Raw genomic sequence first — 286236 nt, 5'->3', positions numbered from 1 at the left:
ATGGCAAAATTTTGGCGCGGTGCTTTATATTCCCCAGCATTGGCATGCCGCTCAAAGCGTCCTAGCTTTGGCCAACATCACCTCTAGCCCACGTACATACTTGAGTTGCACACCCCTGATGTAAAGCTGGTAACCCTACCCACACTAGGTCTGATATCTGTCCTATCACGGCCTTATATACTCAGCCCTTCTTCCAACATATGGCTCACATTAGTCTGTAAATATAAAATCCTGTGGAAAATTGAGTGTCGGGGTACTTATTGAAATTTTCAGAAGTTAGGGGGTGCTTGCTACTTAAAAGGTTGAGAAACACTGTGCTAAAACATATAATCATGAAACCCAGACATCAAGCAGTTCACTTTAAAAGGCAAAAATATCAAGAAATTAGAATAGTTCATCTTCCTGGGCAACACCATATTGACCAAGGGACATCTCAAGAACGATGGGACATCAAGAATAGGAAGGGCATCTACAGCATTTACTACACTCAACAACATATGGAAATCAAAGATACACAGCATCAGAACAAAACTGAGTATTTTTCATTCAAATGTAATCTTGGTGCTATTATATAGCTATGAGAAAAGAAAATCTACCAAAAAGTTAGAGAAAAAACTACACAGCTTCAAAAATAAGTGCCTATGAAAGACCCTGGGCATTGGCTGGAAAGACTTAGTCACCAATGGCAAGATCTGAGAAATCACCAACCAGCAGCTCATTTCCACCAGAATCAGAAGGAAGTGCTGGACATGTTTGGAGCATGTACTCTGGACACCAATTTAGAGACTCCCTCATCAAGCTGTCTAGTGGAAACCAACTGTTGTGAGGAAATGAGAGTGCCAGGAGGAACCTTAAGAAAATCCCTTAATAGGGTGGGCAGAATAGTCAATCTCAATACCATAGAACAGATGGAAGCAGCAACAAATGACACAGAGGAATGGAAGAGACTGGTTTCCATCCAGTCCTGTGTGCCAGTATTGGCATGGGAAGGATGTAATACATAAATAAATGGAGGGAGCAGGAACAATGAGGAGGGTGTATGTACGTGTCCAGATTTTAATCACAGGTTCCAAAATGGTGTTGAATACAGTTTGTCTTTGGTCTTGTCTGCACTGGGGATTTGCCCAATTCCAGCCTAAATTACAGCTTTTCTTGTATCTACTTGGGGTATGCACTATCACAGGTTCACTGTTAGCTGCAGTCAAGGCAAATCCCAAAGTGGACAAGTCCCTTCTCTACTTTTGCAGCTAAATGATGTACTGCAGCAGGTGAGCTATACCCATGGTCAGCAAGGGGTCATTTTTCTATTGCAGACCAAACCAATGACTCCAGATTTTCAGTTTACAAGTAAAAAAATTTTTTTTTCAAACTAGCAAACTGAGCCTGACCACTGAGAGTCAATCTGTGTTCTTTCTTTACTGCTAGAACTAAAGTTTATGAAGATGATATGTAACACGGAATATAGAATCTAGGTCACTCTCCGGTATCAAGGACGGTTCTGCAGTAGTGATCAGAGTAAAAATATATTTTAGTCTGGAAAATAAGTATTTATTGTTTCTACAGTGCCATATATATATGTGTGGCACTTTACCGACACTAGAAGACATGGTTGCTGCCATGAAGATCTTACAACCTGTGAATAAGATTATCCAGAAAACAGTATGTTGAAAAAGGACGCTATTTTTAGAGCCATTTTATAGTTCCCCCTCCCTCTTTTTTTGGGTATATTTTGCTTTGGTTTGCATTTTAATTTGGTAAATAATTACAACATGCTATTTACACCATTTCAAATTTTGATATTTGATGTGGCTTCCTCTTTCTCTGCCTAAGAATTTCACAAGTAAATCACTGGTTAATTATAGCAGATACCCATATACCTTGAAAAAGCAGTGTAATCTAGTGGGCTGAGCACAAAATGGAGTAGCCAGAGCCTCTGGAATTCTAACCTCTGGCTCTGATACAGATTCTCTTTTTTGCTTTGTGCAAATTACTTAATCTCTCACCTCACTTTGTTCCTCTGGGAAATTGGGGGTGACAGTATCTCTGACGAGTGTTGTGAGGCATAATTACTTAATATATATCTATGTTTTATAAGTGTTAAGCATTAGATCTTGGCAAAGAAGGTCAGCCTCTCAGTTCAGGAAGGCAGACTGACGCTTTCCTTGATGGAAACATAGACCTCCGCTCAAAAAAGACATCTCTTGACATGTATGGTCTCACTATGTATTGACTGGTTTGGGGTATCCCCTTTTTTGAGAAGAGTGGCCAAGTAGGCTGTGGTGAGACAACTCTCAACAAGTCCTCAAATTTCTTTGACTCTAGGCAATCTTGTTTCATGGCCAGGTATGATTTGGAAACTTAACTGCTTGCATTAACTGATGATTTGCTGCTGGTGATGGATGGAAGTTAGGTGCCCTTGCTGCTTCTTTTAGGTTTGTCAGTTCTCATTGATCTTGTTAACCACATGACTTTGATAACATGTTTGCAATCCCTACAAGAGGTTTGTGGAGCTGCCTTGAAGTGCTGGTTCAGACCTTTTGGTCTAAAATATCCTAAAGGGGTGTGATGAATGGTGGGTCAGGTGTCCCCAGAGCTTTCCCACACACTGTACTGCAGTATTTCCATCTTATCACTCCTTCTGTTCAACACAGCTAGGAGGCTGTTAGGAAAGTCAGTGAGGAAGCATGACCAAGGTGTCCTCAGTATACAGATGACACCAGCTTTATGTTTCCATCTTGTCCAATCCGGCTGGTGCTGTAGAGCAGAGGTTCTCAACCTTTCCAGACTACTGAACCCCTTTCAGGAGGCTAATTTGTCTCGTGTACCCCAAGTTTCACCCCACTTAAAAACTACTTGCTTACAAAATCTGACACAAAAATGCAAAAGAGTCACAGCACACTATTACTGAAAAGGGGCTTACTTTCTCATTTTTACCATATAATTCTAAAATAAATCAACTGGGATATAAATATTGTACTTACATTCAGTGTATAGTACATAGAACAGTATAAACAAGTCATTAGTTTTTATTGAAGGAGACATTGAAATACTCTAGGTTTCAGATACCTAGGCTCTGAGGAACCGCAGCTTCAAATCTTGAAAGGATTGACCTAGCTCTTCATGGTATTAAGGTAGATAAACAGTTTAATTGCGCTTACTCTTGGGGATGGAAGGCAAGGGAGGGGGAATTTCTGGAAAAGTTGTGAAAAGCCAGTGGCCTGATCCAGCAAATAGATCTACTCTTGTAACTCTATTGGTCTCTTGCATAATCTCACTGACAGTCTGTGCAAGGGTAAAGATTTGCATGTGCAAATCTCTTTACAATATTGAACATCAAGGTCCTATTTGCACTATGTATGTATTAAAAGTTTCCACAACACTGAAGGGAGAGTTGGGGTTTACTCCCTCTCGCAGTGGAGGTAATTTGAAAAATGGATAGGCAGTATAAATGTGAAATATTTGTTGTTATTATTTATTTATTATGTATTTTATTAATAGCATCTATTGTAGGGAAGAAAAGGTCCATTTGTTGTGTCTAGAAACAAAGGGAGCTTTCACTAAGGATCTCCAAGACCTGAAGCTGGCTTCATGCTGTTCATGTCATGAGAGGATGACTCAGAAGTCAGAAATCTGAGGCATTCTTACTTTCAGCATTTAGTCAACAGGCAGAGCATTGGGAGGTAAGCAAAGGGAATCAATGGCAAATCAAAAAGAATAGGTCAGCCATTCATTCAGGAAAGGGCTGATCTCTGGGATATTAACAGAGAAGAGGGCATGGAATGAATCTTAAAGAAAGCATTGAATTGGCTGCTGCTGGTGTAGTGAGCTGATAGTTGTAGACTTTTTCTAAAAACCTGACTTTCTAACGTGAAAGATTATATACCGAGTTGTTATGCATTCTGAGTGATTTGATGCTTAAAAGATCATTATCGAGGCCTTTCAATCATACATTAACAATGACAGCAATAATTATTGTACATTATTTATGTGTATTTGTGTATATGGTTATTGTATGTATTATATGTTGAAACAGTAATGATCTGCTTTCCACACAAATCCTACCATAGACTTAGACAAAGTCATATTGTTTTGCAGTGATCTCAGCGTAAGTTAGGTTTTGATCCTGCAAACACTTATCCGTATAAAATAGTCCTTCACTTTAGTGGGACTTCTTATGTTAGTACAACAGGGTCCTGGTCCACAAATGGGGCTCCTAGATGCTATAATAATACAAATAATAAATAATGACTAGTCATATGATTAGGGTTTGCAGAATTAGTCTTTTATATTTTAAGATCCTTGGGATAGAGAATGTCTTTTGTTCACCTGTGAAGTCTCATGCCCTCCTACAGTACCATATAAATAATACACAAAACTAACAAAAGCTGAGTTTATGATGTGAGCTAATAATAGCTTATGATAAAGGCTGCCCATTATGTATATATAATGCATATAAAATCACACAGTCCTTTAATGTGGTTGGATCTATTCTGAAGACTGTTGGCTTACATTACATAAAAATCCTTTTGTTATGATCATCCACCATGTCATAATCTCTTTATTTTATAATTAAATTCTTATTCTGTTTCTACACGCATATAGAGAACTCATTCTATAAGCACCTCTAACTGGTTTATTACAATGAGTGATTTTTGGTTTTAGTAGATGGCAGACTAACTCCTAGAAATAATACATCCTCCTCGTTCATCAGTTTTTAATCATATTGGTCTGAGCTCCAACTCTGTAAATTAAATATTACAGGATAGATTGAGTTTCCATGTCCAGTCTACATATACTAGAACTTTAAATCTAAACCCCTTGAATTTGTATGTGTATGTGCGGGTAATGTACTTGAGTTCTGCAGTAGATACATTTTTCATTTTGGTTGAAGTCTCATGAGAACAGCTTGCCTTGAACAGATTTCAGCCCCTTCATATCTGCAACCAACCCCATATCCCAGCCCTACTTTGGCCATGAACTAATAACCACTATTTTAGGCTAAACCTAATTTTGCATTGATTACAGGTACCTTATCCTTTCTCTAATTTGTAAAAATATATTCTGGGCAGAAATTTGACACAAAACTAAAAGTGGGTTAAGATGTCTTTTGAGTTGGAGATGGGGGGAAGAGACAGATACAGGTAAAAAAGCTTCTGTTTCTCACATTGTAAATTCATAGTATGTGTCAAGACTTTAGCCTATTTTCAGATACAAAGAATAGAGAATGATGTTGGTATTTGGCATTGTCATCGGATCATCATTTTTCACTGACACAAAAATATCTTGTATTTATAATAATGCCTTTATTCCCAAAGGATCCCAAAATGCTTCACAAGCAGAAACCATTTTACTCCTCCCTGAAATGCAGCCACCTCTGGGCAGCAGCACAACAACTGTTTAGCTATATGCAGCAGCACCACACAATAGTGAAGAAACATACACTTGAAAGTAAATGAAGAATTTATGTAGGAAGGTTAAAAGGTTACTCAAAATAGAATTTAGTCAAGACATGACAGCTAACACTTCAGAACTTGACAAATGCTCATAAACCTCAGGGTTACATCTAAACCAAAAAATGCTCCAGTAAGCAGTGTCAGTGCCCCTTAGCATCTTCCTGGGGTAGTGGCTCAATAATGGATCCTACTGAATTTCCAGCACCAGTTTTTGCTGACTCCTGGGTTGTCCTTAGAGATTTCCTAACTAAGCACTAACCAAGCCCAAACCTGTGTTCCTTATGCAATCTGATAAGCTCACAGCTAAAGGTAATATGGATACAGGCCACAAGGATTTTCATTATACTGTCTCTACTAGCATGCATACAATATATATTTGCCTACAAAGGTGGGCTGCCACGTAAACATCCATGAACTAAACATTTCCTAGGTACAGAAGCCTTTGATAACATTTTCTCTTGGAACAACAATAACACCTCCTCCCACTGACCTTATATCTATATTGCATAACACAATGGCTCTAAAATAGCTGTTACAGCATTGGGGACATGAGTGACCAATGCAATAATGACATAGTCAATATATGAACAGCCCTGCCTACACTACCATTGTAGTTTTTATTGTGAAGCACAGGTTGCATCCACAGAACACAATTTTGAAATCATGTTACAATTATTAATTGGTTACAGAGCTAAAAGGTGCCCGTTATTATAGTATCAGTGTTTTATTTATTCATATCATTAAAATATTACATTTTCCCCCAAATAGGGGACATATACTTTACAATACCCCTCACAATTCCTGTCCCTCCATTCCTCCTTAGCCCCTCCTTCAAAACAAAGAAATAACCCAGCAAGGCAGTGCCAGCTAAAAGAGACCTGTGGCCAACATTCTATTAGTGCCTACAGAAATCGTGGCTGAAGCATTAATCTTAGTTTTGACTTGTTTACGATGAATTCATTGCTTTTTTTGTTATGATTAGGATTCTTATCTGCTGTCTTGTTTTCTTAATTAATTAAATCCAACTTTTCTCTGCTTTACCGTAGTATTTTTAAACCAAAAGTATACAGTGCCCTACACTACCGTATACAGTTCTATAACTTTTATGAAAAAACACAACAAGTATTGGTGATGGGACAGCTTTTGACTACTGAAAACTGACCAGTTGTGAAATATTTGGATTGATAATCAGTGATCAAGTCAGTACTTCTGGAGTTTCACCTGTTTTTGATGTCAAGCCCAAGACTGATTATTCATCTAACATTTCTATTAGTTCCTAAAGACTGGGTCTCCAGAAGTTAAAAAGTCTAAGAGTTTTATTAAAGAACATCAGAACATTAAGCATTCTTTTACAACTTTTAAAATGTTAAATGTGCTGCATTTTTATTCCTCCCCTTCTGAAAACATTTATTTTTATCTCTTGTCCTTGATTCTTCAAAGTGTTCTCTCTGATTTACACCCCAGGGAATGGAGCAGAGGGGGGGGAGGAGGAGGGGAGAATACAATCTTGGCTGATGCAGCCTTGTCTACAGAAAAACCTTGCATGTTAACACAAAGAAGGAGAACTGGTGTTTGGGGTGGGGGTGGGGAGTGGAATCAGAGTACATCAGGAGGTAAACGTGACTGAAAGCACTCTCAGAGCAGCTCCACAAGCTCCAAAACCCTGATACAAAAGCAGCAGACAGGAAACAATTGTCTTAACAGAAGCCATCATTTACAAATGCCCTTTCATTTCTCTGCCTCTTTTGGTTACTAGGGAAGGAGAGGTCGAATCAGACCTTCAGGTCCTCACCTTTGAGAATATTGCCCTGGAGGAGAAAGCATTCTTAAAGCAACCAGGAATAGGACAAGACTTTTTGCTAAAAAGTGAGGAAGACAAACTGTGCAATGTTGGGAGAGAGGGAAGAGACTAAACAGACAGCCTCACAAGATGTGGCATCCTGCCCACCAAATCAGAAATGGTCATGTAATGCAAAAAAGGGCACATTTAGGCCAAATTCAACCCTGGACTAACTCCATTAAAATAAATTGCATTATACAAGTGATGAAGTTAGCCCACTGTATAAAACTCACCTATCCCATTACCCATGTTAAACCCGTGCTTATACATAGATACTTACGGCCCAGTCCTGTACCCACGTTATCCCATTGATTTCTTTGGGCGCATGATTGGTGCATTAACTTTGGCACACTTGTGTACCTTGTTAAAACACTAATGTTTTTTTAAATGAACTGGGAACAGAACATTACAATAAATAACCATAGAATTTTGTAAATAAGAATTGTATATATAAAACACAGTTCTGGCCTATTAAGGTCAGAATGTGGAGAATTCTTTGTAGACTATGGGACAAACAAAGAATTTGAAGTGGTTGGTGTGTAAACACTCTCAAGGTACTCTCTGTTTGAGCAGTACAAAACTTTCAGTACAAAAAATAAAACTCACCTAGTTTGGGATTCTGTTACAAATTTGAAACAATACATATTCATTGGAAAAATCACTTCGGCTATCTTGATTTTTCACAAATTTGGTCTCAGTGTTGAGTAAATGGACCTGAAGTAAGAGCATGAGATGCAAATCCCCTCAAACTTTGAGGAAATTCAGATCTTGATCTGAAATTTGCAGCTTGAGCTTCTCTCTAATTTTGAGTGATTGTGGGCCAGGTTATAGTTTCATGCTGAAATCATATTGAACTTACAGCTTTGCACAGTTTCATGCAAAACTGGGTGAAACATGGCAACTTTGAACTTTGTTTTAGAGTTTCTGGGTTTATTCAAATCCACTTTACTCAAAAGCGAAGAAAAGGTTTTGCATGGACCTGTGATGTAAAAAGGTGCCGAATTTCACAAAGATCTACTCTCTATGGCACAATGTATCTTTAGTGTGCAGACACATTCCATCACTAAATTTTTTGATATTCAGCTGTATATAGAGGTCCTCTTCTATCCAGGCATGGGGACCCATGCACGGCTCTCCACATAAATCATTGTATTACCCACACATGGGGCAAAGGGCACAGGGGGAATTGTAACTCTGCAGCTTCTGTGCAATGCAGAGGAGGTCATAGGAGTCAGGTAAGGGTCGGACAACTGGATCTGAACTGACACAGATTCAGTGACATAAAAGCCCCACATTGTGGGTGCAGCAGCAGCCTTGAAGCCTGCCCTCAGATTGGGAGAGGTGAAAGCAATCACCCCTGCCCCCACCGAAAGTCTGACTATTTTGGCTTTGTGTTTGTATAAAGGTGGGGTTGAGTTTCATCCACAGAGCATATTTTGAAATGACTGAGAAAAGGAGGCCAGTAAGCCCACCCTCTCATGCTTTCTTTCCCATTTCTGAAAAGTCCCCATTCAAAGATGACCAGCATGCTAGCTATAGAACACAGTTCTCAACCACTCCTTCAGCAGATTTCTTTGTAGAGATTCCAGATTGCACAGGAGAGAATTCTATTGTATCTTGCTTCCTCACACCCATACCCATCAACTAACATCACCTTACAGCCTATTTTGCCTGTAATCACTCCTCCTCCTCCACGTGTGTGTCTTTCGCTTTGGCTCTGGGGACTATGCCCCTTTAGGCCAGGATATGTCTACACGGCAATAAAAAACCTGCATCACCAAGTCTCAGTGCCCAGGTCAATTGATTCGGGCTCACGGAGCTTGGGCTGCGAGTCCAAAAATTGCAGTGTAGACATTTGGGAAGCCCGGGCTTTGAGGGTATGTTTACACTGGAATAAAAGACCCACAGCATAGCTGCAACTGAGACCCTCCCTCCTCACGGGGTCCCAGAGCTTGGGACCCAGCCTGACCCTGAATGTCACTCTACTCAGTAATTTTACAGCCCTGCAGGCCGAGCCCCTTGAGCCCAAGCCAGCTGACCTGGGCCAGCTGGGGATGTTTAATTGCCCTTGAGACATACCCTGAAACCTACCCTCTTGTGGGTTTTCAGAGCCTAGGTTCAGGCTTGAGCCTGAATGTCTACACTGCAATTTTTAGCCTTGCAGCCCAAGCCCTGCAAGCCTGAGTCAGCTGATCGGGGCCAGCCGTGGCCATGTGTGGGTCTATTGCAGTGTAGATGTACACTTGGAGTCTTAAGGAAGCAGTTCACTTGGAATTAAATATTTCAGCCTTTCACTCTAAAAGAGGAGAAATTGCCCCGTTTGTGAGGACAATCAGAGCTGAACTGGAAACTTATATCAAGACATATGGCCACACTTCTCCAAAACTGCAATGGATGTATTAAGCCTGCCTGGATGTGTTGAGATTTCTACATAACAGCATAAGAATAGCCATACTGGATCAGACCAATGGTCCATCTAGCCCAGTATTCTGTCTTCCACCAGTGACCAATAGCAGATGCTTCAAAGGGAATGAACAGAACACAGCAATCATCAAGTGATCCATCCCCTGTCGTCCAGTCCCAGCATCTGGCAGTTAGAGACCTAGGGACATGTAGAACATGGGGTTGCATCCCTGACCATCTTGGCTAATTTCCACTATTGTTACATTCCTCCTTGAAGTATTTCTGAGCTTAGGTCCATTTCACCAAGTTATAAACATTTATGCCTGGTTGTAAAAAGAAATGGATGAGGTATCTTATAAATACAAAAGGACTACAGCACCAAAACCTTGTAAATAAGATGTGTGGCTATGAAATCTAAACTCTACATAGAAAAAGTTGCTATCCTTTCAGAAGAGAAGGGACATCACCCCTTCAAGTAGATGGGAGGAAAGGTTTTAGACAATAAAAATGAAACACACATGGCTAATTAATTTGCAGCAGCTGAGAATGTTTCACACTTTCTTCAGTTTGGAATAAATCACGCTATCAACATTAATGGAAAGATTATCCCCCTTTTGTCATTATTACATGACATACATACCTCAGACTGGTTCAGTTAAAGTTGCTTAAAAAGTGTATTTAAAAAGACCCCTTTAAACAATTTAACAAGTGCTGTCTTAATTTTTTTTATCCTTCCAGCTTCAAAGTCAGAAAGTTGAAATATTGCACATTACAGATGTACAGAACCTCTCATGATTAGGAATTGATCCAATTAAAAAGTAAGTACTTATTCCTAATTTCTTTTATAACTCTTTCTATTTATGTCATCAAAGATGATGGGGGAAGATATTATCAGAAGACCATGAATACTGTTTTCAGTGTCAACACCTCCATCTCCCTGGGACCAAGGCCTGCTGTGGAGGACTTCATAAAACCACTAGGGGCCTGATCTCAAACATGCCTCTCCACATCAAGGGGCTCTTGAAGGGCCCTTGGGCAGAAGCTCCTCCCATGCTGCTTTTAGCAAGTAGGCCAGCTGCTGAAAGTGCTTGTCAAAACTTGGAGCTCAACTGGCCAGGCTCCAGTGTAGGCCTTCCCCTCACTGGCACCAGCAAAATGATCATGTAGGAGGAGAGGGGTTGACCATAAGGTCTGACATATAATACTTTATATACCAGAACTCTGACACTGAACATTTCATTTGTTTTCTCTCAACAAATAATACTTTTTCCATCAGTTTTTGTATTGTAAATAGAGTTGTGTTGTAAAAAAACTGTTATGAGGAACAGAGGAATAAATATGTTATTCTTTCTTGGATTAATTTCCAAATTAGCGTATGCATGGCAGGTTGTAAACATCTATAAATGTGCAAAGTTTCAGCTGTCTGATTTTCTGCATTATGAAACTAGAAGGATAAAAAAACGATTTTCTTTATTTAAAGCCACCTTTGCCACCCGCCAGCTCCTGTGCCAGCCGCAGAACAGCGAGACCAGAGAATCATGGTCATATTAAGCATGTACAATATTTGTATTATTACTATTATTTGAACTACTGTGTTCAGTGTATAAAGGCTGATCCACAAGAAGGACAATGGTTTGTATTTGCTCCTTCAAACTAACTCCTATGTGACAGGCTTCCTGCAGTAATCTGCAGTTTGAACCCATGCATTTTAAATTAAGTGATAGCTCTAAGAGGAGAAGGGAATCTCCATTCCACTGGCACATGCTGTAGAGCGCATGGTGTATATCACTCTCCAGGGAGGCACACACATCACCATGAAGACAGTGCCATGAACGCACACTGATATAAGCATCCAGCACTGCTCACTACAGCCCACAAGCACTGCCATTAACTGCAGGGTCACCACTGGACAGTTAGGTAATTGGTCTGTACTCGTTTTTGTAATAAAAAAATGAGTTCACAGTGTTTTGGATGGCAGCAAAGATTACTGATGTAGAGCCCTGGGAATAACCCCTCCAGATATTTTAATAGAGTTATGGGACAACTAAAGAGAAGACTGCCCCTAGAGAATCCATTCCAGGATGTGCACTGAGCCAAGGGCATGTTGGGACAGAGCTTTGGGGATTTAGTCAGAGCCTGCGAAGATCACGATCAATAAAACTCATAGTTTAAGGACTTCACTGGCAAGTCCAAATGCCTTGATTTAAAGAGCTCCCATTAGTACGGGACACCAGTCCTCATATGGCAGATGGATCACTTAGCTGAACTCCTGCGTCAGCAATTCTGTTAGTATTCATTTACAAAAGACAACCCTGATATTGTAGTTACTGTATACATTCAGGCAACCTGATGCATATTTTTTCTTTGTCAGGACACAAAATGTACAGTATAGTTTGCACGGTATTGAGTTACCCCAAGTTTTATATAAAGACACCAACTAAGGAGTGGAGTTGAAAGCACAATGAAGCAGTGAGTGAAAGGCAATTTCAGGATATGTCAGCTCCATGACTCAGTGGCACAGGAATGGTAGCAGTGCTGGCTGTGGCAATGACTCCACGGAATGTCATTCTTATTTAAGGTTCTTCTTCATCGTGTCACACATTCTTGTGTTTTGCAGTCAGACTCGTATCTGAAGGAAAGCACAGAGCTTAATTCAGGTGGTAGTCACTATATCCTGGTGGTTGGCCATTCAGTCTTTTATGGGATAGATTTATAGCAATTGAAAAACAGGCCAGCCATAGGTAAGAGAGTTTGTTAACTCCAGATGGCGAGTTATGAAAGCAGAGAGGAGTAGGCTAGGAATGACAATGAAATTTAACTCGCTTTCGAAAATGTTAACTGTATTGTTCACCCTCAGCACTAAGGGGGTCTGTGGCCACTGTGTGATTGACCCTGTGACCCCAACAAGAGTTTATACCAGCCAGTCAAAAGCAGTATGCTTTAAGGCACTAATCGTTTTTCTTTATTTATTAAAGACCAGATACGCTCTTGTTTTCTCTTGCCTGCCTCTGGGTTGCAGTTTGGCTGTAGCGCCATCTGTAGCAAATCATGTATAGTTTAATTAACAGCACAAATCCCGGAACAGCTGTCAAAGAGGTAACATATGCCTCAGAGAGACAAGGCAGGACCGACACGGCTATAACTATACTGCATAGAACATACTCCTTGGCAGGTCTAATTCATTTTAGGAAGCAAGTGTACAACCCATAAATGTGTCCATCTAATATATATAAACATCTCCCATACATCCATTAAAGGGAAGGAGAGTAATTTCTAAATTATTTAAAAGCATGGAAACAAAAAATACATTTTCTAAAAAAGGCTTTTTGGAATTTTTCTGATCTTTTTATTTTTCACATAAATTCAGGACCTGAATCTTCAAAATGAGAGTCTTTCCATAAACTTCAGATGAGGCCCTTAATACTCATGAAAGAGGCTAGCTTAAATAAAGTCATCTACTTAGTCTCAAGGAAGCAGCCTCCCTTGGCCCATTCGGTATTTGGCCTTTTTGCTGAAACTACCATCAAAAACGGCACTTGTGATTTTTTCCCTTGATCTCAGGTGTTTTCCCCCCTTAATTTAAATGTTGTTTTGAAGAATAAATACTGAGTAGTTTATCATATTGAATAGATATGATAAAGATGGATTCAATATATTATTATTTTGGGGTGCACCAACACTGTCTCATGATGGTATCAAAGAGCTTGCAATAAATATATGTTAAACCCTTGAAATTAACAACAACAAAAAAGAAGTAAAACGGTATGAAATATATATTTTGTGACATTAATGTGAGTTTTAAGCTTGATGAATAGCATTGTTTTTAAAAAGAAGGTTTATTTAATAATGCTATTTCATATGGAAGATCTATAGAGAGCTTACAGTTGGAGCAAAGTATCTAGTACCCTATAAAGGCTACAGGAGCATGAAAGCATCTGGATGCCTAGTGGATGGTTATGTGGCCACTATGGTTTCCAGTCTTCTTACCAGCCCATGCGGCTTGATAGCTGGGTGTGACAACTGGGTCATAATGAGATACTTAGGGCGGTAAGTCCGGCTGTTTCTTATTGTGGAGTAGCATGAGGCCTCAGAAGAAAGAGTGATGATCTAAGAACAAGAATGAAAGTGGGTACCAGGAGCTCCTGAATTCAAATCCTGGCTTTGACACTCGCACTGGATTTGGGCAAACCTCTCCACCTCAGTTTTCCCATCTGTAAAAACAAAATGAAAATAACACTCATTTCCCTCTAACTGGAGTGCTAATGTTTGTAAAGCACTTTGGATGGGAAAAGTTCTATAACTTCTAAATATTTTTACCATAAGAGAACTAAAACAGCAGTATCCCCCAAAAATCACATTCTTTTATATCCATGCTCACCATTGCCCAGCATTTTAGAAGTGCATGGTTTTTATTTTTATTTATTTTTTGATGGGGGAAGGGAATGGCAGGCGTCTATCATCTGCTTTTTGCAATTGGCAGATTTTACAAGCAGAATCACATCAGGGCACTTTCAGCAGCAATCTGCCCCCCCAGATTGGTTGGTACCTCCTCTTCTGTCCTTTTAGGACAAAAAGCTGCAGTAAAGCCATTCAACTCGATGAACAGGTTTTGCACCACAGGGGAGGTGCAGCGTTTTTAGTGCATGAAGTCACCGCCATTCAAAGCAAACGAATGAAAACACCGTCTTTAGCTATTTTATAAAATCCTCCGTGTGTGTGTGTGTGTGTGTGTGTATTTGTGCTGGTGATACTGTGATGTCTTTGATACCTTTTTCAATTAGACTAATTGTCGCCGCATAATTTTTGGACAATGCTGCAATAATGATGCTTGATTGCTGTGCAGGATTAGCATGTTCAGGAATAGAGAGGAAAAGAGAAGGTATCTAGCATGTAGATGATGGGGTTTGCTAAAAGTGGCATGCATCTGAATGAGATGTGCATATTTAACCCTGGAATCATTTTTCTAGTTAATCATCGAATGTACATGACACTTCTTGTTAGGGCTGTCAAATGATTTAAAAAAATACTCACAATGAATCGTGAGATTAAAAAAATAGTCATGATTAATTACAGTTTTATTCTCACTGTTAAACAATAATAGAATACCAATTTAAATTTATTATAAATATTTTGGATGCTTTTCTACATTTTCAAATATATTAATTTCAATTACAGCACAGAATACAAAGTGTAAAATGCTCACTATCTTTCTTACAGTGCAAATATTTGTAATAAAAATAATCATATAAACAAAAGAAATAGTATTTTTCAATTCACCTCATACAAGTACTGTAGTGCAATCTCTTTATTGTGAAAATGCAAATTAGAAATGTAGAGTTTTTTTTTTACATAACTGCACTCAAAAACAAAACAATGTAAAACTTTAGTGCAAGTCGAAGCATGAAGGGGTATATGAATGTTTATACCTTGCAACACGGGCTACAACAGTGCCATGTGAATGCCTGTTCTCACTTTCAGGTGATATTGTAAATAAGAAGCAGGCAGCATTATCTCCTGTAAATGTAAACCAACTTTTTAGTCATAGCAATTGACTGACCAAGAAGTGGGACTGAGTAGACTTGTATGAGGTGAATACTATTTCTTTCATTTATCTTTTTTCACAGTGCAATTAATCGTGATTATTTTTTAAATCTGATAATTTGTTTTGCGTTAATCCATGCATTAACTGCGATTAATTGACAGCCCTACTTCTTATTACTGACATTATAATACCTCCATTTGCACTGCTAGAAGGTTTAAGCTATTCCCATTGAAGTTAATGGGAGCTCTGCACGACCTCAGTGGGACCAGGGTCAGGTCCTAAGAGTGTGTCAAGGAGTTTCTGTTGTCCTTTTTAGGGGATTGTGTAATCCTGCTGTAAAAGTCTTATGCTGAGATGGGGATATGACTTTAACTTTCTATTGCTATACTTTGGTTTTTTTTTAAAGTGTAGCTTTAACTTTAACTGAATTTTCTGGCTTTCAAACATTTTTGTTTTTTAAAACAAGAACATTAGATTAAAAAGGACTTTCTTCTGCTCTCAGAGGTATGCCATCAACCTGAAAATCACATTTGCATCATGGCAAGTGATTCAGGAGACCTGGGGTGAAATCCTTGCTCAGTGAGAGTTTTGCCATTGGCGTCGGTGGAGTCAGGATTTCCCCCCTGGATTCTAATCCCAGTTTTGCCACTGACTCACGTCTGACCTGGGGCAAGTCACAGAACCTTCTGAATGTCAATTTTCCATTCTGTAAAATGGGGATAGTTATACCTATTTGCTTCACAAAGGGCTATGGTTCAGAAGTAATATTTGAGATCACTGGATGAAAGGTGACATAGAGCTAGATTTTCAAAAGGATTTAGGTGCCTAAAGATGCAGATTGGCATGTAGTGGGATTTTGAAAAGTGCCTAACTCCCATTGAAATCACTGGGATTTCACTGCATATTTAAGCACCTAAATACGTTTGAAAATCTAACCCATCATGTATAAGTGCAAAATGTTATTATTTTGGCCACCCACTATTCCAAAAATGGGAATTGAATTTGGGAGTTTTAGGCTCTCAGTCCTGACTTCTAGTTCTGTGTTCCCATCAAATAAACTAGGGAGACAAAAAGGTTTTCTGTTGCACCACCAAGGTACAGTCTAATGATTGTTAAGAACACCTATATTTCCTTCAAAATTGCCTCCCCTTTCCCTGCTATCTAAATAAACAAAAAAGACTAAGATTACAAACTAGACAATTTATTAATGAAGCTGGACATTTAACATGTGGGAATTTTATTTGCTATTTGTTATTTTATTGTGATGGGTCTAATATTCATATTGACAAAGCCCTAGCTGGGATGATTTAGGTCTTGTCTATACTAGGAAAATAAGTCGACATAAAACATGTTGACTTTCAGCCACTGCTATAATTACACCAATGGCTGATGTACACACTCGTTTCTTTGGTTGATGGACTGCGTCCTCACTAGAAGCACTTCCACCGACCTAAGGGACCCATCTCTCAGCTCCCTGTGGGCTGTCCCCCCCTCCACATTCCCTGGTCCCGCCCAGTCCCAGCTCCCTTCCAACTCTTATTGTCTATGATGATTTACAGTAATCCCAAGGTATTGTTAAGGAATTGACTAGACTGTTTAATAGCCGGACAGGTTTTATTTCAGCATTTTATATAACCAAGATAGGAAAACACACACACACACACACACACACAAGATGTAAGAGTTGGATTGTTCTTCCTTTGAAACTGATGACAACACTGCAATACTCCTTGTGGGAATCATCATCTACAAGCCTTTGCAAAAGTCAAGGAAGAGGGCACCAAAGTCTGCATCATGGCTTGGCTTTCTGAAGCCAACACTTCTAGATAGGTGGTTTATGGAAGGAGGTGGTTAAGCCCTTTGAAGCATTCACCATTGCTAGGATAATGGTCTAAAATGGACCACTGCTCTCTCTTCCAGCATGGCAGTTCCTACATTCTCATGGTTGGACGCAAAAATTAAAAAGTATTCAGAAAAAATCCACCAGAATCTGACTGCACTCCCGAGGCCAAATTATGGATACTGCTCTGAGCAGGGTTAGATGACATGGTGGTAAAAATACCTGAGTCCTGTCTACGTTAATGCTCCCACCATTGCTTCTCCCAGTGGAGCTGCACTGGTGGGAGAGTGCTTGGCATATACTGATGAAGATGCAGCCTTACTGTGCTAGGCAGCGCTGGTGCGAGTCATACAGCCCTTCGCTTGAAGTCAGTGAACAGTTTCCAAGTGCCATTTGAGCCCCTTGCTTAGTTTGCATACCTCACATTACATCATCCAACAAAGCACCTTTCAGTCAAACCCCCATACAATGGAAAGAGGTTGGCTCTGCTCAATGGGGGGTTAATAGTTGCCAAGGGAACACCACATTCCAGCATCAGCTGCTAATGCGCAAAGCATGCTGTTAGAAGCTGGCCAGGAACAGATCATGGGAAAATTCTTGCATACTTTATGAGACAGAAACAAACCTACTTTCTACAAAGCACCACACAATGCATAATCCGCCCTCTGAAGCTGAAATGCTCCAATCCTTTAAGTGGGGAGAGGGCGCTTGAGGTTTTGGGGTGTTGTTGCCAATGACACAAGCAAATAAAGTAATTTTTCTGATCCAAGATTTAATTTTCAACATCTTAGGAAATGAACTGGCTTAAGTGTCAAACATCTCACAGGTAATGGTATGCAGTTCTTTAGGACAGTATGTTCAGGCAACCGTAGCCAGGCGAGCAGGTTAGAAGGTTAGCACCTGGGATGAGGGGGGCACCAACTGACTGAATATCATGAAACAATGGCTTCTCTCCTTTTTTCTGTATGGGCAGCTCACCACCCTAAAGAATAACACCACCACAACATTACACTCCTGCCCACAAAGCCCCTATTCATTGTCAGGCAGTCTGCTTACTGCCACAATATGGTATTTTTGGACACAAACACAAGCCCTTTGTGTGGGAGTGGGGGGAAGGGGAAAAGATGAAGAAGATAAAATGGCAATGCAGACAGCTTTCAATTGCATCGTATAATAGCACGTCTGTGTGTGTGTGTGTGTGCGCGCGCACACGCGTGCATGCTTCTCAATCTGTTGTCCTTCCCAAACACAGAGCAACCTCTTCTGGGTGGTTTCTGCTTCAAGTGCAAGCAAAAATGGCACATCTCTGATTATAAAAAAAGATTAAGGAAATACATTATCAAAAAAAAATATTCAAGATCTCCGTAGCACATGTTGATCAATGAAAAAGATTAGGAACACGGGGCCCCCCATTTAGTGGATGTGTTGGCAGCATCAGTTTTAACATTGTTCATGCTTGTGGGGCTCAAGCTGCAGAGCTAAAAATTTCAGTGTAGACGTTGGGGCTCAGGCTGGAGCTGGACTCTAGGATCCTCCTGCCTTGTGGGATCCCAGGTATGGGGACTGAGGATGCTGAGAACTGACTGCAAGTGAGAAATTGCCTGAGACCAGGTTTGCAATCTCTGAAGTTTTAGTCACTAAAAAGTGTGTTTTATTTTTGTTTTATTTGTAACCATTTTCTGTGTTTATTATCCTTACTTACTATCACTTAAATCTCTGTTCTTTATTAATAAGCCTATTTTTGGTTTTAGCATAAAAGCATTTCAGTGCTGTGTATTCAAGTATGGGTCATCAGCTAAACTGGTGGTTTACCTCTTTGGAGGTAGTGGACTTGGTAATTTCCATGAGTGTCCAGTGACAGGGGCTGGATACTGCAGAGAAATGCTCTTCCAAGGTGTTTTTTGGAGACTGGGGTTCAATGAATGTTACCTGCAAAGCAAGGTTTAGGCTGGCAGAGTCTCAAGGAGTTTGCTGGTGAGATGGACAGACAGATGTGACAGGGAGCTGACACACAGTTCAAGCTCCAGTAAAGCTCTCTCTTGCTGAGGCACAATGGTAACACAGTGGCTTACGATTCTTGGTGCCCTGAGAAAGCATCATAGGCTGCCAGCACAAAGGCGTTGCAATTTCAGGGCAATTTCCAATCAGGTTCCTGTTCTAACATAGCCCCTTCCTCCCCATTGGGCACTAGATTGACCAATGGCAGACAGCTGACAGATGGCAACACTTTTCAATTGTTTCAAACCAGGGTGAGGACTCCATAGCACATTACCAGTCCCCTAAATCAGTGGCTCTCAACCTTTCCAGACTACTATACCCCTTTCAAGAGTCTGATTTGTCTTGAGTACCCCTCAAGTTTCACTTCACTTAAAAACTACTTGCTTACAAAATCAGACATAAAAATACACAGGGGTCACAGCTCACTATTCCTGAAAAAAGGCTTACTTTCTCATTTTTACCATATCATTCTAAAATAAACCAATTGGAATATCAATATTGTACTTACATTTCAGTGTACAGTGCAGTATAAACAAGTCATTGTCTATATGAAATTTTAATTTGTACTGACTTCACCAGTGCTTTTTATGTAGCCACTTGTAAAACTAGGCAAATATCTAGATGAGTTGATGTATCCCCTGGAAGACCTCTGTGTATCCCCAGGGGTACGTGGACCCCTGGTTGAGAACCACTGCCCTAAAGCACTAGAGGACAAACATCCCTGGTGTAACTTTTGCTTTGAACAGAATTAACAGATACACTGGGGATGAATTTGACCACAGGTTCCTGCTCATTGCTAGTCTAGAACGTGGTTTTTGTTTTTAAAACAGTTTTAAAATGATAAATGCCTTGTCCACACTGGCCAGGCAAACTCTGTAAAAGGATGCCATCAATTGCAGAATCATACTTCTGTCTGCACTTTATTATCACGTAGCACCTAAGATTAATTAAAGAGATTTGAGATATTTTTCTATATTCACAATTTTCTTTGTTTTCTTTGTGCATGTGACAGCACTTGGTGTGTAGTCAGTTACATTGCTTTCTCCCCCCATATAATCTGAGTCCCTGTCCTTTGTGTATGTCTTTCATGTAGCAAGAAGGGAGAGAATAACATTTAAAAATATAGAGCATGTGACTATGAAATCACCAGCATTAACTAGAGGATTTGGGGGTAAACAATGATGTAATAATACCTGATGTTATTTTTAACTCAATCTTTATAAAGCTGATTGGGTTTCAAACTGACGGGTTGATGGCCGTTTCATGACCCTTTAAACTTTGTTAGCTTGAGTAATTTTAAAACCATGTTTAAAATTTGCTTTACCAAAAGTGTTTAATCCACATCGACAGAGCCTTACTTAGTGAAAATAAATCTCTTCTTGAGGCACTGAATGACTTTTGAGATTGATAATAAGATGTGGCACCTTTCATCTCTAGTTCATTGGTTTGAAACCACCCCAGGTTGGTGGTGATTGAACACTGTTAGTGTTGCCTCTTCTTCTGACATCAGTGTGCTGCTCTCATATCAATGTTGGCTCTCTGTTGAATAGTAACAGATATCCAGGGTCTTGCAGGTTGGTTTCCCAATAGAGAAGAAATCAGTGATCCTGAGTCTGGGATTACTCTAAGTTTAACTAGGTTTATTTCTACATGTACACCAGTCCAGAAATGAGATGGTCAAACAACATGCAGGGGAAGCCCTTCTTCTAGGAATCTCAGCCCAGTACTAATAATGTCCATTTCCCAGGGTGCAACTCTGCCCAAGAATTAATTGCCTTGGGCTTTAATTAGACTCAGAAAGAAAACTCTCCTACTGTTTGCACAGCTTCCTTTATCCCAAAGCTGCCTCTACACATGTGCTTGTGTAATCCAAAGCAAACACCACAATATGTCTTCCCAAGAGTCAAAACTTGCTTGCACTAAGGAAAAAAACTTGGAGGACTCAGTGTAACAGCACTCCTTTGGGATACCTGCCATAACATTATCATTTAATGGCTGTTTGATGGCCTACCATTCCACACCAAAAATAACTGACATCCTTGTTAGCAGTCTCAGCAGAAAGGCTAAGGATTAAATGGGCCTGACTGAATTATCCTTCCTACAGGTATTTCTTCTAGGTTAGGGCTGGCAGGGTAAAACTTGCATTGTTTGCTGTCTATGCTGTACCTGTTTCGTGGACAGAGTGAGGGCTTATCCCTCTAAGGCTGTCTATCTATAGCTAGTATCTTCCTGCAGCGCTAAATTAGCTACTAGATTTTGAGGTTAACTCAGGCTCAGAAACAGAGCCAGATTCTCAGGTATGGTCTGAGAAGCTCTTGGCTAGCAGAGATCAGTACCTGGATGAAGAGCAGCTGGCTAAAGCTGATCCTGGGCAAGACAAAGGTGAAGTATAGGAATAGGGACATGCTTTGAAGAACTTGAACACATTTTCCCCATAATAACCCTCTCTGTTAAGGGCAATTAGCCAGTGATTGTTAAATCAGTTTGCAGCCTTGAGGACTTTCTGGACACCATATTGCTTTTGGATACTCAGATGGCCACTGCTGAGAAAAGCACCATCCCCGTTTGCAGCTGGCCCGCAGATTGAACACCATCCTATCACGAACAGAGCTGACCACAGTGATCCATGCACTTGTAACTTCTAGGCTCAGTTAGTGCAACTTGCATTTACATAAGAACGGCCATACCAGGTCAGACCAATGATCCATCAAGCCCAGCATCCTGTCTTCCGACAGTGGCCAATGCCAGGTGCTTCAGAGGGAATGAATAGAACAGGGAATCATCAAGTGATCCATCCCGTCGCCCATTCCCAGCCTCTGCCCAACAGCAATCCCTGCCTATCCTGGCTAATAGCCATTGATGGACCTATCCTCTATGCACTTATCTAATTCTTTTTTGAACCCCCTTATAGTTTTGGCCTTCACAACATTCTCTGGCAAGGAATTCCACAGGCTGACTATGGGTTGTGTGAAGAAATATTTCCTTTTTTCATTTTAAACCTGCTGCCTATTAATTTCATTTGGTGACCCCTAGTTTTTGTTTTGTGAGAAGGAGTAAATAACACTTCCTTAGTTACTTTCTCTACACTAGTCATCATTTTATAGACCTCTATCACATCCCCCTTTAGTCGTCTCTTTTCCAAGCTGAGTGGTCCCAGTCTTATTAATCTCTCCTCATATGGAAGCTTTTCCACACTCCTAATCATTTTAGTTGTTCTTTTCTGTACCTTTTCCAATTCTAATATATCTTTTTTGAGATGGGGTGACCAGATCTGCACGCAGTGTTCAAGATGTGGGTGTATCAGGGATTTATAATGAGGCAATATGAAATTTTTTGTCTTATCTAATCCTTTCCTAATGCTTCCCAACATTCTGTTAGCTTTTTTGACTGCCAGTGCACACTGAGTGGATGTTTTCAGAGAACTATCCACAATGATGCCAAGATCTCTTCCTTGTGTGGTAACAGCTAATTTAGATCACCTTATATATGTGTAGTTGGGGTTGTGTTTTGTAATATTATGCATTACTTTGAATTTATCAACATTGAAATTTCATCTGCCATTTTGTTGCCTCATCACCCAGTTTTGTGAGATCCCTTTGTAACTCTTCACCGTCTGCTTTGGACTTAACTATCTTGAGTAGTTTTGTATTATCTGAAAATTTTGCCACCTCCCTGTTTACCCCTTTTTCCAGATCATTTATGAATATGTTGAGCAGTGCTGGTCCCAGAGATACCACTATTTACCACTCTCCATTCTGAAAACTGACCATTTATTCCTATCCTTTGTTTCCTACCTTTTAGCCAGTTACTGATCCATGAGAGGACCTTCCCTTTTATCCCCATGACTGCTTACTTTGCTTAAGAGCCTTTGGTGAGGGACCTTGTCAAAGGTTTTCTGAAAATCTAAGTACACTATATCCACTGGATCACCCTTGTCCACAAGCTTGTTGACCCCTTCAGAGAATTCTAGTAGATTGGTGAGGCATGATTGTCCTTTATAAAAACAATGTTGAGTCTTCCCCAACAAATTGTATTAATCTATGTGTCTGATAATTCTGTTCTTTACTATACTTACAACCAATTTGATTGGTCCTGAAGTTAGACTTACCAGCCTGTAATTGCTGGGATCACCTCTGGAGCTTTTTTAAAAAATCGGTGTCACATTATCTCTCCTCCAGACATCTGGTGCAGAAGCTGATTTAAATGATAGGTTACATACCACAGTTAGTAGTTCTGCAATTTCACATTTGAGTTCCTTCACAATTCTTGGGTGAATACCTTTTGGTCCTGGTGACTTATTACTGTTTAATTTATCAATTTGTTCCAAAATCTCCTCTGATCACACCTCAGTCTGGGACAGTTTCTCAGATTCATCACCTAAAAAGAATGGCTCAGGTGTGGGGAACTCCCTCACATTCTCAGCCGTGAAGACCAGTGCAAAGAATTCATTTAGTTTCTCCGCAATAACCTTATCTTCCTTGAGTGCTCCTTTAGAAATGAAGCCACACACCCTGAAAAAGTTCCCATGAGCACCAAATGCCTGTCTGCTTAGCAACATTGGTCACTGTGAACACATCACCCCTGTGTTGCACCCTCTGCTCTGGCTCCCCATTGAATGAAGAGTCCAGTTCAAGCTATCACAAAGCAATTATGCAGTTTCCTTTACTGAAAAGGCATCTTTAATGTTCTCTGAAGTGGGCTCAGAGCCTGTGGAGGTCTGTATAACAGAGAGAATCCCAGGATTTCTAGGAGAAATAACATTCAATCAATTAGAATAAATTTACCATTACTGTGAGCATTCCACAGCCAGCCACCCACATCCCTTTGTCATGGTCTCTGGAGCTCTGCAATGGTTAAGCCCCAAATTAATGTAGCAGGGTTTCTGAAATTTTGGGTCGCTGACAAAGCTAAATCCAAAGCAGATTTTGTTTGGCTTTCCCATGCCTCAGTAGTCCCCAAAGATGCTTTTATTGTTTTAAGTATTAGGCATGTGCATGGGAATGGGTTTTGTTAGTTCAAGCCAGCCACTCCCTGCAAATTTTATTGGTGCAGCCTGTCCCTCTCCAGTCTCCCCACCCTCAGGCTGTTCATACCTTTCAGAAGATCTCACTGATGGACTCAACACGTCTCCTCATCTCTCTGCACGTCCCTAATAAGAGATGCACTTTGGTTCCAATTCTGTGAGGTGCTGACCACCCTCTACTTTGACTGAAGTAAATGGGAATTGAGGACATGTAGCATCTCACAAAAGGAGCTCTGCGCTTTTCAGGAACAGATGCTTTATGGATGAAATTCAACCCTGTGCAGAAGATCAGCATAAAGTCTATGCACCATTGAAATCCCAGATAAACCCTCAAAATACAGCTTGCCTGGGATGTAATCAGTGCTCAGGGCTTGTGCTGGCCCTCTGTGTGAATTTTATCACCTGCCTTTTATTCAGATATAGACTGGCATGATGGTCCTGTGTAACTGTGTGATGAACACCAGAACATGGGTCATGGTGTGTAGTACTTTTCCTGATAAAAAACAAGAGCGCTATGGTGAATCTTACACTATCATTTGAATTTTTTTCTGCCTCTGTGGAATAGTGAGCAGTAGCTGAGCTACTATGAACTTGGAAGTTGAAGGCAGGCAAATTCAGACTAGAAATAAAGTGCACATTTTAACACTTAGGCCAATCATCCACTGGAACAATTTGGCAAAGGAGAGTATTGGATTCACCATCACTTGAAATCCTCAATTTGAGACTAGATCTCTCTTTAAAATATATGCTCTACTTCAACCACAAGTTATTGTATTGGAAGCAAGAAACACTGGGTAAAATCCTATGGCCTGTGGTAAGCAGGTGTTCAACTAGATGATCACACTGGTCCATTATGGACTGAAAAATCTTTGAGCCTGTGGGCTTTTATTTTGGTGTGCAAAGTATGTATAGCTCCATGAATTTTTTGTACATTGCCAGTGACTGTGGCAGCAACCAAAAACGTTTCAGCAAAGCTGGCACTCATCAAAAGCTGCAGCTGATCTACTATGGCACAGGAATGCTTAAGTCATCTTGTTATTTTGTCTACTGAGTGTGAACTCGCAAGAAAAATTGACATTAGTGAGATCATTTATGATAAGTCCTACCTATGCCATGTCAGAAATAAAATATACATTTTTCTTTCATTAATTAATTTGTATGTGTGGGATCGGATGAGGGGGCCCATTTTATGAGTTTGTCCTGGGCCCAATGAAATGTTGCTTGAGGCCTGGACAAGAGGAACAATTGCAAAGTAGGCCTAAGATATTTTCATAGCAAATTTCCTACTTGAATGGAATTAATGGCTCATCCTGCAAAGGGCTAAATGCTACAGTCAGATGCTAGGCATGATCAACTACCATTGAAGCCAGTGGGAGTTGAGGGTACTCAACTGCTCAGAGGATACACAACATCTCCCAGGATTAAGTCCGAAATAAGAAATCTGGGAGTCATTAAAAGCAAACTAAAAACAACAACAAATGCTTGGAATGATGTCTTGTGAGAGAGTCTGGGAAATCTGAATTTAGGTATTCTAATTCATGAGAGAAATCATGGAGTGGGGAGGGGGCCACCATATGGGGGCAGGGAGTGGATAAGAAGTGCTATTGCTGTAGTAAAAGACCATCTTTCTACATCCTGGAGGGGGTTTCCAGTTTGGCAATATGTGCAAAGAGATTCATAAGGCATTTGCACTGGAACTGGGTGGGTTATTTTGGCTAATAGTAAATCACTGAAAATGCATTTTCCAGGGCATTGAAACTATTTGTGAATTCGGATGGAATTTGGCAAATAGCTTTGGCCAACCCTTCCCCCCAAACCTAAAACACACTGGGTTTTTTTTCCAGAAATGTCAAAACGTTTTGAATCAACATTTGAAATGTTTTATTTGCCCCCAACAAATTTTCACTGTTTGTTTTGGCAAAAAAAAAAAAAATCAATTTAGGTCCTAAACTAACAGATTTTTAATTTTTTTGGATTGATTTTTTTGGTTTGGTCACCGAACCAAAATATCAAGTATTCACTCATCTCTAATTGGTATCATGACACTAAGAATAAGGAGTGAAGCAGGGAGTTATGGCATTTAACCAGACTCAGTAAAGTCGTTGCAGAAAGTGGCTGCTCCTCATTTTTAACAAGATGGAAGGTCCCCACTGCCAAAACCAGAATATGAAAAAGTGAAGTAAATAAATACCATTAACCATTAATCTTGATGGATGTATTTGAGGATCATTGTAATAAACCTTTCACTCACCACTCCCATGTCATCTTGTAATAAATATTCTGTCCAACCGTTCATACTAATATAAATGCAATCAAAGCCTTTCCTACATCACAGAATTATTTCCCCATTTTTATAAATAGTGTAAATCTTTGTCTACACAGGTCATAAAAATAATGGAGTGAGAGTGAGATGTTGTTACCTTGGCTGTAAATCAACCTGAGGATTCGAATGTAATTACCAAGCTCTCAAACTCTTCTGCCTGGGGTTATAATATTATTGAAGTGATGAGATTAATACCCAGCCTGGCACAATCTATACACACTTGTTTGTTATTCTAGTGGGTAAACCACCAATTTATCACAGAACAGAGTTGCAAATCACACCCAGGCAAACATTCACCTACTCTGTAGTAGAAACAGAACATATGTGGCATCAAAAGCCTTGGTAAGATTTTAGGGCCAGATTTTCAGATGCGCTTAGTTCCCATTTAGGCACCTATGGTAGGATGTTCAGAAGTGCTTATGGGGGTTAGGTGCCCAACTCCTATTGAAAGTCATGTTGCAAGATGAGCTCCTAGAAAATCTGGCCATTGGTCTGTATGATGCACTTTCCAAGATTTCTTAATTCTCATCAGGGGTGGGAAGGGCACCTTGCAGGTTTATATTTTATGACTGCTCAGTTTCATTTCTGTTCACTGGTCTGTCAATGCTGCTAGATGCAGGCCTGTCTTTGGCACAAGTACTTGCCTGAAATGGATAGGTGCAGGGACGAGATGTGTTGGCACATGCCACCTGCTAGTTTGGAATGAGCTAGTCTTTCCTCAATTAGAATCACAGTGCTGAAAAAAGCCCTCTCCTATCAGACACGGATCTGGCCATAAGGAGTCACACATCTGAGACAGTCAAGGTTCATTTTCTGAAACTCACATTCAGGAGCAAAGATGCGTGCCCTGAAAAAGCTCTACTAGCATAGAATACGGCAGTCTGTTTGCTATGCAACTGTGAGTGCATCAGTCTGGTGCTCCACTTTCTGCACAGGCCTATATGGAATATAGAATAAAGTTCAAGGTCTTGGCCTGATGTTCAAAACTCTTCATGGGATTGGCCCTAGTTACTTGAGAGATTGTGTTTCCATCCCAAAATAACTAAACTCTACTGGAATAAGGAAACTGTTAAGCAACTGAGGGAGGCTTGTGACTGCAGGAGACAGTTTGCACTGGATCTGAACCTGGAGCACTGTTACACCAAGGCTAAGAATGACCATGAGCCTCACAGCTTTCATTATTTCTTTAGTTATGTGCCATAATAGGAGCAGATGGAAGTGGGAGATTTTTTTTAAAGCGGTGGTTAGCTGGGCTTCAAATAACAATAAGGAATTCAAAAGGATTGCACAGCTGTAAATTGATTTAATGACATGTGGGGGAACATTCTACACCTCAGAAGGGTCTCAGGGTAGATTATAGTCAACTCTGTGTCTTCCTGGGATTTGAGCCCTATTCTAGAGAAGATCCTCACAGTTTGTCAGCAGGTGGTGTATAGCCCATTGCAATGACCTGCTGCCATGCAGAAGCCAGACCGAGTGAGCAGAACTAACAAGAGATACAATGTGCGCATTTCAGTTCCCCTTAGCTTATAACACGACTTGGTGACTGACCTGAGGGAGGCAAAGCTGCTTGTCACATGCTGTCTGAGAAGCAATGAGACTGTCAACCAGGACCTATAAACATGCTAACTCTTCCTCCCTTCTGTGGGAAGAGGGATAGAATTAAAGACCTAGCTAAGATTCATGGTTTACTCTGGGGTCTGTGGCCAGTATACTTACAATGGAAAATAGAAATGGATCTTTGGACTGTGTCTGATGGGTGACCCATATCATTAGGCTGAACAGGATAGTTACAACAGGATTTCTATCTCCAATGGGGAGGGTTAACAAGGTAGGCCTGGACTTTCCAGACCATAGGAACAAGGTAGAACAATGGCATTTCTAGACTCCATGTGAAAGATGAAATGCAAGAGGATGATGATGTTATTGACCTGCGACTGGAGGAGGGTTGAGTCTTCAGTCCTTACGTGGGGGGACTGGAGGATGATTCTGCTGTTAGTATATGGAGTTTGGGCAGAAATACTGATAGTCTATAGTCTAGAATGAAAATATAGGTAAGATAAGGTGGATAGAATAATTATCTTTGGCCTGTACATGCGGGAGTGAGCAGAGATGAGGGCAATAAAATTTGGTGCTTAACCTTAAATACAAACTTCCTTCATTTCTAATATTTAAAGTTATTAAAAATTATTACATTTTATGAAGTTGTTTAAAAAGGAATTATACCCTCAGCCTTAACTCTTTCTTAACAATGACTTTTGTCTTGGAATTTTCTTATATTACACTAAAATGTTTATTTTTGTGCTCATATAACTCAAACCCAGATGAATGGATTTTTCTTGAAACTTTAATAAGACTTATATATCATCAGTGGTTCCCAAGAGAATGACAATCTTTGCTGGCTATGCTGGATCGAATGTAACTTGTGAGACATTTGAAATGAGATTCTCACATTATTTATATATATATATATAGGCAGCCTTAAGAAAGCTCAGAATCAATTGAGAGAAATAGCTGTGGTTTGGTCCTCTGAAATTTGCTGAATGTCTATAACACATCCCCCGCTTCCCCACAAGCATATTCCTCACATTCACCTTACAAGAAAGTCAACCTTATCTGGCTTTGTACCAATAGATAAATACCCAGCTAAGAATTCCACTTAACCAAGAAGCCTTCAGGTCTTTTCTTTCTACTTCCATCTTTGAAGGACAAACAAAAGTCTGAGATGAAAGCTTTCAGTGCATCTTCCCCACTGTGAACACACTGATACCTGTCTGGTGACATCATGGCTGCCTGCAGCAGGAAACAACACTGTTCCCATTGATGTCTTTCCAACAGAGAACAATGGAATCTGAAGTGGACTAGGAATGAAACTGTCAGTGACAACTCTCATTTACTTCAATGAGGTCAGGATTTCACCCCAGGTCTAGAATTCCTAATAAAGAATGTGACCATATACTGGCATTTTTAGAGTTAAAAAGGAAGCAGAAAAAATAAATGTAATAAAAATACCTAAGTGACTTTCATACTTTTTTATATGTTTAGAGTTGGCCAAATAATGGGGGAAATGACTAATATTTTGGGAATTTTTGAGACTTTGACTCTTTGTCCATACTTGATTCATTTTAATATTTACAAAGCTTAAAAACTGCCATGCACAATTTGCTCAAGTACATGCATTTGTGGTCTTAGAGTATTTAATAACAAATACATGGATCCTACACTGAATTCATGTATTTTTGAAAATATTGGTGATCCATTTCAAAGCTCAAATGCCAACATGGGATGCTTGGTGAATAGGCCAGGTTTTCCTGAGATATGCAGAGAATGTTTTTCAAATGCCAAATAGTTTAGCAAATAATGAAAATTAATTTGTGGCAAATTTTATATTTGCTTAATGCTATTTGACCAGCTCTGTTATACATCAAGGCAGCATGGAAAAAGTACAAACCCGTTTTTTGTCCTTTTTAGATCACCCATAAGAATTGCAGCTACTATCTTGTTGCGGCCTCAGCAGTCAAGCCTCTGGCCTAACCTACTATTTGCTCCCTGGGAGGGACAACTGGGCTTTGACTCCAGATATTTAGCCCTGTAGTCCATTCATTAGATGAGTCTGGGACTTTGCTCCTATTCAAAGTGAAGTCTCTACCCAGATTACCTTAATTGATTTTCCTTTATCCTCAAAAAACTACTAGGGTCTGCATCCTGTGAATTTCCTCTGCAAGACAATTTCTGGGAGATTCTCATATTTTATTACAATATCTTTACAGATGCTTAACACATATGCTTATTCAAAAACAAATCTCTGTGTGAGTTCTATTGTGACTTTTAGGCCTTATTCACGATCTATCATAAACTGAATTAAACTGTGGGTAAACTAGTTTCTAACATGGGTTGGATGGCCAATGAAGACAGGACCAAAACATGCTTAAAAATCAAGTTCTAGCCTAGATAGGCATGGAGGATAGAATGCTTGCCTGCACTGGTAGCCAAAGGACTGACGTGCTGGAGGGGGCTGTAAGGATACCGTGGGAGCTGTTCGTTTAAACTGCATCAATCATTACACTAAATAGAGTATGGGATGACTTCCTTACCTCTGATGGAGTCCCTCCCTCTCTGATCATGGCTTCATAACCACCGCTAGAGAATTTATCTCTGGGGCTTAGAAGAATGCCTCTCAAGAGGCATACTATTTGCATTTGGGCTGCAAAAGATTACACTCCGTATCAGGTATCCAAATATAAAAATTCCCAGAGTCAGATACTCTCAGACCCCTCTCAAATTCCTCCAGCACACACCTAACCTTGATTGGATAGGGTCCATACCCAGGCTGATTGAGCCAATCCATATTAGAAACCTTTACAAATGTTTTATTTAGAAATAGTAGAAAAGCCACAAAGAGTGTGTCTACACTGCAATGAAAAACCCGCGGCTTGCACGTGCCAGCTGACTTGGGCTCACGGGGCTCAGGCGGCAGGGCTGTTTCATTGCACAGTGTAGATTTCTGGGCTTGGGCTGGAGCCTAAGCCCTGGGATCCTCCCAACTGGCAGGGTTCTAGATCCTGGGCTCCAGCCAGAGCCAGGAAGTCTACATGGCAATGAAACGGCCCCATGGCTTGAGCCCCAGGAGCCTGAGTCGGCTGGCATTGGCCAGCCGTGTCCAGTAGCTGTGTAGACAGACCCAAACAGATAGAAGTCAGACACTGTGCTGGAACTGGGTTTAAACACAGGTCCTTAACTTGATTGGATGTCCATTGCTGATTGGGCCTTACTGATTCTCAGAGGGGCTAACTAGTCTGATAACGGGCTCTAGTTTCCTTAGAATCCACATTAAAGGCTCAGTTCTCCTCACAACTATTTTACGCCAATAGATCTTCACTGGCTTCAGGGGAGTGACTGCAGATTTATACCTGCATGCATCAGACGAGATTCAGACCTGAAGTCTTTTGTAGTTATGCTTTCGATGTTTCCTATGGCACATGTGTTAAAATTAATAGTTTATAAGTTCTATGTGCTCTCTTTAAACAGTTTTCCATTCATGTTCTCCATGTCCCTATGCGTATTATGCAGAGTAGAGAACTGACACTTGATATTCCCGGCAGTACTTACAGAAGTTAAAAAGAAAGGAAAGATTCTTGATAGTTTGTAAAATGTATGTGAATGTGGCATTGGATTTGTAGTTATCACACACTCAAACCCATATATATCTACACACGAGTGCAATAAACACAAATACACAAGCACATTGTGCCATGGACATACATGCTGCCTGTCTCCCATAAGGACACACCCATCTGCACAAGGGCACACATTCTCATTCATACCTGTGCACTCACCTACACTAACACCAGGCCACATACACATACCGTATATGTTTTTGCCAACAGATAATATTTCCCTTTCTCCTTCCCGGTCCCTAGGCACCTCAGGCCAGATCAACACTTGGAAAGCTTTCAGTATAGGTGTACTGGTATGCTATACTAGCAAAGCGCTCCTAGTGTGATTGCAATTTACACTGGTAAAGCTGTGCTTTTCAGGGCATAGCTTATTCCCTACACCCTCCAGTGTGAAACAAGCAATACTGGTAAAAGGACAGTTTCCCCAGTTTAACTGTTTCTACACTAAGGACTTCTGCTGGCACAGATATGTTGGTCAGAGATCACACCAACATAGCATTGTTGGCAGAAGCCTGTAGTGTAGACCTGACCTCAGTCTCTTTCTCTCCCGTTCAGAATGTGCCTTGGTGATTACTGGTGCTTTTCACATAAGATAAGAAGGTCCAGAATGGGTTTGGAACAATGGCTAATTGTTTTCAAATCACAAAGTTATTGTTCAGCTGGTTTAGCTTATCCATACCTTTATCACATCACCTCTCAAGTTTATCAGTACCTCCTGTGATCTCCCCTGAAAGGGAAACAGAGACGGGGTGGGATGAAAAGACTTAACCCATTCACTGGAGGATCCAGTTATTGAGCCTAGAGTCCTGGCCACACTCTGGCTTACAACAGTGTTTGAAACATTTTCAAGGACAGATGCAGATGAACATTTTTTGCAGTCTCAAGATTGTTGCAGACTATGTTACCATCATATTCAGATACTGTTCTACAGGCTTGATAAAGAGGCAGTGTATGGTTTCTGTGAGAATGACTGTTTTTAAAAAAATTCCTCTCCACCATGAACAATGACCCTTTGCTAAAACCATCACATCCCTAAAGCTCTTTAAATGAGTTGCTGTGCTACAACAGAGGATTGAAAGCCCCATTATAATACATTTGCTCTGCTGTCTGTATTGTTACATGTAACTTATTTCAGCCACATGAACTGGAGGGAAGGACTCAGAAATCAAGAAGAATGAGTAATAAACCCCCAAACAAACATGCACACTGGAAAGAGAAAGCTGTGAGAACACTGTGATTTAGAGTACATGAAATTATGTCTTTAAATATTGTATGGTGCTTTACCACAGTGACAGATGCCTTAGAAAAACCTAAGATAGACATGGTAGATAGATAGTGGGTAGCTGAAATTCTAATTTGAAAATTGTTACCAACCATGGATCCAAGGTTCAGCATATACTACAGTTCTAAGTGGACATGGCCTAGGCTGCAACAGAATTCCCAAAATGGTTTTGTAACCATATTGGTCCATCAATACGATAAACAATGAAAAAGTAGAAGAGCATACATACCCCTAGCCAGGCCAATGTGCTGGAGCTAGAGTTGCCAGGTATCTAAAGCCACTGGCATGAAAATATTTATTTTTGAAAAACTAAAAAGAGGAAAGTATTTAATAGGTAATGTTCCAAAATTCATTGAGAAAAGAATGCCGATATAAAATATAGTGTATATTGCCAATAACATTCAGATAATAGATAAGTGTGATTATAATAGGGAGTTACCATATCAATTCCAAATGAAAAATTAAAGGAAACAGTTATAAAAGCAAGACTGAACCCAAAGGACCACGTTAAATTATTTTCTGCTTCAGTCACATGCCATCACCAGTGCTTTACTCAGGGGTCTGATCCAGACCCCTTTGATGACAATGGATATTTTGCTGGATCAGCTTCCACAACTATATTGTTTGACTGTTTCAAAAGACTTTTCTTGCAGAAATCTAAAAAAGAAAACCACATGAGCTCAACAGCTGTAATTTTATTCTGGGAATGACAAAGTTTTGGTAAGGGAACCACATGGACATCATTCATCCAGCATTGGAAAGTGTGGAAGCTTTGGTTGGTTTCCGGGTCAAAGTGATACACTTTTTCACTAATAATAAAGCAAGATGGGTACATTTATTCTTAGGATTGTCTGGGATTATTGCCACTACATGGGGTTCAGTGGGGTCACAGTGTTGGTAACTTTTCTATCATGGCTTCTCCAGTGCCTACAGAGCTGCAGGCATTGCCAGTTCACATTAAGAATAGTCCCTTCCTGAGGTTTGTAATGAGACCAGTCTGGAAAATCCTCACAGTCAATTCTGGCTGGTTTGCAGTTTATGGAACCAGGGCGGTATATAGTCCATTAGGCCTAGTATTTAGAAAAGGTAGGCACACAATGTCATGCTCAAAGGAAGCCTGGATTTCTATGCCTAATTCACATACACGATTACCACAAGTGTACATGCAGATTAGGTAACCACTTGTGCAAACTGACAGTTTTGATCACTTGTGTACACAACTGTCCAATTAGCATGTGCAACTGTGCATACGTATTAGCCAAATTACATGCCTGACTTGTTGAAAAATCACGCCCTTTATAATCCAATCCATTATTGCTCAACAGAGACCTCGGTGGTTGATTAAGAAGCAGTACTGATAACGATCCAAAACGAATTCCATCCACTCCTCCTTGGCTAGAGCGATGCAGGGTGCAAGGTGAAAATGAAGATTTAAAATGGAGTCAAATGTGTACAAATATTGGGCTAGGGAGAGAGATCCTGAGGGATCTTTGAGGGTCAGAGAGAAACGCAGAAGGTAAAATAACATAAAATCCTGTTCCTGTGCATTGCTGATAATGGCTATCATGCTGTGTGCGCTACACCTCTTCCATCTTCCTACTGGTCCCCACTGAAATGACTCTGTTTGGTGAATTCTATTAACATAGCATGAAAGCAGCTAGCCCATAATTAAGAGGAAGCTGGCTTGCTCTAGGAGTACAAGTTCACACTGGGGTCTGTGCTAGCCTTTTCCCCATTTATGTGCCCAAAAAGAGAGTTACAACCTCAAAGTCTAGAGGAGTAAGGTCTGAGGGTAGCACGCTCCAAATGCATTTGTTTTGGTAGGGCCCCTCCCTAGGCAGGATGAACTATTTCAATAACAAACAATGGAATCATTACAGTCACTGGCCAAGTGCAGTAGGGGAATATTATTTGTTAAGTAAATATAGTGAGTATCTTTCCTGGATTAACCCCATCCACACCAAGCTCTGAATAATGACAGGCTTGTTGCCAGGCAGACTGGGTTTTTTTCCCTTTTCTTTGGCAAACCAAAGGCTTATTCATATGTCATAAATAACTGGCTTTAGTGCAAAAGATAAATTCCCACAGGAATAATAAACTATTGTTCTGAGTGTGGGTTTTCTTAACCTCGGGACCTCTGCAGTTGTAAATGGTGGTTGTGTGCTGTCATTCATTGCCAATGATCACCCACTGCTAAACCACTGAGGAAGAACCCTCTAATTTATATAGCAGGGGACAAAGCTGAACACGTTCTAGAGTTGGACCCAGACAGCAGTACCATCTCCAAACTCTGTCAAACTTGGTGGAAGTTTGGATCCAGAAGTTTGGATCTTATTTGTGTGTGTTGCATAAAGGCAGCTCCCTGCCCAATAGCCATCTTCCGGCTGCTCAATGTGTCTGCCTTCCATTTTTAAGAGCTCTGCAACAGGGAGACTCTGTGGTAAGTGGAGTGGGAGTGGAGGAGAAGGAGACATGCACTGGCATGAAGGCCATAAAAGACTTAAATATTAATTGGGAGGGAGCAGTGGAAGGCATGCAGGAGCTGGCCGCTGCTATCCCAGGGCTCCTAAATTCTGCAAGGGTGGAGTTCTTCTCTTTTGTGGTTTAGGATCCCCAGATGGCAGCTACATCTTCCTGCAATTCTACCTCTTCGCTTCCTCCATGCAACTCTTCATAGCCTGCTTCTCTAGTATAGAAGTCTGCAGCTTAGTGAATGATTTTGCAAAAAACTAACATTGTCATCTCTTTCTGTGCAGAGCTCTGCTGCATACATTGGAGGTGGGAGTGAGGGAGCTTTGCCACAGATACTAGTTTGAAAGTGATGCAAAGTTAAAGGGCCTTGATTGTAGAGAAAAACCTGGGGAGATCTAGGACTGTAAGGAAATCTAGGGCAGCTAATGGGTAGAGCTGGCCAGAATTTTTCCTTCAAAACTTATTTCTCCAGGAAAAATGGGCTTTTTTTCCCCCACTTGAAAATATTTTTCAGTATTTTCTAATTTTTCAATGAAAAAATGAGATTTTTTTTTTACAGTTGTCATTTCTCTCCCTTTTTCTCTACCTTCCCACTTTTTCTTTGTTTTCCATTTTCTCTCTTTTTCCATTTTGCCACTCAAAATGGCAGGGAGGAGGGCAAAGAGGGGGATAAAAATAAAGAACCCTCCAAATGGTAAATGTTTTATTTTTAATTGAAAAAAAATAGAACATTTCAAAATCTGTCACAGACATTTTTAAAAAAAAATTAGTATTTTTTGGACGAATATCTCATTTTTGACCACCTCTATTGAGGATGGCAGCATGGCTCAGCTAAGCTGAAATTTATTAGAATATATACTTGCAGCTGTGTCTAGATGTTTTTTTAAAGTACTAAGGACTATTTGACTGGGATTTATTCTCACCATAGTTTTATTAGTGTAAGTAATAAAAATCTCAAGTTACTATAAGAAGAGCACAAAGGAAAAGGCTTTTGTTTAAAAAAATTAACTATGATTTTGTGATAGCTCTAAAAATTTAGGCAATAAAAACAGTTGAAAAAATAAACATATGAGAAACAGTGTTGTCCTCTGTTTGATAGAAAGAGGCCAGTGCTTAGTCAGGTGACTTGGAGGTAAGCCACATACTAGAGAATTGTTGCAGCTCCTGCAGTAGGTGGGCAGTGGGGGGAAAAAGGAGAGTGAAATCTTTTTCCAAACCTTTAATGTGTGGCATGTTTGTGGATTTTCCCCTCTTGGAGCTGGGACTGCTAATCCCCTTCTGAATGGTGTTTTAACACCATTATCCTTAGGGGTCCATACTTCTTTCCCTCTCAATTAACACCTGGGTATAGCAGATAGTTTGTACCCTGGCCTAAATCCTGTCAGGATTAATAAGGAAAATAACTGCTTTGGTATAACACCCAGTGGCACCAGAATGGCTGGTGAAGTTGATAAACTCTGGTAAAAGAATAATTTAGGATGACTAATTAGTATAACTAGATACCAGCTAACATCTGAGATGTGAGTAGGAGCTTGTGGGAGGAAAATAGGGATTCCTTTAACTCCATTGAGGCACACTGGACTAGGAAACCTTTTTTAGAGGGATAGAATGGAAAAATAAAGAATATTTTGCTCATTATACCGCCTTGTCAGATATAAATTAATCAGGATCTTTTTTCCTCAGCATGTGGATGGGAGATCTGGTGGTAATTCACTCGGTGATGCCCTTCCATCTGAGATGATAGACAGGCAGACTCTCAAGAATTATTATGTTACTGGAGATGTGATCTTTTGGAAGCAACAAAGGGCCAGATTGTCATTTGGTACAAACAGGGATAATTCCACTGAAGTCAATGGAACTAAACTGATTTACACCAACTGAAGATCTGGCCTAAGGTCTTGATCATTACAAATACAGCGACTTCTTTTTGTTTTGCTAGAGTAGGAAGCTGGAGTAATTACACTCTGTTGATCTATAATCATCCCGGAGATTTTGGATGTTCCTGGATATGATGTTCCACTTCATTTTCTGTTTCAAACTGTTTTGTTGTGTACCGTTAAACAGTTGCAAGGTTGGGGTTGGGTGGAGGGCTGCAGTTCACTTTTGAATCCTTCAGGGTGAAGGTGCTATACAAATGGAAGAGATTTCTAACAAAACAGGCACTTTTCCATCCTGAATAGAGATAGTTGTCACATGCAAATTAAATGGACTAACTGGATTATAAATTGTTTGTTTTTTCTAGGTCACTACCAGTAGTGATTATTAAATGGAAAAGATAATGGGTGAAAAATCTGCTAATGCTAAGAAGGAACTACACCATCATGGAAATAAGGCAAGTCATATAATAAACCTGTTTGATTTGGGATAAACAGTGCTGGGATATTGTGTAAATGAGGGGAGTAAATGCTCCTCAAGATAGGGAATGGGCATGCACAGAGACTTACTGAAGGAGTGGTCTGATTGTGGACTACAATTCAGGATCAGGATAAGGACTTGTATGCATTACAGTTTCCTGTTCTGGTTTTATAGCCTCTCTCAACACAGTGAGAACAAGCAAACATAAAGGCAAACAGAGTAGAGTGCATTCATTTCATCTACAAACAATATGGAGTAAAGTCAGTCAATAAAACTAAAGCATCCTGTTAATCAGGCGGAACCCAGCTGTAAGCATGGTAGGGAATGCCCATGCTTCCGATGAGAGACACATTTAGTAGATAAATCAGACTCTCACACCTTTGGGAGTTTGGGATTAGAGCTCTGGTCCTGCAGCTCAGAAATATGGGCTGCTTCCATATGAATCGAAGGGGCCCTCACCTATTGCTTGTTGAGGTGCACCTTAGCTATATTTAAATGCAAAGTCTCAAACTGCTGAGCAAACATGGATTCCTGTTCCATTATTTTAATCAGCTAATTTTGGCCCCACAGAAGACAGCTTTACAGTGAAACAAACCATAAGTGCATATGACATGAGTGCTGGAATTAGGGGTGCTGTCACTCCCTTTGGCTTGAAGTGGTTTCCATAATATACAGGGTTTACAGTTTGGTTCAATGGCTGTCAGCACCTCCACTATAAAAATTGTTCCAGCACCCCTGCATATGTACAGATATCCTGGTCATCACTGTAGATCAAACAAGCACCTTCAACCCACAAAACAGGCCTCTGCCTCTTCAGCTAAAGGAAAGCAGTGTGTGGTGTAGGAAAGTAGCAGACAGTTATAGACACTGAAATGAGACATTAGAGAGAGTGGTGATCAGACACCCTTCCTCCCCCGTAGGCCAGTGTAGAGAGAACATGGAAACAGCTATGGGTTTTAGGATGGCTCGCCAAAGTGCCAACCTCTTCATAGGCCACCTTGAGGAAGAATTTATGGGAAAATGCACCATGAAGGCAATGGTATACCTGACATACATCAATGATATTTTCATTTTCTGGACAGATGGCCTAAATTCGCTCATAAATTTCCAAAACATCTTCAAGAACCACCTACCTTCCATCAAACTCTCTCTAGAACACTTCCAAACCAGCATCAACTTCCTAGACACCACAATCAGCTTGACTATCTACAAGAAACACACGGATCTCCACACTTACTGCCAGAGATCCAGCAACCACCTCAGATAGCCCACAAAATATGTTATCTACAGCCAAGCACTCAGATATCACAGAATTTGCTCTGAAGAGAAAGGCTGGGATGCACATCTAAACACACTTAAAACTGCCTTCACTAAACAAAGGCATTCCACCAGAGAAGTAGACTGCATCATGGAAAGTGCCACCCGGATAACCAGGAAGAACCTGCTTCAATACAGGAAAAAAAAACCCACTGACCACATACCTCTAGTTGTCAACTACCACCCCACACTGGAACCCATATGACGTATCATAAAACAATTACAACCCATATTTGATGGAGACCACATCCTGAAAGAAATTTTTCTCGAATCCTGTCTTCTGGCCTTCAGACAACCTCCTAACCTCACCAAGCTCATCATCAGAAGCAAGCTCCCCACAAACCAGGACATATCAACTCAAACCAGGACAAATCAACCAGAGCCTGCCAGAACAACAGATGCAAAAACTGTAGACATCTCTCCTCTGTTATGATGATCAATACCCTCCACAAAACACCTTTCAGGATTCATGGGTCCTGCACATGCCTTTCACAACATGTGGTGTACCTCATCCAATGCATCAAGTGCCCCAACAACAACTATCTGGGAAACCAGACAATTACTACACTTTTGAACGAAATCCCATAGAAAAATTATAAAAGACAAAAGTACCATGTCACTTATGAGTGAACATTTTTCACAAAGTGATCACTCAGTATTTGACCTCTCATTCTTCATCCTCAAAGGAAACCTGCAGAACAGCCTGGGAGCTTAAATTCATAACTGTGCTGGACACTAAAAATCATGGTTTCCACAGAGACACTGGTTTTATAGCTCAGTAGAACACTTTGTAATACACCCCACTGCCTGCTAATGCTTAATATATATTTAGTAGTCTGCCACAACATGTGTGAACCCCTTATGCTTAACAATCTATCTCAACTTGTATTTAGCTTAGACACTGTTTATCTCCCTCAGACCTGAAGAAGAGCTCTGTGAAGCTCTAAAGCTTGTATATTCCACCAACAGAATTTGATCCAGTACGAGACATTACCTCACCTACCAATCTCTATCATATACTGGGACCAACATGCTACAACACTACAAACAACATAGGAAATTACATACACACATACCAACCCCTGCATTAAAAGAACATTATTGGATTCAAAGTCAAGCTCTCAAAAGTTAGGAAATGCCAGAATGAAGATTGCCTGTGCAAACTTAATTTGTCCTCCTTGTTTGTGTGCATTATGCAGCAGTTTTTAATTACATAATCACATTGTTTTAGAATCATAGGCGATTAGGGTTGGAAGGGACCTCAAGAAGTCAGCTAGTCCAACCCCCTGCTCAAAGCAGGACCAACCCCAATTAAATAATTCCAGCCAGGGCTTTGTCAAGCTGCAGCTTAAAAACCTCTAGGGATGGACATTCTACCACCTCCCTAGGTAACCCATTCCAGTGCTTCACCACCCTCCTAGTGAAAACGTTTTTCCTAATATCCAACCTAGACCTCCCCCACTGCAACTTGAGACTATTGCTCCTAGTTCTGTCATCTACTAGCACTGAGAACAGCCTAGTTCCATCCTCCCTGGAACCCCCTTTCAGGTAGTTAAAGGCTGCTATCAAATCCCTCCTTGTTCTTCTCTTCAGCAGGCTAAACAAGCATAGTTCCCTCAGCCTCTCCTCATAAGTCATGTGCTCCAACCCCCTAATCATTTTTGTTGTCTGCTGGATTCTTTCCAATTTGTCCACATCCTTTCTGTAGTGGGGGGCCCAAAACTGGACACAGTACTCCAAATGAGGCCTCACCGGTGCCGAATCGAGGGGAATAATCACATCCCTTGGACTGCTGGCAATATTCCTACTTATGCAGCCCAATATGCCGCTAGCCTTCTTGACAATAAGGGCACACTGTTGACTCATATCCAGCCTCATTGTCCACTGTAACCCTCAGGTCCTTTTCTGCAGAACTGCTGCCTAGCCCGTCGGTCCCCAGTCTGTAGCAATGCATACGATTTCTTCGTCCTAAGTGCAGGACTCTGCACTTGTCCTTGTTGAACCTCATCAGATTTCTTTTGGCCCAATCCTCCAATTTGTCTAGGTCATTCTGTAGCCTATCCCTGGCCTCCAGTGTATCTACCACTCCCCCCAGCTTAGTGTCATCTGCAAACTTGCTGAGGGTGCAATCCACTCCATCTTACAGATCATTAATTAAGATGTTGAACAAAACTGGCTCCAGCACCAACCCCTGGGGCACTCCGCTTGTTACCGGCTGCCAACTAGACATCAAGCCATTGATCACTGCCCATTGAGCCTGATGCTCTAGCCAGCTTTCTATCCACCTTATAGTCCATTCATTCAACCCATACTTCTTTAACTTGCTGATAAGAATACTGTCCATAGGACTCCTTCCTCATTCAGTGCACAGGATGGACCATGCGCTGAGGGAATAATCAGGGTTGTATGGTGAAGGAGACTTGTCTGTAGAACCCCTGCCTCATTTGTTGCAGTAGTGGGAAGGTGTGTAGTGAATGAGGCAGCAGACTGCAGGAAAAGAAAGGATTTTCTCAGGGTTAAGGCCATGGAATATTGCCCTGGAGAATGGGATTTTATGCCTGGGTCTGCCACAGAATTCCGTTCTGATTCTGGGCAAGTCACTCAAACCACGCTTTTCACAAATTGTCACTAATTGTGTGCTCATTTTCTGTGTGCCAGACCTGAGGCCCTGGGGTCTGATATGGAGAAGTGCTGAGCACTCACAGCTGAACTGAAGTCAGAGAGAGCTGCGCTTTGAACATAGGAAGTGCCATCTAATGGTAAGTGTTCTGAAAAAATCAGGTCTTAGACATCTCAAATTGGGCACTCAAAATTAGTGGTTGGTTCCCTATCTTAAAACGGGGATAATAATACCCCACACTTCACAGGGGAGTTGTGAAAATAAGTGAATTCACTTTTATGAAGCACTCACATACTATAGTGATGAGTGCCACAGAAAAGCCCATGAGGAAATTAATAATTCTGTCTTCAGAGCAGGGTTTGGCCAATGTGCAGTAAATAAGGCCTGGGGCCCACACATTGAACAATGAGGAGAAAAGAAAATATTGAATAACTGCTCATTAAGTGAGCACCTCTGTGCTGTACACCAGTGGTCCCCAAACTTCTTACCCCCCCCCTTTAAACCTGTCCACGCCCCTGCCCCTCCCCAGTCTGGGGTTGGGAGTGGAGCTACGGTCAGGGGGCTGTGGTTAGTGCTAGGGGCTGAGCCTGGGAATGGGTCTGGGTACCTTGACCAGGGGCTGAGATGGGGGGACCAGGCCCTGTGGCCACGCATCGAGGCTGGGGGCTGAGCGCTGAGGTGGGGACCCGTGGCTGGGGGCAGGGTGTCGAGACCAGGACTGAGAACCAAGGGCTGAGGCGGGGACCAGGTGCTGAGGTTGAGGCCCATGGCTGGGGGCTGTGTGTTGAGACTGTGGCTGGAGGCTGAGTGCCGAGGCTGCGTGCCACAACCAGGATCTAAGGCTGCAGCCGAGCCAGGGGCAGAGACTGTGGCTGGGCCTGGAGTAGTGCTCAGGGAAGAGTGTGGCTGGGTAATGCTCCCTCCACATCTCCCCCTCATGGGGACTGGCCCGGGCCCAGCCATACCCCCTGAATGTTCCTCCTCCTACAGTTTGAGGACCTCTGCTGAACACTGACTAAAGCAGTGGCTCTGTGGAAAAAATAGTACATGATTATGTAATTAAAGACTGTATCATAATGCATATACAACTAGAGGCCAAATTAGATTGCGCAACAATCTTAATCCTGACATTTCCTGCCTTCTGAGTGCTTGACTTAGCAATTTAATCATATTTTTCTAGCACAGGTTTCTGCATGTAATAGGAGTATAGATTAGTTCTAGGGTAGGACAGTGAGGGCCTGATTTGTGGGAGCAATCAGGGATTTGGATACCTAGCAGCTATAATTTGACCAAGAAATTCAGCAGACCTAAGAAAAACTGCTCCTGCAATTATCTGTGGACACAAAATGGGAGTCTGGTTTTAAAAACACAGTGCTAAGCTCTATGCATGTACCCAACGTATAACAATGCCAAGAAGAAATGTGCTGAGACACTTAAGGCAGATTTGATTTGCTGACTGGCTGATTCTCAGGTGGCACCACAACAGTAAGCCAATGAGATAGTGAGTGCTGTATTGCTAAGGCTATCGAGGAGGGGATGTTTTTATTGCACAGTAGGCCAAATTCGCCTTTGAGTTATACTGTGTATATATATATATATATATATATATATATATATATATATATATATACTGACTTCATTAGTATGACCAGATTTCCATTGGTGTAACTAAGGGCAGATTTTTCCCCCCATGAGTACAATGGAGTGTGTTTTCTTTCTGTCAAGGGGCAGAGTTTTGGAATGAAACCCTCTCCTATGGTTTTGTCTGAAGTAAAACTAAGTTTGTGCTGGTAGATTATTAAGGTGAAATAAATTGTTTGGAAATCCTGTAGAATAAAAAGTGCTGAAACAAAAAGGAGAAAGAGTCTGAGCTCAGGAATACTTCTCAAACAAATAAGTTGTCACTGAGAGTTTGCTTTTAATTAAACTAGTTAAGGCTCTGCCAGATGGAAAAGGAAAGCGCTATTTTTTGTTTAAGTGAAAAGTTTGAGTTAAATTTATTGGGTCAGCTTGTGTTTATTACTTTATGGCCAGTTATGGAATGTGCATTGATTTAGTCCACTACCATGAGTCCAGTATACCCTGTAAGGGGAGGCAATGTGGTCTATTGGACAGAGAACTGGACTGGGCATCTGCACATCTGGGTTCTTTTCCCAGCTCTGCCTCTGGGCAAATCTCTGTGCCTCTTTCTCTGTGTGTGTATTTCTGTTTCTCCTTCTACTCCTATTTAGATTGGGACAGGGACTCTCCCCCTCTGTGCAGTGCCTAATACCATGGCATCTCAATCTTAATTGGGGCCTCAAGGTGCTACTGAAATATAAATAATTTCCAGAGGACCAAGTGCCCTATTTTTGCTGCCACTGAAGTCAATGGCAAAACATACTGGAAGGGGCCCCAGTGACAGGAATCGGAGACCTTCAAAGCATCCGGAGACCTAGCAGGGAGAGTAAGACTGGTAGCTTTTACCAATCTTAGCAAAAGCACCATACACAGTTCCACATCATTTACTGTCATGATGCAGGGCTGAGATCTAATCCATGCTGGTTTTTTTTTTTTTTTTTTTTTTGGGGGGGGGGAGGGGTTGGCACAAAGCTAAAGGATCTCTGTTCATAGGGGCAACTCAAGTAATGTAACTTTTATGAAGTTTGATATGATGCTTTCATGTAATTTAGAAGTGCAGGTGCTGCTGCTCTGTCTGTTCTCCAAACTCAGAATGGGATAGTAAGCAAAAGAAACAAAACACGGAATGTTACTAGATATGGCCACTTATTTTAAAAGGGATTATTTGTTAAAATATAACGAAATATAACTTTCACTCAAGTTGGTTAGGTAGTTGGGGGAAGTCTCCTGGCAAATCAGAGCAGCTGTGAAATGTGGAGTGAGATTATGAAGCCATTCTCCTGCCTTGAACATAGGAGCAAATCCAGCCCTCCAGTTCAGTCCTTATTCTTCCCCTCTCCAGCTGTGATGAGCTCCTTGGAAGTGAAACCACTTCCTTTTCCTATTTGGGGGAATGCATGATGTGTGCACCCCTAGCATGCTGGAGAACCCTGTTTGACACAAGTTCCCAGCATGGCAGCACACAGTATGCCGGGCATGGATGACTATTCCATATCTCACCCCTCAGTGAGGCTGAGTAAGGACCATTGGGCTCAAGTGACCTCCACAGTGTGGCAATGAATGGGGGTGGTGGTGAGATGGTTATTTCCCCAGCACATTTAGTAAGCTTCTGTAGCAACTTGCATGGAATTTGGAAGGAGGTGCATACATTGCAGGAGGGAAGAGTCTGAAGGAGGCACCAAGAAGTTAAACTGTGTGCACAGTGCTAGCAGCAGTTGCAGCATCTCTGTAAATAATTATTTTAATAAACAGCTAGTTTGATTTTTACAAGCATGGAGTCCTTTCATGCTGTAATCCAACACATCATACATGAATCAGCACCTTCCCCAGCTAATCAAACTGGCACCGGGTTTACCTCATGCTACTGGCATCTGTGAGTTGACACTGGGAGAAGAGTGCTTCTGACTGAATCAAAGAATTATTTTAGACAGTTGCCTTTATTATTTATGCTTAATGCCAACCCCCTCTCTGCTGGAAATGAATCAGAAAGTAGCCTACAACTTTTACCATTTTATAGTGGGGCATATCTCATTAAAGTTGGAAGTCAGGAGGAATAAAACTGGCCTTACACTAAAATTTCTTAGAAGTAATTTTCATAGGCTATGCTGTAATTTTATCATGTTTGGAGTGATCTTCATATTTTGTTTGGGGCAGATGTTTTGGCTGTGTTCTTCTGTTGTGTTCTGCGGTGGAAAGGTCATCCATTGGTTTAGCTGCAGATCAACAGTGCCATCTGGTGGCCATTCAGATTTGTCTCTACTTTTGTTTTCCTCAAAGGTTTCCATATTTTTTTCTCAAGCCACTCTCTAACTACAATTGCTAAAATGACATTTAAAAACATGTAATGCAGTCTTGTAAATACTTTAGTTCAGAATTGCCTGAAAGTTACACTAAGTAACAGTAAAAATACATGAATTCCCTTTTCTTGAAAACGTACCATTAAGTGTGGCAGATCCTTGAAAAATCTTTTAATTTCGCTAATGGAGTGTTCAGAGAGTGATAAATACTGTGTGCTAGAATAATGTGTGTGGTGAATTCTTCCAAGCCACACTTTTTCTTTTATTGGATTCCACTCTGTTGAGGAAATTTCATAGTAAAAATGGGATTAGACATACAATTTTCCATGTTTAATGGGCCCAATGAGGCCTCACAATGATGGTAAAAGATTCCTTATTCATGCTTTATGTACTCTTGATTCCAAAGTGCTTTATGAACTATATGTATATTAAAGTTGGAAGTAGGGTTGCCAATTTTGGCTGGACGTATGATTGGAGGTTACTGGAGGTTCCATCACATGACATAAGACTCCAGGACAATCCTGGAGGGCTGGCAACCCTAGTTGGAATAGCGCTTGAAAAGAAAAGCTTTTAAATAATTAGCCCAATAATGTCATTATTCAACAAATAACATTCAACCAGCTTGCAACAGAGTTAAGGGGCACCATGTAGTCTGTAGTACATGGAGTTAAAAACTCCACCCTAATTTTCTTTTACTCATGTGTCCAGGGGAAGTCTATAGAAAGGTGCTAAATAATACCGGTGGGAAAGCCGGGTTCCAGACCTACATACCGAGTGAACCACAACCCAGGAAATATTTATATCATGTTTGTTTTGCTTATGGTATTGTGTTTTTGATTTATGATGATAAAGATTTGCCCCTACTGAGCGCTTCTGTTGGATTTGTGCTTAGTCATTCCAACAGCTATGGAACTTGTTGAATATTGCCAACAAAAAAAGTTTTTCAAATAAATGAGAGATCAAATAAGGTATCTACAAGACGTTGCTTACTTTTAACAGCCCAGATATTGCCCCACCATGGAGAGCTGTACTATAAACTGCTGACACATTTTCTCCTCTTTTGTGTCATAGATATATCGAAAATACTGGCATCTTGAGTATTAATTCTGGCACATGGGAGTTCCACATCAGTGTGTCAATCCAAGAAGAACAGTCGCTGCAAGGTGATATTTTTGGAGAGAATGCTGTAATTGCTACCCATACACTCTTGCACTGTCATAAGGTCATCCACAGAAATAGTGAATGTTTTTTATTTTGAGTTATTTACTCCACAAAGTCACAGAAATCAAAGCAAAGCTTGGATAAATCCTCTTTTTTCTGCTTTCTGGTCAAAATTATATGAATCCATGGCATCTGATATGGCTTCAACCCAAACCATAACTGTTTAGTCTTGCTCTAATCTTGATGCAGGTTCACAGAATTTGATGCATGAATTTCAGTGAGCCCTTGGGAGAACTTGACCCTGTCATGAAACATGAAACTTTCTTACCAGACTCAAATTAAAAACAATCCCAATGCTACATAAAAATTACTTCTTTTGGCAGTGGCCATTCCCCACTTGCCACAGATGTTAATCTGAAATAGTTTTCTGTCTTATTTGTTGGGCTTTTTGGTAAACGGCACCACAGTCTCTGAACATCAGTTTGAAAGTAGCAGATTTATATATACTTCCTCAGTGAGAGAGAAAGTGAAATACACTTTTTGGGCTAACTTTTCAAAGGAGCTGTGTCTCTGATTCAGAGTTTTGAGTTAATAAAAATAGGCATATATTTTCAAAAATAAGACCTGATTGTCACGTTTAAAAGTTTTTGTGATATAACTATTATGATTAGGGGTGGGATTGTATGTGGGATTGTATATGCGTGAGACCATGCTGTGCTGAGGACTCCATTTTTAAAGCAAAATGGCTTCATGTGGTCTGACCTTGCATGTACAAATCCGCCATGCTGTCTGAGGGTGTGGGAAGCAATACATCTGAAAATGGGGTCATGCAGGGAAAATGTTTGGGAACTGCTGGGAGGAGAAAGCTGAAGGATTCTTTAGCATAGCAAATACCATTTTTCGAGATCGTCAGGTTGTAGAGGACTTTTCCAACAGTGATGGATGGGCAAACATTAAGTCTGAGAAGGGCTGGCTGAAATATTCATAATTGTTTATTATAAAAACGTAGCCTTTTTTCCTGTTCCTTAACTTATCACCATTTTCCTGATTTTTTAAATTTCACTTTCCATAATTTTTTGCCAAATAATATTGGCACAAATTATAGCCTAGGGATTATCCACATAGCCATTATTTGTTGTATGTGACTGGCCTCCCAAGTCAGATAACCTTGTTTGGCACTGTGTCTGTTCCCTGACTGGATGATCTACATTTTATTAAAATAGAAGCAGGCCTGAACCAAAGATGGGGGCTCTGAATGTCTCAGGGAAAGGAAGCACAAGAGATAGAGACAGAATAGTTAGCTTATTTACAATCAATTTCTGTCCCTTTTTGCACAGGAAATAACTATATTTGACTTTGTACATGGACCCAGATTTAAAAATAGGTGCATTCTTTTCTGACTGAGGGAGAGAGAAAGACATGAGCCACATTTGTTTCCTAACTAGCAGCATCTGCATTTAACTTCCTTATGTAAAACTGAAACCAAGTGATGGGTTTAGGACCTCCCTGACTGGTGGTGCAGCTTGCTGCCCATGACAGTTCTTCCAAGGCTGTGTAGGCCTTCAAAGAGGTACCAGCAGCTGCCAATACCCAGAATGGTGTGCAAAGAAATGTAAACACACATACTCATTTGCCTGACTAAAAACCTTCTCCCCAAACTAGAGCTGAGCAAGCAGTAGAAAAATGTTCTATGATAATTTATATTTGACCATTTTCAATACCTTCTGCTTTTTACTTTGCTATGAAAGAGTCAAGTTTTACTAATACAAATCTTTCCGAAAAGTGATTTTATCTCCCCTGCTTGAATATTCAAAGAGAAATTTTACAGTTTGAAAAGGGAATTTTGTATATTTGACTGTAATATTCAAAAGCTAACATTTAAGTTGTATTGGCTAATTGTAACCTATAAAGGAACAGAAACAATATCATGCGACTTCTATAATTAATCAACACTCCACATACTTAAAGGGTGAATATTCACAATGAACTGTCTGAGAGCTTTTCATACAGGAGAAACACTTTGCAAAGGTTTGGAGATAATTGTTAGGAATGAATATACCTGAGAATTTCACAACATGCTACACACATGGAGTAATAATAGCCATGTGATAAATTGCAGATGTGTGTAATAAATCCCATTTATCATGAACCTCTCACCATTTGCTCTCTCATCAGTAATCTCTCCCCCCATTTTGGAGCAGCTTCCAACAGCTAAATGTAATACCAAAACTGCCATCAAAGCATTTTCTTTTTCCCACCAAATAGAATTTCTTTCTAAAATTACCCTGGCCTGAGGCTCACGATGATTCACAATCCTGGACTAGTGACAAGTTTAAGATCTCATGAGCCAACAGGATTTTATACCATTAAAAGGGGGTGATTCCCAGCTTTCCATGGGGCAATACACACTCGACTCTAGCTCTGAAAGCTCATGATACGTTGGACACTCACCATGGGATATTGGACATGAACAATGGGAAAGCTATTTTAGATGGTTTTTAGAGCTTTCTAAAATGCATTCGTTGTAATTTTTTTTATCTATCTCTCTATCTATATTCATGTATTATATATTTTGTAATTTTAATTTTCCACATCTGGCCCAGGCCTGTACAAATGGACTCCTTGGGCCTGCTTGTGCTCCATTGAAGTCAATGGGAAATTTGCCATCAAATTCAGCGGATGCTGGGTTGGGCCAGTGGTGATAAAGGCTCTTGGTTTACAGGAAGAGAGATACGAATAATATTAATACTTGTTAAAAATCTAAAAGATTTCCATTTAATATATTTTCTATAGCATGCACAGGACACCCTATCCATATAATTCCCTACAAAAAGCTGTAGCTGGGATTTTCAAAGGAACCTAAAGGAGTTAGACATCCAAATCCCATTGAAATTCAGTCAGAATTGGCTGCCTAACTCTTTTAGGTCCCTTTTAAAATCCCAACATATATTAAAAGTGCATTAAGGTTGCAAAATAAAGCAATCAGAAGTCAGGAAATGTCAACATTAAGATTGTCTGTGCAATTTAACTTTGCCCCTTTGTGCACATTGCACAATAATTTGTTGGAACAGAAGTGTGGGGGCACAGGGCACACACTGCAACAGCAACTGTCAGCCAAACCTAATTTCTCAATAGAAATTAAATCATCAGCCTAAATACTTTAATTTTAAATATATTAAAGAAAGAAAAATAATCTTTCCTTCATGTTATCTATTTTAAAACGGGACTCTTGTCCTCACTGGTCAGTGAGCACATTGCTACTGCACACTGTCCTGCCTATACACATTAGGTGAGAGTCATCCTTGGTGCAAAGGGCCTACAAAAAGCCTGCTACACCATTCAAGCTCCAATATAGGGGCTGTGTGGGAGATTGGCCAGCTGACTGGGTATATAAGGAGTGGCGTCAACATATCCCATGTGCCACGAAACTGATCTCCACACAAGCCTAGGCCAGAGCAACACAGAAGGTTGCTTTGAGATGGGCTAGAGTTGGTAAAGGAGCAGGCTATAGGAACGAGCTGCAGATCTACGTTTACAAACATCCAGTGACCCCAAGTCTCCACTAGCATGGCGGTACCGTAGCCTCCCTTTCAGTACATAGGATGAAGTAACAAATCATGGAGAGAAAGGAGGCCTGCACTCTGGCATTAGATAGGGAGAGGCCTTCACTGCCCCAGCCTCCCCGTACTTCACCTACATAGAGCCTAAACACTCAGGCTTTATTGGGTGTCGTGAAATTCACTCCGAATGAAGGGGGAGCAGCTGATGCAGGAAGATGTAAGCTACACTTCCCTGCGGCAGCCTGGGTTCATCTGGCCTCTGAGCATTAATGTGGATGTTATATGATGTGCATGTGTCTAAAGCAAATGAGTTGGAGAAGCTGAGAGATTTGAATGAGTAATGGTAATTCTGAGCCAGGACTCTAAGCAATACAGTTCACCTTCCTGAGTTTTATATGTTCTGAGTGGTGAACTGTGCGGATTAGTCACAGCTTGGAACTTCTCTGTTTAGTCAGTTAATTAACATTATAAAATGGGCTTTACAAGACCTTCAATATGATTGGCTAAATCAGCCATAAGGCAGTGCAGTTAACTACCTCAAGTGAATAGTCTGGTGTGTTCTAAAAGATGACTTCATCACATAATACAAGATATAGACCAATAAATCACATTGGATTAAATCAACAACAGCACTCCATAACTATGGGCTTTCTACTGCAATGCAAATATTTCCCCTTCCTTTTGATTTCTTAGCTACACAGAATCTCCTCTTCTATGAACTCTGGATCATTCCCTTGTATTTTCCCAACTCGTAATGTGAATCTCTTCTTCCAAGGGCTCGATGTATATTAAAAAAATACATGATGTGGTGCAAAGACGTTATCAGCATTACCTTGGGTTGACTGATAAAACCTTTATCCTTTACCATGAAGTGTCCTGTGCACGCTACACAAACTATATTAAATGAGAATATTTTACAGTTTAAAAAAGTATTTGTGTTATTTGTATCTCACTTCCTGTAAATCAAGAGCCTTCATCACCATTGGCCCAATCCAGCATCTGCTGAATATGCTGTACTATTTTTGTGATGGACATTATTTTTTGGGAGAGCTGTTATAAGTAGACAGCCTCACTTTGCCACAAGAATTGACTTTAGTTAGAGATAGCTGCTTCCTTAGAACCAGGCATAGGTGTTTTGTTTGATTTTAAAAAAGAGGATTTTCATGCATGCTGTTTGACCACCCCTGTTCGAGGACTGGTGTTTATGTACAAACAAAACAATTCACACTAAGAAAATACCCAGAATTTGCATCACTGATTTCCCCTCCAACAGGAAATCAATCTGCAAGGCTCTGACATCTGCAACTGCCTGACAGAGGGGGCAAAAACGCATTCAACTTCTAACCAAACAAGCCCCTACCTTTATAACTGCATTCTCACTGTTGTAACTACAGCTATTACTGCTAGTTATACCCTTATTTTTCCACTGTGTTGCAATGGCCCTTTGAAAAATTCAGTGAATGAATGAATGAAAGAAAAAAAAAAAAAAAGAGAAGAGGAAGCGATGCGGTGGTGATGAGAAACAGAGACAGTGACAGAAGGGAGAGTTTTTAAATAAGAACAGTTTCTAACAGCTTTCTGACACACTGTACAGAAATTGCACTTTCCTTCTAGGAGGTATTTTCAGGAATCACACTACTGCAGGGCAGTGTAATGTCTGGGAACAATACCCCCTCTCTTTCCCAGATGAGCACTTGGGAAGAGCTGAAGGAATTTGCCTCTGAAAAACTCAACTCAAGACCCAGCACAGGGTGGACAAGCTATTTGGGAACCTTTATAGTTAATTCTAGAGAAACTTCTAGCTGTTGAGATAGTCAATGAAGTTGCTAGTTCTTTACCTTAATATTAAGCCTTTCAGGCAAAAAAATCTGCTCTCTGATCTGCCTCCCATGGATGTCAGTGGAAGCTGCACATGCCCGTTTGAGGGCAGGACTGGCTTTTAGTATATTAAAGGCTCACTGTGACTATGTCATTATAAGCATCCCACATATCAAACTAAGTGAGGATAATAATCAACTCTAGCACATAGGTATTCGCACTGTACTCAGGATGCACTAATAGACTGAATAGCAAATATTTCAGCTGGTCTATTTGCAGAGGCTCCCAAGTCATCTTTTAGCACTCACAGGAACTAAACTACCCAGACAAGCAGGCTTTCAGCCAAGAATCTAATATAAGAAGTCATGCCTGTCCAGGCTTCTTATTTCCAGATGGCTGCCCTGATCAATATACTGGAGTTAACAACCTCTAATAAGACTAGCGGGGGCAATCACGATTTCAATAGTTACGAATGAAATAGTCAGGTTCATATATTTTCTCCACAGCAGCACTTTGACGCAAAGCTGAAGTATTCTAGGTGACTAAATATGTAAATCACAAAAATTGGGTCGGGTGCTGGGTGACAGAGTCACCGAGTAATGGAGGGAGAAGGTAACAAGTCAAGGATCATAGCAGGAGGCTCAGAATTCCAACAGGATTAAGTTTCCTTATACTGCTATAATCTACTAGCACACAGGGTCCAACAGGTTAGAGGGATCACAGGACACAGCACAGCTGTTATTTCACACAGTGAGCACGAATGATCCACCTGTCTCCTCCTGCTGGAATCTGCCACTTCATTGTTTTCTCAGATTCCATTCTGTTCCTTGTATGTCTGACGTCACACAGGAGGAGCTAAGCCGAATTGCTGAGAAAATAGTCGAGCAACAGAGTCAAGATGCCCACAGAAGAGAACCTTCATTCTTTTCTCAGTGATCCCTACGGGACAAGATACATTCTGGGGTACCATCTTCCTCCTAGCATCTCATGGTGAAGTTACCTGCATTGTCACTAAGGTAACCACGACCTATCTAACCAGGAAGGCCCTCACTATAAATAGAGCTTTATAGTATGTGCACAGAGGGTTGTGGGGAGCTTGGTGGTTCAGGGGGTTGGTAATAGGATAGGCTGCCAATTCCAGTCCAGCCCAGCTATGTCAATGTATTGATAGTCTAATACCTGAGTGTCCTAACCCTGTATGATGGCTGTTCGGTAGCCAGTGTGAAATGATATGGCAGTTCCAGCCCATTTCCTAGGTTTCTAATGTGGACAGCTGTCCACATTAGAAAACCACCATCACAGAGAAAATGAGGACTGAATGGGCATGGGGAGTGAACTGCATTCAGCCCTAGAGATGGTCCCTCCGGGTCAGCATAGAGGCACAACAGCAGGGCAGAATGGGGAAGCTTGCATTCCCATTACCCTGGTCTTTGGATATATAGTAGAACTTCACCTTCCACAAATGTTAGCTTGGCACCTTTCACAAGCCCTAAAGAAGAAAGAAGAAGAAGAGAGAGCTATGCAGTGTGAAGGGAAAACAAGATGGGGTCTCTGTTTTTGCTGAGAACTGATTTTAGAATTCACTGTAAAAAGTATGAGATAGAAAATGTTTTGTTAGCAGTTATTTAATCTTATAATGTTTTGTAGTAATGAAATAGTTAAGAGGTCTAGACACTAGTAGAGATGGAATGCAGAGAAAGACCTTGTAACTTAGATAAGGAAAGTTGCAAGTATTCAGTTAGAAAATTCCTAGATAATACTTTTTAGTATGTATGACCATGGAAACTGTGACGTGTAAAAACTTGTTTATACCATTCTATAAATACGGTCTGTTTTTTGGAAGCAGGTGTCATTCCTTATATTTGAAGGGATCACCTTCTTTACGTAAAGAATAAACATTGACTTTGCTAAATCTGTTGTTTGGCTGTTTCAGGACATTCCGCTGAGCAAGAGAACTTGTTATAATAAGGACCCCTGAGTTTGGGTTCTTCCACAAGATGGACCCTTGGTGTCTATGGCAAAGCTGAAGTGCAGAACATGCTGCTGTAATAAGGCCAAAGTCTGGACAGAGCTGGGCTTTCAGACCAAGAAGAGAGGAAGGAAGAATGTATTGAGACTTGATACTGATTACTCTGTTTGCTGTTGAAATAGCATCTGCGAGGTAACTCCAAGAGCTCTCTCCAACATCCTAGATTTCACTATTGCAGTTGCTCAGAGCAGAGAAATAGAATTTGACAAACAAAAGAAAAGCTGTTGAAAGTATAAAGGAGCATTTCATGTTAGCAGAAGATCAAACCTTTTCATTTCACTAAGTCTTCTGGAAAACATCCAGCAGCCTTTTATTCCAGCAATTATAGCACTGCACTTTTATGCATTTGTATCCTAACGGTTTTTAGGTTGTTTTGTTTTTTTAAACTAATGATATTGCCAGATATATATTTAATTGACCCTGCAGGGTATTAAACTGACTGAACATTTCAGAAAAGCAGCCAAGTCTGACACCGTGGCTCATAAAATAAGTGTGTTTGCCATTGCCTGGACATATAACTCTTGTGAATTGGAGCTTGACCAAAGCACAAGCAGGAATCTGATAGTCAGTGAAATACCCTGTAGTTAATGGGCATGTAATCTAAGGAGCTGTTACAAGATTAGGTATCAGTTACTATTACACTCTACTGCACTGAGATATGCTTTTGGTTCAAAGACAGGCTTTATACTAGGATCCTCTTGTAACAGGACTGGTCTGAGGCGTATAAATGAAGACATTCTCCTTGTATCAAGAGGCCATTATTTTCTCTTACTGACAGGGGCTCAACTGTGACCTTTTTTGGGCCCCTGCTCTCATCTCCTCCCAGTGTTTCCCTCAAGGAACTAATGAACTGTTTGAAGTTGGGAAATCATCAGAATGGAGAAATTTGCATTTGGTTCCAGTTAGGCCAACTAGAATTTTAACATCACTTGTCAATGCCTCTAGCAGAACTGAAGCTTGAAGAATGTTTTAAGCAAAGACCAAGGTTCCTCTTAAATCCCTAGCCTAAGGCAAACTGGCCACTCTATCTCATCATAGCCTCTGTTTTGATACAAATGTCCATCTGTGAGCTGCACAAACAGCCCTTGTAAAGGCTCTGCTGAACTTCATAACGATTTTAGAATGTTTCATACTTCATATTAGTCAATAAGTTATCAGCTGCTAAAATTTTGACAGGGCTCCTCTTTTGTTGTCTTTTCAGAACCACCAGAATGATATGCATTTCTCAAAGCTGCTGAGTAGTTTTTAGCATTGTTGTAGCCATGTTGGTTCCAGGATGTGAGAGAGACAATGTAGTGAGGTAATAATCTTTTATTGGATAAACTTCTGTTGGTGGAAGGTACAAGCTTTCACACTTCAAAGAGTTCTTCTTCAGGTCTGGGGAAGGAAACCAGAGTGTCTGAGCTAAATGCAAGTTGAGACACTCTTAAACATAAGGGCTTAAAGCATTGTGGAAGTCCACTTAAAATGAAGTAGGCAATTCAGGTCTAGATTGTTAAACATAAGGGATTAACACGTGCTATAGGAGACTACTAAAATGAAGATGGCAGTTAAGGGTTTAGCAGGCAGTGGGGTGTATTACAAATTGTTGTTACGAGCCATAAAACTAGTGTCTCAGTTGAGTCCATGGTTTTTAGTGTCTAGCAGAGTTATGGATTTAAGTTTCCAGGCTTGCCTTTTGAAGGTGTTGTGCAGGTTTCCTATATAGATGTGGATTGAGATGTCAAATATGAAGTGATCGTTTTGTGAAAATTTTTTGCCCACAGATAGGTTTTTTTTGTCTTTATCACTTTTCTGTGTGAGTTTATGTGAGACCATAGTGATTGTCTGGTTTTACTCACATCATTGTTGTTGGGGCATTTGATGCACTAGGTGATGTACACCACATATCGTGATCGGCTTGTGTAGGACCTTGAAAGATGTGTTATGGGAGGCATAGATCATTGCAGCCGTGGAGATATGTCTACAGGTCTTGCATCTGTTGTTCTGGCAGGTTCTGGTGCCACTTTGAGTTGGGTTGTCATGGTCTGTGGGGAACTTGCTTCTGATGATGAGCTTGGTGAGGTTGTGTGGTTGTTTGAAGGCCAGAAGTAGTTTTTAGTCAGACACTGGTAAGGTGAATTGGCTATAGACAGCTATAGAGTGGCTTTTCTTTCTATAAAACTGGCTAGCAGAGATCTTTGCATTATATACCATATGGTTACTTTGTTTGGAAAAGTAATAATTAGAAGTATTGCGGTCCAAGGTCCTGAGCAACTCCTATGAGGTGATGAACACCTGTCACACCCCTGAAGCCAAGTTATTGTCAGTTCTGGGACCATGGCTATGCAGAAGAGCTAAGAATATGCTTTACTGTCCAGTGCCCAGTGCAACCCCCCAACTTTTTCAAAAAGTTTGTCCACACTAACAGGAACTGTGTAATAAAGAATAATAGGAATGATACAAAAACCTAGATCTTATATAGTACTTGTACTATAAGTACTTATAAGATCCACAGATCTTAAAACATTTACAAAGAAGGAACACATCATTAGCCCCATTTTGCAGATGGGGAACTGAGGCACAGAGAGGGGCCATGACACAACAGGCCAATGGTAGAACCAGGCTTAGACCCCACGTCCAGTAGACTAAGTGCTAGGCAACATTGAAATCAGAGCTACACTGATGTGCAAGTCCAGCTCCTCAGCAGATGTAAGTTTTAAACTTGGCCGCGGTATGAAAGACCCCTCCCGCTTTTAAAGTCACTTTTAGGCCTGGTCTATACGAACAGTTAGGGTGCAGCAAGCTGGGGTTTAAATCTACCCTGTACTAGCCTGCCATGCATTAGGTGTCCGCATTGACCCTGCTGCTGCACGCTAAAAGTTCCCTAGTCTGCTTCAATCTATTCTTGTTTCAAAGCAGGGTAGATCAAAATGTAGTACAGAACATTTACTGCATGGCAGCAGGGTTCACATGGACATGCAGGCTGGTGTGGGGTAGATTTACATCCCAGTTGCTGCGAACTAAGTATCCAAATAGACCAGGCCTAAGACATGACAGTGAGTGAATTTGTGTCAGTTTTCACAAGGGAGACCCCATCTCTAGCCTCAAATGTAACACACTGGACTTGAATTAATGCTGAACCATTAACACCTTGCTTAATGAACCTGTTATCTTTATAAAAGGTCCCAAATATTCAACTGCCAACCCAAAACGTTAGAGTTTATGAAATAAGAGCTCTTGCAGTAACAAATTATCAACAGCACCACTATTGTTACTAAAAATGTTAATGAATTTCTTCTTAATGACCCTTGCACTTGAAAGGGATTGAAACTTTGTGAGTTATTATCGACGTTAAAGTGAAATAATGCTGAAAGCAATGATGAATACACAAGTGAGATGAATACCCTCATTATACCTGTAGCCATCCCACCTTGTATTGTAATGTTACATCTCACCTGTTAAGTACAGTTGGGCTTGGATATGACACCGCTAAGGAAAAAAACACGGCTGTTGGTGGAAGTGGTGTTGGCAATTCAGAAGATGATATTCTTTGCTTGGAGTTAATCTCCAGCATGCTGTGCCAGGGCAGGTGGTAACAATATCTTATGTCTTTATCATAAGAGCAAAGTAACTTTGCTCTTATGATAAAGTGCCAGGGAAGCTTTTGACTATCAAAATCTGTTATGACTTCCCATCTGTTGATAAATTGGAGACCATTCGGAGAAGAGCCGTGTGAATGAATTAAACATTGGAAAACATACCTTACAGTGATAGACTCAAGGAGCTCAATCTGTTTAATTTAACAAAGAGAAGGTTAAGAGGTGACTTAATCACAGTGTATAAGTACCTTCCTGGGGAATAGACATTTGATAATAGAGGGCTCATCAGTCTAGCAGACAAAGGCATTACAAGATCAAATGGCTGGAAGTTTAAGCTAGACACATTCAGACTAGAAATAAGGTGTGCATTTTTATAAAGAGGGCAATTAACCATTGGATCAACACACCAATCATTATGGTGGACTCTTCTTCTCTGGTAATCTCTTAATCAAGATTGCATGTTTTTCTAAAAGATATGCCCTGGTTCAAACAGGATAGGAAGTCCTGTGTGATGCAGGAGATCAGACTATATGATCACAGTGATCCCTTCCAGCCTTAAAAATCTATTAATCTTTTTTGGGAAGCAGGGTGTTGCTTTCCCACCCCTATCACTGTCAAGAAGCACGGCGGCCCCTCAGGAAATCCTGCAATAGTTCATAAGACTGGTATTTCTGTAAGAAGCTGGAACTTCTGTTCAGACACCCTGTGCTGCTCCTTCTGGCTCTTCTGCAGCTGGCCCAATCTCTTGCTGGTTGCATGGTAAACTGACTCCCAGCAGGGGGTAGGACTTCATCCTAAACAAAGAGGAGAGTCCCTGCATGGCCTCTGAAAAGACTCCACTCTAACCAGCTCCCTTTAGGAGAATAAATCCCATTTTCAAAAGTTACCTGAGGCTAAATTGTTGAAGGTATTTAGGCACCTAAAGATGCTGTTAGGCAACTAACATGCTTAGGCCATTCTGAAAATCCCACTTGGACCTAATGGCATGGTTAGGTGCCTAAATACCTTTGAATATCTGGCTCTTTGGCAGTTAGGAACCTAAGTCACTTTTAAAAATGGACTTAGGAGCCTGTGACAGGGTGTGCTTGCCCCACATAGGACAAGAAGGGGTTGACCCCATATTGGAGGCTGAGCCACTCACCACTGCTGGGCTCGCTTCAACTGGAGCCTCAGTATAAAAGGGAGCAGCCCAGCTCAGTCTGGCCTGACTGCTAAGGAAGGAGATTGTGCATTGCAGGGTCCCTCCTGGGAGCTGCTGGAGCTCCAGACCATAGACGCCAGGTGTGCCAAGACAAAGATGGATACTGGGCTGCCTATGGAAGCATAAGAGGCCATGCAGCCCTGCAGGGGAGGGCAGCTGTACTGACTCAACTATGGGGCTATCACCCCACAACAGGGGGATGTACTTGCCCTGCAACAGAGCCTTTAAAATTTCACCCAGGATGTTTAGTTTTATAGTGTGCCAAGTCAAAGCAAACAAGAACAAAAGAATAAACACCCACTTATGGATCTAATGCTGTTTGACCCAGGAAACGTTCATATGGGTGGAACCAACGTGATCCAGTGTGCACAGAATGAGATTTAACTTGTTAGTTTTCAGTAAACATCAATTTCACTGGACACGCGCAAATTGATAAAAAAACATCCACTGATAAGAGTCAGCAAGTGCAACTCCTCCCCTGCATTTAGCACCTACAGGGATTCAGTGTTGCTGGCCCCACAGCTGTGAAGAAGCCCTTTGAGGTCCCGCTGGCATGGCCCCACTCACTCACTCACTGGCCAAGGGCCATCCCTGAGCAGCAGGGGGGACCTCCTTAGTGGCCAGCGGCTCATCCTCCTCCTTTTGTGCCTGGACAGGGGTCTGTGCTCCACCAGGCCAAGGAGGTCAGCACTGCCTTAACCCTAATCTACATCTGAAGGAAATTAAGGGAGGGGGTTGGGTAAGTGTTGGGACAGTGCTGACCCCCCTGTGTGGCCAGGGGGCCCAAGACATCCAGGCACAAAGTGCGGTAGAGGCTGCAGTCCTAGCCTGGTGGAGCAGAGACTCTGGGCCAGGGCCATGAGGAGGAGGATAGGTGCATTTTGAAGGGAGTCTGATCTGTTAGGTGTGCTCCTCAGTCTACGTTCCCCTGGTTTGTGGATCACGCTGGGGCTTAGGCCTTAGACACCTAGGATGAGGCTGCAGTGTGCATGCCCAGAGATTTAGAGAACTTTTACTCTGAATGGTTTGGGTTACAGGGTTCGCTGGCAGCCAAGCAAGGGTGAAACATAAACCGCAGATTTAGGTACCTCTAAGCACCTAAGTCCCTTTGTGGATCTGGGTCATTACTATCACCTGTGACAAATATCCCTATTGTTTCAGCCCCAAGCACTTTGCACTGCCTGCCTACAAGGAGCATGGAAAGTCACCTCTTACCTCCTGGAAGACATTGAATTAGGAGCTATTTAATGCAAGTTGGAATTGGTGCATTTCAGGCATATTGTAAATCTGAGTTTCCTGCAGCAGGGGATATTGAGATGCCCTTCACTGAAAATGCATGCACCAACATGTACAGAAACAATCTTGGTAGCTACCTTCTGCTTCCTATCTGGGTTCCTGTATTGCTTTTAAGTCTATTACAATCATGTGAGAGGCCAAATTGCTGCTTTTCAGTGCTCCACCCTCAGTTCATTGCTGTGGAATTTTTCTCATGAGGCTGCTCCCATTACAGTAAGACATTTGCCTGATTGAAGATCGGCTTGTTGTAATCACCATAAGCCACCTTAAACATTTAACATAAATTATGCTGATTAAAACAACATTGTGAAGTGGGAGCAGTGGCTACATCCGTCATGTTGGAAATGCCCCTGATAATTCAAGATAAATGAAACATTGAAAAATTCATCTTAAATCAGAGAGGGAAGCCAACTTGATATTCACTGTGCATTAATGGCTTGGTGAAATCACAGGCTGATTACTACTAGGAAGTTTAGGAATCAGTTTAAAAGCAAAAAAGCTCCTCTTGAAAAAAAAATGAGTAAATTGTAGTGGAATAAACATCTCTATTTAAAAAAAAATCCTCTTCCACTTATTTGTGGAGAAGGATATACAAAAGGACAACTTGTATTCAGTATAACCATTATTGTGACTAGACTCAAATGAAAATTAGGTTATTAAGAGCAAGATTCTGCTTAGTTGGCCTTTCCATGTATGCACAGTTGGGGAGAAGAGAGAGTAAACCACCATCAGTGGCATCATTTCAGAAAAATTCTGCGGGGGACAGGAAAAGTTGTGTCAGCTTTTAGAGCATGATATATGATTATATTCTATCCTGCAAAGTCTGGAGGTGGCAAAAAATGGAGCATATATAGACCTATGAAAAGTTTGGGAGTGCAACTGTCCCCCTTGCTCCATAGCACATGATGCCCCTGATAGGGGCTTCCACACACGTACATGCTAGCCCAGGGATGGCCAAAATTGCATTCCTTATGCTCAGGGGATCATAGGATCATGCTCTGTTTATTGCCTTGGGGGCCTATAGGCCATATGTTCAAAGGCCAAAGTTGGAGGTAGGCAGCTAGTTGGATTTTCAAAAGCACCTAAGTACCAGTTGAAGTTCGGCACTTAACCTACTTAAGTTTGATGGGGAGTTAGGAATGTAACCTACTTCGGCCTTTTTAAAATCCTGCTAGGTCCCAGATCTTCCAAGGTGTCTAATGTAATACCTTGAGGATCTGGATCTAGATACCTATCTGCATACTTAGGCACCTAAATACCTTTCAGAATCTGGCCCCTGGCTCCTTAAATGGCTGAGGGTAGATTGAAACATGGATCTGCTTCCCTCCCCTGCACCACCCCCTCAGACTGGCCAGCAGAGTTGGAAGGCTGTGCCAGGGAAAGTGTGCTGACTCTTGTGGAGAGGGTAGTAGTTGGTGTCCTCCCCCACACACCTCTTGGAGGCAGAATGGGGCAATCCATTCTGAAGTTACAGTGGACAATGAAGCTGGATACGAGTCAACAGTGTGCCCTTGTCAAGAAGGCTAACAGCATATTGGGCTGCATTAGTAGGAGCATTGCCAACAGATCAAGGGAAGTGATTATTCCCCTCTATTCGGCACTGGCGAGGCCACCTCTGGAGTATTGTGTCCAGTTTTGGGCCCTCCACTATAGGAAAGATGTGGACGAATTGGAGAGAGTCCAGTGGAGGGCAACAAAAATGATGAGGGGGCTGGATCACATGACTTATGAGGAGAGGCTGAGTGAACTGGGCTTATTTTTTCCTGAAGAAGAGAAGAGTCGGGGTGGGGGGGGGGGGATTTGATAGTGGCCTTCAACTACCTGAATGGGGGTTCTGCAGAGGATGGAACTAGGCTGTTCTTAGTGGTGGCAGATGACAGAACAAGGAGCAATGATCTCAAGTTGCAGTGGGGGGGGAGGGGTGTCTAGGTTGGATATTAGGAAAAAACTTTTTCACTAGGAGCATGGGGAAGCACTGGAATGGGTTACCTAAAGAGGTGGTGGAATCACCACCCTTAGAGGTTTTTAAGGCCCAGCTTGACAAAGCCCTGCCTGGGACGATTTAGTTGGGGTTTGCCCTACTTTGAGAGCAGGGATTGGACTAGATGACCTCCTGAGGTCCCTTCGAACTCTAATCATCTATGATTCTATGAATGCAGCTCCACACCACCTACACCTGGCACAATCTAGCACTAGATACTGACTGATATTTGTATCAGTCCAGATCCTGAAGTCCTCTCGAAAGGGCCAGATCTGTCACCCCACACTCACGTTGCTGTAATAGTAATCACATTGTGCAGTAAATTCCTCCACAGCAACGCCTTTGAAATTCATAGCACTACTTGGGAGTGAGCAACTACTTCTGTAAGTAAGGGGACGGGCACACTTGGGCCCAGGTATATTCAGTCCTTATTCAGGCCAAACTTTCCTTGAAAAAATCAATAGACGACGGGCTGAGGGAGGAGTGATTAAGCATTTCAGGTTTTGATTCATTATGATTAGTCCCATTCATGATCATTCTGGATCAAATAATACTGCACACTAAAGTTGGTAGAGAAACACTATGGTTTAGTGTATATATTAATATTAATATTAATTAATATATTAATTATAGATGGAAGGCACTAAGATACTATGATGAGTGGCAGTATAAGCCCCTAAAATCTATATAGTCATGTATATTTTACTCTTTTCTGTCAAGCTTTTTTTTCCAATTGCATGGATATCTGATAGCCATGAATGGTTTGCTAAGTTATCTGGGCATTTCTAATGAATTGTGTTTATTGCTGGGACTGTGATGCACCCTTTTCCTGTTGGTCAATCACAGCTGGTAATTAACAGGCTAAAATTTCAGGGTGAAGGATCCATACACACTTTACAGTGCGGATCCCAGGAAAAAACTCTGAAGTACTTGCTGGAGCAGGATTTCATTAAGCCACCAGGTAGCCACAGCAGAGGGCGCATGGACATTTCCAAAAGTAATGAATGAACACACGCGCAGCTAAGGTGAGTTAGAATTTCCACAGTAGAAAAGCAATTTAAATATGTATATTTAACATAGAGATGTGAAGCTATAGGTAGGTAGATGAGTCACCTATGATTCATATTGTATGGGATTGATAAGAAATTATTTGAAATTTAGGACTTTTTAAATTTATTCAATGAATTTTAAGAATTCTAAAATATGAATCAAAAATAAGTTATTGGATCAGCACCCACCTCTTGCCATACAAATAATTCAGAACCTCCCAGCTGAAGTGCACATCACTGACGGGCATGGCAGATGATGAACAATCTGTTCCCTATGAATATTTTTCAATGGCTACTTGACACTTAATACCTTTTCTTTGTGCTATAGTTAAATTTGTTTTTGTAATTCCGCACTCTGATGCCATTTCTCTCTCACAATCTGGAAAACCCAAAATGAGAAGCCAAGAAAAAAATTAAAATGACTATTAGTTTTAGGAGAGACAAGGTGGGAAAGGTACTATATTTTACTAGACCAGCTTATGTTGGTGAAAAAGACAAGCTTTCAAGCTACACAGAAGTCTTCTTCGGGTCTGGACATCAATTCACCATCTACTACTTTTAATGCTCTTTCGGGCAGGGCTTATGTTAGAACAGCACCTACCACTATGGGGTCCTAATCTGTGACTGGGGCTCCTAGGTCCACCACAATGCAAATAACTAATAACTAATAATAATAATTAATAAAAGTATCGATGACCCTGTTTGTAGTTTTCAGATTTACTTGAACTAAAACAGTCACCTCATCATATACACCAGTAGGTGGCAGGGTAGTGCTGCCAATGCTGTTGCTGTGGGTGTGATTGGTAGATGTCTATCCTAAGACTTTCCAGGACCAGTTTTTAAAGTTCTCCCAGGAACTAATATCATGTTCAGAAGCTGTGATCCTATGATAGGCATTCCTGAGAATGGGCCAATAGGTGTTCTCCCAATTTATTTAAGGAACTATCCCTCCTGACTAGAGATTGACCTGACTCAAATACTTCAATTGCAAATACCCTCAAGCTTTGAGAAAGTTCATATTCAGGCCAGAATTTTCAATCTCAGGCCACATCTCTTCTCCTGACTGTTCAGTTACTAGCTCTTTAAGAAGCTAGGATGTCTTGTGCTGTCCCTATACATGATGCCAATCCACAGATCCTCTGCCCCTTGGTTTTATCCACACTGCTGTGCCAGAGAAGGTTGTTAGGATCCCCTTGTTAAAATTCTTGCCACTAAATTTCAGAGAAGAGTGGGGAAAATTTATGTAATATTGGACACAAAATCATTTCTAGCAGAAAAAACAAATCCCCTGTAGCTCAAAATATTTTGAAGTACAAACATTCTGCCTTTGGAATGCACCAGATTGCACCAAACAGGAAGCATTTTTTTAAAAAATTGCCAGAAGAGAATAGTACAGAGTCTCTACAAGATCTACACTGCCTGTCTTCCCCCCACACTTAAAATGAGACAAACTGAATAGTGTTAGATGATCAGACTTAGTTTTCAGAAACAAAGCATAAATGTTTCCAGCTGAGTGCAGTTTAATATATGTTTGCCACATTGTATTGTTTCCCTCTTTAGTTATGGTTACCAGAGAGGATTCTTTGTTTAAATGAAAAACAATTAGGTGGATTTCCTATTCCCTAAAACCCTTTTCTCCTTTAGTCACTCTTATTACATGAGGCTCATCGCAGGTTACCAGAATTCCCTCCCTCCAGAAATCCCTTGTTAAAATATTGGCAGAACATCATTGCTGAGCAATGTCTAGTATATGTAGTTATTTTCTATCCTCTATTAAAGTTCTTTATTATATAAATTCAGTCACAGAACTCTTACATTGTCCCATGATCACCTGAAGTAAATCCTTTCCAAGTGAATACAGAAAGTTCTGGTTCTACTCTGTATTTATTTATTTATATTTTAAAAAAATATGGCTTGATTGACTTCATAGTTCATGAAAGGTAAAATGTGATTCACTGTTTGGCACAGGGCACAGCGTGGCAGGCACTCTGAGCCCCTCTTCACAGCTATGCCATTTCAGATTTCTTGAGTGGAGACTGCCCATCATTTTGAACCTTGCTGGATCATTGGCTCTGTTGGCAACAGCACTAGAATTCATAGATTACAAGGCCAGAAGGGACTATTTTGATCATCTAGTCTGACTTCCTGTCTAACACAGTCCCTAGAGCTTCCCTGAAATAATTCCTAGGCATATCTTTTAGAAAAACACCCAGTATTGAGACTTATATCATTATGCGGCTTATTAAGAGGAGTGTTGTATGTAAGACACGGGTGCTAACTGTCCCACTCTACTCAGCCCTGGTGAGGCCACAGCTGGAGTACTGTGTCCAGTTCTGGGCACCACACTTTAGGAAAGAAGGAGAACAACAAAAATGATAAAAGTTTTTTAAAAACCTGGCCTCTGAGGAAAGGTTAAAAAACGGGCATGTTCGGTCTTGAGAAAAGATTGAGGTATTTGCACATATGTATGTGTGTAACCCAGTAACAATCTTCAAATATATTAAGGGCTGTGATAAAGAAAATGGTGATCAATTGTTCTCCATGTCCAGTGAAGGTAGGACAAGTAGTAATGGGCTTAATCTGCAGCATGGGAGATTTAGGTTAGATGTTAGGAAAAACTTTCTAACTCTAAGGATAGGTAAGCTCTGGAATAGGCTTCCAAAGGAAGTTATGGAATCCTCTCATTGGACCTTTTTAAGAACAGATTGAACACACACCTGTCAGAGATGGCTAAGGTTTACTTGGTCCTGACTCAGCGCAGGAAGCTGGATTTGTTGATCTTTCAGGATACCTTCCAGTCCTACATTTCTATGATTTTGTGATTGATTTAAAAATTGCTGGTGATGGATAGTCCTTGAAGGACCCTAATAAATTGTTCCTATGGTTAGTTACTCTCACTGTTAAAAAATGTACACTTTATTTCCAGTCCTAATCTGTTTAGCTTCAATTTCCTGTCATTGGATTGTGTTATGTCTTTCTCTGCTAGATTGAAGAGCCTATTATCAAGTATTTGTTCCCCATGTAGGTATTTATAGACTGTAATCAATTCATCCCTTACCCTTCTCTTTGTTAAACTAAATATATTGAGCTCCTTGAGTGTATCACTGTATGGCAGATTTTCTAATCCTTTAATCATTCTCATGACTTTTCTCTGAACCCTCTCCAATTTATCAACATCCTTCTTGAACTGTGGACTCCAGAACTGCACACAGTATTTCAGCAGCAGTTGCACTATACCAAATACACATGTAAAATAACCTCTCTACTTCTATGTGAGATTCCCCTATTTATGCATCCCAGGATAGCATTAGCCTTTTTGGCCTCAGTGATTATCCACCATGATTCCAATGACACTCACCAAATTCACTTCTACGTATGATCCAAGTAAAGCTATGGTAACCCCAAGTATCCAGAAGTGTATAGGGAAAATCCGGTAGCCCACTACTCCCCATTACTACATCTCTTTGTTTACTGCAAATTTCCTGTTCAGTTAGTGTAGACTTTGTAAGCTGAAATGCTTCCTCTGGGTGTTGCGGATTTTTGTACTCACCTGAAATAAAATAGCAAGTGTTGCACACCCACACTGTATCTGCTGAAACCCACATCTCTCAGGAGTGTTCGGTGGATAGCTGTGCAGTGTCCCACACAAGGGAAGAGGGGTTAATTCACTTACTTTTTAAACTGGCTCCTGTAGGACAGGCTTTTTACAAGTGCAGATGCAGTGGGATGTCTTGCTTTCTCCCTCATGTTCCACAAACTCTAGAGGTCCAGATTAACCTCTTACTCTTCTTTTGCTTTTTTGCTTTTTAAATGACTCTAGCACTCATGAAAGACTGACAGGGCAGGGACAGTACAAACTTCTTTCCGTCATTCAGCTGATGTGCCTCCAAACGTAATTTCTGAAGCAGGAGGATAATGTAGATTAGGATTTACCCACAGGCTGGGTTATTGCTGGGTGATGTACAAAACAGCAGATGACAAGTAAGAAGAAAGAATGGTCCTGTGGTTAGGGTGTTAGCCTGGGACTCAAGAGACCTGTATGATCTTGGAAAAAGTGCTTAGTGCCTCAATTCCCCATCTATGAAAATGGGGATAATAACAGCATTTCCCTATTTCGCAGGGGTGTTGTGGGGATAATCACATTAGAGATTGTTAAATATTCAGCTCTTATGGTAAAGAGAGCCATATATAAGTACTTTAGATTGAAGACCTGCTGTCAGATGTCGCAGGACATAACAAATGGTCACAGGTTACCAACTCTCACCAATGAAAATCCACAAAGCTTTGTTTTTTTTCAGTGTATGCTGATAATTGTTTTTAATCTCTTCGCTGGTATGCTCACCTGTAGCAGGAGTCACCATAGATTTTGAGACTTCAATGGAAGGTGGACATCTTCAACTACTTCACCTTATGCATGGGAGAGCATCTGACTCATTTTACATTTTGCCCCATGCATTCAAAGTGTGATTCAGCATTCAAGAAGGTAAGTTCTGCTGTCTGGTATTTTTATGGGATCGGAGATGTTGTGCGGATTAAGGAAGAGGAAAATGTAATCTGTGCTGTGCAAATTTTACAGCCCTGATCAAGAAATGAATTACACAATGAGGTGCATTTTCAACTGCAGAATAAATGGAAGGTTCCTGATGGATTAATTTTTTCACCAGGTTGGACACTTGATAGATTGGGTCATGCAGACTATTTGGAAATCTTGATTCAATTATATTTGTTAGGCACTTCTGGGCATTTGCGTACGAGTGCTTTAGAAATGAAAATGCACTGTGATTATATAGCAAATTATTAGTTACAATATCTGTAATAATAAATAAGAAAAGAATAAGACACAAAAGGTTGGATTTCTAAAAATCACTGGGAGTTGGGGCTGAGTGGATGAGGGCACGTTCTGAAGCAAATGAAAATTGAGGGTTCTTAGCACCAAGGACCTGATCCTTGACGTCTGTGAGTATAGGGCATTGACCGTCTTGCAGCAAAACGGTCCAAATTAAATGTTTTACTAACAAGAAGGGGAAGGGATTTAGGACCATGTGCTTGGAGGGGACCCTACATGGGCAGATCTCCCCTCTCCATGTAAGAGGAGGAAGTACTGACTGAGTGGCACCGCTCCCCCTTCACATGATGGACGTCCCTCCCTGGGACTCCGTAGGGTTTAGTGGATAAGGAGGTGGCGACAGGGACTGGCTGTGCTCCTTGGCATTATTTCTTGCATAGCCCTCTTGGTTTCCATGCAGAAATCCAGATGGGAGCCAGTGCAGCTTCACTGCCACCATCTTTCTTTTAATCCTTTCTGTGGCTGCCTGCTAATAGGGCAACTGTCGGGGAACCCCGTCAGTGACAGGATGGAGCCACGTGGACGGATAACTATCCATGTTGACAGATGCTTTTTAGCAGATCAGGGAGCTTCTTCCCTGCCCCTGGATCTGTGGAGTTGGGGAACTTCCCACTAGAACTCCTCCTTTTTGCAAGGACATTTTCCAGGAAATTCAATGCAGGGAGGCTGGTGGAGTTTTCCTGCTCGTCCACAGTTTTATCTGGCTGTAAAGCAGCTACTTGGATGACCGTATGCCGCCAGGACAATAACAGCGACTCTATGAATAGGAAGGATTTATTATCTATGGCACTTTTTGGTATTACAGCACACATTCTGACACTTGCAAGGTTTATGATAAGACACTAGCAGCACATTGGTTACTAAGCACTGCACATGTTTATAGCTGTCACCTTGTATATTACCCTCCTGCCAGAGACTGAGCACACCAAACTGCCCCTAACTTCTGCATTAAGGTAGCGACAATCATATTCAACAGAGCGGCGAGCACGGCTGAACTGCTTTGCCGCATGACAGACAGCCGGGCCCTTGGCAAAAGGAAAAGCCTGTAATAACATTAAAAGAAATTTAATAGAGTTGCCAGCATGTCAACTTTCTTTAAATAGCTCAATTTACCAAGCAGCCATCATCTGGCAGTAACAAAGGTAGCCCCTCGGTAAGGAATACACAGATTGGGACATGGGTAGAAACAGTACTTCCTGTCCTTAAATAAAAGAGATCCCTGAAAAGACGCTCAAGTGCTTCTGTTGCAAAAGTCAGCTGAAGATAAATTGCCAGTAGTTGTTGAAAGACTTGTTTTTTCCCTTAATTGCTGGGGCCCAATGGTTTCACAATCAGCATGAAAAAGACAGAGGTCATGTACCAGCCAGCACCAGAGGACCAGCATCACGAGCATCACAATGATCCCATCGTGACAACTGTCAATACACCCCTCAACTCAGTCATGAAATTCTGCTGCCTGGAGAGCATACTTTCCAGTAATGCCATGTTGGATGATAAGATCATTCAGCACCTGACAAAGGTAAGCGTGGCATTTGGCAAGCTCATCTGCAGGCTCTGGAGGGACTGTGGAATCTGCCTCAGAGCCAAGATAAAAATCTACCACACTGTTATACTCTTATTACTCCTCTTTGCCTGTGAATCATGGATGCTCTACTGATGCTACATCAAACAGCTGGAGAACTTCCACCTTTGCTGCCCACAATCCATCTGCAACACCAAGTGGCAGGACAGGATCCTCAACACTGAAGTCCTCGAGAGGGGCCAAATCTCTGGTATTGAGAGCATGCTGATCAGGGCGCAACTTCACTGAATTGGACACATGGTCTGCATGGAGCTATATACCAAAAGTGGTGCTCTATAGCCAGCTGAGCACGGGAAGCCTCTCTAAAGGTTGACACATCTTCAGATACAAAGGCACCTTGAAGTCCAAGCTCAAAGATAGTCATTAAAACCTGGGAACTCATTGCACAGGACAGATCCAGATGGAGAGGTCTGTGCCATGAGGCTGCGTCTGCTTTTGAGGAGTGGCATGTGAGGCTTTTGCAGGAGAAGAGAGCACATAGTTAGGCCAAGGCCTCAAACCCTCCCCTCAACAATGACCACACTTGCAAGACATGTAACCGCATTTGCAAATCCAGGGTTGGACTCACTTCCCAGGTGAGAAGGCATAAACACAAATAAACCAATAACTTAAGTCAATTCTAGTTGAACACCCATCCATCTAAGTGACGGGAGAATCCATCATCATCAATGTCAGCCTCAACTGCCCACTTCTCTGACAAGCACTTTTGCAATTTCTCCCAGGCCACCCATTATAACAGGGGAAAAAAAGTCCCAGTTCAAGTTCATCAAGCCACCAAATTTATCCTCCTTCAAGTCCCTCCTGAATAATGCATGCAATAAACTACAACTTAATAACAACTAGGCAGAGGACAAGTTATGGTTATTGCTCTTGATTGGCTAAGAAGTGTGCACGTTTTATTATTTGTTACTCTGTCTCCAATGCCTCAACCTCTTTCATCTCATCCACTTGTTATGCCTAGTCTTTTAGACTATAAAATATATATAGGGCTTGGAGTGTCATCCGCTATATATTTATACAATACCTAGCACAGAGGTTGTGATCTGGTTGATGCCTCTAGGAGCCATCACAATATAAAAACTACATAAGTATTTTAATGAGTTTACATATTTGAAAACTGATGCTCAAGAAGGCTACTGGACTTGTCTAGGAGGACATTGTGGTCTAGGGCATTAGACTGAGTCAGGATACCTGGGCTCCTAATGCTAGTTTTGGCCAGAGTTGGTTGAATAATATTTGTCACCCAATGTACTGATATTACTATGGTTTTCAAATACATTATTCTACAACCCTAAAAATTATTGTTCACCCAGCTCTAGTATTAACACTGGCTCACTATGTAGTCCAAGCACTTAAAAGCAAGAAATCTTCTACTGCCCATGTAATAAACATGTTATTCTTATAAAGAAATGCATATTCCAATACAACACATTTAACTCTGACCCCACATACATACTATTTCTTCACCTCAAAATATAACCACCACAAAAATCCTGTTTGGGGAAAAAAAATCTAGACCCGGTTCTTCATTGCCTTGCATCTTGTGCGGCCATTTTTGCCTGTGCAATGTGAGTACAGGGTGCATGTAAAACTCTTTCTGATTTAGTAGAGTTTTACCTCCTCTGTGCATGGAGGTTATGGCTCCACAAGGCACAAGACAGCAGAGAATGGTGTTCTCTGTATGTACCTATTTATAATTCATTGCTCAGACTCATATGTAAATCCACGTACATAAATAAGTTTACCATTAAGTAATGATATTCTGTGCTATACCTGTTGAACTCTATCTGTTTTCAAGAAATAGCAATTAAGTGATCTACCAAAAAATTCTACTGTTCATTTATAAATATATTAACTTATATTTTCTATTTAACAGCATCCCTTGAAATAATTTGATACAACTCCTCCCCCCGGCCCCCGAGATTAAAAAAAAAGGTACATTAATAAAACTCAACAATTTGTGGATCAGGGTTAAGATTGTTGTGCTGTAATGACATATGGATTTCTTTATACTGGGTAAGAATGTGTTATTTATGATATGGGCAATGTAAGATTTGTTAACTATTCATTTCCTTGCTTTCAAAGGCTTGGGTTTGTAAAAGGTTTTGGATAAGAAAGGTAATGAGCTTAGAGCTTTTTTTATTTGGGAATTTGAAGATGCAATTCATATTTTACTGAAATGTCTGTATCTGGATTCCTTTTACTGGAAGAGTCTTGTCAGTTTCTGAAACCCTTGCTTTCCCTCAAACTATAGCTGTATCTTTTGATTTCAGCTCCCTTCCAGCTGACTTCAGGTTCTTTGCTCTCTGTTGTCCTCACCAGCTCCCTCCTGGAAGTTAGAACTGGGATCTCTTCTAGATCGCCCAAGAATTGCCATCAGAGGCTTATCTTGTCATCACAAGATAGTGACTCATCTCATCTCAGTGCTACAGGATTCCATTCTCTTGATTTTACATGACATGGATCTAGTGTGATATTGAACCAAGCTAATTTCAATCCTTGGTATTAGATTGTGGATCAGCTGTAATCAGCAATAGTCCTGTATGACTGGAAAAAGGAAAAAGATAATTGGAATGAAGAGGCTCGGTATTTCTATGCAAGTTCTGAAGCCTCAATGAATTTTTGCAGTATTCCCTTCTGCATCTTTAACTCCAGCCTGCAGGAGCCTAGCCTGGAGTGATGCTTATAAGCATGCGTCTTGGTCTTTCCTAAACACTAATTTTATAGCTATAGAAAGGTACAGGGTTTTTAGCATCTTTTAAAATGTAATGAGAAAACCACAAATTCTTTCCTGTGTTAACAATATGTTGCTGTTCCATTCTTGTTATGATAAAGAGTACCAAGTGTTAGTGAAAAGCTGTTTTTGTCTCAAGCTGCTTTCAGTTAACAAGGTGGAACCATGCAATGGAATATTTAAGAGCTTCCTGATAAATCTCTCCCCTTGTGCCTCTTGCAGGTAGAAGCCATGCAGACATTAATGGAGAGATTATCCATGGCCAGACCTCATAATGGTCTCAGTCCATTAATATAACATTTTGTAAAACAAGTTTAATGGCTGTGAAAAGTGCTGTATTGTAACATAAGAACATAGCAATTGTTAGATGGAGTTGGACCCAAAGTCCATCTACTGAGTAGCCTGTCTCTTACAGTGGCCATCACCAGATATGTTAGAGAAAGGTTTTCATAGATTCCAAGGCCAGAAAGGACCACTGTGGTAATCTAGTCTGACTTCCTGTATAACACAGGCCATAGAATTTCCCCAAAATAATTTCCAAAGCGTATCTTTTACAAAAACATCCAATATTATTCTAAAAATTGCCTGTGGTGGAGAATATACTGTGACCCTTGGTAACTTGTTCCAATGGTTAATTACCCTCACTATAAAAAATTATGCCTTATTTCCAGTCTGAATTTGTCTAGCTTCGACATTGGCTCTTGTTATACTTTTCTCTGCTAGACTGAAGAGCCCATTAGCAAATATTTGTCCCCCATGTAGGCACTTATAGACAGTAAACAAGTCACTACTTAGCTTTCTTTGGGCTGGTCTACACTGATGGCAGTGGTCAACGTAGCTTGCATATCTCCCGTCGATGTACTTATGTTCACATAGCACAGTATCTTCATGGCGCTGCGTCGATGGGAGATGCCCTCCCATTGACACAGCCTTACTCCTTTCGGGGAGGTGGACTAATTGAGTCAACCAGACAGCGCTCTCTGATAGACTGAGCAGTCTACACTATAAGGCAGATTTTCTAAACCTTTAATCATTCTTGTGACTCTTCCCTGAACCCTCTCCAATATATTAACATTGTTCTTGAATTATTGACCTCAGAACAGAACACAGTATTCCAGTAGTGGTTGCACCAGTGCCAAATAAAATAATCTCTATATTCCTATGCAAGATTCCCCTGTTTATGAATCCAAGAATCCCATTAGTTCTTTTGGCAACAGGGTCACACCGGAAGCTTATATTCAGCTGATTATCTGCTATGACCCCCAAATCGTTTTTAGAGGCACTGCTTCCTAGGATTGAGTCCCCCATTCTGTAAGTATGGTCTACTTTGTTCCGAGATGTAGCCATATTAAAACAAATATTGTGTGCTTGTGCCCAGTTTACCAAGTGATTCAGATTGCTCTGTATCAGCGACGTGTCCTCTTCATAATTTACCACTCCCCCAAATTTTGTGTCATGTGCAAACTTTATCAGTGATGGTTTTATGTTTTCATCCTGGTCATTGATAAAATGTCAAATGCCTTACACAAGTCTAAGTGTATTACATTAACACTATTACCTTTATCAACCAAACTTGTAATCTCACAAACACAAAAACCCACACCAAGAAATCTTACATTAGGCAGATATGGGATAATCTCTCTCCCCACCCCACCCATGAAAGTCTCATCCTAATTTCTAATAACTAGAGATTTGTTTAAACCTTGAGGTTTTGGATCCCTTCCAAAATGTGTGGTTGGGTTGGAAGCCTTATGGAGATTTTTTTTTTTTGCACAGAACACCTATCACATCACTTTTCATCACACTGCATTTCTGATCCAACTTTAGAGGTGCTTGGTACTGACGCCACCAACAAGCAGTTTAGTTAGTTTCATTGGTGAGGGCAGTTTTATTTGCAATATGCATACCTGTCCATTGGAAACTGGATGACAAGGCAATCATCTATCACACAGGATATTAAACCATGTAAGATTAGGTGATTTTTGGTTTCTACTGACCTGTGCTAGATGAGAACAGGATATGTAGGAATAAAAGACTATCCTATTACTGACATCAACACATTCCATAATAATTTTAACTGTTTTGTTCACTGAAAGTGTAATGGATGTCCTTGCCGTAAGTGTTTTTCTAGGCTGCTTTGCACCAAGACCTCCATTCTATTCCCCTCAAGGCTGCTGCTTTCTGTGCAACTTGTGCTGGCCACTCAAGCAACTTTGGAAATATGTTAATATTCTGCTGGGAATAAAAGGCAAGTTTAGCAGCTATGGAAATGAGCCCATTTCCCCTCAAAGGGGCCAGTCACCCTGTGATAGTTCTTAACTTTAAAACATGAGTAGCCCCACAGAAGCCAAATTTACAAAATGTTTGCAGGGCCTAAGAATTCTGAGGCTGTGTACAAGAATATTCCATTCTACCATAATGAACGTGAAAGAAACAACTTATCAAGTGAGCTCTAACTTATTTTTTAAGATTGGGACTTTCACTGTCTGTCAGGATTTTAGTTGCCCTGCTGTCATTGAAGTCCAGTGAGTTTGATGTCTAATCCCCTAAAGCGTCTTTGAAAATCTCATAAAACATTTTACTGACAGATACAAACACACAGAAAAGAGTGGGTAGGAAGGGGACAAATCACATTGAACACTGAGCAACAGACAAATGTATTTTCATTGTTATTCTTTATGCTTAACTTATTGTTGCAGTTTGATATAAATTCTTGTTCACTCTACACAATCCTGCAGCCTTTGATCCTCCCCCACCAAGCTCCCACTGACTATTGTAGGAGTTTTGGATGCATAAGGACTATGATCAAGCCCATTGTAGCAATTGTTTGATTCTTTTTATGAAAAGGATCATTGTTCTCATTAGTGATATATGGGCCTCAATTCAGAAAAACATCCTCATTCATGAAAGCACTACAGCACAGGCATGAGATTATCAAAAGCATCTAAGTGATTTGGGAACATATATCCTTGTGCTTCTAAATCACTTAGGTGCTTTTGAAAATCCCACACATGCTTAAAATTAAGCACATGCTGAAGTCCCTTTGAAGTCAATAAAATTAAGCATGTGCTTAAGTGCTTTCCTGAATTAGGGCTACACTATCTTACTTAATATCACTACCATGTGGCTATTACTGAGTTGCTAATATCAATTTTACTTTGCAAGTATTATGCAATGTTCGAATTACTTTGTTATTCTGCATTAGAACAACAGTTCATATATTTAATAATTTGCATTTTGAAATTGTACCTGCCTTTTCCAGGAAAAGGTTCAGGTAGGATAACTGGTAGGGACTGAGAAAACTGGGATAAATTCTCAAACCCATGGTTGGCGATGATAATTTCTGCAAATGAAAGAGTGTATTAAATGTATTACAAAAAGCAAAACAAACAAATGTGGAACATTAAACTAAACACCACATGTTTTATATCCTGAAAGGTACTCTTCATCCTTAAGTGATACCCTAGGGCTCTGTTTGCACTTGAGATTACACATTTAATTTTCTGATTCTACACCCTGGTAACACATTTGGCTGAAAGTTGGCAGCATCACGTGCTTGCTCTGGCCCATTTAGTTCTATTGAGACTGAAAGGAATGGGTATGTGACTAATCCAGAATGCTTCAGCTAGTCTCTTCACCACTGGAGTCATAAAGCTGGAAAACTCACTCTCCAGAGTTGTGGGAGCTGGATCCATTTGTTGCTTGTTGTTTTTCGTGTTGATTTTAAGAAGTTAACCTAGCCTAGAGCACATCCTTCTTAAACAAAGAAAAGTGCGGTTTAGATACCAGTGTTCTCAACATACTTTTCTTGCAGGTTAACAACAGGTGGTTGAAAGGAAGGTTTATCACCTTGAGCAGTTATTTATTAATGAGAACCTGAAGACAATCAGTTGCAAAAACATAAATCTCTTAAATAGAGCTAGGTGGGAAACAATTTTCCCATCCTGCCACAATGTAGGTTTTTTTGGGCTTTTTAAAAACTGTTTCACATTTGGATAAAAACGAGATCTTTTAAAGTTTTTCACAAAAACCCAGTGGTTAGGGCACTCATTTGGGGTGTGGGAGAACTAGGTTCCAGTCACTGTTCTGCCTGATTCAGACCAAGGGCTTGAATCTGGGTGTCTCACATCTCAAGTGAGTGCTCTAACCATCAGGTGGTGAGGGTGGGTGTTGTCTCTCTCTTTGGTTTTGACCAGAAATTTTCTCCTGGACACGAAAAGCCTTCCCACTGAAAATTGTTTAGAAACTGACAGGTTTCCATGAAAAGTTTTGATGTAGATAAAAAGCCATTGCATCAGAATATTCCTAGCCAGCTCTGGTCATAAACATTTTAGATACTTTCAGTTGAGGCCCTTTGAATACACTAACAGTGGTTAGCTCTGGTGTCAATCTTCTTTTCTGGAGATTAAATTAAAGGCTCTGAGGACTAGTTTTGGTCACATTAAAAAAACAAAGAGATTCAAATATTTTTGTGAATATTCATTATTCATTATGATTCTAATCATCAAGTTATTCATTTTTATGAGTATTCCACCAAGTGCTGGATAGTTGTGAAAATGTTTGTGAATCCTAAACATTTCATGGATTTTAGAAGGAACAATTATTCTTCTGATTATTTGTGTTCAGTCCAGCTTGCATCTGCAAATCTTGACTTTTTGCTTCAGTGCCCTCTTGCCTTTGTTCCATCATCCGCTCAAACCACCTTCAAATTCAATTATAATTTCCACTTGCATCTCCAAGCCTCATATCTTCTCTTTCATCAGTTCTATCAAGAGGTACTTCACACAAACAAAGCTCTCAAAAGGCCATTAAAGAAAACAGCCACACACCCTTCCCATCTTTGGAGGGACTGTTCCCAGCAATGAGGTGTAAAGGGATGAAGGCACAACGGCCAACAGCCTGACACTGCTGTCATTCACACACACGACCTTCTGATCTGGTGTGAGATGTTACCATTGCACTACAAGGCCCGCTGCCCAAAGGGAGAGTTTTCGGCCAGAGAAGGTTGGGATGAAAGGTCAGAATGACTTTCCTTCTTGTCGCACAAGCGAGGGTTCACAACGCCCACCCACCCCGATCTCACCATCAAGCCAGGAGCTTGAAGGAGGCCCTTTCGGCCCTGCTGAAGGGCAAACACACTGCTGAGATGGGAATCATGCCCATGGGCTGGAGAAGTAACCCTTTGGGCTCTTTCCTCACAGCAAATCAGGCTCTTGAACATATGTGGGTTGACCTGGTGGCTGGAGTTTTCTCAGCCTGCGCTTGCATATCTTGTGGCCCCAGCTTAAGAGTGGGGAAGGGGCTTAATATTCCACCTGAAACAGCATGCTGCTCAGTAAGCTGCTCCTGGCCCCTCGCCACTACTCCTCAAAAAGGAAGGAAGGGGCAAAGAGCATCAGCACCCCTGCCAAGAGTCTCCCTCAAGCACCTCAGCAAGTAAAGCACGCTTTGGCGCTCAGAGTCTTAGGTGGGGGAAATATTCTTTGGGGTCTAATGGCCTCCAAGCAGCACTCCTCACCCAGCCATATGGCTGAAGGAGAAATAACTTTTTCTGGGGGATCATTACACCCTCCCTGGAGGAATTGGAAAAGAACAGCTGGTATGTTAGTGGAGTGTGGAGAGGGCAGTCAAGCCACAGCTGAAGCACTGGTAGAGTGGGGGAAGGCACAGCCCAAGGGGACCATTTCAGCTCTTGAACTCTCATGATGATTACTGGACCTGACATTTTTCTGTTATAGAATCATAGAATCATAGAATATTAGAGTTGGAAGGGACCTCAGGAGGTCATCTAGTCCAACCTCCAGCTCAAAGCAGGACTAACCTCAGCTATATCATCCCAGCCAGGGCTTTGTCAAGCCTCAGCTTAAAAACCTCTAAGGATGGAGATTCCACCACCTTCCTAGGTAACCCATTCCAGTGCTTCACCACCCTCCTAGTGAAAAACTTTTTCCTAATGTCCAACCTAGACCTCCCGCCCTGCAACTTGAGACCGTTGCTCCTTGTTCTGTCATCTGCCACCACCGAGAACAGCCTAGCCCCATCCTACCTGGAAGCCCCTTTCAGGTAGTTAAAGGCTGCTATCAAATCCCCCCTCATTCTTCTCTTTTGCGGACTAAACAAGCCCAGTTCCCTCAGCCTCTCCACATAAGTCCTGTGCTCTAGCCCCCTAATCATTTTTGTTGCCCTCCGCTGGACTCTCTCCAACTTGTCTACATCCTTTTTGTAGTGAGGGGCCCAAAACTGGACACAATATTCTAAATGCGGCCTCACCAATTTCGAATAGAGGGGAATAATCACTTCCCGCGACCTGCTGGCAATGCTCCTATTAATGCAGTCCAATATGCTATTAGCCTTCTTGACAACCAGGGCACACTGATGACTCATATCCAGCTGCTTATCCACTGTTACCCCCAGGTCCTTTTCTGCAGAGCTGCTGCCCAGCTCGTCGGTCCCCAGTCTATAGCTGTGCATGGGATTCTTCCTTCCTAAGTGGAGGACTCTGCACTTTTCTTTGTTGAACCTCATTAGATTTCTTTTGGCCCAATCCTCCAGTTTGTTTAGGTCACTCTGTATCCTATCCCTACCTTGCAGGGTATCTACCACTCCCCCAGCTTAGTGTCGTCCGGAAACTTGCTGAGGGTGCAATCTACCCCATCTTCCAGATCATTAATAAAGATGTTGAACAAAACCGGCCCCAGGAACGACCCCTGGGGCACTCCGCTTGTGACCGGTTGCCAGCTAGACATGGAGCCATTGATCACTACTCGTTGAGCCCTATGCTTTAGCCAGTTCTCTATCCATTTTATAGTCCATTCATCTAACCCATACTTCTTTAACTTGCTGATAAGAATACTGTGAGATACAGTATCAAAAGCTTTGCTAAAGTCAAGGTATATCACATCCACCGCCTTCCCTACATCCACAGAGCCAGTCACCTCATCATAGAAAGCAATCAGGTTGGTCAGGCATGACTTTCCCTTGGTGAATCCGTGTTGACTGTTCCTGATCACCTTCCTCTCTTCCAAGTGCCTTAAAATGGATTCCTTAAGGACCTGCTCCATGATTTTTCCAGGGATTGAGGTGAGGCTGACTGGTCTGTAGTTCCCTGGATCCTCTTTCCTCCCTTTTTTGAAGATGGGAACTATATTTGCTTTTTTCCAGTCCTCAGGGACCTCCCCTTGTTGCCATGAGCTTTCAAAGATAATAGCCAATGGCTCTGAAATCACCTCAGCCAACTCCCTCAGCACCCTCGGGTGCATTGCATCCGGCCCCATGGACTTGTGTATGTCTAAGCCTTCTAAATAGTCTTGGACCCGTTCCTTCAGCACTGCGGGATGTTCGCCTCCTTCCCATTCTGTGCCACCCAGTACAGCAGTTATGTTTTTGAATATTTGTGATGACCTACTGGGATAAAGTGGGTTGGCGAGTGGGGGAAAATAGCAAGGGAGGAAGTAGGAGGAAGGAGAGTAGAGAGGGTTACATAGTGAAAGAAGATGTGGGGACTGGGTAAGAGAGCACTTTGCCCTGGAAAGGAATTTATTGGGGGGTTGTTTTGTGTGTACTGCAGTGCATATTTTGTAACAAGACATGGACATGACAGCTATATATATGCAAAGCTCTTCCATCCAGTCTCCTATTTCCCTCACCTGTAGCTCTTACCTACATCACATCTGTTATTAGATTATAAATTCTTTGGGTCAGTGATTATGTATTCCTACATGTCTGTAGAATGTCTAGCATATTTTTGGCACTGTTGTAATATAAACAATAAAAATAACAATAGGCAGTGTTAAGTGTGCACAGAAAATGTGTATATATATATTTTAAACACTCTACAAATAAAAAGTCTTTTAGCAAGTTGGCATCCTCCTATTCCATTAGGGTAAATTGTATTTCTTGCTTTATTTGGGGCTCAATAAAAAGCCAAAAAATTAAAAAATGCCATCGCAGGTACTTTAAGGTAAGGTAATTTACCTTACAGTGGACAGGGTAATTATTCTTTCAACAACCCTATGAAAGCAAAAGAGAAATATCCCACAGCAGATGTTCATCTCAGCTGGCAAACGGTATTTTCCCTCCTTCCAACTGAAATTGCATGGAAACAAGTTGCAGCAAACTAAGGATCTTTTGTGTTAACTTTAACTCTGGGAGATTAAATCTCCAACAGCACTCATGTATTGGGTTCTCATATTCCTAGGTTATGACTTGACTTTTGTGGTTTTGAAATATTCCCTCCCCCACCCCTGATTTTTTTCCCTGAGTGAATTTTTATTGCTGATAAGATTGTCACACTCATCACCCTAGGGACTGAAGTCATCTATTATCCACAGAACAGGTTTAGAATGGACAGTAGTAGCTCATTCATCCTCACCCTGTTCTACAAATATGCCTAACCCTGACCTGGAAGGAGCACCTCTGGAGTATGAGAAGGTATTATTCAATCTCTAAATCTGCCACACACTGGCTTCTCTACTAAAACAGCTAACAAGCAGTACTGGTTTGTGCCAGTTGGGACCTTGGATTCTGTGTGGATATTTGTCCACTAGGAACAGTCAAATCACCAATGCATTTGATAAAGACCACCAAAGAGCCTTCAGATTATAATGACCTTCAGTCACAACCCATCAGGGCTAGAGGTGAAAGGCTTCAGCGTATGTCTACCCTGCAATGTAAGCCCAGGGTTGAGAGAACTCGAGTTAGCAGACCCTGGGTTTGTTACTCTTGGGCTTGAGTGTCTACACTCATTTGTAACCCCAGTTTAGGAATTGTTGAAGCCTGGGTCTATTCTGCATTATGCAGGTCTGAGTCCACCCACCCAGAGCCCAGACCTCCTAGTGTCCTCCCAGAATGTGGCCACCCTTGCCCTTTGTTCATGGTGCAGTATGGGAAACTTGACTGTCCATCTAACTTGATTGTCCAGAGGACAAAGAAAGTTGGCCTGTAGGATTGTGGGATACTTTTGGTGGACTCCAAGGTCATGAGTCTAGTGGGGCTGTGTCTACACTCCAAAGCAATAGGACCCTGGGTCCTGGGTTGACTCAGGCTCGGACCCTCCACCTCATGGGTTCCTGGGACCCTGGGTCCAAGCCCTGTGTGTAAACAGAAGGGGAGTTAGGCTGGAGCCTGAGTTTGAACCCTGGGCTTACATTGCAGTGCAGATATACCCTGAAAGTATGTAAGCCCGTGGTTAAGCCTGGGCTCAAAGTTAACCCTTTTTGCGTCTACACTGCAATTGCACTAACCCAGGGCTTGGACCCAGGATTCTGCAGGGCTGGAGGGTCTGAGCTCGAGTCAAGCCAGGACCCAGGGTCCAAGCCCTATTGCTTTGCAGTGTAGCCACAGCCCTGCTTGACTCAAGTCCCAGGAGTCATCTGGAAGTATCCCACAGTTCCATGGGAGAACTTCCTTAGTCCACTCTATCCCAACAATCCACTGTACTGAAAATGGAATCCCCCTGCCCTGCCAAATGGCATCTGCTCAGGTCAGTGTTAACCCATTATTTTCTGATCATTGATCTGCAAGCACGTTATCAGAGAGCCTCCTCAGTTTGCAATGAAGAGAGAACCAATCAAGCCTTTTGCAAAGTGAGTTGCTTCCTGGTAATGTGCAGGGTGGGCAGTAAAGTTTTCCCACAGTACACCAGGGTTCTAGGGCTAGAGTGGTCACATTTCAGGGGGGAGCCTCAAGGGACTTTAGGATATGATTACTTTGACTCAGATCTGTGCACTGCAGTGTGAACACCAGAGTCCTAGAATCGAGCATGTGTCAGAAAATTCTTAACCTAGGGTTAAAATACAGTGTAGATGCTCAAGCCCAGAGTTCCCTAACATAGGTTAAACTGACGAGTCTAACTAACTCTGGGCTTACACTGTAGTGTAAACATACCTTCCATGACCAATTAGCAGTCTTGTGAACTATCCAGCACCTTCCCTCCAGTTTTTGGAGTTTTGTGTGATCATGACCTTGTGACCCAATCAGATGAAAATTCAACCAATGAATCCTTTAAAAAAATCAGGAAAAGAATGTTTCAGACTCCTTGACTTTCAGATGAGCATTAGAACACTACGCTCTGCATTTAATGCAAATATGCAGTGACTGGCTCAAACTTTATGAGACATTATTTTTGAGTTTTAACATTTTGGAAAACGAATGCAACTCAAAGGTAGAGTTTAAAACAATTATTTACTATTTTTCAGAAATCGCAAAGGCAAACAGAGAAAACTTGGGAGAGAGATCTCTGACTCGACTTTGAGTAGTAAATAGAACCTAAAGTAACTTCCTTCACAACAAGCTCACCTTTTCTACTGGCAAGTAGCATCCCTCCTTACCTCTTTTGATGGCAGAGGCCTCAAATTGCAAAGACTGTTGCTAGGACAATAGCTAATCCTCTTTTATTTTTTTGTTTAAATATTTTCTAAGGCAAAACTCCGGGCCAAACTAATCAAAAGCCAATTTATTCTCTTAGCGCTTGATTGTGCACCATTGAAATCAATGGGAATTCTGTAACTGGCTTTAATGGGTATCACTCCTACTCCCTGGTTTTATTTGTGAGTTTCCTGTATAAAAACAATCTCAGGAACTGTCTAGGTTCTTGTACTGGTGCCCATCCTCATAGTAGCTGAATAACTCCCTGATGTGAGGACATGAATGATATCTCTCTCCTCCTTTCCTGCTGACAAAAAGCAGATTTAGTTTCCTGTTTCTCTGCTTGTTTTAAAATTAGTATTGAATGGGGGCGTGGGGTGATTCAGGGGAGTAGAGGTACTACTACAGAAAAGTTTGGGCACAGAGGTGGATGTTGCATTCAGTTCTGAATGCTGTGGGTCCTTTTCAATTCTGAAGAGGCCATTTTTCTTCAGAACTGTATTGGTGATGGCGTATCTGCTTCATTACAATGTGAGGACAGGCTATCAAGCTTGATGCGGACTCATGGTCTTTTTGACCCCCTGTTATCTTTAGTCCATCTGTTAGAATGACATGGTCCACCTACAGATCTGAATAAAGAAAAGGATGGCGTCAGTGAAGCAGGCTGAAAATTACTGCAAGTACCATCTTGACAGCAGGAAGTCTTTTTCCCAGTCCTGGTATCATGCATCTTCTTAAGCTCTTTCAGCACACACACAAATGGCAAAGCTCGTCAGTGAGTCATGTAGTGGTGTAGAGTAGTCACTGGGTGTGTTATTAGAAAATGGGTGTAAGTGGCAAAGTTGTGGTAACTTGCATGGATTTGGCATTCATTGAGATGCCACATTCATGCCAATGGAGTGGGCTAAGTATCGGAAAAAAAAGATGTGGTTGGAAAAAAACCAAACATGGATCAAGGGGAAAGTTCCACTAAGCCTAAACTGCAATCACGTAAACAATTAAACGATGAATAATAGAAAGCCACAAAATAAAGCAGCCACACAGCATTATGATCCACCTGTGACACTGGAGACAGCCCCAACTTCCCCAGCAGCATGCACGGTGGTTCTGGACTATATGTATAATCCTCTATGGGATGTCTTTGAGAGTGTGCTCCTCTGTGGGGTTCCTTTGTCCAAGCAGCTGCAAAAGATACTTCTTTCTACATTAATTCTTGGCTCAGCACCAGCCTGTCTGAAATGTGATGCATCTGAGAACATCTTTCCCATTGGACTCTGCAAGCCAGGCAGTGCCACAAATCATGCCAATAAATCACATTACTGAGCTGCATCCTGGATCAACAATCCAGACCACGTCAATCTCATTTTGTACACTCTGCATCACAAATTCCAACTCATATTTAATCTTTGATCCCAACTTATTTACACGTGGGCTTAATTTACACCTTACTCCCAAAGGACCAAATTCTTCATGTAGTCACAGCCACACAAATAAATTGGGCCAAATTTATCTGTGGCATGCAGTGGAGTTATAACAATGATAACTCTGGATACAACTGCTTGTCTGTACCCAATTTAAAGGGTCAGCTACAGAAAGGCATTCAGGAAAAAAATATTTCTATCAAAACACAACCTTATTCTAGGGAGAGTTAATAGGGACCAGTGAGTTACAGAGGAAGTTTCTCATGGGCAAAGGGCTGCTTCTGCATTTCTTCAATATACCACTAACATATACCAAGCAAACACATTCTCCATGTTTTAATTTCCTAAGCTGTACTTGGTAAAAAGCAGACATGCTTACAGTTGTAATAGGATCATCCAACAACCACTGGGGGTCTTAAGTTGCCCTTAAGTTGTGAACCCTCATAACTAATGATAGACACTCTATCTGAATCAAAGGGACCAACATTACTTCCACCATCTTCGCTGGCTGCTTCTCCTAACCCCGCATCATCACCTCAGTAGCTTCAGCCACTTGTCCTCATCCATGCCCCTGTATTAATTAGACATTGGCTAAGGCGCTGAACTGCATCATCCGAGTTAGATGAGACAGATGTGCAGTTGGGTGCCACCAGCATACTGAAAACACTGCACTCGGTGCCTGCTTACCAACCCTTCTAATGACCACATATTCCAACCGAACAGGAAGGGTGACAGAGCGGCACCCTTTGTCATCCCACACTTCTCTTCTGCTGTTATCATATCCATCCCCTCTCCTCATATCTCACTCCTTATCTGCCTTTGAACTATACTATATCTGACCCTTCTCTCCCTCTTCATCTAGCCGTCATCTGCAGCCTGCCTCAGCTACTCCTCAACCTCTTTTCCCCCAGCTTTGACTCTAGGCTCTCCCACTTCATCTCTTCACAATCCACTGCCCTCGTCCTCATTCCATGCTGGCAGCTCATCCAATCCTTTTGTCACCCATCTCCTCAACCTCACCTCCTCAGTTGCCATGGAACAGTCCAGGGAGAGTGTTCCATTCAGATAGGGTGGCACAGAGGCAAGCAGATAGATGGCGTTAGGGAGCAGAGAAACATGTAGGTGAGGTTATCATCATTGGTGGAGCCGAGGGCCCAGGGAGAAATGTTGGAAGAGACAGAAGTCCTAATAGGAGTAAAAGTACTGAATACTTATTTTAGTTAGTGAAGTCAGCAGATAGGACTCTGAATACACACAGAACAGATCCTATTGAATAAGAAGGTGTTATATTTATATAGTCACCTTTCAGTGTAGAACCACCCTTTAAACCATGAGAGTTCTGTTTGCTAATATTAGGAGGAGAAGGTCAGCACTGCAAAATAAGGGCTTGACCCGGCAGCACTTACTCACGTGAGAGAGCGTGACTCATGAACAATACAACAGACTTTGGTGTGACTGTGTTTGAAGAAGGGTTGTAGAATTGGGCTCCTAGCAATTACAATAAAGATTGCACCAGACTGAAGCGAATGATTTATGATTCCCCATTTTAGTATAAAGCGTTTGGAAAGAAGCCAAGATGCTAATTGGCTTGATAAAAAAACCAAACAAACCCCAGACCCAACACAGATGGCTTCTTTGTCTCAATTATTTTTCATTTTGTTGCCTGCTTCCCTGTGTCACCACTTAATTAGTGCCTAGACCTTTGCAGGAGAGCTTGTTATTTATTTATTTATTTTAAAAAAGATTAGTTACACATGCAATAGTAATACCGAAGCCCTGCTCCTTCGGTGAGCTCCAGGCACATTGGGCTTATATGGTGAGGATGGATGGTTCAGTGGTCAGGGCACTAGCCTGAGATTTAGGAGACCTGGGCTCAGGCCCCTGCTGCAGCTTCCCTGTCCCTGTGTGACCTTGGGTGAGTTATTTAGTGTCTTTGTTCCTCAGTTCCTCATGTGAACAATTGAAATACTAGTACTACTCTAAGGCAAAGAGGTGTTCTGAAGATAAATACATTAAAGATTGTGAGGCGCTCAGATACTACAATGATGGGGGCCCTATGAATACCTAGATAAATAGCCCCTTGCATGCATAACTAGTTATACCCACAGAGCTCACTGCAGGATTGGGGCCCCAAACTGCACCTCATTCAGTCTCAGACTAGGACGATGAACAAGTGTCACTCAGACAGCTTCACCCTCCAATCAGATTTGCGGTTTGTTTCATTTAGAGTCAATGGGCCAGATTCTGCTCTGGTACACCTGTGTAATCCTCTCCCACTGAAATCCATGGGAATGTCTTGTGTAGCAGAGAGCAGAATTTAGTCCAATCAATCTAATTTATGTTAGTTAAAATGAGTAGCTCTAGGAGCTCATGCAGGTGGTGGGCCTGCTGCTCCCTTGAGGATTATGGAGTTTAAAGGGTCAGAGCTTCCTCTGAGCGCCTAGTACTCAGTTGATGACATTAGCAGATTAATGTTTGTTTGCATTTTCCCAACAAAATGGATGTGAGATAAGAAACAGAACCCTTAGCACAGCTTCTGAACCAATTAGTCAGTATTACAACAAGTCACTCAACAGATTAGGATGCCTATAGTAGTGTCCATGTGTCTGGAGGTTTACTCAGCTCTTAAAACTATCCAGTTTCCAGTTTAACATGCCTGGGATTAATCAGCAGCAAACTATTCTATTTGCAGCACCATTTAATAAAATAATAATATGTGAAATTGTTTGTCTGTGTAATGAACTATGGGCGAGGTCCTCAGTTGTTGTAAACAGACTTAGCTGCTTGATAAAAGCTGAGGATCTGTCCCTACCTCTCTAGTTCTGACTAAATTTGGTGAGTGGCGTTTCATTTGAAGTACATTTTCTGTCATTATGCACACCTAAATAGATATTCTCATTTTCAGAGCTACCGAGCAACTGCAAATCCCATAGATTTTCATTTAGGTGCCTAATATGGAGCTAAAGCCAAGATTTTCAAAATTGATTGGTGATTTTAGGTGCCTCCGTTTTTGGGCTTGGGGTTGAATTTCACCCAGAATGCTATTGAGGGGTTCAAGAGGAGAAAAGAAAGAGAGCACTTTCAAAGATGGGTAGCTAAAATTTTGGCACATCTCAAAAGAAATCAAAAGTATGTTCACATGCACTGCACCTAATTATCGATTAAATAATAGTAATCCCTCCCCGGTCAGTTATATTTACATCAAACAATTACATTCTATTCTTTTTACTAAATGTCCTATAGTTACAAATAGTCATTTATGGCCACTTAGCAGCCAGACTGAATATTTACAGCATAATTAACCAAAAACAGTCTTGAATAATGTTTTGTTTACAGCTAAAGTAATAAACTGAGTGCACCTGGGGATTGAAAAGTCTAATTAAAAGGAACAAATGGAGAAACAACTCAATGTTGGCTATCTGGGTGCATGCTGTTGTTATACAGAGCTCCTGTAGGCAGAGATTTATATTAGTGGTAATTCAATCACAGTTCTATTTGGACTCAGTGGGTGCAATTCTCATTTACACTAAGGCCCCTTTACACCAAGAGGCTTTAAAGTGGCACATCTGCTGCCATAGGCAAATAAAGGGGTCTTAGTGTAAATGAGAATCAGGCCAAATAAGAATAGGACTGAACAAAAAATACTATAAGTAAGAGCTTTCGTTATTTTAAATGCTCAATATTTTAAAAGTGGCTTATTTTCACTGCTACCTGATCAATCCAAATGAATCTCATCCAGATGCTTCATGCCTACATATCAACTGCTAAAGTCCAAACCTTGGTCAAAGTTCCCCTGAGATCTGTGTTTTGCTACAGCATTCTGTCAGTGACGTGCAGTATTGCCAACCTCAGACATTCAACAATCCAGAATTAGGCCTCCCCAAAATCAGGAGATTGGCTTACAAAAATCAAGAGATTTAAAAATAATACATTTGGGGTTCTTTTTATTTGCCTTCTGGTTTCTGAGCCCATAGACAGCATGTTTTCAAGCTTTTCACTGCAGCCTGGAGGGTTGGACCCATTTTTTAAAAATGAAACCTGAGACCTTCTTGTAGTCACATGACTCCAAAAGCTGAAGCTTTCTACACCAAATATCGTGAGGTTCATGAGAAAATGGCAAGAGTTGGCTACGGTAGATCTATGAGACAAGCAGGTTGGCGTTATCAGTTTGCCTTGTAGCTGAAGATCCCGATTCTGCTCCCCTTGAAATCTATGAGAGTTTTGCCACTGACTGCAACAGGAGCAGGATCAGACCTAAAGTGACATTAAAGTCAGGTCTACACTGGGAAAATATACCTGGTTACAGAATATGTTAACTAACATGATAAACACAATCTAGCCACTAGCAGCCCAGGGTAGATGAAAAAATGTGCCTTTTTTAAAATAGTTACCTCCACATGATTGTAAACTGCTCTTAACAATCAGGTAGACCCAGTTTAACTCCTTTGCAATCATTTTAGCTGGCCATGTTGCAACGTGGTTCTTAGTTGTGAAAGTGTGTCTACAGAACATTAAGGGGGTTTTCTAACTATGTCAAGCTAACTTTGAGTGTGTCTTTACTGAAAGAAAGCTGTGTTTTTAACTCAGGTTAGCCAACTTTTTTATAACTAACTTGGGTTAAAATAGCAGCGAAGACATGGCCAATCAGCTTTTAACACGGGTTAGCAGCTCAGGGTAAAGCCTATGGGGAGCCTGGAGTTGAACGCAAGCAGCTAACCTGAGTTAAAAGTCAAGCTCACATGTCTTCAACGCTATTGTAACCCAAGTTAGCTAACCTGAATTCAGCACAAACATCCCTTTTTGGAAGCACTTTTCTTGATTGTCTAGACATAGCCAGTGTGAACAAGGTCCCTCAGGATTATCCATGATCAGCTAACACATTTTTAAACGTTACTTGCCCGTCTACATTAGATTTTGTTTTGTTTAACTAACCATGTTGGTTAAAACGTATTAGTCAACATATGTGTAACATGATACATTTGTCTATGTAAACATGGCCTAAGAGACAGGTTGCACCAACCCTACTTCAGAGCAGTTTATTTTCACACCAGACTCAAATTATAGTGGGGCCCATTCATTTCTGGTGTAATTTTGTTTAAATTGACGAAGTCACATCAAGGGTAGATATGACTATAGAATTGTTGTCTTCCTAGACATAAGGGCTGTGGACAAATCTGAGTTACAGCCAACATGAGTTAATGAAACACAGATCATGCCAATATAACTTGCTAGTCTTTTTCAATGCAGTAACAAACTGGGTGGGTAACTAGACTGTGATGGACACAGTTTGTCTGGATTTCAGCAAGGCCTCTCAGACAGTACCATTCTGGAAATTCAGAGAGGCTGGAGATGTATTTTCTGAGTTATAATACAATAAAAGCAGACAAAAACCAGTTGACAGCTAGGAAACAACTAGCTCTTATCAATGGTGTGACTGTTCTGTACAGGATGAGGGAGCAGGGTTGGTTTGGCATGGATATGAAAAGGGATCAGTCCTGCAAGAGTATCATTCAACATATTCATTAGAGACCTAGTGTAAATTCAACAGTATTTGCTGATGATATAAAGATGGGAGATATAGCAAGTAAAGAAGAAAGTAGAACAAAAATAGACATCTAACCAGGCAACTGGGAGATCTTGTTGGACTAGTGTGAGATGAGATATAGTGTGCAGAAGCATAAGAATAATACACATGGAGAGAATGTTACCTAGAAAATAATCATGTCAAAAGAGATTTATGGGTAATTATAATAAACTGACTATAAATTCTTAATGTAATTCTGTTGCAAAAGGCCAGTTCACTCCTGGGATATGTATATACTGCAGATAAATTTCTTAAAGGACAAGAAAGGTTATATTATCCCTTTTTTACTTTAACAGTAAGAATCATGAGTATGGTTTTAGTCTCTGTACTTCAGAAAGGAGGTGGAAAAGACAGGGAAAGTTAAAAGTTAATCAAAATAAACTAGGAGATCTATCATGTAATTTGCCCTCTGAGGAAGTCACAAAATCTGGATCCTGATCTAGATTTCAGGGGCATTTGGATCTGGTTATTTTATTGTTGTTATGGTTGTTTTATTCAAGGATCTTTTGCAAAATTCTTGTCTGTATCTGGGATCAGATTCCAAACACCTCAACACTGCAGAAGTGGGGCTTTGGTTCAGGGCCACTTATGAATAAGAGCAGCTTGTTAGAAGGTATTTCCATCACAGGTGTCTATCTGTGGGAGCTTTGTTTGTTCTCAGTGTTGAAGTGATAAAAAGGTTGGTTAACAGAGCAGGATTTTATGGGAAATGTCACTCACAGAGATTAGCAAATTGTATTTGTTAGGGCTGTGCTAAAATCTTTTTTTATTTTTATTTTTTGCTTTCTCTAAGTAGCTATGCTTTAGGGATCAGTGCTATGAAAAATCACCAGACTCAATGCTTTTAAACTCATTTATGTTTGGAGCAATCCATAAGAACTGATGGTGCGAAAAGCCCATAGCACCAGGTTTAAATGTGTTTTGGCATAACTTCACAGCCAGCAGCCTATTCTAATAGCTTCATTATACAAATTAAGTGTGGGATTTATCACAGACAACATGAATTGATATATTATCTATGACAGGGAGAGAGGTGGGAAGAGAGATCAGTTTTTAAAACTTGATTTTAAAAAAATTTATCTTATCAAGAAAGTCACATTGCTTTATATCTCCATACCACAGAGAGAGAAAGGGAAAAGAGTAGAGGACAGAGTAGATGTAACTGCTTTATGATTTTCGGTGCAACACTTGAATCTTCATTTTTTGCAGTCGTACTCATTTTGTCTGGTTTTGGAAGTTCGGGTTGGGATTTTCAAAAGCAGCTTGATACCTCATGTGTTTCAAGGATCCTTCCAAATCAATATATGCAAATGGCTAAGCCATTTTTGTATCCGCTCCCTAGCCTTACTGTGTATAGTGTTACTGCATGGTAACAAGTTTTGAGTACAATGAGGCACTGGATGGTTCAGATTATAAGTAATAGGTTGCAAAGCTTTTCACCTCAAAATCATTGGTGAGATTCCATCAAGCAATCTTGGGTGACAGAGAAGGTTTGGGACTCTTTAGACCTGAATTTTCATGAAGTACTTAAGTTTCTACATTAAATTTTCTAAAAGCAGAGGCACCCTAGGCCAGGAACTGAACCCAAGACATCTAAAATCTAAAAGTGTAAATGTTTTCTGGTTAAGCTAACGGATCAACTCTATAGGCTCAAACAAAGAAATGGATTCATACATTTCTGCACAACGAACTATACAGTCTAGCCATTAGACAGGGACAAAGAATCACATTGTGAGAGGGTTGGTTACACTTAAAATTTCTGTTCCATAGGCTGTAGAATTCTTCCGCCTGACAGGAGTCTGTTTTAACCCTGCAGAACAAACTTCCTCATTGCCCTCTGTCTTGTGTGCAATCAGTTGCAATTTCTCCCCTCCAAATATACATATCTCAGAAGTGAATTGGTCTCTTGCAACAGAATAACACTAAACATTTATGGTCAGTTTGTTATAATTACCCATAAATCTCTTTTGACATGATTTTCCAGATAACATTCTCCCTATGTTAGAAGCAGAGTTCTGTTTGTCACTCATTGTCTATGCCCTGATGCTAATAGTAAAGATAAAAGGTGTAGTGGAACCATCTCCTTCTAGAGCTACTAGCATCTTCTTTGTAGTACTCCAAATAGGAAGAATTAAGCAGAGATTCAGACTCAGTCATAGCTATGTATTGCATTCCCTCCTACCAGCTGGGACCAGTGCTTATTGCTATTCTTCCTATGTTTTTGCTTTAATCATAAGACCTTTAGGAAAGCACCTATGCTCTCTCCAGGTTTTTATACTGTGTCCAGTCACATGGTATGTGAATACACCATGGTGATAGGATATCCATTGTGTCATTCATCAAGACACTATAATAAAAGGCTCTTAATTGACTTGGGCTGTAGTTTCCAAAGGGGTACAGAGGAGTTAGATGGCCCAATTCTCACTGGCTTTCAATGGGAGTAGGGCATCAAACTTCCTTAAGCTCCTTTCAAAATTCAAGCCTTAGAGAACAGCAAGTTTCAAGAAATCCTTATGAAAGAGAAGATAATGTGGCATCTAAATTAAGAAGCAGTACATTTTATTATCCTCAGGGCTTGCACATGGAATAATGGTGCCATTGCCCACAAGACATTTCTGAATGTTATTTCCCTTTGGTGCACAAGGACTGTTACGCACTGAACTCCCTACTAACAGCAGGAGTTGTATGCCCAAAAACCTCCACGTGCTACAATGAAAGCTTGGCCCTTACAATGGAATTCTGATGAAATTATTACACAGTGCATGTTCATTAACACCCAAAAAGGAGCTTATGATTCATGTTAGTGCGGTGATTATCAAGACAGTTAATAATTAAGCCAATGAGAGACGATGTGCATGGGGTGTGGTGTTTTGTTTAATGCTGCCAAGTGGTTGCAGTGACGTACTAAGCCAGGACCAGACATGCTTTAATCAACTCCCTCTGTATTACCTGGCAAACAAACTCTCATGCTGGGGTAGGAAAAGCCATACAAGGCCTGAGGCGCTACACTGTAGAGTCTACAGGGCAAGGAGCTCTCTGCTTCCATCTCTTGGTGAACAGGGGAAGAACGGCCACAGAGCTGATTCCTCTGCAGAGGTGATTTAGCCAGAACTCCAGATAGATAGAAGTTCCAGACTGGAAGGAGCTGTCTTTCCCCATTGATTAATGAAAAGGGCTACAGAGAGAACTTCATTTGCACAAGCTTTTTACCCAGAATTCCTCCAGTGACATTTTGGGAGTTACCATTACTGTACACAAACTCAGAATTGGTTGTTTAGTGGAACTGAACTGAGAGTGCCGGGAAAGGGTTCTTATCTTACGCCAAGGTCTCTGCTCAGGGGCTGTATATGCTACTGGTTCCCTTCCACTGAGAATCCTGCACTGTTGGGAGGATTCAACAACAAGGTGGCTCCTTGGCAGGGTGCAATACAGAGAGGGCTCTTTCAGGAGTACTAGAACAATGAGTATAGTGGAGGTGCTGAAAGCCATTGAACCAAACTGTAAATCCTGTATATGATGGAAACCACTTCAAATCCTGCACCCCTAGTTCTAGCCTCTATGTGCTTTTTGGTGAAGATGCAGAGGGCAGCAGCAGAGCTGAGTGAACTTCAGTGAGGGCACCCCGCTTCCTCAGCCACTAAATAAAGCTGAAATTGTTATAGCTGGGTTAGATGGTGGAACCTCAGGGCAGGATCTGGCAGCACTTCCATCAGGGACTAGAGACAGGCCTACCCTATCCACTGACTCCAAACAGTAAGTGGGGTTTGACAGATGGGGAAGAGGGAAGTGATGTGGTAAAAAGACATTTGTCTGTTGGATGTTCACTCCAGCAGGTGGGGAACTATTAGAGGATTACTGCCAAAGTTACCCCATGGAAATGTTTTATTGATCATTCACATAGGTATACTGGTGCTGTGTTTTCCCAAGTTGATGCTGTGTTCCCTTTTCTCCTAATAAAGTTTTCCTTGTTTCAGACACAGACTCAGTACTTGTGAGTGGGGGAAGTTTTGCTAATTAAGGGTGCCCAGGGAAGGTATTTAGGGATACCAGAAATTCTAGGTGGGAGCTTGAGCCAGTGACATTTGTCAGTTTTAAGAGGGACCCCTGGCCATTTGAATCTGGCCCTTTCTGTGGTTGACAACATCTGGCAGAAAGGTTACAAGTGGAAGCTCTTATGGATGATGTTTTGTGGTGGTAAAGCATCAGATGCTTTACCCTTATGACACTCTAGAAGTCAATCTACTTATTTCAGTAGGAGCAGAGGGATAGGAACCTATTAGCTTGGTACCACTATAGCACTACTACTATTTGAGATTCATTCTCACATAGACTGACAACATGTTACTGGTGCTCACTAGCAGGCTAACTCTGCTAATCTAATTTGCCTACAAATAGGGGCCCTTTAAGAAATTAAAACCTAGCCTCTAATGTTTCTTTAGTAGGGTTGGCTCCATAAGGAGAGGACTATGATGGTAGGATTTTTTTTTTTTTTTAAATTTAAAAATATAGTTCAGACCTCACTAACCTCCATTTGGGTAAACCAAAAATCTGCATTGACAAGTGGGTTTGCACGTCATTGAAGCACCAATTCTTCTACTGTATTAATATGCTTGACATCATGCTCACCACCACTTCACTTTCCAACCTCTCCCGTAGTAATATCCTGAAACAGGACTAGGGCACTTAAAATTGCCTAGTGTTGAGAATATTCTTCCCCCACCCTTATCACCCATAGGCCTTAAACCACACCAGTGTGCACTAGGCCTCCCCTATCCTCTTCAGTGCAGATTAACAAGGTACTACTGTATATTTGTTTGATGCAGTATTGCTGTTTATTAATGGAATTTTTATGTATACCTGCTGAACTGCAAAATTTGGTCATCTACAATGCCACTGGTGCACATAGTATTCTACAGACATTTCCAAAGACAAAGGTGAAGATTTTCAAATGTGACTAGTGATTTTGGGTGCTTCATCTAGAGACAACGTGAAGAGGCCTGTTTTTCAGAAAGTGCTAAGGATCCACCCGATGAAAATCAAGCCCCTCTAAGAAGTCTCAAGTTAAGCACCCAAAAGTTAATGCATCCAAAATCACTAGCTGCTCTTCAATATCTTAGCCAAGTTTCCTGTCCCTAAGATTTTACAATGTGACCCATATAAATTTCAGACAAGGTGGGAGAACAGGGATGTAATATTAAGGAACTGTCATTTATAATTATTTATTACTTGGCAAAGTGATTTAAGGCACAAGCTCGACATGGAAGCAGAGTGAGGAGCACCGTGGGGTAATTGAGATTTATGGATTCCTGAATTTAACTGCAGGGATCTAGGCCAGGATGGGAATGAATAACAAACTTGTTAAAATGAAGATCACTTATAAAAGGAACTAACCCCAACTGGGAGAAGGTAGAAGCCAAGAACCATGGGGGGCTCTTGCTCACAGCTCTGATTTTTCTAATCAGAATAAATTACTTTGTTGAAAAAGCCAGATGTTGCCCCATTTAATTTGTTTCTTTCACAACATTGGGGGATAGTTGTGAAAAGAACACAGACTAACAAAGATAACTCCAGAGAGTCTAGACCGGCTTTGCATTAAAGTTGTAACTGCAAGCTCACAAATACAATTAACACATTACTAATGAAGGAAAATTGTAGCTCAGGCTGACATCATACTAGTATATGTATTTTTGAAAAATTGTTTTAGAAAAATCACAGTTAGGGAAGAAAAAATAAAAGGATGGAAAATGTTAAGAATGTAATAATTGAAAATTGACCATCACACAACAATGGAGAGACTACTGCAGGTGGACTGCAGAGTCATGACAGACAGAATACATTTCAGTATAACGAAAGTGGGTCAATAAAGTCCAAAGAATGAGGTTGTGTGGCTTTCTGCAGGCCTGAGTCAACATGGTGGGTAAAGGTTGCCAATGTGCAAAATTATGTGTGCAGAAAATCTTTTCTTTAGCATCCTACATGTCAACCACGACTGTGTTAGAGTCAGTGCATATGTGCATACAGCAACGTAATCACTTAAATTTATTCAGCTTTATCAAAATAAAAAGTTTTTATCAGGCAATTCCTCAAGGTTGAAAATTCACTCCTATGCAGAGGGCTTGAACAAATCCTATGCTTCATTTAAATCGCATCTAAACCCTGAAAATAGGGTTGAAGTCGGACTTAGATGGTTTGTAGTCCTGAACTTTTCCCTCAGAGAATTATCTGGTATCCTTTCAACATTTTATTATTAGAATAAACGTAATAGATTGGTAGTTGTATGAACACACGCATGTGTGTGCACATACAAACCAATACTGAGTTTTGGGCTGGTAAAACATTATTTGAAATATTCATATGTAGCTCGAAATTTCACAATTTCACCCGTTTTAAATTTCTTGCAGCCATCTTTGGCAAATTCCTTTGAGAGAAGAAATAGAACCCCATAGACATATTTATAATTAGAATGTAAGCTTTTTGAAGAAACTCAACACTAAGGATTCTCAAGCTTTATCATAGAGAAATGACCTTGTGTACCATGACACATTCCTCTCAGTCATGAACACATAACATTCCTATGACAACCACAGCCATGGCTTCCATAGACAAGCAATATTAGAAAAAAAACATTTAAGCTATTTTGAGCTCTTTTAAACTAAAGTTAGCACTTGGAAATAAGGAGGAGAACCAACACCATGTGACCATCCAGGTCTTTTGAAACCACCAATAAGTGCTTCATGGACCACTAGTGTCTGCTTTTTAATAAATGTTCAAGGGGAGCAGTACCCCAGCATTAACATTGCTAAACTTCACTCACAAACAAAAGACTCAGGACATATATACACTACATAAACATCTTGTGATGTGAGGAACTTCACATGTCTCAAAATCTGGATGTTTGGCTAAACTTACGGAGGACCCCACCAAGGCATGCCGTACTCTTCCTCAAATAGTGCCCCAATTACCCTACCTGATGTTGTCTTCTTGTGGTGGGAAGGTCTAGTGTCCTGCTACCCAATCTCAGGCATTTTTGGTGGACGGATTATTCTCTCCTCCAATGTCTCCTGCACACAAGTTCCATTCTTGAGGCTGATAATTCATTGTTCCAGTGTAACATAGCTGTTGAATGAGGTCATGATCATGTAGTAACGAGACTCTGCTGGCAGCCTGGGCTAAGTCTTAAAAACCTTGATTTGGTGGCCCATCTGGACAAGCAGATAGAGTCCTGTGTTCTGGAACAGTTGTAGCTTTGTAGCTCTTTTTAAGGATGGCAGTTTCATTCCTAGGTACAGAAAACAACAATAATGAAGCCTGGAGGTCATGAGGATTTTGACAGATATGGCAATTTCCTGTATGTCTTTGGGAGACCTTATTGAATTAAATGTAAAGTATGTTTGGAGTCCATTGTATTAAATGAATGATTTATGTGTTATTGTGGACCAGGATTGTATGTAACGTCTGTGAGAAGGCGGGGGGAATATGACAGATATGAGACCTGGGAGTTCAAAAGGCTCTTCTGACAATATGCCAGTCAAGTATGGACTTTTGGGACAACATGCCTTAAGTGGGTTTCCTGGGGAATCCCTAGGGAGAAGTTCATGCAAATTCCCCAAATGTAGTCATGCAAAATCCCAGCCCTCTGAGCTACACTCCGAGAAAAGGGTTTTTGTCTGCTGATTACCTGCTCCTGGCGGCTGGAGAGCAAAGGCCCAAACTATATAAACAAAGGGCTGAATTACTCAGCTTGATGTTCTGGTTCTGAATGTGAGGCAGTTATGAATTAACCACAGGAAAAAACCACCAGTTGTGGGTGTTGAAGCACTGACACCTACCAGAGCCCAAGGTTGGATTTGTGGGTGATGTCTGCTAAGCTTTTTAGCATGTGTGTAGGTTCTTTTATGGTTTTTAAATGTTTTCTCTCCCTTCTTGCTTTCCCCTGTCCCACTGTCCATCGTAGCTGCAATGTCCACCTCTCGGTTGGAGAGCTCAGCCAGTCCCCTTCTGCTGGCTCCAGCCAGACATGGGCTAGACTGGTCCCCTGCATGGTCTCCTGCTGTCTGCAGGCCCCCGACTGCTGCTGGCTTCTGCCACTTCCAGGCTTGCTGCCACCTCCCCTGCTCCCACCATCTGCCGGCACCACTTGCTGTTGGCTCCTGCCCTCTGCCGGCACTGACTGCTACTAGCCACCTCCGGGCCTCCCCGAATCCCCTCCACTGCTCTCGCTGTCTGCCAGTGCCAACCATTGCTGGTTCCCTCCACCTCCAGCCCTCGCAAAGTCCCCTCGGCTGGCTCCTGTCAGTCTTGCAAGGTGTCCCACTTTCTCAGCACTAATACAGCCTCAGCAGAAGACCCTAAAACCTTTCCCTGCTGCTCTTACAATGCCCCAGCATCTGTCTGCCATCGTTGTTGGGCTCTGTTTAGATGAGAGTGAATTTTTCATCAGAACAGGCTAAACACAGTTCTGCTGCCATTTGTTCATACAATTGAAGAACAACATTTCATTAACCCTGCAGTTAACACAAAAGTGATTTGTAACCCAATACCAGCCCTGCTAACCATTTCCCATCATGCTCAGCACTTAGGTGTGCTTATGCAGATACAGTGAAATCATGCTAAGTACTTAATTGTACTCATGCAAATACAAAGCCCATGCAAATAAAGTGCCCCCCCTTTCAATTGACTGAGCAGGGGGAGTGCCACTCAGACCTTGCTTACACAAACAAACAAAAAAAGCCAATCAAACAAAAAACCTCATACAAATTCTTGAGCCTTTAGGCAGACATTTTTAAACCCTGAGTGCCTAAAGTTCAACTCCTAACTCCATCTTTAGGCACTTAAACAGATGCTAGCTCTTTCAATCATGTATGCCTTAATCAGAAGGCCTCCGCCTTTATCTAAACAAGCCCAGAGTCAGAAAAATCCTTCAGGAGAAGTGGTGGAAACAAGTCTGGACAACTGATTGAAATGGAAAAGCTGACATATGAAAATGAAAAACAGAGTTTCGTAACACTACCTGCTTAAGGCTTTTATTTTTGGTAAATGGCAGAGGTTTCATTTGAAGCGAGCTGTAAGTTGCAATGCGCCCTAACTACTAATTATATTTCTTTTCAACGTAGTAATATACTTTGTACTCTGACATACGTGGTATCTCCTGTTATACTATTCCTTTGTGCCATGTACATGCTTTGCACATTGTGCCGAGCTGGAACTGCACCCAGTTTTGACTCTTAAAATTATAAAACACATAATGGGCCAAAATCAATGGTGCTGCACAAGGTGAGAGAATAGAATTTAGCTCAGCATGTTATATATGTTCTATATAACGGCCCAGATTCACAGGTCAGCTAGACAGAGTGATTGAATTCTCTTTTATATTATGCTGTGCTTTCCTTTGAAGAAGTGGTCGTGATGGGACAAAAAAATCACATCCTTAATTATAACCTTTATGAGATTTCCTCACTGTCCCAGGAGCCTAATCTAAACAGAATCTTGAGTAGCTACCAAAGCAGTGTCAAGGCCCATCAAAGTGCATTGCTAAGTGCTTTGGCTAAGTCACTGCCATTTCTCTGGGTTTGTTTCCCCATCTGCAAAGTTGAGCGCGCAATACTGTGTCTGACATGGGAATTTTGGGGATTGGTGAATGTTTGAATACCATTTGGAACATATGAAGTGCTATAAATGCTAAAGTTTTAATTGTCATGCTCCTTATTGAATTTGCTTTATGAAGAGCAGTGAAACAGCATTTGTGCCTGGTTCATCTTCACCTTTGCCTGTGAAAATTACTTGGCAACAGCAGGAAAATTCTGTGAGCGCTAGTTAAACTGTTAGATTTCTATCTTAATCTGGGTATTTGAAAGATCACATAAGAAACTAAACCTCATTTTATGTATATGCAGCATTGATTTATTAATGGTAATCTGATTTTTTTTTTTTTTAGACTCAAAATAAAAAATGTGTTTTAAACTGATCTGGATTAAGCACTCATGTAATTGCTCCTCGTAAGTATACACTCTGGTACTGGACATCATGAAAAAAACAATTGACAAGTAGAATTAGATGTTTAAAAGAATTATTTTCTATTTTTGTTTATCAATCCAATAATACGGTGACTTGCTATTAAATGAAAAAAGCTTTGTTTGAGTTTTCCCATCACCATCAATTATCATGTAGACAAAATTGTTGGTGAAAACACTACAAATTCCCATCTGAGGAACGTTTCTTCGGCAGCATTACTGCAGTCTGTTTACCTTGGGACAGCTAAGAACATCACAAGAGGACTTAATCTTGAGTTCCTGAAACTCCTTTACACCTGAAACTCACTTACGTCAATGGAAATTTTTGGTATTCAATGAACACAAAATTAGACCCAAAAAGTGAATGTTATGTGCTTCAGATAGGAAAAAAAAACACAAGGCATCAGATGGCTCAGTTTGTGAGGATAGGAACAAGGTGTGTAACTGATATATAAAAATACCTTTTTAATAGATGAAGCTGGAGGTGCACTCTTTGAGTAAGAACTGCCAAACCTGGGGCTGGGAAGGATTTTGGGGGATTTGGAAAGACCTCAAGGAAATAGCAAGCTGAGTACTTCCCATTAGAGGTTTGCTCAGGCCTAATTTTGAAGCCCAACCCAAACCTGACTAGACTACAGCCAACCCTGACCTGATCCCGAGAGTGTGATGTTGTTTCACACCAAACTGAACCTGAAAACCTCCCCAAATATAATAATCCCAAACGTACGTGCTCCAGATCAGGGCTTGTCTTCATGACCAATTAGTTCATGGGACGCTGGGGTGTGAATCTAACCCACACTAGCCTGCTGCAGCCTGACTATCCATGTGCATCCTGCTACCGTGCACGTTAATAGTTTCTAGGGGTCTGGCTACACAGCAACTAGACACCCACGCCTAGCCCATTCCAACCAACTCAGGCTCGTGGGGCTGTTTCATTGCTGTGTAGACTTCCAGGCTCAGGCTGGTACCCAGGCTTTAGGACCCTCCCACCTCACAGGGTCCTAGAGCCCAGCTCCAGCCCGAGCCTAGAAGCCTACACAGTAGTGAAACAGCCCCATAGCTTGAGCCCCGCGAGCTCAAATCGGAGGGCACGGGCTAGCCGCGGGGGTCTAGTTGCTATGTAGATATACCCAAGGAGGAGTAGAGCAAAGCATATTAACAAACTGTTACTGAGCATGTCAGCGGGATGTACATGTACACGACCAGTTAATCCAGGGCAGGCTAGTGCAGGTTAGATTCACACTCCAGCTTCCAGCAACCTAAATGTTTGTGTGGACAAGCCCTCAGTGATAAGAAACTCACCAACCTGAATCAAGCCCGAACGCATGCTATGCGAATTACACCGCAACCCCACCCAAATCCATCACGTGCAGTTGGGTCCTGTTAGGTTTGGGTCAGGTTGCAAGCCTCTACTTCCCATGTCTGTCCAGCAGCTGTCCTCAGACAATGGCTCACAAAACTGCTGCTGTTCCCTGTCTGCAGTCTTCCACTGCCACCAGTCCAGCCATCAGAGGCCAGTAGGTACTGCGCCAGTTCCACCGACGTGCCACAGGACCTAGCTCCTTCAGGATGCTGGAGGAAGGACTCTGAAGCAGCTCTGCAGCAGCAGTTGTAGTGAGGGTCACAGTGGCCAAAATATTTAAACTTTAGTTACCAAAGTAGCTGCACCAGTGCAAACCCTAGACACATTGCGCGGGTGTAAAAAGCGATTTACGCAAGTGTAATTTATGGTGTGGTAAGCTCCATGGTGCTACATGAGTGCAACCTCCCAATGTAGACAAGGCCATAAGCAGTTAAGTGACAGATTCTGCTTTTCAGGGGTGCTGAGCTCCTACAACAGCCACTATAGGGGATGGGAGTGATGGATACTCATCATCTCAAAAAAGCAAGCACTTATTTAGGTGCCACTAGTGCCCAGGCACCCATGTATGGCCTTTTGGCCACTGTGAAAAGGGGCTGAGTTCCTTACTTCTGCATTTAGCAGGCTTACCAATCTTGATGCAATGCACGAGCACCGTTATGTGACAATCCAGCCAAAAATATGACGACATATCTGTGGACTTCCATCCAATCCCCAGCCACTCTGCATGTCCGGCTGATCTAATCCCTGCATGCACTGTTGCCCCCTGGTTGCTCAGTTTACTTTAATGGAACCAAATGCTGCTCTACATGTCTCAAAAGCACCTTTAATTGAGCGGAGTTGTAATTACCAGATGTAAGATTCACTCTGGCAGCAAGCATGTGTAAAGGTATGCAAGATGAACCCATGAATTTGTCAACTACAAGAAGAATCATGTTGCCTATACAGTTGATTACATATAATTTGGATTTAAAGGATACACAGATGCACAAGGGAAGAGCTAAAAACTTAACTCAGAACGCAATTACTTATAATTATTCCGTCATTTTCACAGCAGGCATCAATTGTCAAGAGCTTTTTTTTTAAAAATGCACACTCAGAGCTGAAAATTATTTTAATTAGATTAAATTGCTGTAACACATCTGCATCCATGCAGAACCAATTAGTACGTTATTTCATCATGGTTATCAAGAGACGGAAAAGGGGGACAAGCAGGGGAGAAGAGGGCTCAGATGTGGTTTGCCTGGGGGATTTTTTGGGGTCACATTTGTAAAGGATTGACATTGATTTTTGACAAGTAGTTTTATTGTTTCCCTAAACATTTAGGGTCGTCTTTTCAAAAACAATTTATGTTGGCCTACCTCTGCTCCCACTGAAGTCAATGGGTGTTTTGCCCTGGACTTCAACTCGAACAGGGTTAAGTCAATGCTTAGTGCTTTTGAAATCCCACCCTCATTTATTATTTGCAGTAAAAAGTTAGGTCATGCATTTATGCCTCCAATGATTGATTTTTTTAGACTGGAAAACAACATTAGGTCATATGGTGCCATCAGTTTTTAAGCAGAACACACCCCTCTGCATGTGCAACAGCTTTTGGTGACTTGAAATTAAGCAGCAATCATTCTATTCAGTGCACTGCTAGCATATTCATGGGGCCAAATAATCCCTCCCTTAAAGTAAAAACCCCCAGGGCAGAGAGGTTAGGGGAAAGAAATCTCAGCAAGGATTCTTATGTAATTCCTCCTCATTTGTTCACTTTGGGACTGCGAGGTTTTCACCTCTGCAGAATGAGCTGTGAGGCTCACGCCCCACATCCTGAAGATCTGAGTAGACAGGGCCTAATGGGGGTTGAGGGAATGAGCTTTCTTCTCTCACACTTATATGTGTTATCTGATATGAGGGTAAGGGAATGAGAGTTCCCACTCTTTCACTCTCATTGTGGGTTTTTTTTTTTGCATTTGTGGAGAGGGAAGGTGGCTCCACACAGGGGGATGTGGGACAGATGAACCAAGGGAATGAAGCTAGGGCGTGCACCAGTAGTTTTTGGGATAACACAGTAGGGAAGGTTCTAGCCTGCAGGGGGATGGCAAAAGGTGCTTTAATTGAGGCTTCTTCAGCAAATCCCCCTGCCTTTCATTGAGAAATACATACATGGCCACGGAGGAAATGATTATTGATCATCCTCCTTTATGAATGTTTGCTCATGTCCTGTTGTAAATACAGAAGCCTTTTTCAATGATACTATCATAGATTGTTACCTGGATCTGACATTTAATACTAAGACCTGGATGGATGCTAGTGTGGGCCCAATTTTGGCACACCCAGTGGTAGCTGGATGTTCAATGATCCACAAATCTTGCATAAAACAAAGAGCTAGAACAAGGTGGCTAAATGTGGAGATTAATCAGTCTCCACACTTGGCTCTTTCTTGGACCAAAGAAACATTTAAAAAATTGTTACAATAGTCATTGGTGGCCCTGCAGAGATTGCCACCTTCTAGCTCTCTCTCTTTTTATATTCAACATCCTTGTTTGTTTTCATTTGTTTAAATTTTAAAAGGATATTTTAACTGTAATATGTCTGATGCTGTACAGTTTCCCAAGCTCCTGCGTGAGTGCTTTTAATTCTTAGTAAGTGCTGGTACAAGCCACTTTAAGAAAAAAAAAAGAATCTGCAAAATATTTGCACACACAGAAAACATGACTGAAGTTCCAGAGGTTGAGGAATGCCATCAATAAGATAAAAACAATTTTTATCCAGTGAACAAAAATATCCGGCGTAAAGGCCTTAAGTTTAAGGAATAAGAAAAAAAAAAAAAAAGCCCAGCAAAACCAAAAAGATGTAAAATATGTTACAGAAAAACACTTCTGTAGGGTCTAATCCAAGGCCCATTGAAGTCAATGGAAGGACTCTCATGGACTTTACAGTGGGTCCTTAGTTTGTCAGTAGGCGCCCTTATAATAAGTGAGGAAAGATGTCATATAGCTGAAGCACCAGACTGGGACTCCCACAGCCTGGTTTTGTTTGCAGACCTCCTGCTGACTCTGTGTGACCTTGCGAAAGTAATGAATGTCTCCACACCTCAGTTTTCTCACCTGAAAAATGGAGATAATATATCTCCTTACCCTAAGGACTACTGAGAAGCTTAATTCATTAACGTTTGTACATTGCATTTGCGAATCCTAGGTGGAAGGTGCTTTAGAAATGTAGAGTATTATTATTATTTTTATTGAAAGGAGTAAGCACTGGAACAAGACAAACAGATGGGGCAATATAGTAATAAAGGGGTGAATTTACCCTACTCTGTTGAGTTTTCCTACAATTACTTCCTTGGAAATAGAATTACTTCCTTGGAAGTAGAACTTCAGCAATGTATGTATAGAGCAGGTGGCTGTCCCTCCCTGTCAGTTTCAGAGGGAGGCCACACCCACTCCCTACCTTGCTCTGGCAGGGATTGGCCCAACCCGGGGCAGGGAAACAGTCTCCAGGCTCAGGCACGGCAGCCCAAATGCAATAGCCCGAGCCCCAGGTGGGGCAGCAAACAGTCCAGAGGTCCCCAGGCGGGGCAGCAAACAGGTCAGGCACTCCTGGAGTGGTCAGGGAAGGGAGATGCAGGCTCCACTGCATCCCAGTCCAGGTCCCTAGCCGTGGCAGAGGGGTATGTCATGGAGTCAGCGTGGTTCCAACTGCAACATGCTGACTCACTGTCCAGTCCCCCAGTCCCTGGACTGGGTGTCCCCTCCCCTGGGCTACTTCCTGCCCCTTTCCCTTGGGTACCTGGTGTGCCACAGTCCAGTCGACCTCATTGGGGTAGGCACCCAGGGGCAGGTTGCAGAACCCCTCAATATCATCGGGGGCAGTAGGTCGGGCAGCTCATCGGGGAGGTCGGCATGGGGCAATTCCTCCAGTCTGGCCCTGTCAGGGCCCTCGCCTCATCATCAGCCTCTGGCAACTCCTCCAAGTCTGGCCCTGTTATGGCCACCTCCACCTCATCTGGTAACTACTCCAGGTGCTGGCCCCTCTAGATCAGCAGGTCTGGTGGGGTGTTCAGCTCCAGGGATACCTCTGGGCCCCAGGCCACCCACCGCTCATTTACTGGCATCCAGGTCCAGAGAGCAGGGAGAGACATCCTTCCCCTCCAGGAGCTGCCCACCAACTGAGCTCCTGGGCCTTCCTTTTATACTTCCTGTCCCTCCCCCTTGCTTCCGAGCGGGCAGACAGGCAGTCTGTGGCTCTGCCCCCACAGGCCCAGTCTATTCCTCCCTGTAAGTTTCAGAGGGAGGCCGCACCCACTCACTAGAGTAGGCAAATAGTTTTGGGGCTGCAGAAGGTTATCAGAGAAACTGTACATCTGTCACCCTCTCACAGAAATTATGCAGTTTCAGAAACGAGAGCTGATTCACAGAAAAGGGGTTTGAACAAAGAGAGATGAGGTGCCTGCACTGTGACTTTAAAGGTACTTTCAATGTTACTGAGGTATTAGGGTGTTTTGTATAGCAAGATTATGCCATGGTTACTGGATGATGTGAAGGAGATTTGAATTAGGGGGCTTTTTATAATTGATCGTAAAATACATGTACCTGAATACCCTGTGACCCTCTCTTTTTTAAGGAGAAAACTTCCCTTGGGGGATCTGGCCCACATTATATGTGACTATTTAGAGGTGCACAGGGAACAGGTTAATTGAAAGATATTTCAGACTGTAAATTTCACCTCACATGTCTACTGTTTTTGTTAAATTGTACAGTGGCACCAGAGTAATGCAGTTTTGGAAGTTTCCAGACCACAGTTTCCAGAGCCTTGATTTGGGGCCCATAAAGTAAATTCTGGATACATTCTGCTGGGGATTAAAGATGTGCTGGAGGCTTGAATGAGATAGAATAAAAAATGTGAAGGTTATAAAACACGATGATTTAAATAACACTCTCATCTATTATGAAATACTTGTGTTTATGGATATCCAGTAGTTTACACTATGGATCTCAGAAATCAGATAATAAAGGCTTCATAGGCTGTCAAATTCATTTTCCTGATAGTACATTTTCCAGTGCTGGTCCATACAGTAGATATTTTGATCCTTGGATTAAGACTTTTTGGTCTCTGGGACTGGAACCCAGGATGTTAATGTGAATAGACTTTTTGTGATAATTTATTATGTACATGTTCATAAAATGTTAGGGCTCTAGTGAAAAAGATATTCTCTTATCTGAGTCCCTACTACCTCAACTTTAATCAGACTTCTCATGCAGACCTTTTACCTTAATTATATGGCAGCAAAGCATCACTGTGTCCTCTAAAAAAAAGGATGACAATCATTAGGCTGTTGACATGCAGAGACTACAGCCTGTCATGCTGACAGTTATTGTCTCCTTGTATTCCCCCGTCTGTCTGTATCCATCTGTTGTCTTTTGTCTAATACTTACATTGGAAGGTTTTTGGGGGTAGGGACCATCCTTTTGTTCTGTGTTGGCACACAATGGGGTCCTGGTCTGTGACTAGGGCTCCAGGCACTATGGCAATATCACTCACTCACTCACCCCTATGCCACTAGGCTAGGTTCTCCTGCATTTATGATCTGTGAAGCAAAAGATTTGGAGCTAAAGCCAGATCTCCTACATTTTAGAGGAGAGACTAATCCCTACAGTATCATGCCAGTTCCCTCCATGTAAGAATGTATAACTTGACTGTCAGCACTCTGATGACCTCCTGCTTTCCTGGTGGCTCCCTACCCAGAGCAGAACTTACAGTGTCCTACCAAGAAGAGGTCACCCTCTTATAGGGCTTGACCTGAAGATGACTGAATTCAGTGGAAAGACTCCCATTGACTTCAGTGGACTTTGGATGAGGTTAAGATGAAAGATGGAGTCAGGCCATAGAACATGGCACCACATCAGAAACGTCTCCCCTATGGCAGATATGTAAAAGGAGGGATAGATTCTGTCCCCTATCCTAGCCCTTCCAGGCTGTATCCAATGGCCTGAGGAGGATAATGCTGGTGCAGGCACAGCATAGGGCCTCTATAAACTCCCCATCCTTGCCCCCTCATAAGCCCCCGTACAGGGGCTTTTCTAGAGGTGGAGCCAGGGTAGGGCGACCAGATAGCAAGTGTGAAAAATCATGACAGGGGGTGGGGGGTAGTAGGTGCCTATATAAAGACAAAGCCTCGAATATTGGGCCACTCTAATCCAGGGGCAGGTGAGGGCATGTCCATAGTGCTTCTGCTGTGGGGATTCTTAGTTGCATTGGAAGCCATAGGTAGTCTGGGATGGACTGTTGTAATTTACTCCATCTTTGTTTCAGCCTCCTTTGCTCCTCTTCTGAGCTGCTCCATTTGCGCTCCTGGAGGCATAGCACAGGAGTCTCATCCAAATTATGAGGTGTTTTATGTCTTAAAAAGCAAGCATTTAAAACAGATTTCCTACCAACCCCCTCACAGCTTGTCCAAAGAATATTTTTTCTCTGATAGTACTCTCTTGTGCCATAGAAGTAAAAGTCACTGTAAGAAAGAAAAGCGGTACATAGTCACTCTCAAGCCTTCCCATGGAACTCTTAACAAATTGCAGTTTACCCTCACCCTCTTTCTACCCAACGATTTTCTTTTGTTAGCTCTAGGCAGGATATGCACTCAAGCAGAAATTTGTTTTAAAAGGGCTTAGTCTGAAAATATCACTTCTGCCCTAACTGAGGAGTGTTGCATTATTATAAAACAACTTTAATTAGAGGCAACATAAAAAGATACCATCCTTCCAAACCTGTTCTCAACCCAAAGCTCCAATCCAAATTCCCTGAACCACAAGGGAGTTTGAATTCAGTTCCAAATTATTTTGTATTGTTTAGTAGCACTACTAGTGCCTACATGTCCCAGTGTGGGATCAGGGCCTCATTGTGCTAGATATGGTACAAATACATAGTAAGAGACTGTCCTTACCCTGAAGAGGGATTTAAGACATGGCTCAGCAAGCAGATTTAACATGCAGGCTCCCTACATTGGAACTGGAAAATGCAATTTCCAGCTCAGGCAGACATACCCATTCAAGCTCTGACTGAGCTAGTGTACTAAAAATAGAAGTGTAGTCATGGCAGCACAAGCGGCAGGATGAGCTTGCTGCCCTAAGTATGATCCTGTTTGAAACCTTAAGTATGTCCTCAGGGGGGTGCTAGCCCCTCTTGTTGCTTGTGCTTCCCCATGGCTACACTTGGTCAGAGCTAGTGCAAGTATATCTACTTCAGCTGGAAAACTGCACTTTCCAGCTCCAGTATAGACATACTGTAAGAGACTGAAGGGAGAATAGGAATGAAGGTCACAGTGGTAAGATCATGTGGAAACTTTGGCTTGTCAGTATACAAAAAATAAATCAATACAAATAATCAAGAGATTCCTTGAGCATGAAAATGGTGGTCAAAATCAGGAGTGGTCACTAAAAGCAGGTGTGGGTTGGACGTTTGACTCAAAGGAACCACAGAATCTTTTGCACTTGTCCATTGCTGTCCTGTTTCAACAAAGAAGGAATTTCCTCTTATGTATTACCCTATAGCCCAGTGCAGTTGTCCAGAAGCCTCGTTGGAAAATTGGGATTGGGAATTGCTTGGAATAGTCTGTGCAGGAAAGGAATAATATGAATGAAAATCTATCGCACGGTGTCAAATAATTCAGTGTAAGTCATAAGCAGGAAGTGTTTTGACTTTTCTGGAGTGTGATTGGATGAAATCCTTGTCATTGTATAATATCCTTTGTAATGTAACTGACATACAATGAATGGTGCCAAAATTGAGTCCCCCAATGGGGAAATGACTGAAAACAGAGTGATATTGGTCATGTGATTGCTGAGCTTTTTGCTGTTTGACTCACTTTGTATTGAAGATAAGCCATTGGAACCATTTATCTGAACCCCTTCTCCTGATTTTCAGTGACTCGAGTAAAAGGGAACCTGGATCTGAATTACCCCCAGGTTTGGGATCTGCAAATCCAAAACCTGGCTGATGAGATTTTGTAAAACCAAAATATCTCCCAAATTATGCCCTAGTGCCTCTTATCAAGATTGGACAAATACATCTTGTATGTATACCTTGGTTCAGATAAAACAAGATCTAAATGTGAACCATTCCTGGTTCTGCAAAAGCAAAACCACAATCCTATCATGTCTACCCATAGTTCTTTATAATCTCACATTAGATTTTATAGCTCATCTCCATCCCAGATGTAATACTTTCAAATCAATGGAGTTATATCAGGGATTAATTTAACCCTTTATATTGATTTTGCTTAATATCTGTCAGCTTTGCTTAAACAGTTTGACAAACATCTGTCCATCCATGCTGAGTTGAATTAAAATTGATTAAACTCACACTGATGGGGGTGATTGTACACCAGAGAACTAGGCTTTCTTGTCTGTTGCACTGGTCTCTAAATTGCCATTGGCTGCACACCTTTTCTCACATAATAAGACAATTAGTCCTCTCTTCATATCTCGGTGAACATTTTATTCTCATCTTGGCCACAAATTGGCTGTTATCCAGAGGCACCCACTGGAAGTTCAGCTATCCAAATATGTGGTTAACTTAATGACCCTAGGATAGGATTACATTTTTTTTAAAAGGAAACCACTATTCATCTTTAACTACTGAGATTTTCGAATCCTGACTCAATGTCCTGATGATGTTTTTCACCCTCTTCTAGAGTGACAATGCAACCACCTGTTCTGAAACATCTTAGATCTGATGTCTCATCTACTGTACACAATGTTGGCATGGCATGCCCTAATACACAACTTGTACGTTGCAAGATACTTGGATTCACAAAGGTATTTAGAGTTGCCTAACTCCCAATGGGTATGTTTGAAAAAAATCTCACTTGGACTAACACTTATCTATACACCCCATCTGGGCAACACTTTCTCCTTTGCACAAGTATGACAGCAGCGAGGCCAAATCCTGGCCCTTCCTCGGCAGCTGCAGGAGGATTGGACCCAGGGGAACAGGAGTGGGTCTATTGCAGAGTGAAGGGAGAGAATTTGGGGACTCCATTCAAAAACGTCCCAGCCTCCTGTATATTGTGCATTCTGATCTACAGGAGCTTTCCCCGCCACACTCTCTTCTGCTGTAGGGGCTATTTACAAAATGTTCTGCTCCCATTTTTGCTTAGAGAAAGGTTAATGTGATAAGCACTGTGTACAAGCTGCACAACGATACAAAGTGAATAGAAGGTTTTGACACCTTGAGTCAAATCCATCCCTGGTGTAACTCTCTTCAGCACAGTTACATTAAGGATGAATTGAACCCCTCATGTTAAATAAAGAAGCCACTGACCTTGACTACATCCCGTGCTGTGCAGATGAGCATCACTGCTTGTCTGTCATGCCAACCCAACGGACTCAAAATTCATTCCTGGAGCAAAACCAATTGCTTCAGTGGCGTGACACAGGGCATGCATTTAGCTTATAGTTTATAACAGACTAAGGGCTAGTCTACACTAGACGTGCTACAGCGGCGCAGCTGCACCGATGACAGGAAAGAGCTCTCTTGCTGGCATAATAAAACCACCTCCGCGAGAGGTGGTAGCTATGTCGGCAGGAGAAGCCCTCCCACTGACTGCGCAGTCCACACTGGTGCTTAGGTTGGTGTTATTTACGTCACTTGGGAGGGGGTGGCTTATTCACAGACCTGAGCGATATAAGTTATACTGACATAAATGGTAGTGTGTGCAAGCCCTAAATGAGAACACTAACTACATGTTCAAGTTTCACTCAAAATTAAAATGTCCACATTTCAGGGTCCAATCCCACCAGGTGCAGATTGCCTCAACTCTTACTGACTTCATCCAGCGCTTTGTGTGACTGCATGCTCAACGTTGGAGCTACGGAATTAATGTAATAGCTGAAATTATTTGTCTGAACATTGAAAATAAAACCACTTTAGGACACTTTGCTTTTTCCTGCTTTGGGTCTATCTATACGTCACACACAACAGTCTGTCTTGACCACACAACAAGAACTCTTGAGTCTGGTTATGGGGGAGAGGAAGGGAAAGAAACTTTAAATATACAGTAAGGCTATTTATCAAATAGACGTTTTTCCTTTAATGAGCTATCTCTTAGCACTGCAAATCCTACATAGCTGAGTGAATTTACATTTCTTCAGTTAGCAATCAAGCCTCTCCATGTGCATCAGTGCTGGAAATCAATGCTCTGAGGCAATTGCTTCATGTAGTTCAAAGATACAACAGAAATAACAGTGACAGAGAAATAAGCGGATATGGAATTTCATTTTTAAAAATCCACACATGGCTGTAAGCGAGAATGGATGAAAGTTGCCTCAGTGCAGAGGGCCAGCAAAAGACCCATTCGCCAGCAAAAGGCCTATGCATATTTGAAGTGCCAATTAAGCCCCACTTTGAGGGCTCAAATCATACGCATGGACCCCCTTTTCCCAAATACAATGGATACAGATTAAGATACATTCACTTTTTTTTGTAGCTGAACTTATAAACATTTTTCTTTAAACCACTTACGTTCCAAAATGTAAAGCTGTAGCAAGAGTACCGGCACAACAAATAAGCTAAGCCTGTCTCCCCAGCAAATTTACACAGGTGGAGCTACACTCCTGAAGTTGAATTTCAAGTGATAGACTTACAGCAATTGTATCTTTTTTGTTTTCTTTTAAACACTTACTTATTCCAGATTCTATTTCTCCCCCCCCTCCCCAGGTTACAGATAGAAGAATTCCAGCATTTCTGTTACAAAGACCTTCTTTAGGGACAGAGCATATACTTTACAGGTTCAGAGCCATTAGTCCTTACTGGTGTAAGTGGAATGCATCTCATATTCTCCAGGTCACTTGGCACAGAGCAGTAATACATCCACTTGAAAATATTCCATTGCTTAGAGCTCTGGACTTGCTTCAGATAAATACTGCAGTCTGTTTATGAACTCTACCTGCTATTCTGAGTGACGAAGTTAAAGTACTGAAAGAATGATTAGCCCTAGTGTTAGAGTTTCTATAAGTAGGGGAGTTGGTAGGGATTAGGGTTCCTGTGGGTAGGTGTCCCCACCCAAGGGTTAGGGTTGCTATGGGTAGGGGACTTGTGGCTAGGGTTAGGGTTCCTATTTGTAGGGGTCCCCACCGTAGGGTTAGGGCTCCTAAGGGTAGGGGACTTGGCTTAGGGTTAGGGTTCCTACAGGTAGGGGTCCCCGTCGTAGGGTTAGGGTTCCTACGGGTAGGGGTCCCCGCCCTAGGGTTAGAGTTATAAAAGTGGATATGCTGATGTATTCCCCTTCTGAATTAATGAAACTGATATATTAAGCCACAGCTGAGCAGGCAAGCTAGCACAGTCATCTAGTCCTGTACTTTTTATCACGCAGAATGAGATAAATCAGGGAGGGCTTGCAAATTTCATTGTAAATTTTGGTGAACATTTCATTTTCTACCACTGAACTCTCCAACACTATTTGGATTCCGAGCTATTAGGGAAAGCAAATATACTTGTATTAACTGAGTTTCCTTTTAAAGTCTGTTTCTTCTCTTGTTCTCAATTTGTGATAAATGGAGAGAGAGAAAAAAATCTCACTGTTTGAACACGTACTCCGGCCAATTAAATAATTATCTTACAGCTTGGATTAACATGTAACAATCACATAATCAGCTAACTAAAGCTACTGTGCAGGATGTCTCATCTGTGAGTTACTTCTTTTGTTTAGGTTTCTATCCAATGTAAATCTCAGTGGGAGGGCTGGGGTGATGAAATGTTACATGATTTGAAAACCCCATTATGAGTAATAGGGATTGGGCAACAGGCAGTGGTGGTGATGGTATGTGTCTTCCAAACACTTTCAGCTATTTTAAATGAAGACCTTACCAACATATAGTGCCCTCATACAGACTCTGGAGAGATTTTGAATGGACACATGATATTTTACGGGTACTGCACACACGTCTTTTGCATCTAAAATTGAACCTTAAACTACAAAGATGCATTAAAAAGGCACTATGGTTATTGAACAGGAGTTCACATCACACAACACACCACCTCCACAGCTGGTACCTTTTTTGGTAGTCTCTGACTAGAGGCCTGTAGTGGAGATTGAACTATTCACCCCTTAAAGAGTTCATGCTCCAGAACAAATGAGAGGAACTTTGGCAGGGCAGTGTAGAGAAGCTTACACTGCTGCTGCCAGTAATGTATGTCCTGTTGGACTGACAGTTCTGGAAACCAGCACCCCTTCATGAGCACTGAAATAAATTCAGAAAGGAATCAGGTTCAGAACATTGGGATGCAACAGTCTTACTCTGGTCATCATCTTATTGTTTCAGCAATTCCAGAAAGCTGATGGGCTCACTGCTTGTTGGGGTAGAAATGGAAATGGCCTCATCTGGTTTGGATTTCCTGCTGATTTGGTGACACGACTACCCCAGATTTTGTGGGGATGAAGTGGTTTGAGCTTTATTGCACTTTAGTGCACATTTATAATGAAGAGTGAACTGACCTGGAACCAAGGTGCTTTTGGTTTATGTATTCTGAAGAGCTAATAAATTAGGGTTTTTCCACTCAGGCGAACTGTTAATATTCATACCTTTCATGTAGACCAGTGGTTCCCAACCTTTTTGGCTCAAGGGCTGCAAATATCATTTTTACAACCCTGCAGAGCCACCAGTTTATCAACTCATAAAAATGTATTGATGTACACACCATTCAGGACTACAAACGTCTACATATTTAAAGTAAACATTTTGATGCTACTGTGCTCATTTTTACAGTCACTATTTTACACCTACACATTACTCACAGTATGTCACACACTCACAGACAAAGCACTAGTGTAGATGAGTGTCTGTCACTACACACTGAAGCACAGGGCCTGGCAGCTAAGTCATGTGGCCTGCACTTTCCGGCACTGATTTTTAGAGTCCTGCCCCTCCTCAACATGGTGAGTCCTGGCTGCTCCACCAACAACCCCCTAACCCCCTCACTGCAGCCAGATGGAAGGAGTTCAACAAGGAGGCTGCCTCCTCGCTGAACTCCCGTCCCCCTGGCTGCAGCAGGGAAACTGCATGTGTCTTGTAGCCCCATGCGCTCCACCGGGTTCCCTAGGCAGTGGCTCCCTTCTGCAGCCAGGGGAATGGGAGATCAGTGCCCCTCCCCTGCTGGTTCCAGCAGCGACCCCAGCACCTAGGGACCCAGGCAGATTGCTCTGCCCTCTGCTGGAGCTGGGGGAGTGGGAGCTGATCTCTCTTCCCTCTGGCTCCAGCAGGGACCCCCGTGCCTAGGGACCCAGGTGAATGCTTTGCCGTGCTCTCTGCTACAGCCACGGGGAGGCGAGCACTGATCTTCTGTCCCCTTGGGCTGCAGCAAGGAGCCTGCACCGATCTTGTAGCTCCACGGCAATGTGCTCCGCCTGGGTCCTTAGGCAGCATCTCCTTTCTGCAGCCACTGGGAGGGGAACAGCGGGCCACTTTGAAAGACCCCCGCGGGCCAAACCACTACATTCTAGACAGTGCCATAAACATATGTGGTACTTTACCAACATCTAGTTAGACATGTCGCCTGCCCTAAAGAAGCTGACAACTACTGATAGTGAGACAAACATCTTGCAGCTCTAGGCTTAAATGCATCTATTAAAAGTGGAACATTATGGTTATAGATGGATTAAGGATAAACATGGTCAGATTTTGATAAAAAACACAGGACCTCAAACCCACTTATATAGTTGCAAAAGAGAGAGATGGCAGTGATGCAAAACTAGAGGACCTGAAGATAATGCAGCCCTGATCACTCGCTCTGTTCAACCTGGACTCGACAGACCACTTTTTAAGATGTTGACATGTGAAAAGGAAGAAGAGAGTGCAGACACTCACATGAAAAAAAACAGTCACTTACCCAAAATTATCAGGATGTTAGAGGATTGATGTATGACTCAGAGACGGTCAGTTGACTGCTTCCATAATAAAAGAGCAAGGATGGAACCTGATGACATTAAAAGGAAATACGTTTAAAACTGATAAAATTACATTATTTTAAAAAAGGTAAAAACCTATGGAACTCACTATCACAAAACATTAATCAGGCAAAGACCTTCGTGGGAGTCAGCAAAAGGCTTAAATCTCAAAAATAGAATTATTTCCAGTTATGGCAGCTACAATCAACATTTACAAGGGGACCAACCCATTTGGCTCAGGACATGAGTCAAACACTAACTGCTTAGTGTTATGAAGAAGCTCTCCCATGGGCATGTTAATAAACAATTTTTCATCTGGAGAGTTTACTCCTTCGGAAGCAGATGATATTGACCACAGTCAAAGGCAAAATATCAGAATCGATGGATCATTGATCTGGTGCAATGTGGTGGTTCCTGTCCCCAGCTCATGTATATTAGGTTCATTATAAAATTTTTAACCTGCTCCAGTTGGAGGCAGGATACCAGACATAGTGGAGTAATGGTCTGACCTGGAATGCAAATCCTACGCTTCTATAATGATGTGTTGAGTATGTTGAAAAGAATCTGCTTTAGTGTATTTCCCCTATTAAAATTTTAGAGCACACCTGCTATGAGTCAAAGTGTGAGGAGGGTGAGGGTGAAATTATCCATTGCTTTTGGTCATTTTTTAAATTGTAGAAGGTAGGGTTTTTTGCTTTTTTTTAAAGGTTGAAGCAATTTTGGGATGTGAAAGCATTTTCTGGTAAAGAAAAAAGAAAAGAGTTCACAGCTTCCCCCTGGCCACATATTTTCTTATAGAGAAGAAAATGGAATCACTAATGCATAATAAAACTTTAATCAATAGTGAATCAGCACTTTTCACTACATCTCTCGTGGAGATCCAGATGGCTTGGCATATCTGTTTAACACAAACACAGACAAACTGCCCATAGTCTTTGTGCACACGTATTTGCATAGCTCCATTTCCTTGAGTTTTTCAGGTTACTCTTCTTTGGAATGTCAATATGAAAGTCAATATTTAACATTGAACTAGAGCAGGAGTTTCTACTTCTTGTCTGCAGAACTGATCTGCATTGCCCTCGCTGCAGTTCAACTTTCCCTGTACCCTCTTAGGGCCATTCAAATGATGTTGACTATGTTTGGAGGGCCAAAAAAAAGCAATCTGCAACATAAGTGTATTGACTACAGTGGGCGCTGCTGGGTATACACAGTGCACTTGAAAAATCAGGCCACTAATTTAGGATCCTATATATGAATTTAAGGAGCTTAATTTGAAGTACCTTTAAACAAAAATCTTTCCTGGCATTTCCTCAACCCTCCATATATTGCTGTTTCCTGTATTGAGGTTTTCAGAAAAAATTCCTGTTTACTCCTCCTTCCAGAAATATCACTAAAATGAGAGTGGACCATGACTAAATCCACCTGACTTTCCAGTTTAAAAATAATTGAACCCTGTACCTGAAGTAAAAGATGTGTTCATAATCATAATTCTCTATCAAAATCACATGCAAAGCCTCACAACAGCCAGCCAATTCAGTGAAAACAAATCAACTTCTGTCCATATTTACTGGTTTGGAACTGGGTATTCAGCACAGAGCTGTGGGTTTAAGAAATTTCAGTCTCAGTGTTCACTTTTGCAGTGGACACTTACCAAGAGCATGTAAGAACATTGGATCATCCTTCAGAACTGAGAAGCCAGCCAAGTTATCACTCAGATATTGTGTTTAAGCGCTGCGCCACAGAAACATTAATGAGACAATTGGTGTAATTCACCCCTGAAGTAATCCCTTTTTTTTTTTTTTTTTGTTCGTATAAATGTTTGTAGAAAGCACATTTTGGGCCCTCAGAAGAGGTTTGTCTCAGATAGAAGTATTGGCATTTATAAAGGTTTGGTCATCCAATCAGAGAACAGAAACATAACCGTATGACTACAGCTTTTTTTTCGCCAAAAAAAAAAAAAAAAAAAATTCACAAAACATTGTCTGTTTATCCCTTGAAATTCAAAATTGGTGAGCAACATCTTTCAAATTCTAGATTTCCTCATTTTCAACCAGTTGTACATGCAAAGTAGGTGAACCAACCACATCTCTTAAAGTGTAAATCCTGAATGTCCAATACACAAAGGAATATGCACAGTGAACAGTTCATGAGCAATCTACAGGCTGCAATTGGTTCACACAGAACACTCAAACAATTTCTAACCAATTTCGGAAAATCAATGAATAAACTGTGAATTACAATCTGTTTGAACATTTCATGAAAAGGGCTACATGTATCAAATTGCAAATTGTTTGCACTGTTGTACTCGTGAAAATCCTTTATTATTATTCCTATTACAGTAGGGAATAGGTACCACAACCATTGTGCTAGGCACTGTACACAGAACAAAGAAGTCAGTTGCAACCCCAGCATGCTTAGAAATCTGGGTTTCAGGCAGCTGACTGATATTCACAGATGGGGATGGAAGGAGGGGGAGGGAGGATGAGGAAACAATAAAGACCCTAGAGTTTAGCATAAAAGCTGCTGTCATGAAACAGACATGATCAGTAGGGATGTGAGCAATTACATATTAACCTCAGGGGGCTGGGGGCTGCAAGATCTGAAACAACAGAAAATGAAAGGAAACATCTAGTGATCAGAAGACAGAGAAAAATGTTTCTTATGATTTCTCCTGGTTGGCTTTTTTATTTGACTTTTACTGCATGTTTCAGTGTGGTATGGTTTTTTGATCATTTGGACTTCCAGTATTAATATTATTTGATGCTTTCTGGGGTATATCTGGAATTTTGCCTGGTTTTCAGATTCTGCCCTGGTATCCTAGCCAGTCCTTAATTCCCCTCCTCCCCAGTTCCTGCTCTGAGTTGAAAGGGTGATGAGGTAACAACATTTGTATTCTCAGCCCAGGGCAACAGAAAGGATTAGTCCTTCATTGCGTGGCTAGATCTAAATTACTGGAGGTTTTATATCACCAAGCAAGGGTGGGTGCTGAAACTGTGCATCCTGGAAAATGCTTGGAAAAACACAGATACTCTCTGAAAGCATTTCAGTGCAAAAAGAATTTGAGAACCTTCCCTTTTTCCCACTCTCGGGATGTGGAAGGGGGATGTATTAGAGTCCAAAGGACCTGTACCATCTTGACATTCTGAATAAAGATGAAAGGATTGGAGTTCATTTGGAACCTGTCAACACCACCTCTTAATTAGGTGAAGTCTCTGTTGAGCAACATATGGCACTTCCTTGCATCTCCCTGACACCACACCATCACTCTGTGGTTGAGCAATGAACCTCTAATCAACTGGCTGCCTAAGAAAATAGCACTGGAAGGCCAAACATAAAAATTGCCTTGGTGATCCAGTGGGAAAGGGCACGTATGTGTGAGTGTGTACGTAGGCGTTAGTGAATGGATGCTGTGAGAATGCTCCAGGCACTTTTTGGGCTCAGTGGAGTGTTGACTAGAATATTCATTGTATAAGGAGAGAGTATCACGCAAGGCTGGTTACCCAGGAAAAATGTGTGTATATCTGTTGGGATGGATAATGCATCTCACCTGACAAAGTCTGTTGTTTCAATGTGTCTAAGTTCATTGCCGATGATACACAACATATTGAAGTGACATTCAAATAATTTAGCAGCTATTTCAATACTTTGTCTTCACCTCTTTCGTCCACAACAGTGCGTGCATTGGCCAGTAAATGTGGAGAGGGAGCTGAGAAACTAGGAGAGGGTGCTAGGAAACACTGGGGAAGATCTCAAAGCAGAACAAAGAGGATCAATGTAAAACTATTGGGAAGGCAGGAGACAATGTGGTAAGAGATATAGAAGGAGTTCACAGAAGAGGCCAGAGAAGATGAAAGACTAAGCTGGAAGGAAGGAGACGAGACACGTGAAGGAACTCATGGAAGAGATCACAGAGACACAGCTGGGTGACAAAAGCAATTCTGGGGCATTTCACATGAGACCTGGCTAGAGAGAATGAAAGAAGTGCCTCAGGATGTGAGAGATGCTAGCAAAATTCACACAAGGGATCAAATAAGATAAAAGGCGTGACCATGGGGGAAGGCGAGTGGATTAGAGATGTTGGGTAAAGCTCACAGAAGTGGTTAGCAACTCAGAGATGTTAAAGATTGACACACAGGAGGTACCAAATGTTTTTAAAATCATTAGTGGAGGAAAATAGCAATACAATACATAAGTTCTCAGTAGCACCTTTCATCCAAGATCTCGAAGTGCTTTATAAACATTTAGTTAGGAGGTAGATAACTATATGCGTTGAGCAAATAATTTGTAGTGAATGATTTATTTGACACATTTTGCTCTCTTTTCTGACAGAATATCTTGGCGCCATTTTGTGATTTCCTTGAGTAAATTCAATTATTGGTCTTATTCAGTCAATATCATTTTCATGAGTTGATTGCAAATATTCAAAATTCAAATGGCAACATCGCCAACTCTCATGATTTTAATCAAGAATCCCACAATATTTGGTGATTTTCTTAAAGCTCCAGCTCCTGCAGTCAGATAGTTACAGGAAACTTTCAGCTCCCATTTAAAAAGAAAACATGTTTCTAGGCCTGATGGCGATGAAACAAAACTTGAAAACAAGAGCATTAAAGCATTTAAAACCAGAAGGGAAATAAAAAGAATTTGAAATATATTATTTTTAAAATCTCATGATTTTACATCTAATATGATGCTAGATGGCCTGAGTTATGGTTTTTGAATGCTTGGGATTGGCAGTACTGAAGCAATTGCTTATTTATGATTGGTCAGTTATGTCACATGGTTTCTGTTCCTTTGTTGGATGAGCACGAAAACATCGTGGATGCAGATTTTAAAATCTGGTTATGCACACACTTGTGCATATGACTTTGAACTTTGTGTTCTGTGAACTTTTGTGCCAGTAAAACTTGAGTGCTTGAATATTTGGCAAAAAGAGAACACTGAAGGGAAACAAACACAGGTGAAGCAAAACTAAAGAGTCACATGCACCTGCAGAATCCAGTTTTAAAAATTTCACACAAAATGATTTGCTCTAAAAGTGCTTGGTCATTCAGTTAGGGAACAAAAGCAATAACCACTTGATTTATCTGACCAATGAAAACTAAGCATCATGGATTGAATTGCAAATATTCATGATCAGTTAAATGGGGAAATCGAGCACAGGGAGGTTGAGTGTCTCGCTGAAGGTTACACATGAAGTCTGTGGTAGAATTCAGATTTCAAAATACAGAATTTGATTAAAATTTTGTGGTTCAGACTCATCTGTAGTTTCTAAATAAAGCCATTTCTTATCATTACTATAACTCAATTTCTGGTTCTTATTTTAAACTTATATTTAGTACAGAATGGGCATAACTATATGTTCACAATTTGTCTAGATATTTCATCATTTGTGTATCCAGGCCCCACATAATTCAGTTCCCATCTCCTACCCACAATGCATTTTAAGTAGATCTCTATTTATGAGTCACAACTTGCAGCACAGATTTGTAAAACAAATCATACCACATTGATTGTTTTTCCCCCAGTATCGTTAACAAGGTGGATAAAGGGAATGCAATGGAGACAGTGTTGTTTGTTTGGATTTAATGAGTTTTCTGACACAGCACAATACAAGATGTTTCTAGAGAGACTGCAGAAAAATTGTCTGGTTAATAATACTGCACAGTAGATAAAAATTGTTTGATTGGTACATTCACTACATTGTCAGAGGTTCCCAAACTTTTTTCCCTGAGGCCCACTTGTGTAGCTGCAATAGGCACCACGGCCCACTATTAACACTTCTTGAAAATTATTAATCTGAATTATTACATACATATAACTATAACACTGTATATAAACAATGTTCATTTCCTTTTCATTTTAATGTAAACAATTATAATGATAGAAATCCCTAGCAATATGCACCCAAAGAAATGCTTCAAGATCTTTGACGCCAAACAGCTTTAGTAAAATTACACTTTAAAAAAATGTTGAGAGCAAATGTGGTGTTCAAAGAGGGAAAACAAAATGTATAAATGTACAATGTATAAAACTGAACAATAAGCAACACAGCATTAACAACATTTTTAAAAAAACACATTTGATTTGATTTGATTTATTTGATTTTAGAACAAAATAGTTGTCCAACTTTGAATGCTATCCTGTGTTTTCAATTTTTTTTTAATGCAAAATCTGAATTTCTGTGCTGTGTAAGCAAAGACCCAATCCTACTCTCTACTAGTTAGAAAAGTATCAAATATTGTAAATAAAAATGTAAAATCAGAGTTATATCATAACACACTATGGCAATGGGTACTCATCCGATTCTGTAAAGGAGAATCCAAACTTCAAATGTGTGTCATATTTTCTTACCACTTCCTTTATTAGTTTTTGATCAGCTCATTTCATGTAGCTGTAGTCTTCTCCACCAGCGCATTCGTCTCATTTTTGAAAAATAAATCGATCCATGTCAGATTTAAATACTGCTTGCCATTTTTTACAGTTGTAAATGGTGGACTATGTGTACATTGCCAGGTTACCTTGCAGTGAAACTCACCGTTGTACTCGCGAGAATTAAACTTGACATATTGCAGCTTGTTTTTAAAAAAAGAAAATTACTTTTTTTTTAATACTCTGTCTAACATATACAGCTCAAAACATTACATTTATATAACTTTTACTTTCATTACATGAATCATGTGGAGTTAAAGATTTACTAAGAGTTTGACTTGGATGAATGCAGTTGTGCCAGCAGACCACCTGGGACTGTGTCCCGTGGCCCATCGTTTGGGAACCCCTGTACTAAGTTATAGTCAATGGTATTTCATCAGGCTGGTGGGGGAAGGCATTGAATATGTGCTCATGATGACGGCCAAGATCCTACACTTATATAGCATCTTTTATATTGAAAGTTCCTAAAATGCTTTGCAGGCTGATATATACTTTATATAGGAATCACTTTGCCCATGACTGGGATAAAATACAGCAACAGGTTTTATGGAGCACACTAACATTTCACCATAGTGTAGCACAGGAAGTGAAGAAATAGCATGTCCAATTGAAATCACAAAGGCATAAAGTAGGCGGAACGCAATTAACCCACTGGAATTTGGCCAGCACCCTGGGGCTGGTGAGATTCTGAGCTGTGACATAAGAGGCTCCCCAGAGAACTCACAGCTCAGGGTGAGGATGGCTACGGTGGCTTTAATCCACCTTTGGAGCAGCCCTCACCTGGGCTGCTCTGGAGACTGGATAGGGCCACCGCATAATTTAGAGTTGGAAGACTGATTAAGGTAACACAACAGACCTTGACTGCTGTATGGGGGGCAGTGGTGCTCAGAACCTCTGCCCTGCCTTGGCACGCACCTCCTGGCCCTTGTCCTGCCTTTGACACATCCCCTATGCCAGAGCTTGCGACGGGCTGCTCGGAAGGCAGTCTTACAGCTCTCTTCCACAGTGCATGAAGAAGTTAAAGCAGGGACAGGATCTCACTCTCAGTCCCTTCCCAGGAATCATGGGACCCTAAAAGAGCTCTAGCAGAAGACAGGTTTAAATGTCATAAAAAGGATAACATCTGCTGCAGCACAGCAGCCCCCACATCACCATGCGGTGACATTCCTTCCAGACAGACCCAGAAGGAAACATGCCTCCTATATGCATCTGTGGCTGTCCCTGGAGGTGTTCCATCCAAGTATGGCCCCTGCCCAACCCTACTTAGTGGGTATCATCTGCCAAGATCACAGCCCAAAGTGGAGTGGTTGAAGGCTATTACTATATATTAGTGCTGCAATCATTGTAAGAGGCATCAGTTTAGAATTAATGACACACACACACACACACACACACACACACAAGAAGAACAGAAGCAAAATCCCTTAAGTATTACATGTTCCTCTTGACCTTTCCTTCCTTCATATAATGGGAGGCAAAATGGGTGCACAGACCACTACCAGAACATGCACCAGTGAAGTGATGTGGTGCATGAGATGTGCAAAGCCAAGAAAACAACACGAAAAGGAAACAGAATTAAAGAGTTTGGCAGTAAGGAAAAAAAAAACACATTAATTGAGCGAGTTTGTTTTCATGGGCTTACTTCAGTGTGTGCACAGCTGATCACACAAGGCAGCCAGCTCAATGCAGAATCCTCTGTTAGAGGGCAATCAACACTCTGTGTTCACAGTTCGGGTGCTTATTGTATCAGCTTTGCAGAGAGGATTAGAGTTTGTGAACATCGCTGATAGTTAATTCTGTGCTTTGGCCCTGAAAGGGAAGACAGTTTGCCCTGCAGATAGGGTGCAGAGAACAGAAAGGGCCTAATTTCAGAATGATGGCTGTAGTAAGAAATGAGAATTCGCCCATCAGCTAATTATGGGTTTATATTTTGTTTAGACAGTTGCTCTGCTGCTACTGCACACAAATTCAGTTTGCATCTGTTAGTTGATATGCACCAAAGGGGGAGAAAAATTGTAGACTAAGAGATAAACACCAGGACTCACTGAATCTTTTTAAGAGACTGCAATCAATTTAGTCAGAAAGACGGTCTCTAACACTGATATTGGGTGTATTTATAATACAGCCTATTAGGAAAGCTGTGATTTCATGGACTGGAGCCTCATAATTGATTAAAGTCATAGGGAGTTAGCAAAGATAGAATTAGTTTTCCCACTACGTGCAATGTGATATGCTTTCATAAATAAGTAGATTCTAGCTTTTCCATGATGGTTTTGTCCTTTGATGCAGAAGGACAGCAATGCTAATCCAGGGTGCTAATATGTGGTTCCCAATGAACCCAAGATTACAACTCATAAATATGGTGTGTATACAGTGCTAGCAATAGTTTGGGCACTCCAAACATATGCATCTCTAAATACCAGCGTTGTTATGGAGAACATGATAACTCATGATTTAACTCTTACTATTAAATTCAGTGGAGGATAAAGGTTCACAATGTCCTGAGTTGGTTTTTAAGAGACATACTGAACTCATAAAAACAAGACCATGGCTATATCTAAAGGCCTGTCATTTCATGGCTTGTTAAAAAAATAATGGTTGATGATTTTAACAAGTGCTCATTAATAACATAAATGTCTCTTGTACGTCAGAGTAGTTAATACATACATTATGCATATATTTACTGCTTCTATTGTGAATTTTGCCATGGACTTCAATAGGATCTGGGTCAGACCCAGTGACAACAGTATTCTAACTTCATACATTCATATTTTAAAAATATCAACAATAATTTTAAACTTGTTCCTGCCAGAAGGTAGATGGCTTTGTGTCTATGGAAGGAATTCAGGCCCTGATTCAGCAAGGCACTTCAGCATGTGCTTTAAATCCCACTAACTTTAGTGGGACTTAAGCATGCGGTGAAGTGTTTTGCTGAATCGGGGGCTACAGTGAGGACTGGCCCTGGACCAAATGGCGCCCCAGGCGAGGAGCATCTTCGGTGCACTGCCCCTGCCCCATTTGTTAAACTTTCTATTTTCCCTTTTGTCACTAACATTAAAAACAGCATCCTAAGCCCGATGCCCCCAAAGCTTGGCACCCCAGGCTGTCATCTGGTTGCCTGCTCCTAAATCCAGCCTTGGATACAGTAACCAGTGAGCTTGTAAAAAAAAACAAAAAAACCCCAAAACTTATATAAATAGTTGTATTAATGCAATGCAGCAGGGTAATGTTGGTGCAGCCAGTGTTGGTCCAATAAAGCTACGGAAGCTCTTAGTAATGTCAGGAGATTTCTTGAGAAGCTTAAAAAAATTTGCAGCTTTTTCTTATTTTATCCTCCAATTATGCACAGTTGGGGGTAAGAGAAAGCAGCACATTTTTTCACAGACATGAACTGGTTCTTAAGTGCCCTCTGTATGTGTGGTGCCCAGGGAACCCACCAACCCCTCACTGTTTACCTACAATCTTTGCTCCAGGCAATCAATGCAAAAATAGTCCTATGAAGTTCAACAAGACAGCACATACTGTTGAGAACTGAATTTGGTACACAGAATCACTGAAATTTGAGATGTTAAAGATATTAGGTTATCTTTTATTTCCTTACCAGTGCAAGATTGTACCTCACTGTCTGGTTTCAGATGCTTTGTCCAGTCTAGTTAAAACAACTCAGCAATGAAGGTTCCATACTTCCCACAGGAGATTATTCCACCATCTAATAGAGTTGACCAGTAAGAATTTTTTAAAAACTGCTGTTGAGTCTAATGTTTTCCTTTGCACAGTTTCATCCCATTGCCCCTTCCTGTGCCCTGTTATACCACATTAAACAGTCTCTCCGCTGTTTACACTCTGAAAATTGGAGTTTAATATCCTCTTTATCTGACATTTAACCATGCTAAACATCTTTAATTCCTTTCATCTCTTTTCATGAATCTCTTTCAACTCTTAACCATTTTTGTTGCACTTCACCGAATTCACTCCAGTGCTTTGTCCCCCTATTATCCTCCTTTCTGAACTTCCCCCGTTCCCAGTGCCACTGATATCCATAACTGATTACATCAACTATGGTAAAATATTTGAGCATTACTTAAAAGCGTTTGCTATTCTCATTTCATTGAGATATTTTTGACAAAATCAACATCAGGATGTTACATATGATTAACTAGAAAGGATCCCTGTACTGGGTTATTTAAATATTCCTAACAGGGACTAACACTTGCATAAGTAATAGACACACAGATTCACCAGCTCCTATGTCCACGCTGGAATAGTTTAAATTTACTAGTTGCCTGTCTTTTCCCACCTTGAATTGGGTGCTAACTGTAACTAGCTTTTCCTTTGGATGAGTGTCAGGGGTCCCATTTCTAAAAATGGTTGACATACATCAGGTCCGATGCTACTGCTACTACAGAGGGTTAAAGATGGCAACACCTCCATCTTAATCTCAGTTATTGTAACCTCAACCCTCTTGAAGTGCTGTTCTGTGGATCACTGCCTCACTATAGACTCTGCTATGTTTTGTATATGGGAGCAGCCCCTAAGGTTTACAGACCATTTCGCTTTATTTGTTGAACAAGCTGCTTTACTTTGTGCTTTCTAATCACATCCATCTGCTTTAGGACAAAACATGTCATAATCTGTTCAGCACAACATGAATTCACACTGAGCAAGTTAATTATGTTGCTGAAAAGTCCCCAAAGAGGTTAATTAAAGCTAATTTTTTTGGGAGGGGTCTAATAGTATTTATATTTGGCATATGCAATCTGGTTGAGATGAGCCACAGCATTCTTATCAACAATGTTCAAGGCATGACAACCTCCAGGAAGCTGAATCATTTTGCAGTCCTCAACGATATGTGTCATGGTTTGTGGCTGCCCACGTTGGCATAGTGGACTCTTTAAAACGCCACCAAAATTTCGCTGTAGCATAAATTACATGTCTGGTACGAAGCCGGATCAGAAGACTCCATTGCCTTCATGGTAAATCAAACTCTGGTTGACATTGAGTGGGGTCCAAGACAAGGTAATTATTTGTCACTTTTTCTCTACAGACCATGAAGCATGTCCTGTACAGTAAATTCCTCACCCGGTAAACTTATCCATAATGGGTGCCGTGAGGACAGACGACCATGTGGTGGATTAAACAAGTCTTTAGTTAATGTTGAATGTGGCATAGCATGCAATTTTGTCACAAGCTTTGCTACGCTTTCCTCACCGCAAACACTGGGCAGAGCAATATTGCAGTGAATCGGTAACCATGGTAGAGGAGTAGATTTAAGTGTCTAATGGTAATCACTAGAAAGGAAAAAATGACTCACTAAAGTAAGGATGTTTGTGCTTTACAATCAGCAGGATAGCTAGTGAGGATAATATATAACACAGAGAACTGAGCCACTAAGGGCATGTCTACACTTAAAACGCTGCAGCTGCAGTGCTGCAGCTGCGCCGCTGTAGCACTTCAGTGTAGACATCCATTACAGAGATGGGAAGGGTTCTTCTTGCACTGGAGTAAATCAACCTCTCCGAGAACTGGTAGCTAGATTAAGGGAAGAATTCTTCCATCAACCTAGTGCTGTCTATACAAGGGGTTAGGGCATCTTTTGTGATACACTTGAGCCACTTTTAGTGAAAACTCGGCCATTTCTGACGGACAATGGGCCAGATTCCAAGAACAAAGTAACTTCTCAGCATGTGTCAATAATCAAAATACATTTATTCTTTTTTATCAATTTTTTAAATTTGATAATAACCATTTTATTGAATTGGAAAAGCTAAATTTGAGGGGATATAAAATTGCCTGAAATTAAGTGGCAAATATTCTTGTGTGAAATTCCACAGTGACATTTTCACAAGTTTTGCACAGCTCTGCTTTCACATCTAAACTGCTAGTTCAAATTCAACTCATGTCAATGCAGTCTGAAAGTCTGAGGTTTCCATCTAATGACTGTTTGGGTGTCTATGTGAAATGACTCATGGTCTCACCTTATTTCCCACAGTACAAGTGTCCACGTCACAACCCCCCCATTTCATTATTATTATTTAGATTGGGATAGTGTCCACAATGTACAATGTATCTTGCAAACACAGAAAAAAAACAACAACCAGTCTCTGCCCAGGACAGCTTACAATTTAAGACCTTTGTTCTGCAATTAGCACGCTCACGGAGCCCCACTGAATTCAGTTAGGCTCCACATAGGCCCAGCAGTTTTCCTTAATGGATATAAATGTAGGATTGGGGCCTAGTAAGGCAAAGATAGACAAAAGGTGGGGGAAAGGGATGGAAGATATAAGCAAAAGTGATTAGAGTTATTAAAGGCATCCATTTTGTTAGTTCTATTCATTTTGTGCATGCTCTGGCAGGTGGGGGAGGGAGGAATTTTACTTTTCTATCACAACTGGCATCCTGAAAAAGGCAGAGCAGCGATACTCAGACCTCAGTGGTTCAGGAGCCAAATTAGTGATCAATATTACTCAAAAGAGCCACGGTGGTGTGAATTCATTGTTTCATTTACTATAGTACGATATAGTCATAAATAAACTGCATTATAGGAGAAATATTTAGTTATATAATTCTCACAGCAAAATGACTGACCAAGTATTATTATTTTATCAAGTGCAATTGGTTAATAACACAGTGAAAGCATCCTGATTGGTTAATTACTTGGAATGGTTAATAATTAAAATCACATGGTGTTTTAATATCATGCATTGCAAAGAGCCACCAGAGACATGTAAAACAGCCGCTTGTGGCTTGCGAGCCTCAGTCTGAGTATCACTGAGGTAGAGCATTTCTAAGAACAAGGCGCAACGAATAGATTGCTCGATATCTTGTTTTTCTGAACTGTCCTCTCCCCCAAATGAGCCGATGTCCTTCCATGTTAGCAATATAGGATTGCAGGTTATGGATGTGCAGAAGATTGGCAAGCGTGTGAGCACGTGTCTGTCCTTTAGCTACTGGTAGGAATTAGCCTCCTTACACCATGGCTCCACATTGTGATGGATGGTTATGGCTGTGCACTAACATAACCACTACTGTTTGCCCCTATACTGCCCTCTTAGCTGCCTCTATGAAGGTCCTGATCTTTTTTTCCACGTCTCCTGTAAACAACAGTCCATAGGGGTGCAACAGGTCAACAGGTCAACAAAATAGCAAGAAAGATAAAGGGCTTCCTGGGTGTCCAAGATCCCCTGATGTGCAGTAATACAATTACCAGCTGATCAAACAGCCAATATCCCTGAAGGCTAGAAACAGTGGTGGAAGCAGGCAGCTTGTGGCAAGCCTGTTGTCTCAACTTCTGTCTGCCCCTCCCCACTGCCAGGGCTTGAATTACTGGGGCTGAGGAGCGGGGAGGCTCTAAGGAGTCATGCTTTTTACTGTTCACTGGACTTTTGGCCTTGCTTTTCACTCCTTTTGTGCTATGAGGTGAAATCCTTTGTAGCTTCTTCTGCCTTTGTTGAGGTGTCAGAGAGTGAGACTGAGCAGTCAGAGCGAAATGAAAGGCGAACGGATCAGCCTGCAGTGCCCTCTGCTTTTGCTGGGGATGTGGGATCTCTTCCAAGAAAAGTGTTCGGAGGGATTGAGTCAAAACTGGGAAAGCTGCTGGGAGCTGTAAGAGACAAAGGAAATAACTCAAGGCCTGGTCTACACTTACCTTCAAATTCGGCAGCAGTCTACAGGAGTCACGCAAGCTATGCAGAGTAGCTTGCGTAACTCCCGTCGACTTCGTAACTCCTCTTCTAAGCGGCATCTTCACTGCGCTGCACCACTTGAGGGGGTGGTTTTAACGCGTCGACTTCTGGATTGATTAAGCAGGTCTTCATTGACTGCTCAGTCGATCCAGATGGATCAATCTGATGGTGGCGAATTTGCCGCCGTCAGTGAAGATATACCCTTAGATTAGAGGTCACAGTTCAATGCTATAGAACATGGCACGTAGGTGACAGGCCAAAAAAGATGCTGTGCATTACCTTCTTAGTGATGCCAGCCAGGATTCTCTAATGTGACCAGCTAATTTAGAATGAATGAAAGATTTAGCAGTTAAAGTTTGGAAGAACAGTGCTTTGCAGTTATGTAGTCATCTGCCGACCTCCAAAGTCTCAACAGTTCTGTTGGGTAGGCAAATATCTGTCTGTTCAACAGATGGGGAAACAGGGGAAGAGAGAGAAGTTAAGGGTATGTCGACACTGTAATTAGACACTCGCGGCTGGTTCATGGGGCTTGGGATGAAGGACTGTTTAATTGTGGTGCGTAGACGTTCAGGCTTGGGCGGCAGACCGAGCTCTGGGACCCTCCCACCTCATAAGATCCTAGAGCCCAGGCTCCAGCCTTAGCCCTAGCCCTTGCCCAAATGTCTACACAGTGATTAAATCACCCTGTCAGCCCAAGTCAGCTGGCACGGACTGTGGGGGTTTTTAATTGTATTGTAGACATACGTTAAGTGATTTGCCTAAAGCTACACAGCCGGTCAGAGCTGGGAATAGTATCCCAAATTCTAGCTCTTGGTCTAACCAACAGACCACTCTGAAAGGAGGAAAATAATTCTTCATGTTAGACATGAGTGAGAAAGCAAAGAGTGTCAAATTAAAGTTAAAGGAAAATTTTAGCTTTGATAGTAGGAAAGCCTGTCTGTTTCTAAGGATGATCTGCGAGTGGAGCAATTTCCTTCTTAAGGCAATTATGGCAAAAATCTTTAAAGGAAACTAGTTAGCGGAAGTGACTTAAAACAGAGTGGTGTACCTTAAAAGCTTTTTAACCTAAGATAAATAGATATGGTTACCTCAGTATCATCAGTATGCCCTTGTACAGCACTTCCTTATATTTACTATAGGAAATACCCTGAATACTGTGGTTATCTGACTGCAAATACTTACTTAGTTATCTGAGGTAATTGGCACATTTTGAAGGGCCACCAATGTAGTAAATAGTTGACACAGATTAGGGAAATAATACAGGATCCTGCCTTAAAGATGCAGTGGGCCGGACAGGGTGCTCTGAGAGATCCAATCCTATAATTTAAGAGTCTATTCACTTAAAAAGAGCTGCTTGAAGATTGAGCCAAGTTTTTATCGGGAATTGCAAAGCGAAATTCTTGCTATATCCTCCCTTATATTCATTTGTTGCTTTGAAAATGTAATGATAGGAGTCACCTACTTTTAGAGGAGATACGATCAAAATGAGTTTTGGAAGCTTTCCATTTTGAGAATCATCACGTAGCACCGGAAGGTGCCTCCTTTCCCACTCCAAACTCCTCCATTAACAGAAACAGTACATTTTTGGCAAGAGATCGGAAAATGCAATTGCTGTCACGAATAGAGTTGCAGCTAACTGAGACAGGGAATTTGGAAATACAGCATCCTCAGCAATGAGCTTAAGAATCATATCTGATTTTACTTGCAACTGGCTGTTGAACACATAATTAGACTTTGGCTGCAAGTCAATAATGCCAATGGGAGGATAACCAAACAGTGCTTTGTCTGCATACAGCAGAGTTTTGAATATCTGGTAAACAGCTTACTGAATCTCTTTGGATGACTAATCAACTGATAAATAATCACTGAAACAAACTGATCACAGAATCGCTGACAGATTTTAGATTCCACTACGGCAGAGATCTTGTTTTTATTTTGCTCTAAACTTGGATTGAAAATTCCTTTCTTTTGTCTTCAATCATGTCTCAACACAACATGCAGGATTGTTCTAAGGGATACCAGATTACTTTAAAAAAACTGTTTTATGTTGATGAATACATAGTATTCTTATGTGTAGTTTATAATTATTTTCATATTTAAAAATAGGTATTCTGTTGATTGTGTCCATATATGTTATTGAAAATTAATTATTTTTGTGGGCACACTGATTTTTTAAATTAATTTATAAAGTATCCTATTTATGATGTTCTACAGGAAGAGTATATACAGAAATTATTCATTAGTGTAAAATACCAGCAGTGAGTTACATACTTTAGACAAAAGGAGAAAAAGTCCCTGCCCTGATGAGCCATTAATAATAATAATAATAATAATAATCCTTAGCTCTTATATTGCACTTTTCATTAGTAGATCCCAAAGTGCTTTAGAAAGGTGGTCAGTATCATTTCCACTTTACTGCTGGGGAAACTGAGGCACAGAGATGAGAAGTAACTAATTTATCTTTGTCAACTTGAACTAGTCGGCAATCACTTGTGCAGGGACTAAAGCGGCACACAGGCAAGCAGCACAGGCACCCGGTTTGAAGCTCCTCGCATGGAGGGGATGCGTCCTAGCATTCCTCTTTACCCTCAGAAGTGAGATATCGGCTTCTATGGCCTCTGCCTGTGGAAAATGGTGGCACAATTTGTTTTTTTCCCTCTATCTACCTGCATCAATATTCAAAACAACTACCCCAGAACCTTTTCTCCAGCTTGAATGCCCCCTCCCCCTGGGCACAACTCACATGCCCTGGTGGATTGTCGATCTGTGCACTTGCCAGGGAACAGTGAGAAAGGTGTATTTTACAGTAATGTATCAATGCAGTTATTGAACTCACAATAATGCTTCTGTTCATTGTTTATTGTGCTTCTACAAATGTGTCCTCGAGGGAAAACTCCTCCACACTTGCCGAGCACCTGTGACTGATTAGAAAATGACCATGGAGAAGTAAAGTGGTGATGTTCCAAGAACTCCTCCAGTCCTCTGAGGCGGAAAAAAAAGAAAAAAGGGCACGGAGACACACAGTGTCTGAAAATCAGAAAATTGATAGGCAGCAGAGGAGGGAAAGCCAGGAGCAAGTGATAGCAGGTTACGAGAGCATGATAAAAGCCATGGAGGAGCAAATGGAGCTGCTAAAGTCACTAATAATGCTGCAGACTGAATTCATGTGTGCTAGCTTTCCCTTGCACTCACTACAGAACTGCTTTTTATGCCCTTCCAAACTCCACCCACACATTCCTATCAAACTCCAAGCCCACCTTGGTACCCCGTTCACTCCACCCCTTCAGATAGATTCCAGAACAATAGCTGGACTTACACCCAGCTGTCAGAGCTCACACTGCCCCTCAATGCTTTCTCCCCTCCAGCCTAGCTTTTCATGTCTGTTGTGAATAATTGTTATTTAATAAAGACATACTCTGTGAAGAATAAGCAATCTTTAGTTGTCTCTTGCACATGGGGGTTGCACCTCAGTTTGATACCCAGTGCAAGCTGGATAGCAGTCATAGCATGGCACAGGGCTGTTTAGAAAGACACATTATTGGTGCTCATTCTCAAAATAGTACCTCAAGGTCTCCTTGATTTGAATGGCCCACCATAGTGCCCCTCTAATAGCCCTGACATCTGGTTGTTCATATTCAGCTGTCCCTGTAAGAGGGGGTCTGTATCTGTGAGGAGGGGGCGTGAGGCCTGGCGGGATTGCAAATGCAGGCTTAGCCCCACCTCCCCCTCCCTTCGCACTTACTCACCGCATGGTGCCTCCCACTCCTGCTCCAGCCGCACAGCTTGGCGTTGGCTCGGACAGGGCAGCCCCACCCCCTGGCCTGGGGGGTGGGGACGGGGCGCTGGGCCGGCCCTTCATGACATGCAGGGGGCCCCAATCCCCTGTGCATCGTGAAGGGCCAGCCTGACACCCCCCTCCCCCGCAGGCTGGCACCCGAGGGCCTGGCCTCCCGCCCTCAGTATGCCATTGCTCCAACAGTGGACTTCCTGACTCCCAACTGATTAGTGAACGACTGGTAGCACTAGAGTTGCCAGCTTCCACACGGTGATCACCATGCGCTTCTCCACCGAGAAGGTAGCTCTCATTTTGGTGTCCTAGTGCTGCAGGGTGGGGCCGAGCTCCGCACAGAGTTCCATGAAGGTGACTTTGTGCATTTGAAAAGTTCTGCAGACACTGCTCATCATCCCAGACCTGCATAACCGCTCAGTGCTGGTTTCACGCACCCAGAAGTGGTGGTGCACCATGTGCAGATGCTCTATGAATGCAAATACTTATCTGGCATTGTCTGTTTGCATGGCACACAGCAGGTCAGGCGCCTCAGATTCCTGTTCTGATTGGGAGCTCATGATATACTGCATGACCAGTCGCGATGTGTTCAGAACGCTGACAGCAGCAGTGGAGAGCGGTGCAGGATCCATCCATTTCAGACAGAGATGGCAGGCGCTCAAGAAACTGGGGCCATTGAAAAATGCCATGAAACACAGTCGGAAATCCATGGAATGATGGGACAGAAATCACTGCACCATGGGAAGTTGAGCCTGCACCCATGATGCACTGTGATCTTCTCCACCTTCCCACAGCTCCTAGCAGCACAAGGTGGCGAGGTGCACAGTGGGACAGCTGCCCACAGTACACTGCTCTCACTGTCAATGCTAGAGCACCAACTGTGGACGTGCTTCGGTGACACAATGAGCTCTGTGTGGACAGGCACAAACGTTGTAATTACAGCACTTTTTAATCATCGCTATAACTTGCGTCGACAAAACTTTCTAGGTAGTGTGGCGTGGGAGGCTAATTTAGCCCTCTCGTGGGTACTGTGCCCTCTTCGGCCACGACCTCGGCGCGCCGGGGGGGGGGCAAGGGGGGAGCCCGGTCCCGCCCTCTGCCCCGGGCCCCGACCCAGGGACCCTGTGTGGAGTAGTCTTCAAAAGTCCGTGACTTACTCCTTCCCTGGGTCGCCTCTCCTTGGCCCCACTGCTCGCCATCTGCTTCCTGGAACTGGGTGGGGAGGGGTTCTCCCTCAGGCCTGTGTCTTGGGTCCCCGGCCGCAGCCAGACAGGTACCCCCCCGATCGTCTCTGGTACCTTTGGGGCCGTACTGTGTGGCAGTGGTTGCTCCAAGTCCCGTAGCAGCTCCGCTCCGCTCTGCTCCCTCTCCTAACTCCCTTCCAGCTGCCCCTGTCTGCCTGACAGGGAGGCTTTTAACTACTGGGGGCAAGCTTCTCGATTGGCCTCAGCTGGCTTAATCGGCCTAATTGCCCCAGAGTAGTCCCAGCTGGATCACCCAGGGAATAGGGATTTGCTCATTCTGGGGCTAATATAGACTCCCTCTACTACCCTCCTGTAGCCATCAGGTCTAACCCTGTCACAGTAGACAAGGCCTAAGTCTGCACTAGAGGAATGTGAATTCTAATGTGCAGCAGGACACCACACACTAACCGGCATGGTGGACTAAAAGTTCCCTAGTGCACTTTAATGTAGTTCTGTTTCAAACAATACCATGTTACTGTCCACTAGTATTAACATGCCATTATCTTAACAGTTAGTGTGCATCATGCTGGTGCGAACTAGAATTTACACCTCACTGGTATAGACTAGACAAGCCCTTACAGCCCAACTTCTAGGCCAAAGAGATTTGAATACACTGGGATAAGTATTCCATACCAAATATCCGCACTTTGCGAGATTCATCTGTCACTAGTAATCAGATATTTTGTGCTTCTCTCCCGTCCCTTATCAGTTCTCTCCTCTTTTCTCTTCCTATCTTAGCATTAGGAAATCTGGAATCAGAGAGCTATAATTACCAAATGGTCAATTTATGTCACCTGGGGCCTGCTTGCTTGTGTGACAGACAGGTTACATAATTCACATATCATTTTGAAGCAAGCAGCTGCAGAATATTTCTGAAACAGGAGACACAGCATTAAGAGTGACACATTCAGGGAACAGTCTTTGAAACTGCAGAAGGGTAGAGCAAGATCTAGAAATGGTTGTTTGCCAGAACACACATCAAACTTCCCTTCAGTCTAGTGAGACACAGAGACTGACAGCAACTAGTAGTTAGAGCAGAGGGCTGTGTGCCAGGGGCACCTACATTTTAATCCTTGCTTTGACACTGACTTCTGCTGTAATAAATCACTTAACCTTTACGGGTACAAAGAGGTAGACAACAAAAATGATTACAGTCATAGATATTCTTCCATAAAAATGGGGATAATACTTAACTGTTAAACAGATGTGTTGAGGATGACTGTCCGTAATGCATTTTTCAGATGAAAAGCACTGTGTAAGTGTTAGATGTTATTATCCAGCTTACCTTCTCCTTTAAAAGGATTCTACAGTAGTTGCACAAAATATCACTGCTTACAGTAATGTTAATAAAGCACTACTATAGGATTTAATACTTCAATTAAAAAATAACAACTATAAAGCCCAAACCCTTCCACTCACAAATGTTGTATTTGGTATTAGCCTTTGGCTTTGTACTTATATGCATTGTTCTCACAGTTCTACTGCTGGAGTTTGATATATCTGGAAAACTACAGAACAGAATTGGAGAAATGGTCTGTACATTACTGAGTATGCTTATCCTACTTGTTACATGAAGACAAACTGGCAAAGGACTTAAGTAAATGTTCCTGTCCCTTCCTTCGTTCCCTTTGTCTTGTCACCAAAACAAGACTCATGGGACAAAGTCAAAATTAAAGATAGAAAAACATCAAATTTCTTTTGTGCTCAATTTTTATCCAGTGAAACAGAACCAAGGAACCAAGAACCCTCAGAAAAATTATTGAACTGTGGTTTGTAAAAAAACACTCCTAAATCTCCATTGATATTTTTCTGGTGCCTTCCTAAGTGTAATGATGATAATTTACTATTCATACTGTGGTACCACCTGCCTGGAGGCCAGGACCCCATTGTATTAAGTGCTGTACAACCATAACAAAAAGACAGTCTCTGCCCAAAAGAGCATACACTCTAAACATATGACGACAGACAACAGGTGGGTACGACAGGAAGGTTAAAGCACATGCAAACTGTTTCCCCACTCAGCAAAAAAAAAGCAAACCAAGCAGCAGCTCAGATGTCTATCTTGGACAGCTCTTTGTTCTTCATCATCACGTCACTAAATTGACTTGTGGTTAACAATTTGTGCTGCAGAGAGATACATTTATTCATTTCAGAGGTCTTCCAGCTGCAAGTGCTTTAAATACAGGGATTTTTAAAACTCTCTCATTACACTGGGTCTGTGCCACTTAGGGATTTCCCCTAGGCTGGAGGATTTACCAGGTGGTCCAATACTTTGACTTTATGACCTCTGTGTGCCAGCAGAGCAGTACAAAGGGGCCACTATGGAGAATCAGGCCTGCTATCTGCATTTTGCTCTTAAAAGTAGTCAGTTTATACTCAAGATTAGTTGTTGTGAATGAACCGTTACTCTAACCAGGTCTTTAACAAATAATCTGTTAAATAATAAAACAACTTGATAGTAAAAATATTTTAAAAATAAAATTATACATGGCATGCACTTATTTACTATCATCAATTGCTTTAACAAACCTGCCATCATGGTCTCACTACTAAGTCAGTCATGGCTGGGACCTCTGTTTCTGAATATATTAATGGCACTATTCAGGTACGGAGGATGAGAACAAGGATTCCATCTGTCACCACCACCTCATTTGTTTGTTGTCTATTATCCTAGGCAGTAGACATGCTATTAGCATCTACCCTAGAGAGATACGCATCAACAATATAATGTGAATATTGGAATATTCTCTGTTTGGGAACTATAATGTCACGGACATTAAAGTGAAACATATGTTATCCCAGGAATCCAGAAATGGGTGGATCTGAATGATGTTGGCTGGCAAGACAACTCCTACGTCATCTCTAGGTAGCTGATACAGGATAGGACAGATAAAGAGTAACTGCATGCATAGGCAGGAGATGGCTTTAAAAATCCAAATTTACTGCTTAGTTTCAACCCTGATAGGGTTGGTTCTGGGATTCATAGATTAAGGTCAGGAAGGACCAATATGATCATCTAGTCAGATCTCCTGCATTATCCTGGCCATAGTATGTCACCCACAAATTCCTGCATGAAGACAATAACTTCCATTTGAACTAGAGCATATCTTTTAGACAGACATCCAGTCTGAATTTAAAAGACTTCAAGTGATGAAAAATCCAGCACAACCCTAGGTAAGTTGTTCCAATGGTTAATTACTATCACCGTTAAAAATGTGCGCCTTGTTTCTAGTCTGAATTTGTCTAGATTCAGCTTCCAGTCATGCCTTTGTTTGCTACTATCAGAAATGTTCTCCCCATATAGGTACTTATAGACTGTTTTTGGGTTTTCTAAGTTATATGTAAATTTTACAAATGAGTCTCTAAGTGACTCTTGTGTTTTTATTTCTATATCTCATGCCATAGTTAATGTCCTTAACTGGCATTCTGAGTATTTCAAAATCAAAGGCACTTTAGCTCTCAACAATAATCTCTGTTTAAATAGCACCTATATGTATACACATCACATAGTTAGATGGTAATTCCCATTTCCTAGAGTCTCGACACCTTAAAAAAAAATTCAAAGGAATAACTATTTTCCTTATTATGCTAAGATTAATATAACAACCAAAGAACTAATTAGTTTGTCCTAGCATTATGTCTGTTATTCAGTCATAATCTGTTTCAAAATCTTGAGAATCTTCCTAAAATATAGAAGTCTGGTTAAATTATGTAATAAAGAATCTAATTGAACAAAAAAGCCACTTTAGTTACTACATTTATCACCACCAGGAGGTCACCAATCAGACTTCCAATAAATGAGGTTTTCTTGTTTTTTTTTGTTTTTTTGTTTTTTTTTAAAACACTCTTTTTTCTTATCAATTTATAATCAAATTCTAACCCAATTAGTTTCAGTACATTAGTCTCTTAAATACACAGTTACTTCTCAAATTCTCCACTAATTAGCAAAATATTACTGATTTCAGAAGCTCCATTTGTTTTAATGAAAAAGACCTTAAGAATTTGGTACCATAATGAATTCTCCATTAAAAACCCCAGAGCATTAATAATATAGCAAAGTCATCTGAGTCTGGACATAGACACTGTAAGTAATGGCACTTCTCTTGTAATACAAGTTGCGCTGCCCCACTGCTGTAAAGAATGGCACAGAGAATCATTACAGTCCACAGTACCAAACCAGAATGTCCTATGGGTTTGTATTCTGTACCATAGCTCTGGAATGCAGGTGAAATTAATCTTTAAAGGTCTTGATTACTATGTTCTATGTGCCAGACTGGAATCAATGGAACTACATCAATTTGAATCAGCTGAGAATCTGACCCTACCTTTTTTGTTTTTAAACACATTTATTTATATTTTCCACTTGCATCTACTGCATTCTGCAGGCACATTGCAGCCCTTAAAACTACCATTTTTAAATATGTGAAACTGACAAAATAATAATAATAATAATTAAAAAAAGAAGACCTCCTTAAAAAAAACTCCCAAAGACTTTCCCAGCTTCATTGTAGATACTTTCTGAGCAACATCTGTCTCCTAGTCAATTCTTCTCTCCTCTCCATTACCTCCTGGAGAACAAAAAGGTGTGTCTAGTAGCAGTACCTAAGGGTCGCCAAATCAAGGACCTGGTGAGCGTACAAACTGCCATACTCGATCAGACCAGTGGTCCATTTATTTTGTTTTTGACAATGACCAGTACAAGAATGAAAGTACAATACACCTCACAAGAGACATCTATGTAATAATAACTTGCTCATAGAAGAAGTCCCTAAGAAGACCCCAGCAGTTAGTGGTTGGTTTATGCCATGAATGAGAGTCTATACCTCCCATACTTTTTATCCTAGCTAATGTAACTGTGAATGTTATTATCCCTGCACGTGTTTAATACTTTTCTGAATCCCATTAAACCCTTGGACCCAATGATAACTTGTATTAGTGAGTTCCGTAGAATAGTTATGTGTTATGTATTGAAGTATTTGCTTTAATCATTTTTCTCTCTGCTGTCTTTCATTTTCAATGAATGTGCCTTCATTCTTGTAATATAACAAGGAGTAGATGTGCATGATTTACTTTCTCTATGCCATTCATTGTTTTTTTATATCTCTATCTCATATCCTTTTATTCTCTAAATTAATGAATCTTAATCTTTTCAGTCTCTCTGCACATTCAGGTCTTTCCAGGCCTCCAACAATTTGTTGCCTTGCTCTCATACAGTGATCAGAAATGAACAAAATATTCAAGGTGAGAACACAGAATATATATATATATATAATGGCACTGTAAAATGTCTAGTATTATCCCATTCTTTATACAACCCAATATTTTTTTATTGATTTGACCACAGTTGTGGACTGATCATATGCCTAATTTTTATGGGTAGTTAAGGGATTTGTTATGCTTACTTCTCCCTGTTGTACCACATCCATGTAGAGCCAGCCATAATTTAGCCTGTATCTGAGATTAAAAGTGATACAGTATCTTTCAATAGAGTATCAGTGTAATCCATTCACCAGGTACGTACCCAGAGGACTAGAAAGGGAGTTTTAGATCCATGTCACCTCTCAAATGCTGGATTTTGCATGTATTTTTCTGATTAACCTCGAGTTAAAAAAATCATAGTCTGAGACTTCCCTTCCTTACGTCTGCACTTTGATGCACCCTCTTCATACAGCAGTTATTCCTTTACAAAATAGGCATCACTTATGTTTAAGCTCAAGGTCGGTTTTTCTCCAGTGACAACATGCAACCATTGTCTTTTTCTGTCTAAACTGCTCACTTTCAGTCTAGCCCTGCCCTGATTTTAGGAATGGCATCAGACACAGAAGTCATAATGAGGAAGGCAAAATATTGATGGAGCCTAGTGTTAAATTCAGAGGGCACTTTCAGCACTTTAAAATGCACGACTTCCTGATTTTAGAGAGTTTCTGGGTCTGTATGGAAAAGGAGAATTTGGCCATATGTCCATGTGTAATTCCCATTAGCACTGAAGAAGAACAAACAGAAACAATCTCAGCGGAAATAGCTCCTAAAAGGAGAGCCCCAATATTTCTCAAAGTCTTGTTAGCAGAAGGCAGATTCTCAATACAATATAACTAAGAATCTATTCTTTGTTAGTTGCTATGGCAGCCAAACCCCCAGCAGACGCTATGAACAAGTAAGAGTTAAGGGTTGACAATATACTTAAATCCAGGCTTTGAAGATTAAGATTAAGCAGGGACTGCCCTGCAGAGAAAACAAACAGTGGACAGCACCCCTGGAGATATACTACTTCCTCTGACACAGTTTCTGCTGTACTACCAAAGAGCTCCTTGGAAACAGACAATAAGCCTGCTAGCCCTCTGGGCTTTGCCATTCAAGTAGCCAGCAGAAGCAAATGCAGATGGCACAATGTTGCTCTCAAATCTTTCCAAGTGCATTGTTACTGCTTGGACAGTGATGGTACATTCCCTCTTCATTGGTGAAGGGAGCAAAATTTCTTCCACTCATTAATTCCAGGATTTCATATTCAATAGAAGGTCCCTTACTTAAAAAAACAACCGAAACCCACCCATACTACCATATTATCACTCGTCTTTATGCCTTCTTCCCACCATGACTAGAACATTCTCCCTGTCATGCACAAAGCCCTCTCATTTTTTCTCCTTCAAAAAAATGTAATTAGAACACCAGGTCTGAACCCCCCATAAACCTTCGTGGGGGGAACTGAGATTAAATCTGAACATGAGGGTAGGGCCCATCTCTAGAAGATGGATACAAAATGGAACACCTGATCCAAGCCCATTCAAACATTGAGGAGCTTAGACTGTGGATGTGAACTTGGTCCACTGTATCAATTCAGAATTCCGGTATGCGGATTTTTGAAATGTAGGACAAGGGCTACTAAGGAAAGTGAACAGCTATTAACGATCAAGATACACAAATTAGGACTAGTATAAGAACTTTCTTCCAGCAAGCAGCTGACCCACTTGGAAATGTCTGTACCTATTGTGGACAGGTTTGTGGTTCCAGGATTGGACTCCGTGGCATATATCATCCTTGAATCAAGGGATTGCTGCCACCGCCGCATATAAGTGAGGGAGGATAATCCAGTGGTTAGGATACTAGTCTTGGATTTGTGATAACTGGATTCAAATTCCTGCTCTGACACAGACTTCCGGTGTGACACTGGGCAAGTCATTTAGCCTCTCTGTGCCTTGGTTCTGTAAAATGGGGATAATAGCATTTCCTTACTTCACAAAGGTGTTGTGAGGATAAATACTTCAAAAACAGTAATACAAGATACTGTTCAGATAATATGGCAATGGCAATAATATGAAGTACCTAAAAATAGACAGAACATGGAGGCTGTTATATACATACCTCACTCTCCCATAGTTCTTTGTTATAGTTCTTTGTCTAATTTGATTGACAATTATAAAAACATCTAGATGAAGCTGAGATGATTGGCTCAAATCAACACACTTTCTATAAAAAAAATTTGCTTCCATTTATTAAGATTCTTTAATGAGTTAACAAATTAGTGGATAAAGGAAAACTAGCAGATGTAATTTATTGGGATTTTTGATAAAGTCCTTCATACAGGCTATTAAGAAAACCAGGCCTTCCCAAGATGAGAGGTAATGTTCTGTCATGCACTAGAAATTGGTTAAGAGACAGCAAACAAAGAGAAAGGGTAAACAGTCAAATCTTGTAATGGAAGTCAGTTAACAGTGAGGTGTTCAAAGTATATTTTCTAGAATTGGCTTTATTTATTTAACATATTTATGAATAACCTGGCACAGGGGGTGAAGAGACAACATTTACAGATGACACTAAATATTTAGATTAGTGCAGGAGTATGAGGAAATTCAGAAGGACCTGACAAGGCTAGGCAATTGGGCAACATAGTAGCAGACAAAAACCAGTGGAAACAAGTGTCAAGTAATGAACATTAAAAGGAATAATTTGATATATGATGTTGGATTCTAAATTAATTGTAATAATTTAGGAATAAAATCTGCATTTTGCTGCAGATAACACAATAAAACCATCTGATCAATGCACAGAAAAGCAAAGGAATGTTAGTATGTATTAAGAAGGGGATGGAAAATAATATGGTAATATACCATAATGTTGTCATATAAATTAATATTATCCCCTCACCTTGAATACTGTGTTCAGTTTTGTCAACCCACTTCAGTAAATATACAGCAATGAAACAAAAGCTCTAGAAAGGGCAACAAAAATGATGATAAGCATGGAAAGATCTTCATATGAGAAGATATTAGAAAGATTAAGATTATTTAATGTAGAGAAAAGATGAATAAGAAGGAACATAGCAAAAGCATAGAGAATAATGAATGGTAAAGGAATGTCAATCAGGCACAGTGTATGTATAATTTCTCATAACACAGGAAAAAGGTTAATCCAGTAAAGTTAAGGCAACACATTCAAAACAGATAAAAAGAAATAATTTTACACAATATATAATTCACTTGTGGAACTCACAGCAACAAAATATTATTGAGTTTAGAAACATTAAAATAAGACTATCTGAATAATAAAAATATTATCCACAGTTACCTTAATAATTATGATTTTTTTCATAATTTTATCATCACTCTGGCTTCAGGACATAAGACAACCACCAACTACCTGGGATTAGAAAGAATTCTCTCTTAATAAGCATTTTATTGTCTAATTCGCTACTATAAAGGTTTTATACATTCTTTTGAAACATCTAATTATGACCACAGTCAGAAACAGGATAACAGACTAGCAGACAATTGGTGTGATCCTCTACTGCAATTCTTTTGTTCCTATAGCATAGGTTTCATGGCCCTATGGTACTTTCCATCCATAAGTGTCTAGGTTTTAATTTGCAGTGTTGTTGTAGTTGTGTAGCTCGAAAGCTTGTCTCTTCCACCAATAGAAGATGGTCCAATAAAAGATATTACCTCACCTTCCTTGTCTCTCTTTATATTTTTATTTAACTGTATAGGAAATCCTTGTAAAAAGGACAGCAGCCCAATCTTCAGCTTCTCAGGGGCCAACAAGAAAAGCAGTGCATGACCCTTATTGATGTTAATATCAGTCATTCGGTTAATTCCCAGGGCACCCCTTTGAAAGTATATGGGCAAGTCAAACTAAGAAAGCTGACAGAATATACAAAATCTCTACAGCGACTGTAGCATGTGAATGACAGCCCAGCTATAAGCTATCTTCCTGGTAGATGTGGTGTTGGAAAGATCACATTATGCCTAATATGTTAACTCTGGTTCTATTGCTCTATTAGCATCAACACAGAATAATTTAAACAAAACCAAAAAACCCCAAAAAACCTAAATGGAGGTAATAAGAATCATTGAAGTGAATAGGCTTTCTGAAGAAAGATGGAAAATGAATACGACTAGGTCAAGAGGAGAAAGATGAGACCTTTATGAAACAAAAAGAAGCCCTGAATTAAGTTATTTTCTCAAATTCCCACTGAGAATACAGTGATGGCTTTCTGTATTTTAAATTGAAGTTCCTAAGCCTTCATTTAATATAATTATTTAGACTTAAATGGTTGCTAGATGCAAAATAAATATAATTGTCATGAACCTCAAAAATGGTTTATTAGTCTATATGTAAACACAATTGACTTATTGAATCTAAATGGGTCAAATTAATCTAACCGAGACAATTGATTTACTGCTAGGGATGCATTTAAGCTAATATATAGTAACCTAAAATTAAAACATCGCTCACCATTTCTGCACACTGTTATAAACCTGTAAAATACTGCCTTTGGAAATATTAAGAGCAACAAAAATCTAGTATATTTCTACGTATTTATATCACATGAAAACTTGAGCACCTAGGTTTCTTGATGAATTCATTCCCTCTTCCATTTCCCACATTCATAGTTAAGGGCCTCTGGCTGAACAGTGCTTGTTACCACTGAAGGACTCAAAGAGGTTGTCATGCAGCCTCAGAGAGTGTGAAAAATCAGTTCCCTCACTATTAATTAAAATCTATGTGTTCTGCACTGGACCAGCTGACTTTGGCTAGCTATTGCTGTAATTTCCCCCAGCTGTCAGAGAATAAGATCCCCCTCGAAGAGCAAGGCTGTTTGGAGGAGCCATACATTGTGCTAATCACAGTGTCATCTGGAAAATCATTAGCTGGCTCAGCGCTTGTTCAAAATGGAAAACCACAAGTCAAACTAACACATCCAGCTCCACTGACAGAAGCTAGCCCTCCGCCCCAAAAGGAAGATCCTATATTTCTAAAGCTATAGGATCCAATATTGCTTCCACTGATATCAATGGCAAAGCTTCCATTTACTTCCATGGGTGCTGGATCAATCAATTCTTTAGTTCTAATCTATAAGAAAGTTTACATATGCACACGAATGGTACTTTATGTGCATAATAGGATTGCCTTATCACAAAAAAGGACAGATGTAATGTAAAATAGATACAGCTTTCGCATGATGCCTTCAGAAAAGCAGAAGAAATTACAGAAACTGATTTTAACCTAGGTTTTATATAGTGCTTTTCATCTGTAGATCCCAATGTGCTTTACAAAAAGAAGGAAAGTATCATTATTCCCACTTTACAGATGACAAGACTGAGGTATAGAGAGGAAGTGACTTGTCCAATGTCTTATCTCTGAAAGGCCAATGCCAATATTATCTGGAAAGATACTCACCTTGACCAAATTATATTTGCAAACCATACAAAATTACTCAAGATAATTAAGTCCAAGGCGGACTGAAAAGTTACAAAGGGATCTCACAAAACTGGATGACTGGATAACAAAATGGCAGATTAAATTTGATGTTGATAAATGCAAAGTAATGCACATGGGAGAACAATCCCAACTATACATACAAAATAATGGGCTCTAAATTAGTTGTTACCACTGAAGAAAGAGAGCTTGGAGTCATTGTGGATAGTTTTCTGACAACATCCACTCAATGTGCAGCATCAGTCCAAAAAGCTAACAATGTTTGGAACCATTAGGAAAGGGATAGATAATAAGACAGAAAGTATCATAATATCTCTATATAAATATATGGTACATGCACACTTTGAATACTGCATGCAGTTCTGGTCACTCCAGCTAAAAAAATATACATTAGAATTGGAAAAGGTACAGAAAAGGGCAACAAAAGTGATTAAGGGTATGGAACAGCTCCATAGGAGGAGAGATTAAAAAGATTGGGACTTTTCAGCCTAGAAAAGAGACTACTAAGGGAGGTATGACAGAGATCTATAAAATCATGAATGGTGCGGAGAAAGTGAATAAAGTAGTGTTATTTACCCCCTCACATAACACAAGAACCAGGGCTCACGCAATGAAATCAATAGGCAGCAGGTTTAAAACAAACAAAAGGAAGCACTTCTTCACATAACACACAGTCAACCTGTAGAACTTATTGCTGGGGATGTTGTGAAGGCCAAAACTATACAGAGTTCAAAAAAGAATTAGGTAAGTTCATACAGGATAGGTCCATCAAAGGCTGCTAGACAAGATGATCAGAGATGCAGTTCCATGTTCTGGGTGTCCCTACACCTCTGACCGCCAGAAACTGGGAGTGGACGCCAAGGGTTGGATCACTAGATGATTGCCTGTTCTGTTTATTCCCTCTGAAGCACTTGGCATTGGCCACTGTTGGAAAACAGGATAGTTGGCTAGATAGACGATTGGTCTGACCCAGTCTGGCTGTTCTTATGTTCTTATTTTCTTACAGCATAAATGCCATTGTGAAGCATCAGTGTTTGATACACACACAATGAAAGGGTGGAATATACTGTTATATTCCAATGCTGGAAGAACAGAAATATAGAGAGTTGTGTGGAGCTTAGCAGTTTTGCTTCACAGGAGAGTTTGTCCAAATTTTGCTTCACAGTGGGATTTGTAAATGTTTTGATCCTTGTGGGCTTACACCTCCTAAGTTTCAGGTTTGAATGCCAAAGTGAAATTCAGCTAAAACCACTAGATTCTGCCCATTTTCACAAAAAGCCATATGAAATTTGATTTTTCTGGGTTTCAGCTAGAGATGGGCAGCAGTTTTAAGGTTCAGATCAAAATCCACATTTCTTCAGGTTGTGGTTGCTTGGATTCAAGATTCTGGTTCAACTGATTATAGAGGTGGGTCCAAGCTTTTAAAATTCAAATCCAGATCTGTATCCAAACTTCTTCAAAATTTGGGGCAGTGTTGAGGAGGAATGGGTTTCAGATCAGATTTGGGTCTGCTCCAGTTTCAGAATTAAATCGTAAAACACCCCAGAGTCATTCAAAGATTGCGAACTTCAGCAAACATTTTGAACCACTTGGTTTGGGATTTAAGTTTGTAAGGAAATAGGAAATTTTGTGGCTTCAGGATTAGTTGCAGGCATTTCACAAAGCTCTAACACAATCATGTTTATTTGTTGGGTCAAGGCAGCATTACAACATTTCTTGTCTCAAAGAGAAAGACAGAAAACTAAATTAGTCTTGTTATGCAGTAGTTAGAATCCTACCATTTCTCACCCAAGTCACTAAAATGACCATTTGGAAAACCAATGGTTTCTAAAAAGATTTAGATTTTGGTTTGTATGAACAGCTTTTTTTTATTTTTATTTTTTTTTTTTTTTTAAACAAGGCACAGTAACAATGGCAATTTTGAAGTTATCCACAAACAAACCAGATACTTCTTTATTCTGAACATGTAGCTGAGGCAAGAGTGACAGAGAAGGTGAGAAGGAAAAGAAATTCAAATGAACTACAAGAGTTGGGAGAAGGAAGAATAGTAACAAGTAACAAAGTTCCATTAATTAGGGTTGCTTTTTGTCCTTCTAAAATCTAAGGCTTTAGGGAAACTTGGGAATTCATGAGCGGGGTCTATTTTGCAATGCTTAGGTTGGAGCATATTTATTCTCATCCTCTCTTTGTTTTATTTCCTCCAGGGACCTGGCATAATCATTCTTTTTTACACATATGGTTCTGGAGGTGAGGAGATGGTGTGTAAGGAGTTCAGTCTGATGAGAGGAATAAACTGGTTTAGAGAGACTGTGTCAGAAAGGTCATGTCCCAGGTGGCTGTGTCAAAGGGTGAGAGAACAAGTCAAAGGTTTTCCTTCATCAGCCACTGTTGTGATGCTGTCAGGGCTAGCTCACCAACCACATGCTCCAGGCAGTAATGATAACTTCCCTTAGGGAATTAGGCTACAATACACTTTTTAAACATTGTTCTAAGAATATGATTTGGACCCATCCATTCTTATCCGCCAAACTGAGTTAGCCACCAGCTCAGCTGAGAGAAGATTTCACACAAGTTTAAAAATAGGTTTTTAAGATGCATCTTACTATGAAAAGGAACATGTATTTCTTTCAGGGGCCACAGCTAAAGCTCTTACTCTGCAAAACCCTTTGAAACCAGTAAAAGGTACAGTATACATTCAACATACAATAGCACCCACCTGCAGATTCCTTGTGTGCTTCAAAATGATTCCCACCCATTTATACCTATTGGGGATACAACAGAATCCACTAGATTCTCTCAGATATTCCTAATGCATCTATCATTATTTTATGAGAGCACCAGGTGTGCTAGGTGCACCTCTCATAATTCAAGATATGTTTCAACTTGATTTTAATGCTGATTATATCTCAGAACTCTAGCATCAGATTCTCAGTTGGTGCACGTCAGCAAATTTCTGTAGATTTCAAAGGAGCCACACTGATTTACACCAGCTGAGGATGTAGGGTGGAATCCTGGCCCCACCGGAGTAAATAGGAGTTTTGCTATGGACTTAAATGGGGCACTGGTCTCTAGTATCTAAAGTAAAAATAGTACTAGACTGATTCAGATACATTTGTTTTTCCCTGGGGATGTTTATTCACTTGATAATATATTTGCAATACTGGACATGGAAGAGGAGAAACCTGCTGGGAACAGAAAATCAGAAGTTTTGATTTTATTTTGATCTAGTTCTGAGCACAGAAAAACCTGCTGTGGGGAAAGTAATTAGGACAGCTCAGCTCAAGTGCGACTAGAGTCATTCTTCTGAACTAAAGGCATCAGTAATGCTGGTCAGCCTCTGCTGTAAATTCTTCCCTGGTGTAATCTGCTGAATAACCTACTGACACTAAGAATCTGACCAAATGGTTCCCAAAAAACTTGTGGTTAAGTTTCTGTTTACATGACAGACTAGTTTAGGCTAAGACTTTGGAGAGACTCAATTCAAGCCGTTGATTGATATGCAAGGTCTGCATTACCTTGTTTTCTTTTGGATGGGGGAGGGTTAAAAATTCTCCGATCTATCATTGTTCTGCTTCATTTTTCAGTAAATTAACATCTCAAATGACTGTTGAGGTCACATGGGTTCAAGACAGAAGCAGCTTTACCTCTTGAGGACTATCAAACAGTAGGGCAAATAAAGGATTTCATTTTATGTTTAAAAGCGGCTACTAATGGGCAATTAGCAAGAGGATTTTTTTTCTGGGTGCTTTTTAAAGTAAAAAAAGTAGAGTCAAACACTTAGTAAAGTCTGCCATACAAATGTTGTACTTTTACTCACACCATGATACACATTTTTCAGAAAGGCAGTGTTGGTGATGACCTATCCACTGCTTATTATAACATTCCAGATGAAATCATTGTTAGTGATAAGAATTTTTTTTTTTTAAAGGAAACAATTGATGAATGCAGGACATTGTAGATGATGTTTTATTTGAAAATTCAATAGAAAATCCTGGAAGAAACATTAGATCAGTTGGAGCATTAAAGCATGTACCGTAATTCAACTATTTCAGAGGTTCTCAAACTTTCCATATAATTTCCCAACCTAGTTGTGAATTATACGGTCATTATTTGATGAGTATATTTGGTGTGAGAGATAAAAATAGTGAGATAAATATGTAATTTATCAGACAAGACATTTTTAAAAAACAGGCGTAAGATTGGGAATCTTTCATTGAAACACACGGCAAAAATAATTAATTTTAAGTGAGAACTATTTTTAAAATGATCTTAAAATTAATCTGAAAAGAGGCAGACTCCTTCCAAATGAAATTTGGCAAATACCTGAAACTGCCAACGCCCCCAGTCAACGCTCGCGCCCTGTCCACGCCTCCTCAGCCACCCCCGGCCAATGGCATGTTTCCTCTGCTACCCTATTGCTACCTACTGTTCTGTTACAGTAACTATTTTTTCTAGTATAAGTGCACCATCCAGACTATGGCTTGGTGGATGTATTTGCTTCATGACCTCATGGCAGGACACTGCAATGCTTGGATCCCAGAGAACAGGTGCAGTCGAGCCCCTTGCCAGGGTTCTCTGCCCTTGGACTGTGTGTTCTGTCTGTTTCACTAGCAATATGTAACAGCGGCCAGTGCATGGCACTTGCAAGTGCTCAGGACATGGATGTATTTTGGGCTCTGGGACTTTCTCTGTTATTGTGGTGACTGGGCTTTCTCTAGGGCATGTCACTGTCTGGCTCTAGAATGGGATCAGCACCATGAGTAAAGCTCTTGCGTGCTGCTTGGGAAAAACAAAACAAAAACAAAACCCCTGTGAGACATCCACTGGTGCATCACTCATGATAAAAGGAGATTTCTGAAATTGAAGTTAATCATCCTAGTCTGATGTCACAATGTCAGCTAATTATCTTATGCGAGCGCAGTGAAGTTAGGCATCCAATATCACCAGTCAGTGACGATAACTGTTAATTAACGTGAATGCTTTTCTCAGGTTGTCAAACAGAGCTTGTTTTCTTTTGAGACACGGTACCCCAGTGGTACTAGAAAAAGCAGTAATAGAGTTGTCCCAACCTGGGTTAGATGGATGCAATTTTTTTTCACAAATAAGGCTTGTCTGCTGGGTCAGATCCTGCTCACCTTCCTCATACAAGTGAAAAGACTGACACAACAAACACTGGGCCACGGATGTTAATAAAATGAAATTGTTAATGCTGTCTAAAATCTTCTTCACTAACAGCGACAGTGACTCAATGGAAAGTCCCTTTGCAGGGAAGTTCTAATTCATTGTATAAAATGAATGAATTTTGTGGAGACAGAGAGGCTGAGCGCATGTGCATGTGTGTGTGTTGCAAGTAAATGATATAAAAAGCTGTATTTTGTATTCAATATAGAGGAGGGCCAGAGCTGCTCGGAAAACGATTTTCTTTTTTGCACATTAAATGGACCACACAAGCTCAGCTACTTGAGTGTTTAGAACCTGATCCAAGGCACAATGAAATAAGGATCAGGCCCTTGCTAACCATATTGAAATTGGATCAAATAGAGGGAAGTTAAGTATAATTATAAAGGATTTTTGAGCACTTCTTGCCTTAATAAAACCTTTCTTCCTTAATGTTCAACTGTTCAAAGACAAGTGTATTTACAAATAAACTAACATGTATCTTCTGACAAGCAGGAAAGTATAGCAAGTGGTAACTACCCAAAAAAGTATCAGATTTGGAGCACAGTGCATTGAGTCCCATAGTGACAAAGCTTTGAGATCTAAATGGGGACAATGCTATTTACCCCTCTTTGTAAAAGACACTGAGATCTATGGATGAAAAACGTTATAATAGGAGCCAAGCATTAGTTATTATTATTATTCATTACCTGTTCAGCACTTAGATACTGTGGTGATAGGCACTACAGAGAATCTAAAATAGAGAGCTCAGTGGGTATTTATAGGGTTTTGTCAAACAGTTGTTTGACATAGGGATCATTGTTAGCAACCTATGGTGCTCTGTGATACTCTGGGAAATTAACTTTTCTCTCAGGTTTATCACCTTGTATTCAAAGGAATACAATAAATAAAAGGCTACTCCAAATATCAGAGTGCAGAAATCAGTTGTGGGCTTTCCAGTTCTAGCTACTGCATATATAGTTATTTTGATGGAAATATGCAAAGTAGAAAAAAAATCATGTAAGGCCTAGTTAAAGCCCAATATAACCAGACACTAAAAAGAAAGTATTAATAAGAAAACAAAACAAACAAACGTTCAGCCTTTTTGAAAGAAGATGTAGCCTACTCCCGACATTGACACTATAATAGTCATCGCACCTATACTTAAATAAGTGTATGAAATAGAACTTTGTAATGGTTATTTATACTTTACAGTGCCATAGTTGTGCATGACATTCTACAAATAGATAAAGACTCCGAAGAGTTTGCTTAAATTAAGATGAGAACAACAGAGGGTGATGGCACAACAGGATGAGATTGGAATTGGGGGTGGGCATAAGATACAAATAATAAGCTCATGTGATGACATAAATGTAATGTAAACACCTCCTTAGTACATTACAATTAACTCTTCCTCCCTGATTTGCCACTGTTTCTTTCCTTATTTTGGGGTGAGTTGTTGTGGGAGGTATGGATAGGATGGTATGGATTGCTGCTTCACTGGATTTCAGTTCTCCTCTTCTCTCCAATTGCCACAGGCCATTATGATCCAATACAACCTCAATGGTCTAATGTTAATTTTTGTTTAATTTTTTTAAACCCACTGCAGCTGCCATTTAATGAGGAAAAAATGTTACCCGTACCACAGAAACACAGGCTGAAAGGCAGCAAATATTTTGAAAACAGATTAAAAACGTGTTTTCTCTTTTAATGAATTCTGGGTTAGGTGTACACCACTCTGTCTGTACACACTGTTTTTCATGGTTACATATTTGTTAGCCTGAAAACCTCAGCCCACTGATAGTCAAAGTCAGCTGGACGTCCCATATCTGCAAGTTTCAGATTGCCTCTCACAGCTGAGAAAACGCTTCAGTCTGGAAAAAGCCTATTTACTATTTGTATTACTATCGTCCTGAGAAGCCCAAGCCATGGATCAGGACCCATTGTGCTACGTGCTGTATAAACACTGAACAAAAAGATAGTTTATGTCCCAAAGAGCTTACAATCTATGTATAAGACAAAAGACAAGAGGTGGAGCCAGACAGACAGCCAGGGGAGAGCAAGGAACAATTAGACAATACTGATCAGCACGGCAGGCAGTGGCCTCAGCACATCAGGACCTAACAGTTGTCAAGTTTAAGTAGGAATCACAGCAAAGTTAACTGAAGTCCCAATGCTTTGAGAGCAGCGAAGCAATGGATACATTATTAAAGTCCTCTCAAATGACTGGATTTTTTTTTTTCCATATTCAAAAGTCATCTGAAAGTCAGCCAGAAAAGCTAATATACTAGAATGGTAAGAGGGTCAGTTAGTGAGTGGACCCAGAAAAATATAACATACCATCTGAAAGTGCTGCATGGCCCCGTAATGCATTTGATGACTGACACTCAGACATAAACTAAAGGTGACAGAATTTTCTGCACTGATACATTCAACGTCTTGGACCAAGTTGTCTTCTAGTTTAAATGAATGCAGTTCAATGGATTTCAGCGGCATTTCATCCATTGAAACCAGAAGTGTATATATGTACTGTATGAACTTAAATAGTACATTTTATTTTATTCCAGAGTTTAACTATGTGCAATACTTACCTTCTGATACCTCAGAGAGGTGTTGAATAATACTTTGCCTTCTTTAAGGATCTCAAAGCACTTGACTAACAATTAATTTAACCTCACAACAACCCTGATGAGGTAAGGTAACCATTATCTCTATTGGACACATAAACAAGGCACAGACTGATTAAAATGAGGCACAGACAGATTAAAATGACTTGCCTAGTGTCACCCTGGAAGTCTGTGGCAGATCCAAGCATAGAAGCCTGGTCTCCTAACTCCCAGACTTGGATTTTTACCACACAACAACTGATGTTTAAAGCACTTTGAGATCCTCCTATGACAGGTGCTAGGGAACAAGGATAGTCTAGTAGCTGGGACACTAAACTAGGACTTTGGAGACATGAGTTCCACTTCCTGCTGTGCCACAGGCTTCCTGTGTGACCTAAGGCAAGTTACTTAGTCTCTCTGTGCTTCAGTTCCGCAGCTATAAATTAGGGATAACAGAACTGTCCTAACCTGCAGATGTGCTATTGGTATTAAAGATTGTGTGGTGCTCAGATACTACAGCAATGGGGGCCATAGAAGTACTTCAGATGAAAGTAATGTTATTACTTCCTACTTCACCTTTAATTACATTCCTGTGTTTTGCTCGTGATACACATTGTGACTGATATTTACTTCTCTGCATAGATCCTTCGCACGGCTCATAAAATAAGCTGCAAATTCAAAGGGGCTCCAGCTCAAATCCATCCAATCAAGTGTAAAAAAGAAAAAAACTTTTACAATACAGGTCTAAGGGGACTGGATGAATCACGCCAGAGGCTCAAAGCTGTCCGTTCAAATCCAACCCAATATTGTTGCATCATGGTAACGGTTCACTTTGGTACTCATGGGTCAGATCTTAACTGATGAGTGTCCCCTGTTGCAAAACTGCCCCCACCACAACTAGAATTGAGTAGCATCCTTGTGGGCATTCTCTGTAGAAAGGCCTGACCTTTGAACTACCCTCTGACCCTTAGAGTTGGCGCCTACAAAACATGGTTGAATTATATTAGTGAGAAGGTTGCAATGGCAATGCCCATCTTGTATCTTATTTCCTGAAAAATTAAAGACTTCTGTTCCCAGTGTAGTCAGTCCAGAAACCTTCAGAAGAAAGAAAGAAAGAAAGAAAGATTGGTGACCAAACCATTTTAGTGAGTCATTGAAAAAATTAATCATCATGACTGAGAATACTTCCCAGAGGAAAGAAACCCTCAGGATCTATAACTCACAGCAGACAAGTTACTATATTAACTACATCAAACTACATCAAAAAGAGCCATACAATTATTTAAAAAATGAGGAAAGACACATTAAAAGGAAGAAATAGCTGTTGATTAGCATGAAGGACACCCCTCACTTATTGATGCTTGAAGCTCAGTTCATCATACCAAATGATCTGTAAAACAATAATTTGGAACCACAAAACTTCCTTATCTGCCGATTTGGTTTTATGGAAGATTTTGTTCTTATTTGATCTATTAAGATGTGTAGGTTAATTTGAGATTAGTGGGCCAAATTCTGATATCCTTACTCATACTGACTAGCATTTTACTATACAAGTAGTCCCATTACAATCACTGGGACACTACTTGTGGAGTAAAGTGTTACTCAGTGTGATTAAGGGTGGCCTTTATCTCTTGTACATTTGTTTAATCCAAAAGCAGGAGAGACAACTCATACAACTGAAAACCTGTTGTACAGGATTAAAAAAAATCCACAAACCCACTCACTGTGTTCCTTAAAATCCACCCAGGGTTTAGCTGAATACATTTCATGAATTACTCCCTAAAATAAACCCATTTTTTATTTTCAGAAAACAAAATGCAAGGGGGGAATAGCTTATTTTATGAGTTTAATTGTATGTTGCTGTTTCTTGGAAACCTCTAATTAATTTTGATCATAAGACCAAGCAGACATTTCTCAAAACTCAGCCAGGGTTTGGTGCAAGTTAAAAGAACAACAAAAACCACCACACTTTAAACCTGAAGCCAGTCTAATGTAAGTAGGTTCTTGAGACATGCTTTGAACTAGTCTTTTGTCTGTGGACAGGATATCAGTGGACACTATTCATTATTCCACCTGCTACCATGGTGCTTATTTGCTAGATGATTATTGAACATTTTTTGTGCTTGAGGCTTATTTACATTCACAGTCTGTTGACAAGATGCTAGAAAAGCGCATGCTTGCCCCTTTTCATTGAAAGATGTATTGATTTCTAAACAGCTTCTTTGATAACTGACAGTTTCTGCTTCAGGGTTTGATATATAGTATGTGAAGAATCAACTGCTGGCTGGTACAATGGTATTTATTTTTAAATTCTGCTGAACCAAGCGTATCCGCCATTCACAGTGATTACAGAATTTTTTCTCATTCTGCAAAATAAAAAGAGATGATCTACTGCTATGGAGACTAGAAATGAAGAATATGATTAAAATATGTTTGAAATATGACAAGAAGATTAACAGCACATGTTTATTAACTTCTGTAGGTTGTGGAAAAACCAAAATTAGTTATTTGCCATGATTGCCTAGTCAGGCAGATACATTTTCAGGCTTTGTTATTAGTTATATGACAGTAGCACTTAAAGCCCACTCCACTCCAGGGCCCCGTCATGCTAGGTTCTGAACATACACATAGTAAACACTGCCCAAAATGCTCACAAGATAAATTATAATAATATCTAGTTCTTATATGGCACTTATCAGCAAATCTCACAACACTTAAAGGAGATCAGTATCATCCTCATTTAACAAATGGGGAAACTAAGGAACAGCAAGTTTAACCTTGAGCACGTAACACAGGAAGTCTACAGTAACAGCAGGCATTGAACCCACATTGCCACTGCAGCCCTAGTCCAGGGACTTAACCACAAAGCCATCCTGTTTCTCTAGAGAAGCTCTCTCTTTAGCACACTTACCGCTGGAAGAGTCATGTCCTGTCTAGCCTCATAAGTGTAGCACATGCAGTGGCAGTACAAGCTTCCCACTGACCTACAGATATACCAGCATTCTGACCTGGAAAGTCCACCTCTGTCAGGGAGTCCACTTTCCATGGCCATACAATTACTTGGTCTTTGTGGAGACTACAGGCAGTTATGCTGAAAACACTTCTTATACTTTTTTCTATCTGGATTTTCCAGTTAGCACCTTTTCCTTTTTACACATCTTTAAACATCATAGATTGGACACAAAATGTAGATTGCAGACCTTATATGATGGAATTGAGTGATTTATTTCCGTGCTCTCTCCTCCCTGACCATTTGCATCCCAGAAAGCTTTGAAAGCAGAGGTAGGATGCTAATGCTTTCACACAGTTGGGGTAGAACCATAGTTCCAGAAGATGTGTTTGTCATGTCAGTGCACTCTGAAAAGTTAGGAAGCAAAAGTGCAAATGGGCCCAGTTATGTGCTATGCAAATTCCCTCCCCTCCCTTTGAGTTCAAGGGGGCAGAAGATGCTAAGGTCCTTATGGGACTTATCAGCTTTAAAATCAATTCCATGCAATAAGAATAGGAGGCAGAGAGGGTATTTATCATAAGAGTGTTATAATCAGATATAAATGCACCACTCCTAAGCAATGGTAAGAAATATTATCTATCTTGGCTATATATAGAGAACTTACCATATCAAGGTGCTAATCACAGGAATTTAGAGCCACATAAAGTTGTTTATAAAAACATAATTTTCATCACATCCCTCTAATGAGAATTGTGAAATGGTTTTGTCATACTAGATTATCTTTCCAAAAGTGCTAATAATTAGCACTCACATACAGCATTTTTCACCCAGAGATCTTAAAGCTCCTTACAAAGCTGAGTAAGTATAATTATCTTCATACAAAGGAAGTGTACCACATGCTGAGAACACTCCATAAGGTGCATTAGCATTACACCACTAAACCATCACGGCATCTCAATGATGCCAGTCTCAGGCTTTTTACACTGACAAACAGGTGTGTTTTTACTGCAGAATAGCTAACACCCACTATGCACTACTCCACTGTAAAAACGTAGTAGAGACAAGGCCCTTTAATTTTACTGTGAGGTAAACTAGGTAAGGTCAACCGTAGTTGCAGGATATAGAGTTGACCTTGCCTAGCTACCTCGTGGTAAACACTAGAAGTGCCTTGTCTCCACTTAGGATTTTACAATGAGATAGTTATCACATTTGTTATCCCGCTGTAAAAAAACCCACCTCTGTTTCAGTGAAAACAAAGTTTCAGAGCCCTTTTCATTTCCTTCCCTTATTCTCGTGTTTGTATATTTTGCCACTGCCTCCTACATGTGATTTGACTTCCCATCCCAGCTTAATAAGCAACCACCAAACTCTGCATTTGTAATTTCAAAAGAAAAGAACCCAAAATTATCCTCTCTTCTAGATGTCCCCGTGTGGTTCATCTTCTGTGTGACTATTTCAGGTCCCGATTCTGTAATTAGATGAGCAGATCTTTAAACCCAGAAAAAGCCCCCATTAGTGTTAAATGATAAGCTCCTCAAGGCAGGACTGACTTTCGTTTTGTGCTCTGCATGGTGCTGATCACAATAAAGTCAATGGGACTACCAGTGGAGAAAGAAGATACTCCTTGACAGTGACACAGTCTGGCTCGGTATCAGTTCTGCAGTATGTTCTTGGGTCTATGGCAGTGGTTCTCAAACTGGGATCCATGGACACAAGGGGATCTGTAGAGACTGCGCAAGGGTCAGCAAAATATTATGAAAAATAATATCACCACACGTGAGTTTGCTTGTCAATCATCACACCAAGTAAGAAGCAGGCACATCCATCTCTCACTGGTATCTGTAAGTACTTTTATACTCTTTTTCTTAAAGCATTATTAACAGTACGTGTTTATATGAAATACACATATGCTTTTGTCAATCAGTTTCTCAGCTAGGGTGTCCGTGCTTCACATTGCATTTGAAAAGGGGTCCATCAACAAAAAAAGTTTGAGAATCTCCGATCTCTGGAGGTAAATGTTTCTAATTCTGTTGCTGCCACAGGAAACAGATGACTACAGCTTTCAAATATAATTTAAAAATAAAATCCCCACAACTGCATCGGAGGGTTAGTCTCTCTCCCTCCCATTTTTCCTCTGACTTTGACAAGTCTTTCATGACAAGGGTACTAATACCCTAAGGGTAAGTCTACACGGCATGCTCACTGGTAGCTTTGTGTTGATATGTATAGCTACACACCACAATGAAAAGCAGGCTGCATCCACACTGTGGTGTGTAGCTATATGCGGCAGTGAAAGAATGTTGGAGGAGGCTTCAGGGAAGGCTCCAGCAGTAGCAAGTGCCAGAGCCTTTCCCTATGATGGGGAAAGGCTCTGGCAGTGAGAGCTGCCAGTCTTTCCCCACTGCTGCCCCTCTGCCAGACTCTTTCCCTGCAGCAGGGAAAGGCTTCAGAAGCGGGGAGGCAGTGGGACACTATATTGCTAAAAATAGCAGTGTAAAAGCAGCAAGCATGACTCGGGCATATAAAGAACTGTGTAGGGTACATACCCTTGGGTTCAGGTATTTCTTTACTTGTCTAAGCAGTGCCTCACCATCTATACTGCTATTTATTCCTGTGTTAGGGAGGTGTGCAGTGTAGTCATACCCTGAAAGGCAGGTAGTGATGTTTGAAGAGTGGTTGTGGTGTCCAGTCCCTTTCCTGGACCCCACAGGCTGGCAAAACTCCCACTGACTTCAGTGGTACAGGAGTAGGCCTCTGTCAGCCATACCCCCTTTATGATATTCCTGATCCCCACTGCCCTGAGAAGTGAGCATCCTAAGGTGGTTATGTAACTTGGATTCCTACCAAATCATCCATAATGTTGGAGGGTTTTTTTTAAATAAAAAGAAATACTTTTAATGTAAGACTTTCTGAATCCAAAGAGAATTTGCGTCGGTCTTTCATGCAGCTCCAAGTTCTCAAAACATTGGCCTAGATTTTGACTAACATGCAGCTCTTGCCTTCATCTTCCCCATCCTCAGCACAAGATCCAGCTGCAAATTGTTAGTGTCTCCACCTTTAGAGCTATGATCAGCACATCTGGGGCCAATAAATGAGGATTTGATTCTAGCAGGGGATGACCTGATCATCTCTCAGACTTATCTTTCCAAGGGAAAAAACTGCCCAGGCTTCATCGGCCTGTAGAAAGTGTGCTTTTAACTTAAAGCAATGAGCTTCTATTTAGAGTTTCTGTGGGTTTGGAGACAGCTTAAATCAAATGTCAAGGACTTTTTAATTGCTATCAGTAAATCTCCTTGCACCTTTGTCCTTGAAGGGAATTATAAACTGAAAGCTTCCGAAGAAAAAGTGGTGTTATTTTTATCCTTTTAAGCATTATTTAGTGCTCTATCTGTCTTTGATTTACTGGAGGATTAAACAGTATTATTATGAGTGGATTAGTATTTCCATGTTGTAATATTTTAGAATAAATATGGATGCAGAACTGCTATACTGAATTTGTGCAGAGACAGGGAACAAGAGATATGAATGCCTGGATTCTGACTTAAAATGTTCCCTCCAATGGACATATATAATAAATAAAATACATAACAACAATTAGGAATTATAAAACATCTTTTATCAGAAACACTTAAGGCATTTCACAACATTAATGAGCAGAGGTGCGGAAATACAGAGGAAAATAAATATTTAGGCCAGATTCTGCTGTCCTTACACGGAGTAGTACTTGGCTCCACAAAAAGAAGAACTGGTTTCAGTTCAGTTCTGTTTGTTCTGTTCAGTTCTGTATTGATCATGGAGTAAGGCACTGCTTCCTGGAAAGGAGACAGAATCTGGCCCTTAGTGAATATTTGTTTGAAATAAAAACAGAATTTGCTTCCATGGTAGTTGTGCCACATCTCATTCACTTTCTGCTCACATTCAAATTATTATTTGTAAAGAACAGTAGCTCTTTGGGACCATAAAATAACCATTGTGCTAGACACTGCAGCAGATAGTTCTTTCCCAAAGAGTGAGATTTTGCTCACAGAAAATGTTCTGATGTCCTCTGTGAAAACTTCTCACTAGTATGCCTGCTACAAGAGTTGCAAATAATCATGTAAATGCATTTGCATTAATGTTTATAGTCAAATGTCTTCCTCTTGTTTATAAAAGATTCAGTCACCTGGTGTCAGTAGAAAGAATTACTGGGTGATTTAGAAGATGAATTACATTGCAGATAGCAAATTATGACTAGCCAGTATAGAAAGCAATAGTCACAGTGAATAGTTTTTGAGGAAACCATCAATTGAATTTTTTGTATAAAATAATTTTCAAGAGCAAATAAAAAATAAAAATTAGTGCCTGTTTGTAGAGTGTTTGCCAATAGAAAAGAGCTTCATTTGTTAAATAAATTGTTGCAAATATTTCATTCACCATTACGAGTGGAATTAAGCCTTCCCAAATCCCTGAGAAGTAGGGAAGTATCATTATTCCTATTTTACAGATGGAGAAACTGAGGAAGGGAAAGGATAAGTGACTTGCCCAAGAGGTCAAACTCTAGACCATGCTTCCTTATTATCACACATCTCCCTTAGTCTTTAGTAAAGATTGCTTTGAAATGGAGGGATATACAGTATGAAACCTGTAGAACCACTTCTGGTTCCCAGAAAGTTTCCCTGAAAGCTCTTTGCTTAATTAAATTGGTCACATACTGGGCCTTTCTACTTGTAGTTAGCCATGAATGGCCTACACCATTGCTATGCCCAATAAACTTTATGAGCTAGAGAACGGAGCCCAAAAGGAAATTAGGGGGCAATGTATATAACTCACTCAGCAAAAAATTGTGTGTCCCCCATGACTATGAACAGGTGTAGCAGTGAGGAACAAAACTTTAAAAACTTGGACTACAGCGGGTGTCATAATACATCAACATATACTGACAGTTATAGTCCTGTGATACCTGCCATAAACAGTGTTTTTTAGAAGAGGATATAAATATGGTATCACAGATCACCAGGTGACAACTGACAAGTGCGCACTATTCGGCTGCTGGTCCTTTCACTTTCTCTTTACTTCCATCTTTCCTACAATACTTGACTGTCAGTCCAGAAGAACAAAAGACCAGTTATCAGCGTTCAAGATAAATCTGGTCTAAGAAACATGTTCTTAAAACAGAAGTACTATTGTGCCACCAGCTGTGTTAAATTGCTGCCTCTAAGCCAATGTGGTACAATTCAAGCCTGTAAAACAGATAACAGGAAGGCATGTATGTTGCCAAGGAAACCCTTGAAAGCAAGTCTGTTGTATAAATAATTCCAGCGTGAGCGACAGAGGAATGCCTAACAGCTTCTCCTTACCTATAGCAGAATGGTGGGGAAACAGAAGAAGTGCCTGGTGTGTGTGTGGGGGGGAGTAGATGGAGGGGGGGGGGGGATGTATTACAGAAACAAAGATATTCCAGCTAGACAATGGAAGTGACCAATGAACTGCCACCCTTCAGCTGGGAGCAACTGGGGAAAGAGCTGGTGGATCACTTCTTCAGAAGAAGGGACAGGGGAAGCCAGTAGGTTCTTCAGCTCCAGGAGAGAGTAGAAAAAAAGGTCATATCCATGCTCTGTGAGGAGGAAAAACAGAAGGTAGACATCAGCTTACTTCCCTCTAGTGGGGCTGAAAGGGTGAAGAGTAAGTGACTGTGGGAGCCCAACAATCAGTGCACTTAGGCAAGAGAAATAGCAGATGCTTTCTCTCTGTAGGGATGTGAATGCCAGGGCTGGCCCTAGACCAAATGGTGCCCCAACTGAGGAGCGTCATCAGCGCCCTCCCCTCCATTCGTTAAACTTATGATTACCTTATTTTTTATTGCATTGGTGGCCCATTTCATGACTTTAATGCACGATTTGCATGCATGATTTGTCCATGTCATATAACACGATACATTTGCATGCTAGGATCTGTAAATCTGTATTTATTCATGCCATATATAAGCAAATAAGAAAAATCTGTTTCCTCTAAGCTTACAGAAACTTTTTAATTTGAAGAATAACTGAAATGTACTAACGTCAAGAAATTGAACTGTGCACCCATCAGTTGCACCAGTATTAAATAGCGTTTACCTGAAACATTTCACTTCAAACATTCTATTTGCCCTTTTGTCGTTAACAACAAAAATACCACCCCGAGCCTCTTGCCCCTCAAGCCCAGCACCCCAGGCGGTCACCTGGGTCGCCTACCACCAAATCTGGCTCTGGTGAATGCTGGGAGATGATAGGCAGGGATGGATGGTGAAATAAGGAAATGGCAAGAAAGAATACTAAGGTTTCTGAAAGTCCACACATAGGGGTACAAAAACAGCATGAATACATTTTTAATGTTCTCTAAGGCATACCGAAAATAGCTTTTCTGTTAGGTGTATGACATGATGTGACAGAACACAGGATGACTTGGCACTTTCTTTGGATGGCCTGCATAATTCACACATGGCTTCATCTTTCATTAGTTACGTGAGGACACCAACCTACGCATTCTCACCTTCTCAGCGCCGGCTGGTTTTGTAGCAGTTACGTGCAATACTACACTGGAACAACATAGCTCTGAAGTGATGTGGCCTAGTGGATAGAGCACTAGACTGGAACTCAGGAGACCTGAGTACTATTCCTGGCTCTGCCACTGGCCTGCTGTGTAACATTGGGCACGTCATATTACCTCATGTACAACAGCAGTAATGTACATACTTTTCCCCAACTAAGATTCGAAGTATATATTTTGAAGAGTTAGGGCCAAAATACAAGCTCTCTCTCTGCAACAGCCTGATTCAACTCTAAGTGAAGTTAATGGGCGTTGGCTCAGGCTGGGATGAGCCTGTTTGCTTTTGGAGACTGGCACACATTATAAAGAGCCATTAAGTTTAGTACTTATAAAATGCTATTCCCTCACTCTGGAAACCACAGCTGCTGGATTTATTACGCAAATCACTGAATTGCACAAACTCTAGAAGGCATTTTAAAGGACCTAGTGGAGAAAATAATCTACCTTTCTTTATTTATTAAATGAGTGAATTACAAAATAATGTAGTGTCTTTCTGCAATAAATTGTTTTAATTTTTCCGTTAAACCTGAAAGTCATCTCAGGTTTTATCCTTTGAAGTTGCACATTAGCTCAGCCTGCAGTTTCTCTCCAACTCTGATGCTGATTTATTTCTTGCCAAATGGAATGATGTTTTACTCTTTAAAACTTGACATTTTCTTGGCTCTACACACAGGGAGTTAGGAAAGAAGTAGTAGAAATTATCTACAAGTAAGAGTTCATTTCCGATAGACCCATTAGGATTCCTAATCTTTCCCTACTTTCCACGCACACCCACTCAATCTCCATTTTCCTGGCAGACCAGTTAAGATTACGTGATGCTATTACTCCCTTTACTTCACCAGGATTTTGATAACAGTTGTTAATGCTTCTTCACATTATTTCAGTTCCTAATTCACTATGCTGGTGGATCATCTAAGGTGTTAAACTAAACTTCACTCAGAAATCCCAAATTACTGAAATGTTCCCTTAATCCACTTTTCCTGTCCCTACCAGGGTAATAAATTCCATCCAACAAAAAGCTTTCTTTTCAATTAGAGTTTTATAGACAGTGTGGGCATGTCTGGGGTTCCACAAAATGAGAGAGGAGAGTAGAGTCACCCTTGCTGGAGACCTCAATACATTTGAAATATTTGCTGGGCATAGAAGAATGTGTTTTTATCTAAGTGCTCTGTAAATTGAGTGACCCGACCTGTTTTCATTTTCCATTTAAGCAAATTCAAACCTTGGAGTTTTGTGTTGATATTGATTCAAACAACTCCTCAAACTCATATTTAGTGAGATGGCCAAGTTTTGTCTGTTTTCAGGTTAAAATAATGAGAAACCAAGGAATTTCACATACTTTCTACCCCAAACCATGAACTGACTCATCTTTGCTTTCTCTGACTTCAATCCAAGTTCGTTCAAAACTGAGGTTTCAGATTTTGTTATGCAAGGTTTGCCTGGCTCTGACTGTAATCATGGAGTAAGGAAAATCCTATGCTTAAGGCACAGGACTGATAATCAGGAGATCTGGATTCTGAGTGAAATCCTGGCCCCGCTGAAGTAAATGGCAATTTTGTTATTTACTTCAGTGGGATCAGGATTTCACCCTCTATACCCATCTCTGCCTTAGACTACCTGTGTTATCTTAGGCAAGGAACTTTCTCTCTGTGCCCCAGCTAAACTATGTGTAAAGAAAGGTATATCATCTTCCTATCTTACAAAAGTGTAGTGAAATGTAATTAATATTTGTGAGCATTTTAGATGCTAATGTGAGAACCACCTATAAGCAAAAAAAAATGACCAAGGTTTCGTGTTTGTTTTACTGTGTGTTCAATTGTTTTTTTTACAGTCTACGTGGTCTGACAAAAGCAGAAATGTCAAATAAATTGCTATTGTTGAAATTACTAAATAACATCAGTAACTCACGACAAGTTTCTATTTTCTCATGATATTCTGTACGCTGAAGACCATCTTCTTTAAACTGAGATAAGTAAATCAGTTGGAATCATTATTGTGCAAAGAAAAAATGAAAAGAAAAAGAATGTAGTGATTAATAAATTATATCTCTGTGGAATCTCTAACGAGAATTTTATATATATAAAAAGCATCCCAAAATATAGATAGATCAGCATCATGCTGTCCCCATTCAGCCTACAGCATGTAATTCTCCTCACACAAAAAGCCAGAGCTTGACTCTTCTTTCTCTTGCAGGGTGAAAGTTTAAAGTGTTTCTGAATGGTATTTTCAAGTGTATCCCAAATAATCATTTCAATCTGCTACACTGAGTATTCCTACCCTATCAGAGTTCATGCTGGTGCATTAGCCCTTGCCTTTAGAAGGGGAAAGAAGCCACAAATCCCCAGAATAAATTGCGGATGAAGCAGACTAATTGGTCTCAAAATCAAAACATATGGCTTCTTTCAGGATCTTGACTTTTTAAATACTTGTTTAAAGTAAACATTTGCAATTCCTCATGAAAGGCACTTTCCATCCTGAATCCTCTTGACCTTCAGCGACCTTCCTACCCAACTGCACATTGCTTTACCCCTGGGGATGATTAAATCTTGAGAGGCTTTTTTTCTTTTATTCCCCACATTTGTCTCCAATGGCTGACTCAAGAGCTGGCTTGAAAAACAAACCTTGATCAGAAAGATAGGATATTCCAAGCAGCATTGCTCCACCTGAGAATCCCACAGCTGGACAGTAGGGAAAAAAATTCTGTACACACATGGTGTCTCAGGGCTTTGCACTCAAATATGGGCGCGCGCGCACACACACACACACACACACACACACACACACACACACAATCACCAAATACCCAAATGAGAAGCTAAGTATTCAGTATTACCTTTGAACAGTAAGGCAGTCAGATTGCCTAATATACCAGTGAGAAGAGGAGAAGTGCAAGAAAAGAAAGTCCTAGACAAAAAAAGGGTTACCAGGACAAGATATTCTGAAATGTGGCCTACGACTGTTCCCCTCTAACAGCAAGGCATGGATAAAGCTGATCCACTATAGGCTGTTATTGCTGCTGAACTCAGCTAAACAATTTCTATTCATCTTTAAGGCCCAGATTCAGGAATGCATTCCTATTCAGGACAGCACTTAAGCATATGCTTAATTTAACATATGCTAAAATCCCATTGCAGTCACTCTTTTCATTATTTTTATTTGCTTTCTGACAATGCCTAGAGCTCCAAGCCCTAATGTGCTAGGCACTGTAAAAACGTCTTATAAAGTTGATCCATAGAGTTAAGTGTAACCTGCTGCTCAGTGTGTGTTATGTGCCTGATCCATAGAGGTTGCGAGTTTGTTACAAAGGCTGGCTCTTTAGTTCAGACTTTCAGCTCTGGAAGTCCTTGAATCGATTCTTGGAGTTGGCCAAGTTGGTGGCCATCGCATATACACACACATGCTTAAAGTTAAGTACGTGCATGAGTGCTGTCCTGAATAGAGGTGGACTTACGCAAACACGCTATCGTTCTTTCTTGGACTGGAGCCGACAGGAACTTGCAAGTGGATATTAGAGTTGTAAACAGTTAATTTGGAAAAATAGATTCCCATGAGACTCCTTCCCTAATGTTCTCTTTAAAGTATGGAATAGATACCCACCGCTGACAAGAGGAACAAAGAGACAGATTGTTCCTGGCCGGTGCATGGGTGATGCAGACTTAGACTGAGGGCTAGATCCACAAAGGAATATAAGTACTGCCATGTAAGGTTTTTGTTTGATTTTAAATGGATTAGCAATCAGTTTAAATTTAACCAAAATATGTTACTCTTAAATGGAAGTAAGACTGTTCAAATGCACGGGATTGCACTAATTTAACTAAATTGGTTCAGAAATCTATCCAAGCTAATTAGACCAGTGCAACTTTCTTACACAGACAAGGCCTTAAACGCAGGCACATCATATGTACATGCAAACAGGGAATTTTGTGCACAGAGCATGTACGTATGACTGTAGATTTTTCAACATGTTATTGCCTGGTTTTGCATGTAATTACATTTGTACATGTACGCACAATGTTTGAGGGCACATAGGTTCCTATGTTAGAAAATTTGGCCCATAATGACTTTTTTTTTTTAAAAGGATCCAGCATGTTTATTTTAGTGTGGACTCAGACTATATTGAGAACAATGTTTTTGGGAAGAGGAGTTTTGGTATGACCCTCACTGGGTGACAACAACAGGAAGAAAGACATGCAGCAGCTGCTTAGCCCAAAGAAGAGACTTTTCTTTTAAGCAGTGTTAAATTTTAGGAACTTCTTTGACATCCTTAAATTTACAGCTTACACTAAATGACATTCTTTGTTGCTGAAAATGAATCATTGGAAAGAAGGAAGCAAATCTGAGTGTTATCCGCATAAGTGATAAAATAAGCCATAAACTGAGAACTGAAGGTCCCAAAGCAGGGACCTAGGGCATAAATATTAAAACGCTTGTGTAGTATGAGAAGAAATGGGTGTATAATTTTTGTTGCTGCATTAATATAGTTCATGTGAAGTTGCTAACTGCATGGGGCAAGTTTTCCTCCTCTTGCTGATAATGAGCTCTCAGTTGGACCCACACAGTGCTCTCATTTGCGATGCAGGTAAGAAGCAGACAAGCATACACTTGTCTTTGAAAACCACTGAGTGCGAAACCACTGAGTGGGAAACCACTCTTGACATCTACATATGAAAAGTGCTATATAAGAGCTAAGTATTACATTATTTATTATTAATATTATGAAGCGTCTTTTAAAATTTAGAACTAATTTCAAATGAGTTTCAACTGCTATTTTAAAAAAAGCAACCTGGCATATCTGGTGGATGAACTAGCTATAAAAGCAACTGACAAACTGGAAAATAACATGCTGATGATAGCATGACCTTATAATAGAAACAAACCTCGGAGGTTCTAAAATGTTCAGACAACTTCAGTAACTTTGCCGCACTATTTTTCATTTTCACACACTCGTGTGTCTAGAAGCTGGAGTGCTGAAATACTACAAAAAAAGTTGTTAGTGCTTCTAGAAATACTGTGTGATTGTAAATAAGGACTAGTAAACTCATATGAAAGCATCTCTTGTGAGATTTCCTCCTGCCAGAGTTGCCAGAGCTGATAACTTGATGCTTATCGGAAATGAACCTTCTTGAAGTTCTCTTATCACTGCTATTCATTTAATTTTTCTAACAGAATGTATATTACCCTTCTCATTTCAGAAAACGTGGACCAACATAGATCAATATTCTAATGATTAACATCTAAGAGAAGCTGTTTGATCTTGTTAGAGAGTTAATCTTGATAGCATTATGCGCATCCCTTTTTGTTCAAGTGAGATTTCCAAGCTGCCCAGGGGATTTAGATGCACAATTCCCATTAATTTCAATGGCCATTGTGCTTCTAAATTGGCTTTGAAATTCTGAGCCTTCCACCATTCATAAGCAATGAAGTTCACAAAGGGATTTTTTTTTTTTTTTTTTTTTTTTTAAAAGATAAGATTTTCAGGACAATTTACACCAAATGTTAAAGAAGAAACTCATCTTACTTTTCTCTGTTCTTAAATTGTGAGGCTCTCTACAATCACTGCAAAAGAATTTAATGTGATTCTGAAATTAAAACAGTATGTGGGTAGGATGACCCCTCTCCCAGATAACACATCTGTGAATACAGCTTTCCTGACATGGTTTATGCCATATTGCCAAATTAACAGGACAGTGAATTAAAAAGGCATGACGCATACCCTGACACACTAGGGCAGGACATTATCCAGAAAAAAAAAGATTGTTACATAGATACAAGATCTCATTAGGTGAGCTAAATGGCACTTTAGCAAAAGCATCATATTGTTCCCTAGAGAAATATACAAGCCCTTATTGAAAGTCAAATCTTTCAGGAGCTAAATCCTTTTCTTTTACTTCTTATTTCAAAGACTTAGTTTGCAATGAAGTGGCAGTCTAATGGAACTATTAATGGTGCCACTAAATGGTAGTTCTCCCATTTTCTCATTACAGCTCTTTGGATGAAATCTCTAACACATTGGGTCAAATTCTATTATGGTGCAAAAGTATCTGTGCTATAGTTTAAATTGTGTTACAGAGTTTGGTTTTAACAGGGGCTTTAAACTGTTATTTTGTAAAAATTAACAAACAAAAACTTATTGAAATAGCATAAAATATAAGGTTTGAGACTATTTGAAATGTTCATGGTTTGATGAACGAATTGATAGACAATAATGAGTTTTTAAAAGTACCCTACTTAGAAATTTTTTCATTAGATTGTCTCACTTTTGTATGTACCCCTTTTGAACGAACACAGAAGCACTCTGGGACCTGTCCTTTCACCACTTTATTGATCCTCATGTGCTGATTCCTAGAATATAAGTTATACATCAGCAGTGTTTGTCTACAGAACATTTAACAGCTAAAAATCACACTCATCCTAGAGCCAGGAATAGAATCTAGGATTCCTGATCACCAGTATTCTACTGCTGATTAGTACATAGTTGTGTAACCCACTGGGAAAGTGTGTGTCAAGTTGTCCTCCTTTAGTGACTAGTCTACGGATGAGCTAGCGATTACTCCTGTAGCTCAAGAATAAGGGTCAGAATAAGGGATCTGAAGGGCAAGGGATTCAAACCCTGCTGTTGATCATGTAAGAGGATGGCATAGCCAGAGGCAATACGTGGGGGGAGGGGAAGAGCATATGGGGTCATGTGACCTCCCCCCAAGTTGCTGCTTGGCTTGTACTGAGCATGCTCACATGGACTGAGCATGCTTAGTAATATCTGCTGAAGCCACTGCCCTCACACTGTCCCCCTCCCCCCACTATCGGCAGGTACAGGTAATCTCTGGGTGTAGCTCAATGTGATTCACACAGTGAGACCTCTTTAAAACACATTTTGGACTGAAAAACTGTGCTAATCTGTAAAAAATGGTGGGAATCACCAAAATACACATTTTGCTTGGGTAAACCACCAGTCAGTCTGTGTTATTTGTCTCCCTCTGTGCCCAATTCACAGAGGATAAAAGTCTGTGACAGCTCACACCTTGTGTGCCTGGCTCTTCAGTACACGTTGTAAAACAATCCTGCTTTGTTACTTCTGGCATTGGTGAAATCATTGGTGTTGGCCAAGATGGTGGCAATGACAGTTAGAGGCATCCCATACTGAACTATTTGCGCATTGAATGGTATACTTCATATTGGCGGTGAGGTGGGAATACAATGGAAGAGGGAATGCAACAGACCCTGCTGATGCAATGCAGTCACACACACACTGCTGCTGTAAATCTATGAGAGGCTACCATGTGCTTTTGGAAGTGTGTGACGGTAGAGTCTCCTTGATGAAGGTTCCTTCCAATTGACAGGTTCTGTTGTCCCTTCTAAACATGGAGGGTTGCTCTTTGTGTACTTATTAATAAACAAAGAATTTACTGAGGCACATCACAGCCTCTGACACTTTTTAGCTGGCTCAACATCAGCAGCAGCAATGCAAACCTCAACTTCAATAAACCTGCACTCTAATCCAAAACGTTAACCGTGACTTCAGCAGCGTGAAGGCACAAGAACGTCACAATTGCACAGCATGTGTGACAGACAGATGTGCTGATCTGTTAATATAATTGATATACATGCACATGAGGTCACTGCTAAGATTTTACCTTACAGGGAAGGTATGATGAAGCTGTGGATATGGATGGCTTTTGGTAGCTGTTGGAAATGGAAGTTGAAGCCTTACAAAATGCAATATCAGTGGCATTGTAGACAATATTATGGCAGAAAGAAATGCACAAATCTTTCCCCTTACCTTCTTATTTCTGTTCTTTTAAGCTTCTGGATGGATGGGGCATTTCCTGCTGCAGTCTTAACTGCCAAACAAACCATAGCTTTTGTTTACGAATCCTCATTTGCTTTGGTCTAAATCCACTGTAATTTCACTGAAGTCCAAGGGAATACTGCAGATACTGAGGGAACTGTATCTCGTCCACTTGGTAAAATTGGCACCCAGGTAGAAGGGAAAGCTGCTTCAGCAGTTAGGAGGCTAGCCTGAGCCTAAGGTGAGCTGGGTTCAATTCCTTATTCCAGCACAGAGTTGCTGTGTGGCACTTAATCTCTCTGTACCTTACTTAGTGTAAGTCTATGCTAGAAATGCTACAGCTGCACTGATACAGCTGAGCAACTTACAATCTTTAATATAAAACACCTCAATGAGGCTAGTAAGTACTAGTTGTCCTATTCTATAGATCAGTGTTTCTCAATTTCTTTCCACCCAGGGAACCCTTGTGCGCCCATGCCATTCCCTCGGAACCCTTGTGCGACCATGACATGCCCTCGGAACCCTTGCCCGCCCATGCCATACCATCCACCGAAAAGTCAAGGAAATCTTCCTCTTTTCGGCGGCGCGGTGTTTGCTTGATTCGGTGGCGCACTTTCAGGGCCGTTTTCGGCGGCGCGCGAGCAGCTGTTCGGCGGCCACATCAGCTGATCGGCGGCACATGAGCAGCTGTTCGGCGGCGAGTGAACAGCTGCTCAGCGGCATCGGATTTTACTCACATTCGGCAGTGCGGTACAGTTTCTTCACGGAACCCTTCCGCTCAGCCCACGGAACCCTAGGGTTCTGCGGAACACCATTTGAGAACCACTGCTATAGATGAATAAGGGCATTAGTGCAGCTGCGTCACTGTAGCACATCTGGTGAAGACACTGTATGCCAATGGGATAATGCTCTCTCATCGTTAGCATTATTACTCCGCCTCTGCAAGAGGCGGAAGCTATGTCAGCGGGAGATGTAGTGCCGGTGTAGACAGCGCTTAGGTCACTGTCACCTGTATTGCGTAGGGGGTGGCTTTTTCACACCCCTGGGCAATGTATGTTAGATTGACTTAAGCAGTAGTGTAGACCTGCCCTTACTCATCTATGGAATAGGACGACTAGTACTTCCTAGCCTCATTGGGGTGTTTTATATTAAAGATTGTAAGGTGCTCAGGTACTGTGGGGGCCATCTGAATATCTAAGGATATGTCTACACTGCAGAGTGAAGTCGACTTACTTAAAATTGACTTTCACCCACTGATTTTTAGAAGTCACCGGAGCGTGTCCACACCACGCTCCTTATGCCGGGCTCGTGTGTCCACACTTGCCACACTTGTGCTCTGTGGGTGACTATCCCACAGTGCAACTGGCCATGGGGGCTGTTGGGAAGAGTTTCATCATCCCATGATGCAACGCTCCTTCCCCCTCCCTTCTTGCCCCAAACAAACAGGAAACCGGTTTTGTGCCGTTTGTTTATGCCGCTCGCTCGCCATTGCTGCAGAGACATGGAGCCAGCTCAACTCTGCACTATTATTGTAAGCATCACAAATCACACCTTATCCTGGATTATTTTAAAAGACGAGCTAGAACCTGAAGCACAGACAACAGTGATGCCACCAAGGCTGCCCTGCTACAAGCTATCGAGCGTAACAATTCCTGACTGTAGATAATGCATAACAGCCTACAGCAGTCGATGGAGCGCCTGTTCTGGTCCCAGGAAACAAGCACAGACTGGTGGGACCACATCATTATGCAGCTGTGGGATGATGACAAGTGGCTGCAGAACTTTCATATGCGAAAGGCCACTTTCCTTGAACTTTGCACGGAGCTGTCCCCATCCCTGAAGCATGTGAATACTTGCTTGAGACAAGTTGTGACAGTGGAGAAGCGAGTGGCCATCACTCTGTGGAAGCTGGCAACCCCCGACTGTTACCACTCGGTTGGGAATCAGTTCGGAGTCCGTAAATCTGCAGTGGGAGTTGCCATGATTCAAGCGCACAGGGTCATCAATAGACTTCTTCTACAAAGGGTAGTGACTTTGGGAAATGTGCAGGACATAGTGGTCAGGTTTGCCGCAATGGGGTTCCCAAACTGCGGGTGAAGGGGGGGAATATTGATGGCATGCACATCCCTATCTTAGCGCCTGACCACCTTGCAACAGAGTACATAAACCGCAAGGGGTACTTTTCCATGGTGTTGCAGGCCCTGTGGATCACAGGGGTTGTTTAACTGACATCTATGTGGAGTGGTCTGGAAAGGTGCATGACGCGCATATTTAGGAACTCAGGGCTGTTCTCAAACATGCAGGCGGGCACTTTCTTCCCAGACCAAAAAATTAACATCAGGGATGTGGAAATGCCAGTAGTGATCCTGGGGGATCCTGCTTACCCCTTGCTCCCTTGGCTAATGAAGCCCTACACTGGGCATCTCGACAGCAACAAGGAGCATTTTAACAACAGGCTAAGCACTTGCAGAATGGTGGTGGAATGTGCTTTTGGGCATTTAAAGGCCAGATGGAGATGTCTCCTTACTAGTCTGGACATGAGTGAAAAAACCATCCCATCAGTTATATCTGCATGCTGTGTTCTTCATAATGTGTGTGAAGCAAAGGGGGAAAGGTTCCCCCAGGGTTGGGCTGTGGAGGCAGAAAGACTGGCTGCCAATTTTGAGCAGCAAGATGGCAGCAATACACTCAGAGCCAACCACAGAGCACTTTGCCTTTGGGAAGCATTGAAAAACAGGTTCTGCAATGACATGCAGTAATGATTTCTGTTTCTGTATGTTTTGTGCCTTTGTTTACCATCCCCCCTACCATAGATATCTGTACCCTCCAAATCCCTCCCCAGACAAGCTATTAATTAATAAAGAGACATGTATTGAAATGCTGCAAAGTTTTATTTATTGACATTCCGGTTGGTGAGGGAGAGGGGTGAGTGTTAATTCACAGTTTCAAGGGGTAACATGGTTGTTTGCATGAAAGTTCTCAGCGGGGCTGCCACGTCTTTCTGCTTGCATCCTCTGGGGTGGAGAGTAACACATACTGCAGCCTGGCCAGTCTCCTCTGAGACCGCTTGGGGGTGAGGGAGGGCAGCAAAGTGATAGGTGGAGGAGGGGCTGCAGAAGGACTCTGTCCAGCCGCTGCTCCTCTTGTAGCTCCACAAAGTGCCTGAGCATGTCTGCCTGATCCCGCATGATTCGCAGCATCTCCTGCTGCATATTGCAATCCTGCTCCTGCATTGATTTTCTATTCTCCATGTCCATGTCCAGTTTCCGGGACAAGGACAACCTCCACACTCGGAGCTCTGTCTCAGAGGCCGTGGAGGCATTCATGAGCTCGCCAAACATGTCGTCCCACAATTTTTTTCCTCTTTCTGATCTATGATAGTCTTTCTGCAGCAATTCTAGAAGTGGGGCCAAGGCCAAGGTGTCTACAGAAAGAAAAGAAATGCACAACGTTGCCATTGTTAGCAGACCCAGAAAACTGAAGCAACTGCAACAATGTAAAAAATACTCCCCTTAGTGTGCACAAGGCTAAGCCAGACTCGCATTCCATTCCAGGCATCTCAGAAGGGTTGGCTCGCTCTGCCATTATAGAGACGGTAAGCCAGGGGCACTTTACTCAGCTATAGAGAGGCTTAATTATCTCTAAAAGGCTCAGTTCAAAAGTCCTGTATGAGAGGGGTGACCGGGCGCCATGGTTTAATTAAGATGACCGTTTTGCGACAAGGTGGGCACACTTGATCTGAGGACACTGCAGGTTAATAGTATCATCAGATACCTTTGGACATTATTGAACTGACTCAATATGACAATAGAAAGGGGACTAGAGAAGTTGTATAACTCGGGTACTTTAAACATGTGCCATCTTCCCTAGGTGACCATGAGCGATATCAGTCTCTTGAGGGTTACGCAGGAGGAAAGGGAAGATTTGCAGCATGCAGGGGGGTACCGGCCTGACCCTTATGCTGCTATGCTGTGTTCCGCCATGATTCCGGCTCACTTGATTGCAACGTGGCATGGCAAAGTATCCTACCGTGGCAGAAGAAACAAGGCTGCCCTCCCCCGAAAACTTGTGCAAAGGGTAACAGATTACCTATGTGAAAGTTTCCTTGAGATATCAACAGATGATTCTCGGAGCATACCTCTGCACATAAATAATCTGTTCCGTGAGTAACCCTCCAGTAAAGTCCACTAAGACGCTGAAATCCCCTTCCCCCCATTTAAAAGGCCATTTCAGACATTGTATCAAGGACATAACTGTTAGAAGAAGAAAAAAACCTCACCAGATGTGCCTTCCCCAGGATCATTATTGCTGTCCTGTGTGTTGCTGGACTGCTCTGGGGTCAGGAATAGGTCCTGGCATCTGAGAGAATGGATACCCCGCTTTCTTGCACCCTACATCCTCCTCCTCGTCCACAGAGTCCTTGTCATTCTCCCTGGACTGGGATCCAGCAGAGGTATCGATGCTGCGTGGCGGCACTGTGGTGGGGTTGCCGCCGAGAATTGCATGCAGCTCCTCGTAGAAGTGGCATGTTTTGGGTGAGGAACCGGAATGGCTGTTAGCTTTCCTAGCTTTTTGATACGCCTGCTGCAGCTCCTTGATCTTCACACGGCACTGCTGCGCGTCCCTGTTGTGCCCCTTCTCCAACATGCCTTGGGATATCTTCCTGTAAATGTCCAAATTTCTTTTGCTGCCTCTGAGCTGAGCCATAACAGACTCCTCACCCCACAGACTGATGAGATCCAAGACCTCTGGTCAACTCCATGCTGGAGTGTGTTTGGGCCTTGCAGTCGCCATGGCGAGTTCAGCTACAAAGCTCTCTCCATGCTGGCTGCACAGGAAATGAAAATTCAAATTTTCCCAGGGCATGAGGGGAGGGGCCATTTTCTGTTTGCGTGGCCATATAACAGCAGAGCATGAATGTCCAGAGCAGTCACAACGGGCTTTATGGGATAGCTCCTGGAAGCCATTAATGTCAAATTACGTTATGCTCTGTCTACACTGACGCCAATTTGACCCATTAAATTTGAATTACGTACCACGCCACCTGCGGAGGTGGTTTTATTAGGTCAACTTTTGCCACGCTTTAAGTCAACAGAACTAATGTGCCAGTGTAGACGCAGGCTTTAGGAGATCAACGTAAGTGACGATACGTTGACCTCTGTCGCCAGTGTAGACCAGGCCTAAGATAGAATGGGAGCTGTTTAGGGCACAGAGCTATCTTCTTTCATATCCATAAGCTCCTAGCATACTTTTGAGTGCTATCTAAATAACACAAGAAGTACTACTGAAGGGCTTTGCTTTTGAAGGTCTAGGTAAGCAGTCATATGATAAATATAAAGATGTATCGCATCACAACTAAAGGTAAACAATAGAAAACAATATAAATTATTGATTTTTACGAGTGCTAGAATAAATTATTGCTCTGTCTAACTCTAGCAGAAAAATTCAGCAGTGTGAAGATATGAATGAGAGATGATATAATGTAGACAAAATCCATTATGCTAGAGCCAAGGTGGTGTGGTGTGAATTCGTGCACATGAATTATGTGATGCAATGAATAGTTTCAGTCATAATTTGAATAGTCTTGAGTGGCTTCAAATAAGAATAGGGAAGGTGAATGGAGCCCATACTTTGCCATCATATTTCAGATTGGTTTCTTTTAGTACACACTTTTGAAAGACAGCTAACTTATTATGCAGAAAGATAGGAATGGGGATCAACGTTATGCTTTCACTCGAGAGATGCCAGAGATTAATTTGACCTGCAATGTCACCCTATCATTTTGTGGTTTTAATCTCACCTCTTAACAGTGTGGGTTTTCTTGTACCTTCAGACTAGGGTTTGTGTCTGTTCTGTTTTCTGCAAGCCTAGCCAGCATGACATAAGTAGTACAATCTACAGAGCTGTCTACTTCTGTTGCACCTGCCCAACTCCTGCATACAAGTTATGCAAATACAAACCTCATGACCCTGCATGCAAGCAGACATTTGTGTCCTCAAATGGGCATTACCAGTCTTGCAAATGCGGGCTTTGTACATGCAGTGTGACCACTTTCAGGGCTCAAGGAGTCAGACAGTTTTGAAAATCTGGTTAAAAAAGGGAACAAAATAATTTGCAGGGCTGACGCAGCAGGATGACATCACAATCTGACCTAATGATGGCAAAGCAAGATGCAATAGCATCTTAAGGCTGAATCATAGTGTGACAAGTTGCCAGCTATGTCATTGCCTAGTATCACAATATTATGGCACCCACATTTGTCCCACAGAACACTTAGAGGCGCGGCCGCTCTACTTCAATATTATTTCCTTGTAGTTTTATTGTGATTTTCTTTCTTTTCTTCCTCCTCTCTTCCATATTTTGATAAAGAGCTCTCATTTTTGGAGGGCGATCTCCAAGAATTACTCCTCTTATCCCAAGTTCTCCACAGCATAATAGCTCAATCCAACCTTCTTCTGGAATAGAATCTTTTGGCTACAATATTTAACCTCTAAACATATTAGAGCCGTTGCTCTATTTAGATGCACAGCAGGTTAAAAAATAAAGCAGCGGTAGCTGACAACTTTATTTGTCTCTAGGCCTCAAAATATTTAATAATGATTTATTGTACTAATGAATGACCAACAAACTCTCTCTATCCTCCAATTTGCAATTAATAGATTTTAAATTAGATGTGCATTGTAAGCAATAATACTGTAGCATTAATATTTATTGTTCTGCAGCACTCAGAATCATGCTAGGGATCTTGCAGGATGTATAATTTGCACCAGGTCCCTGAGGAGTTTGCCATCTAATTTCAGACAGAATGTAACAGAGGAGCAATTTAAGAAGAAGGCTGGGTTGTGAGGAGGAGAGACAGGGGTCCCAGCAATAAGATTACACAGATGTTCAGCCAGGTGTGAACATAACATGGGTGAGCAAAGTGACAGAAATGGAGTTTAAGGAGCATTTGTCAAGTCATTGCCCTCATTTAAATCCCTCTCCTAGCCCCATTTTTACCTTGCTGTCCACAAGACGTAGCCAACTGCTGAACCATGTTACCCAAATTCCTTTGAATAAACTTCACTCTTATTACTTTGACTTCTCTCTTTGCTCCCCATCTTCTTGGTTTGTAGCCCCTTCATTGCATAATGTAAGCAATTAAATCGTAATCCTGGAAAGATTTACATATATGCTGCACTTGATATATTGAGAATAATCCCATTTAAGTCAATGAGACTGCTCAAAGTTCCCAGAGAGTAGTTATCAATGGTTCAGAGTCATGCTGGAAGGGAATAACGAGTGGGGTCCCGCAGGGATCAGTTCTAGGTTCAGTTCTGTTCAATATTTTCATCAATGATTTAGATAATGGCATAGAGATTACATTTATTAATTTTGCAGATGATACCAAGATGGGAGGAGTTGCAAGTGCTTTGGAGGATAGCATTATAATTCAGAATGATCTGGACAAACTGGAGAATTGGTCTGAGGTAAATAGGATGAAATTCAATAAGGACAAATGCAAAGTACTCCACTTAGGAAGGAACAATCAGTTGCACACGTACAAAATGGGAAATGACTGCCTACGAAGGAGTACTGTGGAAAGGGATCTTGGGGTCATAGTGGACCACAAGCTAAATATGAGTCAACGGTGTAACACTGTTGCAAAAAAAGCAAACATGATTATGGGATGTATTAGCAGGAGTGTTGTAAGAAAGACACAAGTAGAAATTCTTCCGCTCTACTCTGCGCTGATTAGGCCTCAACTGCAGTATTGTGTCCAGTTCTGGGTGCCACATTTCAGGAAAAATGTGGACAAATTGGAGAAAGTCCAGAGAAGAGCAACAAAACTGATTAAAGGTCTAGAAAACATTACCTATGAGGCAAGACTGAAAGAACTGGGATTGTTTAGCCTGGAGAAGAGAAGACAGAGGGGACATGATAACAGCTTTCAAGTACATAAACGGTTGTTACAAGGAGGAGGGAGAAAAATTGTTGTTCTTAACCTCTGAGGACAGGACAAGAAGCAATGGGCTTAAACTGCAGCAAGGGAGGTTTAGGTTGGACATTAGGAAAAACTTCCTAACTGTCAGGGTGGTTAATCACTGGAATAAATTGCCTAAGGAGGTTATGGAATGTCCATCATTGGAGCTTTTTAAGAGCAGGTTAGATAAACACCTGTCAGGGATGGTCTAGATATTATGTAGTCCTGCTATGAATGCAGGGGACTGGACTAGATGACCTCTCGAGGTCCCTTCCAGCCCTATGATTCTATGATGAAGTGTGTACATTTAGGTCATGCACAAATCTTTGCAGGATCAGGACCTTAGATTGCAAATTCTTAGCACAGGGACCTTATCCAGTTTACATGTACTTGTGTGATGTCCAGCACAATTTTAGGCACTGTAAAATAATACTAATGTTCTATTTCCTATAAACACCTCAGTGTTTATCAGAGAGAAGATCCATTATCCAGTCACCACATTCAGTTCCATATTGATGTTATGGTTTGATCTTGATGCAAAGATATACAGACAGCCCTTTCATGCACCACAATCCAGCAGGCTCTCTATATGCATCCAAAGTACGTTTCTGATCAGTGTCCATGTTTAAAATTAACCAAAAGTGGCCGAGTGGCAACAAGGCAATCTTTATTTCCTCTCACCAAACGTCAGTAACAAGGGAAAAAGGGGAAGCATGTAAATTTAACAATTGCTTTAGTAACTCAAATGGAGAATGAAAGGAGTACAGTGTGAAGATACAGGTGGTCTTTGACCTCTCAGCATTCTGTATAGAAACTTACTGCAGACCTTTTAAATTGTTAAATTTTAAGTCATTACTACAGGTAACTTGAACGTCACACCAACACTCCCAGCTTTCTAACCTCTTAACAACAGGCTGCATTCTCCACAAAGCGTCTTGGGATTTATGGGGGATTTAATTCCTTTTACAGATAAAGGGAATTGCATTGTCATTTCTCTGTGCAGCTAAATATCTATAGAGAGAGTGTGGGTGAGAGAGAGAGAAACCAGATCCAGACTCCTTCCACTTGCATGAGTTAGTCCAGAAACTATTATTTAATTATTTCTAGGTGATAAATAGGATAAAGTAACTTCCAACACTCACAAATCATCACATCAATGAGAGAATGACTGACGGAGCACAGAGTTCCCACTCTCAGGCACTCACCACCTGAAGGCTCACACCTAGTTTACTAAACTGGTTTCAAAACAGTTTGATCTAGCTCGGTTTCAACTCAGCCAGTGTGGACAAGGACAACTGAGTTTGAAAACTACATTCTAATCTATGATAGTTGGATTCTGGCAGAGCCCCAAATCCCCAGATTGGGAACACCTGGCACAAGGAGGCTATACAAACTCCTGCTGAAGAAAACGGAAAGGAGCTCACCTGGGACATTACAGTAGCACTTCATCTGATCCATACCTGTGCTTCACTGGTTCTCTTTTCAGTGGTGGAAGGCAGAAGAGCACAAAGGCCTGTACATGTAATCAGGGCCCTCACATGGGGGGGGGGGGAGAGGGAGGGGAAGGATACACTTTGCCAGGGCCCAGAGGCCCTGTGGGACCCAGCCCAGGCTGCAATCCCCATTATCCCCCATTATGGGAGGGGGCCCATGTTAAAAGTTTGTACTGGGCCCCAAAAAATTATGCTTGGGCCCTGCATGTAATAACTACAAGGGGACCACCTTTAGCAGAGTTTGCCCCAAATCTGTGTTTAAAAAAAAAACAAAAAACAAAACCTGTCTCCACTCACCTTCTCTAAAAATACTATGAGAGGGAAAGAGCACACAAAGACCCTGGGCAGCAAAAAACCTCACACACTCACTCCTACATTTACACACCCAGGAAAGACAAAAACAAAAAAGTTAAAAACAAACATTAAGGAAAGATCCTTGCTCCCATGCAGTTGGGAAAAAGACATTGACACAGCAGTGGTACTTCCTTTCTGAAGTTCTCTCACATACCACTTCCTCCTCACAGTCAATATTTAATTAAAATGTAAGAACTTATCATATCCTTCTTAGAAATACTTGGCTTGAAGCTTAACCCTAGCATCAGTAGGAGGGCTTGTAGCAAACTGATACAAAATGACTGGGATTTTTAGTTTCAAAAAGAGATGCACAGTTGATTCAGATTGGGATTCTGAAAGAGAGGACTTTCAGTGAGAGTTAGGCTACTAATGCTCTTAGCCGACTTTGAAAATCTGAACCCCAATCCAGATCAATTCGGGCAGAAAAATCAAGCAGTGAGAATCTGATATTTTATTGCTCAATAGAAAAAGGCTGTGCTAAAGCTCAGGTATGCTATCTCATACAACGATCATAATGTATGCTTAAAACATTTGGTTACAGGACATATTCTCTTTCTCTGATCCTTCCCTATTTCCTTTAATCTATTTAATGGCTTCCCCTTGCAAGAGGTGCATATGTTTCCTCTACCTGGTTCAAAAGCTGCCTTTTATTTATTAGTTAATAATTTAAAAGGTCCAGGAGTCTAGCCCCAGGTAGACTTCCTTCCAGCATGTATAATGCATGAGCAATACCAGGTGCATGGGGAAAGCTTGTACTGTTACCCCTCAGTCTTCTCACAGCACTACTGCATAGCTGTTCAACAAAATACACAGCATGTACCACTGTTATCCTGAGTGCCCCTGAGTTTTTCCGAGGGGACATCTATGATTTTTTCCATTAGAAATCCTTTTTCACTCATACACGTTAAGGTCAGAAGGGATCATTGTGATCTTCTAGTCTGACCTCCTGCACATTGCTGACTCATTTGGAGCTCTCCCTCAGTACAGACTAAGGTAAATTTTTCAAAAGTCCCTAGGAAATTTAGGGCTTGAGTCACACAAAAAAAAAAAAAACTTAGGACTTGCCATTGTCACACTTAACTTTTAAGTGCCTAGAAAAATCACTGGGATTCACAAAGCCTGAGCTGAGTGCCTAGGCTCCCTGTACAATGAATCAGGACAGAGAGGTGCCTCAGAAGGGTATTCACAAAAGCCAGCACACTAGGAGGACCCTTGCCCAAGCTAGCCAATGGAAGGTGCCAAGCTGACTTTGTCCCTCTCTTGGAGATAGGTGCCTAAATCTGGGCTGCAAAGTGACACCTATCTCCACAGTGCAAACTCTCGGCATTACGCACCTATGTCATTTTAGCAAGTGAGGGGATGAGGGGGGTGGAGAAGTTCTCTCAAGTTTTAGCTCCGTGTTTAGGGTATTTCACCTGGGATATGGGAAGTTTGAGTTCTGGGTCTCCCAAGCTGACATGCCTAACAACTAATATCACTCACAGAGCACTTTAACAGGTGCCTAATTTCTAGAGACATGTATACCTAATACATAGGGAAATTCATATTCACTTTAAAAAAAAATTAAATATGCAGAACATAGTAAATGAAGACTTACTTGCATGAAAGTTTGCAAGCACATAGATTTTGATATGAACAAGGAGCAGTTTCAAATCTGCGATCTTTGTGTTTTATATTATAATTACATTACTGTTGTTTGCAATCAATTTCCATTCCATTTATGGAACAAATTTTGCATGACCTTAATTTGTATCTTGAAGCTTATTACCAAGGATCTTATAAATCCACATCTGATGTAGACAAATAATTTGAACTCGGGGGGAGGAGGGGGGGGATAATTTTAATATAAATCCTGCAGGGCAATGGGTAACAGACTTTAAAATAATGCCATTTTTATGTACAGAAAAGCTATCACAGATCAAGGACGGAATGGTATCCAACCTGGGTCTTAGGCCAGTATTCATAGACTCATAGATTCTAAGCAAAAAGGGACCACTGTGATCATCTAGTCTGACGTTCCTTATATCACAGGCCATAGAACTTCCCCAAAAATAATTCCTAGAGCAGAACTTTTAGAAAAACATCCAATCTTGATTTTAAAATTATCAATGTTGGAGAATATACCACAATCCTTAGTAAATTGTTCCAATGGTTAATTACTCTCACCATTTAAAAAATTATAACTTATTTACTCTCTGAATTTGGTGGGGATAAGGTGGTGAAGGCATGAGGAAATATTTAGTGGAAACATTTCTCTGGCAGGTTGTATTAAAATTATAATAGCAGCTGTTTGAAGCTGCTATATTTCTTGGACAGTTATTGTAAATCCCAAGGGGATGTATTAGTGGGAAAAAAAGCAGATCCACAATCAAAGGTACATGTTAAATTTTGTTTATCACATGATATCATGTGGCGTACTATACAAACACACTAGGTCACATCAACACACCAGCTAATGATCTGGCCCATAATATCATGAGTCTCTCCTATTGAAGTTGTTACACTTTAATTAAATAATTGACTATTAATTGGGGCAGAGAAAGACTGTGACTCACTCTCTTGTCCAGTGGTTAGAGCACTCACCTGACAGGTGGGGAAGCCCTGTTCAAATCTCTTCTCTTCATCAGACATCAAGGGGATTTGAACCAGTGGTCTGTCACATCCTGGGTGAGTACCAGCTCTTCTGTGTAGAGCTAGTTGGCCACTGAGCAAATCTACAAGTTTAATCCCCTCAGGCAAGGCTGGCACTCCTCTGCCCATCTTTCTCCAGTTCATTGATCCCTCTGGAGCTTAGGTGGGAGGCAGGCATCAGAATGCCTAGAGGGAGGCAGCCGTGCGCATGCTCAGAGGCAGAAATATAGGTACCTAGGGTAGTTTTACTGCAAAAATGTAGGTGTTGAGTGAGTTTAGGCACCTACAGGGCATGGCAGAAGCTGAGCGGGGGTTTTGTGGATCGTAGTGGAGTCTAAAAATGGGACTTAGATGCCTAAATCTGGGGGTTAGGTGCTTTGGGACTATTTGGGGTCAGGATTTTGGTTTGTATAATCAATATTTTATAATATGCATGGTCTGATATGTACTTCATTAACAGCTGATACCTATGCAAACACCCATGTTCAAAAAGGGATAGCAGTTTACACGGTCAGACCAAACAAGACATAATTAGGACTAACTTTGTCCCCTGCTGACTTCCTGCTTCATTCAGTTTCCATGTGTGGGTTTTTATGAAGGCTCAAAGAAGGCCCAAATTAGCCCTAACTGCATCTAATTTGGTCATTTAAATGGCCGTCTTTTCCCAGCAAGGCTGTTTTTAAAGCTACATCTCCTTGAAGCTGAACTGATCTTTTTCAGTTAGGTTTTTGTTAAACACATAATGTAAAATGCAATTTTAAGTGGTCATATCTTTTGTAGAAATGTATTTCAATATTTTTTTATTGCTGTGAAATATTTTAACTGGGAAAAAAAGGCAGAAATGTACAAAATTAGGGGGGAAATTTCTGCAACCAACATCTATATACATTAGAATAATTTAATAGTGCAGTGATGTTTCTCTCTTTTTGAGCTAAGCATTTTTTCCAAGTCACAACCAGTTCATGTATGCTTTAGATCTCATTGTAGTGTAAGAAAACCCTTCCAAAACACTGGACCCAGACCTCAGAGGCATCATTGTGCAGTGACAATAGCGTTCTATTGCTAATGGTAAAAGCAGGGCAGTCTCCAGCAGAGAGTTGCTTGGTTGCTGAGTGATGCCTTGACAGATAACAGACAATCAATACAACATTCCAAAATTCCGAGTGAAAAAAACAAAAGACATTTAATTTAAAAAACAACAACCAGGCATCCATTTAGCCACAACCATTGTGCACTGAAAACTACTCTGTGCCATATAGACTCATAGTGAATGTGCTAAAAAGCAGAGAGATAAATGTTTTTTGTATGTGAGTCAGCATATGATGAAGAACTGGCCATGACACTGATTAAAATCCCTGAACCTTTCTTATCTGGGGTGGAGCTGTCTAATGTTTGCAAATTGGGCCTCAGCATAAAGCGTGTAGTTGTTCTGAGTCAAGCCCAAGATTAAATATTATTTAAAAGGTTTTTATATCCTTGTATTTGTCAACATGGTTTCCTGGGATTTAAACTATTTTCTACATTTAAAAGAGAAGAAATTAAGTTTTAAAGATGTCATGGGGGATTAGCAGAGCATGTAAACAATATCAAAGAAGATGGAGCAAAGATCCTATGTTAATGCCATTAGAATGGGCACTTTCTGAACTGCAGCCAAATACATTGCTAGTAATAAGCTACAGGTGGACGCTGTGCTCTTTATGAAACCCCAACATACATTAATGGGCCACGGGGGTGTGTAAGAAATGTGAGACAAAGCCCCTATGAACAGTGATACTGTATCACAGCCCTGATGCCATGAGGTAGATCTATGTTTGAAATATGCACACACAGTGACACCTTTGCTCTCTCTTTAGCACCTACATAATTCCCCACAGGTAACCTAACATTGCACCTGATGGCTAAAATTCACCCATGACTTGGAAAACCAGCACAAGACCTTCCATGTGGGTTACAGATAAAACATCCATAAGGTTCCATAAGTACCTTACGTACTTATATGGTGCTCGTTACTATGGTAGTGGGGTACCTCAAAATCTTTAGTGTATTTATCCTCATAATAGGCCTGTGATGTAGGGAAGTGCTGTGTTCCCCATATTACAGATGGGAAACTGAGGTATAGCTAGATTGAGTAGTTTGCCCAAAATCACACAGAAAGCTTGTGGAAGAGCAGTGAATTGAAGCCAGGTTTCTCAAGTCCTAGGTTAGTGCCCTGACCACTGAACCATCCTTCCTTTACCCTCTATACTACCTGTGGAAGAATCTGTGCTGGTCCCAAATAGGACTGAGGCTGAGATGTCGAACAAGCAGCAATCCCTTCTAAGCCAGGCAACACAATCCTTTACACAGAACTGAATGCATTGCCCTCCTCGGTGCACCTAGTGCCTTCTAGCGCAGGATACATACAATCTTATGTCAAGTGTTCTTACGTCAAATTATCTGTATTCTTCATGTACAATGTAGAGCTTTTCTAGCTCATTTTTTATGGAAAAAGTAGAAGGATGCATTTTATCATCAAGATGTTATCTCACGTGGTCACAAACTATATGAACTTTGCTGTAGCGACGTATAGCAAGGGTAGCTCTGACGCTATAATAGCCTGGCAATCTATCTATCCCCATTCACCTGCCTATGTTTGACTGAGCACATGAGAAGAATAATGCCCATATAAGTTCTTTTTAAGTACCACACAACGCCATAAAGAGAAATTAATAAAGAGAAGCTGCCATTCACTTCAATGGGTCAGGATCAGACACTAAATAGGATCTTTGGGATAGCTGACATAGTATTGCCAATCCCAAATGTTCAAAAATCGTGAGTCAGGCTCAACAAAAATCATGAGATTGTCTTTAAAATCATGAGATTAAGTAAAAATAAGAATTGGGTGTACTTTTTACATGCCTTCTGCTTTTTGAGCCATTAAAGTGCAGTGAGGTCACATTTTGAAGCTTTCTCCACAGTCATAAGGGATAAAAACTTATGATTTCAATCTTCATTCTTAAAGAAAAAGTAACATATCCACTTGACTCCAGGAACCGTGACTTTGAGGAAAACAATAATGGTCATGAGACTCAGGACAAAATCGTGAGAGTTGGCAACACTGGAATGGAAGAAGTGAAACCAATCAAATCTTTCTCCAGCTACGGAAAGAGGAAAAACTCAGCATGAAATTACGATAGCTGGGAAAGTTTTAGAAGAAAAGGAAGAGGGAGGCTGAGCAATAAACTTTCAAGGAGCAAGATGAAGGCTCCATAGCACCATGATCAATTGAACATGATGCAATAGTATTTCTGCTAATATCGGTCAGTCCTATCTCACCAAAAAGCTTGTGGCCTGGCAAGGTTGACCAATAAACTATAAATTTCCTTCTGATATTGGAGTATGAGACAGTGCATGCACCTTTTTCTTATAGCAAACTACGCAAGTATTCAGGAAAGTAACCACAGAAGGCAAATTTTTCACACTGGCATCATACCTGTCTTTTATGGAGCAGAGTCATGGAAATCTACAACAGAAATTCATAAGATCAACTCATTCCAAAGTAAAGCCGGCAGAAGAGTTTCTTGCAACATCAGAAATTCTAAGTCGAGCAAACCAACTCAAAGCATCAAACATAGCAAGATGATAATGATGGACATATTAGGACATGCTTTAAGGAAGCCACCAATATAACTTCCACGTCAAGTGATAATATGGACACCAGCTGAAAAAAGAAAAAGAGGACAACCTAGGGAAACATTATGCAGAACAATAGAGAAAGAAGCCAGATCCATCAACATGACACTCAGAAGCCTGAACAGACCAGCATAAGATCAAAATAAATGGTGGCAACTGGTGGATGCCCTACACACTTGAGAGTGTGGGAAGATAAAGAAAGAAGAATGTACATAAGTTAAATATTGTACCCAAGGGAAATAGGAAACTACAAACAGAACAGAGCAGACTTTTTTATTTATTTATTTTTTAAAGATAAGATGGGCTACAATAAGTGACCTTTTGACCATGTTCAGTGAATTTTAGCACTGTGCAGGAATCCGTGGTAACAAAGAGCCGTTTTTTTGTGAAAACAGGTGCATTTGAACTGGGCAACCAAATATAGAGGGATGAACAAAATGAGAATACTAGAGAAATTCCTTGTAGACCCCCTGTGATGGGAGCTTTCATTTAGGACCAGAGGAAGTTATCTTTTACATAAGATACAGTTTGGTCTTGTGGCACCCTGTGGCTGAATGACCTGCCATCAAAAGCTATCCTAGTTCTTTGTCATGCAAGAAAATCTGGCTCTCACAAGTCCCTCTTCATTCATATGTACAGTATGGGGTCAGAGAGCTTGCAGGACATGATGTAAAGTTGGGGATGTTTTTTACTTTTGAGTAATAGGTGCACTATGATACTGCAGGACCTAAATAACCATTCCACAAATGGTGTCCAAAACTATTTAGCAACCTGCCTTATGCTGTAGGAAGGTGCATCTGTAAATAAAGGGGAAAGTATGTATATTAGCTTTATTCAGCCCACCCAACTAAGTATCCTGCTGAAAAATTCCCAGTCTTTCTGTCCATAAGCCTGTATTTTAAAACTTATTTTCTTCCGTTTATTTTTCACTTTTACTGTAAATTGTGTGGCTAAGTCAAGTGGTTTAAGAGATTGTGTGTGTTTAATTTACATCTCTACACATCTATCAACAAAAAGTGAAAATGAAAAGTAGTAGTACAAGTGTATAGTGCTGCATTTTCAGTGAACACCCAAACATTCAGACATATAGCTGAAACCCCTGGTGACTGCAAAATAGACCTAGGTCTTGACGTAGATCGTGAGTTTTCATTGCCCTATACTTTGTGTAGTAATTCACATCGGTGCAAAGTGAGTACAAAGTGGGTGTAAAAAGCAAGTAAGTCAGAATGGCAGCATTTTATCACCACATTACTTTGGTGCGAACAATGCAGTGTAATGGAGAATCTGAATGCTTATGAAAACAGACTTCCTTGTGGCATTTCCTCTACTGATGGCTTCCAGATATGCCACAAAATGTTTTGTGTTTATGGTGTACTAACCTATGAATTGCATAGCTATATGGATGATAAGGCCAGAAAACACCATTGTGATCATCTAGTCTGACCTGCTGTTTAACATAGACCACAGGACTTCCCTGAATTAATTCCTGTGTAAACTAGAGCATATTTTTTTTTGAGGAAAAAATATTTACTTAATAAAATTCCAATGATTATATTATATAATATTGGCTGTGTCTGTGCACTTCACCTTTAAATCTTCAAGAATCTTGCCATCTATGGAGACTAACAGCCACTTTGTATTTAGCAAAGGCATTTATATGATGCACACACTGTATGCTGTCGCTGATAGATAATTTACTTCAGTTCTCTCATTTTTGCTTTTTCAATCTAAAATCAAGATTATTTAGATTGAATAGTATCAGTTATTTCCTTTTCTATGGAAACAACAGGTATTATGACATTTCATCTTCTGGAACTTGAAAGTTCAAAGTGATACTAAAATAAACATAATGTTTAAAAAAAATTCAGTCAAACATTTCAAAATCATTAAAGACGGATAACATTTCACACTCACTTTGCACTGGTGTAAGTGACTAGAGAAGGCGCAGGCCAACAGTGAAGTGGCTCTCTGATTCTTCAAAAAGGATCAGTAACAGGACAGCTAGATAAGGACAACACAGTCAGAAATGCATGGAAATCTAGAAATGAAAGGGTGGCTGCTTTTTAACACTTCTACTGAATTTTCACAAGTTTGTTCCTGTTTTTCTATCCTCTGGAGTGCAAACAATAAAATCACCCTTTCATAGGAAGAAAGAAAAGCAAGATTATGGGGATTTTAGGTTCAGCTCTTTTCCCACTGGTCAATTCCTTGCCTTTTTCTTTATCAGCATCTTAATTCAGAGTTTGAGTATATTTTGCAACAACGTCTCAGACCCATAAACATCAAAATTAGCCCTAGCTTGTACCTATCTCTATATATTTGTACTTTACACAGTCTAGAACATTATAACAATGTTACTAATACAGTCAAATATATTTTTCTTTAAAGATCCCAAATCTGTTAATCTCATTCAATTTCTCCCAATAATTCCTGAGAAACATATGACTAAAACTACCTGCAGTCAAAGGCTAGTATGCACACTCAGTCCATAAATACTAGCTTTTAAGTTATGGTGAACAATTTCTAAATTGTTCATCCAGACTCACCAGGGAAAGCTGATGTGAGTCTGAGGTCTAAAGACCATTTTCCACAAAAATAAATTACAGTATAGGAAATAGATTAAAAGATTCAGAGATTTGTAAGGCCAGAAGGGACCATTAGATCATCTAGTCTGACCTCCTGTGTAATACAGGCCATAAACCATAAATAAGGGGGTGTGAAGGGAGAGGAAGGAAATTTTGCAGGAATTAAAACAAAAAACAAAAAAAAAGATTTTCACAGAAAAAAGATGTTTTTACTGGAATAATGGCAATATTACCATCCTGGGCAAATTCATGGCAGCACATAATCTGATGTGGCTGTCATTTCATATATTTCACCTGAAAAGCCTGTATTTTCTGATGGATATTGCCCTGGATCAAATCCACAAAAGCCTGTAAAAACACTAGAGTTGAGCTCCAGCTGCAACCTTGGAGTTGAAGCTCAGCTTTCTTAAAATTCAGAGGTGTTTAGAGATGAGATTTTGCTATCAGGTCATCTATTTATGATTTTATAGATGATTATTTTAAGTGAAAGTAGCTCAGAAGATTGACAATGGACAACAGAGTATGTAACTTCTTGGTAGGTGGACTGAATCTAGCCTGTTGGATCAGCAGCCATGGACTTTTGCACCCATGCAGAGCCCCACTGATCGCAGGGGGACACAGCATGAACCAGAGAAACGCACTGAAGAATTAGAGTCTGGAGACAGGTAATTCAGGGACTGAAAAGTGCTACTGTTCAACCTGTACAAAGGAGCTTTTTGAGTGAAAAATATATTTAAAGACCTGTAATTTTAAGAGGACTTTTGAATTTAGCAGGAGTAGTTTGTTCTTTCTGGGGACGAGTGAATAAATTAGACATGTGACACTGTGCAACTCAGACAGCACTGACAAATACTGGGGTGTGTTATTTATCAAAAAAATACCTTATCTTATTTGTTGTTTTCATATTGTGGGTTTGTCTGTTCAGTAACATAGGTAATGAGCTGGGAAGCTACTACTTACCCTGGCTGTCTTCCTTGTTTTCTGGAGATGCCTTTCTGCTAGGGTTGGCTAGCAGGCGCAGCTGGGACTTCTTATATCTGAGTTGTTAATGTAAACCCTGACCTGAAGCCCTTGGCCTTGTGGGTAATGTAGTTTAGTGGAGATTTTGTTGCAGCCATTGTTTTTGCAACTGGTTATATTAAAGAATTAGATTAACCATGGAAATTTTTGTATCAAAGTGTTTTTGGAATATACATGAAAATGGGAACTCTCTCATAGGGTGGCAGGCACAGCGCAACTGAAATGCAGAGACCAACTGCAGCTGGTGAAAAATTGGAAGACGCATAAGGAAATTATACTATGACAATGGAAATTGTACCCCATGCCCCCTCCCTCCATTCCCCAATGTATGTTATAAAAGCTTGTAACCAAAGTGTAAAGTAAGGCTTCCTCAAGCTACTCTAAAATACACCTCTTTATATACCTAATGTGGCCACCTTGGAATAGTGATGCAGAGGGTGTTGGTCAATTTGTAAGTCATGGTCAGGGGAGGAATAACAGTAGAATCTAACACTAGTACCTCTAAACTGTGCTTAAACACTGCAGAGACAAGATATAATGCAGCAAAAGTATGCCTATTTCCTCATTTTAAACTAATGCTGAATACTAATTAGTGTCCTGATTTTGCTCTATATCCAACAGATAATGTAAACAGAGGGATACAGGATAACACATTTCTATGAGTTTTCCAATAGAAGTGCTTAAATAACTCCCAGCTGCTTATCAATAGATAGTCAATTTCCTTCTGAAATAGTTCACCAGTGCACCATACTGGCATTGAGAAACACAAGTCAATTCCAAAAGGACAAAAATAATAAACTGACATAGGCTTTTCTGTCAGCCAGAATGAGTGGATCCTAAATAACTCTGAATTTCTTGGCTTTTGTGGATTGAAGAGTTAAGAAATAAAAAACGTATTGGATAATTCAATCTCTTTTAATCATGGATTTGGTCCAGCATAGCAGTTGGATGGGACGGGGTGAAAGAGATGAAAAATCAGTGTTTGGTGATCTCTATCTTTTTAGAACTTCAGGTTAGGACCTTATTGAGATTTTCAGTAGAAAAAAGAACACAAGCATCATTCAACTGATTAAAAACTCTCACAGAGAGATTTTTTGTTCTGAATGCTATCTCCCTAATCTTTACCTGAAAATCAGAGGTGCTGAACTGATTCATAGCTGGTGTAAATCAGTGTGACTCCATTGGCGCCGAAGATCTGATCCTCTGTCTAGACCTGCCTCCTATATTAAAATGCATCTGGATCAAATATTTCCCTCAAAATTATTTTTTACCAAAAATTGTGGTTTTGATTACATGACTTTTTTAATGAAAAGTTTCTGCTTCCTGTGGAAAATTTTGTCTTTTTGGAACTGAACTGAAAATATTTGACATTTTGGTCAAAAACCAAAAAAACCCAACTGATTTTGGAATTGTTCTATATAGGAGTGGTAATTAAGTGCCTCATACCTCAGTTCTCTTCTGTGGGCTGGGTTGCTCAGCCAGACCACATCTTCCAGCGTTCATTATGGTTAGGGATTCTCATAATGCACAGTGGTGGCTCTGCACAAGGGAGACTGTGATGCATCATGGGAATTTGTAATTCAACCAGAAAGCTAGGCTTATAGAGGACAATAGGGGCACAGTGTACCTGAACTAAAACTCCTATGAGGCACAGCAGGGGCATTTTTTGTAATAGAAATTTTCAATTTTTAAGCCAAAAAGTTTTAGCTTTTGATTGTTTACTGAAAAATCAAAATATTCCTTGTGGGGGGAACCTTTCCCCCGCAGAGGTTTTCAAATGGGCTTCACCACAACATTAAATTTTTGTTTCCATAAAATTCTTATATTTTCCTCTTTTCTTTTTTATTTTCTTGACTCATTTAAAAAAAACCCCAACAACTCAGCTCTACCTCATTCATTAATCTATAATAAAACATGACAAATAATGCAATGTTGGGTTATTCCAGTTTGTCATGAGTGGGATGAAAAAAACAGATGACCTTTTAACCATTAAACAGCCTGATCCAACTTCCACTAAAGTCTATGGAGAGAATCTTTTTGACTTCAGTAGGAGTTGGATTAAGCCACGTGTAACAATAAAAAAGATGCATGTCTCACATTGGGCAACCAAAAATCAAGGCATCCAAAATTATTGGCCATGGTTGAAAACGTTGAATTGTCTGCCTAGTCTGGATTGTAACCAGTGGTCCAGAGGTAAAATAATCCATATCTCATCACCAGTCCCCTGAGCCATCAGGCCAAAAGTCTATAGTCTTCCTACACAAGGAATTTTACTCATCGCTGACAACAGATGCCAGGAACAGGCAGAGCTGAACCAGTACTGAAAACAATCCTAGTGCAGAAAGAGCCCACCAGTGTTCAGCACCATTTGAGAAACCTTGGTGGAGCCTTGTTTTGAACAGAATGCTGCTGTCTATCATCTTACATGCCTCACCCATCCTCAGAGATGTCTGCTCTTTTCCCTTTTATTTCAGGATCCAGTCCAGATTTGCGATTTTAAGGCCTGGTTCTCCTTTCAGCTCCCTCAATGTAATGCAAGAGCAATTTGATTTAATTCAGTGGTTTTACGCTGCTTAGATATAATATGAAAGAAGAATAAGGACCCTTGTTTTAAATTCTTCCGTGGATTTGCTCCTTTCTAATTCGAATACCATGGCTCTTTCTACTCTCCTTCTATGTCTCCTGCTCTATTAGGATTTTTCTTGAGTTTCACAAGGGCCTCCTTTGCAGCTCCTGCCATTCAAAAACCCTCCTTCATCTCTCCACCTCATCAGTTCTCTTTTGCATTTCAGTCCCATTTGAAAGCATCCTTCCCCCCTTTGGCCCATTGCTCTTAATTTCTCTTGCCCTCTGATATTTTTTAATTCTATTATTTGGTGAGTGGTGATATTCTAGGCTAGAAGAGGTATGAAAGAATTCATAAAAATAAAGTGGTTTTGTTATTATTTAACACTTGCATGGAGCATTATGGCTGCCCATGGTGCTTTCAATATAGAATAAAGATATAGGGCCGGATGGTCCACTCACACTGGTGTAAATCAGGTGTAATTCCATTGGTGTCAATGGAGGTACCTCAGTTCAGAACTGATGGGAGAGGGGAATCAGACACTGAGGGGGGGAGGGTCTGATTCACCACTGCTTTGTGGGGTCGTTCACATCAGTGCAAAAGGGGTGTAGAAGGCTACTCAGTCAGAGTGGTTTTTGCATAGGCGTGAATGACTCCGCAAGAAGGCAGGCAGTGGAAAATCAGTCCAACAGCCCCTTCTCCAAGCAGCCTACAATCACATTTCTAAGATGTCTTCCAACCTTTTCTGCAGTTTGTTTGGCTCCATGCCGGCCCTCTGACATCTAGGGTAATTGCACCCAAGTTCCCTTAACTCGTATTTTGACATGCATACCCCAGTGACACAGGAATGAACTCTAGACCAGAAAATGCATTTCTAAAGGTCAGGCAGGGCAGGCTGAGTGCTGGTGGATGTCCAAACATTCCATTATTAACATTTTGTGCACACACCGAGGTTAATCTTCACAGTTTGATGAGTCTCTGGAGAAAAAGAGAAATTCTTTCAGAGATGATCTCTTGCCAATCTAGAAAATATTCCCAGTTGCTGAGAAGCCTGACTGAGAGATGATTGAATGGGGTGGGGGGGTGAAGCATGGGGTGGTGATGGGGAGCGGCAGGGAGAGAAGGTATGTAATCCCTTGAGCAGCTGTCACTGTAGGTATAAATTGGAAAGAATCCTTTGGCTGTTGATGATGTAAACACATCTGTCATTCTGTAACTCCAAATACTTGGCCTCCAATCCCTTTGTATTTATGTGACACATGTAGCTCCTTGACAACAACTCTGATGTTACTTAATTTGGGAGGCTGTCTGGCGTTTGCATACTAACCACAGGGTCTGAGAATTATTAACCCTGAAATAAAAACACAACTTAAAATATCCTTTGTTATCTATCTGCCAGCCCTACTGGTCATTATCTCAGTCCTCTTTTGATATGTAGCCCTCGCTATGGAGTTCATTTTACACTAACTCATCCCCATATTGTGAAAAAGGTTTTCTTGTCTCAAGTACGGTGGAATTTTTCTTTCTTCTGTGCTCTTAAACTCCTTATCCCAATTCTTCTTCAGCATCTTAATTAGAAATTAAGACTGCTAAAGCATTTAGCACATTTGGAGCACTACTGCAATGGAAACAATAAACAATAAATTATGATTCTATAACAACAATGAAGGTGGCTTAGGCTAAACAGCTAAAACACCGGGAACAAACAAGACTTACAAACAGCACCAAAGACAAGAAAACTTCTCAACAATTATACACATTTTAATAAAAGTACTTTACATTTCTATAGCATCTTCCATCTGTTTGGGTTATGTTTTCAAATGTGCCAACTAGTAAAGGGTGAAATTCAAATAATTCAGGCTTCATGTTCAGTTTGGATTATCACTGAAGAGTGTAATTTCTCAAAAGAAACTTATCGAAATCTCTTGGGCTGCAAAACTGAGCTAGAAATCTTGCAAGAATTATTTCCTAGAAATTCAGCCCATTCTCAAAGAAACGTTTTCAATCCTTGGTCAAACCAGCTCAAATCTGTAAAAAAGTTTCATTATGTGTTATAAAAATTTTGCACAGCTCCACTTTTAATCACTTGTATCGCCTTTCTCCTTATTTCCTCAGCTTCTAAGGACTAGTGATTAATTTCATTACACACACAATACACACACACTAAAATCCTCTTCCTCCATTACACAAATTCCATTCATTTAGCCCAATGCAATAAAATGTTTATGGAGCAACTGAGACAGGGAATCTATTTAATTTCAATGCTCTCAGCATGGGACACTTAGGTTATGTTCCTAGCAATTACCTTTTTTACACCTCTTTACTATGGAGAAAGGTTAAAAAAAAAATGATTTCCAAGTCACATATTAAGTCACGCTACCAATTTTCACGCTGGTTGCAATCTACTGCCTTTGTACGGCCAAGTGAAGTGACTCAGGGACAAGTCAGGTGACCTTCCTAATGAGGAACAGAGAACTAATTTTTCTAATTCTTAATTTTAACAGCAATGACAGAAAATAAGTTAATTGCTTGAGGCACAAGCTAAGAATCCCATGGTTGGAATCTCAAAATTGAACTGACTTTGCAATGTCTCAGTTACTCTACAAAAACAATCTGGCACTGTAAACTGCAATGTTTTTGTTTCTAAGACAGCCAGAAATGTTCCAGGGAGGCAGTATATTCACTTTGGAGGTAGAAGAATTATATTTTTCTTTAACTTTTACTCTTTTCTTGAAGGCACGTTTCCAAAGCACTGCATAGAGTGGGCTTAAATAGGTAAGTACATTCTGATAAAATAACTTTCCCAACCAACCTTTCATGCCAATGTCAAAACTGAACCAAACTTTGAGGCATAGAGAAGTTAACTCACTTTTTCTCCTCATTTTTCCTGCGACTCTACTTTTCCAGCTCCCAGCCTGTACCAAGCAGAAATGCTGAAATACGTCACAAAAAGCTATTCTATCAATATTTCCTGCCCAGTTCTGTAGATCCATGCAGTTCAGCTAAGCATCCAGACGTGAAGGTTTTTCGCAGAACTGAACCTCTGGATTTTTTTTGAATTTGGCCATTGCTAGTTTTAGTTTGGATCATTGGCTTAGAATTGTGCTGCTGACCACCTGTGTGATGTCCTGTAAGATGCTGAATAATAAGGTGTTCCCCTGATGGCATTAGTGCTCCAAAGAATCCTTTGTGATTTTTTTTTTTTTAATTTGAAAGGACATGGGCATTCAAAACCTCTGGCACCATGGCATATAGACATTAATTTAGAGGCATTTTGAGTGTATGAAATGATGTAGCATCAAGGATCAAATGAAAATATCATGGCTCTTTTGGGAGGACTGTGAGACTAATATTTTCTAACTCGGGTGCCTAAAGTTTGGGCCCCAAAATAAGTGACCTAATTGTTAGAAGTGTTGCTCCAACTGAAGGCAAGGTGCCTGAGTTTAGAGACCTGAGTTTTCAGTTTTTGGCCTTAGGTTCCTGTGGGATTTTGGGTAGCCTGGCCTACAAGGTTAATAGGTCTGTCTTCAGAGGTTGGTGGCCTTGTAGTGATGGGGAGGTTCGTAATTTATTGAGACTTGTTTATGTATTTGGTTTTGAGTTCTCCAAAACAGAAATGAATATGAAAATTGTTTCTGCCACAGCCCTATTACCTCCCTTTGTCAACCACAAATATACGTGACCCAGTGGAGGTCTTTGCCATTGAGAAGCCACAAGTAAGTGCTGATATTTCTCTAGGACGTGGCCCATTAGAGAAAGAATGTTCTGAACTCCTCCTTCTCATTTTCCATCTGTTATTCCAATCATCCCCACTCACTGACATCTTCTTGAGACTTGCACTCACTGGGCCAAATTCATCCCTGGACTGACTTGAGTGGAGGTCACCAAGGATGAAGTTGACCTACTGTGTCCTTATTTACAAATGCTGATCTACCTAGCAGCTGATAGAGAAGGGGAAAACGCTGGAATCTTTTTTTTTTTTTAATCAATTTTAGTCAACAATAATCTGCTATAATAACATATAGACTTAACAGAATTAATGGAGGCTAGACTTCTGCTCTTGTATCAGCTCTTACTCCAGAAATCATCAGTACTGCAGTGAAATTGGAAGAATAAGAATGATTTTAAGTTTGAAAAATAGCAATACAAAAAAATTGAACTGAGTGTTTACGCATGGTTCCATACCCCTGCATCCGAAGTTCCACAGCAGCTCCCTGTACACAGAACTGGAAATAACTGTGGTATCCCAAATCCCACGATGTAGCGTCGGTGGGTAAATACTGAGTTGTAAATGATGATGGCTGTATGTATACAGTGACAGTTGCATATTTCTCCATGGCAAATTTCAGAAATGCTGAATGTTGAGGGTTTTCAAGATGACTTTATTTAGTCCAAAGCACATACTCAAGCTGCATGTCTCAAAGCAATTTCAGTGGGATCGATTTTTAAATGCAGGACTAGATTCATCCTTGGTGGAACCCAGGGTTCAAACTGCACCCCCTTTGCTAGAGGGCTCACTGTACCTCAGGAGGAATCTTCCTGAGGCAGTGCCTATGGTTTTTGCACTGCTTTGTTACCTTTTCCTACTAATTCCACCAGAGACAGTGCCTTTAATTGCAGGTGGGTTTTTATAGGAGCCCTGACAATGAAGGTTCCCTGGATGATGTGTTGAATCAGTGCAGCCACTAGCCACCCCAATGTCCTTGATTTGTGCTGCCCTCTTCTAAGGAGTAGTTGGCTGGATCCAGGTCCCCTGACAGAGGCAGGGATTGTGGCCACCTTGTTTTTCTGCAAGCCTCCTCTAGGCAGACTTTCCATCACTGGGGATTCTGCATCCTGGGTTTTGCAAGTGGAAGGGATGAAGCTGGGCTGGGTAGCTGTCTGATTGTTTTGGCAACCACAAAATTCATGAACGGAAGCTCCCATGCAAACTTGAACACTGATCAAAAGGAAGACAGAAGCTGGCCAGCACACAAGTTATCCCCGACTGTTTTCAAAGAGTACTAACGGATCTTTACCTTCCACTTGAACAGGCACCTTAGCTGACAAGAAGCAAGCTCTGATTATGGTCTGATCTGAAGGATGGTATTTATAATAGGATAGCTATTTCCTCATACTGCCCCATGGCATAGACATTGGGAATGAGCTCTAGTCCTGGTGTGGACTTGAAAACTTTCAGTGTTATGTTTGAAATATACACATACACTCTTAATCTGAAGGGAAAATAACTTGTGTCAAGACCAAGAGATTCTTTGTAATTATCTAATTCCAACATTCTTAAACCACTAAATGAATTAATGAAGTCATTACATGAATCATTGTGTTCTATACTGTAAATTCCTCCTAAAACTCCCTTAATTCTCCTTCCTCTTAGATGGTTATGGGCAATTTGCTCCCATAGGAAAGTGTAAATTTCTGTCTTTGACAAAGGCAGCTCTTGAACTGCTCCATACATTTCAGTGATGATCCTGATTCAGTAGAGGTGTCTGGTAAAAACAACAGATGTTAGTTGTTGCAGGGGAGAGCTACACAAAGTTATTTCTACCACACCCATTTGAACTATATACTTGCTAATTAAAATCAAGGTAGAGGTGATACATTTCTCACCCCTAAAATGCATCAGGCTCAGTGCTAGACATTTAAGTGAATCACTAATTATCCTTGACATTTTTTGCATTCTTTCAGAGCATTAGATACTGAAGAAAGATCTGGCAAGAGGATTTGGTAGATTTCCTCTGTGAGGCAAACAAAAGTGGAAGTGTTTTTATTGTGTATTGGGTCAATCCTAATGAGCATCCTCAGTTCCCATTGACATCAACTGGAGTTGAGAGAACTCACCATCTTGCAGGATGGAGCCTTAAATAGTCAGGGATACTGGGCTCTTAGAATCTGTGATTCTGTTTCAGAGGAAGTGTTGAGCTATTTCAATCTACTGTGGGTTACCCAAGTTTTCAAAGAGAGAAATCACTTGTGGGTATTACGTGTTGTGGATTGCGTAAGGTAGGACCCAGGAGAAATCTCATTACATAGAGTCATAGAAGATTCGGCTTCTTGATTCTTCTACCTTCTGCTTCAAGTGTATTTGTTTGATCTTGCCTTCTCTAACATAACCACCTAGCAACAGATATTTAAAAAGCAAACAAACCCAAAACATAAAACCCTACCAAAACAAGACAGTCCACTGCACATTTTTCTCCCCCCAGGAGAACAACCAACACGAGACAGATATATAGCCATGTTGCTTTCTGCACTTCTGGAGAGTGCTCAGGCACTACGGTAATGAGTGAGGGCTTTCTTCACTTTAATTGCTACTCTGTAGCACTTCAGTGTAGATGCTACCTGTGCCAATGGGAGAGGTTCTTCTGTTGGCATAGTTAACCCACATCCCTGAAAGGCAGTAGCTAGTGTGGTCTCCTTAACTACATCGCTCAGGGGTGTGGATTTTTCACACCCCTGAGCGACATAGCTGGGTCAATCTAATTTTCCAGTGTAGCCCAGCCCTGAGGTATAAGAATCTGAACACAACAGAAATAGAATAAGGGTCAGGGAAGTGTAATAGAGAAGTTGGGAGTAGGGAACACAGATTGCCTATTCACCTTTCCTTTTTCTCAACCAAAAAAAAAAAAAAAAAAAATCCACCTCGTCCCTTTCAAAATAAAATTGGTGTGAAGCTACAGTAAAGAAAATTAGGAGAGATCAGGGATTCCCCATGTTGGTATCATCTTTATTGTTTTCTCTCATTCCCAAACCTCTTCATTGTTTTTTTTTTTACCCTGTATCTGCGATCCAGCTCTTAATAAAACAAATAAAAAACCCCAAACCAGCTCCTCTGCTTAGAGTCCTACCTTATCTCTTGCTCTTCTGCTTTTGCTTCAGAGCTCTCTCTTCTTTCATAGGTTTTCTCCTCTTGCAGAAAACATGGCAAAATCTGTGGCCTGTGTTAGGCAGCTCAGACTAGATGACGATAACGGTCCGTTCTGATCTCAAAGTCTGTGACTTTTTTTTTTGTATGATTTTGTATTATTTTCTTAACTTGCTCCTTTCCTCATTTTTCCTTTCTTTCTAGTCTTCAGTCAACTCCCCCTTTTCTCTCTTCTCTCCCTACTTCTCACACTCTCATCTCCCCCTCACATTCTCTTTGTCATACTCATTCAAACAACCTCTGCTACATGCATGCTCACTCCCACTCATTCACCTCACTGGACCAAATTCAAAGGTGATGCTTAATTTAGACTGGCTCTGCCCCCTTAATTCTTACTAACTAGATTATTTGGGCCTCATTCTCCACTGACTTACCCCCTGTGTAGTCATTTACGCACCTGAAAAGGGGGTGCAAAATGTTACCACTGGAGTGACTCCAATTTGATAGTGTGGCACTAGTGCAAATGACTACACAAGGTGTAAGACAGTGGAGAATCAGACACTCAAGACTCCCTTAAAGCTACTTACACATGCATTGGAGAAGTGTGAAGGAGATAGCTTTGGTGTAATTTATATGCCCAGGAGCCAGTAGAAGGTGTGAAAAGACAAAGTTGGCTGGGGTTTTTCTACAACATTTTCTGGCTCCTTGGCATCTTAGATATTTCAGTACAGACTTTCTTACACTTTAACTCCACCTAGCATGACAATTCCAAGATTAGACAAAAAAGGGATGGATGGTCTAACTTTTGACCATTGTGGATTTGAAAGCTGAACTTGAATCCTAGAGTTACTGAGGTTCACATTTCACTTAGGACTTACTGTGTATAGGGCAGCGGTTCCCACCCTCTTTGAGTGTGCGGACCCCTTTTCAACCTCCAAACATTTTGCGGACCACCACATGCTACTAGTTGTAGGTTTTTAGAAACTATATGAAATTATTTTTTATTTGAAATTGTACATTTCCTTGGTGAAGATGTTATTTTTCTTTTCTGCATATCCTCTGTAGTAGCCTCGCGGACCAGCAGGGGTCCGTGGACCACAGGTTGGACCTGCTAGTATAGGGCACTCATTTGAGCCAGCCTTAACTTTCATGAGGCACTTTTCTCTTCCCAACACACAGGCTAAGATTCTTTCTTCCTTGCCTTTTGTTTTTTTTTTTTTGAGGGGAGGGAGGGAGGGGTTTATATTACAGGAAAAAAATACATGAATTCAGACTAGTTTTCGGAATCCTCAAACTCAAACAAAAAAAAAAAAAAGAAAAAAAAATTCAAGAGGTTCATGAACACATCTCTAGTCTAAAATAATGCCATGGTACAGAAAGAATTGTTACTAACCTAGAAAAACTTTAACTCCCCCGTGCAATTGCAGCAGGAAAGATGCTCAAAAAACAGATAGCAAGATTTTTTATGCAGGGAAGAGTGTACATATAGGCCCTGTTCTTTTAATTGCCTAACGTGGGTGTAACGCTGAGCCCACAACACTGAGACCCACTGAAGTAACTGAATGGATGAAGGTAGATGCCTGCATGTACTCACTTGCAGTGGTGTGGCCATATTTTCCACACACACACACTACCCGAAACCAACCAAACTGTATTAAACTTTTCATAAAATTCACTTTTGGGAACAGGCCATGCATAATGATTATGAATCTGAAAGGGAGACTTTCAGAAATGTATGAGTGAGTGAAAACGGAGTTTGAATGGAAACTGTCATGCAACCTTAACTCCAGTGACAGCTGCCAGTCATGCTAGAACAATATTTTACGTCTATGGTGTTTTTCCATCCAAAAGAATAAGGTACTTTGCACACCAAAATCCAATTTTCTCTGTTGTGGCAGCCTGGTACTTAAAAGGAATGCAGTAATAATTTGGTTATAACTTTTTATAAAACGCATTACATGTGTTTAGAATATAATTAAGTATATAATTTATATATAATTAAGTATAATTTAGTATTTATGGAATATGCTGTCCAGTTTTCTTGATACTTAAATATATACATAATGCACTTCACAATATTTGTAGATATTTGTGTCAGTGTAATGTTTTTCAGAGCTGTTCACTCAAAAGGCAAAGCGCATTGCGTGTTATTAATAGAGCTATTGTGTAGACTCAAACATATAGAGTACTTTGCAATATAATCTCAAAATATCTACTCCTGTGTATGAATGTGAAGGGGGAGCAATGTACTTTTCAAGGTATATGATAATGTGCACCCAATATATGCGATTGTGGTCTGGTACAAAGATAAAGTGCTCTTGTAGGTTGAAACTAAACTGGCTTAAATTAAAGAATTATACAATGATTTTCTTCGAAGCATGAGCAACAGAACCCTCACATGAAGAAAATCCATGTATTTAAAAGTTCCTTATGTAACTTTTATCATGTTCTCCAGAATCAAAGCTTTTATGAAAAAAGAAAGCCATTATGATATAAATCACTGTCTTGTTTCTTCTATAGCTAGACACACAGACACAACATAACACCAACAGAAGTGTGAAATTCCCCCATTTGTCCTATTGGAGTGTAAACTTCAAAGCCTAGCTTTGACCACCAAAAATTGCTTACATTTTTACACCACTTTGTCTAAAATGGAAATGCCAAGTTCTAGTCACAGACAATTAGGATACATTTAATGTCAACCTACAGTTTAAATATGTTCATTTTAAAACGTGAAGTACAGTTGGTTCCATCTTTACCTGGTAAATTCACACATTAATATGCAAGTTTCTTCAACTCTCCCTAGTTAAAAAATGACTCAGGAATATTATTAGTATGGATAATATAAACAGATCAGTAAGAAAGGATGATCTTGTGGCTAATGCTCAGGACTGGGGCTCAGGATATGTGGAGTCTAATCCTGGCTGCTCTGGCAGGCTTTCTGGGTGGCCTTGGACAAATACCTTATTCTTCTCTGTACTTCATAGTCCAAAAGTCTGTCATGGTTTAAAACTCTAACCAAGCTCCAAAGCAAATCAAGGTATAGAATCACGCTTATTCAGTTTTTGCTATGATCCCATGTTCAGTTCAGGCCCCTATTCATTTGCCACCTGAGGTATGGCCCATATCTATGACAGGAAAGTTTCTGATCAGCTATTGTATCAGGGTGCAGGGATCCTGGTGAACTCCAGCTCAACATTCTGCTCCCTAAACTTAAGAGGAAGAGTGCTTGTCTAAATACAGAAGTTGCAAAGATTTAACTCAAATCAATTTAAAAAATCAGTGCAAACCCCTTTGTGGGAAACATTTAGATAGGTGTAAAACTGGTTGTATCAGTAAATGTACAAGTGTAAGTTAAAGCACTGTAAGCCAGGGTTAAATTAATAGTGTCCACACACAAAGTTACACCACTTAGTTGGTTTAAAATCACACCAGTCCCACTTTGTATGTCATACAGACCTAAGAATAGCCGTTTGGAAAGATTTGTGTCCCACAGTCCACAGAACAGGGTTGAACTCAAAAGCGGGAAAGTTTTCTGCTTATACCTTGATTTTGTTTAAAACTTATTTTAATATATTATTATCAATATTAACCCTTGAGTGCAAGTGCTTTTTTTTTTTTTTTTTTTTAAAGCTGTTAGCTCATTCCATCAGTACATTTTGGGCTTCTTGGGCTACAGACCCAAAAAGGTTAGTGACAAAGGTCAACCAAAGTCTAACAACCATTGACTGAGAAAACACCACGTCTGGAAAACAGACACACAAAGTCATAGTGAAACCATGAGCTTTCTTTCTTTCCCCTGGTACCTCTGGCAAGCATTGGCCCTTTAGAACCTTTACATTTCAGTCAGTTGCTAATAAAATTGAATCACTTTTTTCAGGAAGCCAGACACCAATAGTTTTCTGGAGTATATTAAATAGTATTTATTGAGTCTGCAACCACAGGGGCAAAGTTATTGTGCTCTCAGCCACAGCTATTTGCACACTGTGATATGGAGAATTCTTAACATTCTTTCACCCGTTCAAAAAACACAGTCCATCTTAATAAACGAAATAATATAAAAGGGTTTTTAAATCTTATTTATACCCTCAATTTTGTAAACAGAAAAGAGAATCAAAATCTTGTTCCTATTCACAAATACATCCCTGCATCCCAAACTTAAATTGTTTCAACTGAAGAAGAGGCTCAGCCTCTTACTGACTCAGGGTGGGGTGGGAACGATCCATTCTAAGGTGGAGGAAACCAAGGAGAGCTCTCTAGTTCTCTATCAGAGATGGGCACACTAAAAGGTGAGTGGCTAATGGGAGGAGTGCATGTGTGTCTCAATGGGAGATGACTGGTGTTTCAAGCTGTGGAGAGATCCTTAACGTAGGGAAGCTTCAGTGTCTTCAGCTGCAGAAGAGCTGCCCTTCTTGGGAGGCCTCTGTATCTCAAACTGGGGAAATTCTGCGAATGCATGTGGGCAACAGTCACTAAAAACCTTCCCCAGAAAATCCTATGGCAGAGGTTGTTTGGGAGTGCCACCTTGTTTTTAATCACAGTGACCTCTGATGTATAGGAAGAAAAGGCATCACACTACATACACAAAACCATATTTACAGACTACATTGCAAAAGAGGAAATTAGATACAGGGTCATATATATGGCCATTAGCAAATGAAAAGGTCCCTTATGTGGGTATGGAGGTTGTTCAGAGTTCCTTTAAGAAAGCCCTTTTCTTAAGGCATCAGTTCTTTTGTTTTGCAAATGTGCCAGAGCCAGTGTGACTTCTCACTGGGATAAACATATGCTGCTTGCTCTCACTTAAACCATGGTCATAACCTTTAGAGCAGCAGGTTGGAATCTCCTAATCTTCTTCTTCAGTGCCTTGGAAGCTTTGATGCGACAGATTTTGGGCATGGGGGGAAGAGGCTTGGAAGAGGCCTGGACAGCTGCTGACTGCCCGACAGAAGCTTCGGGCCAGACCAACTCGCTTTCATCGGCCTCATCGTAGTCAAGCGTGAGGCTGCTGCTATTGCTGCTGCCGTCTGAATCACTTTCACTCGACTCACTGTCCCCAAAGCGGTTGGTGGTGTAATCACTGACCTCACCTTCACTGGTCTCGGCAATGGTGGAGTGGAAGAGGGAAGCACATTCAGCAGAGTATTCAGAATGGTCTGAGTCGCTTTTGGCGTACGTTTCATGGCGGTGATGCTTCGAACGTGCCCTCAGGCTTACAGTGCGCAGGACCCCAGCTCTCCTCACTGGCTGTCTTGGTGGCCCTAGGCCAAAGCCACTGGAGAGGTTGGCAAGGTGAGTCTTTGCTGAGATCTCCACAGTAGACTGCCACTTACGTTGTTTTTTCTTGGTGGCTGTGTCTACGTAAGCGGTTTCAAGAGAATACAGTGCATTAGCCGATGCCCGGTAAAGTTCAGGTCTGGGTGGCACTGGGGGAATTCGGAATTGCACAGGGAATAGGCTGGACTCTGAACAAGACCTGCCTGTAACCTCTCCAGCAAATGTAGGTCTCCTGACAAGGCTCTTTCCTCTGTGCTGTCTTTGAGGCAGATTCCACTCAACAGGGGGCCTGGCAACTACCTGGACTCCCCTTGGTTTTTCTGCACAAAGAGCCTGCTTCCCAGGCCTTAGCACCTTCTCACTGTTCCTTCTCTTAATCTTCACAGACTTCATTCTGGAGCTGGCAAACCTCACTCGGACTTGATGGGATTCTGCAGGGACAAACTGGGCGTGAACAAATTCACTCGGAGTCACTCGCTCATCACCCCCCGCATTAGCCAGTTTGAAATTGCCACACCTTCCGTTAGGCCTTTTGGGCAGGATAGCTTTAGAGTTCAAAATACCCGGACTAGAGACCTCGTGACACATCTGTGAGCAGGAGGAAATGTGTTCCAGGCCACGCCCCATTGCTTCTGTCAGAGGAGAGCCCCTTGCTGTTGACTTGGCAGGGTAACAACTATTTACAGCTGGTAACTCTGGGTCAGGCAGGGTGGAAGGCTGCTCCACATTCACACTGTGCACAGTCTGCTGCTTGGCACATTCCCCTTCAGGCACCTCCCTCTGCAGTTTCCCTTCAGCTTTGTTACTTTCCAGAGAGCTCCCTTGTTTTTCCAGCTGGCTGCTGCTGCTGTTAATTTTCACTCCACCAGTGCTCGGGGTTATAATGAGTCTCTGGGGCATTGTGGATGGCTGGCTCTTTGCTGAAACCCTCTCCCTGGCATCAGCGTGATTGTTCCCTCTGCATCTTGTCAGCTGCACCAGTTTGTTGATATAACCCCCTGGCCTGGTCTCAATGCCTGGCCTAGTCCTAATCAAGCTTGGACCTGTAACACTAGGCGTGGGTGTACCGGGGGAAGGGTGGTTGTCTGTTTCCAAAGATACCCCCATCAGAGAAAAAAGTGGGCTTTGTAAAGCCACAGCATGAAGAGGGCTTGGGTAAGGATACACATCATTGCCACTCTTGGAGACCAAGTCATTTTGGTATTTTGGGTCCACGCTATGAAACTGGAGTTCCACTCCATGACAAAGAGGGGGCACGGATTTGGAGTCTGTCGCTTTCTGAAATCCAGTGTCTGCTGGTAGGAGTCTTTCCAGGTCACCTGGACATGGAATGGAAATAAATCAAAGAGTTATATCACTGGTAATTTCTTCTATTGCCACCTTATATTTCAAGGGGATATTTCAGAGGGATATTTCATATCCTTTGTCATCTAATAAGTATTTTCACAGTGTTAGTGTAATCATGACAAAAATAAGTTTTAATACCCCAAGAACTCTGCATTCCTTTGTATTATCTTCTTGCTGAGACCTTAAAAGTATGAGGAAAACATGCTTTAGAAACACACCTATGTAAAAACAATGAATGGTAAATGCAATAGGTCAGATTCTGATTTCAATTCCACCAGTGTAAATCCTGAGCAACACTGCTGCCTTCAATGTAACAGTCTTCCTTGTCACCGCCTTCCGTGGGTTTACACTAGTATAGAATGATCGGAATAGGGCCCAAAGATTATAAAAGCAGATGACTTACATCTTACTTGAGATTTAAACTGTGGTCATTTAAGGGAAATTAATGCTTGTGGAATTAAAAATGTTTAAAAAACTTCACAAACCAAAAGGCACTAAAAAAAAAAAAAAAAGAAAGAAAGAAAAGATTTTTTATCTCCCAGCAGAGATGAAAAAACAATCCAGGTACCAGGAAGTCTAAAGTCAAATGTCATATAAAAAAATCTAGTAAAGTCTAGCAGAATTTGTTAATTCTTTTGTCTCAGGACCAGCTAACGACTCTCTCAAGTTTAGGTTTCCCATAATAACGGAGGAAATAAATTCCTGAAATTCCCAGCAAACAGTTAACATTATAGCTTCTAATGGTTAACTTTGAATTCAAACTCCCTCTCCCCAGAAATCTACAGTCCTGAACCAACTGCTTTGAAGGGACTTCAAGGGAGCTAAAGTCAAAGTGTCTCTTAACCTCTTCAGTGCTGACAGCTACTGCTCTGTTCTTCGACATTTTGCCTCAGTGAGACACTGCAGTGAGCACTAAAGCTTTAACTACACTAGAAAGCCATTTTGCATTTTGCCCCATGAGCCTGGTGTGTTTACAGACCCACTGCTCCTCCCCCCAGAATCCAATGAAACCTCTTAATTGGATCTTTTAGTTCATTTGATAACAAAGTTGCAGAGCGTTGTCGCCTTTCTGAAGTTCTTGCAATCTTTGATTCTGGCAGGCAACACTTAAGAGACTTTATTCAATGGGGGGAAAATAGGAAAATTCTACTGCAGTTTTGTGTGTGTGTTAAAGACATTTGGTGAAATGGGCTAAGACTTATCTTCATCACAAAAGAGAAACAGACAATGGGTTAGATTGTCCACTGTGTCTGAGGCCATGTCTTGATGGAGAGTTAGTGCATGGCCAGCTGGGGTGTGAATCTACAGTGCAATAATTGGCTGTATGGACCCTGCTGCCCCACTAGTGCACTTTGACCTACTGCTGATTCAAACTGCTGTGTCAAAGCATACTACAGAACTTTTAGTGTCCGGTAGTAGGGTACACATGGCAATTTATTACATGGCATGCTAGAGTGCCGTAGATTTACACCCCAGCTTGCCAGGCACTAGTTCTCTGTATAGGCCAGTCCTTAGACATGTTCCCTTGAAATTGGAATTTCTGGGAACAAATTCAGACCCCATCATAACTGGAAGTAACTTCAGGGCTGCTATAAGTTACACCTGGCTGCCCATAGACCGCCTTTCTCTCAACAACATCTCCTGAGCTAGGGGCTGGGAAAAGAGGTCATGTAGAGTGACAGCTCTACACCACTCAGGAATTCCCCTTGCACACCAGGATTCCTCAAAAAGCAAGATAAACTCCCTGTTTTACTGCTTTGTGCTTCAGAGCAAACCCAAGAATCAGGAAAAATCAGCTTCCAAAAAGCAAAGTAAATGATGGTGACCCTTTCTGTCTGACTAGACCAGAAGAAGACATGGGGAAACTTACAAATTTCAAACTGCCTGCAGCTCATGCACTGGAACAGTTGCACTGTTGTTATTTAAATAATACACTTTCATTATAAAAATCTTTAGATTGAGGAACTTATTCACAGGGTGCAAAATTGGTATCCTTTTGTCTGGCTTTTAGTTGTGTGGCTGGATACAAAAGAAAGAGGGTTGTTCTAGCATCTACCTCCATCTTCTGAATACAGCAAGGAACAAACTAGTCCATTCTCCACATCCCATTCACAAAAAGACAAAGGGATTGGAATTTAAAATTCTAAACCCACATTCTAGCATAGATAATGTTAAGAACATTTCCTTATGTGAGGACTCATGTTCAGTTCTATTCTATTTGTCTAAAACGAAACAAGAAAAGGGCCTAAATCAGCCTTGTGAAGCTATTAGGAAAATGTATCAGCCCCAGGACAAAGTCTACTGACCCACCCTTTACCAGGATGAAAATAAAAAAACTGTACAAAAATTCAAGCAAGAGTAGTGGAGCAAATTTTCCAAGAGGTCACCATCACTACCCCCTCCCACTCCAGAGGCTACATACTCTAGAGCAGTGGTTCTCAACATTTTTGGACTCGGGGCCCAATTGTAAACCTTGATGGCCTGTTGTGATCCAACCTCCCCCCAACCCAAGATGCCTTCAGACCTTATCCACCTCCCCCTACCCCTAGAGGCCTGACAGAAGAGCTAAACCTGAATGGTACAATGACCCCGTGCACCAGGTTGTAAAGCCCAGAGCAGGGAGCTGAGCCCAGCCAGCTCCGCAATCCTTGGACACATTCTAGCGACCCAATTTTAGGTCGCGAATGACGGGTTGAGAAACCCTGCTCTAGGGCTGTAATTCTCAACCTGTGGGGTGGAACTGAGTAGGGAGTTGCAGGAGGTTGATCATAGGCTCACAGCAAAATCACCCGTCAGCAGAATAAAAGAGAGACAAGGTGGATGAGGCCATATCTTTTATTGGACCAACTTCGGTTGTCTCTCTAATATCCTGGGACCAACATGGCTACAACAACACTGCTAGCAGCATAAAAAGTTCATCCTGTCTAAACGTGGCAGCCAACAGGGCCCAAAGAGGACAAGCAAAGGAGAGGGAGGTAGAAGTTTGCTCCCTTCTCCTGTTGATGCTATTCTGACCCACAGTAGCTCTTCCCTCATTTCCTTTGCACCATGTTCAACATTACAGGAATTGCCTCTGCAAGATGCTGTGGAGTTGGCTGCCTGGACTCCACAGCCACATTGTTCATGCAGCTCACAGCATCTGGAAGCTGCTCTTCCCCAAAACAGAGCAGACAGCAGGCAGTGGCATGCAGGTAGAGGAGGGGAAGAGGATGGATGAGCATCCCAGAACACATAATCCCTACCTTCTCCACCTTTCCCACCCAACATCATCACTCATCCCACCACCCATTGCAGTTTCCTGTTGCAAACCCTGGAGTCATGGCAAGACATTGCAAGGATGGAGAACCACAGATGCAGAGGAAGAAGGACAGGGCTGGGAACCATGAAAAGTTCTATTCCTTCTCCTGCCTTTGGGTGTCCTTAATATTTTGCTCTTACATAGCAATTTATAAATGTTATTTAGTTAGGTCTCACAGACTCCTATGCAGGAGGTAAATTATTATTTCCCTTTTACAACTGGGGAAACAGAAAACTTGGAAGAATTCAGGGACTTGTCCAAGGTCACAAAGTAAATCAACAGCAGACCCAGGATTTGAACCCAATGCTGGCTCTAAGGCCCCTGCCCATTTCAGTGGACCATGCTGAAACCCAGGAAAGCTCAATTAACTGTGTGTGTTATCCCAATCTGTAAATAGTAAAAGCTGAAAATGAACAGGATTTAAGCTGTCCACAGTCTTATGAATGTAGGTGGTTAGGTGGATAAATGTGATCGTTCTCACTGTACAACAGAATGGGAAAACAAGACTCCAAGAACTTAAACAACCTGCCTGGGACCCTCTATGCTCCAGAAGGCAGCTCTTCTGCAGGGATTTTTGCAATCTTCCTCAGTATATTAACGAATTTTTGTAATTTTCCTGGTCGAATTTTCACACACCTGTCAGCTCATGCAAGATATTTCAAAAAATCGTTGCTGTTTTGCTGATTTCACAAACTCAAACGCTGAACTCAAGTATTACAATAGCTTCTCAGGCCCTCATATATTTGGTCTATTTGCAAATATCCTTCTCATCTATTATTATTTAAAGGTGCCTGACTATGCTATAGCTGAGAATTTGGCAGTAAGGAGTTTGATTTTATTTTTATTTTTTTGTTCTCCACTGTGTGTTTCAAATGCACACTATGGTATTAATTGCACTATTCATACGTCATGCTGTGACACTAAACTATCAACATTTTTTTCTCTTAGCATTGTTCAATTCTGCAACCAATTACCTGTGGAAACTGGCCTTGGTCTGGACTTGGCAGGAGTTTCAGAAATGTCCGTGCTAGCCTTGATTCGGCATCCATCACTGACATGGACTCCCTGGTGTTGGAGCTTAGTGGTGTGCACAGTGGTTTCGTCTGCAGACTTGGGCCGGCAATCAAATACACTGAGCCGAGTTTTGGGCTGCTGATAGCTGGGCAACAGACTGGTGTGGGAGGAAGATATAGACTCACTGTACACAGATGTACAAGAGTTGGACAGCGAGCAGGAACCACCATCACTCAGGTCGTAAAAGCCTGTAGAGTTCAAATAAATACAAAAATCTTTCTGGCTTACAGTGAATAAACAAGCTCTGTAGGGAGCACAGTGCAGACTATACAACAAATCCTCTTTGCCATTTGCCACAGTGATAAATTCATGATCACTGGGTTTTTTATTGAGATCGGATGTCCTTCTACAAGATATACTCCAGTTCAACCACAGTTTATTGGGTTCTATAGTATTCACTTAGGCCTTCAACCAGCATAACAAGTGAGCACATACTAACTTTAAACACATGATCATGTTTAACAAGCTTCAAGTTCAAATGAGAGCTGAGCCTTTTGATAATCTATTCCCACGTCTTTTTCTTTTCACAAAATAACAGCGTAAACTTTCAAATGTGACTAGTGACTGCGAGTATCTTAGTTTTTGGATAGCCAATCTGAGGCTGCTTCAAAGGGCCTGATTTTCAGAGCGTGGTGTTCAGCATTTTCTGAAAATAAGGTACCTTTTATGTGTCTCAAGTTGGGCAGCCAAAAAGAGAAGACCCAAAATCCTAACTGGCCCTGACGAGAGAGAATGATGGAAAGGTGCCTAATTTCTGCTCAGCTCTCTGACAGCACTGCAGAAAAATACTAATTGTAGGAATTTTTAATGTGTACAATTTAAAATAGTCTAATATCTTCCACTTCACTAAAGGGATATTACTTATCGTTAATTAATGCACTGAGTTTCATTTAGCTGTTCCATACCTACAGAATGGGGGGCTGTATCCTGGGGAGCAGTGACTCTGAAAAGGATTTAGGGGTCTTAGTGGACAAGCAACTGAACATGAGCTCTCAGTGCAATGCTGTGGCAAAAAGGGCTAATGCGACCCTTGGATGTATAAGGAAGTTAATAGGAGGAGTAGGGAGGTTGATTTTACCTCTGTAAATGGCATGGGTGCGACAGGTACTGGAACACTGCATCCAATCCTGGTGTCCACATTTTTAAAAAAGGATGTTGAAAAATTGGAGAGGGCACAGAAGAGTCACAAATACGGTTTGAGAGCTGGAGAGAATTCCTTCCAGTGATGGACTTTAAAAGCTCATCAAAAAGATTGAGAGGTGACTTGATTAGCGCATGAGTACCTTCACAGGGGGGAAATACTGGGTTCTAACAGGCTCTTTAATTTAGCAGAGAAAAGCATAACAAGAACCAGTGGTAGGAGGCTGAAGCCAGACAAATTCACATTAGAAATCAGACACAAATTATTAGCAATGAGGGTGACTGATTGCTGGAACAAACTACCAAGGGAAACAGTGGATTCGCCATCTCTGAATGTCTTTAAATCAAGACTGGATGATTTCCGGAAGATATTCTTTAGCTAAACACACATTATTGGGCTCACTACAGGGGTAACTAGGTGACATTGAATGGCCTGTGTTGTATAGGAAGTCAGACTAGATGGTTCCTTCTGGTCTTAAATTCTATGAGTCTATGAATTCATACAAATTCCAGTAGAACCATAATAAATGAATTGTCAAGAGTCCATTACCTGAGCTGGGTCGGCTGTCACTGTCGAGGTATTCGCTGGAGCTCTTCTTCACATCCAGCTTCAGTTCACTTATTTGCTGGTCCAGCTGATCAAGGTGACTTTTCAAGCCAACATCCTGTCTCCTTAAACGTGACTATTCACAGGTCGTGGAAAGAAGGAGGAAATAAAGAATAGTGACAGTTACGATCTCAGGGCCACATAGTGAATTCGCCATCTGTATTAGCCAAATTCTGGACTCCTGGAAAAAAGTCCCATTGAAAGTTTTGCTCAGTTAAGAACTGCAGTAACTGGCTAATGTAATGAGCCTGAAATCTGGCATAAATATCTGGCATAACTTTGCTTCTCAGAAGATCCTGCATCCTGTAGCCTACCTACCCTAAACATTTTCCCTGTACTTTCACACTGGAGGAGCTTTTCTTCCCTTCCTTTTCTGTAACATAGTGGGACTGATCCAGCTTCCTCTGATGTCAATGGGAACTTTTATATTGATTCCAGTGGTGTTGCACTGGGTCCACCGTGTAGCTGTGTTGTAGAATGGTGGTAACATTTCCTACATTCTACCATAGAAGAGTCTGCTGCATCTTAGTGGAGGATAAGTGATATAGTATGTACAGTCTGTAAAAGCACTTTATTCTTCACGAGGAATAGAAACTATAGTGTAAAGTTATCTTATTATCACACAGGGCAGAGCACGCATATTTGGTTTGCTTGCAGGACCTGAGCTTTGAAGACATTTCTCTATAATTATCTGGGTATACATGGCTATGTAAAAAAAATCAATGAGTTCAGAACCTCAAAACCATGCAAGTGGCTTAAAAATCATAAGATTTAAAAAAAAAAAAAAAATGTTTTGGGGTTATTTTTATTTGCCTTTTGGTTTTTGAACATTTAGGGTTCATGTTTTCGGGCTTTTTTCCACAACCATGAGAGCTAAACACTTTTTTTTTTTTTTTTTTAATATAAACAGAAGCTGACATTTTGATGTAATTCCAAGGTGTCAGGAGCTGGAGATATAATGAGACTCACAATAAAATTATGGAGCGTTGGCAACATTACTCAAGGGACTGACAAGGTCTCTTCAGCCTGCTTATGAATCCTAAAGAACTGGATTAAACTTGCAAGGCACAAGAAGTGTGAGGCCCTTTATTAGTGCCATATGTACAAGAAGGCTTAGGCATGAGCCAACAACTGCTTCCTAACAAAACAGGAGAGGGTTTTTGCTCTTCCTGACACAAAAGAAATGTTAAGGTAAAACCTAAATAGTAAAGGCGACGTTCTTCTTCCCGATATCATGATGAATATGTTACACCTTTTCAACTCTCCTTTAGTTTCTTTGAATTGTTTTGAGGAAACTAAACATGTTGTGCCTCCCTCGGTCCCACCTATTCAGGAAATCACAAAGTTTTGTTTCCATGGCTGGAATTAATTGCTTAATGATTAATGTTTTGCCGGCCAATCCCTCAGTCTGTAGTTTCTGATTAATGGCAGAGAGGCCACAAAGTGTTCAACAAGGCTCTCAGGTATTCAAAGATTATTTATTACACCCCCAGGAACTGTCTGCAGGCTTTTGCTTTAACCAACATGCACGAGTGACATCATCCTTGTTAACCCTTTCCCATTGTCCCCCCACCATGGGATTAGGTCCAAAAGAACAAGTGCGCCTTAAATCATTCAGATAACTCAGACTATTTTTTTTAAATAGCAGCAAGCAGCACCCAAAACAATAAATCCTAACCTCAAGATTTCCCCGTGCACAAAATGAATTTTTCATGAGGCAGACCCCTGTAAGTGAAACCATCTATTTGCTCTGAGGCACGCAGATGTGAAGAAGTCTGCAGTACACTGTACAATGAGAAGGCACTGTGCTTGCTTGCCTGGGGAATGTGAGACACGATTTTCACAAGCAACTAGTGCTTTTGATTACCTCAGTTTTTGAGTGCCCAATTTAAGACACCTTAAAGGGCCCTGATTCTCAGAAGGCAGGTGCATCACACTTGCTAAAAATTAGGCCCATTTAAGGCACCTCAGGTGGGCACACCAAAGTGAGGCACTGAAAATCACTAGTCACCTTTAAAAATCTTGGCCAATAGCTGTTCATTTAGGGCCCAGTCTTGCACCTTTGAAGTTGATGGAGGCTTTGCTGTTGACTTCTGTGGGTATAAGATTAGGCTCTGACAGTATTCATTACTCCATCTGGTTTTTGGTACAAATCAAATTTTTAGAAGAAGTTTGCCTCTCCCTCTCTCTCATGTAAAACCAGAGAGACAAGGGAAATCTGCAGAGCCAAGAGACTGGAATCTCTTCTTGTGTCCCTTCACCACATTTGCATAATCTAATAATTAATTTGGAACTAGACAATACAAAATAATTGCACTCGATTGACTGATTTTATAAATAATATTATTTCGGGAAACATTTGAGAAATAGTGCCTTGAATTTCTGCCCATTCACATACCTAAGGAGGCACAGAATTACTTATTTGTACTAACTTTGAGTTCCCTTCTTTCTAACCAATGCTACCAAAAAGTCACCTCAGGTTTGGTCAGGAGAACAGATTAGTTTTCTTAATAGTTAGTGCGTGCCACTGAGAGTTGCTTCCCTTCGCCATCTCTGCATGAGAGTTTCATCCTCTCTTCACTGTAACAATTATTGCATGGGGGGATCCAATAGTCCCCTGACATGGTTTGCTCTTGCGCTGAAAACTGTGTGTCCCTGAACTAAGCTACAATCCTACTAAAGCCCAAAGACTGTAGTGCACTTCAAGAATATGCATAGAACTTGGTCCCACCTACACTGCCAGACCAAACCATGTTTAACCATTCCTTTGTTATAACCGGCTCTTCCAAATTTAAGAGCTGCTTAGAGAGGATGGAAAGAACTTTTCACGTATGTTGTGTTTGCCAGTCTGGGACCAGGAAATCTTGACTCTGCTATAGATTAATTAGAAATGCTGTGTCGCTACTCAACAACGTCTGTGAAAAACTTAACTCTAGATTTGCACAGACCCTACATAGCCTCTCTTATGCCTTTTGATATCATCCCCCAGGAAAATGTCTCTCTACTTATTTGCCATGGCTGTAGTGACACCTCCTGGTGAAAGCAGTCCTTTTCCAATGGTGAACTTCTCTTGATTCCTGCAGCTATATCTGCCTTTTATTTCAAAAACAGAACTTTTTGGTTTCGTTTTCCCGACCCTGTTGAAAGCATAATTAATGGCCAGACAAGTCCTGGTAAAACTAATCTTCCACTTTCATGTCTTAGTTGGAAAATATATAAACAAATGAGCAATTACAGCACAACACCTTGTGTCAAACACCAATGGATCACTTTGGTCAGAGGTCACTAAGTGTTTATATTAACCCAGTGGCCTTGAGTTGGCAATAAATGGTTTAAATCATCTTTTCTTTTTGTTAAAAAAATAAAGTGCAACCATTAGTTAAAATTATCAATGACAGGTAATCAAGTGGTTGGCAGTACACTTGTGCTGCAATTTTGACTTTAATCAAGATATGCTTGCTGCTGTGTTTTCACAAAGTGTTTCCCCTGAAGGTTAAAGCCAATTTTCAGCCTGAGATTCTGTCTGATAAAGCTGCCTACATTTAATGAATATCCTTTCTGTTTTCACACCTGATTGATAACTGATGACCAAGTCTAACACCAATATGGGGAGGGAGAGAGCTCTGAATTACCTTTGAGTTTACTGAAGTGTGTAATTGCTAGTACTAGAGAGATTAAAACCTCTAGCCTTTGATTGTATTCTTTCTTATGAAACTAGTTTCAGTCCTAATTTGGATTTTTTTTCCTTCCACAAAAATGTACAAGCATTAAATGCAAGGTTGATGTCACACAAATTCAATTATTTTCCTCTTTTGATCTGGCAATCCATTCCAGAACAAAGTATTTAAAGGTTGCAAGCCAGAAGTTTTTCTGATTCTTCCCCCTTCCTTACTCCCCCATATATATATAAATATTAGAAAAAGTTTGATCTTCATTTCTAAATGGTTACTTTTAAATAAGGTGAGTGCTGACAAATCTGATGTGTATACTGCTTAAATCAAGTTATTCACCAGTTTTATTTCTTGCCCCCCAATGAACAACAAACAGTTCAGGTTACTTGGGGTGTCTCAGCATTCTGTCTGGCACATGACCTCCACATTATATGTATTTTAGTCTGATGAAAATGCACTCAATAAAAACAGTAACCAAGTCTTATTCAAGAAAAAAGACATTATAACAGCTGCTGTAGTCATGAATGCTGAAACTCAATGTATCTGTGCCATGTATTATGACTGGCATGCAGCAAGGTTGTCAGTGCTGATTTATACTGCCAGTTGTGTAATTTTAATGATGACTTTGCAAAAGTCTTTCTCTCAAGTTTACACTTAAAGATACTTGTGAACACTTCAGAATAACTAAGCACAGATTTTCTTCAAATGTATATTCAGACATGAAAAAGAACCTACATCTATCAAGTGGGTCAGTCACTGCTAAATCTTTTCTAAACAAAAGTACCACTCCAAAATCAAGACTTTTAGAGCAGATTTCCAGTTTGGTTAATTATCCCCTACTACAGGTTGACACCTGAAGATTTGTGAACTTAGGTATTATTCTATGTAAATTACACACACACACAAAACAAACAGAATTACATACCACATGGAATAAGACAGGAATTGGTATGTTATGTAGACAAAGTATCTTTGACATACTTAGCCTAAACATACATTTTATGCTCAAAAGAACTAGATCAATGCCAAACTATAGAAATAGGCTGTAAATCATTTAGCAGGAATGGATAGCTGCAGCCACTATTCTTAATTCAAGCAAGCTCAATTACATTCAGTCAAAAACTATTTATAATACTTTTATAATCAATACAAATTTTAAAACCGACTTTAATTTCAGGCAAAATCCCAAAGCCTTGGAAATCACTCACTCCCTTCATTCCTACCATTTTGCCACAATAGTCATTTTCACACTAGACAGTCCACTCACACGGGTTAGAATAAACTTGAAATGTTCAAACGTGAGGAGGAACCAAATACAAAACGACATTCATGTTCACGTGTCACAGATCGGCTGCCCTTAAAATGTGAAACTCCTGGCTCAAATCATCTGATACAAACAGGAAATGTTACTTAACAAATCAGGAGGAAAAAAAGGCATTTTTTTTCTGCTGCATTACGGAGCAGCAAAGTTTTCTCTCGCACACCATACTTAGTCTAGTATCAGAACAGTTATGAATGGAACAAGCTGACGACAGCAGCGCCCGTCTCCACAAACGCGTGCTTGTGCGGGAGTGAGTCTTTCCCCCGCTGTGTAGACTCCAGGCACAGCCTGTTTACTGAGTCACTCCGCGTTTCAGTTTGTTCTCACCATCGGCGCGCTAAATCGGTTTGTTTATACAGACCTGCACCGTATAGGTGTGTGAGGGATGGAGAAACACAGTTACACACGCACACGATCTGCACCCAGACACAACCTCCCCCCTTCTTGGCGGCTCCCAAGACTAACACAGCATTCGAGAGTCCACATCTGGACGCACACCGCTGTACGGCTCGCAGCTATGGCTCATCCCTTACCAGCTGTTCCTTCAAGGCAGTCAGAGTGGCCTCCAGCCTGTGCTCCTTGCTGCGCGCCGGCTGCTCCCCACGGGCGGCCGGCTGCTGCATGGCCAGGGCCCCGCTCACCAGCGCCCGCTGCTTATCCCGCAGCACCTGGAGCTCCTGGAGGCCGGCCAGGGCCGCGTGCAGCCTCTCCCCGACCCTGCAGCGATCCCAGCCGCCCGGCCGCTGCTGCTGCTGCTGCTGCCTCCCCCCCACCATCTTCAGAGGCTGGCAGCCGCCCGGGCCATGGCAGTGGGCTAGCGGCGAGAGGGGCCGGCTGCTGTGCGCTGGGGCTGGGCCGGAGCTGCCCGCCCGCTCCCTGCTGCTGCTGGCACCCGCAGGAGAGGGAATGAAGCGGAGCCACGGCGGCTCCTGCGGTTTTGGAGACAGGGGAAGGGGCGGGAGGCAGAGGGGAGGGCTGTGCTTCTGGCTCTGCGCCTTGGGGCCACCTATCTGCGTGGATAGAGGTGGAAACTAGCCGGAGAGCGTCCTCCCTTCCCTCCTCCCCCTCTCCTAGCCACGAGGATGATGCTGATGCTGTGACTGACTGGTGAGCCTTCTTTTGGCAAGGGCAAATCCAGCCCCAAAGGTGACATCCTCCCTCGACCCTGGGCCCTTTTCCCTTCCCGTCTCCCTCCCCAGCAAAAGACAGAAGGTGTTACTAATAAAGAGAAGTTCTCTGACCAAGTGGTTCTCAACCTTTCCAGACTACTGGACCCCTTTCAGAAGTCTGATTTGCCTTGTGTACCCCCAAGGTCCACCTCACTTAAAAACTACTTCCTTACCAAATCAGCCATAAAAATACAAAAGTGTCACAGCTCACTATTACTGTGAAATTGCTTCCTTTCTCATTTTTACCATATGATTATAAAACAAATCAATTAGAATATAAATATTGTACTTGCATTTCAGTGTATAGTATATAGTGCAGTATAAACAAGTCATTGTCTGTATGAAATTTTAGTTTGTACTGACTTTGTTAGTGCTTTTTATGTAGCCTGTTGCAAATATCTAGATGAGTTAATGTACCCCTGGAAGACCTCTGTGTACCCCCCGGGGTACACATACCTCTGGTTGAGAAGCAATGCTCTACACCTGTCCACAGAGGTTGAGGCTGCATAAATCCATTAGCACAGTGATTACAGGAGACTTCCTGCAGCCTTAATTCCAAGGCGTTTCAGTTCAAAATACAGTAAAAGCCTGGAAAATGGGAGTGGGGGGAGTGCAGTGATGGTCCAGGTTTATGGGTTTTAAATTTTAACATTACACTCAATGAAGCAGAAAATATTAAGTGCACATCCCATACAAGGGGTTAAATGGTGGCTGGATTCCTGGTCAACCCATCTGAAGTCAGAGGGCTATATTCTAATCTCACTTACACCACTGTAAATCTGCAGTAACTCCACTAAAACCAGTGGTGTTACCCTTGATTTACACCCGTGTGAGATGAGAATTTGGTCCAATACCATTTCACACAGTGTAAAACCAGGGTGTTATATTCCATATGCACAATTTCATACCCAAAATATACATTTTGTAACTTCCTCTCTCTCTCACACACACATGCAATCTGCTGCCCTCTCCCCTCCCTCAAATAAAGTGTTGCCTGATTTCCAAAACTGCACTCAAAGTTGCAATAACAGTGCTCCATGGTCACCCAGAAGTGTGGCAGAGACTTATGTGCAAGCAGCTGATGTGGCTGGCATGTGTGCCTTGCACCAGAAAAGGTCATGTGGAGGGTTGAGGCTACATGGTAAATGGTGCCTGAAAACACAGTTGATGGTGGAAACCTAACACAACAAAGCTGTTGCTACTCAGAAATGCCTACAGTTAAAGTTTCAACACAGGCAGCTGCATGCAAGAATCCAAGAAGACATTTGGTCAGCAGACAGCAAGGCTAATACACAGGCTGGACAAAGAAAAAAAGCACTGACGTTATAGAGGTCTGATGAACATGATGGGCATAGTCGAGGCACACTGCAGGAAACAAATTTGCTACTTCTGCCACTGGGATATGAATTATTGCTAAGCCATCAGTTGCCCTCATCTCAGGTTTGGTCAGATATCACTGTATGCAGCATTGAAAATGCCTGAGATCGGTTCAGCAAAGGCATATGCTCCTCCAAAGCAGCAAGTAAGGCATTTGGTGCTGGGTTAACCGAGACAGTCACCATCTGCCCATGCTTTCCCTCTTCTGGTTCTATGAGATAGTCTTTACAGCAGTTTTTCTTTACTTTGAGGATCCCATGGACCTTGTCCTGAAAACATTGCTGTGGTGGGATGGTGGGAGGGAACATGCTGCACTGGCGACCATTCCTCACACATGTTCCTTTCACTGTCTTTTTTGGTTGGTCATGTCCTCCTCCTTGGTTGCATCTGCACTAATATTTTTTGGGGAAATCTAGTTGCAGCAACGGCAAGAGCACTAATGTAGAAAGGACATAAAGCCTGCTCAGATCAGGCTTAGATGAGATGGTGGTAAAAACGACTGTCTACACTTGTGCCTCCATCATTACTATCCTCTGTAGAACTGCTTTGCTGGTAATAAGACAGAGGGAGATTTCCTGAAAAAGGCTAAAATAGGCAAGGCTGTGGGCTTAATCTGTGTTACACCCTGAACCGTACAGGGATACCTGGTTATAACATGGCTGTTCCCTGACCCAGTTGCAACACAATACTATTTTGTAGTTTAAATGGGATCTATCCTTATTTTCTCTATGCCTCCATCCATGGCTTTAACATGAATATGGTTATGCTATACACTACACAATGGGGCTATGTTGTAACTGGGTCAGGAGATGATCACATTCTAACCAGATCTCCCAACACGGCTGTACTTGTAGCACAGATGCCATCCTTACCCGTGGGTACAACTGCTATTCACAGCATTATTGCACATACCTAAAGGACTAACTGTGTATGCAATAAGGTGGTCAATAGGGGTACCTTGTGCAAGCTTTATCCACTCTTTCATGAACATCTGCTTTCTTTTCTCTCTGACCCCTTGCTGTGCAGAGCTCAGCAACCAGGTTGATTAGGCCCTGTCTGTCAACATACCCAGCTGGTAGATAGTGAAACCAGCATCAGAACAGAACTACTCTTGATGTGTTCAAATTAACACGATGAAATGCTACCACCTCTGGGGTGGAAGGTGGCAACAAACCAGTGCACAACTTGCTGCAAGAGTCCTGCAAAGGAAAATGCCATGACACACAAGTTGATTAAGTGTTTTTGAAACAGACATGCAGTACAGATTCTTATTTTATTCAAACCACACACGTCAATCATACACCTTTCTATATGCTATATATTTACTACAAGACGTAAGAATACGTAAAATCACAGTTTTGTTTCTTTTACAGAGAACTATTATTCTTTGATCTTTGTTCTTTCTTTTCTTTCATCTTTTTATCTTCCCCTACATTCAATCCCAAATGAGGCATATCTCAGTGCTATCTTTATCCTAACCAGCTTCCTGATTATCTCCTTGGTTGTACTGATTACTTTCTTCCCCAGAACCTTTGAAGATGCCACTTAATCTTTTTTGGCTAACTCAGCAAATAGCTTGTTGTAATCTATTACTAGATGAGAGACAAAGGTGTGACCCCCTGCAAAAATTCAAACCATGAGATTTGGCGGTGGAGAAGAAATGACAGTTCATACTGATGAACTGTAAAAATTTCACTGAACTTAACACTGGCTAAAGACAAAAGGGACATTAAAGCAAAATACTTGGTTTTGCTGACCAGAACACAGACTTCTGCAGTAGCGAATAGCACCTTTGCTATTGATTTTCAGTAGATTTAGCACCTTATTCTCCTTCTTAGGGCTAGTCTACACTTAAAATTTACAGCTGAACAGCTGTGCTGCTGTAAGAGTGCTTGTGTAGCGCGTTATGTCAACAGGAGAGAGCTCTCCCACTGACATAATAAAACTACCTAAATGAACAGCAGCTATGTGTGTAGGAGATGCTCTCCTACCGACATAGCGCTGTCCACACAAGTGCTTATGCTGGCAAAACTTATGTTGCTCAGGTTCCCCTAGTGTAGACAAGGTTTTACTTATGTCGGAGTAACTCCACTGATTTCAAGGGCATAACTCCTGATTTACACCAGCGTGAGTGAGAGAGAATCAATCCCAAACTTTCCCATCTACAGTTTCGGTGCTCACTTAATGAGCAGCTATGAAATATTTTGTTGTATCCTCATCCTTTGGTGGTCCCCTGCCTCATTTACTGTACACCAGTCAAACTCTGCTCTGAAGTCATAATTATTAATTGCCTTGTGGGCTTCTTTATAACATTTAGCACTGTGGCATTTGAGAGCCTCCCAAGCATGAATGAGTATGTTTTCACAATACCCCTGTGAGGTGAGGGGTATTATTATCCCATCCTAGAGACGGGGAAGTGAGGCACAAAGTTTTTAAGGTCAAAAGTATTCCCTAATTGTGGGTGCCCAATCTGAGATGCCAACAGCCTGTTTGTTTGTTTTTTTAAAGAGTACATTGCATTAGGTAGTACTTCATGTGTCCAAAGCCCAGCTCCCATCGACATCAGTTGCCATTGTGAGTCCTCAGTATTTCTGTAAATTGGATCCCAGGTGACAGCAGTGGAATGTAGACAGGCTCCTGGGTTCAGTTCTAGGCCCTGATTGGTAGTGCTCTCTTGTGGTTATAGACCCTTCTGATCTAGTGCCCCTAGCTCACTCCACTCCATTGCCTCAGCCTAACCTGACCCCTGTCCTCTTTCCCCTCCGATACACTCCCCTTGCTGGCTGTTGTCCACCCACTCTGGCTCCTACAATCCCCTCCTCAGCCCTCCCACCACCCCCATTTCTCACTCTTTATTCCAGATCCTTTTCCTCCTCACTTCTTGGACACCAGCAGAGGGAGTATTGAGAGCATAGCTGTGACAGTCACCCAGCTCTCAATTTGATGCCCAGACAGACCTGGTGCAGCCAGGAGGCGCAATTGCAGATAAAGTCCTGCTCAGTTCATACTGCCCTGGAATAGAGCATACTCAGTCACCCTGTGGGGATGGAGCATGGCATAGGCTGTCCAGTCAGCATATAGGAGCTGAGGGAGGGCTGGAACATGCTCGGTGCAGATAGAAACTTTGGAGAATTTAGTCAATAAAGGGTCTTTATTGAGCATGCGTGAACTGAAATTTTCAGAGGATTACAATTTGGCCAAATGTGGGCGTATTTTCACGGGGATGGCAAAAAGCACAAAAAATGTCAAGTCCCTTTCCCAAATATTGGAAGTGCTAGCATCTCAATAACAAGGTTGTAAGAATTGATACATAGTTTCCCTAACTTTGTTCTTGGAACAGCTAAATCATTTTAGTGGAAACTTTCTGAAGAAATTCAGCCTGAGGCAGACACTTGGCATAGAAAATTTCAGTCCAAGCAGAGAAAGTTTGGCAAAGTTATAAGCACTAGAAAACAGGGCCTTACACTGTGAAGTAAGTATAGGGCCTTACACTATAAGCGATGCTACCAGCTCCACCTATAATTATGTAGGCAGAAGACAGAACTGAACCATGTTTTGATGCCAGAACCAAGCTTCAAATATTTTTGTTGCGTTCCATTATTTTAAAGTGCTGAAGTCACTGCAGCAGACATTTATGCTAGTACTGTAGTCCTCTGTCTGGGGAATTATTGTATAGCCTGAACGGTCAGGCTCATGGACTCAATTATTTATTAAGTCTTTTCCATATCTAACTTCTAATGTTATAATTTTTCTCTGAATGCCACTTAAGTGAATGCAGATAATATGGACATAAGATTTACAAGACTTTCTTAACTGAGTTACTGAATGACTTGTTCAATAACTTAAAGTCAGACTGAAAAGTCTTTCTGAACACTCGCAAAGTTCCCCAGTTACTCTGCTGCCTCTTATTTCAGTAGTTCCTCTTTCCACTACTACCCTATCCTTCCCTGTACCCCTGCTGCTTCCTTCTGCACAGAGCAAGTTGATAACAGGTGACCAAAATTTATGTTAGATTGTAAGCTTTTTGGGGCAGGGACTATCTTTTTGTTTTGTGTTTGTACAGCACCTAGCACAGTGGGGTCCTGGTCTATGACTGGGGCTCCTAGTCACTATGACAATACAACCTCCACCCACAAACAAACAAAAAGTAATGAGGAAAAATTAAAGAAGTTGGGCTTACATTCTTTGGAAGAGAGGAGACTATACAAATAATGGGACAAATTAATCTCTGATGGAAACCCACTGAAGTAAAAGGAATTATATCAGAGCTGAACCTAGCCTAATGAAACTACATTTATATAATACCTTTCATGTAAGCAGCTCAGAGCACTTTCCAGACATTTAATTTCTGTGGAAAAATATAGTTTTCTCAAAATTGTTTCATGGGAACATGTCAATTTCCACTATATTTCTCATGGAAAAAGTAGAAACAAATCATTTTGACTTTCTCATTTCATTTTGGAGGTCGTTATGTTTTGTTTTGATAAGGTAAAACATCTTTAGTTCATTTTGTTTTAACTTTTAGATCATTCATATTATTTTTCATATTATATTTAATATAATGTAAGTCTAAACAAAATGAATCCAAGTAATAAAGGTGAAAAAAATGTCTTTACCTTAACAAAATGATTCAGCATTATCAAAATGAAATATGTTTCAATGGTCCCAAAGTGATTTTTTTTCAGAATGTTCATTTTGCAGGAATTTTCAAAATTGTGGCTGTTGGTTCCACTTCTGAACAAACTTTTTTTTTTTAAATGTCAGAAATTCTACTTTCTCATCAGTTCTACTAATAGATATAAGAAGTAAGTTATCCACCGAGGTTATTGAGCCAGAGAGAACCCCGGACCCAACTACACAGTGAAATTTACTGTTTCCTAAATCAGTATGCAAAGAAATCCCAACTGATTTTGAAAAATGATGAGGCTGAGTGGAACATGTTGGGATTTCAACCTGTGGTGCCATAGAGCTCAAGCTTGATGCCTCAGCCACAAAGCTCCAGGTTACGTCAAGCAAATCTGGGACTTCTTGCACAGCTATTCAACTGAGCCCCCTCGCTGCAAGGGCTAAGCTTCTGTGTGCAATATTCTCCCCACTATCTGCCTCAAACTTCTAGGTATGCAGGCTTTAAGTGGTGAGAGTCAGTTCCACTGCAGGCAGGCAAAGAGGCTAGGTGATGCACTTAGGACTGGTTTGTGGTTTTGTGGATGTGCTGCTATGTCATGACTGAGAGATATTTGGTGACAACATTTTGAGCCTCCTGGGGCACCAGATATAGATTTTCTTTCAGGCCGGTAAGAGAGAACCTATGAGATGCCCGAGCCTGGATTTAAAAAAAAAAACAACAACAAAACGTATTCCTAATTCCCCAAGGGACTCAAATTATTGTCATCACTTAGGTCAGTGTCCAAACCACACAGCACAGAAGCAGTAAATATTATACTAGCGTTTCAGCCTGGTTCCAGAGGTCCCTGCAGGGTTTGAATTGACACTGCCTAAGCCAAACTTTCCAAGATTTGGTTCTTTACCAAAAACATTCTTTTATCTTCATTTTGTGTCTCTCTTCAAGCTGGCCTGAGAATGACAATTCTGCTTTGCAAAAAACCTTTAAAGTTCTGAAATTTGTTTTTGTTCCACTTTGCAAGAAAAACAAAATCTTCCAAAGGTTTTTATGAAATGGAATTGTCAAAATATCTGTTTTGTGATCTGGGTCTCTCTTTCTCTCTCTCTGGTTATGTTTAGACACTGCATATTAAAATGTAATTGTAGCATGGGTAGGCTTTGATCTAGATAGCACAGCTAACAACAGGTAAAAAAGCTGTGATAGTACAGGCTTCAGCCTGCGCTAATTGTCCCAGTACAAGCCCGTCAGCGACCTGGGGTACATAGTCTGGTTGCTAGTGCATGCTGGGATCCATGCCGCTATGCCTGCACTGCTATTGTTACCCATGCTAACTAGATTAACGCTAGTGTGGGTATGCCTACCTGCACTACTATCAGACCTTCATTTGTAGTGTAGGTACCCTCTTTCTCTGGAACTGACCAGAGAATGTACCTTGGATCTTAGAAGCCTTCTCAGTGAAATCTTTATCTAAACTGATGTTTTTGCTTTGATTAAACAGCATTTTCTGATTAAAAAAATGAGTAAAAAATTTTCAGTCAGCTCTAATCTACATAGATACATATATTGAACTAATCTTTCCATTAATCCTGTCCATCACTGTAGCCTCTTAAAACCTCACAGAGCACTGCGATGGAGCACTGCGATGTTACCCCAATTTACAGATGCATATTTGAAGCACAGAGACATTAAATGATTGACCCAACATCACATAGGTAATCTGCAGCAGAGTTTGAAACTGAGCCCAGATCGCCTGAGTCCTAGTTAAATGTCTTAACCTCAAAACCAACCTTCCTCTTTTTTTGTCTCTCTCTGTCGGTCAGTTGTCATAGGACTGATCTTTACAGCAGGCGTTTTGCATTGAACTTCTTATCATTCTAAAAAAATAATACAGTAATGAAGTATTCATTTCGGAAGAAATCTACATGACCGTCAGACAGATATAAGATTAAAGTGCTAAAAACTAAATTTTGGTCCTTAGTCAAGTTTTAAATTTCACTCAGTATTTTTGTCTGGATGACTTGCTGTGGGAAAAGCTGTTCGGTAGTGACCATAACATATCTAGCCCTAGTAAAACATGTGAATGCTTCACTAAAATCTTACACTGTCTCACATAATTTCAGTACCCACCAGAACTCCACCACTGCACTGGCATTCACGTACTGCCACGCAGCCTTTTTGCTCTCCATGCTGCACGATTGCTTTAGGGATTTCCAGCAGTCTGTTAGCACACATTGCACTGCCTCACAAGGTTCAGTGAGAAGACCCCAAGGGTTATGTCCTAGAGGAAATCTTTAGGAAACGGTGAATAACTTAGCATTTGACAAATCTTTGTGGGTTTATCTGGAGCAGGCAAAGTGGACGAGTGTAGATCAGGCTTAGCTAGCTTGTGTTTGCTTAGCCCAACCTAACACCAATTTTACTTCTATTGTAAGCTCCTGTGATGGGGGGGGGGGGGGAGGGACCAACTTTTTGTTCTGTGTTTGTACAGTGCCTAGCACAGTGGGGTCCTGGTCCATGACTAAGGCTTCTAGGTGCAACAGTAATAAAAAAAAAAAACAACCAAACAACAACAAAACCTTAGTCAAGACAAAGCCTAAGAGTTTTCTCAGCATTACTTTTGTGCATGTTTCCCACATGCTCAAGACCAATACAGTCCTATGAGCTGACAAAGAAGAGTTGGGGCGTATCTTAACAGAAGAAGGGTTCAGACACTGTGGGAGACATTTGGTGGTTTTCAGGGAGGTGTAATTTTAGCCACTCTGCATGTTCTGGAAGGGCATAAGACAGTGTTAGGCAACCTTTAACTCTGTGTTAATCTTTTTCAACAAATGTGCACTATTATGCATCCCTATGTGAAGTGACAGTAAGTAAAATAACATTCTCTGAGCATTATATCGGACTGGCAGAAGAGCTGCCTTTGACAACATTCTTCCTGAAGCGGCTGATGTCGCAAGGATTACTTCCTTTAGTTATAGAGAAAGCAATAATTGGTGAGACGGTCTCTTGGCAGAGTTCAGTGAATTTGATTTGAATTGAAACAGTGACTTTTTGACCGAAGCTTATAAAGTGATGGATAGGGAGTGAGGAAATCAGAGCATAGCTGGCAGCTACAGCATCTGCTAGAAAAAACAGATTTTGGTTGATAGCGGTGTTTAGAAAAGAGAAGCTTCTAAAAGCATGAGTAAAATCCTGCCCTAGGCTAGTGGGGATTAGGGAATGTCCATCTGGTTTTGTGATTATTTCTGTTTATTTTTCACAGTGTTACAGTTTGATTCTCTTGCAACATTCCTAGCCCAGACATGGGAATGAGTTTTCCCACACAACTGTGACTATCCAGCATTAAAGACACTATTGTTCTTTCTTGTCTCCTTCCCATTCACACTTTTCAACTTTGTTTTCCACATGTAAATGCCCTTATTTCAGATAATGCAAAGATGCACGTATGTATGTGTACACCCCACCCCAAGATATACACAGACATGTGGGGAGCAGAGAGCTAATATGAGAGCTAGTGGCTGGATGGAGGAATTGGAGGAGCATAGAATGCTCAGGAAATTGTGGAAGTGTGGGGAGACATCAGAGTAGTCATAAGAAATTTTATGTCACAAAAGTCACAAAAGTCAGGGTGAATCAGAGGAAAGAAGGGCTCAGAATAGCACTGAAGACAAGATTCATGGAGGAGACTGGAGAGGTTAGGGGACCAGAAAGGACTGGAGAACAGACTGGAAAGTGAGGAATGGAAACCAGGAAAAAAGTATAATGCTACTTTACACAGCTACTGAGATCCTTGGCTAGAATCTGCTGTAAATTTTATTCCCATTTTACAGATGAGGAAACTGAGGTATGGAGAAATTAAATGCCTTTCCTAAGGCCCCCAGTCCGTGACAGACCTAGAAATATAACACTGGTCAATGCTTTTCTGAAATCAGGTGCACAGAAGTGAATGAATATGTCCTGGGCTGTCACAGCAGAGCCTTGGAGAATGCCGATTACCTCCTGGCTGCATGATGTGATGCCTTCTTGTATGCAGCCCCAAATTGCATTGGCCTTTTTGCTGCCACACAACATTGCAAACTCCTGTCTGATTTACTGTCCATCATCATCCACAAGTCTCTTTCAGCCTTATTGCTTTCCAGGTTTTCCCCAGTCACTACACAGGTGCATTTCAGGTTATAGTTTGCATTTTTTCAAGTTGAATCTAATTTTCTGCTGATACTGCTATTCTTTCTAGGACTCTCTCCACTATTTCTTTGTCTTCAGTGCTTATAACACATCCTGATTTCATATCACCTGCAGATTTCATTAAAATGTCATATAAGCCCTCTTTCTGCTCATTACTGTTAAACAGACCAAATACAGAGCTTTGCGGTATCCTATGAGGCACCTATGTTAATTCAATATTTGCTCTTAATTAACACCCTTTGCTTACTTCATTACCCTTCAACATGTTTTCAGTGTAAATGACTGTGTTCCTGCCCAAGCCACAATTCTTCTTGGTATGCCTTCTTTTTCTTTTTTTCTTTTATGCCTCTTTTCCGGCAGCATGGAGAGTAGGGAGGAACAGACCTCCCTTTCCTCCACAGCAGGTTCCAGCTTCTTCTGGGGGATTCCCAGGCATTCCCAGGCCAGCTGGGAGATATAATCCCTCCAGCATGTCCTGGGTCAGCTTCGGGGCCTCCTCTCAGTGGGATGTACCTAGTATAGTTCCAAAGGAAGCCTACGGGGGAGAGGGGGACCTTCTTAATCAGATGCCCAAATCACCTCAGCTGACTCCTCCTGATCTGGAGGAGTAGTGGCTCTACTCTGAGACTCTCCTGAATAGCCTGAGCCCCTCAACCTATCTCTGAGAGTCAGCCCAGCCACCCTGCAGAGAAACCAGTTCCTCCGCTTGTACCCATGATGTCGTCCTTTCTGTCATTACCCAAAGTTCATGGCCATAGGTGAGGATGTGGATATAGATTGACCTGTAAACCAAGAGCTTCATCCAAAAACTTAGCTCCCACTTCACCACCAGGGATCAATACAGTGCCTGCATCACTGCTGCTGCTGCCACCACCACCCAAATCCTCTGGTCAATCTCATGCTCCCGCTTACCATCACTTGTGAACAAGACCCCTGGTTACTTAAACTCTTCCACCAAGGGCAGCTGCTCCCCCTTCACCTGGAGAGAACACTCCACTTTCTTCTGGCAAAGAACCATGACCTCCGATTTGGAGGTGCTGATTCTCATCCCAACCGCTTCCCACTCAGCAGCGAAGCATTCGAGTGTGCATCGGAGATCATAGTCTGAAGAAGCAAGAAGTACACCATCATCTGCAAACAGCTCCTGCTGCCATTCTAGCATCGCACCCGGCCCTTGCCCTTTGCCTTGCAGGTGGTAGGCCCACAAAGTGGGTCTTGTATGTCTTACTACTCCAAAATTCAAGTAGCCCATAATCGCCATTTCCGAGTTCCGATATTCCTCTTACACACTCCATCAGTTCTTACCTATTGATTTAAAAAATAATCCAGCTGGATAATAAAGATGTCCTCTACATAATTTTGGAATCAAACTGACTATGCAAGTTTGGCAAGAGTTGTAAAAAGTTTCCTGCTGTCCTATACCCTGTGGTTTCAAATACTGCGTCAGTTGGTCTAAGAATTTTTCATTCTCACTCTCCTCCAGTTCTGGGGCCTTATTGTCCTCTCGTTTCCGCTAGTGTAAATCAGGAGTAACTGCATCAAAGTCTCTAGAGCAGGGTTGTCAACCTTTGGGAAGGGGCGTGCCAAGTCTTCCCCCCTGCCTCTCTCCCCTGTGCTGTGGGCCCAGTGCCCTAGCCAGTGATGTACAGGTGTCCAGCGCCTGGGGGACACTATTTGTATTTGCCACCTCCCCGCCTTCAGCGGCAACAGTGGTGGCAGGTGTCTGCAGGCCCATTTCCTGCTCTCCCTCCTCCCTCTGCCAAGGGGATGGTGGGTGTGGCATACAGAGAGGGCCATGCTCCCGGGCGCCAGCCTTGGGGGCGCCGGCTGGGGCCTCCTCCGAGGAGCTGCCCCCACTGACATCGCTGGTGGCTGCGCCGACATGGCACCTCCAGCGGGGAGTGAGAGTGAGAGGGGCTGATGTCCCTGGGCTGCCTGGTGGTGGGGGGAGGAAGGCTGCCTGGCCCCTGAGTGCCTGGGTTCCCCATGGCTTCCTTGATAGGCCCAGAGCAGGGGCTGAGGAGGGGACAGGAGGTTGAGGGGCCAGGTCAGTGAGGCCACCGGGGATGTCAGCGGGGGGCGGCTCCTCCTACCAGGGCCTGGCCAGCACCCCCCACAGGCTGGCACCTGGGGGCATGGTTCCCCTACTTGATACACCACTGGCCCTGGCCAGGAGCCGCTCCTGGCCCCAAGCAGTGCCATGGCCTCTTCCCCTTCCAGCCCCACCTATTCCCCCCTGCCCCCTCCCTGTCTCTGACATGTGCCACTCAAAATCATCTCACGTAGCATGTGTGCCATGGGTTGCCGACCCTGCTATAGAGTTATATGATTATTATTATTTTTATTCATTCTACTCATAGCTGAAGAGTTTCACACTACAGTTTTAACATACATTTGCAGTAGGATAATTTTTTCCCTTCCCCCTTCCTTCCGCCTATGGGACTGACTATGATTTAGTCTTTATACCCTGAAAATCACTTTGGTGGTTTGAACACTCATTCGCTTAGCAGGGAGGGGAATGTGGGCAACTGGGCAGCCTGCATGTATCAACATTTACAGTAGAGATTTGGTAAATTCACATTTTCCATTTAAAAACCGGAAAAAAAGAATGAGCCAAATACAACCTTTTATGTCAGTAGGAAGACAATGATAAAAAGACAGGGCCTGATTCTTCTCACATGTATATCAGTTTTAAACTAGAGTCACTCTATTGACTTCAGCAACATTGCTCCTGATTTACATTGGAGCAAATGAGAAGGGAACTGCGCCATGGAAATTTACAAAGCTTCTTTATTAATGTGAAACAGTCACAGCCCCATCATGCTGCATTTCCCCGGAGAAAAGAAAAGACTTGTCAGGTGCCATGTTTCATCCTGTTTCTTTTAATTAGAAATATATCTCCAAAAAGAAACAAAAATCACATTATACAAACCTTGAGCTTACAAATCCCTTCTGCCTGGCAGAGGAAATTCCCTTGAATAACATTGAGTTCCTGAGAAGAAAAGACATTCCAATCCTACAAGACAGATGGGATTTAAGGCTCAGCTCTTGCAAAAATCACCATACATTGTTTTTGCAAGGAGTATGAATCTAAAGCCAGAAAAATGTGAGATCATCTCATGATAGTGCATCTCCAAGTTTAAACATGGCAGAAGTTGTTAGGACTTAGTGGACAGATTACTTTGAGGTCCCAATTCAGCAAGTACACTTATCTTAAGTACATGAGTTATTCCACTGATGTCAATGGGACTGCAATGTGTTTAAAGTTTGGCACGTGCTACAGTGCCTTGTTGAACTGCGGTCCATAGACTATTGAGACCTAAATTACATCAAACTAAGTGAAAGAATGAAATTCCATTTGTTAAAAATAGGTCAATTAGTTTAATAATTTCTAGGGAGAGGACAGACAGGAAGAGGAATTCCTCTTGTTAAGAGTTTACTGTTTGCCAATATTGGAGCGGTGTTCATGTTTGTTTCTTTGAGATGAAAATCTGTACAGATAATGGAAGTGTGATTGTGTTCCTGGAGTTACTATGGTAATACATATTTTATTGACTAGCAGCCTTGATATTTAACACATTAAGAGCTCACAGACTCAGCTTGGTTGAAGCTCATATGCCTGGTTCTTTATGGAAATTCCTCCCCACCCCCCCCCTTTTTTTTTTTTTTTTGAATACACAAATCTATAAGAGATTCAAAACTCACCAGGCATCCCTTGGATCTCTAACTGTAAAATGTTCTTTCACTCCTTCTGGGACACAGAGTTTGGGTCAAATCCAATTCACTTACTCACCTCAATAGACCCATTGAATCAATGGGAATATTTGTGTGAGTAAGACAAGTAACATCTGACCTGCTATGACGTGCATAAGAGTGCACTTTGTGCACAAAAGTCATGCTGTTCACTAGAGCTGGGGAACGTGTTTTGACAGCATAGTTTTCCTTCAGAAAAGGCAGTTTCATTGAAATCGAAACATTTAATGGGAATGTGTAAATTTTGACAATTTTTGTTTCCATAATATCAAATAGTTTTGATATGGTAAAACATTTTGTTTAGACTTTATCATTGTGATTCATTTTCTATGGTCTTTTATAGATAATAATAAAATATAAAGTCTAAACAAAATGAATCTTAACGATTATAGTATGTTTTGACAGGATCAAAATGAAATGGTTCGATGTTTCTGATTTGAAATTTTTCCTGAATTTCCTTTCTGCAAGAAATTTCTAAATATGGAATTCTCGTTCCAATCTGGAACAAAAACAAATGTCAAAATGTTGGACTTTTTCACAGAATAGAAAATCTTTTTTTTTTTTGGACAAGTTTCACTGTGCACTGAGCCTGGACCTACTTTATCGGCAATTTTTTTTTAAGGTGACTTCAATATTTACTAATCCTGACTTCTGTATCAGAATATCCATTTTATGTTATACTGACAATACATGCCTTTGAAGAATCAGAATATTAGCCGCTCTACAGATTTTACTTCATTAATCTCCACAAAAAGTCTGTCAGGTAGGTATGCATTATTATCCCTATTTTGCAGAAGGGAAATACAAATAGCAAGGTTGAAGTGACTTGCTTAATGCAACATAAGAAGTCAGTGGGCACATCTAACACAGCAAAACATATCCTGTGGCAATGAGTCTCAGAGCCTGGGTCAACTGACTTGGGCTTGCTCTGTGGAACTAAAAATTACAGTGTAGGCATTTAGGCTTGGGCTGCAGCCAGGGCTTCCAGACTCTCCCCCCCCTGCCAGGTTTCAGAGCCCAGGTTCCAGCCCAAGCCCCAATGTCTACACTACTATTTACAGCCCCACAACATGAGCCCTGCTAGCCTGAGTCAGTTGACCTAGGCTCTGAGATTCGCTGCTGTGGGTTTATTTATGTATTTATTTTTGCTGTGTAGATGTACCATGCGACAGAGTGCAGTGGTTGAACATGTGAGCCCACACTCTGATCACTCAGATGTTAATTAATTCCTCTTGAGAAAGCTGATGGGGGTAATTAGGTAGTCAAGCTGGCCTGCTGATGGGATAAGGAGCCAATTAGCTCACCAACCCAAGGCTGATAAAGAGGCAGGAAGGAAGTGCCAAGGAGAGGGGGGGGAACCAGGGCTAGTTGAGCTCAGTTATGTGGAGGTGGATTTCTGTTCCACTCAATTCCTGGGGAGAGGGCCAAAAGGCATGGCGATGCTGTAAATACTGTTACATGGGGATTGTTGTGGAAATGGTGTAGGGTTTGGTGAAGGCACAACTACTGGAGCCCATGCAGTTTCTGAGGGGAAAAAGGTGGGAGAGTAGCCATGCCCTGTTACATACTCCTTATGAGATGTTGTGTTCAAATCAAGATGCTCCTGACCCAGAGTTCTGTGCTCAAACCATTACTTTACTCTTGTTTGTTTTTGTTTTTAAATTGAGTAATCTCCCAGCACAGATATGCACTGGGTAAAAAAAGTTTCCACACTGCTTGTGAACTGGAAGGGCTTAAACATGAAGACTTAATTGTGTTTACTTCGTCCTAAACTACATTGGGGCTCTCTCTGTACTGGTTTACTTTGTAGCTATGCCAGTGCCGGATGTGCAGCTGCAGTGTAAATTGGCGTAAGTTTTCAGGGCAAATCACACCAGTGCAGAGGATCTACGTGTGGGGTTTACATTGGTGTAATGACATTAGTGTAGAATCATAGGACTGGAAGGGACCTCATGAGGTCTTCTGGTCCAGTCCCCTGCACTCAGGGCAGGACTAAGTATTATTAAAGTAGCTATACTGTTAGTTTTCCCTAATCTAGACAGACCCTTGCCTTTCTGTAGGCCTTACAGAATCATTGGGGGAGCGTCAGGGAAGGGAGAAAAGGTGGTTATAGCCATTTGCTTATTCACTGTCCCAGCCCCCTTGCCTGTGGGATCAGATAAACCTGTCAGATGCTTTACAGCTAATAGTTCCTCACTATTAGAAGCATATAGCCGCTTCTATCATTTCAAAATGAGTGCTGCTGGTGGGGAAACAATATCCAGGGTGAGAAGCTGTGTTTTCAATTGACATACAATATCAATAGATTAAAATAAATCCCTCTACATGTTAATTTTTTGACAAGCTTTGAGCCATTTGCTTCTTGTCTGTTGGTGTGGAGGGTCTGCCAAATGCATTGCATCTAGCACCGACTGTGGTGGTGACCAGCTTTAGGGTCAGAAGTAATTTAATGCATTACAGAAAAACAAGATGAATAGCTCCTCAGAATGCCAAAAAGAAGGCACTGCCAATGGATTTATAGGTAAATACTTATTCTTATTTCTGGGATTATAGGTGAGTATTTACCTCTGAATTTTAGGATAACGGCATAGTGGCAATTCTGGCTCACCCAGGCCAAATTTTGACCAATTACCAGTCTCCAAGTATTCATTAGGCTGATGCCTGAGGAAGGGGTTGAGAGTGCAGCCTCAATCCCAAGGTGTTCCCACAGATAGACAGGGGCAAAGAACTCCAGAGAGGCACAAGCAGCATAGGTGACTTGGAATGAAATGGGGGGAAAGAGGAAGGAAAACCAAGAAGTGCAAAGTTGAGATTTACTTAAATGGTTAATTAGACTTTTCTGAATCTGAAAAACAATATTCAGCTTGAGTCTGGATTTAAGGACTGGGCTGGTCCTTGTCCAATCTGGACTGGTTCACCCTTTCCTAGCTCAGATCTGACAATTGTCACACGTAGCAGAGACTATTACATTTTCTATTCTCCTGCCCTAATCGTTTGAGCTCTGGCATGAGCAGGCAAATGGCGTCTTTCAAGTCTTCCTCAGAGCCATTGGAGCCCTCTTGCTTTTGTGCTGTCTGCAGCCACGTTAGTGGGAAAAGGAATTCCTTAGCACAGGCTATTCCTTTCCCCAGGTAATTTCCATTCTCCCTTCCCAACCAGTCCCCAGAGGTGACACACCTTGAAACATTTCTACTCCCTTCTGTGCAAATGCATATTTTTTCAAAGTGTTTGTTTCTGCAGACAGACAGGAGCAATCCCCCATTGCAGATATCCGAATGCTTGCTGTGCCACAGAATCTATCTAAGCAAAAAGATGAAGGTTAATGCCAACTCCTTTGTGAGCAGTATGTCCACCTAAGTGGCTCTATAGGGTACTATGCTGCAAATTCCCTACCTCTCATAGGGCACTACTGTATATTTTGATCTCACTAGGCACATCAGGTGCTCTAATGCTGGCCCTGAGTCTAAGCACTCAAGCAAGGGTCAAGTTTTGTCCATCTTGACCGCAAAACAGATGCAGTTGCTGTCTTCATTCCTACCAAGAAGAACATCTCCCACTGCAGAATCTCTACACTAGATCAAGAGCGTGAAACGTTAGCTAGCAACTGGATATTTTTAATGCTTGTATAAATAACACTGATGTACCAGCTGCTGTGTTTAAGGACAAACACAGGCACGCTTGCAGAAGAGTACTGTGTCTGTGTGTGCCCGAAGAAATATTTAATCTATTCACACAATGGGATGTTTTAAATTAGACACACATGGCTCTGCTGGTCTGCAAGTAAATTCTTGTGTAAATCCTGTAAAGTTCTTCGTAAAACAAACTTGAATACACTGAGTGTGCTCTGTACTCTCTGCATGTGTGACAATAAACCTATTCTGTTCAAGTCTTTTCCTGGCTAGAAGTAAGTATAAGCCACCCCTCCCAGAACACCAGGTTATAGCAGCAACAGAAGCTCTTTCTTGTTTGTTATACTCCCTATACGTTATTGAAGCTACTGTAACTACCTTATTTCCTACCATATAAGGCAAGACATACATGAGGTGGCATGTACTAGTGGGCTCTCTTGGAACAAAGATTTTTGGATCAGTTTCTGGGTAGCCCCTTGATGGATGTTCAAGGGGACAAAGGGAAATATATAATTGGCCAGAATATAATTAGAGTGCACAGACCCTGCTCCCTACTAATATCCCTGTAGACAGGGAGAAGAAAGGTGAGGGTTGGACCATGGTCCGGCCCCTTCCACATCCCCTAGACACAGAGTGAGGAGTGCTCTTGACGGTCTCCAAGGCTGGCTGACTACTACTTCAGCCAAGTGTGTGCACACTGGGAGACTCCATGAGGGATTCTGGCTAAATCAGGCGGAGGTCCTGCTGGAGATTATGGTACAACTGTAGTGTAGATCCCTGTGTAACCCCTTCCAGCAGCCCTCAGGATACAGAGCAGAAGCTTGCCCTTGTGGGAAGGTGGATGGTGACTGTGAAAGGTTTAAGGCCACTGGAGACCCCCATGGGAAAGAGGCCACCTTTGGTTGAAATGCCAAAGCTTCACTACTTCTACTTGAAGAATATTCTCCAACTTGGGAAAGATGGTCTGTGGATAGGACACTGGCTTGTGACTTGGAAAATTGGTGTTCTCTTCCCAGCTCTGCCACAGATTTGATATGTGACCTTAGGGAAAATCACGTCACTTCTGTCTTGCTGAGACATATCAGGGGGTCTGCCTAAAAAGCAATAAGCTTGATTAGATTATGAGGTGCTATTGTTGAAACGTGCCCCACCTCCAGCAGTTTGTGAAATGGGTTTGAATTAATGGCAGTTGCAAGACAATGGCAAAAAAATCCATCACCTGAAATAGGCCTTTTCTCTTTAGCTAAAAATCCAGGGTGAGTCAGAAATCTGTAGTTGGTGTCAGTCGCACAACCAAGCCAGCAGGAGGTCTGGGGTCTGTTTTGATTTATATCACTTTGTTTTGAGAGGGCAGTTCTGTTCCTCCTTGCAAACCTTTCATTTTAGTTTAGAAAGAGGCAATATATCATAGTGAAGGGGAAACAATAAGATAATCAGGTGTGCAAAGACCCTGCTCCCACTGAAGTCAATGGGCAACAGGATTAACCCCCGAAAGTTCATAAGAGGTGAGGGCCTAGGAGTTTTTCCTCCCTTAATAACCGCTTCTCCTGAGGTAACCGCAAAAAGTTGATCAACTGTTTTTCTTGAATCAAACGTGCAAAGACCAGCAGAAAGAAAAGGAAGATTAAAGGAAGCAGAGTTGGGGGGTGGGGGTGGGGGAACAGAAAGAGAAGCAAGAAAGCAGTTAATCAGCTGGTCTTCTCAGATCCATTCCGCAGAGCATAAATTTATTCAATCCAGGAAAGCATAACAAGCTTGAACCCCTGACTTTAGAAATGTTCCTTCCTGAACAAAAGAAGCAGGAGGCAAGATGTCTAAGGTTGTCGTTTAACCTGCATCCACAACATTTGTTTGTCCTCCTGGTGAGAGCACAAAACCTGTCTTTCTGCACACAAAGTAGCATAGGCACCATGAAAATGGAGACTGGGGCACAAACACCGGCTCTCCATGTGAAAAGGATGCACATACCCTCTTTTCGAGCATAACCCAGACACTAGTCTTTGAAAATTTGTCCTACATTCTGATCATTTATTTTCTGAGTTTGTATTTTAAAAAGTTGTTTGTTAATCTCCTTTTATATGGCCCAGAGTGACACCCAGTGGTACAATATCAGACTGCAGCTTGACTGGGGATAGCTAAGCAAGCAGGTCTACACTGCAAAGAAAGTCTCATGGTACCGAGTCTCAGGGTATGTCTATACTTCAATAAAATGCCTGCGACTGGCTTGTTTCAGCTGACTTGGGCTCATGGGGCTATAAAATTGCAGTGCAGGTGTTCGGGGTTGGGCTAGAGCCCCGGCTCTCAGACCCTGTGACAGGGGAGGCTCCCAGACCTGGGCTTCAGCCCAACCCCGAAAATCTGCACTGCAATGTTATAATTCCACAGCCAGAGCCCTAGTCAGCTGATACAGGCCAGATGCAGGTGTTTTATTGCAGTCTAGACATACCCTCAGAGCCTGCAGCAATCCACTCAGGCTTGTGGGACTCAGACTGTGGGGATAAAAATTTCTAGAGATGTTCCCACTTGGGCTGGAGGAGACCAGGCTCCAAGACTCTCTCCTCTCACTGGGTTTCAGAACCTGAGCTTCAACTTGAGTGGGAACATCTACATTACTATTTTTAACCTCTCAGCCCGTGCCCTGTGAGTTTGAGTCAATTTGCCTGGACTCTGAGATTTGGCGCTGCAAGTTGTTCTTTGCAGTGTAGACATGCCTAGAGACTACACCCAGAGGGGTATTTGAAGAAGAGAGCTGAAGTCTCTCGAAAGCTTATGTCTGCAAATATTAAATTTGTTAGTCTTTAAAGTGCCACAGACCTCCCGTTGTTTTTGCTAGAGACTACAGTTAGCCACAGATTTGCAGGGCTGGTATCTGCTTTATATCTATGGATATTGCATCCCTGGTTCATGTGGATATCCATGAACCATTTTTTGCGGATCATGGATCAGATGGTCACGGAGGTCATGGATAGATTTTCCAGGACCACTGTGACTTCTGGTGCAGGGCTGGAGCAACTGCAGCCCCATGTGCCGCTAGAAAGCTGATAGGCAGGCTGAAGAGCTGATCAGCTATTTGAGGTGGCAGGGGCTCAACAGCTGATGGTGGGGGCTGGCTGCAAACAACTGATTGGCGAAGGAGATGCAGATATATCTAAGAGAAAGAGGGCAGACTGGGGGTCAGATAGAAGTTTAGTCTCACAGATGCGGATCGGATGTGGATCCACATATCTGTACCCACGCAGGGTTCTAGCTACCAGCATTCACCAAGTGACATGAGCCAGATTAATACAATAGCAGATTAAAGCAAAGTGATACGCTGGGCCAGATTCTCAAATGATGTAAATCAGCATAGTTCCATTGAAGTCAAATCTATTCAGGGAGTCAGTAGCAATACAAGGAAAAAGTTTGGAAAACCTAGCAAGCAGCAAACCAATAAAGGGCAAAGAGAATTAAAAAAGGGCCCAGTTCTGCTCTTAGTTACACTTATGCTAAACTGTTAAGTAAATGGACTATATTAGATCACAACAAAGTGCTCTATATTGGGCTACACCTTAAATCCATATTACACACATAAAAACATTACAATTGGAAAGTCATGCACTCAAACGTTAAGAAATGACAGAATGAAGTTAACTGTTTAACCATATAATACAGTCTTTAATTACATGAACACGTGCTCTCTTTTCCACAAGATTTTGCCTGAGCTATAATGCATCTTTATAGCAGATCTGGTTGGAAAACAGAATTTCTGCCCCACAGGAAAGCCTGACTTTTCAAAATTTGTTTTTGTCCCAAATTGAAAGGAAAAAAGTCAACATTTTGAAGTATTTTGCAAAACAAAATGTTCCAAAATACATTGTTTCAGAAACATTGAGATGTTTTGTATCAGTAATGCTGAAACATTGTAACGTAAATATAATATTAAGTAGACACAAAATAAAACACTAAACATTATTAAAATAGTATTTAATTGATATAATATAACAGTGAAAGTGAAAAGATAGTTAAAACTAAGCAAAAATAAACAAACAAAAAATCAGAAGGAAACACTCCAGTCAAGAAAGCTACCAGAATGTTTGGAATCATTAGGAAAGGAATACCTAAGACAGAAAATATCATATTGCCTCTTTATACATCCATGGTATACCCACGTCTTGAATGCTGTGTGCAGATCTGGTCATCCTGTCTAAAAAAAAATGTTGGAATTGGAAAAGGTACGGAATGGGGAAACAAAAATGATTAGGGATATGTAACAGCTTCCTTATGAGGAGAGATTAATAAGACTGGGACTTTTCAGCTCGGAAAAGAGACAATGAAGGGGGGATATGATAGAAGTCTATAAAATCATGACTTATGTGGAGAAAGTAAATAAAGAAATGTTATTTATTCCTTCTCATAACACAAGAACTATGGGTCACCCAATGAAATTAATAGGCATCAGGTTTAAAATGAACAAAAGGAAGTATTTCTTCATGCAATGCACAGTCAACCTGTGGAACTCTTTGCTGTAGGATGTTGTGAAGACCAAGACTATAATATGGATAAAAAAGAACCAGATAAATTCATGGAGGATAGATCCATCAATGGCTAGTAGCCAGGATGGGCAGGGATGCATAACCATGCTCTGAAGTGTCCCTAGCTTCTATTTGCCAGAAGTTGGGAATGGGCAACAGGATATGGATCACTTGATGGTTTTCTGTTCTTTTCATTCCCTCTCAAGAACCTGGCATTGGCTACAGTCGGAAGACAGGATACTGGGCTAGATGGATCGTTGGTCTGACCCAATATGGCCATTCTTATTTTGATTTTGAATCATTTCAGAATTTTTCAGATTAAAATTGCATCAGAATATACATATTTCCACAAAACGGATTCTGACAAAACATCATTTTCCAACAAAATCTTTTCTACCAATAGTGTTTTGACCAGTTCTACTTTATAGCAACATAATTTTTAGTGATGCAGATAAGAGATCGAGCCATCCTATTAATCTAAAAATACCTGACATCTCTAAACCAACAAAGGAAATTCTGCATTGTTACAAATATCATTATAACAAAGACACTATATCTGTCATAGTTCAGTGTGAAAAAGAGTCTTTTAGAATGGGAAGAATCTTAGAATAATTTGGGGTTCTTTGAATTTTTTTTTGACATCCTGGGCCTTTAATGAGAATTGAGCAAGTATATTTTAGTTATAGAATTAAAAATAAATGTGAGAAATCCATTTTCCACATTACATAATACAGTTACAGAGCAGCAGAGGAAGCAAGGAAACAGAAGGCATAGGATGGGGAAAAAATAAAGTTTTTCAGGTAAGATTTGAAATGTTGAGACCAAGAGGTATATACAGCATGGGCTCAAATCTACAGACATTTAAGGCATGTGAGTACTTGTATTTACAATGGGCCATATCCTCAGGTGTATTGGAGCAGCCCACAGTGCACCTGGGGAGATGGGGTGGCCTTCTGTCTCCTTTCCACATACCCCACTACATACAATATGATAGCCAGGAGCCAGTTCAGTTCCCAGTTCAGGATGAATCATGCTTAGGGCTGCTCTAATGTGCACTCTCAGTAACCACAGCCATTCTGCTGGCCCACGATTGCTGGAGCACAGTGCATTTTAGCCATGTTCCTTTCTGTACCCAACCTATTCCCTGTGCTGGGAAAGCCAGGGCTGAAGTCTAGGTAGTACAGTAATTAGTGCTCAGTTATAAAAATAGCAAACATTGAAAATAACTTCTCAGGTACCTATATCCCCTTTCCCTGTAGTATCATCTATCATAGAACTGAAGTATTGGGGACTCATCTCTTTGTTAAAAGTGATCTGCAAAATAAAAAGTGGGTTTGTGCAAATAAAAAGACCTGCACATTATTTTTAAAGGATTGTTTTTTTCTGTCTATTTCTATGTTAACAATTCTAGTCTTGTCCATCATTATTCCTTGAAGACTCTCTGCAGGACTGAAAAACTAGAATGTTTATGACATCAGGGAAACCATACAAGTGAGTAACAGAAATAGGAAGTTATTTTTTACTCTTTTAAATTCTTCTTGTAAACATCTATTTAAATTACATAGTTGGGAGAAATGCCATCTTCATTAAAGATTTAGCATTCTTCAACCATTTAATAGGAATTGAGAAAGTGCCCACTCATCTTCTTTGAATCATCCTAGAAGTCCTCTAGTAAAACAGAGAAAATGAAACATGACATTCCTATATTACTAAGACTTAAAAACATCCTAAATCAGCAAAAATTGGCTCCCAGGTTGTTAATCTGCAGGTCACCTTTAATGCTTTTCGTTCTCTAAGGGTATCTACAATGAAACATGCAAATGACTGAAAAACTGGAGCTGTATGTTTTTCAGTAAAAAACTTAATTGCCAGTAGGGCCACCTTATTTCAGATATTCACTGTCTTCGAAAATGACTAGGTTGGCAAATCTAAATGCTTAATCAACATCTGGTAGCCTCAAGCTGCAGTCTTCGCTGCTCTTTTTCTTCTTTGTGTATTGATTGCCCTCAAAAGGGGCTTTCTGCTAAACATCTCTAGCCTGAAGGCACGAGCTTTTGTGTTGTCAAGTTTTTGGTAGCCAGCAGCTGGATGCCCATATTTTAAACACATTTGTCCTTTCTTCTGTTCTACAGAATGCATTTTAATTATATAGTTTCACACCAGCCCCAGGATGTAGTCTGAGAATGCGGTGGCTACTCTGTAGCTGCCTGTGTAGCAAGACAAAGGTTGTTATATTTTCAGTGTGTTTATGTCTCTCTTAAAGACCTCTTTTACATCTCAAAGAAGAACTGTTCAATGTTGGAGGAAATAAATACATCATTAGAAATAAGGTGCAAATTTTTAACAGTGAGGGTATTTAAGCATTGGAACAATTTACTCAGGGTTGTGGAGTCTCTGTCACTGGAAAATTTTAAGTCAAGATTGGATGTTTTTCTAAAAGATATGATGTAGTTCCAACAGAAAATAGTTCAGGGAAGTTCTATGGCTTTTGGTGTGGTGTTTGAGAGCTGAATCTGGGCCAGTCCTCTCTTCCCCTAGATCACAAAGAAGCTCCTCCACATAAGATCTGAAAAAATACAGATTAGCAGATGGGCTGATGACATTGCTAGAGGCATGTTCTTTGTCATATGCTCCATTTCCCAAGCCTGCAGGGCAAAGTTGATCAAGGCACTGCTAAATGAATCCACAGTAGCTTATCCAGATTCCTTCTATGCACCGTGGGCCACGCCCAGCCTAAAGGGGGTTCTGAAATGACAGCTGAGAGAGATCCTGGCCGTCTGCACCCTTCAGGCCCTGTCAGGGGCTGCAGGGAGCTGTGGAAGCCAGTAGGTAGTGTGGACACATAGGGCCTCAACTCTTAGAGCCATTGCCTCCAGCAGGTCACTTCCAGAGGAAAATTAAGATTAAGGGGATGAAACCTGGCCTCTTCTGTGGTGTGGGGAATGTTACTATCTCCTACTGAAAAAAATGAGATGGAAACTCCACATTTCTTCTCCTACATGTGAGACTAACTGGCCCATAAGAGGTATAGAATCTTCATTCCTATTTTTTTTTCATTCAGTTCGTAATCGTTTCTTTTTTTTCTTCCATGGGAGACACTATTCTACATATGGATGAATCAAACAAAAGGAGCCTGATTCTTTATGATAAAGATTTCTTAATGGAATTATACTGACTGATCTAGAGTGATCAATAGCTCCTAGAACAACAGGTGCTCTCCTATGGCTCAATCTTCCTCCCATTAAAGCTAACGAAAGATTCACACTCATTTCAATGAGAACATGACCAGTGGCTGAATCAGCATAACAGACTTCCTTCAGTCCCATAGATAACATAACATCATAGTTTTGCAAAGTTCAGAAATGTTAATGTTCATTATTTGAGGGAGATGAATATGGAATGATTGATACCGGTTCTGTATCTGACGATTCAGAAGAAAATTGTGTGGCAATGTTATCTGCTAAAAAGTCCAAATTATAGCATGCCTTCAAACACCATGCTGCCATCAGGTCCTTCATAACTTTGGCCAGAATGTTTTCCAAAGTTGCAGTGTCCCTGAACATTAAAATTTTCTCACTTTATATCACTTTCGGTTTGGCTGAAAACACTATTTGTTGCCCCAATTCATAATTTTTAAGGCCAGAAGTCTGACCGCCAGTATATCACAGACCATTACATTTCACTGAGTTATTCATATATTAAGCCCAATAATTTGCATTTGGCCAAATCATATTTTCCAGAAAAACATCCAGTCTTGATCTGAAAACATCATAAGATGGAGAATTCACAACTTCCTTATTGGTAGTTTGTTCCAATGGTTAACACCCCTCACTATTAAAAATATGATTCATTATTTTTAATTTGAATTTGTCTGACTTCAGCTTCTAGCCAGTGGTGGTTGTTGCACCGTTCTCTGCTAGATTAGAGAGCCCTTTAGTACCTAGTATTTCTCCCCATGAAGTTACTTATACCCTGTAATTAGGTCAACTTTTAGCCCTGGTCTATACTCCATATTTACATTGGTATAACTATGTTGCTCAGGAATGTGGAAAATCCACACCTGTGAGCAACACTGTTACCGACTGAACTCCAATGTAGACAGCGCTTTGTTGATGGGAGGGCTTATCCTGTTGGCATAGCTTCCACCTCTCGGGGAGGAGTACCTATGTCAACAAGAGAAGCTGTCCCGTTGGCATAGGTAGCGTCTTCACTAAGAGCTACAGTGGTGCAGTGGCACCGGTGCAATGCTGTAAGTGTAGACTAGCCCTTAAATCCCCTTTTCTGATAAAATAAATTGATTAAACTCCTTAAATTTCTCACTGGAAGGCAGTTTCCCCAGCCCTCAAATAATTTTTGTGGCTCTTTTCTGCACTCCCTCCAATTTTTCAGCATCCTTTAACAAATGTGGACAGCAGAACTGGACACAGCGTTCTAGTACTGGTGTCATATAGCAGTAAAATAACCTCCTACTCCTACTCATTACTTCCCTCTTTATATATCCAAGGTACAGTCAGTTTTATGCTAGCAAGTGGGTCAACCTCCTTGTAGTCCTTATTCTTCTCTTGACTACAGTAGTATTGTCAATACCAAGAGTTCAAAAATCCAAGTCAGACCCCCAAAAACAATGAGATTGGCCTTAAAAAAAGATCACAAGTTTATTTAAAGAGATTAAATCATGTGCTTTAGTCTGTCTGCTGATTTTTAAACTCCCCCGGTCTACTCCCAATGTGCATGTGACAATCACAGTGCTATACCAACAGGAAAACCCCTCAGCCATCTGCATGAAACTTCTAAACAATTTACGGAAAGCTAATAGGAGAAGGAAATTAAAATTCATGCATTATAATATAGTGCACATTGTAAACTGCAGTATGGAAAAATATGGGTTTAAAAGTAGATGGCACATGTTGGAGGTGTGATTCAAAAGCAAGTTTTTGGGCTCCAAACAGGAATAACTGGGTAAAATTCTAAGATCTGGAGATCAGACTAGATATAATGGTCCCTTCTGGCCTTAAAAAAATAAAATTTATGAAGCAAGGGAAATTTGATTCATTTAGAGCTGGGTGAATAACTGATTTTTCAGTTCACTGGCAGTTCTGAAAAAAAATGGGTCAAGCTGAAACCAAAATATTTCTGAATTTTCAGTGAATCAAGAAATTAGAAAACGTTCATTTCAGGTCAAACTATTGTTCTGTTTGACCCAAAATGAAACATTTCATTTCAATTTCTGGCATCCTTAACCATTTTGTTTAATAAAAACAAAAGAAATTAGGAAATGAAGGGCTAGATTCACAAGGGGACTTAAGGACCATCCACAAAACAGAGGAGGAGGTGGTTACCTGTTTAGCCTTGATAGGCTAATGGCTCAGACACTCTCCTGAAATGCAGGAGAATCGGGTTCAGATCTTCTCCACCATCCCACCTCACCTTAAGCATAAGGTCTCCCATATCCTAAGTGTGTGCCATAACCACCAGGCTATAGGGGGTATTCTGGTGTGGGTGTGTATCAGTCTCTCTCTCAGTCTCTCCTGTCAAAGCTGTTCCACTTTGTATAAATAATTAAATGTTCATTGGGCCAGAGAGTGAGAATGATTCTGTAGCATGGTAGTTACAGCACTCTAGTTCCAATCTGTGCTCCAATAAGTTTCCTGCTGGCCCAAGATATCCTTCCAAATGTCATTGTTTTCAGGCAACCTTACTTTTCATAAACTAATCTTCCAAGAGGTGTAACTTCAGCTTAGTCCATGAACCGGGCCTGAAGTAGTTCAGATGAGAATAGAATTTTCTTTGTATATCAATAGACACTTTGCATAAAATTGGGCATTTTCAGTAATAACACTGAGAGGAAGCAAATGATCATTATCTCTCATTAGAAGCTACTGTTATTGCAAGCAAAAAACAGTTTTTGTGGGCGTGGGGGAAGGTTTTGCTCTCTGAAATAGTAGTATCTTCTCCACCGAGTGCATGTTTGTACATATGCATGCATGTATGTTTGAATGTAACTATACCAGAAGAAAGAGCATAAACATTATGGCTGAACTTAAATAAATAATATTTTTTCTTAGATCTTTCACTAGTAAATCTCAAAGTGTTTTACAAAGGAAGTCAGTATCATTACCCCTGTGTTACAGATGGGAAACTGAGACATAGAGTGGTGCTGCAACTTGCCCAAGGTCACCGTCCAGGCCAGTGGTAGAGACAGGAATGAAATCCAGGTCTCTTGAGCCCCAGTCTCTATTCAGTAGACCATACTGCCTCTCCTAACTTTCAGTATGTAACATTAAAACAAGTTAAACATTTAGTTGCACAAGTTATTGAACAACAGCACAAACACTAATCATTATCTTGTGCATGGTAGAACTAGAAAGTCATGGTTACACATTTTAACAAAGGTAAAAATCTGGATTCTCCAACATGATGGAAAACAATGAATGAGCATCTACTGAATGAAATGCTAAAAAAGCAAACCAACCAGAAATACCTACCCACGCAACAGAAACCAGTTTATATTAATGCAATGATGTGGTTATGAATTTAAATGCACGTGGGTTGGGAAATGAACAGGTAGTTTTAATGTTCTCATAGTAACAGGAAATAACCCACCCTGCACATCAGACCACTAGGGGGAAAAGTCAAAAGGGCCAAAATTAAACTCAGTCACCCAATTCCCATTGATTTTCAGTGGGAGCTAGGTACCTAACTTTCCTTTGTGCTTTGAAAATCTTCCCCTTAAGTCTATCTTCAAACAGCTTAAATAGTCATCAGGAAGATTAGACATTCTTTTTAGGTGCTTGTGCTGTGCCAATCAATGGGGTTTCTAAATACTATTTTCTTATATAAAGATTCTGGAAGGTAAGACATATCTATCTATGCCAATACTTCTAGACCATTGTGATATCAGAGGTAACTCATCTAATCACCACCCTTACTGTACAGGTAATTTGCATTTCATTGGTTGTAGCAATCATAGATGTGTAGGAGTGGAAGGGACCTCGAGATGTCATTAAGTCCAGCCCCCTGTGCGTTGAGGCAGAACCAAATAAACCTAGACCATCCCTGACAGGTATTTGTCCAATCTCTTCTTAAAGTCCTCCAATAACGGGGATTACATAGGCTCCCTTGGAAGCCTATTCCAGAGCTCAATTACCCTGACAGCTAGAAAGTTTTTCCTAATAGCTAACCTAAATGTCCCTTGCTGCAGATTAAGCCCATTACTTCTTGTCCTACATCCAGTGGACATGGAGAAGAATTGATCACAGTCTTCTTTATAACATGCCTTAACATATTTGAAGACTTATCAAGTGACCTCTCAGTCTTCCTTTTCCAAGACTAAACATGCCCATCTTTTTTCAACATTTCATTATAGGTCAGGTTTTCTAAATTTTTTTTATCATTTTTGTTGCTCTCCACTGGACTTTCTCCAATTTGTCCACATTTTTCCTAAAGTGAGGTGCCAAGAATTGGACACAGTTGGGGCCTTACCAATGGCTAGTAGAGTGGGACTATTACCTCTTGTGTCTTACACGCGACACTCTTGTTAATACTGCCCAGAATGATATTAGCCTTTTCTGCAACTGCATCACATGGTTGACTCATCTCCAATTTGTGATCCACTATAACTCCCAGATCCTTTTCAGCAGTCTTATCATGTAACCAATTATTCCCTTTTAGGTAGTTGTGCTTTTGATTTTTCCTTCCTAAGTGAAATATTGTTCACTTATCTCTATTAAAGTTCATCTTGTTCAATTTAAACCAATTCTCCAATTTGTCAAGGTCACTTTGAATTATAATCCTGTCTTCCAAAGTGCTTAAAACACCTCCCAGCTTGGTGTCACCTGCAGATTTTATAGGCATATTCTCCACTCCATTAACAAAGTCATTAATGAAAATATTGACTAGTACCAGACCCCACACTGACCACTTCAGGCCCCACTAGATGCACCCTCCCAGTTTGATAGTGAACCATCAACAACTACTTCTAGAGTAGTCTTTCAATCAATTGTGAAATCCACCTTATAGCAATTTCATCTAGACCTCATTTCCTGAGTTTACTTATGAAAAATGTCATGTGGGTCTGTGTTAAAAGCCGTACTAAAAACCAAATTAGATCACATCTACAGTTTCCCCATCAACTAGACTAGTAACCTTGTGAAAGAAAAATGAGGTTGGTTTGGCTTGTTTTGTTCTTGACAAATCCATGCTAGCTGCTGTTTATAACTCTATTATCCTCTAGGTGCTTACAAGTTGATTGTTTAATAATCTGTTCCAGAATCTTTCCAGGTACCAAAGTTAGGCTGACTGGTCTACAATTCCCCAGATCCTTTTTGTTCCCCTTTTTAAAGCTAGGTACTATTTTTGCCATTCTCCATTCCTCTGGGACCTCACCTATCCTCCATGAGTTGTCAAAGATAGTTACTAATGGTTTTGAGATTACTTAAGGAACTAAATGAAGCACCCTAGGATGAATTTAATCAAGTGCCCATGAGAAGAATACATCTAACTTATCTAAATATTCTTTAACTTGTGCTTTCCCTATTTTGGCTTGCATTCCTCCTCCCTTGCTGTTAATATTAATTGTCTTGAGTATCTCGTCACCATTAAACTTTTTAGTGAAGAATTGAGCAAAATAGGCATTAAACACCTCAGCCGTCTTGGTGTCATCAGTTATTAGCTGTCCTTCACTTCTAAGTAGAGGACCTATACTTTCCTTTGTCTTTCTCCTAATATATTTGAAGAACCTCTCCTTATTGCCTTTTATGTCCTTTGCTACTTATAACTCATTTTGTGCCTTAGCCTTTTGGATTTTTTCCCCTACATGTTTGTGCTATTCTTTTGTCTTCCTCCCTTGTCCATGTTTCCACTTTTTGTATGATTACTTTGATTTTTATGTCATTAAAGAGCTTCTGATGGCACTTTATTTGCCTTTACTATTCTTCCGATCTTTCTTTCACATCGGGATAGTTTGCAGTTGTTCCTTTAATATTGTCTCTTGGAGAAACTGCCAGCTCTCCTGAATATCTTTTTCCTTTAGACTTTCTTCTTATGGTACCTTTCATACAAGTTCTCTGAGTTTGTTAAAGTCTGCTTTTTTGAAGTCTATTGTCCTTATTCTGCTGTGCTCACTTCTTCCTTTTGCTAGAATCAGAAAATCTATGATTTCAAGATCACTTTCATCCAAATTGCCTTCCACCCTCAGATTCACTACCAATTCCTCCCTGTTGGTCAGAATCAAGTCTACAATGGCTGTCTCCCAGTTACCTCCTCCACTTCTCCAATACAAGAACTTATTGGAAATTTTGTGTTCTTCCAAATTACTTTTCCAATGGATGTCTGGGTAGCTAAAGTCCTCCAATACTACAAGGTCTTATGTTTTGGGTGTTTCTTTTATTTGTCTTAGAAATGCCTCATCCACCTCCAATTCCTGACTGGTGGTATATAGTAGATCCCTAACAAGATATCACCCCTATTTTTACCCATTTTATCTTTACCCAGAGACTTTTCACTGGTCTGCCTCTTGCCTCCTTATGGACCTTAGAACAAGTGTATATATTCTTGATGTATAATGGAACACCTTTTCCCTTTTTATACTGCCTGTGCTTCCTGAACAAGCTATACCCTTCTATGCCAATATTCCAGTCATGAGACTTATCTCACCAAGTATGAGTTAGTGTTGTGAGGGAAACTGCATAGATGGTGGACTACTTGGTCCCACTGCCACAGTTCTTCAAAACCACCCACACAACAACACAATGAGCACACACACGAAAATCCCACACACACATAGTTTATTTTTGTGTTGATTCGTTGAGGTGTTGAATGGGGGAGTGCTGTGGTGAAAGACTATCTTCCATAACCATCCACATATAGCTCAAAATAAAATTCCCCTGTGACAGATACTGCTGGAACCATTGTAATAAATTTATGAATGGTTTATGTATGATTGTGTTCTACTCCATGGGAAAGGATTACCATAGCTTCTCCAGGAACTACAAATAGTGAGGGATGATTACTCAGGGAATGGTAAACAACTCCTGAGAAACATAACCCCAGGGGTGTTTGCATATACTGGTTCAAACCAGGTTTTCCAGAGACTCAAACCAAGAAAGGGCTTTTGTTATAAAAAAAGCTGAGCTTGAACTGACACAGGGCCTTTTAATGCAGCAAATGGACAAGACCTTCTGTCCAATGGGGTTCCGAACCCTTGTGGAAGGGTTGGAAAGACTTTGGCTTACTAGGACCCCCTAGAACCAATGGGTGAGCTCTGATAAGCTTTTAGTATGTGTATAGGAACTTTTATTGTTTTTGATATTTTTTTCTGTAATGTTTTTACCACAGAATAAATGTACTTTGCTTTATGAAGGCTGGTTGGTAACTGGTATGCACCGTTGTAGCCCCAGAGAAAGGTTAACCACATGGACTGCACCCTGGGTCAGACCTATTGGGGGAAATCATAGTGAGGTGCAGAGGGACTGCAAGCCTAAAACCCTGCTCTGGAGGGAGAGAGATGCAGGTCTCCACCTAAGAGCTTGGAGCCTGAAACCTTAAATGGGTTCCCTTTGCCCTCAAAAAGACCAGAAGCAGGGGTGTGAAAGGGAACCCTCACTAGAAGTGCTGTCTAGTGGTAAGGCAGGGGTGTGGCCAGTGGCTCCCCTCCCAGACATCTCCCCTTTCTTCTACTACTCCATCCTGCAGGGTCAGTCCTTTCTTCTGCATCTCAGCCCTCAGGCAGGGTCATGCATCCACCCCTTTTGGAGTATGCAGGAAGAAAAGTTCAACAACTGAGAAGTCTTTTGGTGCCCATGAGAGGATCAGGGATTTCTCCTTAGCTCCAGGACTTGGGGTCTGAATCCGTGTATATTCAGGGTCTTCCCCTGATGGTTTCCCTGCCGAGGGTTAGACTTCTACCATAGTCCCACCTTTAGGGATTGGCAGGGGAGCCCAGGCTCGCCCTCTCCACTTGGCTCTGATCCAGGGTTGAATTGTGCACGTTTAATTTCTGCACTTGAGTGTTAAATAGCTGCCTTCCTGGATCACTTCTTACCCAAGCTCCTCCTTCATTCCCCCCAGGGTAGATAAAAGAACTGAACCAAAAATAAAGCTTCTGACCTTCCCAACCAGTCTCTCCTTTGCAGGCTTGGGCAGGTCTGTGGGGTCAGGTCTCAGACAACAAGAGCTCCTCACCTGTTACTTCACCAGAGCTAAGATCTGCTCCCTTCCCCTACTTGCCTCCCACTGACCAACCTGGGCTGCTTCCTCTTTTAAACTCCACCTCCATCTTGTGCAAGCTTTGTAGGAGCAGCTGGGCAGGGCTGCTCCTTAGCAGCTTCTTCTCCAGGGTGAGGTTTGTACATCCCATCACAGAGGGTCAAGGTGCAGTTAATGCTGAAACTGTGACACTACCCAGGCCAACCCCCTTGACACAAATAAACATAACCACCCACACAACACAGGCAGCACACACAATAACCCTAAACACACAGAGCCCCTCACACCCCTAATTCATCACTCGCACAAATCAACACAAATCTCACAGCACAACACACACACCCTTGCCCAAGTCATGTGTTTAAGGCTTCTTAGAATTGCCTGCTAGTGGAATCAGGCAGCTTGGAGAGCCACCTGGGCACAGGGTCTAGAACCTTCCACCCCACCACATCCCTGACTAGTTGCCAGATGGAAAGCTATGCCAGCAGCTGCTGAGTAGAGTTGCATGCACATCAACTTGAGCTTTGTTAAAACTACCAAGATGTGGGAAGAGTGATGAGTGAGAAGAGTGTAAAATTGTTATTTTACCAAAATTGTAGAAAACAAGGAATATTACACATACTAAAAGCTTATCAGAGCTCACCCATCAGTTCTAGGGGGTTCTAGTAAGCCAAAGTCTTTCCAACCCTTCCACAAGGGTTCGGAGCCCCATTGGACAGAAGGTCTTGTCCATTTGCTGCATTAAAAGGCCCTGTGTCAGTTCAAGCTCAGCTTTTTTTTTTATAACAAAAGCCCTTTCTTGGTTTGAGTCTCTGGAAAACCCAGTCTGAACCAGTATATGCAAACACCCCTGGGGTTATGTTTCTCAGGAGTTGTTCACCATTCCCAGAGTAATCATGCCTCACTATTTGTAGTTCCTGGAGAAGCTATGGTAACCTTTTCCCATGGAGTAGAACTCTCACTCATCCTAAAGCAATCCATACCTGCCTGAAACAGTCGTCACACTTACCATAAACTTGAGTGGCAAAGCTGAGGGTCATTGCTAGTTATGAAAAAATGAGGTGACTAACCCTAGTCTGCCTAAATTGCTGCAGAAGTTGTGAAGTTCACAGTGAATGAGGCAGAGGATTGCAGGAAGAGAAAGGGCAGTCTTGTGGTTACGGTAGGTGAATGCAACCCTGGAGACTCAGACTCTGTTGCTGCCTCTGCCACCAAGTTACTGTGTGATGCCGGGTAACTGACACCAAACTATTTTCATAGGTAGTCCCTTCTGCCTAGAATTAAAGGCTATATCATAATGCACATGCACGTGGGGGCCAAATTAAGGTTGCATGGGCAGTATTAACTCTGGCAGTTCCTAACTTGAGAATGCTTTACTCTGTAATGCTTTTTAATCCTTAACTTTGGATTTCCTAGTTGTCAATGGTTTGGTTTGGTTTACTGGGGAGAGCAACCTTAACTAACCTGAACCTTAACTAATGATAAAGAAAAGTTTGTGAATTTCCTTGGTTTTTTAATAGAAAAAAATCTTATATATTTGTGCTATTTAAATACAACTTTTACATATTTGTTATCTTCAATGTATATTTTGGCACCATTGTTATCTATGTGAAGTGCTGTATGTCACCACTCAGTGCCATATTGAGCAATACATTGAAAGGTATTACAGGACACTCCTGTTTGTCCAAACGGCCCTGTTGGATAACTGGGTGTTTAGGTAAATAGAAGTGCTAGAGAATTAAGTGCTAAAGGTCAGGGGCAGCAGGAGGAGAGGGCGGGGCCGAGCTGTGTTTTGCTCCTGCATGCTTCAGTGACACTGGGTCACTGAGGTGCTGTGTGGACAGAGCCTGAGGAGAGGAGGAGAGGAGGGTAGGGGAAAGAAAGCAGAAGAGAGGGGGAGTAATCTAATCAGCCTCCTTGGTGCTTCTTGAGTGCTTCCCTGCTCTGCTTAGGTCATCCACATCATCATTATGCTGTAGTCAAAGGGGATAATATTCAGGTCTTCTCACTTCCACAGGTCTTATGACATGGGTGAGTAATTTTGATTCCAGCCAGTAGAGGGCAGTAGTACTGCACCAGTCCACACCGGCTTTCCATTGGAGATTGCACCTGCTGATGGTGTAGAGGGGAACCCCTTTATATAATCTAATACTTCAATGGAGCTGCTTTTCTAATGTTCCCTTAAAAACTTCCACATGTTATTCTTTCCTGTCTTTCCTCTTGTCTCTGGGATTCTGAGGAAGAGAGAATGATATTTTGGAATCGCTTTTAAAGCAAGAAATGTGCAAAACCAATTGGATTTAGCCTTTCACAGTATACTTCCTACTAGATGGTAGAACTAAAAATGTATGTTTCTATTTTTAAAAATAACTTTCATTGGTGCAAAAATGCATTTAACATTATTATTATTTATTTGTATTGCTGTAGGACCTGGGAGCCCTGCAAGGAAGTACTTCCTCACATAGTGCACAGTCAACCTGGAGACCTCATTTCTAGGGGATGTTGTGAAAGCCAAAAGTATAACTGGATTCAAAAAAGCATTAGATAAATTCATGGAGGTCCATCAATGGGTATTAGCCAATTCTGTCAGGGACGCAACCCCACGCTCTATGTATCCCTAAACCTCTGGCTGCCGGAAGCTGGGAATGGATGACACTCGATAATGGCCCTGTTCTGTTTATTCCTTTTGAATTATCTGGCATTGGCCAATGTCAGAAGATGGGATACTGGCCTAATGAACCGTTGGTCTGACCCAATATGGCCACACTTATGAACTTATCTTCTTAAAGTCCTTTGAATGTCACAATTTTAGTAGCAGCCAGTAATCTATAAAACCACCTTGGCATACAGATATTGATATCCTTTGTTTTTCAGAAAAAGCTCTCTGTAAAACTAAAGGTGCGTTCACATGCTGGTTTATGATGTTTGCATTCATAAAGTGAACTGTATCAAGTGCAAACACCAGCTAACATGAAGGCAGATTGGAAAACTACTGGCAGAGTAAATACTGCTGCCTTTTTAAGCCTTGCCTACTGTAGAGAAATTGACCATCCTAAAAGCCTTGAACTCTTGTAAAACACTCATGTCCACGCACACAAGGACTCCATCTGGCTTACAAGCATTCCAAGAATGAGCTGCAGACAATGAGGCTTTCCGCAGAATTGAGTCAGTCTAAACTGGGTTGGTGCCAATGTAAATGTAAACTATCTGAACTAGTTCCCTTGCTACTACTGTAACATGTTGCAGTGGTAGCTTTTGAAAATCTCCCAGAATACACTGCTTCTGGGAGCTGAGTCAGGGACTGTAGGCTAAGAACTTTGAAGTCAGTGCATCTGAAATCGCTTAAGCCAGCGCAAGTGTAGTCATGGGCAAAACTTAAATCAAATCAGCCTGATTAGCATGGACACACCTAATTGGACTGGTTTAAGCAAAACATTTCAAAGTGGTTCATTTCTCTAATGTAGACCCAGCGTACATGACACATCATTAACTGGTCAATCAGAGTCCAAAAGTAGAATGCAAAGGCCTTGATTGCACTGGGGAAGTTTACCAAAACTGGTTCAGCTCCAGGAGATTTAACTAACTCAGTTATACGAACTGTTTTGTTCACTGGAGCCAAGTCTCACTCATGTAAACACCCTGCTGAACTCATTGATGTTGTGTGCAAGAGTAAGCGCTCACCAAAAAATGAGTAGGAGTTCCACAATCAGGTCCTCGACATTTACCATAATGGTCTCAATTAGAAAGCTTTATACGCGGCTTAAAGTTGACTGTGTCACATGGATTGGTACTCTCAGCTTTAATAAATAAATATGATGGAGCTTTGAGGTATGTCTGAGAAGGGCTGTGTGCAGGTAAAGTGGTAAATCTGTAACAACAGAATGGCTGACAGTCAGAATGGCTGACTCCAGCACTTACAGGCCACATCAGACAACCAAATGAACTTCAGTGGCAATGCTCCAAGGTAATAGTAGAGAATTTGTCCAGCTGTGTGTATGTGTATGTAGGACACGACACAACACACTAGCTGACAAAATACTCTACGATGTGCAGAAGAGGGCCAAGTGCTCACAGCAGCAGCCGCCAAAAGATGAGCCCACTGCAGAGCTGAGTTATGGCAGAAAACCCTGTCTCATCGAGTGATGTGAACAGCCACAGCTTGACACAGATTGGATTCAGAAAGATCAAACTGACCCTCATCTAGCCTACACTAGACCTTCCTTTTCCTTCAGGGAGGCCCAAGGAGTTTCTCCCATTCATCAAGTTTTCCAAACAGTGTGTAAAATTGTAGAGCTATCTGGAAAACCAAGACGTTTCCTGCAAGAAATTTTGAACCAAAAAAACCCCCAAAAAACCTTAATTCAATATCATTTAGTTTAAGATTTTTTTTAAAGCAAAAAGCTGAAATGATGCAACATTTGCAGTAAGAACAAAATAAAAAAACAAAAAACAAAAAAGAAGTTTGTTGGATTTTATCTTTTCCTGGAAACATTTTTTAGTGGGTAAACTGCATGAGAAAATGATACTTTTGTATATTTGACATCTTTAAAAAGACCTTGTGTTAATGAAATGCTAACTTGTGTTGTAAACTGTGACATGTTTGCACCAAAGGCTGGAGGCTAGGTTGGTCTATGGGTTTCAGGTGAATTTCACAATCTCGCTGCAGATGTCACTCACAGAGATCACTTTGATAACATGGGTGGAGAAAGAAAGTTTTTTTTGCTGTTAGAGGGCCAATAGCTTTTTACCACATAAGCAACAAGATCAAACATAGAAGGGTGTTTAATATCTGTCTTTTTATTTACTTTCTCTTCTGTAAATTGCCTATACACAGTATTTCTAACCTCTCCAAAACCTTTGCATTATTCTCTCTCCTCATTTGCAAACATTTTTTATCCTTGTCACTGGGTGGCTGTGTTACTACCCAGTGTATCACACTGCCTGGCCACTTCATGTGGTCTCACAGTCACAAACACACACCAGGTTGTTACTTTTCCACCACCTGTGTCTTTATCCTGTCCTTGCAAAGGATAACAGTGAACTACAGGCACTACACAGCCCTCACCCCAGGCTCACCTGCGCTTCCCTTCCAAATGGAGCCTTTTTTGCTTCCTCTTCCTTTCACTTATATCCTCCCAATTACATCATTAGCCCATTGATAACCACCCAAGTGCACAGAATCCCCCAACAGAAAGTATTTAATTGCTCACAGCTGAGCCTTCAGCTTCTTCATACTGCAGCAACATCAGTGACCAGCAGGGCCCAAGCATAATTTTTTCAGGCCCAGTACAATCTTGTAATACAGACCCCTTTCCACACACATACCACAATCCCTCATCCCATACATACAATCTCATTAGCCATGAAATTTTTTTCCTCATGGTAATCGGGGTTGCAGCCTGGGCCGGGCCTCTCTGGGCCCTGGTAAAGTGTACCCTTTCCTCCCCCCTTGTGGGGGCCCTGGTGACCAGGGTGCTACTAATAGTACCTTGTCACAACCCAGTCTTCAGATTACTAATAAAGAAGGTAAATGTAGACATACCTAACACCAACTCCTGGGGTATCCCATAAAACACTTCCTGTCAACTTACTACATTCAATTTTTATCATTGTATATAGTCTTATAGTCAGGTTTTTTCCTCTGTTGGTAGTGCTTATGCTACCTAAGCCCATTTTACTTAATTTTGAAAGTAAGATTCCATCAGACACTGTTCAAATTCATTTCTAAAATCCGTTATTACAGCTACAGCTTCCTATTAAGCTACTAAGGCTCCGACACTGCTGACAGTTAGTCAGACACTTAACTGAACAGTTCCACTGGCATCAATGGACCTACGCACATGCTTGAAGTTACTCACGTGAATAAGTGGTGCCAACACTAACATTGCAACTCTATCCAAAAATATAGGTGAATTTGACTGACAAGATGCATTTCTTATAAAACCTATGTTGCTTATTATTCTTGATTCCCCTAGCTGCTAATTAGGCAGTGTTGCCCAGGTGAACAGAGCACTGGACTGGGTTCTATTCTTCACTCTGCCAACTAGCCTGCTATGTGACCTTGGGCAAGCCACTTCATTTCTCTGTGCCTCAGTGTCCCTATCTGTAAAATGGTGATAATGATACTGCTTTCTTTAGTAAAGCACTTTGAGATCTACTGATGAAAAGTGTTAGATAAGAGCTAGGAATTATGATTATATTTTTTTCTCATAATATTTACTATTTTGTAGGGATTGAAACTAGGCTTTCAGGATGATAATTGCCAGGATCATTCTTCTTCTTCAAGTTTTGTTGCAGTTTTGCATTTGCTATTTTTGCATTCTTTTCATACTTCCCAATTCTCTAGGATTAATTTATGATCAAATTTTCCAAGTAGTTTTCTTTTTCATTTGGAGGCTATTCACCATTTGCTGTGTAATGTTTTCAGTTCCTCACTGTTTTTTAAACCATTTATAATTTGTTTCAAGAACTAAGTGGCTTATCCACATCTTGAGGGACTTGGTTACAACAAATGCAAAGAAAAATGAAATGAATAAGAGAATAAAACATGATGAAGAAATAGTCGAATTTACATATCTTGAATTTGGAGATCCAGGGAAGTTTCAGGTTGTTATGAAATAACTAGTAGAAATTGTTAAAATCTGCCTTTTGGTACATATCATAGTTAAAATATAGCGTGTGTAGAATGCTCCATTGTCAGGAAATGACTCTGGATAATTACAATAAATGCTGTCTGGCTAGAATGAATTGAACCTGCTGATGTCACCAAATGTTAGTTGGGAAAAATTACTGATGAATAAAAAGCAAATAAAAAGTTCTGGGGAAAGTACAAATGAATAAAAATTACATAGATTATTTAAAAACAAAAGAAACAAAAAAAGTACTCCCTGTATGGCATAGACAAAGGTTTCATACATAGTATATTCTATTTGTACTGGGTATCTGTAACGGGTTCCCCTCTCCCAGTGGCTTGGTTGCAAGTTTGTGAGGTTGGAGAGGGGTTGGGGTAATGGGAAGTGAAAGAAAAGTATAATTATGGGTTGTGCTAAACCGTGTTAAGGATCAGCCGTGGAAATGGTCTTCCATTCAGAATAAATGTAAAGAAGCCATTGTTACCAGGTAACTGAAAGAACACTAGTAGCACCCCAAACACAGGCACATAGAAAAGCAGAATGGAAGCTGAATTATGTGACCCAAGGGGTTTCAAGTGCAGGGGCTAGGGCTTTGACTGGGGGAATAATAGCTTTTAGTGTGTGTGTGCGTGCATGCAAGGGACAGCACAAGCTGAAGTGCCACAGGATAAAGAAAAGCTGGAGGAAAATCTGTCACACACACACAGCCTGAACAAGCTGATGGAAAGAGTCTGGTGCTGCAAGCAAGTAAGCTGTCTCTTGTTTTTGGTTCCATGCAGGAAATTTGTACTTTCCCTGCAAATAAACAAGAGTGCATCAAAGAAAATACCAGACTCCTTCATCAATTTCTGGTCCCAACTGGAACAACCTGAAGCGCCTGCAGATTTTGACTAGCCATTTGGGTCAAAAAGGGATAATGGTATTCTGCGTTGTGGTGCTTCCTGTAGCCAGTTCTAAGGGAGACGGGTACTTCTGTGTGAAGACTCTTGATGTGTACTGTTGGATTTAAAGACCCTGCGGTGTTGATTTATTCTGATAAGATCTGATGCTCCAAAACAGTAGCAGAACAGAAATTTCAGGAGTCAGTGACTTGTTCAATAGAAAGAACCTTTAACACCAATAGAAAACTGACTGAATCTGACTGCTTAGCAACTAAGGATCTGCTGCTATGCCCATTAATGTCATTAGCAAAACTTCTATTGACTTCTATATGTCAGACGTTCACTTCTCAAAATCCACCTGCACCGCCACTATAGGTTCATTGTGAAAAGTCTGTAGGAAGGGTAATAATGGAACTGTAGTACCCTCTCACCAACAGAGGTGTCCCCAAGAGTTCAGGTTCATAGCCTAATTGTGTCTATTTGTGTTCTGGGACGTGGGCAGGCGCAAGCCCAGGGTCAGGGGAGGAACTACTGAGCCCGGGACTCAACTGGTTACGGGGGACAACAAATGTAAAAACAGGAATAGGCGTGAAGGTCAAAGGGCTAAACAGAGGGAACCTAAGGGGGACACTGAACACAGAACCCCGGATAGCACCCACTGCTATCAAAAGCAGCTAAGGAGTGAGTGGACGCAGCCCAGAGGAACTCTGCACGCATACGTGATCAGATGGAGGAATGGAAATAGGCCCTACAATCGCAGAGCACCTCCTCAGCCAACCTCCTCTCCCTGGTGTTGTAGATGGTGTGGCCTATTTGTGGGGCTGTGGGGATGGTCACATACTGCTCCTACATGTGGTGTTCCTCCTGGGTGCATGGAAACCTTCAGTCTCCAGGTCTGTCATCTGGCCCCAGTCAGAAGAACTAAAATTTCCTCCAAAAATGTTTTAAAGATAAAGCGTCATTGAATAGACTTTCTTTCTTTTTTTCTTTAATTAAAACGGATGATGAAATTACCTTCCAGAAGAGTTTTAGCAACACATGTTTTTCCTCATATGCTACTCACATCTATTTTCAAGAATAATGTCGAGGTGAGTGTTCTTTTTAAATTGTAGAGCCACTATTACAGCTATTTGCAGGGAACTAAGTGCTTAACAAACCTCCTCTTTGTTTGCCAGTTAGTTATGAACAGGCTTTGACTTTTTACAGGTTTTTTTGTTATTTGAAATATTCAATGAATGCTTGGGGTAAATAAATGTCTTTCAGCTTATGGATCATTAAACTATCTGTTAAACTGTGGGAAAATGGCTTTTCTCCCCTAGATATTGGTGCTGATTCAAAATCCAAAGGATAGCTGTATCGTATTTCCACTTTAGCAACAGCATGCCTTCACTTCCCTCCTTCAAAACCTGGGATGAGTTCTTCAATGCTTTTCTAAATGGAACGGGTACTGCACACTTACTACTTTACTTATCTAGGGGGGCATTCACATTCCTCATGAAAAGCATGAGTAACTGGGCTGTGTGAAGAAGAACAGTACATGTGGAGGACAGAATCATTCCCCGCAACTCAGAAGAAGGCTGCAGGGTGCCTACATAGATGGGCTGTAGCCACTATTTAGCCCATGGGCTATAATTAGCGATAGCAGCCCACTGCACCCTCCCTCCCCTGTTCCAACCCACATGGGGGTTTGTAGCTAGTTAGTCCACAAAGTTGATAGACGCTCTGGACATAACCCTGTCACTCTCCTGGCCCATTTCTATGTGTGCAAAGATCAGAATGGCTGTGTTGCAGACCCACTTTGTGCAGGTGTAAATGAATACACAAGGTGCAAGGCCATGCAGAATTAGGGCTGGCAATGGTAATCCAGATTTATTATCAAACAGAAGTTATGGGTTTGAGGCAGGAATTACTGGATTAGGTTGTATGGACTGTATTGTACCGGAAGTCAGGCTAGATGATCACAATGGTCCATTCTACCTTAAAATCTATGGATTTATTAAATTATTTACACTACAAAGCTTTCTGAACTTGACAGCAGGAAGTCTTAGAATTCAAAAATTTTATGACAAGAATTTAAAAAGGCGGTTTAGTGAATATTGGCCTGGTCCAAACCCCACTAAAATCAACAGGCATTTGGAAAATATGTAGGCTTTTCCTAGTCCTGTGCATAATATTTTTAAAGAAGCACTTTACTTTTTTCATCTCTGTTCAAATTTTCATCCAGATTTATAAACTAGCACCTTCCTCCAGCTTTGGTGGAGTAGCTCCCAATTTACACCGGTATAGCAGAGAGCAGAATCAGGCTGACTATACAGAGTAAGTGCTGAACACGCTTTACAAATTAGACTTTGAGGTTGGGAGCCACAATATCATGTGAAAAGTAAACTAAGATTAATAGACACCCTAGAACTTTCCCAAAGTAAAGCCTAGAGCATAAGATGTGATTCACTAAAGGGTTATTTCACTTCAAGATAAGTTCTGAACACCTCCATTTGCTGCGTAGGTAGTAGAAGTGGTGGTGCATTTGGAACTACTGAGTGCTTGTCTGGAGTCTGTGGAGATGGACTGACTGGGCAGCCTTTATCTTCATATTTGGGAAACTTTTCTTTCTGTTCACTGAGGCTTGTAGGAAATGTATTGGTGTATATACTATTGGCCAGCTTGTTCCTGGCCCTGCCAAACACATCCAGAAAGGGTGGGGAGAATGAAGGAAGGATGCAGAACTACATTCCCCTCACATGCCCATCCTTCCTCATGCATTGTCCCTTGCTCACTCATTTTTAGCCTCATAAGTATTATATTATCATATGACACTTCTTTTCTCCCGCGTCCTGGGGCTCCTATTTTGACCATATGGTTGAATGGAACAAGCATTTTGATGATGAAAGTATTATTTTACAACTCATGAAGAACTGAAAGAGGTGAGGTTAACTTTATTTAAAGAGTGCATTACCTTGTGTTTCAGGCAGTGTTTGTTACGGATCTATTCAGACATTATCAGTCTTATTTGAATCAACTTTCAGATGCTGAAGAAATGTAAAGTGAACAAAACTACTTTAGAATAACTAAGAACTAGATGGAAGATTTTCAAAAGCACAAACACTTCCATTGAAAATCTATGGGTGTTAGGTGTCAAACTGCCTTTTGGGCCTTTGAAAATCTCTCCCTAGATCTAGTAATTCCCCAAAAAGTCTTTATGGAATTGACATGCATATTCATGTCTCAGGACACATTTAACATTGGATTGCATATCTCTCTAAGACTTATGGTCTAGTTCAGCAATGAATTATTGGGCAAGAATTACTGGGAGAAATTCTATGGCCTGTGTTTATGAAGGGAGTCAGACTAGATGATCATAATGATCCCTTAAAATCTTTGAACAGTGAATGTACAGCAAGCAGTTAATACTGGCAGCTCAGCAATACTGAAGGTTTTTTTCCTCACGACAAAACCCATGATTCAGTAACATTGACAAAAACTGGCAAAAACCACAATATGGTCTAGCTACAATTTATGGCCTTGATCCTGCAAACATGTGAGTTACTTTACGTATGTTGAAAGGTCTAGCTCGGTATGGATTGCTCAGATGTGTAAAGTGACTTGTATGGTGGAGGCTCCACTTATTAGGAGTTAGTTCCAAACTCCTACTCATTGCAGTGGTGTGGAGATCTTTTTTACGGCCTTTGAGGGTCAGGGATTCACCTGGAAACCACTCCAACACCCCTGTAGGTAACAAAACCCTTTATCAGCAAAGAGTCCTAGTGCTTGCGAGCATCAGTCCATCAGTCTCTAGTCTGGGTGCTGCCTTTCCTTTGGGTGCTGGCTGATCCTCCCATGCAGCATGGTGCAGGCTCACAAGTGGCCACACAGCCAGACTGCCCCTGGGGTTAGCACCCCAGCTTGGAGCTTAGAGCCTGCTGTGGATTCAGGATCCCCTTCTCCAATCACAGGAGAGCTGGCAGCAAGAATTAGGAATGGGATTTCCTACAATTGTCTAGCCAACCAGAGCTCTGTGAGGGTGGAGAGGCCAGCTTCTCCTTTTTGCTTATTTGTCCACATATAAGGGCTCTGGGGACAAGGCCTGCTTTCACAGCACTGCTGATGATCTGCCAAGTGAGGCTATGTCTATACTTAAAATGCTACTGCAGCTGAGCTTCTGTATCATATATATATATATGCAAGCAAGCAGGCTAGTCCTATAGGCTAGAAATCCCCCCTTTGATGGGGTGGTTGCAAAATGAACCCCATCACACAAGTGTGGATATGGATGGTTAATTGTTTGAGAGGATAATTTCACCACCTCCTCCTACAGCTTGTGGTGGAGGAAGAGTATCATAATGAGGGTCTTCCATGTCCTGGTGCCTGACAATCATGGGTACCATGGATACATATTTTTCAACATTATTATCTGGTACCTGGTTGAGTCTGTGTTTCGGCTTACACTTGTTAATTTTATACTGCATGAATCCTCATAGGATGAAGATAATTCCTATTGCGATTCCCTGTACAACAATGCATCCCTGTAATCCGACTTCTATCCAAGGGCCTGCTGAAGGTTCCTTGATTTCATCCACTAATTGGATAATAGCCTGTTTGGCCTTGTCCATATCATTGGTAATTTGTATGAGGTGGGTCTCTTTACTGACAATAATGATTTCAATGATAACTCTAGTGGGGCAATATAGACCAGGAAGGTTGGTATACTTTGGATAGTTAAATCTTGATAATCTGGGTCAGATAGAATGGTAGTGATTTTCTCAAAGGTGGGAATAGGGGAAATTGCTTGATTTCCAATTAACATAGGTTGCTTTGGAATAAAACAAAAATTTGTGTCCGTGATCTGACACTCCAAGGGACCATATGGTACCTTCTTTGATTGGTTACCATGCAAAATTGGCCATTTCCAACATAGGACACCCTTTCCATTGGAGTTCTCCACTTTGTCAGCCTCATTAGGCATGACGAGGATGATTCATTTTGCAACTCTTCCTGTAATCCACACATAACAGTATCTGTCTCAAACACATCACACCTACAAATGTACTGAGGCCCTTTTTCAGAGCAACAGGCCATCTGTGGAACTTTCCAAGTCTGAGTTGGAGTGTGAGGGTGAAAATGAGGGTTTTACTCCTGTCTCTCCCTTCCAACTCCAAACAATGTTTACCACCACATTAGTACTTAAAGCATTTACAAGGTGAAGGAATGAGTCCATAGAAGCATTTTCCACTGGTTTGTTATGCATTTCTAAGGTAATCATATGGCCTGGATCAATCCTAAGAGTCTCTTCCACTCTTTTCTTAGGTGCATTTTGCTTCAAATGTTCAATTAATTGAGCATGTACATGTTGCCGTGTTTCCTGGTCTTAGTGATTTGTTTTATCTTTTGAAACAGTTTAGTCCCAAATTCTTGATTTTGACTCACTCTTACCCTTAAAGTGACGATAAGGGTTAGTAAATCAGGAATACCAGTGTCCATTTCATGGTGATTGACTAATGGGCCTCAGCAGCAATGATTTCAACTGTTGCTCACCTAGCTCCTGAGGAGGAAGCTGCTCCTGAGACCTGGATGATAGATATAACTTTAACTGATTAGTGTGGTAAATTTTGTCTTTATTACGCTTGCGTCCTGTTATCCTAATTTTATACACTGCTGAACTGAGTTTATCGATGATTTGGAATGGTCCGATCCATTGGTTACACAGTCTACGCTCTGGTGCCTTGTAAGTTAACAGCATTACTTGATTGCCAACCTCCCAAGTATTCTGTCTCTGGGTTTTGTCGAAGTAGGCCTTTGACTTTCGTCTGGATTTTCCCCATTTAACAGCTACCTGCATGTGGACCTGATTTAAATGGTGTTGCAGATTTTGCAGGTATGTATCCATTTTTATTCCCTCCAGTTGAGTGCCACTGGTGTGCCAGTGTTCTGGTGTTCAAATGTTCTGGTAATCGCATATTTCTGCCTGTTATCACCTCAAAGGGTGTTTTATCAATAGACTCAGCAGGTGTTGCTCTCAATGCCATTAGAATTAAAGGCATGAGGGTGTTCCAGTTACACCCATTGGCATCAACTAGTTTCCTCAACATTATCTTTATAGTCTGATTGGTTCGTTCCACCATCCCAGATGTCTGGGGTCTATATGGGGTGTGTAGTCTCTGTGGGACTCCCATCAATTTAAGGCAGTTCTTAAAGAACTGTCCGGTAAAGTGTGATCCCTGATCTGATTCCACCTTTGCAGGGATCCCCCATCAAGAGAAGACTTGTTCTACTAGTACCCTGGCTGTGGTTTTTGCAGTATTGGCTTTTAAAGGAAATGCCTCTACCCACTTTGAAAAAAGATCGACAACCACTAACAGATACTGGTTGCCTCTCTGAGCCCTTGGCAGAGGATCTATGAAGTCAATCTGAAAAGCCATCCATGGGCCTTCATATACCTGAGATTTTAATGGTGCATTTCTTTTGGATGGAGTAGGATTGGCTTGAGCACATGCCAAACAGTTGTCACAGTATTGTTGCACTTCCATCCTCAGAAGCAGCCACCAACACACAGATGTAAGACGTTGGACAGTTTTGTCCACTCACTGATGTCCTCCTGTTGGAGTGTCATGAACCATATAAATCATTTTCCTCCGTAGGTGCATTAGAACTACCCACACAGGGAAAGGACCTGCTGAAAACATCAGAACTCCATCCATATCTGCAAATACTGTCCGTATCTTCTATATAAGGGATCTGTGAGTGACCACTCTCCTTCTGTTCTGGAAAGCTCTTGGGTTACTCTCACAATGTCCTTATCTGATTTCTGCATCTCTCTTAAGTAAGGTATGTTAGTCTTTACAACCTTAGTTGTGGCAATTGAGCACACTGGACCAGAGAAAGTACTGGGATACTCTTGGTCTTTCTCACTCCAGGATTCCCCTGATCGGGCTCCTTCTCCTTCTCTGGCCAATTTGTCAGCCTTCCCATTTTCCGTTGTATAGGGTTCTAATTTGCAGTGGGCTATGTCATGCATCTTTTTCACTCTAACTGGCTTTTCCAGAGTAGTGAGTTTTGCTGCTAACCATTGGATGTATTTTAACAGCGAGGCATACTTAATAGGTGACTTGTCCGAAGATATGAACCCATTAGTTTCCCAACATGGTAGAAACTCTGTAAGAGAATTGTATACCCATGCTGAGTCTGAAAACAGACAGATGTTTTGATTTGTAGTGGTGACTGAGAACTGCACGCAGTACTCCAATACACAAGCTCCAATACACAAGCTACTGCTGCTAATTCAGCATATTGAGCAATGTGGGGTGCATGAATATGCTTTCTTCCAAGGTTCTCCTTCTTCTTCCAGTGAAACTGCATAGATTCCAAACCCAGTATAAGGTTTACCTTCATGATAGTAGAGAGCCGTCTAAAAAAAACTGGTACCCCTTGAAGGAACCTGCTTCCTGTATTAAGGATAGGAAAAGCTTTCTTGCCTCCCTCCTTTGATGGGGTTGAACAGTATCTGGACACATATATGGTTCCCCTTCATACAGCAGGGCAGTTGGTAACAGAGACGGTGTCCTAACAGGTTTCACTGCAATATCTTTCCCTTGCAACAGCAATACCTGGTGGGCTAAGTGAGCATTTGAGACTTGCCCGTCCTTTACCCCTATTGGACAACAAAAACTGAAGGGTGTGTGCAATGACTGTAATATTATGAGGCTGAGGCCACGCAGAAAAGAAAAATGTTGAATGACCCAGCTAGTGGCCAACAAGTACTTCTCACAATTGTCATATTTAAGCTCAATTGATGACATTAAACGTGCGGCATAAACCTCGGGTTTGATTTTCCCATGCCTGTCTTGTGAAGCCACAGCCGCTAACGCATTAACACTCACTACCACCTCCAGATGATAGGGTATGTCTGTATATGGAGTGATCAACACAGGAGCCTTGACAATGGACTGTTTCAACTGAGATACTGCTTCCGTGTGTTGCTCAGTCCATTCCCACTGAACATTCTTCTTTAACAATTGGTACAAAGGACCTGCAATGGAAGCAAAATGGGGAATGAAGTCTCTGTGGTACCCAATTAAACCCCAAAAGGATCTTAAAGCTGTTGCTTCCTGCAGTAGGGGCAACTTTTTTTATTTCGTCCACTTTCTGTTGTGCTGGGGTTCGACCCCATTTTGTCAAAATGAGACCTAGGAAAGAGACAAGAGTAGTCATTAACTGTACCTTGGCAGGATTACACTTCAAGCCTGCTTCCTTTAGAATCTGAAGGAGCTTGTCAAGCCTTTCCAGGTGCTCCTTCTTGGTACAAGTTGCTAAAGAAATGTCATCTACATACTGGAACAAAGCAGTTGGTTTAGAAAATCGTGACAGTACCCACCTCATTTGCGCATGAAACAATGCCGGGGAATTTTTCTATTCCTGGGGTAAATGATTCCAGGTATATTGGACCCCCTGGAAAATAAATGCAAATCGGTACTGGGAAAAAAGGGGTAATGGTAACATCCAAAAGCTGTTACTGATATCGAGAACAGTAAACCATGCTGCTTCTGGATCAAAGGACTTGAGGTGGTCTGGCATCTTGGCCACTGTAGGGGCACAAGTAGGTGTCACTTGATTAAGATGTCTGTAATCAATCGTGAGATGTCAGGAATCATCTGGTTTTCTAACAGGACAAATAGGGGAATTGGCAGTGGAAGGACATCTATGAAGTACTCCCTGTGTTAGTAAAGACTTAACAGTCTTGTCTATATATGGTTTGGCTTGGTCTGGGTAAGAATGTTGTTTCTGGGCCAGTATATCTCCTCCTTCTACAACAATGACTGCCATACATCCACAATCGTGTTTGTGTGTAGCAAATGCGTCTGCATGCTTGTGGAGCAAAGCTTGTAACTCAGGTTGGTCTGCATGTTTAGCCATTAGTTTGTTCAGATTATAGCCTTCTGGTTCTGATTCCTCCACTGAAGACACCATGCCAAATTCAGGCATGATCACCAGTGGGCAGTCAATTGCCTGCTCTGTAAAATACAACAACTGATTAATCAAGTCAATAACACATCCCTCTTTGTATAGAAAATCAGATCCTGGTAAGTTTTGCTATTGGAGACTTTGTGATCAGTGTGGATACTAGTGAGACATGGTACGCCCGATTTGCAGATTAATAACGTTTAATGTGCAAGGTTTTTAATAAATATACTAGTTAAATACAAAGCCTAAAATTAACTACAATTTATTATATTTACTAAGACTATAGAGCTAAGCAGTTACTTAGAATGCTGTATACAGGAACGGCTTTCTTTAAGGCCCCCGCCAGGGAGTTAGTGGATCCTTTGGTCTGACCGGCAGCACCTCCCGTGGAGCCAGGTGTTGATGGAGTGCACCCCTTTGTTTAAATAGTGACTTTTTATATTTTTTATAAACAGTTTTTATTTAATTATTTTTATATTTATTATTATATATGCTAATTATTTATATTGGGTTTTTACTTTTAACTATATTTTATTTTTATTATGATAATTGGGGTTGTTAAAACAACATTTGGTGATAGGAGGGGCAGTGTAAAAGTATGTCTCTTGGCAATGAAACAGTCTATCCCCAGAGGTTCAAGAATAACTTGTTGTTCCCATTACCGTTATTTATGTGCAGCTGCAAGGAATACATGTTGTGCATTTTGTCTTGTTATCTGCCGTGGTAAGCAGACACTGAGATATCTACAAGGTTATTCAGTAGTCTTGTTCATTTCTGCCAACTGGAAGATGTCATGCTACAGAGGTCAGAATAGCCAAGCAAGCAACTGATGCTATGCTAAGCCTGTAGGACAGTGGTCAAGCAACTCAAATTGTACTGGGCCTCCAACATTCCCCTCCTTGGTGGCCACCATAACTTAATAGGCTACCACGACGACTTCTTGATATATACCTCCAACTATGGTTTAAGGCACCCCAGCCAGGGTCCAAATGATTAGCATCTTCTCGTTGGCAGGGTATATCGCAGAGCGTCGCCTTACTCTTATACGGGCGTCTGTTAGTCTCTTGAGTTGCTTTAAGGAACTTTTAGTCCACCAAAAGAGTCCCACTGCAGCCGTTATACAAACTATTTGCAACACACACGCAAGCACAATGAGATGCAATGCTATATTTAAAATCCCAGTGGCAGTGGGGGACCATCCCAGTAGGGTTTCCCACCAACTGTGCTTTGTGGCAGCTTTTGCGGCATCTAGGACTTCGATTACTTTAGTTTTATTATGTTTGACTACTAAATTTACAGTCTTTAATTTTTTTGAATGTGTGTAAGCAGGATTATTATGTTTGAATGTGTTAGCATGCATTGTACCAAATTAGTATTGACTTCCAATATTACAGGTTGAACATATTCTACAACATTAATATTCACTACTAATAACTGAAATATAATTTTGATACTTCATAAACTACATTACACAATTTCAATATAGCAACATTGCAATAACATTTGTTATGGGCAGGATTAACATTTTTAAAATAAATTTCATTAATTACAACTTGGGTACATTGCGTGTGTACACAAACAAAATCTTGTCCAATGTACACAATGGTAGAATTAATGCTATTATTGGATAACAAAGGATATTGACATTTTTATACATTTAATTTATTTTTTTTACAAGGGTATGTAAATTGGTGTCAGTGGTTCTTCATAAATATATTTTAATCCTGATTTTAACATGGCTTCCCGTGTGTAGCTTTGTAAACTAACTAACTGAGTTTTAATTTAAAAAAAAAATGTTTATGTCAGGTGTTTAATAGGCCATGACACTATTTTTTACATTGAGGCCTAGGGGAACTACTATATGTATGTCTATGATGCAAGCAACGGATATTGTCATTACATACTCTGTAATCACTTGAGCCTGGGGCATTTACTGTGAAATTTAACATTTTTCGCCAATGACTTAAGGCCCTTTTTTGGATGGTGGCATTATTTTAAATCATTTTTTTAAATTTTATTAAGTAGGACTTCACTAAGTCCTTACTGGATGATAACTTGGCCTATTCCTTGAGCCCAAAGCTGTGCTTGTATGCAACCTAAAGCTTTGAAGATAGCATTTATCATAATTTTTGGGAGGTTTAATAGGCTCAGGCGTGCTTTTTCGTTGTTCATTTCCCAGGGTATTAATATATCTCCAAGTAACTTTTCTCCATATCCCAAGACTGAATGTGTATGTACTATAGGATCTGATAGGGCTCCAAGGCTTCCGCCTAGGACGCTTAACTTGTTTGTCAAAACTTCTTCATTAATTGCATTCAGCACTCCTGCTAATGCTCCTATACCTCCCAAAATATCTCCTCCACCGTCTCACTTGGGATGTGCATGTCTGTTAGTGTTGTGTGTTACCCAGGTGTCCATCCACTGCAGCCATTCTCATACCATGGATGTTACAAACGGTGCGCAGTGTGGATGTAGGTGGGATATGTTAATATTTTGTATGCCTATATGTACTTTCACAAGGTGTACGTTTGGGGTCTCTAGCACTTGGTTCTTAGAATTTTCTTTTAACACCAAGTCCTCAATGTACAGCTACACTCAGATAGGTGTTTATGTACATCACTACACTTGCAGAGGGATTCACTAAAACCCATTGTGGATAGTATACCTTCAGTTCAGTAACAGGTGTCTTTCCCTTTCTTAGGTGGAATATCCCCAGGTAGTAATAGCTACAATTGACTTTGTTGTTAATTATTTCAGACTGATTTTGACACCATAAAAGTGTGTTGCTCTGTTCCTCTTTGGTCTAATTTATTTTGTGTAAATAAATTAAATTATTTGGGCCAGCTTTTTTCGGGGGTACTTATTTTGGTGACATTAATTGTGAGTTGCCCCTTAAAATTACAAAAAAATCAGTATTTAAGCTCTAAAGCATCTTCCCCCAGCCACACAATAGTGGGCAGGGCTATTATTTTACAACATTTGTTTAAAATTGCACTATTTTGTTTGTTCACACTAATATAGCACAGCAAACATACACAGTAAAATAAGAGCAAGAACACTATATATATTTTTTTATATTGTATATTTTGATTTTGTGTTTTTGTGTGCTGTCGTGGATCTGTGTGATATTTATTTATAAATAAAAAACAAAATAAAAATGGGATTTATAGACTTTAATTAGTATTAATTATTTATCATATATATTTAATTTTTATATTTGTTGTTATTTAGTGGCTTACTAAATTATATGAAATAATAGAAGAATTGTTCTGTGGTATTTTATAATTTTTTTTATTTATAAATTTAATTGGTTTTGTTGAGAATTATATGAGTTGGCCGTTATTGTAGTTAATTTGCTATTTGGATATGCAGCGGTTACTTTGAAAGTCAATAAATTGAAATGGGCTGCAGCAAAAGGCTTGATATATTATAATAACGGATTTTTTTAATTTAGGGTGGTTATTTATGTCATAATTAATAACATGATTTAAAAATATTAATAATAGGCACTTTAAAGGATGCATTATGGGCCACAGGCTTTGTTGTTTTTGCCCATAATTTAGGTATTGTTTTTTTATATTTTGTGCTGTGAAGAATGAAATTAATATAATATATATTTTTTAATTTTTAATTTTTATTTGATATACAGTAAGGCTGGTTTTATTTACTATGAATATAGGTTTTATTTATTGTGGGCACAAAGAACGTGCAACCTTTTTTGTAATTTTGTATAGCATTTGATTTGTAATTTGTTATTTTTGGGGTCTTAATATGGGACCAAATTGCTGATTTATATTTTTAATATTTGTATTAAGTGTATTGGCTACTTGCTGATGTATGCGCATAATATTTTGTAGCAACTGTGACACATACTGATCGGCTAACAATTTAGGTTGGAGCTTATTTGGAGGACTATTTGTTTACTAGTGCTTCAAGGATTTTATTTTATGTTTTGTTATAACTTTAAAGGTGGAATACTCATGGGCTGCTTTTGTTACTTTTAGAGCCATGAGCATTAAGGGCAATTTGGCATTTTAATTTTTGTTTTGAGCATTGATTATTTTTTTTAAAGCTAATTTAAAAATTTGATTATTGTATTTTACTGCTCCCGAACTTTGAGGATGGTATGGTATATGCTATTTTTGTTTTATGCTTAAGGCTCTATAGGTGTATTTTAAAATGTTATTAATAAAGTGAGGACTATTATTACTATTAATTTTTTTGGGGAGCTTTTATTTGGAGAAAATGTGATTTATTAGTATTTTAGTTGTGGTATGAGCAGTGTTATTTTGAGTGGGAAAGGCTTTGACTTATTTGGTAAACGGATTAATAATTACTAAATAGGAACGATGGCCTGCTTTACTGGTGGGTAACTTAATATCATTTTTGGAGGCGATTTTAGGGTTTTTTAAGCTTTTGGTGGCTTAGTGGGCTTTTTTTTTTTTTTTTTTTTTTTTTTTTTTTTTTTTTAAAGAAATATTTGGGTTGTTTATGCATAGGCTAGGCAATTGTTTATTTAGTGTTTTATATTTTGGGCTATTTTACTGTTTTTAAGCAGCTTAAAGTTTTTTTTATATTAAATGCTATTTTTATGCACTGCTTGTATTAAATTATTTTGTTGTTTTGTTGGAACAATTTATACTGGTATTTTTTGATCCCCTTGTTTGGCCATAAGCAAATAACTTGAATACTGTTTAAGTTTTTATTTGTTTACCTCCCCTTGTTGCAGCAGCTGTTGTATGCTAGTATTACTTTTTTGTAAGACCGTTACATTTATAATGGGTACAGATTTTTTTTTGGATTTTTTGAGCAACAGCTATTGGAGTGATTCGCGTTTGACATTTTGAACTTGTCTATGCCCTCTCCTTGGCTGCTTTGTCTGCTTTATTGTTTTATTTTGTTATTATTTTTAATTTTGTATGGGTGGGTATTTTTAGCAGCTTGATTGGAGCTTGCTGTTGCAGTTTGGCTTTTTATACTGCCTTAATTTTTTTTTTTTTAGCATGACAGATGAGTTTACCATATAAGCTATTCCTTTTTTTTTTATTATGGGCATTTAATTTAAACATGCTCATATAGCCCAGTCAGAGTTTGAGGCTATAACTACAGGGATATTAGTCTTAGCACCCATGCACAGCAACAAGTTCAGCTGCCTGTGCAGAGTGTGGTGTGCAGTTTCTTGCTATAAGGATTTCATCTGGGTAGCGAATTGCTGCATACCTTATTTTGGGATATTGTTGTATCATGCAAGAGGATTTATGTAGAAACCAAACCTTTGGCTTTTTAGGTAGAATTTTTATGGCTTTTTAGCCATTTATAGGCTGAAAAGGATTGGGAAGGGCTGGTTTGTTTGGAGGGAGAGGGCAGTTATGCTTAGCGCTCTTAATTATTAGGGCATATGGGGCCTGGTTGGACGCTATAGGTGGTTGGACATTTACATTTTTATTTATTAAAGCTATGGTTTATTTAGTTAATTTAGGGATGGATATATGCTTATTTTTCCACCAATGGACCACCACCTTGTCGTGGTTGGAGGGCTTGTGTGTCTTGATGACCCCTAGAGCTATGCTGGTTGGAGCTTCGTGCTCCTGGTAGGGTCTCCCATGCCAGACAGGTCGAAGGGTAGAGACCAGACGAAGTGTGGTCCCTGGTCCTCCAGGTTGGGGGTTTGGTACAGGGCTAACCACCCTGTCCTAGAAAACACTTGGGGTTACGGAAACAGCACAAAAATTTTGCTGCCCTATGCGCCACTGGCGTCACGGGCAGTAAGTAAAAAAAGTAAATATGCTTATTTTAATTTTTTTTGGATCCTAATGTTAAGCAAAAGGAATTCTTCAGAGAATCCAGCCACACTGATAATATTAAGCAATTTATTTAGCAACACGTTGGGAAGAGCTCAACAAGCAGCTTCAAAGTACAATTATTACAGCAGTTTCTTAAATACATTTCACTCATCAAGATAGACTAAACCTGTTTAAACTAATTACCAAAAACAGTTCTCTGTATCTTGGGGAAAACAACTCCATATATGGTGGGGAAAGGAGGGTGAGGGGGAAGTGGTCTCAACCAGTAAGGAAGATACGTTTTGAGGGGTATGAACACGTATACGTGATGGAGGGCAGGGGCACAGTGAGGAGTATGTGATAAGATGCAGGAACAGTACAAAAAATATCTCGTTCACTGCTTATCTAGGTACTCTCTGTGCTTGCAGTCCTTGGTGTGTTCTGCATAGAGGCCCTTACCCCAACACTATGTACTTAAGAGGGGTGTGGGCTGTTCGCAAAATAATTGGGGCAGAACCCGTAAGGTACTGCCGGTGCCGCAAGGCCCATACCAATGCCAGCATTTTTTTTTTAATAAGGGTAAAGGTGATTTCTAGCCTTCTTAGTACTTGAGAGGCAAATGCCACTGGCTTTTCAGCAGAAGGCCCTTCTTGGCTTAAAATAGCTCCTGTTCCCTTTGGGGAATGATCTAAGTGCAACACAAATGGTTTAGTATTATTTGGGTATGCTGGTGCAGGGGTGGAGATTACCACTTGCTTTAGTTTTAATAGGGCTTAATTTTGTTCTGGGCCCCAATTTTAGGGTACTCCCTTCCTCAGTAGTTGGTACAGTGGCTTTGCCTTTAAGGCAAAATTTTCCACGTGGAGCCATCCTGTGATACCGAAAAAGGAGCGCAATGCAGAGACACCAGTAGGTGCTGGCAGTTTACAAATTAATTTTACTTTTTGCTGATTAGGGGTAATTTTTTGTTTGTTCTAATACTTAACTTAAGTATTGGACTTTTTTCTGTGCGCAGCTGCAACACTCTAGGAATTTTTAATTTAATTTACAACACCCAATTAGCTAAATTAACAACAGCCTGAATCTTAAGCATATAATTCATGCCAAAAGTAGCTGCTTTTTTAGTATGTGCTAAACTAAAAATTCCTATGTTTTTTTTACAAAGGTGTAAGTAAGGGGACGAAAGAGGGGCATATCTACACTGGCACTTTTAAACCTTTTTAACCTCTGCTGGTGACTTTTTAAAACTTGACTGTTGCAGAAACTAAGCAGTCATTAATTAATGAAATAGTTGCACCAGTATTTGCAGCATATGCTGTTTGAATGCCCCCTGTTCAAAATCCATCCAGATAGTGGGTCGTTTTTATTTATTAGATATTAAAGCTGCCACATAAATCGGGGGATTTGGGGATGCCTGGCCCCCCTATGCCTCCAAGGGCTTCCCCTCGAGGTTGGTCATTGACCCTCATTAACACATTTCTCCGGAGTGTGAGGCTCCCTTTCTTTTTGACAAATTAGGTCAGTCAGCTGCTTATTTGATTTGCTATTAATTAGAGCTTTAGGGGCATATTGGAGAGCTCATTTCCACAGTACTCAGTGCAGGGGATCAATCTTCCCAAGGCCTCGCCCTCGACTGTGCCCTGAATTAACTTCCTCAGGGACTAAATTATTTTTTTTGCTTTTTTGCTTTTGAAAGGTGATTTGAGCACCCACTTTTCCTCCCGTCTGTGCAACAGCTTTCCCATCGTGCTTATGAGGAAAAGCTTGGCTCACTAGTAAATGAGCTCGCCAAACATTTTGTAACAGTACCTCCCACGTCATAGCTATTAAATTTAGAGTACCCAAAGCAACTTTTACTTGTGGACATAGCCCTTTTATGAAACGAGTTGGAATTCTGTGTCCATAAGGTCTTGACATTCTTCCTTACGCCCCATAGCTTGGATCTTTTTATGTTGTAAGTAAGCATCAGGGTGTTCCCTAGGGCTTGCCGCTCCAAATAAAAATTTACCTCGATGTGCTTGCCAGGATTTACTACCTTAAAGACATTTTTTATAAGGGTACTCTTTTGTGCTTTTTTTCCCCTCTGTATATTCACGGGAAGTCTCAAGAAGGTGTTCTAATGGGAGACATTCCTTTAAGAGCAAAGCATAATCACTATAGTTTAACTGAGGCACTGTAGTAAGCTGTGCAAACCAGGCAACTACATTGTCGGGGTGATGTTCCCTTAATTTTTTTTTAGTGCTTGCATTTCCTCAGGTTTTAGTATTTTATTTATTTTGGTGGTAGTGTGGATGGTGGGTTGTTTTTTTTTAATAGGTTTTTTTTGTTTTTGTTTTTTATAAATACAGGAGCTATGGGCGCAGTTGCCCGTGATATAAATATTTTTAGCCAGCTGTTTTACTATTTGCCTGAGAGAAGCATAGGGGGAAGGACATTCTATGTTCTGATTTGACTGGTTCTTATTTCACACAGCCTCTGCATAACAGAGAGCTGATAGATCAAAGTCCTGCATACCAACATTCTCTGCACCATCACAATCTCCACTGCCTGCATGGCAGCAATAATTCCCTGAGCAGCAGTCAATTGATTTGTACACTCAGACAACTGCTGCTGACAAATTGCATGGGACTGGCCCTCAGTTTCCCTTTTTTTCTTTTCTTGTGCATCTTTACATTTTGCTTCTCAGATATGAGCTGTTTCCTTCCACTGTCTAGCTTCCTCTTTGTACCCTTCTATATTGTGCTGAGAGTTAGAGAGCAAATTAGCCTGAATAAGACAGGGGGACCCTGAAGATTCATACTCTATTTTCAGTTTTGTACTTTATCTTGGCACACTATTAATTGTTCATGCAGCTCTTTGTTTTCTTTGGCTAACTTCCCTAACTCTCCAGTAAGGGTTTTAGATACTAAAACGAGCCCATGTAAAGCAGCCAAATGTTTTTTCTTATGATCAGGCTTTGTCTCTGTGAATTGTTTCCACTGGTGCATCAAGTCTGCATATGCTGTTTTACACTTAAATGCTCCTCCAGACCATAGGTTTTACCTCGGTTATCCACAACAGCTTCCATATCCGAGACTGGTTTTAGCAAAAGGAGGACCACTTGACTCACAACACATTCCTGTAGAGGACATCATGCCTTCCTCCTGAAGCCAACTACAAATACTGCTTCGCAGAAGACCGTGCCAGACAGATTGCTACTTTGCTGACAAGCAGTGAGAGAAGCCCTTGCACCGTACGCCTCAAAGATCATCTCACTCACAGTTGATCAACTCCAAGGGACGCCAATTGTTGCTATTGGACACTTTGTGATCAGTGTGGATACCAGAGAGACACGGTACGCTCGATTTGCAGATCAATAAGGTTTAATGTGCAAGGTTTTTAATAAATATACTAGTTAAATACAAAACCTAAAATTAACTACAATATATTATATTTACTAAGACTGGAGAGCTAAGCAGTTACTTAGAATGCTGTATACAGGAATGGCTTTCTTTAGGGGCCCTGCCAGGGAGTTAGTGGATCCTCTGGTCTGACCGGCAGCACCTCCCGCAGAGCCAGGTGTTGATGGAGCACCCCCCTTTGTTTAAATAATGACTTTTTATATTTTTTTATAAACAGTTTTTATTTAATTGCTTTTTTATTTATTATTATATATGCTATATTGGGTTTTTACTTTTAACTATATTTTATTTTTATTATGATAATTGGGGTTGTTAAAACAACATTTGGTGATAGGAGGGGCAGTGTAAAAGTATGCCCTTTGGCAATGAAACAGTCTATCCCCAGAGGTTCAAGAAAAACTTGTTGTTCCCATTACCGTTATTTATGTGCAGCTGCAAGGAATACATGTTGTGCATTTTGTCTTGTTATGTGCCGTGGTAAGCAGACACTGAGATATCTACAAGGTTATTCAGTAGTCTTGTTCATTTCTTCCAACTGGAAGATGTCATGCTACAGAGGTCAGAATAGCCAAGCAAGCAACTGATGCTATGCTAAGCCTGTAGGACAGTGGTCAAGCAACTCAAATTGTACTGGGCCTCCAACATTCCCCTCCTTGGTGACTGTCGTAACTTAATAGGCCACCACGACGACTCCTTGACACACACCTCTGACTATGGTTCAAGGCACCCCAACCGGGGTCAGAACGATTAGCATCTTCTCGTCGGCAGGGTATATCACAGAGCGCCACCTCACTCGTATGCAGGGGTCTTTTAGGCTCTTTAGTTACTTTAGGGATGTTCTAGTCCACCAAAAGAGTCCCACTGCAGCCATTATAGAAACTATTTGCAACACAAACACAAGCACAATGGGATGCAATGCTATATTTAAAATCCCAGTGGCAGTGGGGGACCACCCCAGTAGGGTTTCCTACCAACTGTGCTTTGTGGCAGTTTTTGCAGCATCTAGGACTTCGATTACTTTAGTTCCATCATGTTTGACTATGAAATTTACAGTCTTCAATTGTTTCTAAATGTGTACAAGCAGGGTTATTATGTTTGAATGTGTTAGCATGCGTTGTACCAAATTAGTATTGAGTCCCAATATCACAAAGTGAACATATTTTACAACATTAATATCTACTATTAATAACTGAAATATATTTTGATACTTCATAAACTACATCACACAATTCCAATACAGCAACATTGCAATAACATTTGTTTTGGGCAGGATTAACATTTTTTTTATAAATTCCATTAATCACAACTTGGGTACATTGTGTGCATACACAAACACAACCTTGTCCAATGTTCACAATGGTAGAATTAATGCTATTATTGGATAACAAAGCATACTGACAATTCATCTTTTTTACAAGGGTATGTAAATTGCGTCAGTGGTTCTTCACAAATATATCCCAATTCTGATCCCAGTGTGGCTTCTCGTGTGCAGCTTTGTAAACTAACCAATTGAGTTTCTTTTCCTTCTTTCAATCTCCATGTCAGGTGTTCAATAGGACATAACACTCCAGTTTATACATTGAGGCCTAGAGGGACTACTCTGTGCATGTCTCTGATGCGAGCAGCAGATATTATCATTACATACACTGTAATCACTTGAGTCTGGGCATCTACTGTGAAATTTAACATTTTCCACCAATGATGTAAGGCCCTTTCTTGGGTGCTGGCATCATCCCAAATCAATTTCTTTATTTCATCAGGCAGGACCCATTGTGGATAGTATACCTTCAGTTCAGTAACAGGTGTCTTTCCCTTTATTACGTGGAATATCCCCATGTAGTAATAGCTAAAATCAGCTTTGTTGTAAATTACTTCAGACCGATTTTGACACCATAGTAGTGTGTTGCTCTCTTCCTCTCTAGTCCAATTCAATTTGTATAAATAATTCAAATTATCTGGGCCAGCTTCTTCTCAGGTGGTACTCATTTTGGTGACATTAATTGTGAGTTGCCCCTCAAAATTATAAAAAGTCATTATCCTAAGCTCCAAAGCATCTTCCCCCAGCCACCCGGTAGTGGGCAGGGATACCATCCCACATCTGTCTAAGATTGCACCATCTTTCCCATTCACACCAACATAGCACAGCAAACACACACAGTAAAACAATAGCAAGAACACCATATAACTCTCCTTCATATTGCATACCTTGATCTTGTGCTTCTGTGTACACTCATGGATCTGTGCAATATCTATCTACAAACAAAACACAAAACAAAAGCGGGATCTATAGACCCCAATTAGTATCAATTATTTTTACAACATATATTTAATTTCCATATCTCCTGGTATCCAGCGGCCTACTAAATCATATGGCATAATAGAGGAATTGTACTGCGGTATTCTGTAGTTCCCCTCACCTATAAACTCTATTGGTTCTGCTGAGAACCACATGAGTTGACCGTCATCGCACTCAATTTGCCATTCGGATATGCAGCAGTCACTTTGCAAATAAATAAATCAAAATGGGCTGCGGCAAAAGGCTTGATATATTATAATAACAGATTCTCTGAATTCAGGGTGATTATCTATGGCATAATCAACAACGTGATTAAAAAATACCAGTAATAGGCACTTTAAAGGATGCATCACGGGCCAGAGGCTTCGTCGGCTTCGTCCATAATTTAGGTATTGCCTTTCCATGCCTGAGCTGTTAAGAATGAAACCAGTATAATGTTTTCTTCTTTTTATTTTTAATCTCTACCTGAAATACAGTGGGGCTGGCTTTATGCACTATAAACACAGATCCCATCCATTGTGGGCTCAAAGCATGTGCAAACTTCTTTGTAATTCTGTACACCACCCAATCTCCAATTTGCCATTCTTGAGGTTTTAATATGGGACCAAATTACTGATCCATTTTCCTAATATTTGTACCAAGTGCATTGGCCACTTGCTGATGTATGTGCGTAGTATTTTGTAGCAACTGCGACACATACTGATCAGCTAACAATTTGGGTTGGAGCTCATCTGGAGGACCATTTGTCCACCAGTTTTCCAAGGATCTCATCTTATGTCCTGTCATAACTTCAAAGGCGGAATACCCATGAGTTGTTTCTGTTACTCTCAGAGCCATGAGTATCAAGGGCAATTTTGTATCCCAATCTTTGCCTTGAGCATTGATTGTTTTTTTCAAAGTCAATTTCAAAGTTCGATTAGTGCGTTCTACTGCTCCTGAACTTTGAGGATGCTATGGTGTATGCCATCTTTGTTTTATGCCTAAAGCTTCACAGGTGTATTTCAAAATCTCACCAATAAAGTGAGGACCATTATCACTATCAATCTCCTTTGGGAGCCCCCATCTGGAGAAGACATGTTCTACCAGTATCTTAGCTGTGGAACGAGCAGCGTTGTTTTCAGTGGGAAAGGCCTCAACCCATTTGGTAAATGGATCAATAATCATAAACAGTAACGATGGCCTGTTTTACTGGTGAGTAACTTAATATAATCCATCTGGAGGCGACTCCAAGGTCCTTCAAGCCTTTGGTGGCCTAGTGGGCCTTTCTTTTTAGAAATATGGGTTGTTCACTGCACAGGCTAGGAAATTGTTTACCCAGCATTCCACATCTCTTTCATCTCAGGCCACCATATTACTGTTTTTAAGAGGCTCAAAGCTTTTCCTATGCCAAAATGGCCAGTTTCATGCACTGCTTGTATTAAATCATCTCATTGTCCTGTTGGAATAAAAGGAAAAAAATAACACCCCTGACCGGTCTCAACAATTTATTTCAGTTACTTCAGACAAGTTCCTAAAACAACAGAAGGGTGGGGGCAAGTTCCCTTCTCTTCCCTCAATGACTAATGTGCTCTTAGCTGATCAAGAGGTCTTTACCCAATTGGACCTTCAAAGCAGCCAGGGTAAGCCGGTGATAGATGGATCTGGGTGCAGCTCGGGAGAGTTGTAGGGACTGAAAATATTGTGGCCTTTCTGTTGGCTTAAAAAAGGCAAAAATCAACTGCCCCACCACCTCAAAGTGTGGGTCACAGGGCCATGGTGCTAATGCAATTACTTCCTCTTCTGGTACCTTAATATCAATACTCTTCCTACACTCCAAAGCCCCTTAACTGCGCGTATCACTTTAAACAGTACAAATTTTCTTGCAAGATGAATTACTACTCATAAACAAATGCTATAGTGGACCAGAAAAAACATTTCTGGGCCTACTGGCAAGAAACAGACAAAGGACATCAAGATTTTGGTTTTTCAAAGCAGCCTACCAGATGCACACACGGATAGCTATTTTTGCTCTCTAGCTCAATTTACCACAAGTGAGTCTCTCAAATACCTGGAAACACCCAGAATTCCTGTCACACACTCCAAGAGTCTCCTGGCGGCTCGCCAGTCTGTAGCCTAATTTTGGGTATTTTAGTAATTTGAATCGGGTTATAGCCTCGTCAATCTATCTGATTTGATCAGAAGATAATGAGGTTCTTGTCCCGGAATCAGACTCTAGAAGAGTTTTATAGGGACCCCGGGGTGCATGACAGGAATGCTCACACTGATAGCCAAATCTGGATAATTTTATCAGCTTTATTAAGATAACATAAAGTGATAGACAAATGACTGATGAAAAGAAAATGAATAATCAAATGGATAATATAGTCTTATTTTATAAATTCATTTGATATATAATCAGATAAAAACATATCTGCAACTCCTAAAATATACACACTAACATGGAGAATTACATCTAATTTTACTCTAATTCCCAGCGCAGAAAAGAGAGCACTGAAGTAAAAGCCAAAAGAGGTTAACTGTAGACCTTAAACAATCATTACATAATATGGCTACATGGATGAATTCCAGGTGTTGTTTAGTTCAAATATTTTATTTGCCTATTGTAAAAAAGGTGTTGAAGCTGAATTTTATTTCCTGACCAAAGTCCCTTAACAGAGGTCACGGTTAATAAAAAGATTAAACTTTTGTCTCATGATAGGGTCACTATCCACTGATTCCTATGGCTACATTTACACCTAATATGAGAGCTCTTTGGCTAAGCATCAGAGGAGTGAAGTTCTGGAACAACCTTCCAAGGAGAGCAGTGGGGGCAAGAAACCAAGCCGGCTTCAAGACTGAGCTTGATAAGTTTATGGAGGGGACGGTATGATGGGACAGCCTAATTTGGCAATTGACTGATCTTGATTACTAGCGGTAAATATGCCTAATGGCCTGTGATGGGAAGTTAGATGGGGTTGGTTCTGAGTAACCACAGATAATTCTTTCTGGGTGTCTGGCTGGTGAGTCTTGCCCACATGCTCAGGGTTTAGCTGATCGCCATATTTGGGTTTGGGAAGGAATTTTCCCTCAGGACAGATTGACATAGGTCCTGGGGGGGTTTTCTGCAACATGGGGCACAGGTCATTTGCTTGTGGATTCTCTGTGCCTTGAAGTCTTTAAATCATTATTTGGAAACTTTAATAACTCAGTCTTAGGTTGGGGTCTATTACAGCAGTGGATGGGTGAAGTTCTGTATCCTGCATTGTGCAGGTCAGACTAGATGATCATAATGGTTCCTTCTGACCTTATAATCTATGAGTCTAAGTCAACTTTTTGTATTATTCTATATTATTTGAATGACATCTTTGCAGGTAAAGCAAAGTAACATAAAATTCCAAATTATATTTATGGAAAATTTGTTGCACGATTTGCCCAGACCTCTTTCTGGCTTTTCCATCAAGGTACCTGAGGTACATTCCTGACTTCCTGAGGTCCTGGCTTGAAAATTCCATTACTATCTTGTGGACCTTTGTAGATCCATGTAATGCTTGGAAGGGCCTTGTGGTCATTTCCATCGAAAATATCAATGGATATCTACAGTCATCTGAAATATGAGACAATAGGCTTTTGAATTAATTCATTTGTAGACTGCAGATCAGCCTATTTTGAAGGGTGCTATTTAACACACCACTAGACTTACAGGGCCAAATTCTCTGCTAGTGTAAATTGGCAGTGTGACCCGTCTGTGCTTAGGGTAGCCACTTGAAAATGCCAATGTCAGGGCAGGCAGCAAAAGGAGAGCAGATTCTCCCAACACTGGTAGGTGACATTGAAGTCAGACTTCCCAACCAGCCACAAACAGTGCTTCTGATTCCCCACACTGGTTATCAAGAAGCTAAAATAAAAATATACACAGCCCCCTTTACTACTTTCCAGTCTCTGGCTCCCAATCAGCCACTAGGTCTAGTAAAGATACCAGTTATTTAAAACTCTATGCTCTTTACCAAAAAGGTTTCTCCTGACCCCAAAGGGTCAGCCACAGTACCAGATCAATATAAGTTTGGATCTTACCCAAAATGCCACGCTGCCAGCCAATCCTTTAGTAACTAAAACTAAAGGTTTATTATAAAAAGAAAGAAACAAACTATAGAATCATAGAATCATAGAATATTAGAGTTGGAAGGGACCTCAGGAGGTCATCTAGTCCAACCCCCTGCTCAAAGCAGGACTAACCTCAGCTACATCATCACAGCCAGGGCTTTGTCAAGCCTCAGCTTAAAAACCTCTAAAGATGGAGAATCCACCACCTCCCTAGGTAACCCATTCCAGTGCTTCACCACCCTCCTAGTGAAAAACCTTTTCCTAATGTCCAACCTAGACCTCCCCAACTGCAACTTCAGACCGTTGCTCCTTGTTCTGTCATCTGCCACCACCGAGAACAGCCTAGCCCCATCCTCCCTGGAACCCCCTTTCAGGTAGTTAAAGGCTGCTATCAAATCCCCCCTCATTCTTATCTTTTGCAGACTAAACAAGCCCAGTGTCCTTAGCCTCTCCTCATAAGTCCTGTGCTCCAGCCCCCTAATCATTTTTGTTGTCCTTCGCTGGACTCTCTCCAATTTGTCTACATCCTTTTTGTATTGGGGGGCCCAAAACTGGACACAATATTCTAAATGCGGCCTCACCAATGCCGAATAGAGGGGAATAATCACTTCCCGTGACCTGCTGGCAATGCCCCTCCCAATGCAGTCCAATATGCTATTAGCCTTCTTGACAACCAGGGCACACTGCTGACTCATATCCAGCTTTTTATCCACCGTTACCGCCAGGTCCTTTTCTGCAGAGCTGCTGCCTAGCTCGTCGGTCCCCAGTCTATAGCTGTGCATGGGATTCTTCCTTCCTAAGTGGAGGACTCTGCACTTTTCTTTGTTGAACCTCATTAGATTTCTTTTGGCCCAATCCTCCAGTTTGTTTAGGTCCTTCTGTATCCTATCCCTACCTTCCAGGGTATCTATCACTCCCCCCAGCTTAGTGTCATCCGCAAACTTGCTGAGGGTGCAATCTACCCCATCTTCCAGATCATTAATGAAGATTTTGAACAAAACTGGCCCCAGGACCGACCCCTGGGGCACTCCGCTTGTGACCGGTTGCCAGCTAGACATGGAGCCATTGATCACTACTCGTTGAGCCCTATGCTCTAGCCAGTTCTCTATCCATTTTATAGTCCATTCATCCAATCCAACTATAGGAGAAGTGTTAAATAATTAAAGAAATCAGACACATAAATTTTATTTGAAAGTCCATATATATCAGGTTTCTAATAGAATTGTGCAGTTTGCAGGCTTGTATAGTCCCTCTGGTGTACATCCAGTACCTGGATGGGTTTCAGTCCTTTGTTTCACAGCTTCAGTTCAGTTGTAGATGAGCTGATCCAGAGGTAAGCTGAAGACTGAAGACAAAATGGATGTGGTGTAGCTGCCTTTTATGTCCTTTGGCCTTTGCCATGCTGCTTGTGGAAATTTACAGGACTAAGATGGAGTCCAGGATTACATGAGTGACTGGTGACTCATCAGGTATATCTCTGGCTTCTACCCCTGGGCCCATTGTACCTGTGAATTTCCTTAATGGGCCATTAAGCAGGCAGTGCTGCAGCCATCCTGTCTGGGGTGTCACCCAGAAACACAGTACAATATGAAAAACAGATAAAAACATATCCATAACTTCCATTACACACATAACACATGAACATAAACATTATCATCTTATTTAGCACATTATAGCCTTTCTAACGGTACCTGACATGGCATATTTCACATGAATTATTATGATTCTGATGTATTGAGGTTAAAAAATATAATAAATGGCGCCCCCAATCCAGCCAGAGTCACAGGCAGTGTCACAGTTTTGGAATAACTCCACCTTTCACCCACTCTGTGCCCAAAACATTCCCCCTTAAGTCTCAGACCTCCAGCCCTCATCTCTCTCTGGGCAGGGAGCCAGGTCCATCTCCCTCTCGACTGGGTATTTAGGCTGCGTTCCCCCTGGAATTTATTGTGATTATCCTAGTAGAGCTGACCAGGCTCAAGACCTGCAATATCACTTTGTTTCTCCAGGGACACTTGACAGACAACCTTCATAAGGCAAAGTACGTTTATTTTAAGACAAAAGCATTACAGAGAAAACACCATAAAACAATAACAGGTTTAACTGACAATAAAAGGTCTAAGCTTACCAGAGATCCCCCATATCTCTTATGGAAATGCTGGCAGATTCCAGTTCTTCAAACACTTCAGCAGGGTTTGCCCCTTTGGTTAAAAGTTTGTGTCGACTTGTTGGATCAAAATGAGTCTATCAATCAGCTCAGGCTGATATCTTATACAGTTTAGGTGCCTTTCTTTCCCAGGCCTCCTGAAATAGGTAAAACCAGTATGAGAAAGGCTGGGACCATAGATGCTTCTTAGTGCAGAGATGTTGGGTGAAATCTTGGCCCCATTGAAGTCAATGGGAGTTTTGCTGTTGAGTCCAGTGGGTCTGGGATTTTGCACCTTGCCACACACATACACTAATTGTGCTCTATTAATACAAACATAATAATAATTAATAAATCATTATGTACTCATTAAAGAAAAAAAAACCCATAATCCAAGGAAAAATCAACCATCCGCACCCAACCACCAGATAGAAAAAACCTCATAGTCTCAATCCAAACCTGAGAAAATGCTCGGCTGAAAGGATGAGCTACTCATTGTAGCCTGAAGGCCACCAGATGGAGGCTTTGGTGACCCACCAAAGCAGGAGAGTTCTGCAGCCATGAGCCCTACACAGAGACCACTCTCCTTTCCATTCTCAACAATTCAAACCTCAGGACTCAAAGAACCATGTGATTTTGTAATGAATTGTAATGCATATGTAAAAGGGCAGGTTTACCATGGGAAACCTACTTTTGTGCATGTACCATTTAAACAGTAATATGGCATCAGTGTGATTTTTGGCATG

The 286236-nt window shown here is 41.0% G+C and overlaps 1 protein-coding gene and 1 long non-coding RNA gene across 3 annotated transcripts; both read right to left on the bottom strand.

Moving 5' to 3' along the window:
* Positions 1 to 96324: 96324 nt before the first annotated feature.
* On the bottom strand, positions 96325 to 189683 carry LOC137145199 (uncharacterized). Of its 2 annotated transcripts, XR_010917597.1 has the most exons (4): positions 189647 to 189682; positions 188016 to 188102; positions 115010 to 115096; positions 96325 to 97049 (listed from the first exon to the last, which is right to left on the bottom strand). It is a non-coding gene; the product is annotated as an uncharacterized lncRNA (long non-coding RNA). The 2 variants fall into 2 exon arrangements; XR_010917598.1 differs by lacking the exon at positions 188016 to 188102 and having other exon boundaries at positions 189647 to 189683.
* Positions 189684 to 203032: 13349 nt separating this feature from the next.
* Positions 203033 to 217690, bottom strand: DACT2 (dishevelled binding antagonist of beta catenin 2). The gene is made up of 4 exons (XM_067535781.1): positions 217403 to 217690; positions 211821 to 211953; positions 210031 to 210318; positions 203033 to 205730 (listed from the first exon to the last, which is right to left on the bottom strand). The coding sequence occupies exons 1-4, from the start codon at positions 217643 to 217645 to the stop codon at positions 203938 to 203940; spliced, it is 2457 nt and encodes an 818-aa protein (XP_067391882.1). The 5' UTR covers positions 217646 to 217690; the 3' UTR covers positions 203033 to 203937.
* Between the last annotated feature and the right edge of the window lie 68546 nt (positions 217691 to 286236).

The sequence above is a fragment of the Emydura macquarii genome, unplaced genomic scaffold (assembly GCF_026122565.2).
Source record: "Emydura macquarii macquarii isolate MOO-44397 ecotype Brisbane River unplaced genomic scaffold, CSIRO-AGI_Emac_v2 contig_3517, whole genome shotgun sequence".
NCBI lineage: Eukaryota > Metazoa > Chordata > Testudines > Chelidae > Emydura > Emydura macquarii.
The sequence above is the reverse complement of the archived record's forward strand: the minus strand, read 5'-3'. Positions and strand labels throughout refer to the sequence as shown.

What these genes read in the sequence shown, in the direction of transcription:
- DACT2 (XM_067535781.1), bottom strand. Translation starts at nt 217,645, where the DNA reads ATGGTGGGGGGGAGGCAGCAGCAGCAGCAGCAGCGGCCGGGCGGCTGG. An exon ending in TGACAGCCGACCCAGCTCAG is followed by an intron (nt 210,319 to 211,820) that starts GTAATGGACTCT and finishes TGAACTCTACAG; the next exon opens with GCTTTTACGACCTGAGTGAT. An exon ending in ACCAAGGCCAGTTTCCACAG is followed by an intron (nt 205,731 to 210,030) that starts GTAATTGGTTGC and finishes TTCCATGTCCAG; the next exon opens with GTGACCTGGAAAGACTCCTA.